A 288,358-nucleotide genomic window follows, 5' to 3' on the forward strand; every position below is an offset into this window, starting at 1 on the left:
TAAAGTAGCCATTGTGTAACATAAAACAGTAACAACAGAAGAATAGTGTGAAAAAAACCAAAACTAAATCGACTGTGTGACTCTACATAAGGTAACGTAATAATATACATTATAGGTAAGTAATTATTTAGGTATTTGGTATACCTAATCTGGTGGGAGGCTCCGGCCGTGACTAGTTACCATCCTACCGTAAAAGACATACCGCCAAGTGATTTAGCGTTCCTGTACGATGACGCGTAGAAACAGATGCGAAGTATGGGTTTGCGTTACATTTTCCAAGTTTGCCCGCTTCCATCTGAAACTTCATCATCACTATTCACTTGTATCGGAATAAAAGGAAGGTATTTGGTATATACCTATCAAACTTCATGATAATTATTTTTGAAACAGGAAAACTCGTAAATAGGTGCCATTTTCTGAAAAAATATCATTCGCCGCCCCACTCTCGAGGCGAATGTTTATTGTATGGTAGCGTACGCGCAGGCCAGTCGCCGATTCGTCGTTGCCTGCGTTGTCCGCGCCGCGCGGCAAGAGTTTTCCAGCTACGGAAAAATTGTGTCGCGAGTGCCTCGGACACAAGGCAAAATTGAGACTGTGTCCTTCACCTTATCTGTGCTAGACTGTCCTGACTCTGTGTTAACGTGATGGATTGTGTGTATGGCGTATAAGTGTATACATAGTGATTTTCTTTGCGGTAGCGCCCCCGGTCCACCCTTCTGTTTCTGACACTTCCTTGCTACGTAAGTACTGTTCGCTATTGAGAAAATGAAAGGAATAGACTTACTTTACCTCGTAGTATCAATGCTTTTTAGGTCGCAGTTTAAAATTAAACTAGATCTAATTCAAAACCAATTAAAGTCTACTTTTAGGTAAGTACTAAATTATTAAAAAGGTAAGTAATGTAATGTTTTTATTATGAAGGTTCCTTGAATCTTGAGTAGGTACACCCGGAAAAATGACAATTTAATAATACAAGTAAGTTTCCTCACAAAAACAATGTATGTTGTGTAATCGTGTTGTGCAAACGTATTAGGTATGCGAATTTTGAAACTGAAAGTATTGCGAGAGGCTATATTCTAAACGATCGTATAGCGACAAAGGCGCTAATAAATTCAACCTATTAGAATTTCCGACTAGTAACTTTTAATGGCTTTGCGTGATTGGAAGCTGTTTTAAAATGCTTCATTTATAATCGGAGATTGTAAACTTAATTGAGGTTAACATTGTTAAATAAATCGTTACCCAAAATATATCCTTACATAAGTACGTCTAAAAAGGGTATTTCGTGTACGATTCGTGATTCGGAGATTGTTAAGTTGAGGTTAACGTTACTTTAATGTTATCTCAAAAAGTCCTTACTCCTTAAGGTCGATCCACACATGCGCACGCTTACGAACCGTGCTAACAGCGCGCAATGAACGCCTATGGAAGCTTCGCTGTCTATGTGTGCATGTGAATGTTGCGAATGCGTATAGCATGTGTGTACTCACTCCCAAAAACTCACGAACTTGTGCACGCCGTGATTTGTACAAGATGCACACGAATCGCGCGAAAACGACTCGTGAACACGTCCATGATATTCTTATGATGTGCCTTGTGAGCACGATTCGTGTGCGTGCGCAGGTGTGGATCAGCCTTTACGTTTTAGAATTTTTCTTTAAGATAAAAGTTACTTTCGTCGTAATTTTGAGGACGTTTGATCAATATATTATTGCTTAATAAAGTGTTGTCTGAAAATACCTACCTACCTAATTAGAACTTTTTGTGATAACATTTTATTAAGCACAAACACTTTATTAAGAAATGTTGTCTCACATACTATACATACACAAGTACCTATTTACCCAAACATTTTTGGTAACATCTTTATTATACCTTTTGAGTTTACATATTGTAGGTACTATAACTGAGTAAATACGAACACCCATTTTCAGGGACCTATTTAAAATAAACTGATAACAAAAAATAATAATAATTATAACAAGAAAAAAATTAAAATTTCCTTGCAGAATTAAAAAATGAAATTCAAGTAAATTTTGTTTCCTAATCTGTGACTGATCAAATTAAATTATACTGTTGCTGATTCGTCCATATTGCAATCCAATTTAAAAATGTTAACAACGATTTCCCAGGTGATTATTATCGGCCGAAATTTAAAAAAAAAATTTATAGTGTTTTTTGGCAATTAATAACGTCGTTAAATAACTTATCACAAAGCCAGAAGAAGAGAAAAAAAACTTATTATGGATAGATTGATTATTAATTTCGGCCGTTATTTGATCATCGAATAGAGTTTCGTAAGGCAACCCAAAGACACTCACGTATCTGTGCCTAGCCCGCGGCTTTGACTTCCAACGAGAATTTTAAAAGTCTGAATCCACGCGATTTAGATTTTTTTGAAAACTCTTTGATTTTCTGAGATTTCATGGGGTTTTCTTTTCGCGGTACCTTAAAATTATTTTACCAAATAAAAGTAGCCTTAGTTACTCCTTATAACAACTATCTGCGTGTTCCTTCAAAATTGTTCGGCCGTTTTGGAGATTAACCGGAACAAAAAGACAAACTGACAAAAATTAAAAAAAAAATTTTTTGTTATAAGTGCTGCACATACACTTTCATTTGGTAAAAAGCTGTTATTTTGACATTACAAAAAGACACCTGTATTTTATTTATTTGTATAGATTTGGAGAATGTAGGCGAGTCAACTGAGTTAAGGTTAACATTGCTCATGAAGCAAGATTAACCTTAAAATTAAGTGTTCATTTTAAATAGAGATCTTTATGAAAAGATAGAAAAGTTCCGTTATTATTGAAATTGGGCAATCTTAGAATACAGTAAAAACAAAAAGTATTTTCAGTAAATAACAATTATGTTTTGTTTCACGTTCTTGTATCTATCTATTGCAATTCTTGTATCTATCTATTGCATCACATTCTTTTAGAGTAACATAAAACTTGTATTTTGCAGACAAACAGGCTACTTTTTTATTTCGGAAAATTGAAGAGTTCCCACGGGATTCCAACGGAGAGGTACCCCTATTGTCTAGTTAGGTGTGAGTTATTTTTCTATTTAATCACTTGCTATATATTGTATTTTTCAGTTTGTTGTCTGAAACATGAATATTAGTCAGCAAGCGGAATTTAACGATGGATATAAATATTAATAAGCTGAATATGGGGATAAAATGGTGTTACACAATCCAAAGAATCACAGTACCTACCTATACCTACGTACCAGGTACCTAGGTAGTGCTCCTATAAACATATTATGTAGGTACATAATGAAATAAAAAGAAATGAAATTATTTCATATAGGACATCATGGTGCCACTTATGATAAGTCAAAACTCTACCAGCGGTTCGGAATGCATTAATTATTAGATTTTAAATTACGGAAACCTTTCGGATATGAACCGGTCTTTCAAAAGAATTATGTAAAACTAGATGACGCCCGCGACTCCGTCCGCGTGGGTTTAAGTTTTTAAAAATCCCGTGGGATCTTTTTGATATTCCGTATAAAAAGTATCCTTCCTCGGGATGCAAGCTATATCTGTACCAAATTTCGTTAGATTCGGTTGAACGGACGGGCCGTGAAAACCTCTAGCAGAGAGACAGACAGACAGACACACTTTCGCATTTATAATATGAATATGGATGAATCGTGATTTGCTCTACTTTTATGACGAAATAATGATAATCACCATCAAAATGGTGGTACCTACATGTTGACAGTTTGAAAATTCTCTTCCTGGCTATATTTATTTCGTAGATATTTTTAAACACGTCAGGTTCTTACAATATACCTAATCACTATAGATATCGATTTTTAATGTTTTTAATTATAGATATTTAATGTTAATTGTTAATGACATTTAAATTTCAAATCAATTTATCGATACGAAGATATACTTATTATTCTGGTTACAAAGACGTTTAAAAAATCATACATAATTAGGTAGGTATACTAAAATCGAATTTAATGATAATAGAAATAGAAAACTTCGTATTATAATAATAGTTTATCAATTAATGTATTTTGCTTTCTAATAGTTACTTAAGATATCGCAATATCTATACATATAAAATTAATTTGAGTAAAACTTTTAATAGTTTTTTTATTGAAAATAATGTCTATCAGGAGATTGCTGTATAAAAAAGTATTGTCAACTATATTAGTATTTTTTATCTATGGTCGAGTCGATTTTACAATCGATTCTCAACCGGTAAGTCGATAAAACCAAAACCAGTACCCGCCACCTTTGAACTATAAAGGTCCCAATAAACTACATGTCTGGGTTGCAATTTTATTTTAAACCCAAAATTACGACGATAAGTCAACATAATATTTGGATATAGATAATTACTATATAGGTAAAAAAATATAATTTATGGACCTGTGATATATTGTAACTATAAATATGCTATTTCCAAACTCTAGTAGAAAAACTTTAAAAACGATCTGATTTTTTAAATTCACGGGAGATAATGTTCAGTATGCTAGCATTATCTACTTTTTGGTGAGTAATGAGACAGAGTACCAGTAGGAAACTATGCGTCATATAAAGATAAATAAAAAATAAAAAAAATGAAAAATAAAAAATAATATCAGCTAGGATATTCCCTATTTAAATACGGAAGAGATACTGATTGTAAAAATTGGAGGCAGCTATATCTATCTATTCGTCATAATAATATAGAAATTTAAAAATTGTGTACATAACAATAATTTTTTATTAGGTAGGTACATTGTAACTACAATTTTTGCAAATTTGGTACATGAAAAATAAAATAAATAAATAATTTTATTAAATTCCTTATTTCCACTTTTGTTAATTAACTAGATGATGACATTTCAGAGATAGCTTACATCCCAGGACATAGGCTTCTTTTTAAGCCGGAAAAACTAAGTTTAAGCCGGAAAGTTCCCACTGGATTTTAAAAAACCTCGAACAAAATTGCGGGCATCATCTAGTATATAATTCATATTACATAGGCTGTTCTCAATTTATAAAATAGCTAATAAATACATGTCTGATAAATTAATTAGACGACAGGTTAAAAACATAATTTATACCCCATTAAGGATGATGTAACTCGACAGCCAAACAATCTAGAATCCGCATGACGCCCGTCTTTGTGGCCAAATATTTACACAAGCTTGAGAATAACCTTCGAGTGAAAACCTTTCGCATTTGGCCTAAGAGTTACTTTACACTGCTCTACATCTATACCTACTACTTAATAAAAGAGTTAAAGTTAAAGTTTGTAATTTTGAATGTTAATCCGGAACATGGAATCCGATTCTGAAAATTCGATAGTGAAAATTCTCTCACTGATGTTAGTGGTAAAGTAGAATAAAATACTCTTTTTCCGGTGTATAGGGAAAACCCTTTTAGGTCAAATTATTGTGTATTTTGCTAAAAAATCTTATAATATTATGTTCTATCTTATTATTTTATTTTATGATTTTAGAGAACTTCGATTCGCTATAAATAGGCTTTTATCTTTAGGAAATGAGATTGTTTAAAAAACCTACTAATTGGTTTATTCAAATTTGTAAATACCCAATTCCTTCAAATGTTACAATTTGTATAATTAAGCAACTTAATTAGCAAATTAATTGTTCTGAAATTTAAATGCCTACTTAATTGTTGGTATTAAATATAATCGTATAATACTTAATAATAATCGTAACCTTTGCTATACGAGTATAAAACGTAATGATATTACTTTTACTTAATTATATAACGTAAAGCCCTCTTATTATAGTTTATTGCTAATTTACTCCTTGAAAGTCATGGCTCTTGTCTCGAGTCTTAAGTCTAATTAAAAATTATTTGATAAATCGGCATTTTCAGCTTATTATATTATAAGGATTAGAAAAAAAAACAGTAAACCTTTTCAAGAAATGCTAACATTTTAATGAAAATCGCCTGTATAAAAATACACTTAATAAATAATTTATGGTTTTAAATAATTAAAACAAGAACATACAATATTTTCACCCTCTCAAACTTGGAGACTCAGCCACAGTTCATGACAGTTAGAAAACTTCCAACAAAACCTCGAGGCTTCGACGTCACTAGCAGGCCTCAAATGTTAGTATTGACGCAGCTAGCCCTAAGTAGCCCTATTTTTTTATGACCATGGCCCAATATGTGACATATGATCGATTCATGATCAAACCGAGAGTTCCCTCACTTTAGTTCACTCTAACTCCGCTAACTGGACGGAATCTAGTTCCCCGATCCTATGTCAGATGTAATACAAATTAATAACAGTCAAATAATGCTGTTCAATATGAACGGCGTCTGGTAAATCTTATATATATGAAAAATGAGAATATATTAAACTTTTACTTGAAATACCACAATATTGTAAAATAATAACACAACATCATTTTGAAGTAATAAATTCTAAGTGGTAAGTAGTAAAGATTTCGTAAACTAATATTAGACGAGGATATAAGATTATATACTAAAGGTGAGTGCCCACTTCAAAATATCAAATTTAATGTCACTATATTAATATTATATTATTAGCATCTTCACCCACACACAGTTTGTACAAGACTTATTTCTATAGATGCGGTGATTTAGATTTACTGCTTTAATGTGTTCTTCATTATACAAAGTTAGTACCTAAGTACCTAGTTACTGTTTGTAGGTTCGTAATTGTGAAGTTTTTTAAATTAATATTACTAAGGCACTTGTCCCACCGCCGCCGACAGCGAGAAATTAGTTGAGTTAAAATTAGAAGCAAGCAATGAGAATCGAGTGTGTAGTTGGGTTGGTTTTGTCACTGGGCTACGAGTGAGTCTGCGAGTGCGACGGGTAATTACTCCGCCGGTTGTTCGGATAGGCGGCTCAGACATCGAGAACGTCGTAACTCGCTGGACAATTATTTTTCTTTTTTTTATAATCCCGTGGGACTCATTGATTTTTCATTTTCCGAGATAAAAAGTAGGCTATGTTTTTTCGCGGGATACAAGCTATTTATGTAGCAAATTTAAAACATATATTTGCAAAGGCATAAATATAATATTACACTTAATATACGTAGGTACTCAGTTTTATAGTTCATACAACTTGATATAAAGCGGCATTTAAATAGTTTATCCTGTTTTACTGACGTTAAATTAACGTCTTGAGAAAAAATTGTTTTAAATCAGTCAATATTACTGCGTCCTTGTTTCAAATTAGGTATAGGTACTACCTGCATGATTAGAATTTTTTAAAGCCTTTCTTAGTGTACTTGGTAACACATTATACATAGATTTAAATAATATATTATTTTCGCCACTATTTAAAAATATAATATTATTATTTATGTATTTTTATTGTTTTGTGTTTTTACTCAAATACAATAAATTAAGTCGTTATAAAATAAAATATAAAAGACTTTTATGTTTAGTTATATTATAATAACGAACATACATGATTTTGGTTTTATAATTTATGTAACGTGACATAAAGACACACTAAAACTGTCTACGACACATTGACCTTTTAAGACATACATTATAAGTTCGCGACAGGTTAAGATGGCAATCGGGGTACGAGGCGGGGGGACGCCCCGCATAACCACACGTCACCCGCGCTCGCCCGCACCGGGTTAGCGCGGGGGCTGAGCGGGTGTGTGACGCGTTCGGTCCTCGATTGCCATCTCGACTTGTCGCGCACTATAGGTAGGTATATTCGTTTAAACTAATGAAGTTTTCGGCTTGCGTACGATACAGGTTTTATGACATAAGCAGACATATTAACATGTTCTAAATCATAATATGACGTTCGCTTTTAGACAGGCCACACAATCGGTTTTGAATAACCTTTAACATATTATTATACTTGAATTTGCCTATAACTACTTTTGCTTGGGGTGTTTAAAACCAAAAACAAATGGAAAACATAGAGTTATTTTCCACGGCTATATTTATTTATGGCTACAGATTTCTGTTTTCCTGAGGGATGACGTAAGTCCGTCTCTAGAATATGAGGTAGATTATTCTGTCTATGGCGTACCTAAGGCTAAGGGGAGTACATATTCCAAGAGGAGCCCAATGGGCATCGTACAAGAGAGGCATCGGCAATGCACGTTCTATAGTTCCCGGAAGCTCTTTATATTATGCCCTGTAGTTACTTGTATACAGATGGAGTATGATCACCGATTTTAGTGGTTAGAAATCCCACACAATCCGATGTCTGCATAAAGAGACCGTGTACCTTAAGAATATTTCCCCCCGTCAACAAAAAAAAAATGTTTATGGCAAGTTAACAATCAGTCAGATACTCTTCAACGTAGGTATTATTTATTAGACAAATTGGGGTAAGGTTTATGAAAGTAAAGTATCGATGCTTAGATATGAATAAAATAGCAGCTTCAAGTTGGTTTCATAATAATAATCGATATAAAACATTCGTATCACAACAATAAGCGATTGATCTTTTATCATACGCCCGCTATCGTTATTAAGATTTAGTTTTATCGATTGTTATCAGTATTCGTGATCAATCAGTAATCACGTAGTGTTCGAAGGTGATTCGTAATTATATATTTAATTGATCAGATCAGATTTAAGCCGATTGTTTTGATCTCATAATTCTAATTTTAATTTTATAAATGTTATATAGTTGTTAGTTGACTTGCATGCATGAGTTTTACTATACATACATTAAGTAAGTACTATATAGGATTTTATACATTGTGTTTTTTTTTAATGAAAATATTACAAGCTAGCCTTATCTATGCAAATCATGCCCGCGTGGAATGGTGCCAAGAATACCGGCTGCATTTCCGCGCTGGACAGCCAAGCTGATCCGTTGCGCAAAAAATGAGCCAGGCCTTCTGTCACCAGATTAATTGCGGTGATATGTCTCTAAAATTTTTTTAGCACTAAGACTCCATGGCCACGGTAATGTTATCGATATTACCGTGCCATGGCCCTTCTAGGGTCTCCACGGCAACGGCAAACGGAACAAAAATGTAACTCTTGATAAAAGAAGCATACTTGCGCCGTTTGCCGTTTTATATATTCGTTCTATAGGTATCTGAAGTGACTTGAGATTGAACCTTCTGAGTCTAAATCTACTCTTAGAAAGAAAAGGGTTAGGCCATTGTCCAACGCGCTCGCCTAGTGCGAATTGGTAGACTTCACACCAGCATTGAGAACATTGTGGTAAACTCTCAGGCATGCAGGGTTCCTTATAACGTTTTTCTTTACATTGAAATCAACACATATATAGCTCCATAAAGTATTAGAGCCGTGTGCCCGGGATCCTCTCGAATAGGAAGTGGAAGTCTTAACCATTAATCTATCACCGCTTTTTAATTTGAGTATTATACATCAGTAAATTATATGGTGCGGGAAAACGGTTTTTTTTCTATAATAACAATATTGTGTCATTTTTCTTCCATTTCTTGATATTTCTTTTAATTACAAAAAATGTAAAGGTTAGACTACGAGTTATTTTGAAAACGATTCTTTGATTTGCGGAATAAGTTATGATGTACCTACCTACCTAATACCTGCCTAATGCCACGATGTCATACTTTAATTCTGGGTTCAAAGGTGAAGTGACTTACTACTTTATGTATCTATCTAATGCGTGTGTTTGTAACAAAGCAAAGATTGTCATGAAGAATAATATATTATTAATAACCGTTTTATATCGCATGCAATAAATTGATATGTATAAATGTAGATATACCTAGATATACAATACATGTGTTTGTTAGAGTAGTGTGAGGCTGTTAATTAGAATTCAATATTGATTCTCAAACTGGTTTCTGTTACACAAGCCCGGTTGTTTGACATGAAAATACAAATCGAAGTTCTAGCCTTGCTCTAGGCTTGTGCTTACAATATCTTTTATTTGATAACAAACAGTACCTATCTGTCAACGGAATACATTAATTTTGTTACTAATTATAGAAAGAAAAAAGAATCCAGATATTCTTATATTCAGTTTTAATTATTAGTACTCAAAGTACTTTTATTTAAGTAGGTACGGTAAACAAAAGAACAGGAAAAGCACGTAGGTACCCGTAAACACCAATCAATATTATCAAAATATATTATAGTAAAATATGAGTAAGAAAACATACTGCTTGATTATCTTGCAGATTTTTTACGATTAATACAGTATAGATAAACCCATCACACATAATTTCAGCCTGTGGGTGTCCACTTCGTTTCCTAAAGTGTCCCACCACAATCATTCAGCATTTCTCAACCCGCCACTTCCCACCATTCTCTTTATATCGTCGGTTCATCTTGCTGGAGAGAGCCCCAAACAATGCTTCTTCAATCTTCTCTCTGGCTAGTTTCCGCACTTAAATGTTTCCGTCTGTTGTGCGTAACTAAGCTTGTCTACGTGTTCGCGGTATCCACTCTAGAATTTTTCGGCTCCTACGACAAGTATGGCCTGCCTGGTACTGGCACTTCAACCACATGAATAGTTATTTGCTTCAACTTGCTGATAGTTTGAACTATGTTAGTGACTGTAGGGGAACTGCTTACGCTAGCATCTAGCCACTCGGGCATATATTGTAAGAAATAGCGTCAGTAGTTCAGTTGCTCCCGGCCCGCCGTAGTGTTAAGTCCTTCCTTATCAGTTGTCACAGTATGTAATCTATTTTATGTAACTGCAATAAATCCCTAATGATTTGGTGAACTTGGTGTTATTTAAACTTGATAGACTGAGCAAGAACACGGCGCTATCTAGTGGTAAGGTGAAGCCACATAACAGGTAAACTGGTAACACTAATAAACCCCAAACTCCAAGCGCCAAAGTGACCTTGGATCTCTTACGGATCTTTTAATATTAGATTATTTCTGCATTCTGAAGCGGTGGTAGAGTCGTGTAGGTAGCAAGATGACACTAGTTGTCTTGCAGGAGTGAAATAAATAAATTTTGATTTGATTTTCTGATTTTGAATCTTATCCTTCACAGAAATAGAAATAGGCTTCTCAATAGCTCCATGCGCTACTTTAAGTTGGTGGGTCAAGCACTTTGTCAGTGTCCACGCTTCAGCGCCATACTTAAAACTGATTAAATACTTTCGTCTTCACTTCTTCGGGCATTGAGGTATTGACGATACGAAGACTTGACTTAATTTTCCAGTCGGTTGCAATTTAAAGGGTTTAATTATTGAGAGAAAATATTATAAAAGCATAGGTATAAGTTCTACGAGTATGTCATTCGTCTGCCTGGATGATGACAAAGGAGCCAGATTATCAGATAATAATGTATGTGATGATATTAGGTATGTGTTGCAAAATCAGAATTTTGCCTAAAATTAGAATGTATTAGAAGGTGCAGTAATAAAAATGCACGCAACGCGTCCGAGAGGTGAAGGTTGCGTGAAAATATAATTAGTATAAAGTGCCATACGTAGGGTTTCCAGCTCTTTGCATTTGGTAGGATCGTCCATTTTAAAAGTTAACAAAATATGGCAACAATTGACTTGACTTTATATCGTCATTTTTTCATTACCTGTCGTTTAATCTAGCTGACCCGCCACTGAAATGGATGATGAAAATCATGTTGCTTCAAAAACAGTTCGGCAATCGCAGATCCAGCGTACTTGTAAGTATCAGTAGAAGTCCGCTAACTGACTAACAAACTATAGTAGAGATGTAGGCAAGCTCGTCCTCATTTCACTATAACTTGTCCCCTGCCGTCATGTTGGCACCAATTAGGGTTTATTATTGTGTGATTTGCAATGGTGCCAGCATAGCGTCAGGGGACAAGTTGTAGTGAACGGTCCGTAGTAAAATTTAAAATATAAAATGACAGGTAACAATGGAGAATTTACGAAACCTATCATAAATAACAAACTGTGATTGCAAATTCAATTGCCAATTGCCAATATCGAAGAATCTTTGAGCAGCGCATATTACATAAAATGTCCATAGAGCAATGTACGCGCAGAGTTTACATAACATAACCTTTAAGTTCCCGACCTGTACCGTTTTGCAATCGGTAGCATCTTACAAGCTGTAATAGTCTAATAGATGTTGCATTTTGCTTTCGCCTCACCGCACCGTCTCAAACGTGACCTCTCACTTCTATGTGTTTATTTACTCTGTGTCTTATATTACTCTAAAAGCGATTACGACACTTGACTTTCAGTTTCAGTATTAACTTTTATTGTTGTGATGCAATTGATTGGCGTTACAGCTGTAATAAAAGACCGTACTAAGAGTATGACTCAATAATTATGGCGGAATGAAAAAAAAGGAGTACCTAAACCTGCCAATCCGCACTTGGCCAGCGTGGTGGACTATAGCCAAACCTTTTTCATTCGGAGAGGAGACCCGTGCTCAGCAGTAAGACAGCGATGGGTTGATGATGATGACAAAGAAAAAGTTTAAGATGTTTACAAAAATAACAAAAAGTGTGTGTAAGGCTCGTATGATATGTATTATTTTCTACAGCTGGTGATACTCACAACTTTTACATCCTATCTAAGTTTCGGTTTTTTGAAATTCTCATGGGAACCCTTAGCTTTTCCGGAGCTACAAGTAGCCCCGGGACGCAAGCTACATCTATACCACATTTAGTTAAAATCGGTAAAACGGATGGGCCGTGAAAACCTAGTAGATAGACAGACAGACCTTTCGCAATTATAGTATTAGTATCGATATCTTTATAATTCTGTTAGGTATTAATAAACATAATCATAATCATTTAACTTGGCCCAGCAAATTAGGATACTATTATTACTATGAATGAATACCTAAATAGGTATAGAAATATCCAATATCTATTATTTTATTCCTGGAGATTATTTGTTTATACTTTATGCACTTACTATATTTTTGGCAAATCACAAATGTCTTAAAGAACAGTACTAATATTTATTTTTTAAGGAATCTACTCTTTAAATAAAGGGTTACTTATATTGAAAGATTTAATATGGCCAATGAATATTTTATTCGATGACCGTTAGGTGTTAATATTTTAAAAACACTGAGCCCAGAATTTGTGCAAACAGTATTGCTGGGATCATTGACCTACGATGTGAATTTAGGACCGTATCAAGTACACAGAACTCAGTAGTCAAGTTTAGTGATGTAGAGATAAGATAAATATACTTTCTGATGTCAATTCTACGACTAACTGTGGTCTATGTAAAATTTTTATGGTCTGTATTATATATTTATTTAATTTGTTCGGTAAACTAAGAATTGTAGTTTAGTGATGCCATTTAATTAAGGGAAAATCTTAATTAAAACCATAATACTTATTTATGAAGTTATGACTCTTGGAAATATTGATTTTATTTAGGGTGTTTTAAAGGCAACTTCGTTGGTCAATAAACTGTATGAAAGCCTTCAAATGTAGCTTGTATAAACATATTATTGTTTTAGTAAAATAAAAACGTAATACCAAACGTTGATTTTGAGTTGTCAAAACACTTAAAACATCGAACATCTCATTCTTATCCCGCCCATAAATGTTGATTGAAATAGCATGCTGTTATGTACGACCACTGACCAGCTGCTACAAATGCTAACACTATTTACAGAACACATCCGATTAAATAGTCTCTCGACACTGCGGATTAAAAAAGAGAAAAAAGCACACAGAAGGCTTTTATCATAACTAGGTGCTTACTGTTCTAAACATCTCGAAAGTGCATTGACGTTTGAAGTGTACAAGAGTTTTGGTTCATCTTTATCTAACGGAATCTCATGTACCGTACATCATGTCTCATTAGATTTGTATTGATTTTCGCACCTTATGTTTACTGTCTTTTTTAATGGAATTTATTATCCTCCTTGGCACAGCGCGACGGTTTTATGCAAGATGTCAGGTCGAAATCAATTTGAGGTAATAGCCTACCCTAATGTAGGGATATCAATGATCTCTTTAGACTACCTACATGTATTTTCAATGCTGTAGGCGACGATGTCGTGGGCATAAGCTAGTCTAAATATATAAATGGAAAAGCTGACTGACTGATCTATCAACGCACAGCTCAAACTACTGGACGGTCTGGGCTGAAATTTGGCATGCAGATAACTATTATGACGTATATATCTGCTAAGAAAGGATTTTTGAAAATTCAATCCCTAAAGGGGTAAAACAGGGGTTTGAAATTTGTCTAGTCCACGCAGACTAAGTTGCGGGCAATAGCTAGTAATTAATAAAATTAATAGATTTGCTCAGCTAAATCCTAAACAAAAACATGATCATAAATTTGAAATTATGAGGGCAAACCAGTTCAGGAGCGTTATTTTCTTTCGCCAATAACATGAGGTGTAAAGTTACATACATACGTGTTTTTTTATTTAATAAATAATTTATAAGAACACTTCTATTTTAAATTTTCTCATTAAATTAGATAATTTTGTCAGTTTTGTTATTTAGTGTATTTTTATTTATCTTTTTATTCGAGATATAGGTACATATGTTTCATTTACGTTGGTACCTATTGGTGACCCAAGATTTTTTTTTATGTCGGCAGAATTGAATAGTGACATTCTCCTCTCTCCTACTTACATCTACTGACTGATACTTAAATCTTTTCGCTTTGCTGGGGTAGATAACTAGGTTCTACTTGAACTACTGGCTTAAATCACCGTAATATGGAGGAAATAGGTGCACCAAAATTACCATAAATTATATCAATGTTCCCATCATAACTTCCGTTAGGTAGGTAACTACAGTACTAAAATAAAAAACATTTTTCGTTTCTTCAATCTCCAGCTCTTATAAAATCAATATAATATCTTGAAATGAGAATTTTTTCTACAATTGTAAATAATCATCGTTTAAAATGATAGGTAGGTATACCAATTAGTCAAATTCCTTATAGCAGGCATTGTACTAAATTAGTATTTATAGAAGGACTATTACAAACAAAAATTGAATTCTATAAAGTTGTCTAAGGCCCAAGCAGACACGATGCTTTGTGTATGCTGTGACCCTAAATAAGTATGACACACATCAAATTATTATAAGCAAATAAAGTTGTGGTGCCTGGTAACACCGAACACGTATGGCATTTCCGGTTCACGTGTTCGACCTGTTGTAACATGTTCTTAAATTATAAGTTAGGTAGGTATATTCCATGAATTAAGGTGACTGATTAAGGTGAAGTTTATGTTATTTTGAGTTGTCGCTAAGCACTCGGCTATGATTCTATTTGCTTTGATTTGTGGACCCGTTAAATCCTATAGACGAATAAATTAAAAGCCACTTTGGTGGTCAATGAGTTAGTTTAATTCACGAAGTCAACGAGCGGACTAAAATGCGAAAGGTTGACAGTTCAAATTCTCCCACTTGCATGTTATATCGTTATATACACCTAGCACAATTTCAATTTAAAATAGGCAGCGAGTCAACAACTACTATAGCCTAGAACAGACTGCCATATTTCGAAACATTTGTTACGCTCGTAGGCATCTCGTAGGTATCGTTGCCCAAAAGTGCATAAACACCGCGCCAGTATAGCTATGTAGTCTATGGCGCTACGCGCATGCGTGTCGTACGAATTTGCCTTCACTTTTTAAAATACGAATGTATAAGCTTACCAGTCTAGAATCTTAGTAAATAGACATCTTTCTCTACCTAGGTGTCTACTTATTACACATCAAGCAAATTGTGGTTTTTAAGCAGTAACCACATAAGCATGACTAATCTTCGCTAAACTAATCTTTTCAATGTACCTAATGTAACATTAATGAGACGCAGTATAATTTAGCGAACGGCTATTTATACTTATAAGATTAATAGGAAAAATATTTTTTGGTCAAAGGAATGAAAATCTTATTAAATACCCTCTAAAATTTTTCAAAAAATTTCATCATTTTTAAAGAAATTTATTTAAAAAAAAGAAGTTAAAGTTAGACGAACCTCTCCTTTTTTTTGCTCTACGTTCGTAACACTTCACATCATAATGTTTGCATACAATAACCAACCACACTTTCGTAATGAAAAAGTGTTATACTTTTTATTTTAATAAAATTCCCAGAAATTATGGTAAGATTACATAACTTAAACGTAGCGCGTAACAAACTGCCTTTTAAACTTAATTCTCATGTGGTAGAGTATAATTTCGTTTGACAGGAAAACAATCCGAAAAGCATAGTCTGCAATGGATTTTATATTTTATGTATTGCCAATAGGATTTATTTTCAATCAATAGTGGCGTTCGTGACTGAAAAGTAGAGCACAGTTCAGTACAGGTTATTGTGTAATATTCTAGTACTTTTTTGGTAAATTAAATCAAAGCTAAGAAAACCGGAACGAAGGCATTCGTACCGGTATTTCAGAATAGAAAATGTTCAAAAAAATTGATTTTAACTGTTTTTGAGAACAAACATGTTTTTCAATTCTCGGAAATTGCTGTGATTGTGACATTCTTAAGCAAATGACATTCTTGGGTCAGACAGACATAACTACAAAAATATTATTAGGTATACAACCACATGACTTTAAAAAGTGAATACAAATTCGTACGCTTGTGTGTGTGACAGAGATACGCGTAGCACTAGCAACACAGACTATACAGATTATAAGTACCTAAGTAAGTATTGATCTTTTGACGCCTTTAACGCCAGAACCGTTGAAATATTATAGAGGAAGAGCCTGTGAGGGCCAGACCTTCGTTATTTTATAAAAGCTGAAAGTTTCTCTGCGCATTATCCCCAACACAGGGAGGAAAGAACAGCGACTATGAATATTGAACCCGGAACCCCTAGTTATTAAAGCAAAGACACTAATAAATAAAAGCTTAGTCTAAACTTAAAGTCTGGCTTTGAATGTTAAGTAAGCGACTGTTATAATGTCGGGTACAGCGTATTTTGTTTGACAATAAAATGTTCCTATATTGACATTTTGCTGTCAGACAAAATACGGCACAGGCCTAGAAATACACGTTCGCTAAGCTAAGGGTGCGGTCTCATTAGGCGTATAGTTTGCGGCTGATCCTAAGTCGGAGTGTGTTTTAAGCAATTAAATATCACTTGCTTTAACATTCAAGGAAAACATCGTAAGAAAATCTGTTTGCTTAAGTATTCTCCATAATATTTTCAAAGGTGAAGTCTGCAAACTGCACTTGGCCAGCGTGTTGCACTGTGGCCAACTCTTGAGAATAACTTGAACTCTTTCTTTTTCTGAGAGGAGATCCGTCTTCAATAGTGGGGTTTGGGATGAGATGATAACTCACAATGCAATAACACACAAAAAAAATTAGTGTTAAGGGCTTATTCACCTTTCTAAATCCTAAGTTTTTAATAATTTTAGTGTGGTCGCTGTATGAAGCATCATCCAAACCTGCGCGACAGTGTGGCTAATTCTATTGTACACAATCTTTAAACTAAACTAAAATGGAACTCCTAAATCTATCGGTATCCCTTTCATAATGTTGCTTGCGGAAAAGGCTAGCACTATATTTAGACATGTTAATTAAGTTTAGTTTAGAGAATCGGCCCCATTGTGCTACGAAGTGGGAACATCGGCCGCGCGGCGGAGCCTACGCGACCATTACACTTTGCGTCGTAGACGCTCCCGCATCGCATCCCGCATCCCGCGTTCATGACGTGCAGTGTGCACAGATTTAGATGTAGCTTTAGCAGCAAACCGTACGCCCGGTTAGGCCGCAATCTAATAAGTACTACATGCCTAATACGATAAACCTAATACTGTTCACGATTGTGTCGGAAGTGTTACGTCATGGCCAACTTTCGATCAGGCCGCAATCCGCGGCGCGCGCGCATGTGAACGGCAGACATCGGTATTGCGATGTATTGATCGTAATAATTGAGTCATTAATTACCTAACTAGACTAGGTCTCGCGTTTTCATAGAGATTTTTATCTGCTCTTTTCTTTCTATATCTATATTCCTACATATTATACCAGCTAATGTCCACGGGAACTCGTTGATTTTCGGGATAAGGAATGTCTAAATCCGTTCAGTTTCAGCGTGCAGACAAAAAAAAAATTTTTTTTTGTGCTCTTTATCTATAATATCTAATGCTTCCTCCGATTAAAATTTTCAAATCATCCAGTCTCAACTTTATTAAGTGTATAGATGTACGTGTTGAGATTTTCTCTACGACATAGACCTCCGCTAACAAAGGATTATTATTAGAAATTCCACCTGAGCGAAATCCAGGGCCTGGTGGCTCAGTTAGTAATAGTATAAGTATACCTCATTATTTCTACCTACCTACTAAGAGAACCCTTTTGTGCCTTTTGCTTATCAAGTTTTCTTTAATAATTTATAATCGTTAAATAATGTTTTTCTAAACATATCTATAATAATATTTTAATGAATAAATTTTAATTAATTATAAACTAGTTTTTAAACAGCGTGAGAAAATAAAAAGGTTTTTAATATTAAAGGACCAGCTGTGAGCAAAAGTTATAAATAACAATACGAGTTTTTTTGAACGAACATAATTAATTATTATTTTTCTTAGAAAAAAAACTCATAAACATAATCAAGATAAAAATAAGATAGGTATATTCTAATGTTTAATCCAGATTACCATAGATAGTGACTAGTAGGTAAAGATAAGCATAAAAAAATCAATCAGCTGATTTAAAAAAATACGTGCAATTAAAAATTAGACAAGTATTTTCCTTGTAGATTTCCAGTGCTCTCAAATTATGTTGATGGCCCAATACCTGTTTAGAGCTGAGTTAAGCCGCAAGGGGCGAGATATTTATGACGTTCTAAACTTTAATTTTGCAAGGTTCTATCTAACTTTTTAAGCACACGCGATGTTTTGTGTCTCATATAACTGAAAAGGGTATGAATTTTCTTCCGCCGTTTTCTCGTCTAACTATAAACTCAGTTAACATCAACGAAATTCCAATACTGGCTACTGACGCTTTCTTTTGTTGGAAAATCTCGAAATGTGCGATTATAGATTTTTTTACATTACACCGAATTTGAAATTAGAATTCACCTACAAGAAATACAAATACACATTCAAAGTTCACTTTTGCCGTACTGAAAATAATCTAGTTCTCGTATAAATAGAATAAAATTTCATACTGCGATAAGCGTTCTCCAAATTCATTTTAAATATTTTGTTCGAAATATCATCTAAAATTTTAGTATCAATAACTTATGCTTTTCTTATTAATTCTATAACAAAAGCTTGAATAAATTATAATTAATTATATTAGGTATACTAGACGCGACAAAATAATAAATGTTTATATTTGGATATATACCTAGAAATTGGCCAAGCACGAATCTTTCTGTAATACTTACATATTTTTTTAAACAATGACATGATCCGAATAAAATAAAATCACAGTATGTATAATATTACGGTATTGTGAAATGTATAGGTGTACCATCGTCTTATAATATCTTTTTGGGCTCTGGCAAACGGTTAATTTTGGAATTAATTTTAACTTTCGTACGGTACCCTAAAAACCCATAAATAAAGCTTTTTTGGCTTTATACGAACACGAACAAGATGAAGCGATTCAATTCACCACGATTAGCATAAAACTCAGGTTTTAGTGTAATCTCTGATATATTTTACAAGTCCCAAAGTCATGTCCGTTTTCATTGGTCACGAAATATCAATTTTCTTGCTGGGTACATTGCAATTTGGATTTTTTCTGTTGTTGTTGCTGTTTTATTTTGTAAAAAATAAAGTAATTTTGAATGTTATTTCAATATTGTGATTGTTTGCAAAAAGGTACTTCGTTTACCTAAGTAAACGATACTTTTTATTGTAATTTGTTAATCAATATTGTTATTCAGATTAGTTACAAGTAAAGTATGTAATTTATAATAATTTTGTTAAGGGGTTATAAAATTATTATTAGCTGACCGGAAGCTGAAATCGGATATTATCGATCTCTTACATCTAAACTCACAAACATTACCTCTTTATAATGTTAGTGCAGATTATAGAATTGATGCTTTTCAACGTATTATTGATGATTGAAATGAATCATCATGATTTTTAACTATTTGGCAATACCACTGCGGCGGCGGTATAAAAAGTTCTCCTAAAAACCTAACTTATGCAACCAGAATTGTACTACGAATTGTTAACACCATCATAATAATCTTGTTTATTTTTCCGGTCACGTCCGGTATGATAGACCGATTTCCACTTTTTGCTACAGAAAACCACGAAAACTAATTTTTATTGGTAATAAATTGACAACTTAAGGGTCTTCCTACATTTATTTATGCCGTTCCGTTTGATGACTGTGCGAATCAGTGCAGAAAACTGTAAGGCCGCGGGCACATTGGTAGAGAAGGCTAAGCTTTTTTGGTAGTTTTTTAAATCACACGCCCAGGCGAGCATCCTGAAAAATGTCGGTTGCCAGCCCCGATTATTTATCAATTGACAGAAAGGCTGACTCATTTTTGCGCTAAGGATCAGCCTCGCTGTCTAGCGCGGAAATGCAGCCAATAGGTAGGTACATAATATATTTACTTGGCATTAGGTACTCCACGCGGGCACGATTTGTACAGTAATTCGGTGCGGCTTTAAGTTTCATTGTGACATTTTCAAAAAAAAAAAAAAAGTTTTCGTAAGAAGAAATGTACGACGAAATACCTCGATATCTTGGCTCCATAGATACTCTACAATTAACTCGTTTTTTTTTGCTAAAAAACTCAGTTTAGCGATTCAGTTCAAAAATGCAGCTTACATTCTTGTTACCATTACGTGCGGGATTATTTAAATAGCATGAGATTTATGTTGTTAAATAACAATAGAAACATGTCATGTTTGTTTAGGAGAAATATAACTATTTGACATTTAACATCCGCAATGCTGGGTTTTTGTTACCTATATTTTAATATACCTGGGTCTACTCCGGAATCTAGGTCAAATAATCTAGAATAGGTGTTAAAGTCCGATAACGAAAATAGAGAAGCTATCTACAAAAATATACAAAACGATTTATCCTGACTGACAAAGCTGATTATGGACTGAAATTTTTTAGTCAACCCATTTGCAATATATATTTATTGATATATTTAATTTGATATAAAATATTTTTCATCCGATAACCAGGTCGATGAAGGTCTTTTTATACCTTATATATATATATATAGGTTTTTTATAGGGATCTTAGACTATTAGGAAAGGATGTTTGGAAATCCCACCCCCAATGGGGTTAATAGAGGATGGGATTTTTTTATGAAAGTCCGTTATTTTTCTATAGTCTCGGGCTTTCGGGCAAAATGAAAAGTAGGTGTCTACATGTCTTACGATTTTCAAAAATTCTACTCGAGCGAAGCTGGGGCGGATCAACTAGTTTTGGGATAAATTCATTTTATCTGTTGGTCTACAATTATCAAAATACATATAGACCATAATAAACAGTACGCCACCATTAATAACGCCGAAATAAATTGAACCTAAAGTAAGTAGGATGTATAACAAAAACATTTATTACCTAATTAATATGCTTAAATAATAAGCTACAAACAAACTGCAACCACGATATTGGTTTTTGTTTAAGTTAACATTCTCAGCATTTATTAAGGAGAATTATACCTAAAAGTAATTTTTTGCTGCAAACGAGGGGGTAGGTATGAGAAAACACTGAAAATTCCCTCTATTCTAACAACCTATAGGTACTTATTTAAGTCCATCAAATGAACATCAAATTAATATTAAATCCGTCAAGGTTGCGTCACCAACATGCTGGTGTTAATAGCTTTTAAACTTTGTTCCTTAACGCAACCTGTTAAGATGCAACTATTGATGGAAGATTTCCTTTTTAGCTCCGAAAAGGTTCTAATTCTGTTTTGATAATATAGTTTTCCCTTCTGTGATCGGCGGTCCCCACTGAATGCAATTTTTTTATAATTTTCTACGTTTCTACCGTGCATGTTGCGAATATTAATTTCAATTTATCCACATTTTCTAAAATTTAAACACATCCACGTTAGAACTGCTTTTTTGTCACGGAGTAGTAATGACATTTTAATTGTGTACTAAGAACGCCGTCAAACAGGCGTATAATATAAAGTAAGTTAATTATACACTTAGGTAATATCATGGTAATACCAAACGTAGAAGGTTTCATAGTGTTGATAAAAACTGTGTGGTACCTTAATACATTTTTATAAGTCTTTAACTGGTAGACAGGCGGTCACGCGCCTAAGCCAAACTTGGATAAATCATTAACTCCTCATTCGGATCAATCGGAAATCAAATCCGGTACGTTTTACTTGCAAGGCACCGTTGCTTTTCCTACACAAGAGCTGTTACTTATTTAATTGATTTATTTTCTCTGATTGGGCCAACTCTTTGACATTGCTCTTTGATTTTCTGGCATAAAAAGTAGTCTAGGCCCGTCTCCAGGATGCAAGCTATCTCTGTATCAAACGTGAAAATCAGTTAAACGGGTAGACTTTTAAAAATGCAGCGGGAACTTTTTGAATTTCCGCGATATAAAGTAGCCGTCAGGAACTAAGCTATCGCTGCATCAAAACTAATAGGTGAGCTGTTAAAAGGTAAGAAACATACAATCAGGCAGACAGACAGGCAGACAAACACACTTTCGCTTTTAAATCTTAGTATGGACAGTACGAGTAAACAAGCTTTACTCTGCTATCAAACTAAAGTGAAGAAACATGTAATGCGGTACAGTTATCCAACAGCGTAACACTTACAGCAGTTACGTTATAGTTTTTTGTTGATCGGTTGTTTTTGATAAATTCCTGGTATTCAAACACGTAATGTGTAAACTGTAAACTAATTCTTGGTTCATATTTTGTAGAAATAATTTTTTTGACCATATTTGCGATTCCGACGTTTAAGTACTTATGTAAATTATGAAAGGTAGAGCTGTGTTTTTATCTTTTTTACAACACTTTTATTTTAAAACTAGCTGATGTCAGCATGGATTTTGGGTTTTTTCAAAATCTGAGTTTTTAGTGATTCTTATCGCTTTGAATGCTGTGCTGTTCTGTTCCTAGTTTTTGTTTTTTCTTCTGTGTATCCTTTTATTTGTGTGCAATAAAGTTTTTAAAATAGGTAAAATAAAATTGCGTGGAAACTTTTTAACTTTACTTTTTAACTTTTTAATAATAATACGATCCCGGACTTTACATACTTTACATCCCGGAAAATTAAAGAGTTTTCTCCCACGGGATTTTTAAAAACTTAAATTCACGCGGACGAAGTCGTGGGCATCATCTAGTTTAATATAAGTACCTACTTTTTGTATCTCTATCGCCATAAATTTATTGCCGTAATTATTATACATAATATAGGCCTAATCAAAGATATCACAACTAAGTTATGCATAAGCACACATACCTGCCTCTAGAGTCATTCGATTTGACAAACTTGTTTAGAGGTTCTTTGATAAATAAACTATTTTAGCTCATTTAACTGATAATGTCATGGATCCTTTTTTGTCCGAAGCCGGAACTGTACAATACTATTTTGATTTAAGACCCGATAAATGCAATATCGCCGGTTGGACATGTCTTGTACCTGTTTTTACATGTACAAAGGAATAGGTTAATTATTGCCTTACCTTGGCATAAGGATATCCTTTAGTGGTTTCTACTAATTGATTGTAATCATGCCTGCGGGCCGGGATATTATAATCACAGTGAATGTATCACTGATAACGTAATGTTCGTTTGTTGTGTCCATTGTAATGGGATTTATTATCTTGACATTAGAGCAATATCTCACTAGGACACCAGTGGCGGTGCAGCCAGTTGCGCTACCAACTATTACAGTTCCATGGAGGGTGCGTCACTTGATGTTCGCTTTGTTGCGTAACTAATTTGGTGGCGGCGGCTGGGATCACTCGCTGGTGGCGCTACCACTGATATGTATGTAGAGCTATTTGGCGTTTTATTCACTCGACCACCAGGGATGACGTACGTGTAGCAAAAGCAAATGTTAACTATAGTATGGTATGATAGTTTAAACGCTAAAATAAAACAAATGTTAACTCTTCGTTATCGATTTTGAAACTCACGATACTAGTGTCTGCTCTAGTATTTCTCATTTGGTAGCTCAAGAGTCAAGACACCACGTTGATACCACCGGTGACGCCACCATGGTGTCCTAGTAAAATAATATTGGCTAATGGTAGTTTAGTTAAATGCTGTGACCATAAAATTTTATGATGCCTGCGACTTAGATTTAGAGTTTTAAAAATCTTGAGAGATCTTTTTGATTTCCCGCGATAAAAAGTAGCATATGGCACTTTCCAGGTCTTTAATTTATATCCATGCCAAAATCACATCAATCCATTGTTTTGTTGCGGCGTAATTGAAGAAGAAACCAGCAAACCGATACACTTTCACATTTGTGATATCAAAACTGGTAGTTCAAATATTGGTCTAACTTTGAGAACTTGGTAACAATATATCCGACAAGTACAACATACCTACTGGTTGTACATTTATAATTGAACTATTTTATTCGCGCGACTTCGTCCGCGTGGACTACACAAATTTCCCTATTTTACCCCCTTAGGATTTCAACTTTCAAAAATCCTTTCTTAGGGCATGTCGACGACATAATAGCTATCTGGATGCGAAATTTCAGCCTCATGCGTCCAGTAGTTTGAGCTGTGCGTTGATAGATCAATCAGTTAGTCAGTCAGTCACCTTTTCCTTTCATATATTTAGATATCCATTTTCATTCTAGCAGTTCTCATTGTTTCGTGGTTCAGTGGTTCGGAATCATACCTTAAAGGTGTTACAAACGTTACAATATCCCACACGTCATTTTGTAACTCAGAAAATATAGCCCATCTGGCGCTACGGGGATCTTGCTCTATTACGTCGTGACTCGTGATACTCGTAGTGATAGCGTTGCAAAATGACAGTAACTTGTGCGTGTAAGCACTTAAGTATGGAAGTTATACATTTCCATGAGTAACATAACTATTACGAGCTTGGCGTTCCAATGACCGCAATTTTCGGTCATAAATAAGTAAATATAATAAATGCAAATTGAGCTCGGCATTTTGCGTGCAGGCCATATCGACACAAAGCTTGTTAAGTAGGTAAGTACAAAATTTTTCTTGTGAGCACATTTTTTTGAAAAGTAATGCTCATTTTTTATTGACGGTTTCGATTGATCTTCTGTACGGTTCTTCAACTTAGCACAATATATACGTCTGTCTCCAAGTGTGCTCGTAATACCACCAACTGAAGTTGCTGAAGAGACACATAACCACGACCACTGTGCCAAGAGTGAACGAAGTAGAAGAAAAATAACCTTAAATGAAAACGAACTGAAGCTACATTTGGATTTCGTTTTTTTTTAAACAGGATGATGTAGACGTACAATACGTACCTACGGGATACGTATTACGTATGCAAATAAGCCTAGTGTGGATGGGCGTGTTGGTAACATACTTAACTAGTGCTATTACGTGCCCTACGTTCTAATGACCGCAATTATTATTTGTGTAGCAATAGTTTGTCTATTTAAAAATCGAAAAGAGAACTCGTGTTTACGTTTTTGTTTTGATAAGTTTCTTCATTTTACCCTTCAAAGTTCGAACTGACCTTCAACCTAACCTTCAAGTCAAAAATCATTTCGAGATTGGATATATTTTAAAGAGTTATTACTTGAAGATGTTGAAGATCTAAAATACCTGTATGGTCTAATAGAATAAAATAAAATATGTATATTTTTTATAAGTAGATATATTTTTACTGGACTAGAACGCTGCTTTCCAGCGAACATTAAAGACTTGAAAAGGTTTGTTTATCTCCTCAAACTCTTACCTAAGAACAATTAGTAATTCAAAGCATTCCAATTGCCTAAATCCAAAAGTTTTGATTCAAAACAAATAAGTATAAAGCGGGGACAATAATTTAAAGTTAGCGATCATTATCAGAATGTTAATGACAAAAATACATTGTGTAGATAGATCATAGAATATGATATTATGTTATTGGCTTCGCTGACGGCAGCTACATTGATAAGAAGCAGATAAGCTGCGATACAATCACCCGAGAGGTTTTCTCCGTAATCGAATCGCCGTGATTTATCTATTTTATATTTTTCACATTGATATAACATTTGCTGGAATTACAACATCATTCACAAGTAAAAGATTTGTTCTTTAGGCAGTGGTCCGAGCACCGACGATGAACGAGAAACGAGTAGAACTAGAAACTTAAACGAGTTGGCGATCAGCGGGAAGCGAGTGTGCAGTTGCGATAGTTTTGTCACCGGGCTATAAGCAAGTGCGACGAGCGATTTACTCGCGCCATTCGCCGGCGGTCGCTCAGTCCTTGTGCAAACCTGCAGAAAATCAAAGTTTCCTTGGGATTAATAAAAACCTAAATCATGGACGAAGTTATGGGTATCATCTAGTATATTTATAATGTTTTGAAAATGTTAAGAAATAAATTTAAATAAGGATTTTAATGTCATTTCCATTGACTAAATATCCGTGGGCATCTGATACACTTTGCTTCCTACACACACACACACACACACACACAGATTTCATGCGGCCAACTAGACGAGCATGTATGCAACACCTTCACTTTCGATCGATACAAATATTACGATGCGGCACTCAGTCAGTTTGTCATTGTTTTTAAGGTTTTTAACAATGATCACCTCAATGGCGCAACGCAGTGCTTTTCCTTGATAGCAAAAGGTTCCAAATCATCCGGGTACGATTTTGGGTGAAGCTCGATCAGGTTTGGAGTTTGTAATTTTATTTACTTACTTTGTTTTGAAATCGTTTACCTACTTGATGATATCTACAACTTCGTCCGCGTGGATTTAGTTTTTTAAAAATCCCGTGAGAACTCTTTGATTTCTGTCGCGTAGGTACTATTTATTTCAAACGAGTAACTTAGTTTTATATGATCACAATCTGTTTAGTTACAAGTTCCGCATTTTTACCAACTTCTATACGATAACAATTCTGGCATTAAATTTATTATATTGTATGAATATTGAAAACCAGATATTTAACAGTTATCACTGACTAGGTTAACTGATCTTGATATCTCTAGTACTGAGGCTCTCTGGTACGTATTCTGACTTGCGAGATAATATTAAATGAAATGTAATCTAGTATCTTTACATGGCCAGGCGATGTGATTATAAAAGCGGTTGTAGACAAGCAGTGAGAAAAACTAGTAACTAGTAACACATGTAGGTATACAGGAAGACATTCTATGGTGAAAAGTGTAAGTTTTCTCGATTCTACATGGCGATGGTGTATAATACACATTTACCTTACTTATTCGTTGTTTACATACGAGTATAGATACTATTATTAGTTTCTTTTATATTACGTAAGAGATTTTAGGATACGGTTGCATAGGTATAGACTAAATTAAACTGACAATTCAAAACTAGTGTATATAATGTTAAAATAAAAAGGTAAGGTAAAAATAATAAGGTTAAAATTTTCAAAAAGACCATTTTGAAAATTTTAACCATTGTTGTTATCGCGGCAATAGAAACACACATTCTGCGAAAATTTCAGCTGTCTACTTGAAGAGGTCGTGGAAATCGGCTTGTACAAATATAAATTTATTTTGAATAGTTTAGGTACCTACGTATTATTTTAATAGTTTATTAAAAAATTATACAATCACGTAAACTAGGTTTTTCTTGCATAATATTACTGTTCATACCTACTCGTATTTATGCAAGTATAATATTATTATGATTTACGATCAATGGTGGCCGACTGAGCAAACTTCCCGGCATGACAGTGTTAATAGTGTTAAAGCATTAAATCATGTGCTTTAACATAATTTATGATACAGATAGCACTTACAAGTAGGCAAGTAACATACTTAGTTCCTCTTACGTGTAATTTTGTGAAGAGTTTATTCGTAGCGCGCTCTAAACAAACGCATAATTGTGTTCTCATTTGAATATTACCTAACCAATCAAACTCAATGAAATTTCGTAGACACGTTCTACAAATTAATAAAACTGTGTCTGTGGTTTTTCAGATTTCTGTAAAATATGTAGTTAAAACACGGGCTCAAAGATTTAAATAGAATAGAAAAAAAATTAAGTGTTATTTTTGTACGATGGTACGGAACCCTTTGTGTGGGAGTCCGCTCATAATTGACCGATGTTTTCAAAGTTCCATGTTTAAAGTTGTAGGAATACTTACAAGTTCTCTAAACTTAAAACTAAAATGACCGGTCTAAATATGTATATTGCCTTCCCTTTCATAATACGCCCCGTGGAAAAGGATAACACTAAATTTAGACCTTGATAGCCTAGAGGGTCAAACTTCGGCATTTTATTCAGGAGGTCGGAGGTTCGGTCCCGAGCATGCACCCCTAACTTTTCAGAGTTAGGTATGTTCGTTTAAGCAATTAATTAATACCACAAACATCGTGCATGCCCGAGAGTTCTCCATAATGTTCTCAAAGGTGTGTGAAGTCTCCAAATCCGCACTGGGACAGGCACAAAGAGAGCTGGAGACCCATGCTAAGTGGTGGGCCGGCGATATGTTGATCATGATGAAATTTAGACATGTCAATTTAGATTTTTTTATGTTTTTTTTTAATGTGAAAATATTACAATAAAACTTAAAGCTAGCCTTATCTAATTACTATACAAATCATGCCAGCGTAGAATGGTGCCAAGAATAGGTACTGCCTGCATTTCCGTGCTGGACAGCCAGGCAGATCTGTTGCGCAAAAAATGAGCCAGCCCTTCTGTCACCAGATGAGACTATTAATCGCGGTGAAATGTCTCGTAATTTTTTTTTAGCACTAAGACTCCATCAGGGTCTCCACGGCAAACGGAACAAAATGTAACTCTCGATAAGAGAGGCATACTTGCGCCGCTTGCCGTTTTCAGCTGTAGATTTTGGACAATGGAATGAGATATCAGTAGGTAATGTAGTAGTAATTTTGTCCTATCAACTTTTCTACCAACTGTCTAATGGTGAAGTAGGCACGATTCGCTTGTGGTGTCAGTTTGCGCAAGACAGTAATTTCCTCTATGCCATAGTTTCCTATTGTCGTAACCCACACATGAGCATCTGGGTGAGGGACAGATATAATCGAATAGTAATCGCCGTCTTGGTGTTGTAAACACAAATTATGTCTCACTTAAAATATGATAAAAAGTTGTGAAGATGTGCTACGAAATATTAGATGATGGAGATTCTAGGAGCAAATTGGAGGCTCTAATGCAAAAATGTGTGCTTATCTACTTTTTTATCATATTTTTTTCGATGATTCAGTAACTGTGTATAAAAATTGGCGGGTAAAGAAAATTATGTTTGTGCTTATCTATTTTTTTTATCATATTTATTTTCTATAATTCAGTAACTGTGTATAAAAATTGGCGGGTAAAGAAAATTATCCTGGATTTAGAAACTCGGACGAGTCTGAAACTAGTCAGGCATACTCTGATAAAAAACTGGCCAAGTGCGAGTCAGGCTCGCGCAACGAGGGTTCCGTAGTACAGTCGTATTTTTTCGACATTTTCACGATAATTCGAAAACTATGATGCATAACAATAAATAAAAATCTGTTTTAGAATGCACAGGTGAAGCCTTTCATATGATAGCCCACTTAATATAGTTATCTTAGTTCGAAAATTGAAAATATTAATTATTAGTTCATGACCACAATTTTTTTTGGTGAAATTCACGGTTTTTAGATTTTTCCCCGAATGTCTGCTATAAGACCTACATACCTACAAAATTTCATGATTCTAGGTCAACGGAAAGTACCTACCCTGTAGGTTTCTTGACAGACAGACAGACAGACAAACAGACAGACAGACAAACAGACAGACAAACAGACAGACAGACAAACAGACAGACAGATAACAAAGTGATCCTATAAGGGTTACGTTTTTCCTTTTGAGGTACGGAACGCTAAAAATAAAAGAGAAATCGAACTAAATGAAAAGTGATGAGAGCCTGGTCGTTAAATATTACTTACTAGAGGATGCTCGCGACACCGTCCACATGGATTTAGGTTTTTAAAATACCGTGGGAACTTTTTGAATTTCCGGGATAAAAAGTCGCCTTTATCCGTCCCCAGGATATAAGCTAACCCGGTACCAAATTTCATCAAAATCGGTTATACTGTTGGGCCGTGAAAAGCTTGCAGACAGACAGACAGACACACTATCGTATTTATAATTTTAGTATGGACGTCTATGAAGAAAAGTCATTTATAATAATAAACGATTAAGTTTTCCAAAAGCGTTTTATATATTTTTTATACTGTTAATTTATAAATATCAACCAACCAATAAAAACTACAATGGAAAACATTGTACTATAAGACCTTCTCACTTAGTTGGAGTTATAGGTAGTTATTGCATGTTAGTATTCTAAAACAATGCCTCAGTAAGCAGTATAGAGGGACAATTGTGAATATAATATTGTTCGTAACAATGGGTAACTGTTTCTGAAATAGTGGTTTCTACCTCAAACTACGCGGTATGCATGTATTAGCTGTTGTCTTTACGTCGAACTTAGGATCTCCTTCACAATGTGCGGTTAGGTATTAAAATCGTCGGTATTAAGCGTGAAACCTATAGAGCACACTCTGACTTTGCTTAGATTTAAGTCAGAGTTAAAACGAGACAGATGTATGGTGATCTCTCACATAAATCTCATTTTAACTCAATCTTAAGTCTGAGCAAAGTCAAAGTGCGCTCTATAGATCTCAGCCTAAATGTACCGACAAACTGTGCCTCTTACTGAAGTGAACTATTCATACTATTGCTCGATAATGGTAGAATGACAGCTACAATGTCACGATCGCAATCAACTCTGAATCTGATTGGTTGTTGCTCGCTCACTATTGGCTACAATGCAATGCGTTTCAAGGTCGCCCAAGAAAGCGCTGGTTGAACGTCGTGGGCGCAGACCTCAGAACCTTTTGGGTCAACGTTCTACACCAAATACTAAGGGGTTGTAACTCATTTTTAGACCTGTGACACCAGTGGCGTGCACAGGGTTTGAAGCCAGGGTAGGCATTAGTTAGGTAGGAACCTGTTTAATGGCAGGTCATAATGAAAAACATGCATTGAGCTATTGCAACTGGGGTAAGCAGTGCATTTATGCCTCTATAGCCTGCACGCCACTGTGTGACACGTGGACAGACAGACAGACAGACAGACAGATAGACCGACATAGAGACTGAGTGACATTAATAGGGCTTCGTTTTTACCCTTTGGGTCATAATCATCATCATGATTAACCCATCGCCGGCTCACTATAGAGCACGGGTCTCCTCTCAGAGTGAGAAGGGTTTGGCCATAGTCTACCACGCTGGCCAAGTGCGGATTGGCAGACTTCACACACCTTTGAGAACATTATGGAGAACTCTCAGGCATGCAGGTTTCCTCGCTATGTTTTCCTTCACCGTTAAAGCAAGTGATATTTTAATTACTTAAAAACGCACATAACTCCGAAAAGTTAGAGGTGCGTGCCCGAAATCGGAGGTCGGGGACCTCCGATTGGAAGGCTGACGTCCTAACCACTAGGCTACCACAGCTTTTTTTGTACCCTTTGGGTACGGAACCCTAAAAATAAAACTGATAATTATGTAACTATCGTAATAAATAGTTTTTACGATATAATATGGTGTACGTACCTATATTAAATAGGTTTTACTTTTTGTGACGCAAAAATGTTCTGCTACGCCAGCAGTCGTGAAAACATTACGAATTTCGAAACATTTCGTTTGTTGTAAGCACTAACTTGAAATCTAGGCTATTTTGTCATCCACTACTGTTTGTATCACTCTTTCATAACAGACTTACTTTCTACAATCGTCCCTAAAATCAGATAGGTACTGAGTAATCTATGCTCTAGAACTCTAGGATGTTGGGCAACGGAACAAAATGTCATACTGATTCAGTCTAAATGGATTGTAGAGGTCAGATAACAATCACTGCGAAAATATTTCAAAGATACCTGTGTAAATTTTTATGCGGCAATAAAATATTTGATTGCATTCCGACATGGTAAGAAAGGAGAAATAAATGGCTGGAATCCGGTATTTGACAACTAGTCAAATCAGTATCTTTTTATCAAACGTCAAAAAAAACACGCGCTTATGAACGCCACTTAGGTATGAGTTACAGAGACAACGCTCTACGACGCCGAAACCTCTCTATCTAATATTTCCTGCCGGCTACTGTACCTATACGGGCTAGCGCGCGATGGGTTGAGATGATGAATGAAAAGAATGTTTACTATAATGATCTACATATGTACCAAGTATACTCAATACTTGGTACACATAGCAAAGCAAACCCAATTCGTTACTACAAAGCCTTGCAGCTACTTTCTACTGGCACAATAGACCAAAGAGAGTATACCATATCCACACATGATGCAGGTATTGTACACTTTATAGTTATACGCTCTTAATTCAAAAATAATGCGCATGAAAGTGTTAGTATTTTCACTTTTGAAATCATTTTGGAGTGTTTTAAATGCATATTGTTAGCTTTTAAAAGTAGGTATTATAATTTATTTTTAAATGCAATTATTTTCATTTAGTTCGATTTCTCTTTTATTTTTAGGGTTCCGTACCTCAAAAGGAAAAACGGAACCCTTATAGGATCACTTCGTTCAAATCAAATCAAATCAAATCAAATTATTTATTGCTTATTTGGGTTTACAATGGTTCTTAGTCATACAAATGGGGCCAATTCTCTTGTACACAATCTCTAAACTAAACTAAATTAACAGGTCTAAATATAGTGCTATCCTTTTCCGCAAGCAACATTTTGAAAGGGATAGTAATAGATTTAGACGTGCCATTTTAGTTTAGTTTAGAGATAGTGTACAACTGAATTAGCCACATTGTGGTAAGTACAGCCAAATACCTTATATACTAAGGCATGCAATATTATGTTAGAATTATAGAACTCGGACTTGGCTGGTTTTTGAGCGGCATTTCGGTACATGATATACCTGCCTTTTTGGAACCTCAGATTTGTTTAAAAAATTGCCTGCCATGTAATAAATTACTTTTAGATTATTTTATTATTTCAAAATATACCTAGACACCGAATTGGTCAAAAAAATTGAGAATTGAATGGCTCTTGGATTCGTTGACTTGATTGACCCAATAATAATTATGCCAAAAACATAAGATGGAAATAAACAAACCAATTGAATTAAGTCGGAGTATTTTTACTTCAAATTCTTATTAATAAATTGTCGTATTTTGCTAAGAATTTTAAACAACAACAACAACTAGTCATTTTGGGCGAGTAAATATTACTATGATATGAAATTAACATACAAATATTTTGTTATTAATTTGTAATTGTATTTGCATGATTACTGTACCTTTTGTTGTATTGTATATGTACCTATTGTTCGTATAAATACTTTTGAAGGTATTATGAAATATGAATACAGAATTGTAACATTTTGATTTGGTACATTTTAATATCCAGAATTTAATTTGCCTAGCTGCTTTTTTTTAATATCTGTGTTTCCAAGGATAAACAGTAGGTATAAGTCCCGCAAATTGCTATTGCGCTGGAACCATGTCTCATTAACATCAAAATGAGGTCATTTTGACGTCAGCCGAATTAAAAATATACCATCAGCTCGAAACTTCAGTCTAGTGTTGACGTCACCAAAATGGCGGCCACGCGCATTAGCAATTTGCGGGACTTATAGACTATGTAACTCTTCAAGTCCTTTATTATACCCACAGCTAAAACCATGCCAATCCATTGCTTCGTTGGGACGTGATTGAAGGACAACCCAAAAAACAAACACGCTTTCGTATTTATAATATGTTAGAGATTTACCAGAAATCAGAATACGTTAGTTCCGGTGATTATATTATTACTATTGTTTTGACAGAGATGAGAGAACCATTCAATTAATACCGGGTCTATCTTAAAATGAATATTTCACGGCTGGTTATACACAGCCTTTGTTTGATGTTAATTACTGTTTACGTGATACGTCGTACCTACATGGGAAATAAAATGCTGCAGTGTTTTTAATCTGACTCATTATAATATTCTATTTAGCCGAGGTATGTTATTATTCAAATGCTGGAATCATGCTAGGGGGGAAAATAATTATTTTACGAATATATTATGGGTAATTTGGATAGGGTTTTGGTGTTTTAAAATCCCTTGGAAACTTATGGATTTCCCTGGTTATAAAGTAGCCTGTGTCACTCTATATTGATTCAAATTTACGTCGATCTGTTGTTCCGTTGCGGCATGATTGAAGGACAAACCAACAAGCCATAAAACAAACAGGCTTTCGCATTTTTAACGTTATTGTCGTAAATAATTTTTAATTTCCACCTTATCTACTGACAGCTCGCAAAATTTCACCTGTAAAACATTTTAAAACAAATATTATTTTGATAAACTCGGATAAGCACCTACCTATTGGTAATAAATCAAAATGTCCTATAAAACTAAATTAAAACTAAAATAACAAATATAAAATTAAAACTAAATTTAAAATAAATAAATAATTTATTAAATAATAAACAATTAACTTCATTTTAGCGGCGCAAGTCTCAAGATCGTGCGACTGGTTACAAAACGTATTGTTTGCCCCGTAATTACCTGCTGCTTGGGCAAGACGATACACGGTCTGCGGCAGCGCAGAAGACCTTGGGCATAATGGCGAAATGGATCTATAAACTTTTGATAGTTTAAACTTAATTAATTAGCTTCTAAGAAAAAATAATGCGTGTTACCTTTACGCGCGTGTAACATTCGATAAGCACCACTCGCGCTCCCACTACTAAAGAAGCAAGAAAAGCAAGCAATACACTCTACCAACACTTGTTCATCTAAATATATAAAAGGAAAAGGTGACTGACTGACTGACTGACTGATTGACTGACTGACTGACTGATTGATCTATCAACGCACAGCTCAAACTACTGGATGGATCGGGCTGAAATTTGGCATGCAGATAGCTATTATGACGTAGGCATCCGCTAAGAAAGGATTTTTGAAAATTCAACCCCTAAGGGGGTGAAATAGGGGTTTGAAATTTCTGTAGTCCACGCGGACAAAGTCGCGAGCATAAGCTAGTTATTATATATACTAGATGATGCCTGCGACTTCGTCCGCGTGGATTTCGGTTTTAAAATCCCGTGGGAACTCTTTGATTTTCCGGGATAAAAAGTAGCCCTTGTCCTTCCCCGGGATACAAGCTATCTCTGTACCAAACTTCGTCAAAATCGGTTGAACGGATGGGCCGTGAAAGGCTAGTAGACAGACAGACACACCGCATTTATAATATTAGTATGGAATTAGTATGGATTTCTAGTAGTAATTTAGGTACCTACTAGAATGTATGTTTATGTAAGTATATAACTGCTTTGCTACTCTTACAGTTCTATAAGTTCATAAGTATGGGTTACCTGGAAGAGATCACTTTTTTTTTATTTATTTAGATACAAGTTAGCCCTTGACTGCAATCTCACCTGGTAAGTGATGATGCAGTCTAAGATGATAGCTGGCTAACCTGGAAGGGGTATGGCAGTTTTTATTAAACCCATACCCCTTTGGTTTCTACACGGCATCGTACCGGAACGCTAAATCGCTTGGCGGCACGGCTTTGCCGGTAGGGTGGTAACTAGCAACGGCCGAAGCCTCCCACCAGACCAGACCAGAAATTTAGAAATTATAAAATTCCAAACCCCTGCCAGGAATCGAACCCGGGACCTCCCACTATTAAGACCACAGCGCTCACCACTGCGCCAGGGAGGTACTTTAGTGATAAGTTCGGCCTTTGTTTTTTAAGTGTATATGTATGTACTTATATATACCTTGTAAATTTTTATCAAATAAAGATTATTTATTATTTATTATTTATAATTTTCAAGCTTAACAACTTACCTCAAGGCCGCCTGTCAAGCTTGCGAGCGAGTTGGTAGCTAGCTGCAGACCGACAGCGTGTAGGTTAGAATTTAGCCGGATAAAATACAGCCATTAAAACTCCAAGGTCGTATTCTCACCCTGACAGATTGACCGTGAAACTTTGATCCGTCTCAAATTAAATTCCATTGTCTTTTAGACTTTGTTTGAACAATGGATGAAAATTCCTGTTACATTGAGTAGCTTCAACCTTAGAGTCAGGGATACATTTTAAAAAGATTTTTTACGAACGTGTTGTAAATTGTAATCCGACTATAGGTATACCAATGATATTAGAAGATTTTTCTTCTAATATCATTGAGGTATACTTTTTAATTTCCATACAGAACAAAAGGATTGATATTATGGACCGACGACATTACATATTACTAAGATATGTTACGTCCATATTACATGGCGTATCAAATCCGTTCTAGAGAGCATAGAAATAATTAGAAATTAAATTAAATAATAGAGTACATACGCATGATATGTATAATTCTTTGGTCTTTGGCCTACCTAGTTTTCTTTGATAATAATTTGCAATTACTTCGAGTGTTTAGAATCTTCAGTTTTTGGCTTTTATAATAAGAAGATCTATGTAGGTATTGTAGGTATATTTACGTACATCAATTTAAGTGAGATACTGAGAAAGGTACAAAATCAAAGGTACAGAATTTTATTCAAATTGATAATCATTATCATGCTCAACCCATCGCCGGCTGACTACAGAGCACGGGTCTCCTCTCAGAATGAGAACGGTTTTGGCAATAGTCTACCACGCTAGCCATGTGCGTATTGGTAGACTTCACATACCTTTGAGAACATTATGGAGAACACACGATGTTTTCCTTCACCGTTAAAGCAAGTGATATTTAATTCATTAAAACGCACATAACTCCGAAAAGTTAGAGGTGCGTGATCGAACCCCCGACCTCCGATTAGAAAGCGGACGTCCTAACCACTAGACAATCACAGCTTCTATTATATTTATCTATATTCAAATTATCTATCGAGAATTCTTTTATCGCTAAGTAATTGCAAAAAATAATTGAACCCTTTCTGATGCTAGCCGCCTTCAATTTACTTCACTGGAAAGCTTAAGTACATCGTTGAGATAAATAACCTCTGTAATTGATTTGAAGGTAAAACGTTGAACTTTTGTACCATCATAACGAAAAAATTAATCGATTTATGCAATAACTAATTGAAAAATTTAATTTATAAACCATCTACAAGTTAGTCAATTTGCTTGCTACAACTTACAATTCCTTATTAATTAAAGAAAAAACGCATAATTGATTTTTATTTTTAGTGTTCCGCACTCAAAAGTATAAAAAACCGGCCAAGTGCGAGTCAGGCTCGCGCACCGCGGGTTCCGTACTAGTCGTATTTATTCGATATTTTGCACGATAAATCAAAAACCATGATGCATAAAAATAAACAAAAATCAGTTTTAGAATGCACAAGTGAAACCCATTCATATGACACCTTTCACCTTTCATAGCTCCTTGTATAACACATTATCTTCAGAAATATCGCAATAGTTAATAAGTTAAGTTCACGGCTTGTTTGCATCATTAGGCAGTACTTAGGTTTTTAGGAACTAAAATAAAACTGTTGACAAATAGCTGCGCAAAATCCTAATGAAAACTACGATTGCTTAAATTTTAATGTGAAACGAAATTGCATTGTAAATTAGTTTTTTTTCTCGCAACCAATTGTAACAACGCGAACTTTGAACATTTGTAAAAAAATAATCAGCACGTATTTTACTGTGGAGATCTTCTGCGTTTTGTTTTTTATTTAAACTAAGCATTTGGAATATAATGCCCATTGCGAATGAATAACTACTCAGTTGTACTCGGCGTAGGTATTGTGTTGTTGTCAAACTAACTGATCTTTCAGCCGTATCGTAAAGTGGGAGTAGGTACTATAGTACGCGACAGGTCGAAATGGCAATCTGGGAGGGAACGCCCGCCCCATACTCCGATTGGCGTCTCATCTTGTCGCGCACTATACTTCTATATCGCACAAAGCAATAAAAAATGTTCTGCGGTTTTTGTACAGTTATGGTTTTGGTAAAAAAATGCAAAATTGTTAAAATCGATAGGCACCGAAATTATCGAGATAACTTCAATCGTACCCATCAATGTAGCCCTTGATGTAGCCAAAGCTTGTAATAACTATGAACTCTTTTCAAAGTTTTTTTATCTCTCTCTCTTGACCACTGAAATGGACATAGGCACGGATCTATATAGATCCGTGGACATAGGTAATTACACAAGTACTCTGGAAGTCGTGTGCCATGCAAAATGACAGTTATTTATTTTTTCGCCTATGATGAAACTATAATGAAAGATTTCTGGATTTCTCATTCCTAACATTTAGTTCCGAGTACGCTCACATAACTTCACGGCTGCTATTTTTATTGTTTCTACCTTTTTTATGTGTACTAGTTTTAAGGAGTCTTTGTCTTGTACAACATTTTTGAATAAAGAAATAAATCTTCAGCGCAGCGCCAAAGTGGCGAAAATCAAGTCAGCAAAGTACAGGTTCAGTGTACATGTATTAGTTGAGGTCACTGCTCTTTGCAAAAATATTTTGAACCTGTGGTGGAGTTATCGATTATTGACATTTGAAAATTGAAAAGCAAGGTTAGAAAACTGTAGTAATAATATTTTTTGGATCTTCATCCTCAAAGTATTTCCGCTGTGAAAACAATAGGTAGTAATTACACAGTTCACAGTTCAGTTGTATTCACAAAGGAAGGCAGTGGAGAAATATCACAAAGTTATTCAAACTCAATAATTTGTTTAAACCATGTTTAAACATATTAGAGGAGTTAACCGAGACGTGACAACTCAGTTTGTTCCATAAACGTATTGTTTGTTCTAGTTAATATAAACAAATATCGCCGGCGACTTGTTCATGTTGTCCACATGTTTGCGTGGCCTTTGGGTATATTAAATGACTAATTTCTAGTGAAGACATCACATCGCAAACAAGCATTTACCTTCTAGTGAATTGGCAAATGAACAAAAGCTGTTAACATGATTATAAAGTGACGGCAAACGTTATGTACCAAACTGAAATAAAGCTCCAAGCTTTTTAAATAACGTGTATTTCGTCAAAGTTTGCCTTTAATTTATTTGCGTTTTTTTAAAATCTATAAACTAACGCTTGGCTGCAATCAGACCTGCTGGCAAGTGATGATGCAGCTTAAGATGGAATGAGCTTACTTAGAAGATGCCTATTCACTCTTGAGTCTTGACTTGAAGGCAATGCTTATTAAAAGTGAAGGGAAAAACTGATGCCGGAAGGGCCATCCTAGCGGTCCATGGAATTTCGATTACGTACCTACCTTCGATATATTTTACTTTTAATAAAATTAGCGTACCTACTTAATTCAAATTACTAATTGAATTATTGTTTTTTTACAGGTAAGTTGGACACGAGGACGAGTATCATAATAAATCATAAGTACCGCCCAATATTATTAAGCTACACCAGGTATATTTTCAGTTTTAATTATAGATTAAGTTTGGTAAAGCGTAGGAGATAGAGTAATTGCACTGACGGTTTTTGTTGCCAGAATCAAGACTGTGTAATTGTCTGTCTGTCTGCTACCTTTTCTCAGATAAACGCTAAACCGATCTTGACTAAATTTGGCTCATGTATCATGGAGATGGGCATCCTAATACTGTCTCATTTTCTGGATTTCCTCTTATCTCAGAAAATCAAAGAGTTCCCACAGACTTTTTAAAATACGAGTAGGTACATAAATCCAAGCGGACTAAGTCACGTGAATCAGGATTCACAGATTCATGTCTACTGATTTAACTTGTATGTAGATATGTGGTATTAGCACAGAATAATCAATTTAAATGTTGTTGGTTGTCGTTAAATAAATAATAATAAATTAAGTACCGACACTGGAGATTCCCAGGTCCGAAGATTCTCAAAGAATGCGGATCGCACGCATCCGTTTCGATAATGCGTGCACCTTTATAAGTAAATGTGAAGTAAACATGACCTTTGGTAACGGACACTAATTTAATTGCAGCTACATAAGATTCACACTAGATGCACTAAATGTTCTAGAATTCTAGATTGTTTAGGTATGTAGTTAATGCCTAACAATTATTTTACCTCATGTGTTCATTAAGAGCCTGTGAATTATTTATATTATTACTCACGAGATATAGCCCGCGGCTTTCTCTGCGTGATTTGGGATTTTGTAAAAATCCCGTGGGAACTCTTTGATTTTCTAGAGTAAAAACGCCATGAAAACAGACAGACACAAATATATCGGCTTGTGTGAAATATAGAGCCTCAATAGCTCAACCGATAAAGGAGTGGACTGAAAACCACGGGACTGAAAAGGGGGTCGACAGTTCAAACCCCGCCCGTGCACTATTGTCGTACCTACTCCTAACACAAGCCTGACGCTTAGTTGGAGAGGAAAGGGGAATATTAGTCATTTACATGGCTAATATTCTTTGTTATAAAAAATAAAAAAATGGCCGATTCTTCTCGCTAGGAAGAGCCTTCCTAACCAATGCAATGGTAGATTCATTTAACGATTCAAAAGCACTTCTAAAAGTTTATTTGTATAAAAATCTTCCTAATTCTTTTATTTAGGTATATATAAAACTGTTATCTTTACTAGTTTTAAAATACGCACGAGCTCGTTTAAGTCTTTTGTATGGTCGCCGACGCATACAGAGTCAGCGCCCACTAAATGTTAATCCGCTAACTCATTACCTAACATTTATTGCGTGATTAGTTTGTTCAACATGTTAAGATGTTTCTAAATTATCAGATCTAAGAAGGCTAAGATTTATTTATATTTAGGTAAGAATATTAAAGAAGCGCGTCATTTTGGTATTTCGCACAATTCTGCTGAGTGACTTAGCACCGGGAGAGTCAACTTTGTACCCACTCAGTCAACTGTGCACTTTGGTCATATATTTGGTCGTATAAATAAACAGTACCCGGCAGAAAATATTGTACATCGACCTTAGAAAGAGATGTGGTTTCGTAGGGCGTTGTCTCTATCGTTGAGCCCGACAAAACGTCACGTAGGTATGAGTGACAGAGACAAGCCGAAATCTCAATCTAAAGGTCAATATACAATATTTTCTGTCATCTATTGTATAGGTACTAATGTAATTGTATATTTGATAGATATTGTGGAAAAACTGCATATTTTACACAAGCTGATATCTCTATAATATAAAAATGAATCACCAAATGTGTTGCTCATCGCAAATCTCGAGAACAGCTGAACCGATTTCGCTAATTCTTTTTTTATAATATTCCTTGAAGTACGAGGATGGTTCTTAGGGAGAGAAAAATTTAAAAAATTTGAATCAACTGTTAGGCGGAACAAAGTTCGCCAGGGCAGCTAGTATCTCATAAAATTGGTGATTAAAATGCTTCACCAAATAAAAAAATCATCAATCATTTTCTTATTTATAAAGCTCTATTCAACTGAAAGAACTAATTAAAATACGATTTTTGAACTCGGTTTTAGTAATACAATTGCATAGATTAGGTATTTCGATTAATCTGAGATTTAATTTCGATCTGTCACTGAATTAGTTTCGGGTACAATTAAATAAGTTCTAACTTTTTACTTTTTTAATAATAGTTATTTTTTCGCTTTTATATAACAACAACGTAGTTTGTAACTTTCTTCATAGATGATTGATATAGCGAATAGACGCAGACGGTACCTATTATTTGCTTGACAGTTACTAATAACCATGGCCAATAAGCTTTTGTTTGCCACATATGGGTACACACCTGATAGTAAGTGTCAAGCCTTGGGCATACATACTGCGTAACTGCAAATATGTACAACTGCAAGACAGGACGTCATACTGAAGGCGCGTGTATTATTGTAATATACGATACTACATAAAACACGGAGGGACTTGTGGCCAAATTGACTGGACACGATCACCTGCGGGATAATTCGCTAGCTCAGTGTCTAACGCTGAATGATAGCCACCGACCTCATTTGACATTTATTTTTAATCCATTGAAGGTTTTCTACGAAGCACTGTTTTAGTGTCACACAGTGAAGCATCAATGTAGAACCAACCAATGTCAAATGAGCTCAGTGGCTATTACTCAGGTTGAATACCAAGTTAGCGAATTACGCCGCTGGATTAGCAACCTTGACCACGGTCAGTAACATGGGTGTCCAAAATCAGCTTTTTCATTCCTTCCATGCCTCGGAGAGCACATTAAGCCGTCGGGCCCGGTTATTATCACTAACATCTGATAATAACCATTAAACCTAAGAGTTGAAATCTTGTTTTCTTAGTCAAATTTTATGTGGAAGTATCCAGGAACTCACTGCATTATTATCCCAAGATAGCAACTAAGTATATGAATAATGGAGAAATTCAACGCAGAGAGAGAGAGAAAGAGAGAGAGAGAAGACGTCACTCTTCAGAGCGTGAAGGCGATGGCGCACGACTTCAACAGCGTAATTTCATATTATAGCTTTTCTTGTATATTAGAATTTCTAGCAGCCGCTTTCTTTGCACGTTTCCGTTACTCGTTGTATGTAGCCTAGCCTTAGCATGTTACACAGAGATTTATGAAGAATGTGGCAGTTGTAAAGACTAATGGGTATGCATAGGAGTTATTTTGTATTCAAAGTCAAAATATTCTTAAATAGGTACCTACTCAATCAAATTTTGTGCTGTTTACTTCTATACGTAACAAACAACCATTCAAATGGTATTGTATAGGATTTTTACTTTAAACTTAGTTCAACCTTATAGATCACTAGCTTATGCTCGCGACTTCGTCCGTGTGGGCTACACAAATTTCAAACCCCTATTTTATCCCTTTAGGGGTTGAATTTTCAAAAAATCTTTCTTAGTGGATGCCTACGTCATAATAGCTATCTGCATGCAAATATCAGCCCGCTCCGTCTAGTAGTTTGAGCTGTGCGTTGATAGATCAGTTAGTCAGTCAGTAACCTTTTCATTTTATACGTTTAGAAGATAATTCCCAACGTTGTTGGTTAAACCAAACAACTTCTGATGGGTGTTTAATTTTTTTGACATCTTAGTACATCGTCGTAGTTTCAATATACGTCCACAGCTGGACATGGATCACTTACATGAATTTCCACAAAACAATGGTCTTGTGCCACTCGTGTACAGTGGCTTCCATCGATTCGCTTTACATCGTCCGTCCACCTACGACGCTACGATTTCTCCTATGGGATCACCATTTCAAACCCATGGAAGTGGGATCTCAACATTTATAGGTTCCTTGAGTTATAGACTCAATTGCACAGTGCACACCCATTGCCACTTCTCTTCTTCTTCCTCTCCTTCTTCTTCTTCTTTTTCTTTTACTTCAATCACTCTCTCCTATACACTATAACCCTGTCCCCATTTCCAAAGGTTAACGGAAAAAATACCTCTAGGTGTTAAGTTCTCCTCTATACATACATTCTATTTTTGTGTGCAATAAGGAATGTAAAACAATCAAAACTAAAATTAAATGTTAAGTTAAATGTTGGTTCCTCTAGTTCTTTAAAGATTTCCTCATTTCTGATTTAACATCTACATAATGTTAATCATTTTTTGAGGGATTATTAAATTTGATTTAACTAACTTTCACGTACAAAGTAAATTTTGAAACAGACACAAAAGAAAGTGAAAGATGTTGAATTATCAGCCGAATTACGGATTCGCGCCACGGTCTGTTTTCACGTGGCCGATATAATACCTTTCAAACTTTGTGCGTCGCATCCAAAGTGGACTTTCTTCGACATCATCTTACGAAAGTGGCTTTTGAAATTCTATTGTCCTGTTACCTGTGGCCAAAATATTATTTGATATTTTCATTTGTTAGGTCACATCAACCCTGCTCGACATTTTTTGAAGCAAACTCGAATGTGTTTTGACTCGTTGCGTAAATATCTTGTATATTATGTGTGACTTAGAGTAATTTTCAATTTCAACTCGTTTTAACGATTGTTTTTAAAAGTTTAAACTAAGAGGGTTAATTTAGTGATAATAACAGGGGCCGATGGATACTTTATGGCAAGAAAGAAAGATAAAGAAGGGCTTTTAGAACTTGAACCAGCTACCGACTTGGGTGATCGTTGCTTATATACATACACAACATAGCTTAATATTTTCTCAACATGTGCAGACCGCATCGACACTTAGGTTCTACTTAGGTACTAAGTATTAAGTAAGCGTTTGATTCGTTAAGTTAAAGTTAACAAAACATTAGCAGACCTTGGCTTTTACTGGCTGCTCTATCTGATCGTGCGTCAATATAAAACACAAGAAATACAAAATTTAAAAGATTGCTTGAATAATTTTGCAACAGACATCAGCTGTTTGTCTCGAAAACGGATGACCGCCCTTGACTCGGTTGACGAATCAATTCATAACTTTCTTCTTGGTTGCTCAATGCTTAGGGTACAAATGACGAAGCGACGTGAAATACAAATCCGTTTCCATGTGTGGCAGAAATTTCAAAATTCTTTTCTTAGGCAGAGATTTCTCCTCGGTGGGCTCAAGGCACTCTACGCAGTCGAGTCGAAATGATACGAAGCGTCAACTTTATATTTAACAACTTATAAATTTCAGTCCTATCTGTACAATAGTTTGAAGTTTGAACAGTACCTGCGTTGATAGATCAGTGAGTCAGTTTTTCATTTTAGATATTTAGATAGAAGATATGTAAGTTCAATTCACTTTAAAGATCTTTAAAGTGAATTGAACTTACATTCTTCTATCTAATAAAGAGTGATATTGAATTTTTTTTTACAAATACGTATTTACCTAGTTAAAGCAGGTATATGCACGTGAATATCCCTAGTTAATGCGAGGAAAAAATTTCGACAAAATAAAACCAAACTGGCGCGACAGCGTGCGTCACAGTGCGCATTTGTGTTTTTTTATTTGGGTTTTCACAAATATGTAGTCGATGTGTTGAAGATCATGTTCAATTTACTTTGAAGTACGTTTTTTTTTTTTTTTTTTTAATTACGTTTGTCACAATTGATGCTTTGTAGTTTTATTTCTTACTAGCTTATGCTCGCGACTTCGTCCGCGTGGACTATACAAATTTCAACCCCCTATTTCACCCCCTTAGGGGTTGAATTTTCAAAAATCCTTGCTTAGCGGATGCCTATGTCATAACAGCTATCAGCATGCCAAATTTTAGCCCGATCCGTCCAGTAGTTTGAGCTGTGCGTTGATAGATGAGTCAGTCAGTCAGTCAGTCACCTTTTCCTTTTATATATTTAAGACTAGCTTATACCCGCGACATCGTCCGCGTGGATTTAGGTTTTTAAAAATCCGATGGGAACTCTTTGATTTTGAAAAAGGACCCCAGGTGGGTTCAAAACTAGTCGGGCTTACGTCGACTAAACACGTGAGTAAAGCCGGTGTGTGATATATGTATAAGCTAACTCTGTACCAAATTTCATCAAAATCTGTTAAGCCGCTAGCTGACAGACAGACAGACAAACACACTTTCGCATTTATAATATTAGTAGGTATGGATTTTGATAATAATGGTAATTGCCTTTTAAAAAGTCTAGCATTCATGGAAATTCCTTAAGTACGCGACAGGTCGAGATGGCAATCGGGGTATGAGGTGGGAGGACGCCCCGCACTCCCGCACCTCACCCGCAACGAGTTAGCGCGGGGGCTGTGCATGTGTGCGGGGCGTTCTCTCCCAGAATGCCATCTCGACCTGTCGCGAACTATAGGTATAGGTAAATAAGTAGTCTGTCGACTGATTTACGTTCATGATTTGAGTAAGGTCATATCTATATAACAGGAAATTCTTTGGAAACTAATGTTATCAGGGAGGACGACCAAGAGTTCCTCATGCTACAAATCAAAATACATAATTATAACCATTGATAATACCATGACAACATAGCGCGCGATAACCTTAATATAATAGCATAGGTAATTTTTTTTAAATATATAGTACAGTACAACATGTTTCTTCGATATCAATAGTAATCCTGTTATCGCGAACGGATGTCATTCGCTTGTTTTGTATGGCCACCGACATGTTTTACTTGAAAATGTATCACAAAAAATCACTAAGCTTTATTCGCAAGAAACTAAATACTTACATTCTTGACCTACTTTAAAGTGATAAAATAACGCATATTAAGTTCATACGTGCACGTAAAACACGTGAGGGTGTTTATAATAAACGACCACGATATTTTAACGATACGACGTTCTATCTTTCTTCTAATTTAGTGCAATATTTTTAGTGTCAACACTTCGGCTAGATTGCTGTATAAAATTAGTCGATTATGTTATGACGATTGTTTGACTAGTCGTGGTTGAGCTAATATTTTCACGGATATGATTTAGGCATCCGTAAGCATATCCTGCAATAGCAGTTTGCATGCGGTAAGTAGAACGCGCCGTTTCAGCGCGACATACAGCCAAACGCGATCGCCGCTTCCTTTAGTCGAAAGATTTTTTTAAATTGCAAGATTTTTTTTTTCAAATAGTCGTTGCGTATAAGCAGAACTTAGCTTATGTAAGTTACTTTTTTAAAATTGTCGTTGCGTATAAAGGGCAATCGTGTAATTTAGGCGGTTTCTGCATGTTTAATGGTTTCCCCGGCACTGCGGCGGTAACGGGAAGGTAATTTGTGGCATTCAGCGGGGGTCAAAAAACGTTTCATATTCCTTAGCGGCAGGAGGTATGCCATTGACGTATGCTGACTCTACCAAAGCGCTTTTGGATCTCAATACTTTAACATATTTTACTTTGATTACGAGTAATAAAATATATATAAATATAAATGACGTACTATATGAATATGAATATGAATAACGAGTATAAATGGTGAAAAAATAAAGATTTTTTTGAAAATATTATAACTAAGGTGCGCGACAGGTCGAGATAGCAATTGGGGTATGAGGCGGGGGGACGCCCCGCACACCCGCACGTCACCCGCGCTCGCCCGCACTTATTCGATTTTCCAATCCATCAGCATATTTTCTCTGACATATAATTAATCCCTGCAATAGACATCTGCCCCTCAAATCTACCCCTGTCATCTACCCCTCTGAGATGTTGGTACTATTTTAGGGTTCCGTACCTCAAAAGGAAAAACGGAACCCTTATATAGGATCACTTTGTTGTCTGTCTGTCTGTCTATCGGTCTGTCAAGAAACCTACAGGGTACTTCCCGTTGACCTAGAATCATGAAATTTGGCAAGAAGGTAGGTCTTGTAGCTGACATTAGGGGAAAAATCTGAAAACCGTGAATTTGTGGTTACATCACACAAAAAAATTAAATTGTGGTCATGAACTAATAATTAGTATTTTCAATTTTCGAAGTAAGATAACTATATCAAGTGGGGTATCATATGAAAGGCCTTCACCTGTGCATTCTAAAACAAATTTTTATTTATTTTTATGCATCACAGTTTATGAATTATCGTGCGAAATGGCGAAAAAATACGACTGTAGTACGGAGCCCTTGTTGCGCGAGCCTGACTGGCACTTGGCCGGGTTTTTTTTACTTTTACCATCCCTTGGGCACAGTTCACGACAGGTTCTAACAAAACGTCGAGTATTCGACGTCACTAGCAGGTGTGAAATGTCAGTACATTTGACGCTAGGTAGCCCTATTTTTCTTTGATTTCACGTCTCTATAGCCTTCTATTTGACATTATTATTATTATCGTCGATTCACGACCAAACTGAGGGTTCCCTCACTCTGCCTTCTGCCTTGGGTACCTTTTTAATTGGGCGACATCAAACACAGCTCTCCGCTTTCCTCATCCACCCGTTCTGGAATTCCAGAGATTTTGATCAAGCGCAACCTGGTTATTATTGAAAATTGTTTAAATTAGCACAAAACTGTAAAAACGGAACCTACAAATCTTTATACATAATATATACGTTATTTCAAGTCACATTCGTTTCGCAAAATCGGATACACCTTGCATAATCACTGTTCGCACGGTCCCGGTCACTACTCACTCGCAATGTGTATTTTTGTAATATTATACCCACTTTTGTGTTTGACGCAACCGGCCGACTCTGCGAAACCCATAGATAGATGTTTCGACAGTAACTTATTGTTTGACAACAAATTGGCCAAAATATCCTACAATTGTCGGCCAATAATTCACGATAAGTGCGTACTCGAGGTTTTGGCTTTAAATTTTGAACGAAATTGCTCAACGCGTTGCCAAATCGATCGAAGATGTTTGTTTAAATGCAATTTTTACAAAGGTCAGTGGCTACAGTTGTCCTTGATTTCGTCTAGCTAATCTAGCATTACTAATGTTTCCTACTTGAAAATATCTAATCTATCTCGTAAGTATATAAGGATTCGCAAGAGCTGTCATGAGTCACAAAAGAATCAATACTGAAAATTAAAGCATCGAAAAAATGCTGACACCAGAGGTCAGCGCTGACGTGAAATCTGTAAGGGTTAGTATGAGACTTTACATCTTGTCAACGTTGATAGAATTCGAGCGTCGATTCGAGAAGGAGTTAAGGCATACTTTGACGTTAGTGCTTAACGTCAAAGTGTGCCTTAACTCCCTAGTTCTACAGACAGCTCTCCAAGCGGAAATCTTGTCAAATAAAAATAAGGGTATTGAATGCGTGACTTTAAATCAAGAATGTTTAGGGCCATTTTACTCTGACATTATTGTGGTCGCTATCAACGTTATCGAGATGTACCAACATAAAATCTCATAATACCTAATCCTCAAGTGTTTTTACGTGGCAACCACTGTTAACATAACTTGCATTTTCAGTGCTGAAATATGTGCCTATGACAGCCCTAGCAGCTCTTTAGCCTTTTACGAATTTTGTGCGACCTCCTTCCTATACTTACTACGCATAATTTAAACTACATACTTCCCTCATCTCATCTAAAGAAAAATATAGAGCGATTCATGCCGCTCGAATTAGCCAAATGCCAACATATTAACCTTAAACTTAAGTCACGGCGAACATAAACAACATTCCACGATAGTGCAGTGTTATGAATATATTACATAATATATGAAATTGTTATATATGTTATATGTTATATTATATAAAGAGGTAATGTCGTTAAGTTTGTTTGTAGGGGGTAATCTTTGGAACTACTGAACCGATTTTAAAAATTCTTTCACCAGTAGAAAGCTACATTATTCCTGAAGGATATACGGGATCTTTAAAAACCTAAATCTACGCGGGCGAAGCCGCGGAGATCAGCTAGTATGTTATATAGAGACATTCGGGAAAAAATCTGAAAACCACGAATTTGTGGTTACATCACACAAAAAAAATTTAATTGTGGTCATGAACTAATGATTAGTATTTTTAATTTTCTAAGTAAGATACTCAACTATATCAAGTGGGGGAATATGAAAGGTCATCACCTGTGCATTCTAAAACAGATTTTTATCTATTTTTATGTATCATAGTTTTTGAATTATCCTGCAAATTGTCGAAAAAATACGACTGTAGTAGGTACGGAACCCTCATTGTGCGAGCCTGACTCGCACATGCCCGGTTTTTTTTCAAATAAATTAATCTTATGCTCAACCTTACTTTGAGTGTTAATTATTTTTCAGGTCTGCTTATATTTTGAAATCGTTGTTGTTATGAATATACCAAAGGTACATGAATACGGCAAGACAGATGTGGAAATTATTATTGAACAATAGAAACATAGGTCATACGATAGGGTACATTGTTAATATCAAATACACTAACATAGGCATAGGTAAGGGTATGTCATATAAACTTTAAATAATCCATATTAGCATAATTGCTACATAGATTGATGAATGTGATTCCAAAGATACGTACATCATCGTTTACGTAGTTTAAAACAATTCTTTACACGGACGGACTGCAAATGATGGCAATAAATCAATGGAACATCTCAATTCCTTAGAGTCAAAACACACACGACACTTATCATCGGCGACCAGCGACTTGGCGATGCTGCATCGTATTTTGCGTGGTATTAAAATGACAGACGAGAGAACTTCAAAAAGTTGCGGCTGACGTTCAAATGTGTGCTGGGGGAAACTGCAGTTGCTTTAACGCTTCCAATTTTTACAAACGAGTGGGCGAGAGTCATCGCCGCTTCGAGCTTCCGAAAGGGATCAAGTCGCAGGTCGTCGATACCAAAAGTATCGTGTGTGTGGTGACCCTAAGTCAAGGCGAATCGGTCAATTATTTTATGTCATGAGTATTATTTATTACGATGTTTCCTAAAGACCCTTCCTGGATGATAAGCTTATGTTGCATCCGTATAATGACATATGCCGACGCCTGTGGTAACCTTTTCATGGAATGTCCATTGTGTTATTGTGTTAAATAGCATGTTTATTTGCCTATTTACAATCGCTTTACATATTATAAAATTAGGTACATGAAAATAAATTTATTCATTGATTTAATTTTAATATATTTATAGAACGGCTATCTATTCCAATATCATTTACCCATCACAATATTATCACTACCAGTACCTACCAATCACTACCCGCTGTGCCCGCACTACCCATTATAAAATATGCGAAAGTGTGTTTGATTATTTGTTGGTTTGTCGGTTTATTGGTTTGTCCTTCAATCACGTCGCAATGGTGCAACGGTTAGATGTGATTTTTTGCATGGGTATAATAAAGGCCTGGAGAGTGATCTAGGCTACTTTTATCCCTCAAAAATAAAGAATTCACACATGACTTTGAAAAACCTAATTTCACGTGGACGAAGTCACGGGTATCAGCTAATTAAGTAGGATATAAAAAGAAAAGTCTCACTGACAACAACGTCTTGCCCAAATTCTTGCACAAAGAAAGCTGAAATTTTGCACGCAGAGCCTTTAAAATGTAAGCAAGCAATAAGATGGGATTTTTCTAAATTCCTACGGGAGCGAAATCCGAATAAAAATCGTGTTCTTTGAAGCCGTCAAAAGTATGACCATCAAGTTATGTCCGTAATTTTTTTTAATTTAAATGAAGACATCTATCTATTTAGTATTGAAATTAGCTTATATGAAGAGGAAATTCGATATCTTAACTGTAAACTTGTAACTATAAAGTGCTATTTTTTATAAGCATCGATTGCCATCTGACCTCTGCGTTCTGTTAGAGGCAAGCAGGCTAATAGGTTTTGTTAATGATAATAGTCAGCGGGGATATTGATGTCATTTAAAGGTGTGATATTCGTATATTTCAATTACGTATTTTCAATAAGGTTCTAAAGGTGTGATATTCGTATATTTTCAATAACTAGCCATGTTTCTGTCAAAAATCACATTTAAATAAGCATATTTTATTGAAAAATATATTTAATATTTATGTACTTATTTTAATTTTAAATATAGTTAGTAAGAGTTTTAAAAGGAGTGTATATTTCGAGCACGCTGCATATTAATGAAGTTTGATTCTTATTTAAATACTAACCAATTCAAAAAATGAAATTTTGTTGATACGCTCTAGAAAGTAGGTATCTATATGGTTTGCCAGACTTCCATATAAAATCCGTAAAGATACACAGTAGATCTTTGAGCCAGTAAAGCTGTGATTCAAGAATCAAACTTTGTTTTGCATGGGGCGCGTTGGGGAGTGTTCGTAGGAGACTCCTCCAGCCATTGACGCATTTTATATTGAAGTGGCGAGGGTGAAGCAAGGGGAGAGACATGGCGTGGACACGACGTGGGTACCCAAATGAATTTTCAAAAATCCTTTTTTAGCGGATGTCTACGTCATAATAGGCATAATAAGCAATTTGCATGCCAAATTTCTGCCCGATCCATCCAGTAGTTTGAGCTGTGCGTTGATAGATCAGTCAGTCAGTCCCCTTTTTCTTTTATAAATATTTAGATTACATTATATTTTATCAAGATAGAAAAAAACTTACCAGAAAAAACTTACCATTCAAAAATAAACTACGTTCAAAAATGTTGGTTCCGATTTGTAGAAAAAAATCATAGTATATATTTAATTATTTGTTTAGTTTTACATAATGTTTATGCGAAGGGTTAAGGGGTTATCTTTTGTTTGTTGTTTTGATTCTACTGTTTGTTATGTTCATTGTTTAAAAATTAATAAGCTGATTACCATCTATGTTTTTATGATAAGGTATCTATTAACCTTATACTTTCCTGTTCAGATAGGTAGGTTACTTTATTATGTTGCTTTATCCTTGCCCATTTATTGCTTTTATATTTTAACTAGCTTATGCTCGCGACTTCGTCCGCGTGGACTACACAAATTTCAAACCCCTATTTCACCCCGAATTTTCAAAAATCCTTTCTTAGCGGATGCCTACGTCATAACAGCTATCTGCATGTCAAATTTCAGCCCGATCCGTCCAGTAGTTTGAGCTGTGCGTTGATAGATCAGTCAGTCAGTCAGTCACCTTTTCCTTTTATATATTTAAATGTACTTAATAGCTAAAATATGTCATTCTTATTCGCAAGAAAATATTATTAGAAACAATATTTTAATTGCATTAATTTATTGTACAACTAGCTGATGGCCCGCGACTTCGTCCGCGTGGATTTAGGTTTTTAAAAATCTCATGGGAACTCTTTAATTTTCCGGGATAAAAATGTGGCCTATAGTTTCAACTATCTCTATGCCAAAAATCAAATCTAAGGTTGCTTAGTTACGTGAAGGAAATACAAATAAACACACTTTCGCCTTTATAATATAAGTATAGAATAGATATAGATATAACCTACCTAACTACTACGTGTATATTTATTATCTTACTCGTACTTATGTAGACTACTTATTATTATTGCACCACCTATCGGAAAATATTTGTTGTAGAATGTTTCTTTTATTTAGTTTATCATGAGTTTATCTTACGAGTATAAGCAAACATGAAAAAGTAACACTTTTCTTGAACAAATCAATAAACATCCTGAGTTCCATAATACCAATATACCAATGAGTAAAGCCCGTCTGTGATACATGTACAATACCAATATAACACCTCAGTATTCCGTGTACCTACATATTCCGTCCACCCAAACAAGATTTACGTTAAGTACCTACCATAGTCCGCAACAGGTCGGAATCGGGGACGGAACGCCTCGCACATCCGCACAGCTCCCGCGCTAACCTGGTGCGGGCGACAGCGGGTGACGTGCGGGTGTGAGGGGCGTCCCCTCGCCTCATACCCCGATTGCCATCTCGACCTATCTCGGACTACACCAATAATTTCCACATTTGACGGGGCGCGTTGCGTTCCGCTTCGGCGGTGATCTGGTTGAACCGCACACATGAGTTGTAAAGCTATAATTTAAGTGTAACTCATTGCCTTACAACAATGTGATACGGAAAGAATTATTGCCGAAATACGCGTGTTGGATGCGTCGTAAATTATTCAGCCTGACAACACAACACAAACTGTGCGACTGCAACCGCAATGGACGTCACACTGAAAGCATGCATACGAGGAAGGCTTTGGCGGTGGCTATAGTGACCACCTTGCCGTCAAAATTGCGCCGCCGAACGCCAAGCTTTTCAGCGTTCCGGTGCAAGCCATGTATAGAAAACGATAAGGTTGTTATATTATATCCCTTCCGAGTTACTCCGCTTCCATCTTAGTCTGCATCATCACTTCATACCATGTAAGATCGCTATCAAGGGCTAAGTTGAAAACGAATAAAAAACAAAAAAAAAATAAGGAACATGTTCAAAGTTTCTGTAAAACATAAATGTTTATTGAAAACTTGTATTACATTGAATCTAAAAGATTAATTTAATGAAAAGAAAGTTTGGGAATAATTTATTGCTCTAACAGCTCTGATAGGTCTAATTACTTAGTTTAATGTGATATTTGTGAGATAATGATTAGACTAAATCCGAATCAGTGATAGATTTTATGGAGAGGACATAAAAATATTGGGAATTAGCAACCCTACGTAAGATGCAATATATCAAGAGTCTGTCCAATTACCAGGATAAGGACTTCGGTAATCTGTTACGTAATTCTTTATTCACACAATTTATTACGTAAACGGAGTTATTTACGTGATGCGCGTTAAACGGTACCTTCGATACGGTTGTGCAAAATGTTTAATTTAATTTAGGATGTAGATTTATTAGCTTTTATTTTATTCACAACTTTTTGTTGAATATCGAGATTATGAAATAGGTACCTATTTCAAATTGTTAAAGGCTTGTGAGCTTTTCAATTAAATTGAGTGAAAAATTATTAACTCATGGCTCACAAATCGTATGTATTTAAATAACTGTTTTTACTATTTAAACATTAGATAGACTAGTAGGTATAGGTACACCATTTTATTGCTATGAAAAAGTTTTTTTTTTTTAATTCAGATACAAGTTGACTTCCCCTTGACTGCAATCTAACCTGGTGGTAAGTGATGATGCAGTCTGATAGAAAGCTGATTGAAAGATGGTTCTGAAAGTACAAAGCATAGTCACGAATTATTCAGTATTTTTTTTAAACACATACTTACTTAATGAAAAAGAGATAACATTCATAAAATAACATTTTATACGAAAATAAGTCATTAAAATATGATAAAAATGTATATTTCCGGAAGAAAAATACCGCTAAATAAAATTGCGTGCGAAGAAACAATTTGTTAGGATTTGTCCTAAAACGGTTGTAACAAATGAGTTCGCAGGTGTAAATTAATTTTGACGACACATAACGACTTGGTTACGGTAAAAATGACAAATGAGTGTTATACAGATTTTAATTCTGTGAAATACCAGCTGGACAAAGTTTGTTAGAAATACAAAAGTACAGTTAGAATTTTTTTACTTTTGTACAAAGTTGTTACAAAACTGTTGTTACCTTTTCACTATAAAAATGAAAATAAAATTTATTAAAAACATGAATACAGAAGAATCCAATAACTAGTTTTTTTTTTAATTTAAAAACTATCTATGTTCTCCAAATACATAAAAGGAAGAAAATGGTTCTGAAGGTGGAAACATTGGTTCATAAAACACTACCCAGGTAGGTACTTGGTGGAGTACCAGCCAGGTAACCTCCCCGTGTGCCTGAGTGTTGCAGGTCCCTTCCGGGGTAAGAGCACCGCTTGGGCTGGTGTACCCAATCGGTCGTTTCCAACTCCTAATGGCCTCTACAAAATAATGCAAACAGGTGTAATTTTTCTTTGTTGACGTAAAACGACGTAGTTACGGTAAAAATATTATGTTATAGGCCTTTAATTTTATGAAAAATTGCCCGGCAACATTTCCTTAACGTAAGTACGGTTAGGAAAAAATATCATATTAAATTCTAAACTTTAGTTTTCATATTTAGTAGGTATATTTTTATAATTAAAATAATAATTTAATACGCATTTTACTAACAATTATATTAATTGTATTGAATGCATAGGCGATTAGCAAACACATTAAAATAAGCATTTGACCTGCTATGTTTATACCATGATTATTCACAATGGGTAGTTGTTGTTAGAGCCTCGATAGCTCAACGGTTAAAGGTGCGGACTGAAATCCAAAAGGTTGCCGGTTCAAACCCCACCCGTTGCACTATCGTCGTGCAAGCTTTACCTACGCTTAGTTGAAAGGGGAATATTAGTTAGCATAATGCACTTGGCTAATATTCATTAAAAAAACAAAAATTAAAAAAACCTTAATTTAATAGGTTACTACGGATAAAGAGACCTAGCTGACAAGCTAACAGATATTATAATAATGTACCTAATATTTAATTTAGGTCTCGATTAGTAACTTTTAACATTTACGAATGTAAATGTACTTAAAAGAGTTTTTACGTTAGTAAATTTGTCGTAAATTAACCATATAAGCTACTTACGTGAGTAAAACTTACAGGTGTATCTGCGGCCTCATATTACAAACTAAGTAAATAGATAACTCAAAATGAATCTGCCGAATGGGTTGAATAAAATAATACTAATAATTAGCAATTACTAGATAAAATAATAGAAACAATTATATTGCATTTTTGCCCTTGTGACTTACATAGACAAGTTCCTGGATATTTTTGCTGGCTGTACCATTAAACGAGTATTAACCAAAGCTTTATTAATATTTTGCTCAGACTTCTGAGAAAAGACAGTGTCCTTTTGTGCAGCGGCCATTGACCTGGTGTTGTTTTTTTAAGCGTGTTCGCATCGTATTATTAATCTATGCTTTTAAACTTTTTTTTTGTTTAGGGTTGCCGGGGTTAATTAGATGATGATTAAATAGGTACACGGTTCGCAGAAGATTTCCTCTCTTATTAACATAATATGATTTACAACTTCATGCGACCGTGACGTCTTATTAACCTCCTTGTTAAGTGATAATGAAATGTTTTCGCAAGCGTGCATTAATTTTGATAAAATGTTTGTGGGTCATAAGATTAACGTACCTAATAGTAGGTAAGTACTTAGTTTTGCCGTATATTTAAAAAGTTTAATGAGATAATATAGTAAACCAGCCAAGTGCGAGTCAGATTCGCGCACCAAGGGTTCCGTACTTCAGTTGTTTTTTTTTTCGATGTTTTGCACGATATAAATCAAAAACTATGCATACAAATAAATAAAAATCTATTTCTAAATTTACAAAAAAAGGCCTTAGACATGGTACCCCACTTGGCATAGTAATCTTACTTTGAAAGTTGAAAATACCAATATTTGTTCATGAACACATTTTAGTTTTTTCTTGTGATGTTACCACAAATTCACGGTTCGGATTTCTTCCTAAAAGAAGTCTTATAGCACAAGTAAACTTGTGCTATAAGACCTACCTACCCGCCAAATTTCATGATTCTAGGTCTACGGGAAGTATCCTATAGGTTTTCTTGACAGACACGACAGACAGACAGACTGACAACAAAGTGATCCTATAAGAGTTCTTTTTTCCTTTTGAGGTACGGAACCCTACAAATATGAAAACTGTAGTGAATAACTTTTGGATCTATTTCAAACTAAATTATGCTTGCGATTTCGCCTCGGTGGGATTCGGTTTTTAAATTCCGTGGAAACTCTGATTTTCAGCATAAAAGTACCTAGTCTATATCCATCAGAGGTACCTACATAAAATTTGCGTACTTCCAAGTGAACAAGAAACTTTATGTAGGTACTTATGTTGGATGCCTTTACGAATATAGAGAAAGGGTTAAGAAAAATGCTAGTAATCGTAGGTACCTATTTAAAAAAATATGGCCAATATTCATTCATAAAATAATTAATATTTTTAATACATATTTTGACAGCCCTGTACAGTGTACAAGCTCGTATTATCAATAAGCTCATTCAGCGAATATTGAATTAATATTTCAAGTGAACTGACCACCCATTCACCCGCCCGGCGGCGTTGGATCGCGTGTTCGAATCCCGCTGGCGCAATATTTTATTTGCGATTTATACATGAGTGTAAGATGTTCATTCCTAATTCTTTAAGACTGTATAAGGATAATATAATTTTAAAAGATAAAATACTCTCACACTCTGTCATAATATTAACGACTAGCTTATGCTCGCGACTTCGTCCGCGTGGACTACACAAATTACAAACCACTATTTCCCCCCTTTAGGGGTTGAATTTTCAAAAATCCTTTCTTAGCGGATGCATACGTAGCTATTTACATGCCAAATTTCAGCCCGATCCGTCCAGTAGGACGACTCAAAAGCATTTGTAAAAGTTTCTTTGAATAAAAATATATTCTTTTCTATTCCAATGATTTTTTGATTTATAGTTTACGATCGAAAATATACTTCAGTAAAAGGGTAATATTAACCAGACAAACTGTCAAATTGTTATTCAATAATTTAATAAAGCATGAAGAAGCGGAAGAGAATGGGATTCGAACCTGTGATCTTGGCCTTCGATAGTTGCCTTGCATATTTTTGAGATTGTTGTATTATTTTTGGTCATTTATAAATGTATAACGTGGCTAATTCTGTTGTAAACAATTTCTAAACTAAACTAAAATGTGAAGACTTAAATCGCTATCCCTTTCCTGCAATTTATTATTTTTAAGATTAGGTATTTATTAAAAATAATCTTAAAATAAAAAAAACTAATACAGGTCTTAGATTTAAGACCTGAGTTAAGTTTAGAGATTGTGCATAAAAATTAGCCACCATAATCCAAATTTCAAGTATAATAGTATAAAGTAATAACAATAATAATAATTAAAACTTTTCCATACAAACCTTCATCCCCTATTTTATCACCCTTGAGGGGGATTTTCCAAAATGACTTATACAGATTTTAATTATTTAAAGCTAATAACCTAAATGTCGATTTTTACGGACTTTCATACAACCATTTTTTTTTGGTCTTATTAAACATTTTCGGCACATTTTTTTAATTTGATGTAGACCAAGAAACAAGTAAAATGTGTAGATATTATTTCTAAAAGTATTTACTTATTTAATTTTCTATTCTTCTTTCCAGTTCCACCATGGAGACGACACGGCACGTGTCGGCCCATTGGCTGCCCACTATCGTTCTTCTTTGTTCCTTCTGCACGACACACTCGCTCAATAACAAGGTAATCTAGATAAATATTTCTATTTTATTGGTTTAGTAGCCTTTAAAGGTTAAGCAAAATGAAAAGAAATTGAATGTTACCCGTTTTATTTCTATAATTATAATAAAAGATATAAAAAAATCGACGCAATGCAATGCAATGCAAACCAATGCGGAAGTTCTACATTATTAAAATGAATTAAAATGAATTAAAATGTTATTATATAACAAAGAATTGTTAAATAGAGATTATCCATAAATAGGACAGACACGTAACAAAAGCCTAAAGTACCTAAAGCCTACTAGTAAAAATATGTATTTAAAGCTTAAAATAAAAGCACCGCGATACGCGATAGGTCAAGATGGCAATCGGGGACGGAATGCCCCACACACCCTCGCAGCCCCCGCGCTAACCCGGAGCGGGCGAGCGCGGGTGACATGTGGGTGTGCACTGTGCGGGGCGTCCCCCTGCCTCTTAGCCCGATCGCCATCTCGACCTGTCGCGTGCTATAGTTACCTACTCTATTAAAACAACAAAATTAAGATTACCGAAGACAAGATCAGTTCATTTCGTTAACCACGCCCGTAAACGTAGGTACCGTTTCATAATGGACCGGTTATTCCACATTGATCGTATTTTGTAATCAATGACGTCATATTGACAGGAATAGGGTATTAACCCGTATGATCCAGCTTTTTATAGTAAACTTGCCGATGCCGCGACGTCGTCTGCGTGGTTTTAGGTTTTTAAAAATCCCTATTGGTTTTGATGATATACATATTATATTATTATATTATTGTGACCTATGATTTTAGATTATAATACCGACTATAGATTATTATTTGGAATTTTAATTTAAACTCTATTAGGAAAAAATAGGTCATCTTGACCTATTAATTTGGTTGGGTTTGGTTTAGTGATGAAAACGATTTATTATGTCTTTGATCACCGATCGATCACATTGAAAAATGACTTTTTGATTCAAAATGTCTAAAATAGGTAGGTATGTATTCAGAAAGATTCATCAATCTCTGTCTGCTCTCAATCAGGTATCAATATTGTTAAGGCTATGTTGCGAAATATCAGCCTAGCCCGGTAGAGGTAGAGTTCAGTACACAGTATAATGTTATCAACTTAGTGCTTTCAGTACTAGATCTAGTGTATTTTTTGACGTTACAGCCTTAGTTATAATTCAATACGCGTTTTTGAAATGTCTTCACTTAAAAATAAAAGTGGCAGTCAGTGGGGACTGCTGACAGAAGTAATAACTTAAATATTTTTTTCGGATTTTCAAATTAATTGTAATAGTTTATTCATCCTCTTTTTTCTACAACCGCACCGCACTCCACCGTAAGCAATTTCACCCTCACCACCTGGGTGCCCGGTGCACTTCGACCGCCCGTTATGCCAGATCCTTATGCGTGGAAGCACATGCAAACTGTGGCATCAACTCCCTTCGGCGGTGTTCCCATTAGATTATAACATAGGGTTGTTCAAGGGACGGACTAATAAACTCCTGAAAGGCCGGAGACGAATTGGCGCTTCCTCTGGGGCTGCAAATGTTCATGGGCGGCGGTAATCATTCGATGAAATATACATATATGTATAGTGCATCCATGGCTTGCTCATCGATCACGTACGTTTATGTACTTAAAAAATATAAAAACAACAAGATTTTTTAAAATATTACCACCAATGATATTAGAAGAAAAATAGGTAGATAGGTTACTTATATCAAATTCGATGTTTATTAATGGCACGCTGCGTCAGCGCCGAAAGACTCAACACACATAAACGCATAGATAGTATTTTAACCTCACACAACAGAGAGTAAAGGACGGTGAACTGATAACCTCAGCTTCAGTTGCGCACGAAAAAGAGACGGTTATATTTTGCACTACCTCGTCCTGCACAGAAGAGTGGAAGAAGGACGGATATATGCCTAATAATGCGAGCGTAAAAGAGACGGGACGAGACGGTAAACTAGAAACTCCAAAGAAAAAAAAACAGTAAAGTCTTTTCGGCTAATGCCGATTTATGCCTACACTGTAGTTGTATAGTAAAATAAAAACCTTATACTGTGGTATTTAATATATTACGAACTAGCTTTTTCCCGCGGTTCCGCTCGTTTTTAGGGTTCCGTGCCCAAGGGGTGCCAACGGGACCCTATTACTAAGCCTCCGCTGTCTGTACGTCCATCTGTCAGCGGGCTGTATCTCGTAAGCCGTAATAGGTAGACAGTTGAAATTTTCACAGAATGTATTTCTATTGCCGCTATAATAAAAATAATAAAAATTAAATTAAATTAAATAAAGGGGGCTCCCATACATGGAAAAGAAGTCGAAATAAAATTACTAAATTTTACGCGGACGAAGCCGCGGGAAGGTAGGTAAAGGAATAAATGTGAAATGAAAATATTTTTTATTTTTGAAAATATTTACTATTACACAATCTACATACCCATAGCCAAAATTCCCTCATTGTATGAAGAGACCCAGCAGTGGACCGTAAAAAGATGTTAGACCATAGTTAATTTATCCTTCCCTAAAACAGGAAATATGCACACTATTTGAATTGTCAATACTCAGAAGAGACCTATCTGTTTATTTTATATTCTTTGATCGGAAACTTTAAAATACGTACAACGATAACTTGATACGTACTTATGGCATGTGACATAAGGTACAAATTGCAATGAGTTGCATTTTACACGAACGTGCACGAGTTTGTTATTGTTAAATAAGTGAAAAATACGAATTATATAAAAGAAATAGTTTTACTTACGAATGAAATGTGATTCCTTGACTTTTGGAAACCTTGCTTGTGTAGTTTGTGCGGAATCTCATCACACACGACGGCATTTTCGGTTGTTTTGGGAGACGAAAACAAAATACACATTACTATCAACGACGTCATCGATAGCGCGACGCCAGCGGGCGACTGAGCTCAGGTTTGCTAATTAGCTTAGTTTTAACGTGCCACTTGCGGTCCGCGTATAACGTATCTACCTATTTTCTTCTAATATCATTGATTACCACCAACACCAGTTCAGAAATATTGGAATAAGTTTTTATATACTTATCCGACTTTTATGTAGAAAGGCTGAACAACTTTAGTTGTAGTGTTTGCGCAAGGATGCTCATCATTTGGAGGTCGTCTATGATTCGATATTACACGATTTCACATCGAATTAACTCCAGATTATTATGTATTACACCACGATGTCACAACGAATTCGTTATACCTGTTCGTACACGCGCGTAGACGTTCATCTTCAATTTTGGTTTTCAATCACCAAAATAAATAATGTTTAACTATGACGAATGACGTTATCACGTTTTCGTAGCTAATTGAAAATCTATCAAATTTTTTTTCAACTTCTAGTTATTTATATATATATTACAGTTTACATACAAATTATTACTAACAAATCATAATGGCAATAACGCGAAAGAAATGTTGGAAATCCCAAACCTACATTTCCGAAGTTTAAGCAAGGTGGTTTCTATATAGATTTTAAAGGTATTGGGTAGGTAATTATTTTGATCCCAATTTGTCTCATAAATTTTCTAAAATTTAGGTAGGTACCTATCTAATAAATGTATGTACCTACAAATAACTTAATTCTGAATAGGGTTTTACTTTTTTTTCTACAAATTCTACCCAATTAATAGTAAGTAAGTAGTAGGTGCATTTTTTCTCTTTTCTCTCAGACTCTACAGTGTATAAAGGGGCCAAGTTTACACCTAAGATTCATAACTTCAAAAACTGAGTTCAAAAGACGTATGGTAATTTGTCACACGTAAATGACAGTTTGGCATACGAGTGAATGATGAATAATAAATTATAGTCCGTACAAAATCCTCACGCGCCATTTTAACTCTATGGGTCAGTTGTCATGTTAAAAGTACGATCTACCTTTAAAATAAGGACTAAAATCGTACTTTTGACATGAAATTTGACACAAAAAGTTAAAATGGCGCGTGAGGAGTTAAATTTTATGCGTTATTTGTATGTAGGTACTTTGAAAATGTTTCCGCGTGAAATAGTTCAGTCACCCCGTGTGTACAGAGTAGCTTGTGCGTATAAAGTTACAACCACAGAACATAAAAACCCTGTGTTTTGCGGTTTATAATATTTTCCAACTTTTATTCTCCAAATATATTATGTTACATACGAGGATAATATTATAAAGTCCTGCATACAGGCAAACTCATATTTTGTATTTTTAAAAGTAAAGACAAACTCGTACGCTTGTGTGTGACACGCACCCGCGTAGTGGCACATTCCACATAGATACCTTACATTTTGACACAGTGTTTACGCACTTTTCGGTATATTTCTACACCATTGATGTTGGAATCCCCCTTTATTCTAGGTTCTACACCATTCTAAAGCATAGGTATGTTTGTCGTTACATATTATATTTATAAATATTTACACAAAGCTGTAATAATTAGGTAATTCAAATAAAATTATTTAAAAAAAATATTTTTAAAGAAAGGATAAAGACACTTTATAAATATTCTAAATATATTTTGAGATAAAAGATCATCTATACGTATCGTTACGTACAAAAACACAAGTAGCAGGCTTTTTGATTTTATAAAAAAAATTGTGCACTGAATTTTATTTATCACTCAAAATTGTTTTTTTCTATACAATCACTACTCTGTAGCAATCAAGCCTATTGTCCGTTGCCTATTATTACGCAATGTTGTACAGAATACCAATAGGTATTTGCTTAGATACATGCAAATAATAATGTACACTTACAGAATTTTTTACTCGCTAAACATGAAAGATCGCTAAAGATTAAAAGTTCATGCACTTGCTTGAATGGGCAATGTTAAAGGTATATCTAATGCTTTGTACTTTGTAAATAATGAAGTTAGGTTTACCGTTTTTACAAAAATCTTACCAGTTAGTTATCTTCATTTCCGCAACTTATGGAGCCCCCGTTTACAAACTACCCAATAACATAGCGTTACAAACTCACTGGAATTAGCAAAAAGTTTCAAATTTATGGAAAAATAGCGATGCCCGCACGGATTAGCTCGGCGAAAATATAAATCCTCTTTATTCCCTAACGTGGGAATTTCGGAAATTCCGGTCTGAGTCCTCGTGTACATTACAAAAGGAACCTCTAGCTGAGTAAAATTTTAACTTTCTAGGTCCATGGGTTTGTCCTGGGCATTGATCAGTCGGTACTTTTCTTTTGTAGATTTAGATGAAAAGAGACGCGTCTTGGGGACTTTGACTTCAAATTAATTTAAACAAATTATATAGTCCGTCGCGCTCTGGCCACTGCCTCCATCCCAGCTCAGCTAGAACCTTCCGGCTTGTTCAGGGATGACGGCAAAAGGCCAGATGGGATGACTATAGTACCATGGTCGATGGGGCGTGCTCTGGTGTGGGATGCGACCTGCGTCGACACGTTGGCAGCGTCCCATTTATCGGGCACGTGCCAAAAAGCGGCTGCAGCAGCCGAGTCAGCTCAAGAGCTTAAGCGCCGCAAATACTCAGTCATTAGTAAGGACTATGTATTTGCGGCGCTTGCGTTTGAGACTCTGGGCCCATGGTCATCGGACACGAAAGCTTTTATAAACGTCGTGTCCCAAAAGCTGATCCACGCGTCTGGTGACCCAAGAGCTGGTGCTTATTTCGCTCAACGGTTGAGTCTTGCCGTTCAGCGGGTAATAGCGCCAGTGTTTTGGGCACAATGCCCATAAATGACCATTTGGACGGCGTATATTTTTTGTAAATAAGTAATTATGTAATTATGTTTTGAATCTTTTTGTTAAATATTGTATGAAATATGTACTTGTAATAAATATTATGGATAATTTTCGAAACAAATTAACGAGTAATTGAATGAATTAATGAAGGGATGAATAAGTGGATGAACGGAAGAATTAATTCATTAAAATTCTAATTTTACTAAAAAAAAAACACTTTTAAGGCTTTGATATTATGAACTATTCGATGTCGGGACATATAAAAACACATAAATAACATCAATAAATCTTTCCTAAAGGAAATATACTATAGGTGATATTATTCAAAATCTTCGTGTGAATAAAATGGTACCTAAAAGTAGATATAAATTAATATCATCGAAAAGATTTGTGGTTATTTAAACAACATGTGAATCATAGATATGACATTTTCGCGAAAGCCCTCTGGCATTTAATCTTCCTTTACGATTTATTTCAACCTAATGAAAAAAATTACCTATATGTCGCAGCTATTTCTAATTTATTGCATAAATGGCTGTAAAATGTCTGATGTCTGCATGGCTTTTCTAAACCAACTAGCTTATGCTTGCGACTTCGTCCGCGTGGACTACAAAATTTTAAAGCCCTATTTCCGCCCCTTAGCGGTTGAATTTTCAAAAAATCTTTCTTATCGATGCCTACGTCGTAATAGCTATCTGCATGCCAAATTTCAGCCCGATCCGTCCAGTAGTTTGAGCTGTGCGTTGATAGATTAGTCAGTCAGTCACCTTTTCTTTTATAATTATTTGGATTTACGTATTTAGAAAGACACAGCTTTTAATTTTATTTTTTGTAAGTCCTACTTACGCATAAGTAATACGGTCTACGTGTTTATACTTATAAGTAGAGTATAATTACGGAAAAGTATTGATTATTATTATTAGATGATGCTTGCGACTACGTTCGCGTGGACTTAGATTTTTTTATAACCCTGTGTGCCTCAAAGATTTTTCGGGATAAAAAGAAGCTTATTTCCGTTTCCAGAATGCAAGCTATCTCTACCATAGTTCATCAAAATTGGATAAGCAAATTGTCCATGAAAAAGTAACAGATGGACAGACAGACACACTCTTGCATTTTTAAATAGTTTTTAAATTCAGATTTTCTGTAATTCTGTATTATTAATTATTTCGGAGCTTCAGTTTCAACAGGTGTACATATTACATACCTACTGATTAATTATTATTTAATCATTGAGTACTGATTGCTTATGGATACTGTTGTTTTTCACTCGCTTGCTCATTAGCTATATCAAGCAAAAGATAAATCTCGAAATATTATCACAAACGAAGTCAAATAATGCAACTCACTGACCTCTACTAAAACAAGTACGCTGGAACAGCGATTGCCGACCTGTTTTTGAAGCAACTTAATTTCCGCCATTTTGGCGTGGATAGCAACAGTGAGCGTCATGTGAGCGTATTCGGACTAAATGTTTGTGATGAGACATAGTGTCAACGCAAATACCATTTCACACAAAGTGTCAGTTTTAATTCCCGGTTCGTTCGCTGGGGGTTCTTCCAATCGACACAAAAAATAACTGTCATTTTGAATGGCAAACCTTTCCAGCATACTTGTATAATGTCGATTGCAGTACCTCAACTGGTCTTTCCATTATCGTTCTCGCCCAATTAATTTATTTATTTGTCTCGATTATAGCTCTTGTGAATTGATCTGATTCGTGGAACTGATTTTATCATGAGTCATTGCAAAACAATCCCGGTGTTATTCCATGTCCACGGATAGTGTATTGACCGTGCAGGACCGTTATGTGGTTTATGGGATCATCAATAATTATTAGGTACATAGAGTCCGTTTTAGCCTCAAAATAAGGCTACTTAATAAGATCCTCAGACAGCTTTTTTCAGATTAAGTCCAACTTTCTTTTAAATTCTTGCTGTTTGTACTGTTTCAACCTTTGATTCAAATATTTTTTTAATATAAGTCAAAAAATATTGAATAATTTTTAATTTTTGTATTCACTTCCATTATTAGTTCCATCAATAATAAAAGGCAAAGGACTGACTGACTGATTCAACGCACAGCCAAAACTAATGGATGGACCGGGCTGAAAAAAGCCACGCAGATAGCTACTTGCTATGAATTGACATAAATATCTGCTAAGGTAGGATTTTTGAAAATTCTACCCCTAAGGAGGTAAAATAGGGATTTGAAATTTGTGTAGTCCACGCGGACGGAATCAAGGGTATAAGCATAAGCTTGTCCATTTTGTGAATGAATGAATGAATATAATTTTGTGCTATCCACAAAATTAGCACAGAGAAACACAAACAAAGCAAAACAAAAATATAGGGAGGTACAACTTGTTCTTACAAAAATTTTTGATACATTGACTGAACCTCAGGTTTATAATAAAACAATTTTTTGTAGATCAAATGATATTAAATAGTTACACTAAAATTTACAAAAGGTTCATACATCATCGTAATTTATTGAGCCCTCAACCATGAAACCGCGGCATATTCAAAAAAAATCAAATGAAATGTGTGATTGGTTATTGTGACAACACAGAAGTTTAGAAGTTTTTTGACCTCTACATTAGATGATGTTTTATTTATTAGACAAATGTCTAAAAGTTAAACTTTTGGTAACTAATTGGTACTTAAAAACTCAAAGTAAGTATACCTAATTATAGCGTAGATTAATTTGTTTTTCTTGATACAGTTTAGTTAATTATTTGGTCTTAAAATTGGCTTTGGCGGTAGCTAAAAGAAATTTGAAAAGTCATTTTAATCTATTGACGATATGTTAGACTTAGAAGCATAGATTAATTATTGGTTAAAAGCTTTCAATAGATTTGGGCTTTTCTTATCTTTCGTTTATTACTTACTAGCAGATGCTCGAATTTCGTTTTCGTGGATACAGGTTAGTTTTTAAGGTTAGACGGTTAGGTTATCTATGCAAAAAATCGCGTCGATCCATTGCTCTGTTTCGCATTTATAATATTAGTAGTGATAAATAATTGAGACTGTCTTTCTAACATGGATATATTATACTAGGATGTTAAAGATCAAGATGTATATATAGGTAGGTACTAAACATACCGATTAGATCACTTCCTTTTTTTATCGTAGCTAGCTGAATATATTGCACAAAATTAATAATTAAAATAGAACAAACCGAACATAGGTATTATGTGGAATTGGACATTCCGGAAATTGGAAATTTGGGTAAATGGACGTAACAGATAAACTTGACATTCAGGGAATTGAACCTATCATACCTTATTGGAATTATCTAATAGAGCTAAAAGCCAGGAATATAGAAATTAGAAACTCAATCTTTCAAGAACACTTCTTGCATGTACCTATCTATAAAAAACTATTTCTTTTAATTTGCTTAGTGACGCATGCTATCTACTTGACAAATGCTTTTTTTTAACGTGTTTTGGTAGTTCAGTAACCATTTGTCATTCAGGAACAAACTTGTTTAATTTAATTCCAAGAACTTTCGCACAAAACATTAAGAATAAGTAAGAAATAGCAGTGTCAAAGACGCAAATATATTACAAGAACAGCTTGTTTCCTCATGCTTAAAGAATAATATCTTAAATGATGTCAGACATCCTGGCAGATTTTTATTGATATTGTGTGAAAATAGCTGAAAATAGCTTTAGATGCTATTATCAATTTTGTCATGCCTATTTATATAATGTACCTAAATGGATACATTTAAATAAAATCTTTAGGACATAAATCGGTATCGTACAGATTGAACTTTTTTAAAATAAAGTAACTAATGCTAATGCGTAGCCAGCTTTTAAGAAAGCTTTTTTTACATTATTATTATTGAACAAACCCCCTTGAATAACCACTATCATCATGTCAACCCCTCGTCCGCTCTCTACTGAGTACAGGTCTCCTCTCAGTATGAGAATGATTTGGCCTTAGTCTACCCCGCTGGCCAAGTGCAGATTGACAGACTTCACACACTTTTAAGAACATTAGGGAAAACTTTCAGCCATGCAGATTTCCTTACGATATTTCCTTCGTCGTTAGAGCAAGTGATATTTAATTGCTTAAAATGAAGCCCGTCGTCATCATCACCGTCACATAAACACATCATTATCGCCGGTTTGTGAATTACCACCATATTATTATATACTAGTCGTTTTATAGGAACATCGCTGGTGGAAGCTAGTTCCTCAATTTGCATGTGCGTGGTATTAACGACCGTAAATAACGGGAAGTGGAAGAGTATCAAGGTAGTTTATATTATTTAGAAACTTGGCATCCTCAGAAAGTTCAAAAGGTAGGTACTTCACGTCGGAACGGCTTCTGACTTTGGGATCACTCTGCCAAGTATCAGCTCGACTCATTGGGTTCGGTGAATCACAGTTTAAATGTTTAAAAGTAAGTAGTTAAACTTGCCGATCGCACTTACCATTAGGTGAGATTGAAGTCAAGGTTTGATCATTCGACTTGGGTGAAGTGGCGATCAAAACTTAGCTTAAAATGTACTGACCTGTTTATCAAGTTAACATGTACCTACTGCGCTATTGTATTTCACAAGAAATCAATAGTTATTTTAAATTAATTCTAGATTTCATCGGTCGAGACCTACTTAACTATTGTAACATGATATTTGTTAGTTAAACCTTACGTAACGGCCCCGTTGAAATAAATGTATGAACTGTACGGATATAAAAGAACTAATTTGATATTTAAGAGATATAAGGGACTCTAATTAATTTATTGAAAGGTCATGCTGGTACTCAATTGTTTTATTTTTATTTGCTTGCTTAATTATAGCTTAACTTTTTTAAATTCCGAAATGAAGCTTTCAGTAGGTATTGTGAAAGTCGGAAAGCTTTTAGGTGCTATCCATCCATACTGTAAATGTGAAAGTGTGTCTGAAAAACACTATTATAAATGAAATGTGAAAAGTCCTTATCGATCCGACACCTGGAAAAAATTTACTCTGGATCAAAAGTCACAAAAACGGGTTTTTCGCGATTTTCACTAAAACAGTAAGTTTAATTAGGTCAGACAAAAATTGTAGATCAGATAATTATCTACAAAAAATGTCTACATACTTTTTTCCTAAGCGCCACTGTTTTACATACCACGATTAATTTTTGTTTTTATTTGTCGATATTTCAACCCAATTGCACGAGTCGTGGTCACGACGGGACTGCGGTGCTGCGAGAGATGAAGTTCGAGCTGTCAAGGGCAGTAGCGAACAACCCTCTTTCTTGTTCTTTTCGCTGGACCTTCACGTCCGGCAGATGTCCGGCAAAATATACCTACTCACAACGTCACTATTAACTTTCGATGTCGTTCGATGTTGGATACATTGCCACAAACAGTTTTCCACAATGTTTTTATATATGTATATTCCGAACGGTTGTCGATATCTACTCGTGTGCTGTAGCCATGCCCCCTGGATCGCAGATTTTCAAGAACATTTTGAAATCCGTCGATATTCGCAAATATCAATATTTGGATCTCAATTCAGCGGATCGCGTGACAATGCTGATAGTGTAGTACTGTAGTAGGTGCCATTAATTAGACGTTGAGTCAATGAACATGGGGGATACGAATTAGGTGATCTAAATATTAGCATTTGTGTTTACCCAAAACCTCTAAAGGCAAAGTTAAGCAATTTAAAGTCGAAAACACAATGTGCAATCAACATTTCCACAAGCCCACTTGGCGTATCAAAGTAGCTATTATTATTATTTATGATCATAGTGTCGACACTGAAATTATTCTACCACGATTTGCCAATTACATGCATATTTTGTAAAAATCATATTGCTGAACATTTAATTTTTTTTAATTTAGCCATTAATGCATACTGCGCATATTAATATTAACCGAATTGAACATTTTTGGTAAACTATAGAGCTGTTTTTAAAGATAAAGTGTATGTATTATAAACTTTCCTGAAAATAATATATACGAGAGTTAAGAATTCACCGGGTATGTATCCGTGTAATGGATACATACCTACATTAAAATATGTCGTTCAAACACGAAATAAGCTCAAAATCATAAGTGAAAAATCATCAAAATTGATTTAGTAGTTTCTGAGGTAAACGCGAATAAACATAACATGGACATGGAAAAGGTTTGAAGAGAAGCGCTTTCGGATTTCAGTAAATTCTTCAACCCATAAATTATTCATGATAGATTGGACACAATGTAAAACTCTCGGTAAGTTTCTTAAGTCGGTAACTCGATCAAAGCATATAATATCTAAATACATTAAAGGAAAAGGCGACTGACTGACTGACCTATCGACGCACATCTCAAACTACTGGACGGATTGAGATTGTACTCCACGCGGATGAACTTGCGGGCATAAGCTAGTTATGATATAAATAGCATACGGGGATATACAGGCTAACGACTAGTGAAATTAGCCGATCCTGAATCGAGTCGAAACATAGCATGCCAGCATTCTCTAGAGTAACGAACGCTACAATAAGTAATTCACCAATAGATGGAAATCTCCCACTTTCCGTATTTATTCTATCGACTTTCCCCATAATATGCGGGTCTTATGGGTATTATAAATCTCTTAAAAAAGTTATATAGCCCGCACTATATTTTACACACACAATTAAATACCGTAGATTTCTAACGTAACACATAGCTTTAGTAATAAATATAATGATATTGCAATGAAATTATTCAATCCATAATAATATTGCACTACTAGTTGAACAATAATTCGTAATACTAATTAAAAACATTACACCTAATTATGAAATAGATAAGTTTATTATATAAATTTTAATTGGCGATATTACAAGAACTAAATGATTCGATAAAGAAAAAACCGGCCAAGTGCGAGTCAGGCTCGCGCACCAAGGGTTCCTTCTTACAGTCGTATTTTTTCGACATTTTGCACGATAAATCAAAAGCTATTATGCATAAAAATAAATAAAAATCTGTTTTAGATTGTACAGGTAAAGACCTATCATATTATGATAACTCAGTAGGCGATTGTCTAAAACCTGCATCAATTATTATTACAATCTCAATTGTTCTGATTGGCTGAATCTGTGCGATTCTTTGTCATTGCTGTCATTCTCCCGCAATCGCGCAGCGGCTGCTACAAAGTCATGATCGCAATCACCTCTGATTGGTTAACGCTCGGTCACTATTGGCTACAATGCATTGTAGCAACAAGAATCGCAAAAATTCAGCCAATCAGAACAATTGAGATTATAATAATGATTGATGCAGGTTAAAGACAATCTCCCTACTGAGTTAAGTATGTATCAAACACTCTAAGCCCTATACCACAACCTCTGTTTGCCCTGGTCCTATAAGAGTATACTGTATATCCACGTAGAAATCATGACAGCGACATTATAAAGCAAGCCGTATAAAAGCAACGAAACAACCAAGTTACCAACAGTGCACAACCATTACGGTAATTACGCAAAAGCTATTTCATTTAACCGCGAAACCTTCGGGTTTGATCTTGGACTGGATTAGAAACCTTTTGTCATTGCGACGCCAACGGCACAGTATAGAAATGAGTAACGGGCTACTTCTACACGGGCCAGTTTCGTTTATTATAGCGTTTCAACTATCGTGAGTGATTTCCATTATACATATCTCACACTCGGCTTTACTCACGTGTTTAGTCGAGGTAAGCCCGACTAGATTCGAACCCATCCGGGGTCCTTTTTCACAGGGACTCAGTTCGCGCACGCGTCGCGGTAGAGACGTCGACTAAACACGTGTGTAAAGCCATGTGAGATATGTATAAAAGTTTCATTCAGTTCATAGAATGCATTAACATTTTTTATTTTATGTTTTTGTAAGAGACGATGCAGTCTAACAAGGGAATGATCTAAATTGGAAGGCGTACGATAGTTTTTATTAAACCCGTACTCCTCGAAAAGCCTCTAACCAGAACTGATTTAGTAATTGTAATTTCCATATTGACCACCATTGCACAATAACGTAAAAGTAGTCGTGGCTCCGCATGTGGTACCGCATGTACGTACAATAGTATAGCAATTAAAAGTATTCGTTTTACTAATGGCATAATGTTACGAGTAGAGAGATATTTCCGTGTAAAATTGTACTTTTTTCACAAAAAAAAAGTGAAATACCTCCTAGCTAGGTATAATTAGAAAAATAGTTAACAGTTAACACACCATTTTAACTTTGATAGAGATTCTACTAACTAAAAATGTTTGATTCTTAAAGATTTCTAATCTGTACCTACGTTATTCTTTTTTTGACATGTATCAGTGTCTCTAATAAAAATGCCTATTTTTGTTCACCTACGCATTAGATTCTCTTTTAAGCTAGATATTTATCAGGAATATTCGATAGTAACAATTAAACATTAAATAATGATAGGCATAATAGAATTTATTAACTAATCAAGAGACGTGGTATAAAAAAACATCCTGATATTTTGTGGTTCGTGTAAAAGTAGCTTTACAGACTGCACTACAAAATTCAAATCACACAATGAAAACTCTTTCCGTATAACAATAAGGATCATAATTGCGTGTCAACAAGAAGACAAGTGCGAATTTAATTGGCAAAATACATGAGCATTAGGTGTGTTGTATGTGTTAAAGAATCTCTACACGTACATATAGCTGAAATTACACAACTGGGTTACAAAAAAAATTAATTCCTGACTGATTTTTTTTTACTTTAATTTAGAAATAACGGAATGTTCATATTATATACTAATTTTATTCTTATCTTAACCTTATTAAAATCGCAGTTGTGGTAATTAGCTGAATTTATGGCATCGTTGCTGCATATGTGCACTTTGTAGCTAAACAAAAACTTCACAGATAAACCCATATTTCATTATAAATATCATCATCATCATCATCATCAGCAACCGGTAGACGTCCACTGCTGGACATAGGTCTCTTGTAGGGATTTCCACATGCCACGATCTTGCGCCGCCTGAATCCAGCGTCTGCCTGTACATGTAATATAAATGTACGTAATATAATACATATAGGACGGCTAAACTCACGAGTTCGTTGGAGCATGCCCGACTAGTTTTGAACCCGACTGAGGCCTTTTTTCAATGGGCCTCTGCTCGCGGACGGGTTTAAACTTTGAAACTATTCGGATTTTGGGCATACTCCGACAAACTCGTGAGTTTAACCGTCATATGTTTTTATACATATAACAAAAGATAATTATGTACTCATAAACCCGGTTAAATACTGTGAACATGATAGGTCAGAGGATAAGAACAAGCATACATAATTTATGTGAGATTCCACAAGCCTACTATGACAAGAACGGAAGTCAAATGAATGAATCTTAATAATGTTGTTAATTGTTCAATTTCACTTTATGCGAATCTTCTAACTTAGCGCATCCTGTGGAACTGTGAAACCCAACCAACCACTTTCTTTAGGATGTCGCATGTAAGCAACTTTGTTTAGTAAATTTATATTTCCTAAATGTTTAAAGAAAATCTCTACATATAAAAATACTTCAAAAGACTTAAAAAATACCGTGAAAACTCTTTGATTTTCCGGGGATAAAAAGTAGCCTATCCCACTCTTCAGTTCTTTTTACTATACTTATTCTTCCAAAAATTTACATGGATCCGTTTGCAACTTTGCGAGAACAAACTAATAAACCAATAAACAAACACGTAGCGTATGCGTATGGATATGATCATTCTTTCCTAGGTTGAAAAAACTTTCAGTTTTTATAAAATAATGAAGGTCTGGTACGCTGGTTCTATCTCTAGTAGAAATGAACATGAATTGCAATATTACAATCAGAATACATAACAGAAGACATAGTATCATTTTCTTTTACTTTTTAAAGCCTGGTGACATTGGTGACGAATACAGATGGTCAATGAATCACTAAACTATTCTATTAGTAAAAAAACTAAGTACTTAGAAATTTTTTAATGCGAGCACTGAGCATTGGAAATAATATTGCATTTAAAAGTACCAAGTTGCCAATATAAGTACAAATTCAATGTTGCAGCGATTATGAAACAGTTTGTAAGCATTATAATTCAATGTTTGTAAGTGGTTAGCGGTTGCAGGAAGGTGTTTGCTGTAACGCCATTTTAGGTGAATTTATAACTCACAGAATAATAATTAATAACGATCTAGCTAATTCACCCGGTTTGCCATGGTGTTGGTCATTTAATTTGAACCTATTCTTGATATTTTCTAACTTTGGTTATACCTATTTAATAAAAATAATAAGACTTGGACTTTTGGATCGATAAACTAATTCTTTGTCCAAAGTAGCTGCCAGCTCTCGAGTCCCCGTGCTCCACAACCCCAAGGTCTCCACATCAAAAGGCACGAATATGAAGCTCAAATCGAGGTTTTCATATTTGCGCCTCTTGGCACGTTCGGTGCTGATGGCCGCTGCACCCGCCATAGAGGAGGTCGCCTGAATGTGGAATGCAGCTAAAGTGTCACGTTGCATCCCAAACACGCGATCTGCCCATCTTCCAAGAAACCAGGTCTCTTGCAATCTCTAGCAATCGCCAATCCAATAGGTTCCATTACAGCTGGCACATGTGCGGTGGCAAGGGACCTCCGGATGAGGTCGTTAAGGGTACTATGGCGGGAGAAGCGACTATATTTTACAGAGTTAAATTGTAGTATATGATTGCCATATAATCTCGTAGAAGCATTGTTCAGACAAAACTTCATCGGTTGGATGGAGAATCAAAACGCCAACTAGACGGCTTGGAATATTAAGAAGCTGGAAAACAAGTGGAGGAATTTTCTGGAGGATCTTCTTCTGATGATCTAATCCTATATCGTCAGAATGATTTGTAATAGAAAGCATACTGTTAGGCCAAGAGAACAGTATTCCTTATACTATGGTAGTACTATGCGTTAAACTAGTAGGTATCTCTTATACCACGTCTACGCCCATACAGCTGTTACCATGACTATGAGTAGCTAACAATTACTTACCGTTTGTATTGTTCGGAAATGTAGGTTGACGTGCTTAGAACAGACCTTGAATAAATCTTACACGTCCGACTGAGCACCGAGCAGGGACTGATAACGTCTCTTTGACATGCTCAACAATATTCAGCCTTAACCTCCCAAATAATTCAACACCGGAAGCCGTAAACAATAGACTAAAGACTTCCCGTTTCCGCAACTCGTGAACTTGTCAAAACTGTCAATAACTTTCTTTTATTTTGAGTATAACTACGCGGAATCAAAATAACAAAACTAGCTACTGTATCGATATTACCTTGTAAAAGTTAACTTCCTAATTCAATTTGACTGGGTCTACTATTGACATGTATAGGTAACGGTTTAACCCATTTATTAGTACCTATCATAAATGCGAAAGTGTCTGTTACCGACTTTTTCACGGTTCATCCGCGCAATAAATTTTGACGTTTGGTATAGAAATAGGTTACATGCCTTGGATGGATATAGGTTCTTTTATCCCGGAATATCATAGAGTTCCCATGGGATTTAAAAAAAATCCCCGCGGATAAAGTTGCAGGTATCATGTTGTTGTAAATAAAAATTCGATTCGCGTATTGTCTCGGCGTACACGCTCAATGTCAAATCTAAACAAATTTGACGCATGCGCCATTATTAAGCATTGAAAAGTATGTTTTGTTGTCGTGGCTACTTAGTACTTTTTTGCGTGCGCAGAAGCTTAACGACTGTTCAACTTTTTGCACATTCAGATTTATTTGTGTTACTGGGTCTTGGACGATCTAATCGTCCAAGTACTGGGTAAAGGGCAAACGTCTATATAAATAATCTCGATACAAAGTAAGAAACGACGCGACGTAATCGCCAATCTTGTATGGCTTTAGGTCTAGCTTCTGGAGACTGTCTTTCAAACTAAAAGTTCTTCCCAAACTGTTCAAAAGTTTAATTTGAGGTAGGAAAAAAGCGGCGATAGCCTAGTGGCTAAGACCTTGGCCTCCTATTCAGTATGTCCGGTGTTCGATTCTAGGCACGTATACCTACTAACTTTTCGTAGTGATATTGAGCGTTTTAAACATTTAATTAATATCACTTGTTTTAGCGGTGAAGGAAAACATCGTGAGGAAACCTGCATGCGTGACGAAATTTAGTACAGAGATAGCTTGCATCCCGAAGAAGGTCCTAGGCTACTTTTTACCCCGGGAAATCAAAGAGTTTCTACGGAATTTTTAATAACCTAAATCCAAGCGAACGAAGTCGCGGGCATTATCTAGTATAACTATAAGTCCGCGAAAGGTCGAGATGGCAATCGGAATATGAGGCAGGGGGACGCCCCGCACATCCGCACGTCACCGGCGCTCGCCCGCACTGGGCTAGTCGCGTGCTATTTTTTTATCTGAAACATATTTTTTTAAATATTATAAGGTAGTTAGGTACTTACTTACCTACTTGACCGATACATAATACTCCCACAGATCTTCCTTTGAAAACAATATAATTATTGGATAATATTACAGGTTCTCAGTTTTATGGGACCGTTATTTTGACGATTTTGTCACTGAAAAATAAATTGGCATCTAAATTGCGATCCCCAAAGAGAGTTCAGCTTTATGAAACAAAGAATGGTATTGAATATTTTCTTATCATGTAGGTACAATCGGGGTTTTATGTTCCCGGAAGAGTACTTAATATTCATAATTTACACTTTTTATGGTATTTTGTATTATTAACTTGACACTTGCATGACTGTGCTGTTGCTAAAATTAACTCGAGATATTGTGCTATTAGAGGAAAAATTATAGCTGATGCCTGATACCCGTTACTTGACATTTTTGATTCTTTTCTTCTTTTCTTTGTTTTCACTGGCTGTTGCGTATGCCCATGTTAAATTTAGATACCTACGAATAATCATTGTAATTTATATCCCTTTCTTGTAATTTTCTCATCAATCAGTTCTTTGTACATTCATAGCCGCTAGGCTAGAGTCTACATTCTCCCTTATTGTAAGTCACGCAACAACGGTGACATAACATTCCTTCCCGCTTCCGAGCGCCGCCGCCGCGCCCGCGCCGCGGCCCGCCATGATGCAATTGCGTCATGAGTGTAGTTGCGAGATTGACTTTTTAATACAAAACATCTAAAAAATAATGAATTAAATTAGATTAATTGCCGAATACGATTAAACGCTTATTTCGTTAGAGAGTTATAACTGTTAAGTCTTATAACGAAATAATTAATATTCATTGGTTAACTGTTACAGACTTCAGAAAAATAGGTTATTCAATTTACTGCATATTTTACCTACTTTGTTGTTATGTATTAAATAACTTTGAATATAATTTTACGTGAGTCTTCCTGTAAGGAAATGTTATTGTAGACAGAAAACTAAGCTATTGATAATAAAAAAATAGAAAAAAAATAGGATGAAAAATAGAAATAAAGTAAAATGAACGATAAATAAAAAATATTGTATAAAAAAATTAATTCAAACTGACCATATTTTTTTTAAATGTAGGTACACTTTTGACTGTCAATTACTGAATTTAAAAAATAATATATACCTAATTATTTACGTAAACTTAAAACTAAAGCGAAGAGACGAAGACCATAACAAGAACAGATAATAATTGATACCTTAGATATTATTAGGTACCAACCTAAATATTTCATAAGTTCGACCCCTACGTTTAAATTACGACTTATTGAACGATAACATCAAAGGACCTAATTTAATACCTAATGACCAGGAATCGGAAGTAAGCGCCAAATCTTAAACACTTTAGTCACGAACAAATCTCTGATCAGGCTTATATGGAACACTACAATACAATCCGTAATCAGAATTGCTATAGATGTCAGTCGGTAACAAGGACCTATTCACAATATCGAAATTATATCTTTAGTAAGACCGCGCCCTAACAAGTAACCGAGGGCGCACATCGAGTTGGCCTTTTACATAACACCCGAAACTCTACTTTATTTACTTGACTATCCAGTTCAAATTGGATTGAATTAATTCAAAACACGGAGGAGATGACCTCTATAGTGTTTCCATTCAATCCAATTCCAATTATATTATTTCAAAGAAAATCAACCTGAGTTTCAGTTATTATAATAGGCTACTTGACAATTTTTTTAAGTTGGTCTTAAATGGTTAATATTTGTCCTATTATATCAAAAAAATTAACACTATATTTTTTTGCGCCCTAAAAACCGTAAAACTTTAATTTAAAAAAATATTTTTCTTAGACAGGTGAAAACACTGTCGGCCATGTTTGGCCGATAGATTATCTGTGCTCTGACGTCATGCATTTGTAAACAACAGTATAACCCTGTGGTTATACTGTTGTTTACAAATGCATGACGTCAGAGCACAGATAATCTATCGGCCAAACATGGCCGACAGTGTTTTCACCTGTCTAAGAAAAATATTTTTTTAAATTAAAGTTTTACGGTTTTTAGGGCGCAAAAAAATATAGTGTTAATTTTTTTGATATAATAGGACAAATATTAACCATTTAAGACCAACTTAAAAAAATTGTCAAGTAGCCTATTACCTAATAGACCGCTTTGACTCAATTCTGCAAGTGTGCCCTGCCCTGATGCTTATGAGGAACATACTTGTATCGCTCGTGACATCTTGCGAGTATATAGTCTAGTAGTATCATATCTCATATGAATCACAAATAGAATAAACATCCAAGGACAATGAGGTAGTAATCGGAGGTAAAGAATTCCGCCCTAAATTGAGACGCGTCGGTCACGAATCACGATTTACCAGCATGTAATTACTAAACCTGAATTAAACGGAGGCGTTATGCCATTATTCATAATAGTCGTTATTTTATTATTATGTATATCTTTATTTACGTTTAAAAACAACAAGTACGTATATCTATAATTCTTTTGCTAGTATTGATTTTTCTGCTTATTTTTTGTAGGACCTATACAAAAATCAGCATCAGAAGCAGCCATGACTTTTCTTAATTTTACCACAGGCTGTAAGGCTCATATCTTTTGAAATGTCTTAACCTAACCTTAAACTAAGCCCAAAGTACCTATATCATTTGAAAGCTTTTTCGGTTTTCCACGACTTCGTCCGCATGTACTTAGGATCAAATTATGAGCCCAGTTTAAGCTGTGTGTTGGTTTGGTATGTCAATCAGTCAGTTTCACCATTTTCTCTGCATTTTATTCGCGTCTAAACCCCCGTAGGAATTTCTCAATGTCCTTCTTGGGAGGTCTACTTTATAGAAAGAACCTCATTAAACCAAATTCTGTTTTTATTTCTAGACCTACGAGTAGGTAAGTAGCTGTTGGAATTATACCTACAGTACGTTGATATGTCAGTAAGTCAATTCCTCCTTTTATATAGAACTAGCTTATGCTCGCACCTTCGTCCGCGTGGACTACATAAATTTCAAACCCCCATTTAACCCACTTAGGGGTGGAATTTCAAAAATCCTTTCTTAGCGGATACCTACTCTTTACAAACAAGACACCCTCCAAATTTTATGTCTCTACGACCAGCGGCTTAGGCTGTGCGTTGATATATAAGTCAGTCAGTCAGGCCTTTGGATTTCATATATATACGTATTGTGCAAAAACTCAGTTCCAGGGTTTCATCAACAAAACAGCATTTATTGGCTTTATGTTAGTTTTATTTGTTGTCAATACAGTCTACCTACCTACTATAAAGCAACCGCACTTTTATTGTTATGTTAAACATAACTTGTGCTAAAAGCTTAAAATACTTCCTGCTTCGTTACCGAGAAATTAATAACATACTCATCGTAGGTACAATACGTGTATGATAATGCAAATATGTTAAAGTCGTTGGTTTGTGCTCTTCCTGCTTGTGATGGCGATTAATCGGTTGTTTTCATAGTAATAGCGTAGAAATGAGTGTAAAGCTTATCTGAGGCGATGTTATCCAAAACCAACTGCAATTTTATGTTGAAAATAAATCCATATTACAATCCGTGCAGAGCCTCAATAGCTCAACCGGTAAAGGAGTGGACTAAAAACAGAAAGGTCGACGGTTCAAACCCCGCCCGTTGCACTATTGTCGTACCTACTCCTAGCACAAGCCTGACGCTTAGTTGGAGAGGAAAGGGGAATATTAGTCATTTAACATGGCTAATATTCTTTTTAAAAAAAATCTACTGATTGAGTTGTACCAAAAGCATTTACAATAAAGAGAAAAAGAGAGTAAAAGTGGACAGGGAAGCACTAACTTACCTAATATTATAAATGCGAAAGTGTGTCGAACTGTCTGCTAGTTTTTCACGGCCCATCCGTTAAACAGAATTCTTGAAAATTGGTACAGAGATAGCTTGCATTCTGGGAAGGACATACCTAGGCACTTTTGGTCTCGGAAATCTCTTTGAGAGTGTCCACGGGATTAAAAAAAACCTAAATCCATATGGGTGAAGTTGCGGCCACCTACTTCTTACAAAGATAGTTTGCATCCTGAAAACATTACTCTCGTATGAAATAAAATAAATACGCGATCACACTGACGCCACCCACTGCTATGTTTATATCTTAGATGTAGGTCGGGGACCACTTTCGGTCTCCACAAAACTTTCTGTTTCACTGCCGCGCGATGTGATATCATGAATCCGTGTTATTGTTGTGTAATTATTATAACGACGAGTTTTATTAAATTTTCACTTATCATCATTTGTTATACAGAGTTAGGTACCTTTTAAACACTTATAATATTTCTGTGTCATATTATATTATTTAATTAATTTTAAAAACAAAACATTTTAAATAAAAACATTTTATTTATTTATTTATTATTTATTTACAAATTATTATTATCGATGGGGAAAAGTTAAGCTGTGGCCACACAAAACTAGGCTACCTACTACTAATTTGATCTTATTAAAGTGGGCTCTCCGTCACTTACTCCATACAAACGTAGGTTCATTCTCATTTGAATAATTAAGCAACCAAAGTCAATGGCATTTTTTTTAGACAGGTCTATGTGTGTCTGCCAGATTTCCGTAAAAATGTCTAGTTTTAAAATTACACGGATAATTATATAGGGTGTAACCAGAACGCTAGCAAAAACTTAGCGTTATTTATACTACCTAAACACAATCCCATACCAATAACCATTTTCCTCATTTTGTAGTTTTAGTGATTTAGTATTTTAGAGAGCTTAACTATAGTCCGCGACAGGTCAAGATGCCAAACAGGGTATGAGGCGGTGGGACCCGGCACACCCGCACGTCACCCGCGCTTACCCGGTGGCACTATGCCACACCGGGTAAGCGCAGGGGCTGTGCGGGTCTGCGGGGCGTTCCCACCCCAATTGTGGGGAAATCCAAAATCCCCAAATCTCGTCCTGTCGCGTACCTACTATACGTTTGTTTGGAGCGTACTACGAATAAACCCCTTTTAAACTTTACGGATGCAACGTGGATCGCTAATTGGCATGCCACTCTAACAATGGATCATTCGTAAGGTTTTGCGGAAGTCAGCTGATGGTAATCTCGCCGCGTAGGTAAATAAATAGTCTGTCAAATATAAGTGGGAGCTATAACTTGTTTATTTCATTAATGGCTAAAAAGCCAAACCAAAGTCAAAGAATCTACCTATACTAATCCATATCCATACTATTACCTATTATAAAAGCGAAAAAGTGTCTGTCTGTCTACCTGTTACCGATTTGGACGGGTGCCGACCTGGCTTGCTCGCCGGAGACTACTTTTTATTCCGGAAAATGGAAGAGTTCCCACGGAATTTTTAAAAACCTAAATCCATACGGACGATTTCGTGAGCATCATCTAGTAAACATTATAAATAATAAGAAATTGTGTCTATTACGTTATTTAAAAGGCATAAAGGAATCATCCAGGAGATGGACATAGAATAGATTTTTTTTGCAAAACTAAAAAAGGTTTTAAATATATTAAATCCGCCCGAATAAGTTACGGGTAACAGTTGTACCTACCAATAACTTAAAAAATCCTAAACCCACGCGGTATAAAATAACTTGAGGTCAACTGTGTTTATAAAAAAGCGTACACGTATCTAGGTCAGATAATTTATGCAGTTACTCCTATACCGTATGTATAGTCTACTCAATTTAGTATCTTTTGGAATCGGTTGCCACACACTTTCAAATGAATTATTATACTTAATAAACGTTTTAGTTAGGTAGCAACCCTACTCATAATGATCTCAATCCATGTAATCGCGACGACATAATATAGGCACTTTAAACAAAATTATCATAATACGTACCCACTCGACTTTAATTTATGAGTTTCTAGGTCACTTGCATTACATCTAAAGGTGTCTTCTCATGGCTGGTGGTAACGCAAGCAAAAAGCTCGCTCTACCTTTAAATACGACACTCGTATCGTTGGCTCGAGGTGTGATGTCTAGGTTGAATTTTAGTAGTCATAATTATCATGACTAACCACACTATATTTTGCTTTGAATCTTTGATAATTCCACCAAGTTATAAGAAAGTTAGTGATTGCTGAATTGTTACTGTCATAGCTTGTTTACTACCTATAGTATCTACGCGACAGGTTGAAATGGAAATCGGTGGGGAAACGCCCCACACACCCGCACAGCCCCTACTTGGGAACGTATTCGGATTTCGGATCGGATGCAGTGCGTAACCGCCCTTACATCGATCGTCATATATGATTTGCGATCAGTATAAATCGGGACTCGTCGTGGTTCGTGCTTCCACGGACCATGGGAAGCCACCATCAGAAGTAGCACGGCGACCACTTTCGTTCTCTATAACACTTTCGTTTTCACTGGCGCGGGCGCGCTGTGATGTCACTTACAGCGTGTCGTGTTCTTGTTGTGTAATTGTCGTTTGTGGGAACCATTTTAATCACTTTTTCGTCGCTAAACTTCTAACACCACCAGTGGCGTACAGCTGATAGAGGCATAAAAGCATTGCTTACCCAATAAATAGATACCCTAGTTGAAATCCTCATTATCCTTTATGACTTGGCAGTAAGTAGGTATCTACCTAACTACTGCTTACCCTGCCTTTAAACCTGTGCACACCACTGAACACCATGTACCTATTATACTTAATTCATTTTTGGCGGTTTTATACCTAACATTTCGAAGCCATTCGCTAGAGAATCAAGATACGCGTCGTTTCGGCCAGTTAGACACCAGAAGACAAGAAATACTTAAATAAAAAAGGTTGCACGGTATTCATAACCTTTCTTAATAATATTCATAAGCAATATCGGTAGCTATATGTGTGTTAATCAATTTTATATGTTTTAAAATCTACCACAGACGGCCGAAATTAATAGAAGTCCAAGTCCAGAGAAAAGTCAACGAAAATAGCTTCCCCATAAATTTGGTAACTCTAATTTTAGCCTCTAAAATCAAGCGTTATCTATAAATTGTAATTCAATATAATTAATATTATAAATTTTGATTTTGTACGAAGTACTAAGACTAAGCTAGATGACAGTAAAAATCATTAGAAAAATCGTACGAAAAGCCTCCAAAAAAATCGTATGCAGAGTATGTCCTTGCTAACCATAATTTTCAAGTGACAATAATTAATGACCATAAGCAGAGTGAACTATCCATAAGTTTCAGTTGACAAATAGGCCAGGTCAGGTCATTGACCATCCTATTCTTAGATTGATCCCGTAACATATACCTACCCTTCTTATTCTCTGTCATTAGTAAAAATAATAATTCTAACATACTATGTGGATGCATCCTTACCACAATTGTGAATGTGTGATTAAGATAGCTGCAGAGAGAAATTATTGCCGATTCATTGTCACTCGATTACATCTTCGAATTAATATTATCGCCATTTGAGCCGGAAACAATGAGCGACATCTGCGAAGATTTGAGAACGGTATGTGTACACGTAACAGCTTTCTATTGTTTATTGTTTATATCCTAAATAACATCCGATTGCTCTCTTTGTGAATTGGAAAGTTAGAGCCTATAAGAAAGAAAGAAAGAAAGAAAGAAAACTACAATAAACCTTTAAACTAATTTAATCAATCTACATAATTACACTTATAGGTAAAAATATACTTAATAAAGTGTATCGTGTGACTAAATATAGGTGGGAGACTCAGCTTCATGCTGCAGCAAACTATAATATTATCCAACTGCTGGGTAAATGACTCAAAAGAGGAGGAAGAATAATGCGAAGGAATAGGAGAACTACTGTAACCAACTATGAGTGAGTAGTAGCGCTTTCGCTTGAAAATTGTACCTAACTGAAATTATGTAAGTACGAAGGAACTCCAAATACAAAATCTACAAATTAAAACGCAAGCTTACCAAGGTTAATGTATCTGCACTTAAAGTTCGCCTTTCAATTTTAAGTTTAAAGCTGTGGTTCAAAGTGATCGTAACTTAATGTTAATCAATTCAAACGCGAAAAAGCAGTAAAATAAGGCAAATTGAGAGATATTTGACTTACCTACTCAACTGAATTAGTTGTTTTACAGTGTTACCTTCGTAGAGTGCATAAATAACTTCATCACCAGCTCACTACTGAACACGGGTTCCCTCTCAGAATGAGAAGGGTTTGGGCATAGCCCACCACTCTGGCCAAGTATTGATTGGCAGCCTTCACACATCATTGATAACATTACGAATAACTCTCAAACATGCAGGTTTCCTCAAAATTAGATGGAATGCAAAATGAAATTTATTTACCTATTCGTTTTCATTTTAGACATCATCTTTGAATCGCTAAGTGATACAACAGTCAAGCAAAACCTGTCATCGGAGTTGCCCTGAACCTTCAAACAAAAGCAAAAGGTTGAGTAAATGAAGCCAATGGTGCATTGACTCCAGGGTAAATGTAATCCTTTGGAATGCTAAAATGTTTGCAGTATGCATTATTTGCGCATTCAATTCTGTAGGTAGAGGTTTAAGTAAGACCTCTGTTGGTTCGTTCAATTTAACTCTATTGTACCAATACTTTACTAATTTTGCCTGCCACTATGTACTTGTTTCATCGTCATCATCATAAATCTGTGGGTGTCCACTGTTGGATATAACCTTCCCTAACGATTACCACCACATGACCACATCCGGTCCTCAGTCCGGTCAGATCCGGTCCATCTTCATACAGCCACTTCCCCCTAGCCTTTTTTGTATTGTTGGTCCATCGTGCTGGAGTGTGCCTCATAGTTCACACTACGCTTGCTTCATCCGGTCCTCAGCCATCTTCATACAGCCACTTCGCCCTAGCTCTTTATATCATCGGTCCATCGTGCTGGAGGGTGCCCCACAGTTCACACTACGCTTGCTTATACGCGGTCTCTATTCTACGACTTTTCAGTTCAATGCTAAGGCCTTCTTATTGCCACTTCCCTTTGCTAATAGTTTGGGCTATGTCAGTAACCTTGGTTCTCCCGCGGATCTATTCATTTCGGATTATATCCTTCAGGGAAACTCATGACATAGCCCTCTCTATAAGCTCGCTTAGCGAGTTTGTGGACGAGGCCTGATACCCTTTTAGGTTTATCATAATAAAAGGAAAAGGACCATCCTGTTCATCAGAGGGTTTTCAAATTCGATCTACTTAGTAGTTCGATGAAAATTTGATTGTTAATATCCTTTCTATATAAACCTCATCATTGCAGATTGGCGTTGAGCTTCAGTAGGTATATTTTTACGTAGATATGACAGAATTCTCTTACCCGGAATTGTCTTATTCAGAAGTCCCCAAGGAAAAAATTAATAGATTTTAGTTACAGGCAAATATCTACATGGAGCTTAATTAAATTTGATTGTACCTACGTATTAAATTGTTTAAGTCACGACGACATTATAAGAGTTAACATTTGCGCCTTCAGAATATCCGGTACGATGCACGAAGTGTGTAATCTGCCGTAACTTTCTACAATACAAAGATTTAATGATACGAATACTAACCTAAACACCGGGATAGGTTCTTTGGGCAACATTTTAGAAGTTCAATTATTTATTATTGACTAACACTGAATCATAAATTATGTATTTCCGCACTTCAAAGAATAGAATAATTACTCAATTTGGTACCTATGCTATGTAATGTTAGATATTCATATCAAAGAAGGCTTATACTAAGACATCAGCCTCCTATTCGGTGGGTCCGGGTTCAATCCAGGCACACACTTCTAACTTTAGGTACGTTAGTACTATTATATTATTCTGTGCTTTAGGTATGTGTTAAGTTCATTTCAAGCACTTAAATATTACTTGCTTTAAAAAAACATCGTGAGGTAACCTGCATGCCTAAGAGTTCTCCATAAAATTCTCATAGGTGTATAGTCTGCCAATCTGCACTAGACCTGTGCTAGCATGGACTATGGGCTATATATGCTTCTAATTCTGATAGGAGACCTGTGCTCAGTAGTGTGATGGCGAGAATGATAATGACTCAAATCAAGTTCTAGTTGTCAAATATTATATCATATCAATCAATTGATAAACGAATTTTCCCACTAAAGCATTGCGAAACGTACCGCTGCGTTTCTAGAGCAAGGTCGAACAAAGATGGCCGCCAAGTTAAGATGGCGCTTCGAATGTCAGACGCTTTCGCGCCAATTTCGATATCATCTTTTTAATCTTTGACAGACACCGACGCTGATTAATAGCAATCAGCCAATTCAAATTGATAAAATTAAATACAATCAATACTTACTGCTGCTTTTTCTTTTTTAACTGATGCTAAGGTGTTGTAACACTACAAGGTTGTCGGCAACGGAATGGCGGACGTTCAAATTACAGGGTTTGTGTGAAAAAACTCGAAGTATTACCAACACAGTCGTCGGAAACTGTTGGCATTAAACAGGTGTTATGAAATATTTCGGAAATTCACACGCATGTTATTGTGATGTCACAGTAAATTGTTACGTAGATTAATCTCTTAGTTCCAGTTGTATGACAGGCTTAAGACGGGCCGTTAAAGTTACGGTTAGCTTTAAATTTTGACCACAATTAACAAAAGCAAAGCGGGTTGCACAAGTTTATTTACTAGTATTTAGTATTTATACTTCCGTAATTAAGGTTAAAGAGGTAAAATTTTGAGCCAAAGTTAACAATACCTGATAAACCAATTTTGCTTTTATTGACGGTAAAAGTTTAACCGTAATCGTAACCTAACTTGGACCGCCTGTCATGCACTGATCCTCTGCTTGAGTCTAACCAACAAGCTAAATAAGACTGTAGGTTTCGGAACCGTATGAAGAAGAAAACAATAAAACCTACAAGACCTTAATTATGATTAATAAGACGCTACATATATTATGATTATTTTTTGGCATCGACTCCGATTAATTCAGTTTAGCTAAAACACCTACAACACAAATTACCTTTCTTTACAGGGGCTCTACAGAGTAATTAAATATATAGCGTGGTAAAGATGTCATTAGTTTTACAGTCGCACTCAGAGTCGCTCATCGTTAGTTAAAACGAGTCAGATTTATGAGAGAGATATAGCTCTGTCTCGTTTGAACTAAACTTTAGTATCGATTAAGCGACTCTGAGTGCGGCTGTTAGTTATGTCAGATTAATTTAACTAAAGTTTGTTTCTTACCGCAAAGTACCGCGTAATTTGTACTTTCGTTTCGCCAAACGGTCTTAATCGGTAGAAGGTATTGTTTAATGACAGTGGCGCCCTCGAAATAATCAATTAACGATAAATAATTACTGACAGTAATGTTTTTGTCTGAAGGCACTTAAATGGAATATTTTTTGGCGAAATCTCTGATCTATACCTAAGCCTTGCAAATACGCTTCTCACAAGGAAGTGGATTCGACTTCCTGTGGGACTTAATGTATAAAAAATATGTTATAAAAGAAGCCTTAACTTTGAAATAATTTAGGACAAATCGCTAAACGTTTCGTTTAAAAAACAATTTCATTGTATCTACTTTTAACTAAGGCCGCATAACATATTTCCTAGATCATACAATTTACTGCCCAATTATAATATTATCTATATTGTAACTATCACTCTGACAAAAAAATTACAATAGAAAACCCTATCATATTAAGTGTACTATGTATCAAATTACAATTTATAATTTAATAAGGTCACACAAATTTCCTAGGTCTCACTTTAGACAGTCATTTCCTAGTACGTATACCTAAATGCGTACTATCACTGAGTTTCTGCTACAATGACTTTTATTATCACCCTGTAAAGACAATAATTAAGTATGTTACTAAAAAAATTGAGATTCCAAACTCAAAAAAGAAATCAAACAATGTGGATCCATCTTCTAGATATTGATACCAATCCAATCCAATCCATCAGCCTGTTTGCGTCCACTGCTGGACATAGGCCTTTCCAAGAGCGCGCCACCAAACACGGTCCTCCGCCTTCCAAGACCCAGCGATTTGATCGAAAAAATCGTCCTACTTGTACATAAATTTTACAATCTTTACTCCTAGCTAGAAACGTAGAAACATGCGTAAATACTGAAATACACCTAGATTACTTAACTCGTTTCCTGTTCGAACTAGAATTACGTCTCATTGATTTGATTCAGATATTCTTGGCGAGCAAATGGGAAAGTTTTGTTGCATAAGCCTTTGTTTATTTAACTATTACACTGTAGGATAATTCACTTTAGATGAATGCTAGTAACCATGAGATAGGCTTATCTACTCTTTAGTAGCGGCAGCCAAGCTTTGATCTCTCATGTGACTTATGTGTAATAAATTCACTCAACAACAAAATGTGGTGGCTTTCAGTTTTTACCTGCTTTTATGATATCGATATGAAGAACCTACCTACCTAAACCTACTAGAAAATTCCGTACATATTTCAGTGGAGACACTATCTTGTTCCGTATAGTAAGTAATACTTATCAGAATTATTGTGCTTGACGTACCTAGGGTATTTGAGTGTAATATTCATTGTCAATTTATATATTTTATTGCTATCTGATACAGGCAATTGTAGCGTTTATAGCATTGGGCTAAAACACTATTTTCCAATGAATATATCGAAGAGAATGGATTATTATTTAAAGCTATTGACTTCAGACTTCAGTTCCTATTCAAGACTTATTTTTAGTCCAAGGACTTGAATTTCTTTTGTCTCTATTTTTATTATTTACAAGCCTTGCCTTTCTGTTAAAGCTAAAAACATTTAAGTAATTTACAGATTATAGTGATTTAAGCTCTACTCAAAACAGGCGCTTGAATATAATTGAAAGTAAAATCGCATACATCTCGTAAACAAGTGTGTATGTAGTATAATAAAAAAAACACTGCTACTCTGCCAAACAAAAAAAAATCTAATATCAAAAAACATCGTCCAAGATAGTGCTGACTAGATATCGTGATTGCAGGTATGAGAGGCTCAAAAAATCGGATGTTCAAGACCAGTCAGAACTGAACAGAAGACTTTAGTTTACCTACCTATCTACTTTTAACTACGCAAGCGCTCTTCACCTATTAGACTAATGACTGGCAAGTGACTGTTACCTGCTAGCTGTTCTGATTGCAGACACCTAAGTGCTAGTCTATAAATAAATAAATAAACCTTTATTTTGCAAGAATATTACAGAAAAGCAAATTCCTGCTGGTTTGACAAGGAGCGAAGAGAGATTTGGAACATTGATGGAACATTTGCTGGATATTTTGGAAAATTTAAATTGTGTGATCAAACTTTTGTGGCAGTTTAATTCTCTTCATGTTTTGGAGAGTATTGTACTCTATTGTAAGCCGGCGGTCATTAACTTTTATATCTGATGATGAATCGTTAAAGAGTGGAAATTATTCTTAAACTGTACTTTTCGTTTATTATCAACCGGTTGCGGAGGTCAGATGGTACCTACTATAACTGCGTGAAAAAATCGGTCAAGTGCGAGTCAGATTCGCACACGAAGGGTTCCGTACCATCGTATAAGAAATACTTAACACTTTTTAATTCTTTAATTTTCTTGGCAGCCAATTTAAATTTTTCAATGTTTGAATACACATTATGTGAAAATTTCACCTCTCTTTCTATTAGGGTTCACAAGATACAGCCCGCTGACAGACAGATCCCGGACGGATGGACGAACCTACGGCCAGCGGAGTCTTAGTAATAGGATGCAATGAAAAAATTGCTACCGTAAAATGGACAACTTCTAAGCGTAGGACTGGGAAAACAAGCCACTAAATTAGTAGGACTATCTGGCCATTTCATTGTACAAATATTTACTAAGCATACAAAAAATCAGCTGGTTATTCATGATTTTTATGACCTCGTTATTTGGACATATTCGGAGTAGATTACCCTCCCTCCAGTCATACCATTTATTTTGTAGGACAATTGTTTTTCCGAGTTTATTATTCAATTATGTCAATGTTCAAAAAAATACTTACTGTTATTCAGACAATTTTAACTACCCTCCAAATCGACAAGTTAAGCACCTGCGCAGTACAATAGCTACCTACCTGTATAGAGAATTTTCACAGACCAAAAGTTGGGCGTCTCGTGAAACGGAGCCTACAGACGAAGAATCAGCTTGTTATTAATTAGAAAAAAAATCCCTTGGCAGCTGCTGGACTATATGTTATTGGAGAAAATAAAATGTAATCGAGCAAAAAATAAAATACCTACGTCCATCATTCCCGGATGCCCACTCATAAATTTACTCAAACAATGGAGTTTTGACACCCATGGCTAAGCTTTCCTTATGACTTTAGTCCAACCAAAACTAGTTTAGATCATACCCATTACATAATAACTAGATCACTCGATCGAGGCCAGCGGCTTCCATGCAGCAACACTATATTGTAACAACAATTAGAAATTAGCTCACGCGATTATCATCTTTGTCCCTCACGACTTAGAATCGATAATCTTATGCGTAGATTATTGAGAAGCAACAATTTTTTTTCAGAAACAGCTGTTTAGAACAACTGTAGCTTATAACACATATATTGCAAACGAATATACTATATTTTATGCCTGAAACGTTAAAAGTGGTTATAGCTTGCGCTTATTTATTTACTTAGTTTAGTGAATTACGTAGGCATGTATTAGATACGTCTATTGATATTGATTTATCTCCAAAACCTGTTATCCTTACAGCAACTTCCGATCTGCTAAGAATGTCAATGATGAACATACTTATATAATCTAGTTAATATTATTTTTTATGGAGCTATATCTAAATACATGATTTTAAAAACATATCAAAAAATGGTGGATACGCAGGTTCAAAGCCTGCCGGTACCGCATTTTTTGATACCTATAACTATGTACCTATTTAAAATTATTTACAAGTTTCCTTGAAGTGTAGGTAAAAGAGCGTAAAACACGAGCATAAAAAAATATAAATCTAGAGGCAACATATAAAATTGAGTTATACCTATTTAAAGACCAATAATATGTAAGTTCCAAGGTACTATACTTAGATATTTTTTAAGATTTTCACATGTAAGTAAATAAATCCTCTACGTTACTGCGGGAATAATAATATTAAAATTACCTGATTGTATAAAAACAAGTGGGTATCCTACCTCAGATTCGGTCTAGTAATATTTTCAAAAACCATAATATTTTCCATAATTTCGATAAACTAAAAAGTAACCTTTATAAGGAAAAGTCTTTCTAACGATATCTACAGGAATAGTTGCCTATAAATTAATACAACACATTAATTTTATTAGACAATTTTATTCATATATTATAGGAATAACTTAATATGGCAATAAATATCGTGAAAGGCCTCAAGGGTGCTGATGACCGCTGCCAAGGTCCTCGGGTTCAACCGGTGACATTCACGCAAAAAATCTCCTATACGGATGTACGTTTAACTCGATCGTTATTACTCTGAGCTAGAGACACCATAGGTCCTTCTGATCTGGGATATGTCCTGATTTCAGAATGCATTTTTAAGTGATTTCAAAAATGATATTTTGTATCTATTCTATCTCGATAACTACTGTTATAATAATTTATGAATATTGTAAATATTACACACCTAAGTGAATTAAGTGTAAAAGTGAATTATCTAATAATTATAATGTACTTACCTAAATTTTGCTATACCCTTACAGGGTCTCATATGTATCTCATGTTATTATTGTAAGTGGATGCATGTGAAACGCAAAAATAAAGAATAAAGAAAGAATCTATACTAATATTATAAAGAGGTAATGTCGTTAAGTTTGTTTGTAGGGGGTAATCTCTGGAACTACTGAACCGATTTTGAAAATTCTTTCACCAATAGAAAGCTACATTATTCCTGAGTGACATAGGCTATATTATATGTATACACGCGGGCGAAGCCGCGGGGATCAGCTAGTAACTAATAAACGCATTTTGATGATTTTTCACTAACGTTGAAAAATGGGCATAAGTTGATGGCCTTTATCTTCGTCAGCCTTTTTAAGAAGATTATATTTAAATTTTATCTTTTGCATCCCGCTTGTGATATAATTACCTTGATTATGGTTACCCTAAGACATACTAGTTTTTCAAAGATTTTAAAAGTGGTAAACAACATAAATAACATTAAAAATAATAATGTTAAAGGCTATGAATAGCCGATGGAAACTTTGCAGATACATCTAATAATATGTGCTTAAAATGTGCGAAATAATACTTTTATTCTATTTGTTTATTAACCAGCTGAAGTAAACTTTAAGTGGGTACCTACTATGTAAATAAATTATTAGAAAAGCCTATTTTGTAGGTATATTTTTTTGTGTTTTGCTTATCATTTAAAATAATATTAATGACTTCTTCTAGAGCTTAAAACTTAGAATTTATTGTAATTAGGTTTTTCAATCAATTATAATATTATATTTAATTACCTTGACCTTGAAAATATAAAACAGGCACTAAAACTGATTCTTATATATGGGATTGACGTCAAGATTTCGTTGACCTATTTCGTATTTTGCCGCAGATTTTTTTAACGAGAAATCTTATTTTTAATTAATTTTCACTATTTTAAGATTTATAGGTAGATGCAGGAAATGTTATTTCATAGCTTACCTCTAAGCCTTCTTTAAAACTGTAGGTAAGTTAACTGTATTAAGAGTATTTATTGGTCGGCTAAAAGACCGACTTTAGGCATTTATCCGAGGTTCTTTGTTTGTTTACCTGAACGGAAGGTACTGAGTGCAGTGTTAACAAAACCGTTTTGATCGTAACTAATTTTTAAACAGATTATTATTATTCATCAAATTAAATAAAGTCCGCCGATTAAAAAACACACAAAGTTCGTGTTTGTTCGAGCTAATCTCAGAAACTACTCAATGAATTTTTTATGGTTTTCGTCAATAGAAAGAGAAATTATTTAAAAAGATTATAAACTATAACTTATGAACATTTTACGAAAATAAGCTACCGAATACCGATATCTAATTGTGCATTAAGTATAAAAAATCGTGAAATCTGAGAGCTTCCGTGGCGTGCGTTACGTAAATAGAAAAACAATCTATAGTAGAATAGTTCCTCTCAAGCTGTCCGTGTAAAACCAGGGCGGGTTGCTAGTTAGATATAAATGGTAGCACTTTAAAGATCAGCATCTGATAAGTTCTAAAATAGGTTTTTTAATGTTATCCTTTCTTGTTGCAGATTCACGAGCACATGACCCCAGATGAACTCCGAAACGTCTTCCACGTCGAAGATCTCAGCCACATGCCAATATACCACCTAGTTCACTTAACCCACCACCTCTCCAGGCGGTATATACCAACCTCCCACACCTCAAACTCACACACCTTCAACCCTGAGAAGGTACCACACGAAAAGATCTCAAAACCAACAAAAGCAACCAACCCACCATCTCTTCTAAACGACGAGATGTTTGTCAAAGCAAAGGAATATATCAAAGATGTTGATTTAATTGGTGATTTAAATAATACAGTGAGCGTGCAATTTAACGTATCGAATTCTAGTGAAATTAGTGATAGTGCTAGTGATGGTGATAAGGAGCATACGGTGGAAAACCAGGAGGATGATGTGCATAAGATTGAGTTGGAGGCGTTTGGGAAACAGCTGAAGTTGGTGTTGAAGAAACAGGAGGGGTTGGTGAAAAAGGATGGGTTAAGGATGTTTAAAGTACTAACGAACGATTCTCTGCCTCATGGGGTGAATTACGAGGAAATGCAATCGGTAAGTTTTTCAGCATACTCAATAAATAAGAACCGCGATAGGCGATAGCTTAGTGGCTAAGACGTCCGCCTCCTATTTGGAAGGTCGGGAATTAAATTCCGGGCACGCACTTCTAACTTTTCGGAGTAAGTTAAGTTAAGTGAGGAAACTTGCATGCTTGAGAGTTCTCTATAATGATCTCAAAGGTGTGAAAAGTCTGGCAATCCGCAATTGGCCAGCGTGGTGGACTATGGTCTAAACCTTTTTCATTTTGAGTTTATACCCATGCTCAGTACTTAATGGGTTGGCGATGGGTTGATCATGATGAATAAATAGGGCAATGAAAACTTTGTAGCAAAAACACTTCACTTTTACTTGAATTCTAAATCTCACGCCCATAGCTTAGCATATGAGAATTTATTCTAATATTGCACCGATATATGATCAATAGAGAAAAGCGAAAACAATATAAAAAGTTAAAATTACAGTATTCGTTATACAACCGATCCGGGAAAGCCTAAGAAAACGTGTGATAATATCTTAATTCGTTCACGCGAATTTCATCCCTATGCGTGTTGTGACATACATAAGATATTAGCGTGAAGGTTTTTCTGAAGTGTATGCAGTTTACTTCTTACAATTGTTCTCAAAGGCATGCAAAAAATGCGCTCATCTGAGTAGGAGAAAGCGTTTATTTTCCCACGAAGGCTTATCTAACGAAGTCAGGTGATACTTACTTCGAGAAATTAAAGCGCGCCTTGCCAACATTGTGCAATTGCGAATAACAGCCCGTTCCCACTTGTCAGTTGTCGAGCCCGAATTTTAATCGGATGTTCCCGTAGCAGAACATTTTATATTATTATGATTTCTTATCGGCGCCGACACAAAACCGGTTTCAGACAAATGAGAATATAGCTTCATGTAAAATGTTCTGCCACTGGAACATGAGATTAATATCCGGGGCCGACAGCCGACAAGTTGGAACAGGCTATTAGTAAGTACAGTAATGCTGTAATGTTACGAATTTAAAATAGATCAAACTCATTTACTGACATAATATCAACGTAGGGTTTAGAGTCGAGAGTGAGATTTAGTATACATGATTTTTTATTTATAAACATTGGCATGGTACTTATCCCACCGCCAACGAGGAAGCGACTAACTATCGACTATTTTAAGAACCATACAATCGATGAATAATCATAAAATAGATAAATACATTAATACTTGATAGCTGACTGTGCCACAGTCGGCGAGAACTCTCTCTGCACTAGTTTGTCTCAGCAACAAGAGCTATCAAAGAAAAAAACTCGCTCAGCGACGCTCTCTTGGCTCTCAAAAGTCAAAACACTCGCGCAGTGTTTCGGCAATCGGCTATCTATCCGAGCGACTGGTGCGAGTAATCGCTCATCGCACTCGCATAATCGCTCATAGCCCAGCGACAAAATATTACAACTACACACTCGTTTCTCGTTGTTCGCCAACTCGTTTCTAGTTTTTAGCTCAAATCATTTCTCGTAAATCGTTGACAGTCGGACGAGTGTCTAAATGCCAAATACATATTAGCCTAGTGGTTAGGACGACCGCCTTCTAATCGGCGGTCGGGGGTTCGATCCCGGGCACGCACCTTTAACTTTTCGAAGTTATGCGCGTTTTAACTAATTAAATATCACTTGCTTTAACGGTGAAGGAAAACATTGTGGGGAAACCTGCATGCCTGAGAGTTCTCCATAATGTTCTCAAAGGTGTGTGAAGTCTACCAATCCGCACATGGCCAGCGTGGTAGACTATGGCCAAACCTTTCTCACTCTGAGAGGAGACCCGTGCTCTGCAGTGAGCCGGCGATGGGTTGATCATGATCATGATATTTTACTAGTAATGTGGTTCAATGTCTATCTGCAACCTAAACCAGATTAATACTAATTCATATAATAACCATTACAAGAATTAACCTTGTAGTCGACAAAATATTTAGAGCGAGTACCGATCGCAGTCAAGGCAGTCTTGAAGTAAAAATACCGAAAATTAATAAACCTATATCAATTCAAGGCACTCCTTCCTTGATATAAGATTTATTAATTTGGCGTTTAAATATTTTTCGATAAGATTATGTTTAATCCATATCTTATATAAAAGGAAAAGGTGACAGACTGACTGACTGATCTATCAACGCACAGCTCAAACTATTGGACGGATCGGGCTGAAATTTGGCATGCAGATAGCTATTATGACGTAGGCATCCGCTAAGAAAGGGTTTTTGAAAATTCAACCCCTAAGGAGGTGAAATAGGGGACGAAGTCGCGAGCATAAGCTAGTCAATTATAAAAATGTGAAAGTGTACCTGTCTCTTTGTCTGTCTATCTGTTAGCTTTTCACGGCCCTTCCCCTTATCCAATTTTGGGTAGGTTACTTTTATCCACGAACATCAAACTGTTCCCACGTTTTAAAAAGGTATATGTATCCACGAGAACAATGTTACACAGTTGGTTTATATCATGTAAAATTTAGAGAGTAGATTTTTAATAACTCAAATTATTTAAAACGCACTTATGCTTAACATAATTCGTATATTAACAATATTCTGGCATTGAATTTGAATTTCGATATACATACTTACATTACCTAATAGCTAAATAAAATAAAAACGTGTGGCCGCCATTTTAGTGACGTCAGCACTAGACAGAAGTTTCGAGCTGATGGTATATTTTTATTTCTACTGACGTCAAAATGACGTCATTTCGATGTTAATGAGACATGGTTCCAGCGCAATAGCAATTTGCGATACTTATAAATAATACCTATTATATCCAATCATAGCAGCCTTGTTAGATACTCAAATATTTGTGCGCCCCAATTTTTTAGTCTGCTGCTATTCGAAGTTTGTAACGATTATGGATTGAAATAATTATTAGGTAAGTATGTTAGATAAAGATATTAGATATAAACCTTTCATTCTGTCGACTTGTAATCAAGACAACGGTTTAGTTGATTGAAATAATGTGAAGCTTTGGTATTTCAACTACTTACTTAGTGTTGTCAGTAAAATTTCTAAATCTTGACAAATTTTCGGGCGCGCCGGTTTGAGACGGAAGTTTGGTTAAAATTCTTCATGAGAAGTTTGTGACTGTTGGAAACTTGAAACTACAATACATTTTAAACCAAAGAATTTGATTACGACCAATTGCATTTTAGTCCAGGGCCCATTAATTGTCTTTATTAACTGCTTAATCACGCATTAAAAAATATTTCAATGGAACTTTTGGGGCTTATTACTTTGTAATAATACATACCTATATGGTTTTATAAATAATGTGATTTAGCATATTTTGTCAACTATTTTAACAGGCAGGGTATTTTCTCTATTTTTTGTCGGACCCTGATTATCGTGATCCCATTCTATTAATCATAATATATCTAATGGTAGCAGATTCCTTGGGATGATAACAATGTTGTGGGTTTCCAGATCCTACCCCATAGGTACAACTTAAGTTGTAGTTGACTAATAGAACGGGAATGTTAGTGATAATAACCAGGAGGAGCACAAAGGAGACGAAAGGCCAAATTCGGACCCATCAAGTTACCGACTTTGGTCAACGGTGCTTAACAATCGCAATATGCGTTGTCACAACTAGGCCACAAATCCCTCTTGTAGGTAGGATACTATAGAAGTTTGAATGCCAGAATGCGTATAATCTTTGAAACACGATTAACGTTGTAAATTCATTCGTAAACGTCTCTGTTGGAATTTGGAATTATTTTAGACGTATCACAAATGCGGAATTGTACCTATTAAACGCTAGACGTATCACAAATGCGGAGTTGTACCTATTAAAACACTGCGCTACGAGTGTTTCTTTGTTTCTTGTATTTCGTTGGCGAGTAGCGCTGTCCGCGTTGAAGTCTTTTTCAAGAAAAAACATAAGTAGTATTTTTGTGTTTATGAACAGCAAACGGCAAGAAACTCCTAATCCATTTCTATTACTTTGTATGCCTTTCCTAATCATTTGATGTTTCAGTCACAATACTTAAGAAAAGACAGATGTCCTGTACATAAGTTTACAAAATGTCAAAATTCTTTGGTTAAAGATTATTTAGCGATTGAAAAATCGGCCCAAGCGCAGGCACGAGTATCACGAGAAGTAAAAAAATACAAAACATGCTACTGGATCTTAAACTCAAGCAAAATGCCTATTTTTTTACATTATGTTTTTGTTGTAAGTTACAATAACTAATTCTACAAATAGAGTTATTTTTAAAATCATAAACCATAATGTACCTTATTTTAACTTGTTACATACGTCTTACCATTTATATTATTGAGGAAAATGTTATCGACTTCAATCTCAGGTTATTAACATAGCTAAATCAATGTTATGGCTATTTTATAAGTAGGGTCCCGTGGGTTTCCGCGACAAACAAAATATTTTTATATTAATTTATCTATCTACATTTTTATCCGACTGCGGCAAACCAAAAGCACCTAAATGCAAGGGTTATGATTTTAGCAGTCTATGTATGTATGTATGTTTGTATTTTATGTATGTTCAAAGAATACCTACTTGTCCATCTATAGGCAAAACAAAGCGTTCCCACAGGATTTTTGGGAATTCTAACTTTCCTTGCAGCTGAAATCGTGGGCAAAATTTGTAAATATAGAAAAATTAAAGAAGTTTGCTAATCAAGGGTTGGAATACGTTTCTGTTACGAAATATGAAGTTCAACTAGAGATAATCGATCGAGGACCTTTGCTCTTGACCTTTGAATTTTAGAGCTTTGAACTATAAGAATGATTGATACTGATTAGTGATTACATATATGGATAATAATCAATGTATATACATTACGTATATAATATTTAGATTTGAAATATGAATAGATAATATTACATTCCATTATTAACAAAACGTTTTGAGTTTTCATTTATTTTGTCGCTACTATCATAACCAAGTATATGCATAAAAGAAAAAGCCGGATTGGGCTGAAATTTGGCATGCTGATAGCAATTATGACGGAGACATCTGCTAAGAGAGAATTTTTGAAAATTCATCCTAAATTTGGGGGTAATATAAGGGTTTGAAATTTGTTGAGTCCACACGGACAAAGTCGCGAGCATTAGCTAGTGAGAGATAAGTTAATAGGTAAATTATTATTATATAACTACTATAGTAACTAAATAATACTTATTTGCATTGTTGTTGATGAATTAGAGGTGCGCAATTTGTCACTTAGAGATAGGGGCATTAAATAATTACGAATTCAAACGGTCATACTTTAACAACATTGTTCAATTGGCTTAAGTATGCGGACACTAATTTTAATGTAAGAACTTAGGTCTAAATACCTCTTACGTTCTGCTTAATAATAATTGGTCTGTACGATTTTGTTGTTAATTTTAATTAGCTTTACCTACCCCCGAATTCATGAAATTCATTCATTTCATTTCTATATGATTAAAAATCACTTAAAATATAGGTGTTTTCTCCTTGGATAGCAAAACATATCCAAAATCCGTCTCTAGGATGCCGAAAGGTCAGAGGTTCAAACCCCACCCACCACTATTGTCGTACTTACTCCTAGCACAAGCTTTATGCATAGTTGGAGGGAAAGTGAAATATTGGTCATAATTAACATGGCTAATAATTCCTTAAAAAAAATTAAATATAAAAAAAATAATTAAAATTAATTTAAAAAAATAGCTTAGAAATCAGTAGAGCTGAGATGTAAAGAAGCAACAATCAAACGGACACAGTTTTTAGTTTCTATAGGTACTATCTATGCCCGCGAGTTCATTGACATCAATTGACATAATAGCTACATATATTAAGTTTTTTAAGAATCCTGTGGGAACTTTTTGGACACTTTCTTCGGGACAAAAATGTCCTTCCCTAAGATGCAAGTAGATCTCTGTACTAAATTTTGTCAAAATCGAATAAACGTATAAGGGTCGTGAAAATCTAACAGACAGATACTTAGTCAGACAGACAGACAGACACACATTCGCATTTATAGCATTTATGAAAATTAGTTATTATGCATACCTAGTGCGGACTGTGGATGCTATAATAGGTTAATATTTATCCATTATAATAAACATCATGCTTTAATAATAATAATATGAAATAGATGATTATCTACCCAGCAATAAAATTTATTTAAATGAACCTTTCAACACCGTTCATATCTATTTGATTTTTCTATTAACAACGATTAATTAATTAATATTTTATACCACGTTTTTATTTTATGAGTATTTTTATCACAAGGAAGTCTTTTACCTAACATACTACTGAGAATAATCATAAAAAACAGTACTAATTGAATAAATTATTCATCTTTTGCTTAAAAACAAATTAGGCGAGCTTGTTTTTGCAGAAGCCGGCGTCTCTTACATAGTCACTAAACTATGATTACCTACTAATTAAATATTAATTAACACAACATCTTTCAACTTTAATGAAGTGTTTTCCTACACTTTCAATTTTATAAATATTTTTTAACTAGCGACCACCCGTGGCTTCATTCGGTGAAATTATAAATCCTCTTTATTTACTACTAGCTGATCCCCGCGGCTTCGCCCGCGTGTATATAATATAGCCTATGTCACTCAGGAATAATGTAGCTTTCTACTGGTGACAGAGTTTTCAAAATCGGTTCAGTAGTTTCAGAGATTACCCCCTACAAACAAACTTAACGACATTTCCTCTTTATAATATTAGTATAGACTAGATAATGCCCGCGCTTCATCCGTGTGGAGTTTTAAATTCCACCCTTAAGTGGGTTAAATGGGGGTTTGAAACTTATGTAGTCCACGCGGACGAAGTCGCGAGCATAAGCTAGTTAATTACGTAAATGTAACATACAGGCTGTTAATAGTGCAACTTACCAATATAAAGCACAGCATGATACTTATTAACATTAAAATCTCGTTTAATTCTGTGTTTCGTAACAGATTAACCTTAACTTTGTAGGACGTGTAAGAATTTTTCTGTATTGCCAACGTAACCTCTGCTTTCAAGGTCGTAAAGAACTAAATTGCATGTGCACACACACTGCCGATTTTGTATTACCTAACTGCTAAAGACACCCACTTACAAGACATAACTTAGAAGATACCAACAACTTATGTACTGGATACTAGATGAGTCCGTGAAAATACGTTCCGATTTTAGTCATAGAACCGTATGGAAACTTATAAAGACGTAAATATTTTTATATCCGTATTTTCACGGATTCATTAGTTTTATCCACACTAATACTTTTCTAAATTTTTCACCCGTTTTAAACGTCTGAAAATCGGCGGCGAATACTCCTTGCACCGTTTAAGTAGGTACCTTAAATTTGTAAACTGATTATTATATTTTTATTTTATTATTGTAAACTGATTTATACTATTTTATTTATTTTTGTGATTTACTTTTGTAATGACATTCAAAAAGTGTACTCCGTATGTACTTACTTTGAATAAATTATTTGATTTTGATTTTTGATTTTGTTTAATACATTATAGTATACGTAATTTTTTATTGGTGTGGAGCGACTTTGGCATTTCGGGATTCCCTACGCAAATTTTACGTTGTGTAATGTGTTTATGAATGAAGTTAATTTATTATACCCACCTAATGGTTAACCACAAAGGTCGATTACTAAGAATTATTTATTTACTGGATGTTAAAAGTTTTTGTATAGATATACATTTACGAGAAGACTAGGTAAATAGTTATGGGGATTTACAACACAGTTTAAAATATTATAATCATCTGGCATATTGTATAACTTCTCGCGACTTCGTCTATGAGCGCGACTATGAGCGCGATTTGAGAGATCGCTTGAGAGTAATTCAGACTTTTTCAGACGGAAGTAATGTTCAAAAGAATCATAGGTAAGTAAGTTTTGCCGAAAATAGCCACCCAACTGATTAGCTGTTTTGCATCGATGCTGTTTTGATTAGGATACCTTTGTTCCCGAAAGTCGGATTAAATTGCATCTCGAGGTCTAAAAACCGATTTCATAGTTGGAGCAGTCTTTAACATTGCGAAAGTTTCAGTTTTCATTTCAACTAGAGGTTTTTTGCTTGATATTGTGTAGATTTTATAAATCCTACTTGATCGATTAAACTAAATGTGAATAGATAATTTAAAATAAAAACCATCTTCGTGAAATGTTCTGAATGATGATGAAATGGCTTTGAAATCCATTGTGAAGTTTAGGAATTATATATAAGCGAACGTACTGACACAAACATCAAATGCGTCTTTGTTTTTAATCTATCTAGAGAAGAGATAGAAAAGTTAGTCGTGCATTAATCTACATCAAGCTGAACTATGCTAATGGTCAAATGGGTGCATTTAACTCACGACCTCTCGTTCCCACGAAATGACTAATATTAAGACTATGCTTAAAATTTGGGAAAGGACTTTAGCCAACCTTCAAAACGGGTGTTGCAATTTAACTTCCGTCTTTATGGCATGTTGATTTTAACTATATTAATCTTTCTTTAATTAATAATAATTAATTGGTAGGTAATTTTATTTATTTATATTCGAATACAGATTCGTGTAAAGAATAACTACCCATTAGTTTTTAGTCTTAGTTTATTGATAATGGTATACTGTTATCGTGATCTGATTTTTTCATTTCAAGTAAGCTTAAGGTCTATATCTTTATATATCTTTATGAATTGTTGAATCAGTCACACTAGTTGATTTAAACGTTATTTTGAATACTTTATATACTAGTAGTAGTACCATCGATATTACCTACACTAAAATGCCTTTAGCAAAGAATACCAACTAATACCACAGAATACATAGAATCCATACTAAGTATCAAAATCGGACACGATACGATGCTCTGTTCTGTGGAGTAGAAAAAACTCCTTGTTAGGTTAGCGATTAAAAAGAAGGTATTTTTATGTACATACTACCTAGTAGCACTGAATATATTTTAGCAATAGTCAAATCGATAGCCAATCGGTTCCTAAAAAGCTCGCTGAACTATTCATGTCCATGCCAAAGTTATCACAATATATTCCTATTTTCCTACCCTTGTAGGCAAGAAGGTCGAAATTTCTACGTTACAACAAAGCAGCCTTGGTTTTGGTCACTTCCGGTCATTGTCGAAAAACTTTAAAGGCACTGGTATACCTACTGGGTCTAATGAATGAATGCATGGATAAATCTTATTTGTACCATCACAAAAAAGAAAACTGAAAAATAAAGACAGAAGTAGGATACAAGCTAACGCACTTTTCAATTATTAAGTTTCAGTTTTTTTTGCTCGACTTTATATTGTAGCATCTATTTACCAGCTTTTGATGCGATTTCGCCTGCGTGGTAGAGTTTTTGAAAAACTCCCGTGTGTATTTATTTTTCCACGACAAAAGTCGTAAAGACAAAAAGATAGACATGTTTTATGACATAAAATGTAATAAAATAATATTGATTTTGGCGTAAGTAGGTAATTATTAATTTTTCATTTTAATAAATGGCTTCTTGGATGAAATTGTTTGAACGAAAAGGAATCAAAACTATACCTATAATACCTCACTTATGTTATGACGACTGTAATTTGGGAGTAGTATGAAGACAAAGACGCATTGTAATTCCTAATTCGATTGATGTCAAGATCTCTATCATTATGGGCACACACCTTAATGTATCGTCATGAAGTCATGAGGTGTGGACAGTAATCAAAATTCTCTATAGGTACGATACAATTGTTAATTAGAGATGGAACTGGAGCGGAATAACAAAGAACGCACTTGAGTATTTATTAAGGGTATTTCTTAATTTTTTCAGCCTTGGCCGGTGTGGTTAACGATTTTTTTTGAAGTGGGGTAGATACATCGTTGTGAGGTATATACAATGGTAGAAAAGTATACGTGCTCACTGTGCGTTAATCTCCCATTTATTATGGACGGAAAAGGGACAGAAACCTTTCAGAAAACTAATGATTGATGACATTTCGTGATGCAGTACGTAAAATAAAATGTACCTAAAGTAGCTAACAAACCTGAGCACTCACTAGTAACAAAACATTGGACATTCGCTGTTTTTTTACCAATAAAGAATAGAGTACCTTTATTCCTGACACTCCTTTATAGCGCTTTATTCCATGTTCGTCAAAATTTAAAAACGGTGAATGCTCAATGTTTTGTTACAAGTGAATGCTCAGGTTTATCAGCATCTTTAGGGAAGTGCCATCTGCGTGAAGAAAACGCCAAAGAAAATTTTCGCGCGTCTCTCTGCTTGCAGTATTCCTCTACATTTACCCTTGCTTTACCTGGACGACGACGCGACGTACTGCACGTATTTTAAAGTATTGTACTATCTAGGTACATCTATAATTTTAGTTTTTTTTTTAAATTGTGGTAATTGAAAGCTGCACGAAAATAACTATATTTTCGTTTATAGGAAGACGGAGAAGAAATCGGGGATCTCTACCACGACGACGAGAATGGAGCGGCTCTACTTATTAGAAGACATCCGAAACACGGAAATCTTGTGGTGGTGAGTAAACTTTTATTAATATAAACTAAGTAATTATCTAGATAAAGTAAAAATATATTTAGTACATTATCAATGTTATTTGTTAAAACAGTCTAGATGTCATATAAAAAATAAAAAATAAAATAAAAATATGCAGACGAATGTAAGTAAGCGAAAGTAGGTAGATTTCTATAAAGAACTCAAAATGTTAATGCGGAAATCTGTGTGCCTGTTCCTGTTCTCTGCTCTCTGCGCCTTAAGACCGAAGGGTTATAATGAAGTCCACTTACAAAAACAAAAACGAGATTTCAAGGTCAAGGTCAATTTGTAATGAAAATATAAGAATTGTTGGAAAGTAGACTACGGTAGTGTTTATATTATTGGTGCATTTGGTTAGTATTTTATCAAGAAATTCTATAACTACCTATGTAACGACATTGTAACGACAATGAACTCACAAGGTAGGTAGTTAGTTTTTTTATGGAGATGGAGCAAATAACTGATAGTCATTTTTAAATAATATTTAAATTAATAATATTATTATGTCATTTATATTCCACTCTTCTCATAGCCTTATAGCTCATAGACTCTAGAACATCGCAGAAATGTAAGCAATGAGCAGCTGAAGCTGAAGTGGCAATGAGCAGGGCACATGTTCGCTTACATGTGCCCTGCTCATTACCACTTCAGCTTCGTAACCCTTCGTAACGCTGTTACTCTGGTTCTCCTACGGATCTCCTAATTTCTGATTCTCGTAGAGAAACTCACTAATAGTAATCCGCCTGCTCGTTTGTTCGCTAATATATTTAAAAAAACATAAGCCAGTTTTTATATTCTTAATTCAATATGCTTCGTTAGTGTAGGATTCTGTCAAAAAAAAACAGATTATCATCCAGACAGGAGACAAGCCAATTATTTAGCTAGTCACCATGGAATCGTGATCATACTAATTCAATGTCACAGCCTTAATGTGGCGTTTTATCCGACATATACGTGACTTGAAGACTTGGATAATCCCAAAGTTCAATTTGGTAAATTAGTACTTACAGTGGTGAGCTTTCGACGAATTGGTAGACGGAAATCATATACCTACTTACTTGCTCGTAACTTAACAATTATTATTATTACAATAGGTACTGGCCGTACCCATTGTAAATAATACCTTCTAAGCTCTGATTCAGCATAATATACTCGCATCGTAATCAAAGCCGGGCGCAATTTCCATTTGGGAAAACTCAGATCCCTATTGAATTTTTCAAATTGACTAGTTTCGTGTCGAAGTTGTGGGCATCATCTATTTGGCACAGAGAACAGAGATAGCATTGCATCTTGGAAACGAAAACTACTTCTTACTCCGAAAAATCAAAGAGCTCCCAGAGGAGTTTTTAAAAAATCGAAACTTACGCGGGCGAATTCGCGGGCATCTTTCAGTTACATCATCATCATCATGATCAACTCATTGAGCAGCCCACTATGAGCATGGGTCTCGTCTCAGAATGAGAAGAATTTAGGCCATAGTCTGCCCAGTGCGGATTGGCAGACTTCACGCACCTTTGAGAATGAGAACATTACGAAGAACTCTCAAGCATATGCAACCCTGCAAGATGTTTTGCTTCACCGTCAAAGCAAGTGGTATTCAATTGCTTAAAGCGCACGTAACTCCGAAAAGAGAGGTAAGTGCCCGGAGTTGATTTGATTGGGCCTACCTCCCGAAAAGAAGTCTGATGACTAGACTATCACCGCTTTTACACAATAATAAGGTATGCGACGCACATTCGAAGATGAATAAACAAAGTGGTTAATATTCGCTAATAAAGACAGCCAGTCATAACCTAAAGCACACACAGAATACAAACCGAGTTCAAACAATAGAATATAAAAGTGGACTAAGGTCGATTGCTGCAATCCATACAATCGACGGGAAAATGCTATAATACACCTAACAAACGTTCAAACCTTTATCGTGACGATCTTTTATAACTCTTCATAACTTCAACTAGCTTATGCTCGCGACTTCGTCCACCGTGGACTACACAAATTTTAAATCCCTTTTTTACCCCTTTAGAGGTTGAATTTTCAAAAATCCTTTCTTAAATGTGTAGGTCGTCATAATAGCTAACTGCATGCCAAATTTCAGCCCGATTCGATAATTATACACAAACTAGCTTATGCTCGCGACTTCGCCCGCATGGACTACACAAATTCCAAACCCCTATTTCACCCCCTTAGGGATTGAATTTTCAAAAATCCTTTCTTAGCGGATGTCTACGTCATAGTAGCTATCTGCATGCCAAATTTCAGTCCGATCGTCCAGTAGTTTGAGCTGTGCGTTGATCAGTCAGTCAGTCGCCTATTTTCCTTTTATATATTTAGATTATTTGGCTATACTTGTGCTGATAGTTATGTAGATAATGGATATACATTTAATTTCGACAGGAAGGCTCAATAGGCCACGACATGGTTATCCGACCCCTCCCTGACACGATGAAGGCGATCGCACCGGACGATGAGATGTTCATGGACCCCTCCACCATGGCTGACATGGTCTCCATTGACACTGGACTTCCTATTGGTAAGTAACCTATTTTTCCGTATAGACTCTATAGGCGACTATACGACTATACTAGACTATACGATATAGGCGTAGTATTAATTAGCATGGCCACTTGAAAAAGTATTTCAATCAGTGATTAATCAACGATCAATCGGTTCAGTAAATTTAATGCGTTCTTTTTCGCACGCAATATCACATAAACCTGCTACCTAGTTCATCAATAAAACTGTAATCAAGTTCAACTTTATTGCGTTGTTTAGCGAATAATCGCGAATTATTTTATAATAAAATATGGCTAAAATATTCAAATTAGCATTTGTCGACACAGAACTCCAGGTAGTTTTTCATTCATAATCGTAATATTGATTTATAAAGTTCCAATCGTTCTCGAAACGTGTTATACGTGTATTTTTATTATTAAACTTTTTTAAATCTCAAAACAATTAATTTACGGTTTCTAAATAACTGCTGATCAAGACCAAAGCTAGCATATCGCGACTATTTTTAAAATAATACGTAACAAAACAAATCTTGTTTTACTTTGTTTTGTAAAAGTTATGACGACCACAGACTACTTTTTACATTAATGACGACTGTTGTCATAACTTGTTCTTGTCACTACTACGTACAGACGTTGTACCTTGTACTCCTTACCACCTATTGTTTTTGTTGCAGTAAAGAGAGAAAAGGCTGAGCAAGAGAGGTTGCTGGAGTCATTGCAGGGCGCAGCACATGTCATCATAAAGAGGGACCCCGCGCACGACGACCACTCCGGCGATTATGGTAAGCCCTTCTTCTTAATTAATTAAGGGACCTACAGGACCCTACTTAAATATCATAAATCGTATACATACAGCAGCCGGCAAGAAGTATTGTATCGACCTTTAGAAAGGGATTTTGGCTTCGTAGAGCATTGTCTGTCACTCATATACCTATGTGACGTTTTGTCGGTCTCAACGACAGAGACCAACGCTCTACGAAACCGCTATCTATTTCTAAAGGTTTCAATGTATAATATTTTCTGCCGGCTACTATACCAAACTGTAAGCTATTTTTACATAAATCGCAGAAAAGCGCTTTTCGGATAAGCCCGTAAGCAACGCGCTTTGCTATTAATGCTGATTAATTCATATTTACTAGCGTATGCTCGGACTTCGTCCGTATGGACTACACAAATTTCAAACTCCTATTTTACCCGCTTAGGGGTTGAATTTTCAAAAATCCTTAGCGGATGTCTACGTCATAATAGCTGCATGCCAAATTTTAGCCCGATCCGTTCAGTAGTTTGAGCTGTGCGTTGATAGATCCAGTCAGTCAGTCAGTCAGTCCGTCCGCTTTTCCTTAATATAGGGGTTTGAAATTTGTGTAGTCCACGTGGACGAGCATAAGCTAATTGTCAACATTTGTTAAAATTAATTTTCTATCCAAAAATAAAATCATCACCTTTTTTAGGCGATGACAATATAATATATACATACCTACACATATGAATTTTTAAAGTATGGGTGTAGCGCAACAAAGGAGCTTTATTTGACATAGCAAACTATTGTATAAATCCAAATAAAATATCATTAATAAATTTACATACATTCAACATTTTTAAATGATAAGAATAAGTCGTAGAACATAATTAGATACCTCGTGTTATACTTATGTCATATCTATTATAACCTTATACGATTTGCATAGTAAGTATATATCTAATTTATTTAAAACATTTTGATTGTGCTTTTAGTAGATAGTGCATCTTTGATATGTATATGTGGCTTTTTGGAGCTTTGTCGGGTTCGAGCCTGTACCCGTAGTATAAGATTTTACGTCACACCAAACGTTGCTAGAATTCGAGAGTCGAAACACTTCTGCGTTATAGTAAACTGGATCTTAAATGCCTTGTTTTAAAGCTCAAGTTTGTCTTCACATCTACAGCCAGCGCTCCAAGCGGAAACGTTGCGAAATTAAAATCAGTGGCATTGAATTTTTGACTTCAATTCAAGGCTCTTTAGGTCCATTTTACTTTGATGTTATTGTGTTTCGATTCTCGAATTCTAGCAACGTTTGGTGAGACGTAAAATCTTATACTACGGGTACTGTAGACACTTCGCAATCGCACGCGCAATAATTATTTTTCTCTGCAATAGATAGATATAGTAATATGAATATCTACAAATAGACGCCAAGAATTTTCCAAAACAATGCGTTTGAGACAATCTCGACGCAAAACATCACTTTCGTAAGATATTGAGTTTTTCTGTCGGTGTTCCACCCCCCTTGCCTCTTCTTTCTTTCTTTCTTCATTCTGGCCTGGTTTCCGCACTTAAACGTTACCCCCTTGCCTCGTAGAGCCTGTAAAGCCGTCGCGACGCATCGGTCCTGTGCCTGATCTCTCTCCGTTCGTGTTGTGCCGTTCTATCTGACTATGAGAGTGAGGGAATAGAGAGTATACCTGTGTTTGTGCTAATCTCTTTGAACTGTGGCTGCCGCCGCCGTGGCCGAACTTCGGTTACGAGGCCATTATCCACCTCTATACAAATAGTGATTATTATCTATAAGGTGGATGTTGGCATACATCGGCTGGATAGTCACGTTTACATTACAAAACAGATTGCATATTAATTAAATATCGATTATCATAATGGTCGAGCATATTTCCGTGCAAACACATATTTATAAATGTTTATTGTGCCAAACTCATTAATGCGACATTTGCTTGTACAGTACATACTACTATGTAGTACCTATAGTACGCGAGAGATCGAGATGGCAATCGAGGGGGGGGGGGGGGGGGCTCCGCACACCCGCACAGCCCCCGCGCTAACCCGGTGCGGGATAGCGCGGGTGACGTGCGGGTGTGCGTGGCCTCATACCCCAATTGCGATCTCGACCTGTCGTGGTGCCTAAATTAGGTTGTAAATGATGATGAAGGATGGGCCGTGAAAAGGTAACAGATAGACGAGCACACTTTCGCATTAATGATATTACTTAGTATGGATACTGTGCTTTAGACACATAGTACCAGCAGAGATAATTTATCTTCTTGTTAAATTATCTCTGGTACGAGATAGCCCGGGGCTTAGTATAACTGTAGGTCCCTGTAATAATCCCCCCAATCGCTGGCCCCGCAGAAAGGTCTTAAGAAATAATAAAATAATGATCTTCTATTAGCAATACACGGAAACACACGTGTTCGCACTTATGACAGGAAAGGCACCTGTGTGAAAATTATGCAAAATGGTGGACAAACCAGTTTTATGTAAATGTCGGCCCAGCGATTTATAAAACTGTGATAAGTAATAATTTTACCGATCCTAAATTGACTTTAAGACATGAGACGCCTGTCTGTCTGTTCTATTTACATGTTTTAACGCCTATTATACAAAAATTGTTATAAACTCATTTGATTTTATTGAAAAAGTTGGAGGACTTCGTGATGGTACCTACAAATAATTTCATCTTGAGTGACTGATTTATCAACGCAAAACGTATACCGCCAGGTTTATAAACTTGATGGCGAATGATATTACGGTTGGCAAGTAAACTGATTATTTATTTATTTTGGTATCTCGATCTCGTTATGCGTTTATCCAAAACTTACAAATCTCATAAATTGATATTGGCCAAAAGGTTCGACGAACTGACATATTCTGTAATAAAATACATAAGTATGTATATGTTTCTCGTCTTAGATTTGATGAAGTAGGTATGTGAACGTGGTTTACCTATTGGGCAAATCACCTGACAGACAGAAAATAATTTATTTAACGACAAAAATAGAGCTTACGTTTCCATTATAATTGACTTTTGATGTCCACTTGATTGGTCTCATCAATATTTAGATATGTAAAATATAAGAAATGTAATCTTTGTTCTTTATTGCCTGCTATGCAGGGGGGTCATAAGGTCATGAATCCATTTCGGGTAGTTACATGTTAGGCCTGAACCACATACAACGAGTAGTGGATCGTGAGCGCGAATAGTAGGTAGCTAATTTAAAAAAAAACCCTATGAAGCTACGTCAAACTGCAGCGCGTGTGAGTGCTCTTTCTTGTGTGAAAGCCTTTATACAGTTGTTGTGAGTTAACAACGTGGCCTCATCCCGTGACCGTAACGAAGAAATCCACAGGAGAATCAAAACGAATCAGCAAGCTGAAGTAGCTGTGGGCAGGCCACGTCTATCGCAGATCCGGTGACCGCCTGGAGCAGACGTGTTCTGGAGTAGAGGCCGCGTAGTAGCAAGCGCAATGTGGGACGACCCAGCCCGCTGGATTGACGTAGTGGGCAGTAGGTGGATGAGGAAAGTGGAAGACCATCTGGTGGCGTGTTCTCGAAAAAGCCTATGTGCAGCAATGGACGCAAACAGGCTGACTGCTTGATTGATTGACTTGTTTCTGTCGCACCGCGCTGCCGTCACGCGATCTGTTTGATTCAGGTTTTATTGTTATGCCATCTTTATTAATGCAGATTTTTAAATATCACTTCATTAAATCGATCGAGAATAACCTGATGGCGGGGAAAACCATTCATTTTATTAATTCATTCTTTTTTATTTTGTAGGTAGACATAATTAGTTGTGGTTTTGTCAATTTTGCCATATTTTATTGAGAACAGAGCAACAGTTCTAGCGATAAAAATAAAATACATGCTTCATCATCTCAACCCATCGCGTCGGTTCACTACTGAGCACAGATCTCCTCTAGAATGAGAAAGGTTGAACGGTATTATCTACCTATACATATTTCAAAAAGAAAATCATGTGTCACGGACTGTACCTCTGTACCAAACCCTTGTCTGGTACAGAGATTTCCTTTATAATTTAAACAAGGAAAGCGGCTGGTTTTTCCTACATTCCCATGCGAGCGACGCCGCAGGCGGCCATTAGTAGCCTAACTTATCGGTCAAGGTGCAGATAAGTAGCGTTCTGAACTTGGACTTCTGTCTTCTGTCCAAGGTTCTGAAATCCGAAGATCAACGTGAGTTCAAAGTCAAACCCCACCTTGCATTAACGTAAGCTATACGCTTACGTTAGTACGGGGGGTAAGGGGGTTTGGGGCGCTAACATCTTAGCACCCCAAATGTCAACCTCACCTGCACGTGGTGCCCCCTGCGAATCAGCGGACGAGGATATGACGACCGAAGAATGGCGGGATAACCATTCCATATGGCTTGGCTTTAAATAATACAGACCAGAGACGGGCAGCAGCGTCACTGGTGCGAAATAGCCTACAGCCCTGCGCTGACCAACCCGCCTGCCCAGCGTGGTCAGTATGGGCACTACTTCTAATGAGCAGCGCCAATTTGGCGCGCTCTTGGAAAGGCCTATGTCCAGCAGTGGACGCAAACAGGTTGATGGATTGGATTGGATACGCTTAGAGGGAAAGGAGAGTATTAGTAACATAATATAACGTGGCTAAAATAAAATTGTTCTCGTAATTTTATATTGGTCTGCTCTAATTTGAATATTTGTAAAGAACTACTATCTACAGAATCTCTCCCTTGGGAAATTCGAAAAATCTTGCCTCGTTCTTTGTTTACTTTATAAAGGAAACTTCTGTGACAAAGTTCAGCTTTCTAGGTCTGCTGGCTGAGCGTTTATGAATCAGTTATTGAGTGAGTCAGCTTTTTTTTTTGTATGAGAGAAAATTGCATGAAAATCTAGTCAGATCATCATCGTTATTATGTAAATATTAGCAAATATTATGCATATAAATTTATAAAATTTTATTATCTTCTAAATATAGAAAGGATAAGCTGACTAACCAGAGTAGTATTTGATGGATTCTTTGATATTGTGATGTGGTGACACGTTCAGGTTGGTATTTTCGCTGGTTTACATTAATATTCCAGTTGCTTTCATTATTCCAGTAGTAATCTAGCATTCAATTACAATCTAAACGCTGTACATAACTTACCTATAGGTAGGTACCTAATAGTGCGGGCCAATTATATTCGCTATGAATTCCGCAAAACATTTATTTTATCTTATTATATAAATATTTTTTCTTATTTTTTTTGACAATTAATTATGTAAGTACATATTATATACGAGAGATTTAAAAAAACGCAGGCGCCATGTAATCTTAATTTATGAAACATTTTCGTGCATAATAGTACCTATCTAACATTTAACATTATGCAAATCTATTTAAATTAATAAATATCACTTTGCATGGTAGGTAAATTATAAATGTTGATTCTATGATGCTGATATTATTAGCATTCTATGAATGCTAGTTTTATTAGTGCGTTTGAGATGCTATACACACTCGCATTATTTGAATTTAAATTAACCATAAACTGAGATATATTATTATTTATATATATATATATATATATAAATATTACAGCTTGTTACGAACAACTTATATACTAGATATTCTAGATGATAGATGATTCCCGCTATTTTGTCCACGTGGATTTAGGTTTTTAAAAATCCCGTAGGAACTCTACGATTTTCTGGTATAAAAGTAGCATATGTCCTTCCCCGGGATGCAAGCTATCTCTGTATTGAATTTCGTCAAAATCTGTTGAACGGATGGGCCATGAAAGGCTAGCAGACAGACATACCTACTCATTTTTGCATTTATAATAAGTATTAGTATAAAGACCTTATAAGAAGAATATGGCTTATGTATAAAGACCTACATTAAAGTATGGAATTTACGACGTCAGCTAAATCTACATAATATTGTTTTTCTTATTATCACAATATAATTTTTTGATGGTTTTTGGTATTTTTTCGTTATAAGTACTTATAACGAACAAATAAATAAAATAAAATAAATTACAAAAAAATTAAAACCGACTTCAATACACAAACACTAAAAATTAAAAAATAATTTAATTTATTACCGAATATATTATGTACTAGCTGATCCCCGCGGCTTCGCCGTAGATTTAGGTTTTTAAAGATCCCGTATAGCCTATGTCACTCAGGAATAATGTAGCTTTCTACTGGTGAAAGAATTTTTAAAATCGGTTCAGTAGTTCTAAAGATTACCCCCTACAAACAAACTTAACGACATTACCTCTTTATATAATACAACGGGCCGTGCAGCAGAAATCGTAATATTTTAATTTCGCCATAACTTCAAAACCAAACGTCCAATTTTAATCATTCAAAGACCAAATATTATCTCCATAAACTGTTCTTAGTGATGAAATCATTTATTTTGATAAGGATTAATAGCATGAGTAAAATAAACGCGTTTAAATGTAGTCCAAAAAAAATTCAAGATTTTTAAATAAAAAAATGGTTGCTGTGCCTCACTCGACATAGATGGGTATAGTGTGTCGCGGACTTTTTTGTAGATATTTATAAGATCTACAATTAATTAGATCATTTTATGGTTCTATCTTTTATAGTTTAGGCAGCGTACGCAAAATAAGTAACTTTTCTGGTTGATTTTTTACACCTTGTGTCCGAAAAACCCAAATATCTTACGGAACCCTATTTTTTTCCAAAATAAAATATAGCCTATGTTACTCGTGGATAATGTAGCTTTCGAATGGTGAAAGAATTTTTAAAATCGGTCCAGTAGTTTTTGAGCCTATTCAGTACAAACAAACAAACAAAGTTTTCCTCTCTGATCCCCGCGGCTTCGCCCGCGTAGATTTAGGTTTTTAAAGATCCCGTATAGCCTATGTCACTCAGGAATAATGTAGCTTTCTACTGGTGAAAGAATTTTTAAAATCGGTTCAGTAGTTCTAAAGATTACCCCCTACAAACAAACTTAACGACATTACCTCTTTATATAATACAACGGGCCGTGCAGCAGAAATCGTAATATTTTAATTTCGCCATAACTTCAAAACCAAACGTCCAATTTTAATCATTCAAAGACCAAATATTATCTCCATAAACTGTTCTTAGTGATGAAATCATTTATTTTGATAAGGATTAATAGCATGAGTAAAATAAACGCGTTTAAATGTAGTCCAAAAAAAATTCAAGATTTTTAAATAAAAAAATGGTTGCTGTGCCTCACTCGACATAGATGGGTATAGTGTGTCGCGGACTTTTTTGTAGATATTTATAAGATCTACAATTAATTAGAACATTTTATGGTTCTATCTTTTATAGTTTAGGCAGCGTACGCAAAATAAGTAACTTTTCTGGTTGATTTTTTACACCTTGTGTCCGAAAAACCCAAATATCTTACGGAACCCTATTTTTTTCCAAAATAAAATATAGCCTATGTTACTCGTGGATAATGTAGCTTTCGAATGGTGAAAGAATTTTTAAAATCGGTCCAGTAGTTTTTGAGCCTATTCAGTACAAACAAACAAACAAAGTTTTCCTCTTTATAATATTAGTGTAGATATACAAGAGTTAATATCATAGAGCAGAAACAAAGTTTTGTTTCTGCTCTATGGTTAATATAGTTCCATAATAATACTTTTTGGTAGCCTTTTTTTTTCATTTTGTTTTATGCACCAAAAGTTACCTACAACGATGTATGATTTAAAAACTGTTTATTTATTAGTATAAGTGCCTCCAAACTGCCCCGCGTATTTAGCTAAAAATATCTTCTTACAGCTTTCATGGAACCAGACCACTTGGGCAAGAGGTTTAGGCGAAAAAGATCAACGGAACCCCACAGTCGACGGAAGCGAGAGGCTCCTTACGTGATATACCCGGAGATCCTCGTCATCGTCGACTACGACGGCTACAGGTCAATATCGTTCATTATATTTTATCAGACCTTACCTTACAGTCTTTTTAGGGTTCCGTACCTCAAAAGGAAAAATGGAACCCTTATAGGATCACTTTGTTGTCTGTCTGTCTGTCTGTCAAGAAACCTACAGGGTACTTCCCGTTGACCTAGAATCATGAAATTTGGCAGGTAGGTAGATCTTATAGCTGACATTTGGGGAAAAATCTGAAGACCGTGAATTTAGGGTTAGATCACACAAAAAAATTAAATTGTGGTCATGAACTAATAATTAGTATTTTCAACTTTCGAAGTGAGTGACTAAATCAAGTGGGGTATCATATAAAAGGTCTTCACCTGTACATTCTAAAACAGATTTTTCTTTATTTTTATGCATCATAGTTTTTGAATTATCGTGCATAATGTCGAAAAAAAACGACTGTAGTACGGAACCCTCATTGCGCGAGCCTGATTCGCACTTGGCCGGTTTCTTTTGTGTGATCCTCCCTTTTTTCCTCCGACATGGCGATCGGAGCCTGTTCTAGGTCGGCTGCAATAAGCGTACTCTGCCATCCAACTTTGTGTGTTGATACAACCTTCTAGATAGCATATCTTCTCAATGTCCATGGTTCGAACCTTACTCGATGTTTAACTTTGTCTGTCTCAGGTTACACGGAGGCGACAATCTGCAAATAAAACGTTATTTCGTGTCCTTCTGGAACGGCGTTGATCTGCGATACAAACTTCTGAAAGGGCCCAGAATAAGGATATCTATTGCGGGCATTATTATATCGAGGGTAAGTTTTTGAAGTTCATAATAGGTAAGTACAGTACGCGGCCGAAAGTAATGTACATCAGTCTTTCGAATTACATTTCGGCATTGTAGAGCGTTGTCTCTGTCACTCATACCTATATGACGTTTTGTCGGTGTCAACGACAGAAACAGTGCTCTACAAATTTGTTATCTCCTTCTAAAGGTCGATGTACATTACTTTCGGCCGCGTACTGTACCTACTTTCATAATACGACTTGTGTCAAAGACAAGGTTAAAAGTAGAAAACAAACTAAAAGCGGAAAAACTGCAAGAATCATTGCTACAATTTCAATAATTGGATGACAATGGATGAAAATTGGATGACAAGATGGTAGGTATCTTGTTGTTTTGTTGCAAGAATGCATTTGTGCCAGTAGTGTCAGCCAATCAAACTATGTATATCGATCGGCACAATAACTATCGTTTTGCCTCAATCGATTCCTAACTGTAACATGCTCCGCCTACGACGTGGCATTGACTCCGAATGGCCCACTTACGCAACGTTCGTTGATCTCTAGCGTCAGTCAAATGTTTTATTGGCAATATATCGTGAACTTTTACAAAATATAGGATTTTTAGATTTTTCGGGGTTTTTTTATATCAGTAATCATCAGAAGTATCACTTATCTTCATTTTTGCTAGCGTTCTGGTTACACCCTGTATAAAATTTGACATTAATTATGTCTTCTTTTGTTTTAACTAGTGTTATAAAACAAGTAATAAACATGCTCAGACAAGACATTAAAAACTACATAATAATTTAGTGCTGTCTATTCTGTTTATATGATTAGGTACAATTTGAATATTGATTTTGAAGAAGAAAAACAAGAAATAGGTAGGTAAGTAAGTATTCAAGATACTAAAAATCTATTTGGTAATATAACTTGACATGAAGTACAAAAGGCCTTCCTAAGATACCTGTATAAACGTTGCTATGGATATTACCCTTTCCTATACCCAACCAAATTTCTGTTAGGTTGCTTAAGTTTCAACTCCCTGGAGGTCAGACGCATTTGCGACCAACTCAAAATTATGTGTCAAATTTTGCGAGGAGATGTTAATGCTCCAGAACTTCATGACCAACTGTGTCGCATACGTGTCCCTGAATCCAACAATAATCTTCGTCCACGAAAAAATAAACTTTTCGTGGTCCCACATCATCGCACTGTTGCTAGATCTATGTCACCTATACCCCGTTCATTAGCATCATTCAACGCGCTTTTGGACAATAATGCTCAATGGGACCCATTTAATGATGGGTCTATAATACTGGTTCGGGAGTTACTGAAGTACGCTGAGAGCATTGCATGAATATGTCATTCAATGTTCTCAGCGTACATATTCAAAATTCTTTGATCTTTTATCGTTTTGTATTTTGTGTCTTTTTTCTTGTACCTTTATTTGTATTTAAATTTATTATTAATCATCTAGTTAGTGTAAGTGGCACTGCCGTTCTAATTAGATATAAAATAAATAAAATAAAATAAAATATTACTTTGTTTAGGATACCTAGATACCTATCAATTTGTAATCCTACCTATTACATATTTTTTATTTTATTTTAAATAATACAAAAACTTGTTTATATTAATTTGTCTAGAAAGGTTCTAAAAGCAGGCTAGAAACAACGATATAAATTTTTCTATTTCAAATGTCTAGAAACAAGAATATTTCGTTTTTAGGGTTCCGTACCTCGAAAGGAAAAAGGAAACACTTTGTAGTGTGTCTGTCAAGAAACCTATAGGGTCCTTCCCGTTGACCTAGAATAATTTTCAATCATTCACAATTATAGCACATATAAGGGGGAAAATCTGAAAACCGTGAAGTTGTGGTTACACCATTAAAGAAATGTGTTTTGAACAAATAATTAGTATTTTCAACTTTCAACGTAAAATAACTATATCAAGTGGGGTATTATATGAAAGGACTGTACATTCTAAAACAGATTTTTATTTATTTTTATGCATAATAGTTTTTGATTTATCGTGCAAAATGTCGAAAATTTTTTATTGTAGTATGGAACTCTCGGTGCGCGAGTCTGATTCGCACTTGGACGGGTTTTTTTTTCTATCTTACCTATGCTATGAATTATTTATTTAGAAAAATCTTGAGCGTTCTCAGGTATACCTACGTTTTATTATGCATGTTTATTAGGTACTATATAATGCCCGCGGCTTCGCTCTGTCGCCGAGTCTTGGCTGGTTTAATTAGCACCTTAGGTTTTCATCGAGACGGTCGGGGGAGATTCGGGCATCCCAAAGAAATCATTTGAGTATTTCAAAGCTACCAAAAAGCTTCAGTTCCTTTTTTAGTAGCCAGTGTACGCAGTCTATATAATAAAATAAGGTCCGAGAAATTAAGAAAGTAATATGAGTGTTTCAAATTATCTCAATCTAACGCCGACCTCCTACTGAGCACTGGTCTACTCTCAGAATGAGAAAGGTTTAAGTCTACCACGCTGGCCAATGCGGATTGGTGGAATTCGACTTCTTATTCAAACACACCTTGCAGAACATTATAGAGCACTCTCAGGCATACAGGTTTCATCACGTATTTTCTAAGTATGTACCTACCTAATATAATAAGGCAAAGCTAGGAACATTGTCTTTACCTACGTTTTATTGTGTTCGTAGAAGCTAGCTATACTTAATGAAGTGATGAACTTTATTTGACCAGAAACAGTTTTATGGTCTATAAATTATTTTATAAACCAATCACATTAAAAAATGCTCCTTAATTAATATTCAAATATATACAATAGATTTTTATTTCTTGCTAACACGTGCAGAATACCTACGTCTTTAGATGGGCTTACGATTCACGGATAATTAAAAAAAATAGATTGATAGCTAATAGAGTAGGTCTAATGGATATAGGAGGTAGATAAATACCTACTTATGATTATTTTAGATAGATCATCCATACTAATATTATAATTATGCGAAACTGTTTGTCTTTTTCGCGGCCCAGCACTTACCGATTGACGTTTAGTAGATACATAATATAGTCCGCGACAGGTCGAGATGGCAAACGAGGTATGAGGCGCGGTGACATATCACATATCATCATTATCATCAACCGATAGACGTCCACTGCTGGACTAGCTCTCTTGTTGGTACTTCCACACGCCACGGCCTTGCGCCGCCTGAATTCAGCGGCTCCTTGCGACTGACTCGTCTGATGTCATCCGTCTGCTTCCAAGGTCCCATCCCAAGGAGCTGGAATGGTGACCTCGCACCGGAAGGCACAGCGTTGGAAGACCCCCAATAGGTGTACGGACGACATTATCTATATAATCAGTACCTACCCTTATTATGAATGCGAAAGTTTGTTTGTTTGTTGGTTTGTCCTTCAATTACGTCGCAACGGTGCAACGGATTGACGTAATTTTTGCATGGGTATAGATAAAGACCTGGAGAGTGACATAGGCTACTTTTTACCCCGGAAAATCGAAGAGTTCCCACGGGATTTTTGAAAACCTAATTCCACGCGGACGAAGTCGCGGGCTATCAGCTAGTAGTTAGCTATAAACAAAACTACTTATTCAATTAGTAATTTTTATTGAAAAATTAGAACACTATTGTGTTTTAAGACTAAAGTTAACCATTTCGTCGGTTTCTATACAAAACTCTTCTAGAAAGCTCCTTTTCGATTTAGGGTAGCCTTCCAACACCGCATCAAGCATATCAGAAGAGATCCTTTTGCGTTTCCTGCCAAAGAAATAAAGAGGATATCAAAAAATCCGACTGCGGTTTGCGCTTCACCAGGTCTGGTGTTTTATTACTTAGTATAAAAACGGGTCATTTTTGAAATTATAATAGAAATTAATCGCTGGCTCATAATCGAGCATTGGTCTTGAATCCGTGTCCGGTCTGAAACCGTGAATTTAGGGTTAGATCACACAAAAAAAATTAAATTGTGGTCATGAACTATTTAGTATTTTCAACTTTCGAAGTGAGATAACTATATCAAGTGGGGTATCATATGAAAGCTCTTCACCTGTACATTCTAAAACAGATTTTTATTTATTTTTATACATCATAGTTTTTGAATTATCGTGCAAAATGTCGAAAAAATACGATTGTAGTACGGAACCTTCATTGCGCGAGCCTGACTCGCACTTGGCCGGTTTTTTAGTTGGACAATTATATATTAGAAAAATATCAAATAACGCAAATTGTTATAATAGTAGGTATACCTACTTAACTGTCTGAAATCAGATAGTTCATATAGGTTCCAAAAAAGGTTGGTAGGTAACTAAGGTGACCCTAGTTCAATTTGACGCATGCAATTGCCACTGCGCGGCGCCGCTATCGCACTTTGTAAATCGACTTACCTATATTCTTTCAGGGACTTTTCGTGTTCCTCTAAAAGAATTTTCTTTTCACCAGCACTTATGACCTCGGTAGTGTTCCGTAGGTCGGTCAATTTTTTTTCCAGTTTATCTATGCTATTTTTAACTTCCTCAATTTGAGATTTTGTCATATCATTTGTGGGGGCAGATACAAGGTTCTTAAGATTAGCTTCTGCCTTCTTTAAGTCGGAAGTTTTGTCGTTTAAAATATTCGTTATGTTGCTTATTTGAGTGTCGTAATCTGAAAAATAATTTACTCAGTATTTAATATAGGTACCTATAGGGGTACCTACCTATGTGCTTACTTTTGTACTAATTATTATACTTATGAATAACAGAACAATTCAATCAGATTTTTGCTACAGAATGACAAAAACAAGCCTTTTTAGGTAAGTAGGTACATACTTATTTGCTAAGTACCTATACTCATTAAATAAAATCGACCGACCTATAATAATACTGGAAATACCTACTACACTTTACCTTCAGTGTCAGAACTTTCTTCCACATTTTCTAATTGTAAAGCAGCATAAACTTTCTGTTTTCCATACAATTTACATTTTATTTTACCCGACTCACTCAAAGCGTCAAGAGCTTTTTGCACTGCGTTTTTCGTGTACGCCCCTCTTAAGTTAACTGTAACATCTGCACATGAATATGGTCTATTTGTATCAACTAGATATTTCAAAACTGCTTCACTAGCCATTTTTATCAATAATACTTTAAATTAAAGTTATAAAAACAGTAAAATGTCAGAAAAATTCGTACAAAATGCCGCGTAAACGTAACTGGGTCACTGACGGTCACTGGCAATTTTTTTTTGCCGCCATCACTATTGAGGCAACGGCTTACGACATTTTCAGCTTAATTCAAGGAATATTTTTAAAAAAAATTATTTATTTATATATTTTTAATTATGGAAAATAACATTTTATCATTTATTTGTATTTATCTAGTTATTTGTACTTACTTATTTTTATAAAAATATATTATTAATTCATACAAAAATCATCCATAACCATTATTTTCGTTGGGTTGGTATCTATCATAAAGGAACAGATGAAAAATAATAAATAGAGACTAGAGGCGAAACCAGATGTTAGCAAAAAAATGAATTAATTTGTATAAATTAGCAACACCTGCAACACCACAAGGCACAAATGAAAAATTACGTTTACGTTTTTATTTGAACCTAACGTTTGACCGGTTGGGTTTTATATTTTTGTGAATATGGACTGGTTTTATTAGGTACCTACCTATTTATTGGTGTTATTTCGAAGTCAGTAATAAACCGCAATACATTTAAGATTCCATAGAATTTGAGCCTTGGGTAGGCAAACTTAGTTGATGAAGAGATCATTCATAATTAAATAATAATACCTAGTCAGTACTTAGCCAATAGGTAGGTACGTCCATAAAAATTTATCTCGTAGAATGTTAGCAAACCTTTTAGCATTGCTCGAAAAGTGTATTTCCATAGTAAGTAGGTACCTACGTAGATATTGAACCTAATTTATGCATGAAGCTACCTACCTAATTAATTAATTATATTTCGGAAGTAACTTCGTACATGATTAAATAATAATTTGCTACAATGATCGCAAAACAAAAAGTCTGAAGTTGCAAGTTGCAACTTGATGGTCTGCCTCTGCGCAGGACATAGTCAGAATACTTTATGTTTCTGTAGTCTCTAGGTACAATGCGCAGTTAAAGATAGGTACATTTCGCATTCAGACTGGACTAGGTTTGCGCGCACTACTAATGCTACTAGACATTCAGTACCAGTAGACATCAGCTCACAGCTGCCTCTACTAGTAGGTAATTTTGGCCAATAGTTCAAGGTAAAGTTTACATAAAATCACGTTTCTTATGACACGTGAATCAACTCCGACCAAGATGCATAGATAGCTATGTGAAAACTGATTAATATTACGATTTCATCCAATTATGTTAATTATGCTCGATTTTAATTTATTTACCACAGACCCATTAAGTAGTTACTTAATTGATATTTGGATAATTTGTAAATGTCGCCAGACTTTGAGACCAAATTAGCAGAAAATGATTCAGGTAATACCTATTACCTACTTGTCTATATAATAATGTGCATACCTACCTGCCACGTAGGTACCTACCTACGCTCTATTAAATAGGTACGTACCTATATAACTAATGCTTACCCTGGCTTCGAATCCTTTGCACATCACTGGTCGTAATGATAGCCTGTCGGTCTATGGAGATCTAGTCGACCAACCAACACGTAGAAGAGGTTCATTGAGGCAGATCTTAAGAGTGGGACTTTCGGTCAAGGTAAAAGCCCAAAACAGAAGGACATTGAATGGAATACTGCTCACTCATCAATCATCTCTATTACTCTTCTTTCATCGCGGCAACAGTTACGTGATAAAGATAGCGATATTATTGACAAACCGCGTAAAACCAGGTTCAGTAAGCACAAAATGAGTGAATAGGCATCTTCTAGGTTAGCGTGCATCACTTGTCAGTTGTCAGCAAGTCTGATTGCAGCCAAGCGCTAATCTATAAATTAACCAAAACGACTGGTCCTGATTACCTGCAGGCAGGATGATACTATTTTGCGAGGCATCGCCGCCAGTAGATAGCTATATATGGCACTAGTCAGACTATCTTAAATCATACTCCTTCCAGGTTAGCCCGCTCCCACCTAAGACTGCATCGTCATTTACCATGATTGCAGTCAAGGGCTAACTTGTATCTGAATAAATAAATAAAAACTGTATCCATTTTTCCAGGGTCGTGATGCAACACCGTATCTAGAAAGGAACCGCGTGGGTCGCGACGCCATCGACTCGGCAGCAGCGCTCACTGACATGGGCAAGTATCTCTTCAGAGAGAGAAGACTGCCAGTGTATGATATCGCCGTTGCTATTACCAAGTAAGTTGATTACGATATCCTTTGTGAACCTAGGTAGGTACGTTTTTGGTTATCAACATGCAACTAAAAACAACAGGTCGATTCTAGTAGACAGCCTACAAAGTCCATGATGACTTGGTAAGCTGAATCGACGTGTTGTTCTTTCATGTAGTCGGCTTAGCTCATGAGGCATGACTTAACCTTAGACGAATAAATAATTATATCATTTTTGCTCCGTATTGCTAAAATATGATTTGACAGTTGACACGTAGCTTTTCTCACAATTTCTTAATTCAAGGATAGAAATACTTTAGAAAGATTTATATTCAAATAAACTTTTAGAAGTGCTTTTGAATCATCAAAATAATCCATAAACCAGCAAAAACTCGACGGTTGCTCTTTTTAAATGTTAGCTGAATCTATCAAGGTTATTCTTATAACAGTTGGACGGGATATACCTACTGTTATAAGATAGTTCATAACTACCCTCTGATATAAACAAATATAAACTTTTTTTTTCAATTTATACAAAAAAGACCCGGAACCGCATGCCTGCAAGGCGGGAAACAGCTTCGCAAGATTCGATAGTTTACCATGTCAAGACCTTGTGCCAGTTTTAGATCAGAACACTTCGATCGAAAGAGAGGGTGTGACACTTGTGACATTTGACTAAAAGTTAAATATTAGTGTCGGAACTGGTCAAAAATTCGTAACAGTAACAAATGATTATGCAGGCTACTGTGTACGGACCATTTTATATTTAAAATATAACAGAAGTCGTGAAATGTTCATTAAAATCAGTAGACATCGTCCTTGACTTATAAGTAGACAGAAATACTAAAGATAAATACGATTGTGATGTTACGAATATTTCACTCGTGATGATTGCATATTATGTATTAAGCTGTTGAGTAATCCTGGGATGGCAATACAATCATTTTGCATTGACTATATTTAAATTGTAGTAGCCCCAACGTAACAAACTACTTATATGTAAAGCATTCATTGATATGCAGTATACCGCTTACAAGTTACATTAAAAGTATAGGTAAACCTTAAAAGAAATTTTCAAGCCCAATTTCTGGCAACGATCTAAAACTTATGCCTGCATAACGTCCATTATTCATAATTAGACAACTTTTTCATTGCAAATTTTTGCTTTATGTAGCACTTCCAAAATAAGGATATTCTGGTAAGTATATAGTTTATAAGTAACTACTTTAATTTGGCGCCATTATTCCAAGTTTGCAAATGTCTACCACCCATAGACAATTATGGAAAATTAAATATATTTAACTGATAAATTATGAATCACGATGATGAATGAAGAAACAAAAAACTGATTTTACCAACAGGTATGACATGTGCCGACGACGCAAGGGTGGTCGCTGTACAAAAGGCACCGCTGGTAATTTAATTTTAACCAAACCTTTTAAAGGTTGCGACTGGTGTTGACCTACTCGGCATTAACATAGGCTTACGAGCGAAATAATGCGGCTTGATAATTTTATTTTTAATGTTTGCGGTAAGGGATTTGGTAATGGCGCTGAATATGTCATAGACAATGTTGTATTTTTTTTAATTAATTGTCCTTGACACCTGGTTTCGGTTATGGGAAAATGATAATAATACTGAACAGGATCAGGCTACGAAGCAACTATATTCGAAATTAAATGGATACTTACGGTCAGAGGAAGAAAAATTTGAATTGAAGCATTTTATTGAGTTTTTTATTTCGATGGATTTCAGACTAGACATGTGCAGGAGGCAATATGCGAACGATGCGTGCAATAGAGGGACAGCAGGTAGGCGTGTGTCAAAGATTGTTATCCCCCAAAGCACGCCTGTTACTTCATCTAGCCCCTCACCATTTTAAACACGATTTTCCAAAAAGATACACGTACCCTATGATACCTATTCCCTCAAATCCGAGACTTCATTAGCACTTTGTGAATAATCTTTCTTTGCAAAACTCTTTTTCCTACACAACAGCTATCGTAAACTCACTCGTAGTATTTTCATGTATATAGATTTGAACTCTTTCCCTGTTCGTAGTTTAGTCATCACTCCCAGTCATGTACAGATCATCATTCAAACCATGAACTTAAAAATATATTACTCTCCGAGACCTTCCTATGTATGACTCATGCGTCCAACATTAAACCGATCGGTCTTTCGTAAAGCATGCGATGGCTTTTTTTACCCATCAACATAAAACAAGCGTAGCATTTAAAGTGATGCTTTTATTTATTGCTGCTCATATTTTATTATGTGTAGGTATGGTAAGTCAAAGATCGCCCACCTTTATTTCGACATAATGATTGGCTTCTCGCGCGCCGAACCTTTCAAAAGACCTCTCGTAGTGCATCTTCTCACAGTAACAAGAAAGTTGCGTAAGGTCACAGGGACCAGTTGGCCCTACCTTACTTAAATGACACGAGGACATCGTAATATAAACTAACCTGCCTATTACGTATCAACCAAACTCTGCTATTACAGACGATTAAGCCATTTATACGATAAAAAGGCATGGCATTTTTTATATTCAGATTAATTCCCGAATATATCTCGGCGGTCCAACCAAAATTTACAGCTATTATACTTAAGTACCTACTTACTTATTGTTTTTTTTTATATTTAGTTACTTATTATACTTGTACTACGTTTTATTTACTCTTACTAACAGTTTGCAATGCGCTCCTAATATTAATCGCATGCTTTCTTAATTTCCTAACATAGAAATATTTGCTTCGCATGTGCTTTTCTTGTTATAATCTACGATCAGCATTCACATCAGCAACATCTTCCCCCTGTAAGTACCTTCAAATCTATTCTTATCAAATTATCGCAAACAATCCTAGTTCATACATTTTATGCAAATATCTTCATGTATCCGAAAAATCATCTCCGTAAGTATTGTACATACTTAGTTCATTTTCTTGTAACCACCCAGAAAAATCCTTGAAATACTTTTTGATATTTTTTTATTCGAACAACATAGTTACATATATTTTTGTATATAGGATTCGCTTACGTTGGAGGAGCTTGCGTCGTGAACAAACGGTTAGAAAAAGTAAACTCAGTCGCCATCATTGAAGACACTGGCGGATTCTCCGGTATTATTGTAGCAGCACATGAAGTTGGACATTTGTAAGAAATCATTTTTATTGGTCCTTTTTTATTCGCCCATTTATCAATCGCCTCGAGGGTTCCAACATGGCTTTGACCAAAATTTGGAAATGGGGATATTCTTCCATTATTATTAACGCTTCTTGTATTGGTGTTGTAGACTTGGAGCAGTTCACGATGGTAGTCCACCGCCTTCATACTTAGGAGGTCCGGGAGCTGAAAAGTGCAGATGGGAAGACGGCTTCATCATGTCTGATCTTAGACACACAGAGAAAGGCTTCAGATGGTCTCCTTGCAGTGTTCAGAGCTTCCATCACTTCTTAAAGTTGGTGTTATTTCTTTGCAAGTTATTTTTGCTTGGTTTTAGGTATTGGCCGATTGGCGGCCCACGTCCAATAGTTTCCATGCTGCAACTAGATGTTATAGCCGTTTCTATCTATTAACTATAGATTCATTGAAAATTGACGTCCCATATTGGGCGCCATACACAAAATTATTCTGGTGCCAAAATAATCTTGCCCATTCTTCAATCATGCGTTGTCATTTGCTTTAAAAAGAATAAGTAGATAATTAATTATACATACTCAACGAATGTTTTGTGATCATAGTCCAATAAAATACATAATACCAGGTTCATTATGTTAATTTTTGTACCGGTTATGGTGTCTGCATCTCCGCCCAACTTTTTTAGGAGTTTATTGTTGAATTTGCAGTGGTGACACCGCGACCTGCTTATACAACTCGCCGCATGAAGATGATTCGTTACCTCGAGTACTTCCTGGCCGATTACTCACTTTGGACGCTCAATGTCGGAAGGACAGAGGGACCAGGTACTTATAATTATTATATTATTTCCCTTCCTTAATATCTTCCTTATGGTGTGATAATGAATATTTTTTTTAAGTAACCATTACCGTTATCAATACCATGTATAATTTACTCGTCCGGAGAGATGTTGTTTTGGAACTAGTAAAAGGTATTATTCAATTTATTTTACAATAATTATTATCTCTTTAACATAATAATCTCTATATATAAAAATGAATCGCTAAATGTGTTGCTGATCGCAAATCTCGAGAACAGCTGAACCGATTTCGCTAATTATTTTTTATACTATTCCTTGAAGTACGGGGATGGTTCTTACGGAGAAAAAAATTTAAAAAATTTGAATCGACTGTTAGGTACGAAGTTCGCCGGGTCAGCTCAGCTAGTTATTAATATTTCTTATGATTTAGCGAATTTTTCAGTATTTCTGTATTTTCAGTCAATATGCAAATGGTAATCAACTACTATTCTTACGGTAATCAACTGCCGTTCTTGATTTGATTGATCCTATTTTAAAATAGCTATTGTTTACTTTGTAACTCTACACATAAATCAACGATAATCCAATGTAGTTTACTTTAAATTTCGAGCTGCTTTATACAGAAAATATTTAACCATTTAAATATTAAATTCCAGCGCGTGTTTCAAAGACGAGCGGGTCTGTGCCCAACTTTTCTGCTTCGATGCAGCAAGCGGATACTGCGTTGCTTACAGACCCGCGGCAGAGGGTTCACCTTGTGGCGATGGTCAGGTAAGTACGATAAAAAGACAAACACATACTAACTCCATGGCACCATTGTACCTATGCCACACATTATGGCACTAGCAGCGGGAGTCTTGACTACTAAGTAGGTAAATATATGAAAACTGGGTGAAGCCCGCGACTTTGTCCGCGTGGATTTAGGTTTTTGAAAAACTAGTGAGTACCTATTTGATTTCCCGGGATAAAAAATAGCAATTATGTCCGTCTCCGGGATGCAAAATCCAACCAAATGCTGTACCAAATTTCATCAAAATCAGATAAGCAGATTGACCATAAAAAGGGTAAAAACAGACGGACACACACACTTTCACATTTATAATATGTTTTAGTATGGGTTTATAATAATAGTATATTAGTATATGTATATACAGAATACCAATGTATATGAAAGATATTGCTATAAAAAGAACACATTTATCGTTGCATACGTTGCGTACGTGTAACCAATGTATCTGAAACCTTTTTATTCAAAAGATAAATCTGTTGGTCTTAAAATAAATAAACTACTTTGATGATTACAGTAAAAAACTTAATAATACTGAAATTGAACAAATAAAATCCTAAATTTTCCGTTTTTATTACTAGACATATCAAATGTTTCATATTATGATTATATTTTTCAGTATTGTATAAACGGGCGATGTATAACGGAACACGAGAATATTATACCAGACTACTCGCAGCATACGCCAAGCTACGTGCGACCTGAGACTAGTCCATTTTACGGAAACATAACGAGGTCTGTATTAAAGCAGTAATATTGATTTTAAATAGTAATAAAACTATTGCAACTTTACTTATTGCAAAATTTATAGATGTTATAGAAACATTTAAAAAATATTTTTGTCTAGTAAGTACTTTGCATTAGAGAGCATAGATAAAAATTACAAAACAAATACGTACATACAAAATTATAATTTAGTAGATACCTAAACAGCAGGAGAACCACGAATGTTAGACATTTACAGCTATTCCAATATGTACTTAACTTTTAATAATTTTACAAACAAAACATCACACTTAATTGTGCCACAACGAAATGAGCAATAATCTCTTCGATGATGATAATTTATGTAGATATCCAATAAACGTATCCTGTGTACTAACATATTGTTTTATGAATACGTATACAGTAAAGAAGCCACAACTCAGCCATACGTACCTATCACGGAAGCGCCAGGACCATATAAGCATAAATACAATTCATATTACCAAAAGAGTACAAAATCGGAATACACGTCAACGACTACTACCACGACAACAACGACACCACAACCAATCACAACAACGACAACTACGATGACACCAACAAAAACTACGACTATAAGGACAACAGTGAATCCATTCAAATATTTCCACTATGGTTCAACGAAACCCTCAACTAAGAACACAGAGAAATCAACAGAGGCGACTAAACCGTCTAGTACATATCCACCATCGATAAATAAGTACTCTGTCACATCTACAAAGAATCCATACGATTTCAAAGAATACAGTTACAGTACCAAACCCACAAAATCAGATACACCCAAACGAGGTTTTCTTAGCAAAGATGATTTGGATAGCTACTTTGGGCGGGGTACAACCAAAAGCCCTTTCTTAGGTAAAGGAATAAAACCTGTCTTCAAAATAGGAACGTATTATTCAGAAGGAAAATCTTTGGACAACTCGATTAGACCTGATGCGAATTCTCAGCAAGTTCAAATTGAACCAGCGAGATTAGCCTTCTCTTATCAAAGGAATTTGACGTCAGGGGAGATTATAAGAACATAGAAGTGCCAAAATATTGGTAAGGCTATCAACAGATTTGGACCATACTGATGTCATTTTCTTCTTCGCCGCCTCATGGTCTTCTACATCTTAAAAATATCACAATAATCACTTACGTCATATATATTATTTTCAGCCATATACTAGTCACTGCATCGAATGATTATAAACAGTCACGAATATTATTATATAGTATAGTTTATAAAATATAGCATGCAATCAAAATTTTGTATATAATTATAATTTCTGTGTACATACATAAATTTACAAAACATACGTCATAGCCATTCTCAAAACATTTTTACTCAATATTTCATAATTATTTCAAACATACTACCTACTCAAGCTGTTCATTAGTTAATGTACATAATTTACATATTTATAATAGCCCAATATATGAATTACTTTCAAAGTAGAATATATAATTTCGTAGATATAGCATGAGCAATCCTTTAATTGGCTTTTAGAATTCTCCGTAACACATATTTAGTTAGACAGCTTGAAAAGATTCTAATGTATCTAATGAAAATTTCAATCTAATTGAATTTACATTTATATAACAACTTTTTACTTTACAGTAGCCGCCACTAGCAAATCGAGCGGACAAAACACTGAAGACTGCTTTGCTGGACGTAGAGACTGGTACAACTGTACCAACTAAAGCCTGGAGAGTTTTTATCCAGGCAGTCCCCGATCCAGCCTTAAGAATACATACATTTCCGACTGTGAAACGTGCGCACATGCCTAATATGAATATTACCTCGGTAATACTCTAATATTGTGATATTAAATATTATATTGAATATACAAATATACTAAACTGATTTATATTTAAAATTGAATTTTCAATAATTAATTGAGGTAATATTCAATATTCTGCGGGTAATCAAAGGAGTGTGACGCACGAGTGTGAATAAAATATGTCTGAAGACAGGACTTAGTGTCAGACATAGTTTTAGTGTCAGACATAGTTTTGTGAGTGATATTACAATGTGATTGTGTTACGTTTAATGAACTCTTAAGTACATTATTATAATCTGTATATTATGAACAAAACCGATCAAAATGAGAGTAATGATTCTCCATATGGTTTTGGAACTACTGTAGAAATATTTTCTTAGACTATATTTTTGTAAGCTGTTGTAAAAAATAGAATTGTTTAAGGTTACAAACAAAAAACTGCCACGAAGTGCCTTTTTATAAATATTAAGAAAAGTATAAAATTAAGGCTTACGCTGGACAAAAGAAGTCCAAATACGCAATTATTTTGACTTGAAGTTTAATTTTATTTACTCAATTTTACACATTTTATGATAATACTCTCGCCTGTTTAGGCATCACAAAAACTATGTTTATTTTTATTGTTGCTTTCTTTTTGTTCTTCATGTTCTTCCAGCGACTGGTTCGCATCTTTTGATGAGTCGAATAAAAAGGAGATAAATTACACAAACAAATATATATATACACGCGTCTTAAGTGACTACTAAGTTTTAAAGTCATTAGAAATGTGGATTGCTTTTTTGACTGAAATATAACCCTATTGACCAACCGGGCGTTAGCAACGCTTGCACTTCGTATATTTGGGATACCTATCATGGCCTTTAAAGAAAGAAAACTTCTCTACCTAAGTTCAGTGCCAGAGAAAAAGCTTAGGTATCCAAATGTAAACGATTATGGGCTTGTGGGTATTGGTAGTCACTTATAGTGATGTGAATTACTATATTTTTATATATTTGTTTCCATAATTTATTTTTACAACATAGTTTAAGTTACTTTCTCTTTTTGTTTTATATAGCAAATACTTGTGAAAAAACAAATTTTAAACTTGTTATAGTATAAGTCTGTTTTTATTTCTTTTATTTATGTGACATAGTCGTGTAATTCTTAAAGTTACCATAGATTAAAAAAATTAAAGTAGTATTTTGGCAGTTTATAGTTTAATAAAATAGGAAAATGCAGCGAGCTTCCAACAATGACATCACTTGCCTTTTGTATAATTATTTATTCTATGCCAATTATTTATGTATGAACCAACTTTTAAGTTTCCCCTAAATCGTCTAAATTTTAAGAAAAAAATATAAAAGAACCAATATGAATTTTGAGTTTTATTACCCACAAAAACCCGCCACCTATATTTTTTACATCAACATAAATATACAACATTTAAAACATAGTAAATATTAACTGAAAACAAATTATTATTCCAGTAATAATATCATAACGCATGCCAATAAAAAACGATTCGAAAAGAGCGTCGTTAACTATTCAATCTCACTTACACAGTATATAATAATATATGAATAGTGTGTAAGTGAAACAGGATGATTACCTCTGTTTCGTTGCGTTTCGTTTTTTAATGGCATGTACCTATTTCAACAATAACAATATACCTGCATACAACTTTGTTCTTAAAATAGGTTAAACGATCATAAAAACAAGGCTGAGAGCATAAATATTATACCCATCAATAGAATCGGTACATTTCAGTGTGTAAGTATTTAAGACTTTTTTTTTTATAGAAACCCATTTTAACATATTCACATACAGAAAAAACATACCTTACGATTGCTATAAATTGGTCTGCAGTTTTGTAAATCATATAACACTTTTAAAGACACCAACATAATAATATTGAGTAGGAAAAACTTCTATTCAATTCAATTCCCAATTATTGGCTTTTAGGTGTGCCAGCTGTGCACAGAGAGAAAAAGTTCTAAAACTATTAGAAACAAGGGGGCATCCATAAATTACGTGAGATGTTTAAGAGGGGGAGGGGGTCGAGTCAAATCTCATCTATTCTTACGTTGGAGAGAGGGGGGGTCTCGGTAAATATCACGCAATTTTTTTTTCTGATTGAAACAAAAAAAAAAACTATTCTATTCTGGTCCATTTAATCCAGATTGTACATGCTTAAGATTTAATCTTAAGCGTAATCGTAATACGATATTGTTAAATTTTTATTACACTTGTAACTCTCAGCAATATTGATTACTAGTCTTAACTAGTCGTAAATAAAAGCACGAAGCAAATTTTTTTTCTTTTTACAATAACAATTAACAATCCAACGCGTTTACGTAAGAAACCCACATTTTGAAAAATCTCACGTGTGATTGGGGGATGGGGGAGGGGGTAGGATAAAATCTTACGACATCTCAGCAGGGGTGGAGGGAGGGACAGAAAAATCAAAAAACACCTCACGTAATTTATGGACGCCCCCAATGGTTTAGCACTTAGTAGAGCAAAATTAGTTAGATTTCACTGACATAGGACTTGCATTGACATTTTTAACCAATAATCTTGCAATCATTCCAATTGATAGACAGAATACTAGACCGGCTGGCATGAACTTCCTTCCATTGTAATACCTGGAAATTTCATAGATCATTACCATCATATGAGAGTTATGAGGTGAGACAGGTTATGAGAATGCTGCAGAAGTCATGATCGATAAATTGATGCTGTCCGGACGCAAGCAGCTGGAGTAGCATAACCTCAATGCTGCATGCAATTTGCAGGACTATATCAACTATCGACAAATCTTTTTCTTACTGCTACACACAACACCAGAGCATCAGATTCCAGTTCCATAAGTATGAGCGAGAGGTCCGATAAAAATGATTTGACTCAGTTCGCACGTGTTCGCAATGGCTAAATTATAGTCCGTAAAAATGACTCCTCACGCGCCATTTTAACTCTATAGGTTACCTGTCATGTCAATAGTACGGTTCACCTTAAAAATCCTTATTTTTATCTATATACTAAAATCGTACTTTTGATACAAAAAGTAAAAATGGCGCTTAAGGAGTTAAATTTTATGCGTAATATAACATTTAGTTCCGAGTACGCTTACATGACGCTCACTGCTGCTATCAGCACCAAAATGGCTAAAATCAAGTGGCCTCAAAAACAGGACGGCAATCGCAAGTCCAGCATACTTGTGCTAGTAGAGGTCAGTGTTGTGAAGTTTAGGCAAAGGCTGACTGACTATGCGAGTGGGAGCACACAACTACAACTAAGTAGATCAGGACTCAGAATCTAATTAAAGTTGTTGACTCTGGCAATAAACATATTATGTTGCTTAAGAATTAACTAAAAAAACCTAAGTACGGCGTTTACGCAGTCCAAGTTCGTGAAAATACGTTTCTTTTTGTTTTGTATGGTAGCTTATGAGTCTTATGACATGTCGTAGATATTTTTCATATCCGTATTTTCACGGATTCGGATCGGATGAGTGCGTAACCGCCGTAAGTCTGTCTTTCCATTTTTATTATTATATAGATTTAAAAGCCACCTGTATCCCATAAGTCCACCAAGAGTAGTTGTAGTGCCCAACATTAATGTATAGTTTGATGGATCCTGGCTGAGCTGGTATGCCCCTATACCTGCAAAGAGATAATATAGGATTTGATATCTTCGTAGATTTTGGTCAGAGTATTTTCTGTCAATGAATACTTATACCCAGTAAAAGCAAAAACCATTCACAGACCTTTTTTTCGAGATTGTAATTGTGAAGCTATAAGTCCCGCAAATTGCTATTGCGCTGGAACAATATCTCATTATCAAAATGACATCATTTTGACGTCAGCCGAAATGAAAATATAACATCAGCGCGAAACTTCAGTCTAGTGCTGACGTCACTAAAATTGCGGCCACGCGCATCAGCAATTTGCGGGACTTATAGCGCACAAAGTGGATTAGCATAAAAACTGAGTGGAAGCTGTTGAAACTTTACTGTGATTGTACCATTTGTCTCTCACATATATTGGACTTAACTTAGCACATTTTTAGGCTGTTTTGCTTGGAATGTTTAGTGCTTAGTCGCTTACCCAATATTGATCCAAAAATTAGTCCAGCACCCAATGATGGAATTGAACCTGGAAAATTAAAAAAAATTAAGTAATTAGTAAGTATATGATGATTATTTCGTGTTTAACGACATATTATACTGTAGATAACGGGTACATACCACAATTAATTTAGCGATTTTATCTGTCGATATTTTGACCCAGGACCCGTGCGAAATAAAATCGCCAAATTAATCGTTGTTGTACCCGTTATCTACAGTATAATAAGATGTTATATTGTATGGTCTGCGACAGGTTGAAGTGGCAATCGGGGTATGAGGCAGGGGGACACCCCGCACACGTCATCTCCGCTCGCCGCCCCGGGTTAGCGCAGGGGCCGCCGGCGCCGGGTTGCGGGGTGTTTTCAACCTATTGCATACTATATGTACAGACGTAGTTACGAACGAAGCTGTGATAGCCTAGTGGTTAGGACATCGGCCTCCTAATCGGGGATTGGGAGTTTGATCCCTGGCACACACCTCTAACTTTTCAGAGTTATGTGCAATTGCTTTAATGACAAAAGAAAACATGGTAAGGAAACCAGCATATTATAGCATAGCTTTATAATGTTCTCAAAGGTGGTAGACTATGGCCAACACCCTTCTCACTCTGCAAGGAAACCCATGCTCTGTAGTGAGCCGGTGGGTTGATCATGATGATGATGGTGATGAATACATAGCTATGTTAAATTTGATATTAATAATTGAGAAAAATATTTAAAACACCTACTGGAGCACCATAAGACATGACTTTGAAGTTAGAACATTCTCTGAGGCGATAGGAAAATAATAATTTAAAAAACCAAACCAAAATTTGCTTTGATTCAGTGGTTGATAATACACCTCATGTTTTTTTGCTGTATTCTATTTGACCATAAAAATGGATTGCTCGCACAGTAAATTTTCATTTGTGAGAAAAACGTATAGCCACAATATTCATATTCATATATTAATATCTATCAACTACCTATACACTGCTGCATACTGAATAATTTGCAAGTTGCCATGACATACCTGATAGGATTTCCCACCACCTTTACTGTACACCTTTATGGGAGGAGTTTTCAATAATCCATTCTTAGTGTTCACCTACATTATAATATATAATATGTATATTTGAAACTCCTATTGATTACATGCTTCTAGCACCACCAGTTTAACTGTGCATTGTCTGTCAGTCAGCTAAAAAGTGTTGATAATAAAGTTGATGGATGACCAAAGTGAGTGGAAGAAAAAGAACATGCTGTGCCGACCCCACGTAGTGGAGGTAAGGAAGAAGATTATCTGTCAGTCAGCTAAGAATTTTTAAACTAAGTATGTTTTTTGTTTTTTTATTGAATGAAAATTCTAGATTATTCCTTCCTCTGTTGTGCATGATTGTACAATTTGGTACCTACCTACTATCTTATCTACCCATTTAAAAAAAAGATATAAAAGTAGTTAATGAGACACGTCTATCTACTTACTATGTTGAATTATGTAATTTATAAAACAACACATACTTGAGTATTAAACAAATATTTTAACAATTTGCAATGTACATTGTAGGTATTGTTTTCGCAAAACTAGAGTTCAAAATATTATACTAACCTGCTTTAGCGTAGCCCATAATACCACCGGCAGCTACAGTAGCGGCATAAGCGAAACTTAAAATATCTACTCCCATTTTGGTTTCTTTTCTTTTACTAAGAGGAAAGGTAATAAATAAAAAATTAAATTGCACAAAATTACGGAATACGGATTTGAACGAAAAGCACGACAAAATGTTGTATTTTTTTTTGCTTATTTTATTACTTGACAGCTACTATGGTTGACAGTTGACACGTCTTGTTGACAGTGACAGAATAGCATGTCTCTGCATTTCATCAAAGCTCTGCAACAATACAACGCAGCACCATACCATAGGCACATAGAGATATTTAAATAGGTACTCTATAGACCACATGGCCCTTACATGGCCAAGCCGGCCCTCAGGGCCAAACACATGGCGCCAAACATGTGCCAAACACGTAGTTTGTTTGACAAGCACGCAAACTTGTTTGACAAACACGTGAAAAACGACAGACGTACAAATAATTTGTCAGTTAATGACTGTGAAATTAGCCTGTCAAAGAACAAAGGCGAGCTTCAAACAAAATTTTACCTTGAATGCGTCTATGTAGGAAAAAATATTAATACCAGAGGGGGTCCATTACTTAAACATAATCACAAAGATTTTTCATTTCAGGATTCATCCAAAAAAAGATATTAATATTTTTATATTTTGAGATTATGAAAGTAACGTAGTGGTTACATACTCTTTGGTTGGTAGTATATGCAAGATTGATGCATTAATATTATCAAGTCAAAACACTTAAGAGTTGTGTGCCCAATTCGTGAGTCAGAGACTCTGACAAGTGACATTTGCAACTGCAAATGCATGAATCACGCGCATGCGCACAAAGAGTAGCAAACGAGCACAGCTAAGATACTTACCTACTAAACAATAGTCCTTTACATGCCATTGGCATTAGCATTGTCTATAAAAGATCTTTTTCAGTATTTAGCATGATGTACTAGTCTGTGATTATAGTTTAGTTGTTATGCACGTAAACAGTTCCGATTTGACAATGGAACCAAGATCCCTATTAATTACGGATAGTTGGTAACTACCTCCTTCTTCTAGAAAGGCAATATGCAACCAACCGGAGCAAGGCTCTCATATTTTGATAGAGCCAAAACACACGAGATAATCAGAGAGGAAGCGTGTGATTAACTAACGATAAACTAGAAACTGGAAAAAAACTGCGAATACAACTGAAATACAAGTCTTGAAGTTGTTATTTAATTTGTGGGTATTTAAATTCCTTTTAACCCAATTTTTACCATGTTTTATCCTTTAAGGTTTTATCTTATTCAGATGCATATGCTATCTCTATGTTCAGATGACATTCCAATAATCTATTAAAAATCAAAAGTTTTTATTCTTCTATTAAAAATCAGATATAAAACCTTTTTCATTTATTCTGCTTTTAATATAAACCCTCATTTAAAACAACAGCGATTATAAATACTTGTCAAGACTTTGTCAAGATGGCAATGGCAATAAGTGTTGCCATTCATTTTATTTTAATTACGACTTACAATATATAAGTTGTTTAATAGCTCTTGGATAATGCTCTATAAGTAAAAAGAAAAGAAAATATTCAACTTTTTAGACGTCCAGTAAACTCAACACTAATATACAGTACCTACGCGGCAGAAAATAATGTACATCGACCTTTAGAAAGAGGTAGCGGTTTTGTAGAGCATCGCCTCTGTCGTTAAGACTGACAAAACGTCACATAGGTATGAGTGACAGAAACAACGCTCTACAAAACCGAAATCTCATTCTAAAGGTTGATGTACATTATTTTCTGCCGCGTACCTACTGTAAATAAGCGCGGATGTAAGTGCGATGGTTTGGTATCTAACAAGTCTAGGTATGCACTATAGTTTTGTATCGGACATTGTGTAGAGATGTTCTGGTAAAATTAAGTTGATGCATTTACGGAATATACCTAACCATAATATTATAAATGCGAAACGGAACTACGGATTGATGTAATTTTTTGCATGAGTATAGTTACACTAGAGCCTAGAGCCGTAAAGCAAGTTTAAGCGCAGACAAATAAACTGTTCCCATTAACCAACCATTACAAACCAACTATTACATCAAAAATTGTTGTAACAAACCCTCAATAATTATTCTTTCCTTGAGCCACGTGGGGGCGAAGCTGCGGGTAATAGTTAGCACAACAATAAATATAGTTTGTAAGCATTGATTTATAAACAGTTTTATTTATTACTTAATAATAACGAAATACCTATTTTAAAGGTAACTTTTTCTAGAGTGGCAACTCTGGTAATGTTTTGTCATTATAACCAACACCGGATATGAATTTAATCAAATAATGTGGCTAATTCCGTTGTACACAATCTCTAAACTAAACTATAATGATACGTCTAAATCTATTGCTATCCCTTTCATAATGTTGCTTGCAGAAAAGGATAGCACTAGATGTAGACCTGTTAATTTAGTTTAGGTTTAGAGATTGTGTGAAAGCGAATCGGCCCCAATAATTTATTAATTTAATAATTTAATCTACGATAAAGTCTTACAAAACTAATTTTGTATAAAAACTAACCAATTAAATTACTAAGATTTGCATAGGTCACATTTCTAGACGCTTCCTAAAACATTCAGGTAATCCCACGCCGATGTTCTTTGACATTTGAATTGTAGTTTTTAAACCTATTTTTTCGTCGTGATTATATACTCTTTGATTTAAATTATATGTACCTATGTTATCAAATGATAGTGTTATTAATTTAAACAACTAATATTAATAATAACCAAACACGCCTTTAGTAAAAAAATAATCCTAGAATGTAGGGCTAAACTATTTCGCCATAATTTATATTTGTACGTCATTGTACCATTTATTTCTGTTGATTTAACCATGAATTACAATTTTCACTGCACAAGGCCGCTGGAGTTTAGTAGTTTAGTTTATCATCCTTGTCGGTGGTGAGCGAACGCTTTTAGCAACTAAATCAATGTTTATCTAATAACTCTTATTTACTTCACCTACTGGCCAAAGAACCGGCAACCTTGTACTTAAAAATTGTATAAAAAGTTTGAGAATCCTTACACAATGTTGCGAAGTGCATCAAAAGTGACTATAAACACAGGAAATGTGTTGAACCTTATAGATATAAAGAAGAAGGCTGGTCAAAATGTCACAGAGGAGGTTGGTTATTTTTTCTTAAGTACTTATATAAGTTTTATTAATGCTGTATGTTCATTATGTATAGTGCTAACAAGTGTCTTATTGTTGCATCTCATTCAATATACAAATCAATCAATCAATCAGCGTCTACTGCTGGACATAGCCCTTCCTGAGAGAGAGAGAGTGAGTGTGCCACCCCACATGGTTCTCATTATGATGAGGAAGGCGGAGCACCATGTGGGGTGGCACCAGAGATAATGTTTCTCATACACCCATCAATAGCACTATTGTAATTTAAACTTGAAGTTCACATTATTTTAGGCCTAACTTTGTGCCAATCATAATTGGTGAATTGGCTTTGGATTTTATATGAATACTTATTATATATGAAAAATTATAATAAATACTTACATAAAATTAAATTACTTAATTACTTAACTAAAAATTTAAATCACATAACTTGTACCTATTTTATTTGGTGCAGTTGTCTAGTATTTACTCATTCAGCAATTTATATTAGTACTAGATGATGCCCGCGACTTCGTCCGCGTGGATTTAGGTTTTTTGAAATCCTGTGGGAACTCTTTAATTTTCCGAGATAAAAAGTAGCCTGTGTCCTTCCCCTCCATATAAGCTAACTCTGTACCAAATTTCATCAAAATCGGTTGAACGGTTGGGCAGTGAAAAGCTAGCAGACAGACAGACAGACACACTTTCGCATTTATAATATTAGTATGGATTGAATAGATTCGTGAATATTACTTAGTAATGAATATATTCGCGGGGTCAGGAGTTTGATCCTGACACACCTCTTTGTTTTAAGGAATTAAATGTCACTTACTTTGACAGTGAAAAAAAAACAGTGAGGAAAGCTGCGTTACCTTTAATGTTCTCAAAGGTGTGTGAAGTCTGCCAATCGGCACTAGGCCAGCCTGGCAGACTGAGGCCGAAACCCTCCAGAGACCTGTGCTCAACTCATCATGACAATTAAAACACTAGTCTTCTATAATTTTTCCTCTTAAAAATTAGAATATAGAGTTGACTTGATTTACCAAGTTAACGTAACTTAAGTAAGTTTATGTTAACACACCATTGTTGTCATAACAAGTCTCTTGTGGGAGTTGATATAGCCTTACGATGGATATAATATACCTCTTGATTTCTGAACTTAGTTCAATATTCCAGTTATTGTCTTATCTTTGTTTTTAACAATGTTTGTTTGTCGCCTGGACATTATATCCTATAATTACTGCTTTAGTATTCATCTGGAATTATGGAAGGCTCAAACTAAACAACTCTGATTTATATCCATTAGTTTCATTTTTTACTAGACATTATAAATGCGAAAGTGTGTCTGTCTGTCTGTCTGTGAGCTCTTCACAGCTCAACAGTTTAACTGATTTTGATGAAATTTGTTACATAGTTTGCTTTTTATCTCAGAGAATCAAAGAGTTCTCATGGGATTTTTGGGAAAAGCCTAAGCCCACGCGGACAAAGTCGCGGGCACCATCTAGTGATACTATAAGTCTCAGCCTGAGATGTAGCCAGTTTCAAAAGACCATATCTGCTCTATTGTGTATCAGCTTTAGCACAAGAATGGAATTTACCTTATCTTACATTAAAACAAAAATAACAGGCAGGCACCTAGTTTATACTAAGTAATTGAACTTTAAAAATTTCAGCTATCGGAAAGCATCAAGCTAACCCTAACAGAATGGGGCACTCAAAATGGATTCCCTTTAGCAAACGGTACTGCACATTCCGAATCTTCACGACATTCCGACTATGTGGTGGTGTCAACATCTGCAGCATCCAATGAGGCAGTAGTCAATATCACGCGACCACATGATGATGTCCAGAATAAAATGGCGGAGGAGGAACGGAAGAACCTGAAAATTGGTGTCAAAATATTCATAAATGAAGACAGTACGACAGCTTTGAAGGAATGTTTGGAAAATGGTGAGTTATGTGTGTGTGTGTGTGTGTGTGTATTTTTTCGACATTTTGCACGATAATTCAAAAACTATGATGCATAAAAATAAATAAAAATATGTTTTAGAATGCACAGGTAAAGCCCTTTCATATGATATCCCACTTGATATAGTTATCTTACTTCGAAAATTGAAAATACTAATTATTAGTTCATGACCACAATTTAATTTTTTTGTGTGGTGTAACCCTGAATTCACAGTTTTCAGATTATTCCCCTTATGTCTGCTATAAGACCTACCTACCTGAAAAATTTCATGATTCTAAGTCAGCGAGAAGTACCCTGTAGGTTTCTTGACAGACAGACAGACAAGAAAGTGATCAAAAAAGATTCGCCAGTTGACAGACATAGAAACTGCGAGACTAGTATATTTTAGTTACTTTCACAGCATTATGTCATATGGTATATTATTATGGGGTAATGCTGCTGATATTAATTCTATTTTTGTGCTGCAGAAAAGGGCTGTTCGAGCCATATACAGTATGGGGCCACGAGAGTCACTGAGAACTAAATTTAGGGAAGTTAAAATTATGACAGTGCATAATCAATATATTTTTGAAAATTTACTGTACGTACATAAAAACATAAATAAATTTAAAAAAAAAAGTGACTGTCATAATATAAATACTAGAAATAAAAATAAACTTGTAATTCCCGCCTCTAGGCTCAGTAAAGTTAGCAATTCATTTGCTCGTAATTCCATACGTTTCTATAATAAGCTTCCAGAAGACATATTGGAGATGTCTCTCAACAAGTTCAAAGTTTTCATAAAACGTAAACTAATTGAAAAATCCTATTACAATGTAAAGGATTATTTAAATGATAAGCAAGCTTGGGAATGATTTGCTTAACGACTTTGTGATAGTTCTAATAAGTTTCAATAATTTTGTAAAGTGGTAATAATAAAAAGAATACCCGGCTGAGTTTGTTGTGGGCTCTTCTCAGACCTGGGCGCGTTTGGAACCCTCGTAGCTTTAGTTTTAAGTTTGCGTTATAATTATCACCACTATATCTTACAAATCTAACACTATACCAGACAATCAATAAGAGTAATTTATTACCTATTTTGAATAAATCATTTGACTTTGACTTTGACTTAGACTTATAAGGGTTCCGTTTTTCCTTTTGAGGTACGGAACCCTAAAAAGCGCGGACGAAGTCGCAGCCATAAGCTAGAATGTTATACCTAAATAAACTTTATAGTCCTGTCATATTCACACCACCATGATAATAACCACTTATGACTCATCAATTACTACTGCTGATGTCATGATGATCTGCATAATCCATAGGTACAAGTATACTTACTTACTTGATTTTATTCTGATACTAGCTGATGCCCGCGGATTCGGCCGCGTAGATTTAGGTTTTTAAAAATCCTGTGGAAACTTATGAATTTCCAGGACAAAATGTAGCCTATCCGTAGTAGTCCGCCCCGAGATGCAAGATATCTCCGTACCAAATTGTTCTGTTGTGCCGTGTGAAGGACAAACCAATAAACCAGTAAACAAACACACTTTCGCATTTATAATATGTGTAGTGATAGTATGCATTGAAATATGGATCTAGGTATAAATATACAATGGATACTTGTTTACTGAACAAACACTGAAGTACTGGATTTACTGAAGCATCATTGAGATAATCAATCACTAATACCTGTTATTTATTCTTCAGATTGTATGGTAATGATAAGACACAATAACTATAATATTTTATTAATATGAGTAACTACATACTTGAAAAATAAAATGCTATATAAAGGATTGTTATAAATAAAAATAAATCTGAAACAATACCTTTTAAAGCAGTTATTTTAATGATAGAGATAAACTATCTTACACATACACAAACAAACACAAACATTTGATTTTTCAGGATAAAAAGTATTCCCCGGGATGCAAGCTATCGCTGTACCATTTTCGTTAAAATCCATTTTACTGTTTGGTCATGAAAAGACAAATAGACAAACAGGCACATTTTCGCATTTCTAATATTGAGTATGGAAGTATGTATTAACTTATTTATATTTGTCATGTTTCAGTAATCACAGCCCTACAAACTGAGCACATAGAGAATGTAATCCTGTCGTACAACCCCGACATACTTCACCGAGATGAGATCAGGGATGACACCACTCTCAAGAATAATTTTTCCAAAGCATCCCCAATATCACTAGGAAGTAATGTTGGTAAGTGGTATCTTTGAATTTTTTAATTATATAATTACTAGATGATCCGCCGTCCGATTCCACTTCATCCGTGTGGATTTAGTTTTTAAAATCCTGTGGGAGCACTTCGATTTGTCAAAGGTCCAGACCTTTAACTATATCCGCAAAAAATCACGTAGATCCGTTGGGTTGATCACGTGATTGAAGGACAAACCAATAAACAAACACACTTTCGCAATTATTATAATACTAGCTGATGCCCGCGACTTAGTCTGCGTGGAATTAGGTTTTTCAAAAATCCCGTGGGAACTCTTTGATTTTCCGGGATAAAAAGTAGCCTATGTCACTCTCCAGGTCTTTATCTAACCCCATGCAAAAAATCACGTTATTCCGTTGCACCGTTGCGACGTGATTGAAGGACAAACCAACAAGCAAACACACTTTCGCATTAATAATAAGGGTACAGATGAAAAAAAATCCATTAAATTTTTTACAAATCCTGAAATAGTCCGCGACAGCCCCCCTAGCATGGGCAGGAGACAAAAATTTTATCCCCCAATTATATCCACTGACGAGGGATAAAATTTACTTGTCCACCTCTCAAAGCACGGCAACAGGGGAGAGGAGAAGTTTATCCCTAAATCGGGGACAATTTTATCCTCGACATTAGACGTGGGTTTAAGTTTATTCTCATAGAACTTAAAAAATCAAAACATGTCTCGCGGTACCTGATGGGTTTAGGTTATGTTTGGGTTGTGTTTGGGTTATGTTTGGGTTGTGTTTGTGTTATGTTTAGGTTGTGTTTGGGTTATGTTTGGAATATGGTTGGGAACCCCAACATAAACCCAACATAGGTCCCAAATACCAATTACCATTAACCCAATAAAGGTAAAGGAAAAGATCCAAAAACCAAAAAGTCCCCCGTTTTATTCACTGTGGATAATTATATCCACCCGTGAGCCCATGCTCGGAGAGTGGATAAAGCTGTCGGAGGGATAAAGATTTTATCCTTTCCCTGGGGAGAAAATTATATCCCCGCCCATGCTAACCCTGCAGGTCGAGATGGAAATTGGGAAGGGAATGTCCCCCGCCTCATACCCCGATTGCCATCTCGACCTGTTGCGGACTATACTTCTTCATTTTAGACCAAAAGTCCGAATACCAATTTCCATTGGGTATAACTTTGAATATTATAAAAGAGCAACCGCTGAGTTTCTTGCTAGTTCTTCTCGGTAGTAAGCGCATTTCGAACCAGTGGAGATTCAAAGGCACTTGTAAAAGTTTATTTGAATAAACATCTAATATTTATTTTTATTTTATTTTATTTATTAGGTTAACTTTCGGCTACTTACACTAATACATTTAAAAAAAATACTTATTCTGAAAATATAACTTACTAAATGTAGTCGCCATTTTCAAGTTAACACAACATTTACAAAAATATGTGACAAAATAAAAATACATTACATCAATAAGATTACAGGTTATTATTTCTATAGTAAATGATTTGTTCGCAGCACGCATGTCCAGTACAGAAGTGGATGCGGACAGTGAAGCAGACGCAAAGAAGTGTGAAGCGATACTGCCCGGCATTAAGGTGCTGTGGGCGGTGCTCGAGGATTATGTTAAAGAGGGTAGGTGGAAATATTTATATTTATTTTTTTAACTGGTTTATGTCGGTGAACTGTTTCTTTCTTTCTTCTTTTCTTTTCATACCTCGATTGGTATCTCGATTCTCGACCTGTCGCGTACTATAGTTTGGTATTTTGCGTAAGTTAATTTCTCGCGGGTTGCGAAACTGAAGTGGTAATGGGTAGAGCACATAGTTCGAAAAAGCGATAGACGTTGAAGTCCCAACTCCCAAGGTTTAAGAATGGTGACCTTGCACAGGAAAGGGCAGCGTAGGGAGACCTCCATTTGGTGAATATACATCAAACGAGTCGCAGGGAGCAGCTAGATTCAGGCGGCGCAAGAGTGTTGCGTGTGGAACCTACAAGAGATAAATAAGTCCAGCAATGGACGTCTATCAATTGATGATGATGTTAATCTTTTAATATCGCAAAACGCCACAATTTTAATTTTGGCATTTTGCGTTTTTGGCTTTGTGTCTAGACGGCTTTGCCATAAATTGGCCATTGTTGTAGAAGGATCCAACCCACATAGAGTAAAAACTAACTTGAGTAACTAACCTTTTCACGTAATAATATGCCTGTTTCACAACGGCAATATAAACTTTACGTAACAGATTGTCATTATGACAGATTCCCAATACAAAAACTGTCATAATGTCATTCGTTAGGTAAAATTTATGTGGAAGTTGTGAAACAGGCCCTGACACTTGTTTTTGTCTAGGACGCGTCCAACAACTAGGCGTAGCTGATGTAGGAGGTGGTTGTCTCAGGAAGCTCCATGCGTGGGCGCTGGTCAAGCCCACGATAGCTCAAATAAACCTTGCCTCGTGTTGCGTCGTACCGCCCTCTCTACACGCCTTCTGCAAAGCCAACGATGTGCAGTTACTCACGCACGCGGATCCTCCTGGTAAGTACTGAACACGTGACGTCATCACGTAGCCTCAGCCTAATACAAACCATTATGTCAAAGTAGGTGGTGGGGAGCGGTGGTAGGTAGGTTCGATGACCTGAAGAAGGTGGTGGGGAGCGGTTGGATGAGGAAGGCGGAGGACCGTGTTTGGTGGCGCGCTCTTGGAAAGGCCTATGTCCAGCAGTGGACGCAAACAGGCTGATGGATGGATGGATGGATGTCAAAGTAAAAGCTGAGTTTAAGTTGTAATATAAAAATGACTCTATCTTCTCCACTACTCTGTGGACTGCTGTGGTCCACTACTCTTCTTCGTGGGTATGCGTCGGCCCTAAGGGACTTTTTGATTGATTTGATTCTATTCGATCGTAGCCGTAGTTATCGATCGCACTACCCGCTAAAACGTGCTGCCTAAATAAAAGTCCGGGTCCTTTTTCAAAGACGCGGTGCGAATTAGACTGCGAGCCACACGGGCTGTAGCCCAAGACCCGCAAGGCACGCTGTGAGGAGGAAGGGGGGAGATGGCTCCTGATTATCTCACGACGGTGGCACAGTTACCGTAGTCCATGGTGTCCTGTCCTGTAGCTGATGACATCTTAGAGTTAAGAAGCTGTTTCCACACTGAGGGTGTCACAATTGAAATTTAGGTGATAGCTAATTTCAATCGCTTTAGTTATAATGGATATATCACTCACTATAGTTTAAACGCTAAAATGTTTCCCTAAACTGACCTAAAGTTGCCGAATTCCGAAAGGCGATTAATTTATTCGTAAAATAATATCGATTTTTCTTCTTTCCAGATCTTCTTTCACTCGCAGCAGTAAAAACATTATCAGACGCTGGCATCGGTTGTAACAACTTGGACTGGTGCGCGAGGTACCAGGTTCACATAAAGTGCAGAGGGGTGTTAGCTCTCAAAGGATATGTGTGTAAAGCTACGCTAGGGAACAAGGGAGATTGACACAATACAATAAATTAATTTTTAAAAAAAATGTAACCAGAACGCTATAAAAAAACGAAGACAGGTGACAGTGCTGATGATTACTGATAAGATACCACAAAAAATAATGTGATTTTTTAAAAGTTTACAAAAACATCTGACTGACGCTAGAGGTCAATGAACGTCGCGTAAATAGACCACTCGTAGTCAATGCCGCGTCGTAGGTGGCACATTGATCCGAATTTTGCACGCTATACATAGCTGGTTTCAAAAATACTAAATTACAAAAATACAAGATAAGGCAAATGGTTATTGACGTTGGATTGTGTTTAGGTAATATAATAATAACGCTAATTATAAGATATTTGCTATGGAAATATTTAAGTTGGTGCCATGAATTGCCATGCCATGGAGTTGTCTAAACAACTGTGTATACCTATCTATTGTACGCGACAGGTCGAGATGGCAATCGGGATGCGGGCGCCACGCACAGCCCCCGAGCTAACCCGGTGTAGGATAGCGCGGGCGCTGTGCGGGTGTGCGGGGTGTCCCCTGCCTCATACCCCGATTGTCATCTCGCCCTGTCGCGAACTACACCTATGTTCAATAGCTAGTTGATAATAGTTAAGGATAACAGGCACACGATGACGTCAGTCTATTAATTAGAGAACAAATAGATTTAATGAATATTCAGTTTTTGTCGAGATCAAATTAGCATAAGCGGAGTTCTCGACACCTTGGTAAGTATTAAGCTGATCGCACACTACCGCAAATTCGTAAGTAGCGGGCGCAAGAAATGCATTTTTCAGTATACCTACTGAAAATGTGAGCGACAGCATAGGCCGCGTCGTCGCCGTGCTCGATATCTTGATATTAATGTGATCGCACATTGCCGCAAAACACGTGTCGCAAGAGCTGCCAGTGAGGCAAGAAGCTCATTTTTCTGTATACTGAAAGTGCCAGTTATATTAACAGCATTGGGTATGAAATTACATGAGCATTGGTTGAGTTATATAGTGCGATCTCTGCTGTTGGCGACGTCATCAGTATTTCGTGGATGCACACGATGCGACCGAATCTTATCGCTAGCTTGACTTGATCATTTTCAGTATTGTTAGGTATATGGATTTTGTGGCTCTAGCGGTTGCACCTCTAGTCTCGTGGTATGCGATCACCTTTATAATTATAATAGGTAGGTATACGTAAAACAAACAGCGCTACGTCATAGTTATTTCCAAAGCGACAATGAGCTATTCCCAATGCCTTTAAAAAGTCAACCGCATCTGCAACAAAACATAATTAAAGTGACACTTGGAATTCATAATAAAATTATTCACGCGCAATCGAGTTGCATACTGCACTCTAGTGATGTAACAATTTCACAAATAGGTACGAATACTAAATATTTGTTTATTCGAAATGAATCGTGAATTGATTTCAATACATGACAGTCCGCGACTTCGTCCGCGTAAACGGGTTTTTAAAAAAAACCGTCAGTAGGAACTCTTTAGAAAATCTCGTGGGATCTCTTTGATTTTTCGGGTTAAAACTCCTATGTCACTCTCCAGGTTTCTAACTATATACTTACCCATGCAAAAAATCACGTCGTCCCTTGCTCCGTTGCGACGTGATTGAAGGACAAACCAAATACCAACAAACCAACAATTGATGATGATTTTCCGGGACACAATATACATTGCATAGTTGCATTATAATTGTGCACAGTGTGCACAATTATAATGCAACTTTATGGATGATGATGATGATGATGATAACGAGTAGGTTTAGTTAGATAGAGACTACTACAGTAGCATACACAGGCTTCGAACCTAAGCTAGGTATTAGTTTGTTAAATAACCTAGTACTATCTGCCATGAATACAATATAACCTATCCTATCACACAAATTTCACAACAATGTTACTTAGGTACTCTGTAGCAATCTGAACAGATTGCAAGCTCCATCAGAATTCGGATTAGCTAATAAACTATTAAAGACACCAACTTGCAATCTGTTAAGGTCTAATTTATTTATGTTTTCTTTAATATTGGAAATCTCGTCATGCATTGCCAGATACTCAGGGTGAGATCTGTAGAGCTTTGCTTAGACTTAAGACGGAGTTAAAACGAGATAGAGCTATATCTCTCACATAAATCTGTCTTGTTTTAACTCAATATTAAGTCTGAGCAAAGTCAAAGTGCGCTCTATAGATCTCAGCCTTAGTATCGTGGTAAACCCCTCCCAGTCACCCTTAAATTTTAAGTTCTCCCGAAGTCACCAATAATCCAAACTTCATAGTCACTGATTGTTCCTCACTGTATTGGGAACAATATGCAGAGAAACTGTCAGCTTTTATAAAATAACGGAAGGTCTGGCACGTGCTGGCTCTTAGACCATTACGTGGATAAAAGTACCCAAAAGGGTAAAATATTTTATTTAAATAGTTAGTTTTGTATTATTGCTAATTTATTTTGTATTAATTTTACCGATACTGAATTGAAAATGTGGATGGATATATAATTTATTATGACAATAAAAAGTATTAACTTTATGCATATTCAAAATTATTTTTGTTATACTTAATAGTTTCTGGAAAGTAATAATTACTTGATGTATTGCCTGTTGAAGTTTTTATTAAATATTTATTTACTTACTTTTTTTCTAAAAACGTTCCTAGTAAAATCTGGCAATGTTTAATTGATAATTAACCTAATCTGGCAATGTTTACCAGTTCTAGATTCTAGCAACACTAACCCTACCGTTTTCGTTGTGCGTGTAACTTGGTGCTGCCAGATTTTACCATATAAATAGTTAACATTCAAATAAATAGTGGTTACCACAAAATTGTGATACGTGCGTTTATTATCACTGTAACGTTATTTTTATAATATTAAAGAACCGTAAACGTATTGAAAATTACAGGGAAATTATCTTTACTTTTAAATCCTTCAGGAGTTTTGAGTTACAGCACCCATTTTTATTTATTAAGTTCGAATAAACAATGTGCATAAAGTAAAAAATCCTAATGTAGGTACACTGAACATGTGTAACAGACAAACTAAATTAAAATAATTAATAACTGACTTTTGTTTTAAGCCACTATAATTTTAATATACCTATTGCAAATATTTCCTGCAATGTATAATGCTGCCCATAAAAATTGTATATGTATAGCAGCGTTGCCAGACGTCCCGATTTTGGCGGGACGTCCCGATTTTTCAAGTCAAAATCAAATGATAACTCGACCGTGCGTGCAGCGTGCTAAGGAAACGTGAGCGGGGGCACAGACAAGCCCGACAAGAAAAAATCTCTAAGATATCTTTAGGAGTACTATTTTCTTGTTGGGAAGTGTGGACTGGCCGCCCGCCCGGAGCGTACCTAATGAAGATAAGCGCGCGATTTTCGCTATACCTATATTGGGGCCGATTCTCTTGTACACAATCTCTAAACTAAACTAAATTAACAGGTCTAAAACTAGTGCTATCCTTTTCCGCAAGCAACATTATGATAGGGATAGCCATAGATTTAGACGTGTCATTTTAGTTTAGTTTAGAAATTGTGTACAACGGAATTAGCCACAATGACACGTAAACATCATTTAAATTCAAATAAAAAGATAAATATTTAAAAATTGCTGATTATATGCGTTTTTTTAACATGTCCCGCTTTTGACGAAGGAATCCCGCTTTTTGCACTCAAAAAGTTCCAAAATCCGGACTTGGCAATTAAAAAAACTGGCAACGCTGATGTATAGGTATTTAATTAAAATAAAGTTGTATTCTCATTCTTCACCGGCTCGGTTAAGGGCTTCGGAGATGGTCAAGCGTTGACGTAAAGCACGTAGTTTTTTGCTTGAGCCAAGCATTTCGACCGTTTACAAAGTTTGCTTGATGCTTGAGTCAAGCATTTACGTGCTTAGCGGTGATTGATGCGATTTTGTATTTTTGCTTGAAGTGACGTTCGGAGAGTGTTCAAGATATGAGAAAAGTGCGGTTTGCTGGCTCAGGCTGCTTGACAGGCGCAAACTACGTGCTTGACGTCAAGCCGCTTGACTGTCTCGGAAGCCCTTTATATGAAACTAGCTTTCAAATTTCAAACCCCTATTTCACCCCCCTTAGGGGTTGTATTTTCAAAAATCCTTTCTTAGCGGATGTCTACGGCATAACAGCTATCTGCACGCCAAATTTCAGCCTGATCCGTCCAGTAGTTTGAGCTGTGCGTTGATAGATCAGTCAGTCAGTTCGTTTTTCGTTTTATATATTTAGACAAGGCTATTTAATAGCTTTTTTCTAACTTTCCATAGTGAGGTAGAAAGTAGCCAAGCAACTAAAAATGAATTAAATTTTAAGTACTAGTTTTAAATGTGGTCGTTACTTTGTTGGTTCTTTAGGCACATAAAATTAGTATTAGAATTAATATTTTCGTCGTTTGCTATGCTTTTACGCATCATTCATACGATCGAGAACTTTGCACAGTTTATATAATGCGTAGGTACATTTTAAGATCTCATTCGCCATTTTAACTATCATGTCAAAAGTACGATTTTAGTCCTTATAGGTAAAGGCTCTATGGGTAAAGGTGAACCCGTAGATAGAGTAATAAAGGTAGATTAAAGTACCGTGCAACCGCGTATGAGATAGCGATAGCACGACGTAACGATGAATAACACGACAATAATTACCATTGTTTAGTAGTCAATATTTGCATTAACCGATCAACAACTTTTTTCCACTTTTGATGTCTGTTTACACAATATTTTATTAATTTTAATGATTGACATTTTGTAATCGCAATATTTTATTTTGTTTCGTACTCAATATTCTCCTTTAAAATACTAATTATTGATGACTTATTTAAATTAGGTATATATTATTGACATTTATTGTACCCACTTAATAACATTGCATGCCATACTTGGTAATACACTGTTTCCAAAAAAATATTGTAACACCACTACACGTGTATTTTTTGCAATAAAAAATTATGAATTATGAATTATGAATTATGAACAATATTTGTATTAAACGTTTTTATGTGAAAACAAGTAAATAACTAATGAGAAATACAATTAGGTACGCCACGAATTCTCAAAGTTTGTTTTGCAATTAAAGTTGCATTCCTTGTATGTATTCTTGAAAAAAACCAGTTACACGATAAGGGACAAAAAATAGGTTAGCTGCGTCCTCTGTTTATCACAGCAACTTTATCTGTGCTCTCTTTTTAGTGTGAATGAGAAAGCAAACGTTCCTGTATCTACCTTTATTACTCTATCTACGGGTGAACCCTACTTTTGACATGAGAGTCGACACATAATTAAAATGGCGAGTGATTGTCATTTTGAACGGCCTACTTGTATGGTTCACATAGCGCGTTATTTCGCTCTTCTGTGCGGTTATAAATTCTGCCGTGGTAATCGAGACTCGAAAGGGCAGTCAGAATTCTCACTATTTTCTTTGCAAGGCAAAGGACACATTGTCAAACAATGCTTAGAACTGTATGGTTTTCAATTTCAACGTAACATGAAAATTATTCTCACAGATTTTTCACAAACACCGTTTTCTGGAAACCGCCTTTATTGACCCACTGTTTTATTTCAACTTTCTTTACGGCTCTGGGTTCTAGTCCTTTTGCGCCTACTGACTTACTGCCATCTCGATTATCACGGCAGAATAATGATATTACGAAGTAGTACTTAAAAATTATTTGTGATAATTATCGTCCAAATGACCGCACGGTTCCGTGCTATCCCTGAAAGAAAATGCATTTTTCACTTTTATTAGGTACTTGACTAGACTTTGTTTTAAACTTTTTAAGTTTAAGTCTTAACTTACACATTAATAATTACATATATATTTTCTAATTATTTTCACATAGTGTGATAGAAATTATAATTGATAAAATCTTACTTATTAACGTAAAATTACTAAGTGATTTTAGAACCTTTGCACACGTTAGCTTTTTACCAAGATAGGTTTGATTATAAACTTAAATACTTAATAAATAAAAATTGTTCTACAGTGTGTAAAGGCCCTTAGCGTATGGGAAACTAAAAATGTTATACCTATGTATGTATTTAATAAATTATTATTACTAAGTTAAAACTTAAAAAGTGTTGATATTAAAGTATTTACTATAGATTATTTCATTTTTCATTCACTTACCTAAACCACCTTTGTTTTTTAGGTTTCCGTACCTCAAAAGGAAAAACGCAACCCTTGCCTATAGGATCACTTCTTTGTCTGTTTGTCTGTCAAGAAACCCAGAGCGTGTTCCGTTGACCTAGAATCATGAAATTTGGCACGAAGGTAGCCATGTAAGGGGAAAAATCCGAAAACCGCAAATTTGTGGTTACATCACGCAAAAATAATTAAAATTAATAATTATCGAATAATTAGTATTTTCAACTTTGTAAATAATCATATGAAAGGGCTTTCTTTACCTGTACATTCTAAAACAGAGTTTTTGATTTATCATGCAAAATGTCGAAAAATACATTACTATGGAACTCTCGATGCGCGAGTCTGACTCGCACTTGGCCGGTTTTTTTTTCTTTCGGCTTGAAACCATGAATCTATCTGCCTCACGGAACAGAAAGAACTGTTTTTTCTGTTCCGTGATCTGCCTGAAACCAATAAATCGCATAAACTTCAAGATAAACCATAGACCACCCTCGCACTTGAGATATCAACCAATTTATATTCAGAACCTGCCACTGCGAGGAGCAACTCGAAATGAAGCGAATAACTTTATAATTTGTATAAAATAAAAAGGGGTTAGCAGGAAACCGGATATTGCCTTCCGCGGCGACCCTACGCTTCCGGTGGGGTTTTATGTTAGCTATCGTGGCATCTATCGTTTATGCAGACAGGTTAGCTGCATCAGGTGTTAAGAATATTTAACTAATATATTGCCATTTCATTTTATTTGAGTAACCGACATAGCTCAACGGGTTGCGAAGCTGAAGTGGCAATGGACAGGGCACGTTGAGATAGAAATCGGGGTATGAGGCGGGGGGGCGCTCTCTACACCCACACGTCACTAGCGCTCGCCCGCACCGCGTTAGTGCGGGGCGTTCCCTCCTCGCTTGCCATGTCGACCTGTCGCGTACTATATAGTACTTAACGAGGTAACCTACTGTTTTTACTTTTTACAGAAGCTATGACTGCCGGTAGGGTAGCCATGGCCGAAGCCTCCTACCAGCCAGACCAGACACAAGTTGCAAATTATAATTTCCCAAACTGCCTGCTGGGAATCGACCCCGGGGCGTCCCACTTATTTGACCACAGCGGTCACCACTACGCCAAGGAGGACGACAAACAGGTACCTACCTAACTACGTGAATGTTGGGTAGGTTTTTTTTTTTTTTTTTTTTTTTTTTTTATTCAGATACAAGTTAGCCCTTGACTGCAATCTCACCTGGTGGTAAGTGATGATGCAGTCTAAGATGATAGCGGGCTAACCTGGAAAGGGTATGGCAGTTTTTATTAAACCCATACCCCTTTGGTTTCTACACAGCATCGCACCGGAACGCTAAATCGCTTGGCGGCACGGCTTTGCTGGTAGGGTGGTAACTAGCCACGGCCGAAGCCTCCCAGACCAGACCAGACCAGAAATTTAGAAATTATAAAATTCCAAACCTCTGCCAGGAATCGAACCCGGGACCTCCCACTATTAAGACCACAGCGCTCACCACTGCGCCAGGGAGGTCGTCTAAACTGGAGGTAAGCTACTACTTACCTAGCTGCTAATGCTAAGTATCTAGTAGCTATATACATACTTATAGTAAGATAGGTAAGGATGTGATGTAATCAAATTATCTAGAATTGCACAATAGAGAGTTGTGGAAAGCGGGGGAAATTGTGCGGGGACAATTTTGGCGAGATCTGTCCCGTGCGCACGCTTCACAGTCACGTACCGTTCGCAAATACATAGTTGCAGTACCTGGCAGAAAATATTTGCACATCGAACTTCAGAAAAAGATTTCGGCTTCGTAGAGTGTATCTGTTAATCTAATTTATGTGACGTTTTGTCGGTCTCAGCTCTACGAAACCGTTATCTCTTTCTAAAATTCGATGTGTAATGTTTCCTACCTGGTATTGTACGTGTATTACCTAAATAAGTACTTATAGCCGACTGGTTAGATGGCCTAGCTATAAGTGGTTAAGACGTCGTCGGCCTTCTATTTGCAAAGTCGGAGTTTATCCCGGGTTGAAAGATATGCATTTTGTTCCACGCCTCAGATATGTTCATAATATTATTTTTTATAGGTATGACTGGTCAAATTAGGTCACTTAATAATTAATTTGAAGAGATAGGTATAATTACCAATTAATTTTAGGATTAAACTAGCTTATGCTCGCGACTTCGTCCGCGTGGACTAGGTACACAAATAGGATTGAATTTTCAAAAACCCTTTCTTGGCGGATGCCTACGTCATAATAGCTATCTGCATGCCAAATTTCAGCCCGATCCATCCAGTAGTTTGAGCTGTGCGTTGATAGATCAGTCAGTCAGTCAGTCACCTTTTTTATATTTAAGACTAGCTTATGCTCGCGACTTCGTCCGCGTGGACTACACAAATTTTAAACCCCTATTTTACCACCTTAAGGGTTGAATTTTCAAAAATCCTTTTTAAAGGCTACTTTTTATCCCGGAAAATCCCAAGAGTTTCCACGGGATTTTCATAAACCATAATAATCATTTAAATGACTAAGTACATTTATTTATTAAAATACCTAGTAAAAGAGCAGGATGTTTTTTGTGAACCGTACGATCCCTGCAAGTCTAAGTTCAGCGCGTGCACTCATCGGCGTGAAATTGTCGCACTCTTGCTTTCTCGTCAACGTCCTTTCGCTTTAATTACCTTGAAGCATATTATTGTCATTGCCGAGGTGGCTGACCCTAGCCATATTGCATGAATATTGCATTCCTGTATCACGTTGACGTACCTACCTACGCATTTTATATCGTTATGTTATGTAGAGTCCAAACCGGCTAGGTAGGTCCGATTTCAAATAAGAGTTCAGCCACCGAATTCAACTCAGCTGGGCAGAGCGTTTGGGAAGCTTCGAGATGTCTTCTCATTCAAAATTCCTCAGTGCTTGAAAGTTGAAACCAAAGTCCAAAGACATACCTACGCATTAGGCACACGAGTAGCTGTGCATTAGGTAAGTAAGTAAAGTATATACCTAACCGCTATCATAGCTGTTAGTAGGTACTCCGATTTCGAGAAAGAGGTCAGCCACCGAATCCAACTTAGCTTAGCAGCATTTGGGAAGCTTCGAGATGCCTTCTCGTTCTAAATTTCTCCGTAGGACTTGAAACCAAAGATAGGTACTACGCATTAGGAAAGTACTTATATACCGCTATCATAGCTGTTAGTAGGTACTCCGATTTCAAGAAAGAGGTCTGCCACCGAATCCAACTTAGCTTAGCAGCGTTTGGGAAGTTTCGAGATGTCTTCTCGTTCAAAATTTCTCAGTAGGTACTTGAAATCAAGGATACTACGCATTTGGAAAGTACTTATATACCGCTATCATAGTAGATAAGTACTCCGATTTCGAGAAAGAGGTCAGCCACCGAATGCAACTCAGCTTAGCAGTGTTTAGGAAGCTTCGAGATGTCTTCTCGTTCTTTCTCAGTGCTTGAAAACCAAAGACATGCATTATATACCTACCTACCGTTATATAGAGTCACAATCCAGCTATATAGGTAGATCCAATTTCTAGATAGAGATTAGCCGCCGAATCTAACTCGGCTGGGCAGTGGGCACCGTTCGGGAAGCTTATCGTCCAAAATTGCTCAGTAGGTAGGGTAATTCCGGTGGAGATGGCCCCATTAACTTTGAGGACTGATTGTCAATGAATCATAATAAATCAAACAATTACTTTAATCACAAACGAAACTTTAATTATCTCTGTTATCAAATGTTAACAATAATCAGTCTTAAAATAAACAAAAGTAATCAACCTGGCACGAAATAAAAAACTTACGATTGGCCATCTCTCCCAGATTGTCCGGGTATGATGGCCATAGGAGTCGGGGAGAGATAGTCAGTACTCTTTTTCCCTTTCGCTTTGCCCTTACGTCCTTTCAACTCCTTCTTTTTCTTATTGCCGTAGTCAGAGCACATATCCTCAAACTCCGTACAGTTTTCATGCGTCCAAAGCATGCAAATATTACATTGCAGCCAGTCTTCGACGAGTTGGGTCTTATGATAATTTTCTCCACAGCCTCTACAGTTACCTTCTTCGTTGTCTTCATTGTCACTTTCAGAAGTATCACAAAGGGAGAAGGGAACTTCTTCACAGCTACTGTCTGAGATCCTCCGAATGGCTTTGCGTTTTCTAACAATAGGCCATCTATCCCGATTGTCCGGGAGAGATGGCCATATGAATTAAAAAAAGAAACACGCAACTATGATTTATAATTTATAGGTTAAAATGCGTGGAAACTTAATTACTTTACAATAACTGTGCTAAAACATGCAAATATTGTAAAATCTTTTTGCCACCACGTAAGTATTATGATAACCCCTTGCCTTATATGAAATGTTTAATCAAACAAAAAAGTGGAATTTATTTACATTTTCATGTACTTTTTTGACAAAAACTCACGGACACCTGTCGCCGGTTGCGAAAGGAAGCGTACTAAACTGATATTAGTGCCATTAACTGTCTAATTGTCGATTTTTTATGTATTGGCCATCTCTCCCGTACGGCCATCTCCCCCGGAATTACCCTATTTGAAGATCAAAATATGACATACCTCTTTAGTAAATTCCGTTAAGTAAAGTCACAATAATCCAGCTAGAGGTTTAATTCCAAGGAAGATGTCAGCCACCGAATGCAACTTGGCTGGGCAGCGTTCGGGGAATTTTGAGAGCAAGTTGTGTGGCTAAGCGTCCCAATGTGCTTGAATGGCGACCTCGCACTGTAAAGCGCAGCGTTGGAAGACAGGTACCCGTTTGATATCGTCTGTTGACTGTTCAACTAGTGAGGGGTCTTCCAGGGGGGGTGAGGTACGGAGCCAATGCGTCATCGTAGGTATAGGTACGTTGTGTTTTAAATATTTTGATTTGATAATGTTGAATTGGTTAAGTAAAACCTTAATCCCTACCTACTAGTTCGGAGATTTGAACTCTTTACTATAACTCTACATGATCATCAGTCATCACACATCATCGTCATCATCATCATCATTCATCATAATCAATCGAAAGACGTCTACTGCTGCTGGACATAGCTCTCTTATAGGGACTTCCACACGACACGGTCTTGTTGCGCCACCTGAATCCAACTATTTTCTACAAATGTACCTAACCCAAATGCGGTAGGTATCTAGTTAAAGTAAGTTTTTACGTTAGACGCGACCGGTCGAGATGGCAATCGGGGTATGAGGCGGGCGGACGCCCCGCACACACGCACGTCATCCGCGTTATCCGCGTTATCGCGCACCGGGTTAGCGCGGGGACTGAGCGGGTGTACAGGGCGTCCCCGCCCCGATTGCTATCTCGATCTGTCGCGTACTATAAGTATGTAACAAACATACCTACTTCTTTTTTACCTAAAAATATCAGCGGTGATGTTACTTTCGCAACATAACGACAATCCGACGCGGCCGGTGGAGACGAGTGTGAAACGAACACGCCCCAGATACAATCTTGATTGTTGTTGAGGATCTTTATAGAAGTTACGTCGTTTTACGTTTGTCTGGTTTGGAGAGTTACAGCGATTTTGTAGCTATAGCTGAGGTACAGACCCAAGTTACTAAATTGTCGCATTGCAATACAAAAGTTGGAGAAGCAGCACAATAATTTATAAATTAGATCATCTAAAAATTACGGAACTGACAGGATTCTAACCTGTGCCTCTCTACGTATCACGCTCGAAACGACTTTAACCACTAGACCACTGTTCTTTTTCAATATTTATCTATATCTATTATTTTTCGTGAGCTGGCTAGTAGGTACCTACTTTCTTCAAATAATATTTCAACCTGATTGATGTTTTGGGATTTGAATAAAGAGGATTTATAGCCAAGGCTAACCTACGAAGGGCGGAGCAAGACGCCCCTCGTAGCCCTGGAGGTGGATGCTAATATTATTATAATTATAATGGTTTTATAATCCTGGTGGTAGTTTTTACTGAAAGATGAGAGTTGAGATTGAGAGTTGATTATTCCATTTTCGTAAGATTTATATTTAATCCTACCTATTGTTTCAAAGGCACGAAGCATCTGTAATCTATCTATACCTACCTAACCTAAGTTACGTAACATTGCTATTTACAAAAAAATGTACTTACCTACGTATTGATTTTAATTTCTGATTAGTAGAGTATCAGTGGTTAGAAATTAGTTTTCTAAAAAGGAGTTCAAACCCGGAACGTCTTAACTCATTAGGTAGTAAGTAAGTACCTACCTACCTAATGACCACTGAAGCGGGCGTTTGCACCAATGTGCCAGAGTGGTCAACTCCGGAATAAGGTGTATGTAGGTGTAAACAACTTAAATAATAATAATAATATAAAGTTAATAAATAAAAATAAAGGTGTAGATTCCTACTTATTTACATACCAACCTATAGAACTTGCATATAATATTTATGTAATGAAATTAATCTTTGGTCGCATAGAAAACTTGATATAAACGATTACTATCGAACGCACTCGTCTTTAAAAATAAATAACATAAAAAAGCCCGCTATGTAAAACTGTCTGTATCATTTCCTCCTACCTACGAAAATTGGCTGATCGCCATCTGGGATGAAACCAAAATGGCCACGTCTACATTTTGGTCCATAAAGATGTAAACAACATGTTATCTCTCTCTTATATACGACTAGATATAAAGTACGACAGAGACAAAATGATCGGATGCAGTTTCACAACCAATGAATCGTGTCAGCTTGCGCCTACGCATCCGACGCCAAAATTATCTTTTTTAAACCCAACTTTCATTAGTTTTGTTTTAAGTTTTTGTATACTAATTTTTAAATTGCTCAAGTTTTTATAAATCCATTAACTGTAAAATTTAATTTTTAAAACGTTTATAATTCAAGTTTTCAGAAAACTTATAAATTTAATAAATCCGAGATAATTTTTTAGAAAATAATACTTTAAGTCGAGAGTGTTAAGATTGAATATTTATTAATGGAAATGTTAAGTACTTAAGCGGTTTCAAAGATGTAATTGCAGAATAAGATCCGTGTTAAATCATCTGCGATAGTAGTGTCGTCCTTTGTTTTCTTCATTTGTATTATCTGAAGTGGGATAGAGATAGTCGTTTTCTCTACGTATGCCCAAGACGCTTGATGCATACATTTGTTGACTCAACAGGTTTTGCCAGGTGTCGTCCACAGTTTTCCTCAGAGCTTTCAAGTATTTTTCTTTTTAATAGGCTACTTGACTCATATCTAATTTCGTCCAATAAATGATTATTTATTATAGTATTTTGCTTAAGACAACGAAATATATCAATAACAATTATTAAAAACGCAGGATGGATATATAAATCCAATTTAAAAAAATACAATTTTTATTTTTATTTGAAACGCTGAAAACGCTGTCAGCCATGATGTGTCGTCATTAAATATGTAAACAAAGAAATGTCATCCCTATGTCACGCGTGGACTAACGTAGTATCCATATATATAAAATTTAAAGTCCGTAAAAGTTTGTCAGGACTTTAAATTATCTACTTTTTTACATTCTCGGATGATACAATAACGATAATTACTATATTTTTCATGTAAACTAGTATAGAAGTCATGTTTATTAAACTTTGGGAGGTTGTGCTGTTGTTTACAAATGCATGACGTCAGAGCACAGATAATCTATCGGCCAAACATGGCCGACAGTGTTTTCACCTGTCTAAGAAAAATATATTTTTAAATTAAAGTTTTACGGTTTTTAGGGCGCAAAAAAATATAGTGTTAATTTTTTTGATCTAATAGGACAAATATTAACCACTTAAGACCTACTTAAAAAAAGGGTCAACTGGCCTATTGAGTGATTTTTTAATAATAGTAAGTTATAGTTTTCAGCGTTTTACACACAAAAAATTTGTTGTACCTAGCTCATTTCACTCATGTTTCAATGAAAAATTTTAAGAGCTAGGTACCTACTTTTTTATAATTTTTATATACCTACTGTTATATACCTACTGTTTTATAATTTTTGCATAAAATGAAGTAGTTACCTAAATAAAGAACTTAATAATATTAGTCTTTTAATGCCCTAATATGTGGGTAAACACCTACTGCAATCGATTGACAATAAATTTTTGTGTAGGTATGCACATATTTACATTTTACATACACCCAAACTTTTCTGTTCATTAGATACATCTAGGTTGCCTGGAGCTGGAAGAAATAGCTTCGTAACGATAAGACCGCCTGTTTTATTTTTTATTGTTTTGTACAGATAATACAGATGATAGATGGTGTAATTTTGCACATAACATTATTAGAAAATGAGCTGTGAGTACCTATCTTTTCAAAAATGTAGACATGATGTTATCAAATCAAGACGTATCCCCAGTCTCCCCTACTTAATGATGTTCGATTAAAGTAACGCATTATTGTCAATTTTACAATACTTGTCGATGATTTGTGCTATTTCAAGGCCGTATCATAGTTATATGAATTTATATTAAAATTGAATTCATAACAGTTTTTGCTTAAAATAAGTATTATATATTTCTGTGATAACATCCTCATCATTATCATCCCATCGCCGCCTCACTATTAAGGACGGGGTTCTTCTCAGAGAGGGTTTTTTTTGGTTACGCCACGCTGGCCAAGTGCGGATTGTCATTTTTTTATATACAATTGATTGCTAATAAAGAGCAAGTGAAGGCAAAATGTAAGAGCTTTAGTTAACCATTACAAAAGGTTGACTACACCAGGATCTATCGCTCGCCCGTTCTGAGGTGCGCGTGCGACTCCAGTCGATCGTGCTCGCCCGCGCCGGCGCGAAGTGATCGTTTTCTGTTCCTAATTCAAAATTCAAACATTTTTCTCGAACTCTATCGACTACCTTATTATACAGATTTACGAACGTACTGTCCAAAAATTAACTCTCAAAAACTAAGTGACAAGTGGTTTAAAGTGTATTTTTGCGCCGTGAATTTTATGAAAATGTGTTAAGCGAAGTTTATGTGACAAGTTGCGGTTAAAGTTCAGACCTCGTTCTGGATGTAGACCCTACTACTTACTAGTTTATAGAAATCGTGGAAAATATTTACATTTAGTGAGTGAGAACAATAGATTCTAAATACAATCTGTGTAAAATTGAGAGGTAAGTACGTATGAATTAGCGAGAAAATTTATATTAAATTGTAGCTTTATTGAAAGTAGGTATTCCTACCTACTATAAATATAAAGGCTTTAAATGTGCCGAAAGTTATAGGTACGTGTAGTTATTAACGAACTTGGTGTTGACACACGGCAGTGTGTCAAAACCAAGTTCGTTAATTATTAAATTCCGATTTATTGGATTTTTTGAATGAATAGGTACCTAGATTAAAGCTAAAGGAAAGCTTTAAGTACTTACCTAGGTATAGAAAAATCAGTGAAGAAGTGCGAGTCGTCGGACTTGCACACAAAGGGTTCTGTAATCTGTACCATCGCACAAAAATATATTAGGTAAGTATAAATTTTCATGTCGGCCATTTCGAAATTTTTATTATAGCGGCAATAGAAATACACATTCTGGAGAAAATTTCAACTCTCTAGTCTCTACCTATTACGGTTCACAAGATAGGTACAGCCCGCTGACAGACAGATGGACGGACAGCGGAGTAATAGGGCCACTCGTCGGCACCGTTCGGGTACGGAACCCTAAAAAGCACTTTTGGTGTGGACGATATAGCAATAGAGACCAAACAAGCTTTTTTATAATAATTTTCTAAACCTAAGAAGGTATGTATTTTATAGGTATTATTGTACGTAAGTAACCAAGATTTTAGACTCAAGGTAAATAAATAAAAATATTTACCTAGGTACTACATTTTATTACTTAATATGCAACTGAAAATATTACAATGAAACTTAAAGCTAGCCTTATCGAATTACTATACAAATCTGCGTGGAATGGTGCCAAGAATACTGGCTGCATTTCCGCGCTGGACCGCCATCAGTCTGAACCGTTGCGCAAAAAATGAGCCAGCCCTCCTGTCCAGTGAGGCTATTAATCGCGGCTATTAATCCTACTTACCTACTTAATTTAAAGTTTCAAGCAAGGTACCTATTCCTATGCTCTACAAGAGTTCTATGAAATTGACAATGGATTCGTTAACATCAAATGATTTAATATTATATTAGTCAGGAACACAAATCAATATACCTACCTACCTACCTACCTATCTAATAGAAAAATATATCTCTATATATAAAAATGAATCGCTAAATGTGTTGCTGATCGCAAATCTCGAGAACGGCTGAACCGATTTCGCTAATTCTTTTTTCATAATATTCCTTGAAGTACGAGGATGGTTCTTACGGAGAGAAAAAATTAAAAAAATTGCCTAAAAAAGAATTGACTGTTAGGCGGTACGAAGTTCGCCGGGGTAATAAAAATAGGTAGTTTCGCATGTTTAAAGTGCATCGCCAAGAGAAAATCTTACAATTGGTAATTTGATTTCCTAACACGCTCTCTTCGCACTTTTTACCCGAATTTCCGTTCCATTCCTCGCTCGGATCATTTTCCGATGAACGACGATTTTCTTAAATGTAATTTTCACTTACTAAATAAGCATAGGTACCTTCTGCTTGAGGTCTTGCGACTTTACTGCTCAAGTATTAGAGGCGCCGGGAAAACCTAACCCATAGATTTAACTGGTACCTACCTATTGTGAGGCACGGCACAGCTTTAAAAAGTAAACGTTTTTTTTCTCCTTTCTAGTTGTTTTTAACATAACCTAATCATGGATTTGAGCCCATAGGTATATTTCGATTATGCAATTGATATTTTTATCTAACAAATCATGCTAATTTGGACCTTGTAACGGTTCATCAATTTCTGGGCCTGACGATGTGTGGAGATGGTCGGTCTCCTTCTGTGTGCATAATAATCGCAGTCGACAGTCGTCACTCATACCGAATATTGTTGATTGATGAAAATTCAAAAAATTTGGTTAATGAGCCTCTACTACTCATAATTATTTTAAAAGAAAAGTGACAACAGAGGTCGGTACCTATGTAGTGTATTACGGTTAAACATACCTAATAATATTACGCTAACGAATTCAACCCTCCGACCTGTATTTGAATATTTATAGCAAAATACCTACATATTATGGTTGAATAAACTTGAAATAAAACGAGTAAGTAGCTATATCTACGATTTCGAGACACGATTCAGGAGCGAGCTTTTCTTTGATTTGTGTCATTGATTGGTGTTATTCCCTGAATTCACGCAAAAACTCAGGGATGACACCTATCTAGATAAACTTGGAATTAAAAATATTATTTAAGTCAATGTGTAAAACATTTTCAAAAAAAATTCCAAAAAATTTATTTTTTTAAGATTTACAAAAAATAGAAAATGCTAATAAACTAATTTTCTATGAATTTTATTGACTCTATTATTACTTATGTATATAGGTATTCCAGTGTACCTACCCAATATTAGGTAAGTACCTAAGTATGGTTTGGTAGGTAGGTACCTAGTTACTTGTATCTTCTAAGGACATTCACGTTTATGCAAAATTATTTAAAAAAAAAATAGGTAGGTAGGTACTTAGGTAATTGAAAACTCAACTCAATACTGACTCTGTCATATTAAATTTTTTCAAAACACTTGGTGTCGCTCAGCATGATGTAAGGATTCTAACGACATCCCCATACATCCAGATCTGTTCTGGAATATAGAGATCATGTTGGAACAAAGATACTCACACACAATATACAATATGCTTATTATTATGAACCCTGAAAATATTACACTCCTTTTTATGGGCAGTCATATAAATGATTAGATTTAAAACTGGATTTAAGTACGCCATTGAAATAAAAGTGAGTAGCACATACTAATTAATTAGCTCCTAAAAATGTCAGCAAAAAACCTTAAGATTACTTATACAGCTGTAGGTAACGACTTAGTTACTTACCGTGAACAATTTTATGCTTTGAAATTGAATTTTAAAAATAAAATTTAAATTAATTCCAAGAACCGCCCAAATTGCTAACAAGTGGATACAAATTTTTCAAAACCTTACCTACGGGACGGAAAATGCTATAGGTATACCTAAACGAATTTTATCAAAAACCGAATCATTAAAAATCTAATAGATTGCACTCTTTTATTTTTTATTAAAAGGACAATCAACAGGTTACATATAATAACTTAAAACTACACACTACAAAAAGAAAGAAATACATATTAATGCTATTTCCACTTTAGAATAGCGGACTTTTCATGAGAGTCATTTTTTCATCGAAGGAATCAAGTCGAGTCGACTTATGTTTTTAACCGACTTCAAACAAAGGAGGAGGTTCTCAATTCGTCGGAATCTTTTTTTTTTATTTATTTTTTTAATGTATGTTCCCCGATTACTCGATGACGCCTGGACCGATTTTGAAAATTCTTTTTTTGTTTGAAAGGGTATACTTCAAAGTTGGTCCCATTTAAATTTGGTGAAGATCTGATGAACATCTTCGAAGATAGATACTGGAACTCCTCAACGGATAAGAGTAAATTGCTCGCGATCAGTGTAATAGCTTAGTAAACAGTAGATTTTTAACCAGTCATAGCATAATTCCATGGGGCCACTAAAAATTGTGAAATATAAAAAAATTACAAAAAAAATAAAAACCGACTTCGATACACAAACACTAAAAATTGAAAAATAATTTAATTTATTACCGAATATATTATGTATACAAGAGTTAATATAGTTCCATAATAATATTTTTTGGGGTCGGTGCCAATGAGGTGCCATTGTGGAGTCTCATAAAAATATGAAGTCTAGACGATTCGCGCAGCTAAAGCTAATTGGCACCGGCACCAAAAAGTATTATTATGGAACTATATTAACTCTTGTATAGGTACATAATAATATATTCGGTAATAAATTAAATTATTTTTCAATTTTTAGTGTTTGTGTATCGAAGTCGGTTTTGATTTTTTTTGTAATTTTTTTTCATTAACTCTTAAACAGGATAAGCACAGCATGTATTTAATTTGGCAGTTTTTTTTAAGAATTTGAGAATTTAATCATAATATGCGATACAAGTAGATAGCTACCTATTATATCAATCTTAGAAGGCAAGAATATTGCAATGAAGGCCATTTTACAAATGAGCACATGTTCTAAAGTTGTGTTACTTTCAGCACCCATCCCACGTTGGATGTTTTTTATTACAACCGCGTATTAATCAAAACATCGGCTTGTTTTTAGTTAAGCGGGCGGACATGACATGAGGAAGGAATGTCATTTGCAAATCTCTACATAGTATAAAATAAAGTCGCTTCCCGCTGTCTATATGTACACTTAGATAATTTAAACTAATCTAATCTAAATCACCCTGCCGGTCCCACGGCTGGGCAAAGGCTTCGCTCCGATCCTTCCACCATTCCCTTTTCCGTGGCTCTTCAGGCCACGTAGCCGTAAACTTATCTAATTCATCACGCCAACGTCGCCTCGGCCTACCACGCTGGCGTTGATAATTCTGGGGAGTCCAGAAAGAAGCAGATTTTGCCCATAAGTTATCTTGAACACACATAGGTAACTCACAGGTAACAGTTCTTTCAATGACCAAAAGCTTATCCAGGCATTTTCGATGCGCCTTATGATTTCTTTATCTTGGCGAGCCTGAAAATAAAACATTTGCCCCGTATTTTTTGAACTACGCAACAGATGTAGTTTTCATCAATAGATAAAGTGATTCAAGAATAAGGTTTAAACGTATTGTTTAATATTGTTTTTCTCTGCTCCAAAATCTCCCGTGCGAAGACAGGGCGGGTCTGATTAATTTTTTAAATCCATGCAATGGGTCTAATATTCTACTAGACTCTATTATTTTGCATTATTTCTAGTAACTAGAGGTATTGCAGAATAATTTGTGCTGTCTACTATTTATGTAAGAATTACTATTCTTATTAGACAGCGAGTGGTGCCACAAAACTTCTTGATCTCATTTCTTGTCTTTCTTTTCTTATTATTTAAGTTATTTTTCACTAGTCGATACCTAACTCCTTCCTCGCAGATGAGATAGCGAAACATGTAATCAATGGTCGTTACGCCGCGTGCGGGACACCGGTACCTATGAAATCCATAATGCAGGCGGCGAATAGTATCTGGCAATGCATGACGTGATTTCTAATAGGTACTCGTACCTACTACTCCAAAGAAAATATAAAAAAATAGACTTTACCTATACTTTGACGTAAGATTTTATGCACCTTTGTTACCTGTCATCTCCCAAAGCCACCGTGATTCAAACAAATATCCTAACAAACGTTCCTCCCAGGACCAAGAGAAACTTTCAGCTTATATAAAACTAGCTTATGCTCGCGACTTCGTCCGCGTGGACTACACAAATTTCAAACCCCTATTTCACCCCCTTAGGAGTGGAACTTTCAAAAATCCTTTCTTAGCGGATGCCTACGTCATAATAGCTATCTGCATGCCAAATTTCAGCCCGATTCGTCCATTAGTTTGAGCTGTGCGTTGATAGATCAGTCAGTCAGTCAGTCAGTCAGTCAGTCAGTCAGTCAGTCAGTCACCTTTTCCTTTTATATATATAGATAAGGAAGGTTTGGCACGCGCTGGCTCTTAGGCCAATATCACAGTTTTAAGGAAAGAAACACAAAAAATAATTTAATACTTAATTGGCGTTCAGAGCTACCGGTGTTTGGTCGCCTGTAGATTTTTATCGATGGAAGCTGTCTAGTGCCGTGACAGAGATTGTTGATAACCGAGATTTTATCGATGTTTTGGAACATCGAGAGTGAAAGATCAATCATTACAATTAAAATAAGATTAAGTCGATTTGTATGAAAAGCGTCATCAGGTAAAACTATAAATATTTTTATAAAACCCTTATGACCACAGAATTTCAAATAAGGTAATAGAAAATACCAGAGGAGCATTGTCACTGATTTTCAGCAACTCTAGGCTCCAAATTAACGTAAATATGTCTGGTTTTACAATAGAACACGGATTTAAGTTTAACTGACTCTTTCACTATTTCTATACCTACTTATTTTTATGATTTTAATCAACATGTAGGTAGTCGTAGTACCTGATACAGTAGTAGATTAGGTACCTACTTATATTTTGTAGCTACTGCACATGTAGGTATCTAATATGTGTTTTTCTAAAACAGCTGGGCTTGCCTCAAAAACAGCTTGACCGATTTTCATGCGGTTTTGATGTGGTGATAGGTTAGGTTAGGAAAGATCTCGGTAGGAACGGCATTCCGAACCATTGGTAAATTAAACGACATAGTTGACGATTCAAAAGCACCTGTAAAAGTTTACTTGAGTAAAAATATAATATGCTATTCTATTCTATAGACCTCAACCTCAAGACATATTAAGTATTGTACTTATATATTTTTTACGGTGTTACCCTTACCCCTAAATATTTAGTTTTGACGATGACTATTGATATCCAGACTTAAAATCTATAATCTTATATGAATGTAAGATTAGATTTAGACTTTTCATTTATGTTTATTATTAACTAGCTGACCCACTCTGGCTTCGCTTCAGTGGATTTTCGAAAATCCTGAAACACGCACCTACTTCTTCATTCTTGCCCGAAAGCCCAAATACCTACCTATACCTACGGGCAGCGGCACGCGCGCCCGCAGTCAAAACCGCGGCGCGTGCGCGAACGGACTCCCTTGAAAAAGGACCCCGGATGGGTTCGAAACTAGTCGAGCTAACGTCGACTAAACACATGAGTACAGCCGGAACAGATATTACCTACCTATAACTTGAAAAATGACGGACTTTCATACAAACCTTCATCCTATTTTTACCGAGCCCCCTTCGGGGTGGAATTTCTGAAAATTCTTTCTTTGTGAGCGTCTACATCATAAAACGAACCTGTTCACAGAGTAAAGTGTTGCAAAATTTGGAATTTCATTTCATGAGATTCTGGTCTACCTATATCAGTTGATCCACAAACCCTAGTGGATCCAAGTTATGAAAAAAACGCGTGCGCCTTTTGTCGCGAGCGCGACCTTTATACCGAGTAGGTAGCTGTTTATTGAATAAATTTAACTTTAAACCAAGTACTTAATAATTGAATTCGTAAGCCAAAACAAAACAAGTACCTATGGGTATATGTCTAGTATAGGATTACAACCTAGATAGTAGATACGTTGCATATTTAGGCAGGTACACTTACCTACATTACAAATTCTAAAAATTAGGGTTTTTAAAAGATAATACACCTTAGTCCTTACATAATCAATACTAATATATACTGTATATTGTTGTATTATAAATGCGAAAGTGTGTCTGTCTGTCTGTCTGCTAGTTTTTTACGGCCCAACCGTTCAAGCGATTTTGATGAAATTTAGTACAGAGTTAGCTTATATCCCGGGGAAGGATATAGGCTACTTTTTATCCCGGAAAGTTGAAGAGTTCCCACGGGATTTCAAAAAACCTAAATCCACGCGGACGAAGCCGCGGGCATCATCTAGTATTAAATAATCTGTCATACCTATAATTCACTGGTGATGATCCTGCATGATTATAATATTATTATTACGTAGGTAAGTACATGGACACCCAATAGAAAAACCTAGGTAGGCAACTAGGTAGTTATTCTATATGATATTCTATCACTCTTAAATAAAGTTTACATTCTGTGTTGCTTTTTATACATTATTTTTTACCTACTTTAACGTATCTAATTAAATAGGTAGCAAGTAAAAAGTCTTGTAAAAGATACACGTTTTAGTGACGTACCGTTAATAGCTAGGTAGGTACCTACTTAATTATTAAAATTACTCACCAATCGAGTCCAATTTAACTACTTAAGTAATATTTAACAATATTATGTTTGTGTTTCAACTTTTTCTTTTGGTTATTAGAACTGTGAGAGAAGAGTCGAGTCAAGCCATCTGCCATATTAAACAAGACACCCAGAAGTTACAATGCCTATTAGTATACTCTCCAATTTAGTTGCCCAACTTGAAATTGTAAGTCTGCGGGAGCTCTAAGTATCTAAATAAATATAGCCTCAATAGCTCAACGGTTAAGGAGCGGACTCACTTCCGAAAGGTCGCCGGTTCAATCCTCACCCGTTGCACTGTTGTCGTACCCAATCCTAGCACAAGCTTCTCGCTTAGTTGGAAGGGAAAGGGAGGGAAGGGAATATTAGTCAATTAACATGGCTAACATTCTTTAAAAACAATTAAAAAAATAGGATTATTTAGAAATAGATGGATACGGTACAACTTAATATTTAACAAAAGAATTAACTAGGTGGAATGAAAATCATAGTTAGATATTTAATCGTCCAATTTAATCGAAGAACATTATTTTTTAAATAAATTAAATTAGTGGTGCCCCTTGTAACGCGCAGGCAAGGCGCGGCAACGCGTCACAGTGCCGCCAACATTGACAGCTGTCAATCAGATTCAATATGGCCGCTCAGCCGGTTCCCGCCGAACAAACAGGCCTTGCTATCTTTTGGATCTGATGCCGGTTCAATACCAGATGTGTTAGATTAGTATGAAGAAGCTGTATTTTGTAACATGCGTCAGTATTTTAGGGATTAAAGTTTGATGTACCTTACCTACTTACCTGCCACATTAATCATTCGATTTCGATACTTACTCAAGCTTTTACACCTTGGGCATTACTTTATTACATAACTAAGATGAAACCCGCGACTTCGTCCGCAAAGATTCCGATTTTCAAAAAACCCAAGGCAACGATTTTTCTGGACAAAAAGTTATCATCATCATCATGATCAACCCATCGCCGGCTCACTACAGTGCACGGGTCTCCTCTCAGAACGAGGAGGGTTTTGGCCATAGTCTACCGCGCTGGCCATGTGCGGATTGGTAGACTTCACACACCTTTGAGAACATTATGGAGAACTCTCAGGCATGCAGGTTTCCTCACGACGTTTTCCTTCACCGTTAAAGCAAGTGATATTTAATAAATTAAAACGCACATAACTCCGACAAGTTAGAGGTGCGTGCCCGGGATCGAACCCCCGACCTCCGATTAGAAGGCGGACGTCCTAACCACTAGGCTATCACAGCTAATTACAGCACAGGACAAAAAGTAGTTCATATTTATTCTGTCTTCTGCAGATGAGTTCTAAAAACCCCGTGGGAAATCTTTGATATTCCGGGTTTAAAAATTAGCCGATGCCCTTCCCCGTGGTGCAAGCTATTTCTGTATCATCAAAATCGGTTAAACGGATGGACCTGAAAAGCTAGCAGATAGACAGACAGATTATAATATTATAGTAGGTATAGATAAAAACATATAATATCTGTAATTGTACGATTGTACTCCGGTTCCGTAGCCGAATGGCAAAATAACGGAACCCTTATATATTCGTCATGTCTGTCTGTCCGTCTGTCTGTCGGTCCGTATGTCGATGAAAGGTACCATGGTATTTAATACCTGGCACACTTTTTCTCCATAACTGGTGCTGAGGAGATTTGGGACCTAGGAGGTTTGGAGGTAATATAACTCTATAGCTATGTTATATGTACGTAAACATATAACATAGCTATAGAGTTATATTAGGTACCTCCCAGGTACGATTGTACTGACCCTTCATATGCAAGTCCGACTCGCACTTGACTGGTTTTTTATATTAATTTATGATCATCATACTAATGAATTCTCGAGCATGTTGATTTCAGCTTACTATTTTCTTATTTCAGGTATGAGACAAGGACAAGACGGACACTAGTGATGTAACGTAAAAGTGGCACCGCGTCATTTTGACGCATTTGACAATTGGACTAGTGATGTTACACCGACATCGGTAAATTGTGCTTTGACACCGAATGAATACACTCATGCTGACGACAGGTGGAGCGGTGGATGACCAGCCCATGGACGGGAATATGTCTTTTTCATCTTACAAGTAAGTTACAGCTCCTTTTATTCACTAGCTAGTAACTAGTACACTAACAAGTCCCCATAGTCCGCGACAGGTCGAGATGGCAGTCGGGGTATGGATGGGTGGACGCCCCGCACACCCATACTTCACCCGCGTTCGTCCGCACCGGGTTAGTGTTGGGGGTTGTGCGGGTGTGCGGGGCGTCCCCTCCCTGGTTGCCATCTCAACCTGTAGCGTACTTATACATATTTCTAAAAATAAGTTCAGCCTCATTAAGTGTTATCATTATATCAACCTACAGACGTCCACTCTTGAACATAGGCTTTCTCTAGTACCTAAGTGCCGCCAAACCTTGTCCTCAGCCTCCCTCATCCAACCGTATCCCGCCATCCTCTTCATTATAAAGAGTGGTCATTCGCAGGCTGATGTGATGATGATAATGATAATGACCGTCAGTCCATCGTGCCGCAGAGCGCCCCATACTACGCTTTTTAGTACCTCTAGGTACACGATCTCCACTCTATAGATTAAAATAAGGGTTGTTCCGTATTCATCCTTTAACGTCTCCTCCCAAACACTTTTTTTCTTAACTCAACCGACTTGTACTCCTTACTCATCCGACAGCAATTGTTTGTTATTAATTGTAATCACGTAAAGTTTTTTCTTGCTAACGTTATTGATTATTAAAAAATAGTACATAGATTTACGAGTAAGTAGGTATAGAACTCTTCAACCAGTGGTAGTAGCATTGACGATCGCAACATTTGGTTGACAATCGCAGTTTTGGCAAGAGTAACGCAAATTCTGCCAATAAGAATAGCGATAAAAGTAATGTGATAATCAGAACTTTGATGCTATGTCTACTGTTATCTTTAAAAATTGTCTTTGAACTAATTATTGAATCGAAAAGAAAACTAATAAAAGTTGACTATAACGACCGTTGTGTTGTTCGGAATAAGGTCCTCATTTACAAGCTGTATGATAAAACATTAATGATGATATTCGCCGCAAAAACTGTAGCTGTTTTCACATATCATCTTATTAATATATCAAATGCCTTGTTTTTCATAAAGTCCATGTAAAGCCATCATACCCATAAGGGAGAGTACAACAGTACGGTACCTGCGAATGAAGACATTTATTCGAAAAAGCGCAGACAAGAAGCTTTGTCCAATCGAAAGCAGAATTCGGATGATTACTTATACTTGGAAATCGCGGTCAGCTTTCGATGCATCATTAACAGCATTACCCGATTTAATTATTAGCTTTTTGTCGCGGCGAAACTCTAGAATTCGATATTTATAATCGGTGAAAATAAGATATACGACTCTTAAAAATTCGTAAACGCATAATTGCGATATGAAATTTATAGCAAGAGGTATGTATCCTTCACAGTTTCGAAACTTTCGAAAAAACTTTGTTTATTGAAACCTGTAGAATAAAATATGATGTATTTATGTTCAAATATTGATGTTACGTTATCTGAAGAAACTATTTTACTTCCAATTGTTAAAATTATTTCTTAGTAATTATTGTTATTAAAATGTTTCGTTACAACTTTACGTTATGTGAAAACTATGGCACAGTCCACAGATGAACTGTTTTATTTTTGAAGAATGCGAAATCTTTGTCCAGAATCGAGATTTCGTAGAGCTAGTCTGTGTTGTAAGCAAATTAAGTTGGCAACTCTGTAACTTTTAGTTAGTTGTGGTATTAGACTTTACCTTTACGTATCTATCTTATTACTTGATACCTAATGGATATTTGACGATGCACGGATCACATTGTGGACTTTTTAAAAATAAAAACCTATTTTATTGTTATAAATTTTATTTATTGTTTCCGTAAGAAATATAAGAACTTAAACGTTGGTAGGCAGGTACCTATAACCTACATGAAGTATTGTAATAATTTCATTGAGGTTTATACAGGTTTGTATCCGGATACGCGGTGGATATTTTTTGTTCTTTGCAGTACTTAATTACAATCACAAAAAAATGATTTATTATGTTTGTACTTCGACTAGGTACATGAGATTTAATAACTACTAGACTTACCTAACAGTAAAAGTTTTTGAACCTGAAATCCTGAATTGATTCTGATGAAAGACTATGCCAAAGGTGGATACATCATCATCATCATCACGATGAACCTATCGCGAGCCACGGGGCTCTTCTCAGAATAAGAACGGGCCATAGTCTGCCACGCACGCTGGCCCAGTGCGCATCGACAGAATTCACACATCCTGGAGAACATTATGGCGAACTCTCAGGCATGCAGATTTCCTCACTAAGTTTTCCTTCTCCGTTAAAACATATGATATTTACGTAATTGCATGAAACGCACATAAGTCCGAAAAGCTAGAGGTGCGTGCTCGATATCGAACTCCCGGCCTTCCGAATAGGTCGTCGACGTCGTCGTAACCATTAACTAGGCTATAAGGGTACGTATTAGTCTACCTAGTAAAAGAGGCAAGATGCTTGGACAAAAACTTAATTTACAAAAACCTATATGTTATGTCTAAAAAGCTGCATAAATAGTACTAGTTATTCTAATTTAATTTAATTTGCATTATGTCAGTATAATTTTAGATAGCAAGGTAAAAAATTTATTCCAAATTCCAATAGAAAAAAAGATTAATATTTTGTGTAAAAAAGTAAAAGTATATAGAGCGCGACAGGTCGAGATGGCAGTCGGGGAAGGAACGCCGCGCACACCCGTACAATCCCCGCACTAGAGTGACGTGCGGCTGTACGGGGCGTCCCGCTGCCTCATACCCTCGACACCTCAACATGTCGCGGACTATATTATTTTGTATTTGGATCTTCGTGGTGTCCTATAAATGTATGTACAAATACGCATTCATGTTCATCCATAGCATAGCTACGTAATAGAAATAGCTTTAGTTTTGAATCGTCCATGGCATGTCTACTTTACTTGCGGTTTGTCAGTAAATTTATTTTATAGCCAACTGATGTCCATGAAGGTGGGTACAGAATGAGTTCAATCTCGTAAACCTCTGCTAAGGTCAACAGTTTTCATTCAGAACCGCAGTATGGTTTTAATTAATTTTGTACTTTCAAGTAAATAAATACGAAGCAATTACCGAACGTAAAAAGCCGTTGACCAATGAATTCGTCAGGCGGTTACAGTCCTCAATCGGGCACCTTTCATTTTAAAAAAAGAACCATACGCCATTTCATGTCAATTTTTGAATAATTCATCGTGCGAATGCGCGAGCGCATCGATTGATGCAAGCAAAAAGCGCGCGTTCGCTAATCTCCGCCGTCTTTCGCGTCGCATCGGGCTTCCTCGGGACTCAGTACTGCCAACCATTTATTATTCAACTACTTTTTGCAGTCACGCTGAGCAAGGACATAACCGGGAATGCATTTATTTGATAAATGATGTTTTTTTCTAAAACCCCAAAGCAGAGATTTTTTCACACAATTTTTCGGTGTCAATATTGAAAGGTGATTTTTTGCCCTTATCTGTGAGAATCATTCACGTGGATTTAATTAAAAGAACGTTATTAATATTGTTTAGAGGTTTCTTGCTACAAGGGTAGCGTACAAACAAGCGTATAGATAGTACAAAAAACGATTGATATGTATTGTAATGATTTACAGTGAAGTTAATAGATTAAAGTAATTAGGCTTGCGCTATTAGTTATATTATAATATCTTATTATTCATTTACCATTTTAGTTTTTATTGCATCTGTCCTCATCTTAGATACAGCAAGATGTTGTTAACAGTTACGAAATAATTAATTTAATACCAAATTCGGTTCTGACCGTTAAGCCAATTACAAGTATCATCATGATGCTTGGAGTGCAGAAAAAATATAGTATTCGAATTTCCGAGCGTTCATCCCCCGCGCCCGCACGTCCGCCGCGCCTCGATGCCGCGTCTCGACTGTACGTGATTGGTTTATTAATTAGGCGAATCATCGTCGGGTTCCATTTTTAAAAATAGGCGGGATTCTTGCTGTGCGACTTTTCTTTTTAATTTTGGCCGGCGTTGAACGCAATTAGAGTTACCAGTATACTTTTTGTGTCAATTCCGTTACTGACGAGAAAGGCAATTTAAAATTCTGTGTAACATACCCAATTAACAAGATAATCTTAGGTTATTTGGAAAAAATTATAAATTAAAATTTTAATCTTTACCAATCCTATTTTTCCACCTCCAAATTAGGCTACATACCTGCCTACCCTACATACATGATCCTGCTGATGTTATTGTCAACTTCATAAAGAAGAAAAAAAAACAATATCTCCATTTAAATATGAAAGGATGATGGACGTTCTATATCGATGTTGATTGTTGACATTAATAGGGTTCTACTTATAGGTCAACAGTAGGTAACAGGTAAAGGTAGGTGTATGATTTGTTCACAATAAACAATTATTGAACAATGATAATAATAATTTAACCATTTTCATAAGCATCCTTTAAAACGTCGATTAAAAAGTTAAAAGCTCGAACGCGAACTGAGGTCAAACAGAAAAATAAAGTAAAAAAAGTCTGTTCGCGGTCCGTCCTAAAGTTATGTCTCCCGATGGATACCGTTAGGATGCCATCGGAGCCTAAAATGAGATTAAAAAAACTGAAAACTATGCCAATTGCCAGTATTCGGAATCCGTTTTGTCTGCCATAAGGTTTGGGCTCTCGGTTTTTTTCTAACATTGTAGTCGGACATAAAAGTTTAACACTTCTGCGTCCATTAACGGGTAATTTAAGAGTCCAAAATGGTTAAAACATAGCTTTTCATCATCGTCATTTCAGCTTCGGACTTCCACCGTTTTTTTGTCAACGAGGAAGTGAGAGAGAGAAATCTTCTTAAGATGCCCGATGTCCGGCGAAAGACACCGGGTTATATATTATAGAACATTTTTCCCTGCTAAAATCCCCTCACTTTCCCGCCACCCTCTTTATGTCTAATCTGTCTTGCTAAAGAGCGCTCCACACTACGTTTGCTCAAACACGAGTCTGCGTTTACTTTTGAACTTACACTCTTCGCATCTATGGTGCTCCCTATTAACCTAAATTGCACACCCACAGAGAAGAAGACACTGTAGCCAGTTAAAACCAATAAACGTAAATAGCAGTGCAGTCGCAAAATCTCAACGCAGAAACATTTCGAGGGCCAGACAAGTCGGCTGACCGCTACTAAGTAAGACGGAACATAAATTCTTCAAAGGGCTAAACAAAACAAAAAATCAGAAAACCCCTTTTAAAAGAGCTACCGAACTATAATTTATGGTTCGCCCAGCGACGGCCATCGGTCCAAATAAAAATAAAATTGGTTATGCAAGAGCCAGTTTTGTAAGCAAAAGGTTCCGTAGCAAGAAGTAGGATCTTAGAGATCTAAAAAAATCCTAGCCACAGGTATACAGTAGGGGGTAGAAAATATTGTACATCGACCTTTAAAATGAGATTTCGGCTTTGTAGAGCGTTGTCTCTATCACTCATACCTATGTGACGTTTTGTCGGTCTCAATGACAGAGACAACGCTCTACAAAACCGCTATCTCTTTCTAAAGGTCGATGTACAATATTTCCTGCCGCGTACTGTAGTATAGTGGTCTTTCTGCTTTTGGCACGGTGGTATAAATATTTTTTAATTCAGAATTTTAAAAGTATCTTTGAATCCCTATGAGATTATGCCAGGCCCATAGCACAGCCCATAGTACCCGAAGTAGGTACTGCAATCAGAATCATTCTTCAATCTACTACTTTCTTTAAACATCATAGATCACTAATTGGCTGAGGAAAAGACACCGCGAGAACACTTTGAAAAATACCCACATCTGATGAATCTCTATTTTATGTTTACGCTTATGTCATGGTTAAGTTAAACATTTTTTCCCATGTCTATTTTAGACTAAGAGTAAGTACCTCATCATATTTCGACCCACAGGTCCGACCTACCTTATGAGACCGATTGCGTACCCCAATCTATTTGATTATGGCAATTTGGATACGGAACTCTGAAAAGCATTCGAAACGGAGACGCAAAACGGTGAAATTGGAAATAATTTCAAGATAGCATCGTTCGCCGGTAACTTTCAATTTCTTGCGTTTGCAAATTTTTGTTTGTTTGTTTTTTTGTTTGCCTTGTAAGTTATGGTCATGCTTCGGTCGGTATTAGTTGCAAGGATATATTTTATTGGTACGAACGATAGTCAACTTGCCGAAATCTCCTTTTTAGGGTTCCGTACCCGAAGGTTGCCAACGGGAGCATATTACTAAGACTCCGCTGTCCGTCCGTCCGTCTGTGTGTCAGCGAGCTGTATCTCATGAACCATAATAGGCAGAGACCTGAAATTTTCTCAGAATGTGTAGACTGTAGGTATTTCTACTGTCGCTATAACAACAAATACTAAAAATTTTAAAATTGCCACCATGAAGTTTTTAAAAAAATTAAAAAGAGTTATTTCTTTTACGCTAGTACGGAACCCTTCCTGTGCGAGTTCGATTGGCACTAGACCAATTTTTAACGTTTGAAGCGTACCCAGTTTGAGAACTAGTTAGGTTAGGTAGATAGTAGATAGATACTTACGTACGGTCTATAATAAAATACCTGTCTAGTCCTGTCTATGTAGTTCTCCAACTTCGTTTATGTGCATGATTGCTAGATCAGAATTTTACAAGTAAATTTGATTTATGGCCAGTCGTGACGTGCGAGGCAATAGCGTCAATTTCTTGGCCACCGTGCCCATAAGGCATGCGAAAATAATTCACCCCGCGTTTTTTTAGAGCGCAATCGACCGGTTTTTTCGTTCGCATCATCATCGTCATCATGATCAACCCATCGGCTCACTACAGAGCATGGGTCTCCTCTCAGAGTGAGAAGGATTTTGGCAATAGTCTACCACGCTGGCCATGTGCGGATTAGTAGACTTCACACACTTTTGAGAACATATGGAGAACTCTCATGCATGCAGGTTTCCTCACGATGTTCCTTCACCGTTAAAGCGTGATAGGTATTTAATTACATACTTAAAACGCACATAACTCCGAAAAGTTAGAGGTGCGTGCCCGGGATCGAACCCCCGACCTCCGATTAGAAGGCGGACGTCCTAATCATGTTCGTTCGCATATTATGAAGTTAAAAGTATAAATATTATAGGTAGGTGTAGTAACAGATTAGCGAAGTTGCAAAATATCGCAAGTCCGTTATCAGTGATCTAAATACGGCTTCAAAAGGCAACCGTATGAGGAGCAAATTAGAAAGCTGATCGACTTCGATCATTGATTAATATCGTTATGACCCGAACACGTTATGAGTAAAGGCTTTTAATAATATCAACTGTGTCCACTGACATGATTATACTATACAAGTGCGCTGGAAAAGGTTTGCCATACAAAATCTTAGTAATTTTTTGTGCTGATTCGAACGCGCCTCACCAAGCGAACCGGAACAAAAATTGACACTTTGTGCTAAGTGGTCCCCGTGTTGTTGACAGATGTCCCATCCCTAACATTTAGTTCCGAGTACGTTCACGGCATGACGCTCACAGCTACAACCAGCGCCAAAAGGCGAAAAAAAGTCGCTTCTAAAACAGGTCGGCAATGCAGAGCCAGCGTACCTACTTGAATTAGTAGAGGTCAGTGATTGTGACACAACCATAACAGCTATTAGGATATATTATTTAGATTAGAAATAAAAGTAATACTAATTATATGAATAAGATTAGGGACTTAAGAACAGGGGAAAGACCATTTTTTGTGAAATAGAAATGGAAAGATTTTTCATTTAAATAAACTTTTACAAGTGCTTTTGAAACTTCAAGTGAATCAACTATGATGGGTTGGGAACGCCCTTCTTACCGAGAACAAGAAACTCTGGGGTTGCTCCTATCAAATATACAATTTGCAATAATATTACCTATGGCATGTGTGAAACTATATAGCTAAGGTTGAAAAAAGCAAGCCTTATTTCGAAAATAATGCCTCTTCAAAAATTTCACAAGGCTATGGATCGTACCCTCAAAATACAGAGAGATCGTACCTTTCACACTACACATGAACCCTTAAATTAAATGAAGTTTGTTTATCGTGATAAGTTCTCGCTACATAATATGTACACTACAGACATGCCTGTCATAAATAATATCTTTCGTAAATTGTAAAAAATGGAATTATTATTAGTGGAAATAATAATTCCATTTCTTACAATCCACATGACAGTTACACTCTATCAGATATACTATTGGATCATCCTGGTCGTAAAACAAATTAAAAGCTATAATAGCTCTTAGTTCTTATTAAAACGTAATCCTATGTTTATTAAATTGCAATTCAGCAACAACTGTTCCGTCCTGTCCTAGATCATCGATAAGTATCGCATCCCTCGGACTAACACCAAATAAATAATTCATACATACCTCACGCGGCAGATGGATATTATAAACTTATTAAAAACAACTATTTTAATTGCCACCACTTCTTGTTAACTTCGGCTATACGGGGTGTTTCGAATGCCGATGTCTATCTCGAAAATTGAGGAAACATTGTAAAAAGGATTCAGGAGGTATAATAATGAAATAAATGACGGCATGTGGCCGCGGCGCGGTCAGCACAATGGTAAAATTATACAACTCTAAGGGTAATTGAATTTTTAAGCATCCTGAGTGCAGTCTCCAGTATAACAATTAATTTACAAAATAGCAAACATTATAGTTTAATAGAAAGTTAACTTGTTATATGTATTGTTTAAGTGCAGGTATATTATTTTTAATAAAAAATAGAAATATTGACAGTTCATATCAGACAAACTGTCGCAATGAGGTACCTGTTTATTTGTTAACTTTATGTTCTAATTTTGATGACTTTGTTATCCTATAAAAATATTTGTCAAACAAACTTAAACAGATTCATTTTTGACGCGTCCTGTATACCTAGTAGGTATTAAAAACAAATATATAAGAATTATAAGATTCTTAGTTAATTACGACACAAACTTTTCTGTTGTCTACATTTTTAATAGTCTCAATATTCGTAGTAAGTTATTTTGTCAGGAAAAAAACATTTTTCAACAGATAAAACTTGTGAAAATAGACACAAAGTCTCGCACTTACGTACCTACAAGGAGGCCTGACCCCAAATGAAATGGGACAAGGGCAAGAGAAAGAAGAAGAAGAAAGAGGAATCACAGTGGTAGATTCACTTGATTATTAAAAAATACTTCGTTTTTCTATTCCTATACCATAGACTTATAAATACTAATACTCCTCTTACATAAATACTCAAAGACTAAAATGCTATCTGTTTATCCGTTTGACAACCGTTTCTATGAACAGTCAAAGCCCAAAGCACGATCAATGCGCACGCGATTTTGCATCGACAAAGCGTTGCAAAAGTCACAGCGAGTTGTCGTACTGATTGTGTTTCGGCAGAGTGAACTAGACTGAAGAAACTCTCGGTTTGATCCTGAATCGACGCTATGTCAAATATGTATGGGTGACATGAAATCAAAGAATAGGTTAATAGCTTGTTAATAGGCTACCGAGCGTCAAAGGAACATTTGACGCCTGCCAGTGACGTCGAAGCCTCGACGTTTTGTTACAAGTAACTGTCTTGAACTGTAGTTTCGGTTGTTGGATAGCGCGCGTAGAGACCGCTAAAAATCGTAACGCGTCACGATTCTCGGTATATCACGATCAAAACTATCAATAACCATTTGTCAAAATCGGCAGCTCACTGACCTAGTTACAATCAAGTCTTATGGGCTGTACAAAATAATTGTATAGTTAGTAATTACTTACAATAATATCTTATTATTGTTACTTTAAAATCAGGCATCGAATTAAGAATATATTTTCAACTTGGTATAAAACTTCCTTGTTTTAAAATCTGTAAAAAAACACCAGTAGTTTGTAAGTTAGATTAGAAAGTCGTAGAGCCTGTAGTTTAGTTTCTTACTCAAATAAATTAATTGTATGACCAACAGCCATCGAACAGCTTATAAAATACATAATCCGTTAGGGCCACTGTTTATTACCCTTTCACTCTGTAATGTCGTATTTCTCATTGCTGAGGGTCGTGATCCCTGACCATTAATCACGTAATGGTAGGAGGTTTCTTTAGGTAATAACGCTGTGGGCTCCCAAATTCTCCCCCACTTGACTCTATTCTTGAGCGACATTCAAGATTGATATCTAATATGTTAGTCCATTTGTTTGGCAAAGATATGTCCAGATGCTTAGGGCTATAATAAAGAGGAGAGAGGAATGGGAAAGATATAAAAGAAGAGAGAACAACTAGATGGCCAGTACGAAGTATTGCACTGCGATTCGTCCTGATCTGAAGACATGTGCGATTCACCCTGCCAACGGGCAGTAGTCCGTAAGAATTTTTTCCTCCACCTAAGAAAAAAGTAAACGAGGTTGCAAGAAGGTGTGCTCTTAGGCCTGATGGTAAGTGACAACCGTTGCAGTACCATCTGTATTACTAGAACAGCTGTCGATAGAAGCCCGGATGTCTGGCTTTGGTATATATTTTATTTTAATCGATGTAGTCACTAAGTTATTCTCCAACTTGCAAAACTGCTAAATTATTTAATTCTCTTGCAAATATATTTCTATCTCTCTACATTATACCCTTCTTTGCTAAGGGTCGTGGTCCGTATCCATCAATCGCAATAGGTTTGGGCTAAATCTTGGGCTATACGATGGACTCTGGCATATTTCCGCAAATATTTTGCGTACAATTTTTCATTTCTTGTGCCACTTTTAACTGTACTTTACTGCAATCACACGTTAAAGTAGGTGTCTAGGTGATGTTGCACTCTACCTAGTAGGGGCCTGTTCACTCTTCTTTTGAAGATACAAATATTGTAACTGGCAGGGAAAACGGAAGCCGGGATGGCATTTATATTCTAACCGTGCGTATTAGAACGAGGAGTTCTTTATTCAATTCATTATGTATCTGTATTATGACAAATAAACGCTTGCATGTAAAATAATTATATCATGGTGCATCTACGACGCACCGCCAAGGTGGTTTTTATGTTATTATCCAATTGCAGCAGCCAACAAGTGGTTAAAGACAAAGTTGTTAATTAATCGCGTTTCTTGCATTAGTAAGAAACAATTGTTTGTAATGTCATGTCCCTCTTGATATGGACACTTGTGCAGGTACCTAGTATTTTCATGATAAAACCTGTGATAAAACTATGCAGGAAAGTAATCAAGAGCTTGAAAGAAATAAGATCCTAAATTTTTTTTATCCTGGGTTATACACAAAGTTTTTAATGATTTTCATTAATTTCAATTCGTAGAACAGAACAAATGATTTGAGAACGCTTTTTTGAATGCGTACAGTTACCTACTCATATACAGAGTAGATGCATTTGAATATTATAATGAATATGTTACTAGGTAAGAACTTGCATGCTATGAAAAAGCTACTTGGTATCTATATGGCGCAAGAGCTGAATGAGAAGCAAATTTCAGCACTGTAAATAAAAGTGACGTCAGCAGCATTTCTTCGAAACCCGATGTAAACGAGTCTTACTTTACCGTCACACGTATTTTCAATAGGTACCTATGGCAGACCTTCTTACGCTTCTTGAGGCTCTTTTGCGCCTTTTATAGATGTTCTCGTGGTATACTTATTCTACTTCAGAATTTACTGTAATATACAGGGTGTAACCAGAACGCTGGCAAAAACTAAGACAGGTGGTAGTTAGTACTGATGATCACTGATATGATACCTCAAAAGAAACCTGTGCTTTTGTGAAAATTTACGATACATTGCAAATAAAACATCTGACTGACGCTAGAGTTCAACGAACGTTGCGTAAGTAGGCCACTCGTAGTCAATGCCGCGTTATAGGGCGGGCTATACATTGCGGGTTTGAAAAATTGTTATTGGTATTGGTTTGTGTTTAGGTAGTATAACAATAACGCTAAGTTTTTGCTAGCTTTCTGGTTACACCCTGTAATTATAACTTCGGAACTGAAAAATGTAACTTTTATTTTTAGTAAGAAAAGCAAAAGCATAATCTGTGCCATAATTTTAAACAGTCAAAGGTAGCGACGCAGTAAATGCACTTTGTGTTAGGTAATTCCTTATCAGTGCATTCTTATCATTATCACAAGTGCGTCGTCCTTCCACTGATAACCAGATTTGCAATTGCTGAGATAAATGTAATCGGACGCACGTGGAGGGATAATGTAAAAAGAAAATACGAAGAACTGAAGGGTTATTTCTTGATTGAGTTCCTACGTTCCTTTCATTAATTTTATACGAACTATTCACTGTCTACTACTACTGATAGACCAATTATAATAATTTCTAAAATGTCTCAACCACGACGCGTGCGCGAACTGAGTCCCTGTGAAAAAGGATGCCGGATGGGTTCGAAACTAGTCTGGCTAAGGTCGACGAAATATGTGAGAAGCCGTTTTATCATACATGTATAATGGAAATCACTCACGATAGTTTAAACGTTAAAACTTCTAAGGGCGTGCAATTTTTTTCATCTAATCTTCTGTCTCGTTTTTAACACAGCTATAAAAATATTAATATAAAATAGCTCTTAAAAAGTAAATGTTCCAGCTTTTCAGGCTTAGAAACGTCCAAAAAACTGATGTAACTAGTTTAATAATTTTTCATTTTATACATGATTAGGTGTTGCCGCCTTTAATAAATCACTATGATATTCAATTACTTATTTTTATTAAAATAACATAATAATTATGTTATTTTAATAAAATGTGTTGAATTGATGTGACGTAATTTTAGTGTATTTATAATGAAATATGGGAAATTGGAATACGAAAAACTGTTTCTTCGTTATAGCATCATCCATAGAGCAAAACAAATGGCATTATCAATGCTTTTAAAAATGTATATGGAATAAGTTCATGAGCTTTTTTCGACATTATTGAGTTCCCAGGGAAAGATCCAGTTATTAAATGGTATAATAATATGGTATGGCATATTCTAAGTATTTTCGTAGACAGTGGTTTCCACGAAGCGATTGTTTGCAGCTCCCAGTATAGCGTTTGTTGATATATTGATGCTTTCTGACAATGCCTTGTTTGCTTCTGCGCAGATATTTTTAGTTACGGCAGTAATCGACAGTCTTGTCAACTTTAACATATTCAAAGTCTACAAAATGTAGAAGGCGAGTAGTATGTAAAGTCTTTAAATAATCCGTACAAAATGACTCCTCACGCGCCCTTTTAACTCTGTGGGTCAACTGTCATGTCAAAAGTACGGTTCACCTATAAAATGAGGATTAAAATCGTACAAAATGGCGCGCGAGGAGTTAAATTTTACGCGTTATACCTACTTCTCTAGGTTAGCCCGCTTCCATCTTAGAATGTATCATCACTTACCACCAGCTGAGATCGCAGTCATGGGCTAACTAGTATCTGAATGATAAACAATCTCGTCACGTCGTCCTTGAAGCTGCAGTTGCCATAAGATCATTGAAAGATAGCAAAAATATATAATTACTAGCTGATGCCCGCGACTCCGTCCGCGTGGAATTAGGTTTTTTAAAAATCCCGTGGGAACTCTTTGATTTCTTATTGATTATCTATACCCATGCAAAAAATCACGATAATACGTTGAAGTTATTGAAGGATAAACCATCAAACCGATAAACCAACAAACAAACACACTTTCGCATTTATAATAAGGGATTATAGAACTGCAATACCTATAAGGATAATTGAGATTTTACGATGAGAATTAAAACATCGTTACGTACGAAACCTTCATATGTAGGCGGGCGGTGCATTTCGCATGCTGCATGTTGCATCATAGGTATAGATTCGACCTGTTTCAGCGGATTATAGCAAATTAAGCTTTTGGTTCATTGTATATCATGGACTTCCGCAAAATAACGCCTGCATCTATACAACATATTAAGAAAAGTTAAAGGAGACAAAATAATTAGTATAATTTATATAAAAAAGGTGAATATCTTCATGGCATCTAGATATATAGGAGGAAGGTTAACAAGGTCCTATTACATTAACTTCTTACAATTAACATAGAAATAATATAATCTCTGATTAAAGATAAATGTTTCTCTTTTGTAAAACGCGTTCGAAACAACCTGCGCAGACATGTGAACCATTGATAAGCTATCAGATAAGCGATCTTTATCAGATGCAACGGAGCGAGCACTTCGAAATACCTTCTAGTGCACTTATATTATAGATATTAATATTAATTGTTACTAGTTTAACTACTGATTTTCTACCTGCAGGCTGCAGATTTAAGTCTGGAATCAAGTAAAACACTATAGTTTTAAACCTAAGAATATAATATGTTTTTAATTAGTGTTTATAAAGTCACCGTACCTTAGATGAAGTTTTCTTCTATACTTATATTTAAAATTGTTCTCATGTAAGTGAACTTTTGTCCTTTTTTGAGAAAATAAAGTCTTTAAACCTAAGTAAAACAAAAACAAATTATACTAACTAAGCAACATAGTATTATAGAGCCACTAAATAGCAATAATGTTCTGATACAAATTTTTCTGACAAAGAAATATCATGAAACTTTTATCATCATTGAAATTATTATCTTATGTTAACTTTCACGAACTAAGTGAAGAAACATGACTCATACCAGTTTCCCAGTCGGCAAAAACTTCAAATCTTCGGAAGTAGGAAGCGGCGATCATCAAATCGATTGTCAGAGAAAAGTCTATATATCACACTTTTCAGAGATGGCTCGCGGAACGCTGACGCCGCGCCGTCAACAATGGGCATTGTCTCGGTTTATTTGAAAATAATCGACACATCACCCTGTGGTACGATTTTGATGATCGATTCGCTGTGTTCAGCTGGTTTGTGAAATATCTAAAGCAATTGAATCATTAGTTCATTTTTGAGTCATATCATTAGAGTCAACTAAGCCAAATATCTTCAAATAGACTAAAGGAGAAATCGAAGGCCGAAATTGAGTATAACGAAGAATTTTATCGAATTTCTGCTGAAAGCCAGTTTATTCCCTGGAAGTGCAGCGCATATTATATGAAAATAGCTTATGCTCGCGACTTCGTCCGCGTGGGCTACACAAATTTCAAACCCCTATTTCACCCTCTTAGGGGTTGAATTTTTAAAAATCCTTTCTTAGCGGATGCCTACGTCATAATAGCTACCTGCATGCGAAATTTCAGCCCTATCCATCCAGTAGTTTGAGCTGTGCGTTGATAGATCAGTCAAGTCAGTCAGTCACCTTTTCCTATTATATATTTAGAGGAGTTTTTGTGGGCTTCTTTATAGCTAAACTCGCGGTATCTTATTTTTCGTCCCTTTAAAACAGTGAAAATTATTAAGAAGCGATAGGTACACAAGAACATTAATGTAAAATCTATTTGAATAGAATAAAATTGAATTTAACTTAGGTCCATCCATGCCTAAGGAAATTAGAAGACAAAAAAACACCTCTTTGGAAGAGGTTGAGTTTCCTTTCAAAGTGATATATTTTTGTTCCTTGTTTTGTTCCCAAGGACCTACTTAACTTTCGTCTTCTAAAAAGGAGAGCATCTCTTACCGGGTTAAATCAAATAAAAGTTTCAAAATTAATGAAGTAGGTATTTGCTGCTTATAGTCTACGTAATAATAATCCATCATCGATATTATTATTTATCTCGTCTATAGGTAAACAGTCGATCAGATTCCATTGTTTTTCTCATTATTCGCGTGCAAACATAAATAAGAACCGCACAAATCACAATCGAACAGACTCTTAGAAAACGCATTCCGCTCTGTCTAAACAAATCACTGGGTGAAAACATGTCAGATTTATTGTAAACTTTATATACGTATTAGTTATTACATAATCTTCTGAAAATCTTCAAGTTGACACACCCTAGCTACGCACGGGTAGGCTTACCAATAATTCCAAATGTTAAGTGTCTAATTCTATTTATAATAATATGCTAGCTTCGCTCCAGTGGAAATGTCCAAAAATTCTGCCCAATTCCTTGTCAAAACTAAGTAGTACAAAAGGGAACCTCTGTGCAAAATTTCAGCTTTCTAGGTCCAAGGGTTTGGACTGGGCGTTGATGAATCAATCAGTGAGTTAGGAATTCGTTTTTTTAGACATTTTTTTTGGTACAAAAAAAATATTTCAAGATTTTAAATTGGTCAAAAAATGTTTTTCAGCCCTTCAGTACCTACTATATTTTTTTATTTCGGGACTACGTCAAAGCAACTTTAAGAGTAGAATGTATTTTATCCTCGCTTTTCAATTTTATTATCGTTTAATTTAAAATCATGTTAAACACCTATGTGCTAGTATGTATATGGCTATTATTTTGCAGTCATAAATCAAGGTTTTGATTGAGCTGACTGCTGGCTGAACTTTATTAGAGAACGTCACATAACTTGTCAGTGTTATGTGACTGCGAGAGATTGTCATCTTGAAAATGTTTGTGTAGCGTCAGCAAAAGATTATTTCTTTGAAATTTTTATTAAAAAAACGCTCATTTCCTTACTCTTAATCCTAATGCCCATAATAGGTTACGTCTTAAACTACTTAGACTGTTTCTTTTGAAGAATTATGAAGTATCTTTCAAAACAGATTAATTCATATAACATAGATACTAATTTTGTGGAATTCGATAGAATATGTTGTAAAAAATAAATAAAATAATAATTTTAATATACGGGATACAGTACTACCAAATTGCTAGTAGCAATGTTTATGTAGAAAATTGGTCAGCTATTTGTCAAACACTTTTATGTTCATCAACGTGACGAGTACACTTTCATACAACTCCATAGAGTTATGGCGTTGTATAGAAGTGTGCGCACATTGCAGCCCAACTTCAAGACTGTTTAGGACTATAAAGTTTTAAAAAATGTCAAAAAAATGTAAAATTATCAAAAAACGTTACGTTATAGCGTGTGCGCCATCGCGTGCGCATATCATTGTGAAGTGATCGCATATAAAGTTGTAGATTTGATATGGGAGACGAGGTCTCTGGTACACCCTAAAGTTTATGAGGTAATTGGTAGTTAGTATCAAGTGAAGACTATACTGTAGTTACCTATCGATAAATCATTATCAGAAAGACCGATTCCGTTACACGATAAGCGTGTCCAGTGTTCAAGTAAAGCACGGAATTCTAAAAATCTCGAGCGAGTGTCGTTTAGCCCGGGCGTCATTATCTCGAGTATCGAGAATATAACGATATCAGGAAACTGTGCAAGCCGACACGTATAACGATCGACTCCGATATAGGAGCTTAGTTATTAAGCCTACGCAGAATTTAGTTTAATCTAATGGTAGTTAGTGTAGGTATAGTCCGCGACAGGTTGAGATGGCTATCGGGGTATGAGGCGGGATTAGCGCCCCGCACACCCGTAAAAAACCCGCGCTCGCCCCCGATTATGTGGTTTCATCATCACGATCAACCATCGCCACCCTATTCCATGGGTCTCCTCTCAGGCCATGATGGTCCAGTGCGGGTTTGTACACTTAACACACCTTTGAGAACATTATGGATTATCTCAGGCATGCAGGTTTCCTGCTCATATATAAACTGCCCAATTTTTTAATACAATTAGCGATTTAGAGAAAATCACGATTTTAATTATTTCATTGTAAACACGTAGCCAGGGAGTGGCATTTGTAGAGCCAATCAGCAAACGGCGTCATCTTTCAAAAAAACGCTGATTTCTTTGCGATGCTCCAATTATAAATTCACTTAATTATTTATTTACCTACCAGTGCGAATTTTAATCGTAATTTCTAGGAATAGAGGCCACACAGTTACACCTACCACATATTATTAGCCATAAAAATGTTGCCACACAGAAAGTAACGCGAGCCGATATGCGATTCCAAAATTAAAGGAAACTGCCTGCTATCGCGCACCAACATGACACCCAGCTTTCGCAGAATATCACTATACTGATGGCGCCTCAGTGGGAACTTTGGAACCAATATAACTTGAGTCTTTTGTGCTAAAATGTTTTTTTTGTCAACAAGTTCACTTGCCTAAGTGACCATCACAATAATCACGCTAATCTTAGAACGAATGTGGCAGTTTATCAGCTTTATCCCTTTTTTGTTAACGGCGGAAAATCTTCTTAAGATACCCGATCTCTCTGAGGAGAGATCTGGATGTGGGATTTCTACCCACTAAAACTCCTTCGGTGGCCATCCTCAGCGCATGTTAAGAGGCTCCGGGCACAGGTTGTTTCTCGATTTCAAAATCAAAGGAAAGTACCATGAATACGTACAAGCGATGGCAACTTTTCTCGGAATACCGCATGAGGCGCCACTGTGGGAAATCGCGTATTGTTCCCGCGATTTCACTTCATTCTTCTTGAAGTTACTTACGAGCATATTTCTTGTGATACGCATGTACGAGTTCTTAAAACGATATTTCCACTTTATCAAAGAAAAATATTTCAGAAAATCTTTCCTAAAGTAACATCTATCTAGAAAACCACTAAATTGACAACTGGCTAAGATTTTGCTATCGAACTACGTACCTACCGTACCTACCTACCTACCTACTTTTAAGGCAATGGTTCGATATTTTTCCAATTATCGTTTTTTATATTTAAAGTAAGACGAAGAAGTTTTAATTATATTTAATGCTACGCCCGCGACTTCGTCCGCGTGGACTGCACAAATTGCAAACCCGTGTTTTATTTTTTAGCATTTTTCAAAACCTTTTTTTTCTTCTGGCTTTACACAGATTAAATTTAAAACCTTTCTTAGCGGATGTCTACGTCTTAATAGGTATCTGCATGGCAAATATCAACCCAGTTTGAGCTGCGCGTTGATAGATCAGTCAGTCAGTCAGCTTTTCCTTTTATATAATAGGTATAGAAATAAGACTGAATAGGCAACTTTTAGGCAAACGCGTTACGTCTTCGACAACATCATTTCCCATCTGATGGATTGTGGTCAAGCGTGTGCCCATGTTGAAAACTATAGCATATAGCCGCAACTTCGTCTGCGGAGATTTATGGTCCTTTGAAATTTCTCAAAATCCATTTTTAGTCAGGACGGAGTCTACTTTGTAGTCTAATCTAGACAGAACATAAATACATACATGCAAAATTTCAAGTTTCCTAACCCAGTGATGTCAGTCAGTTTCTGCTTTTACATTTTTGATACCCGCCATCATTCACTATCCTCGTCAACGGGTAGATGTCCATTGCTAGACATACTTGTAGAGACTTCCTCACGCCACGGTCTTGCGCCGCCTGATTTCAGCGGCTTCCTACAAACTCGTCTGCCCATCTAGTCATAGTGAGACTTGGGAGTCCTGTCTTCCACCAGCTGTTATTTGCAGCCATTTACTTGTTCAGTGCACAAAAATATAACCAGAATAATAACCAACTTCCTTTCTTCCACAGTATGATGGACTCCGGTGGAGGGGGCATCGAATCACCACCGACCTACCACAGAAGCTACGAGCAATACGTCCAAGGAGCAGTAGACAATAGCACCGATTCCGTCCAAGAGCAGACCAGTCCAGAACTAGTCGTCTGGTCTACTCTTCCCTATGGCTTGGACTATAGAGCCCAGTATGATTATAGAAGTCCATATGAGACTAGAGACTATTCCCCTCAACAGTACGCTCGTGCACCGTTTACTACCAAAATGGGACAAGCGAAGGCTTTAAAAGAAGCCAGGATACGAAGACCTATGAACGCCTTCATGGTATGGGCAAAGGTGGAGCGGAAGAAACTGGCAGATGAAAACCCGGATCTCCATAATGCAGATTTAAGTAAAATGCTAGGTAAGTGCCTTTTTGTGACGATATCCACTTTTTTTAAGCTTACGTTGTGGAAAACTTATGATTTTCTGCAAACTTTTAAGCTCCTGTTTAAAGCCTTACATTCTATTTCAGTTTTCAAAATCCATTAGGTTCATACATTACAGCTCAATCAATGAGTACGATCTCAGTTATATAAACAGGAGGATAGTTACTGTACCCACTGAGTTGCACACTGGGTACACTGTACTGGGATCTACGTTCTTACTTCTTCACTGTATTCCAGTAGTGCCTACGGTCTGTAATTCCAGTAGTACGGACGGTATGTTACTGTAATTATGCAATCCCGCTATAAGGTGAGTTTCCATTGAAGATAAACGCATAGAAGAGGTGTGAAATACCTCTCAGAATACCTCTCTCGTACTGCTCTGACGTACCTAATAACTTTTTCATAAAGATCGAATGATATTTACTAATTACTAGATTCCGGGATACCATGTAACCTGTCTGTCTCTGCGTTGCAAGGAATAAGGATCATAGGTACGTACAGATATAATTTGTACCAAAATTCTTCATAATTGGTTAAAATCCAGAAGAACTCTTTGATTTTCCGGGATAAGAATTAGCCTATATCCGTCTCCAGGATGCAAGCTATTTCTGTATCAAAAGTCATCAAAATCAGTTAGACGGATACTACCCATTACATTATGCAAAAGTTTGTTTGTTTGTTGGTTTATTGGTTTGTCCTTCAATCACGCTGCAACGGAGCAGCAGATTTTTTGCATGGATATAAGTAGTTAAGGACCTGGAAAGTGACATTTTTATCGGCGAAAATCAAACAGTTCCCACGGGTTTTGGATAACCAAAATCCAGGCGAATCAAATCGCGGGCAACAACTAGTACATGTAACTCGTAATTTAATATACCTAACCAATACTTCATTTGATACTAAAGGAGCCAAGTTAAACCCTTTGCCGATGACTCATCACAAACAAGCTGCCTTCGCTGCAGACGATTTGAAATTCAAATTCGGGACGACTAGCTCAAAAAATTCTTAACCATTTAACATCTATCACACCGAGCTATTTGTATTAGCATATTATTATTTCTTCTAATATGTTTTGTGGTTTTTAATTTACATTGTCAATGTTCGGAGAAAACCATATTTTCATTTAAATAATTTTAGGCTTTGAACTCTTACGACTTACGAGTACAAGTACCTACCTACTACTTAATAAAAAGTTACCAAAAGTTTATCAATATTTGATTTTTAGGGTTCCGTACCTCAAAAGGAAAAAACTTTTATAGGATCACTTCGTTGTCTGTCTCTCTGTCCGTCTGTCTGTCGTGCCTGTCACGAAAACCTATAGCGTACTTTCCGTTGACTTAGAATAATGAAATTTGGCAGATAGCACAAGCACAAGTAAAGAAATAAATCCGAAAACTGTGGCTTTGTGGTCGATACACACAAAAAATTAAAATGTGTAAAAATTTTCAAAGTAAGATAACTATACGAAGTGGGCTATCTTATGAAAGGGCTTCACCTGCATACTCTAAAACAGGTTTTTATTTGATTTTATGCATACCTAATAGTTTTTGATTTATCGTGCAAAATGTCGAAAAAAATACCCGAGTACGGAACCCTCGGAGCGCGAGTCTGACTCGCACTAGGCCGGTTTAGAGATAGCGAGCAAACGAGCAGGCGGGTCACCTGATGTTAAGTGATTACCGCCGCCCATGAACATAAATTGATATAAAGTTCTTGGATTTGTTATGGGTTTGTTTACTCCATCTCTATCTGTCATCATCTGTCCACGTAATGCCACCAACAGTCGCTGGAGGGAGATTACGCGAGCAGCAGTGCAGGAGAATTCGTAGCCACTACCAGAGTGGTCAAGAGTGAGCGGTTGAGAAGAAAGTATTCTATATCTAGTAGCTTTATCTTATAATAATGTATACGTACGATCATATTACAAACACTTTCCTAAACTTAGTATCAATTCTGCACTCCAGTTTGAGTTCAGAGATTAAAAAGTAGGTATCTACTAAAACATGTGTCTAGATTCTGATACCACGAGCACATACTCGGCAGTCAACATTGAGCACCGCTGCACTAATAGCTTCATTAGAAGCTGGAGCAATCAGGCTCTAATGAAGTTAGTGTAAACTGCTAAACGGTACAAATATCTAATTTTTTCCTCACATTCTTATTGCTTTAAGTCTTGTAACATGCCAATAACACGTAGCGTGAGCGATTTCAAGTCGTATTATTTTCTATGACTAGAGTTTTACCAATCTTTATTTTTAAACCAATAGGCGAGTCTGAATAGAATAATTTAAAAAACGTAAGGCTATTAGCTTAAAAATCATGATCACAGTACAAAAAAAAGAACCTGTTTCATGACAATCTAAAAAGAAAAAGGTAAATAAAAAATGCCGTGTTAAGCTATACAAAGTATCCGATAACCATGTCGGAGGATTGCCAGCGAAACATACAATAAAAAAAAATAATAAAAAAAAACCAATAGGCATGCGCTTGACTGCTATATCACACCATAGTACGTGATGATGTAGCCTAAGGTGGAGCACGCTTGCCTAGGAGGTGCGTATTACCTCGCACCTATTCATCATCATCATCATCATCATCTCATTATCGCCAGCCGATAGACCACAGCTGGACACAGGTCTCTTCTAGGGACTTCCACACGTCACTGTATTGCGTTTCTTGAATCCAGCTGCCCCCTGCGACTCGTTTATTTAAGGTCGTATGTCCACCTATTGGTTTCCAAGGCTGCACTTTTCGGGGCGAGGTTGGCATTTAGCACCTTGGGACCCCAATGTCTATCGGTTTTTTAAACTATGTGCCCTGCTCATTGTAACGTCTTCGGTTTCTCAACCCGCTGAGCTATGTCGGTTTCTCTCACGAAGAAGCAAATATACTCCGGGGTTTCTCTGGTTCTTCTACGGATCTTTTCTTTTCTGATTTGATCGTACCTATTACTCGTATTCAAAAAGAGTGCCATTAGTTTAAAAATTGATAGGTAGGTTTATCTTTTTAGGGTTCCGTACCTCAAAAGGAAAAACGGAACCCTTATAGGATCACTTTGTTGTCTGTCTGTCTGTTTGTCTGTCCGTCTGTCTGTCAAGAAACCTACAGGGTACTTCCCGTTGACCTAGAATCATGAAATTTGGCAGGTAGGTAGATCTTATAGCTGACATTTGGGGAAAAATCTGAAAACCGTGAATTTAGGGTTAGATCACACAAAAAAAATTAAATTGTGGTCATGAACTAATAATAATTAGTATGTTCAACTTTCGAAGTGAGTGACTATATCAAGTGGGGTATCATATGAAAGGTCTTCACCTGTACATTCTAAAACAGATTTTCATTTATTTTTATACATCATAGTTTTTGAATTATCGTGCAAAATGTCGAAAAAATACGACTGTAGTACGGAACCCTCATTGCGCGAGCCTGACTCACACTTGGCCGGTTTATTTTTATTTTTATTCCGATACAGGTTGGCACTTGACTGCAATCTCAGCTGGTGGTAAGTGATGATGCAGTCTAAGATGCAAGCGGGCTAACCTGGAAGGAGTATGGTAGTTTTTATTAAACCCATACACCTTTGGTTTCTACACGGAATCGTACCGGAACGCTAAATCGCTTGGCGGCACGACTTTGCCGGTAGGGTGGTAACTAGCCACGGCCAAAGCCTCCCACCAGACAAAAATCTGAATAGAATATAGCTATTGTGAAGAAAAACTGTCACCGATTTGGAGATCACGTAAAGAATTGGTGTCAAAATATATTAGAATAGAACATTCAAGATGACTGGGAGGAGCTTCTGAGACAAAGCAGCTGTCAGCTGTTCACAGATCTAAAGCTCTCTTATTATACATGATATCGTTATAATTATAATTACCGCGACCTTTACAACTTTCTCCCGCCCGTGTACATGAACCCGGCTCACTACGCAAACGCGACACTCGAGCGCACAAGTCACACGATTTAAATAGTTATGTACATTTTTACGATGTATCATATTATAATAAGTATTAGCTTATCGTGCTTGTTAACTTGTTAAATTACCACCTAGGTATGTCCTATTATCCCAGCCTCATTGGCACTTAAGCTTCGCTACTTCTGATTTTTGATTAAACATTAAATTATAGCGCAAACTAGAAACATGTTGACATAAGCGCAATCCTGGCTGGCATCAGATTAATAATTTAAAACTCACTCGTATCTTTTAATTTAGGAATTAATCTGAATTCTAGGCAAGCCGAAAAAACGATAAACGATAGTTTTATTTAAAAAATATATATACCTATTATAACTATATAATAAGCATAATAATATGTTTAATTTAATGTACTCAAATATCCTACATATTCTGTTCCGCTATAAGTCATTTATTTATAGAAAGCATAATTTTCCCAGTCACATTTTAAGTGACTTATAGTATTATGATTTATGTTTTCATAAATTTCATGCTTGATTTGTTTTTGTAATAATTTTTCAAATTACACCATAGATACTTTTTTCTACGGTTGTACCTACTACAGAAATAAAACCCATCTTTGAAATCAAGAGCAATAGTTATTTTGATAGCCAAAAAATAGAAAATATTTATCTACCTTTTCTAAAACATTACGTATCTACTATCTACTATTTACCTAAGTAAATATTAATCGTAATTTTTTTTGTCAATTCTTAAATTGTTTTACAATATACTTCGTTTATAAGAGTTCCAAAACATTGGGATATTTTTTAATTTGACATCGATAATATGATGACGCTAATGATGTGTAAGCAGAAACATCAATTAATATTATCCATATTTGTGTCTCGCATCAAATCTCATTCGTCATTTCCCCAAATTAGGCCATGACTAACGGTACTATAACTCTTTTGCCTACGAATGTACTCGAGGTTAGATATGGCAAGTCATTATGGCGTTTGAGCGTGGGTGGTACGATCCTATCTTTCTTAATGAAATAAAACTCGTATAAAAAAATGAAAGCCTCTACCCGTAAATAGTAACTACATTTTTGTTAAACAATTACTTTTTAAAACAAATACGGTCGTATATCATATGACACGTGCGTTTTGTACTCTATGGCGACCAAGTTACAGCTGCATTTGAAAACTTGCTCGTTAAAGTTTCGTGCTCTTTTGTCCCATAATTATAAGGGTGTATTTTCGATGGTACTTTGTATCGCAGCTGTTGGCGACATGCGGTTTAATATTACACTATTATTCATACGTTTCCAATGAGTAATGTATGTAAGTTATCGACCAAAATATGGGATTACCGTTGGCTTACGTGTCGCGTTCAGTTGACTCCTTAGTGACGGTTATCGACTAACTTGGTATTGGTTTCCGCTGTAATACCCTATCGGTAAATTGCTTTATATAATACCCAAGTCTTAGAAACATTTTATAAATAAATAATAATAAACATTGAACTGTTTGCTTTATTAAGGCAAAAACCCAAAGAACAAAAAAAAATTAAACTGCGCAATGATGGCACACGAGTAGATAGGCATTATCTACTCGTGTGATGAAGGTGTGCTGAGCTTATTTCCTATTTGGGTCTAGATGTGTCGAGATCCAAAGAGTCCTCATTGGACCCCGCAAGTCCTGAAGGATACTGTTATGCACCAAAGTTGCACAATCTTTCCCAGATGAAAGATACCTATAATATTATTTACGCGCTCTGATAACAGCAAATAAATTGGGCATTCTCACCTCAGCGAACATACCTGATGCGCTGTAGTATCTAGGAATCTTCATAAGTTTTTTTTTTAATTCATAGACTAGCGCTTGGCTGCAATGAGACCTGATGGCAAGTGATGATGCAGCCTAAGATGGAGCGCGCTTGCCTAGAAGATGCTTATTCACTCTTGACTTGAAGGTACCCATATGTAAAAGTGCGGTATGCATCATTAGTTGCACCTTTATGGTGCTGAAACACACTTGTGTATCTGTATCAAACTGGCAAATATACGTATAGAAATACTACAGTAGGTCCTGAAGGGGATTGAAGGATTGAGGAGTGAAGAAACTTACCGACTTAGTTTCTTCACTCTTCTAGATTTAAATCGCCAATGCTATACAAGGTTCGTCAACAGACGGCCCACATAAGTCTCTTGAAGGGATTTTCAAACTACATGAACGGCATATGTCCAGCAACTGCCTTCCATATCTCTTGATATGGTCTGTCCACCTAGTGGTAAGCATCTCAAACACTGCTTTTTCCAACTAGTGATCAGATACTGAAAATTCTTTTACTGATACATAATATGAGTAGCTACATTACCCCCGGGTGCTATCAGTACACATATTATAAAATGTGAAAGTGTGTTTGTTTGTTGTTATGTCCTTCAATCACGTCGCAACGGAGCAACAGATCGACGTGATTTTTTGCATGAATATAGTTAAAGACCTGGAAAGTGACATAGGCTACTTTTTATCCCGGGAAATCAAAGAGTTCTCACGGGATTTTTAAAAATCAAAAATCTAAATCCACGCGTACGAAGTCGCGGGCATCAGCTAGTAAGCTATACTTAAATAAATCACGCAGATGCAGTTGCGGACAAAAGCTAATAGGTACTATTTTAGCAGAAGCTTCTCCTAAGCTTGAAGGTTTGCATAGGTAGGTAGGTACGTGAGAAAACTTAGCGTGCCTACATTTCATATCACTTGTGTTTTCAGTCCAACTCGGGGAAACCCAAATGTGACTATATGATATACCACAATATGTTGTTTGTTGCATAATACATACATGAGTGACGTGGTCTAGTTACAGCATCGAGTATAGGTACTTATTGGGTAAGCAGTGTTGACTGAAATTCACGACTGGATGGGTGACCGAAATAACGAACCGCGGACGTTGCATTTTTATATTATTTACTAGGTATAAGATTTATTAACTAAGTGGTACAAGATTTATACAGAAGTACCAAAATTGTAGAGATTTTACAAAAACAGATGTAAAAAATTACAAGTTGTTCATATTCTTATTACCTACCATCAATCCTACCATGTTTTAACACCTTGCTCCTTACTTAAAGTAGCCTCTGAAAAATCACTGAGCAAAATCTCACAGTTTGAAAGTTAATACATTTTATCTCGCTTTTTTGTTTACATTCCACGAGCGCACGGTCATCGACATGAGCTAAGACGCTAAAGAGGGTGCGAGCGAGTACACACGCATCACTCACTTTCCGTGAAATTCACCTGTGTTAGCATTATTGATCATAATTCCTAGTTGAAGCAAATGATTGGAAGTGCAAAAATTCAAAAAATCACTTTTTTGAAAAATCACCTGTGAAATCACTGTGAAAAAAATAATAATTTCAGCAAATGAAAATGAAAAAGTAGCAATAATGAACATCCCTAGATGATTGGCATTTCCCTATCCTTTGGGTTGCAGATTCAACTTCGGTTAGAAATTTCGCCCTGTATCAGTTGGACATTTTACTTGCATAACAGTGCTTAGGTAGATACCTACTTTGGTATGTATATAAATAAGTCGAACATTTATTATTTTAATGTTAGGTATAAACTGACGGTATTTACGATTTGCGGTTAAACATCCTTGCAGGTTAGGTATTTGAGGTTTAGTTTAATATTTTCATTTTATTGTTTTATTGCTAAAACGATAATTTTTATACACCTTTATCTGTACCTATTATATACTACGGATATATCCTCAACATGAGTGTACCTATATATTTAGAATATACCTACGTTTCATGTTGTAGGTAGTAGTAGGTACCTACTGTATGCATGATTGTGTTTTATTTTATTATTTTAATAGTATACTAGCTTATCCCCGCGACTTCGTCCGCGTGGACGAAGATATGTATTATATGTTGACTCGACTGAAGCGACTGTTAATACCATCTAGTAGCGACCCTTTACCACAGCACTTTACATCTATCAAAACTACTTTCAAAGGCCCATATTGACTGATTGAATGATATATCAACGCACAGCTCAAATTACTGGACGGATCGGACTGAAATTTGGCATGCAGATAGCTATTATGACGTAAACATCCGCTAAGAAAGGATTTTTGAAAATTCAATCCCTAAAGGGGTAAAACAGGGGTTATAAATTTGTGTAGTCCACGCGGGCACAAGCTAGTTCTATAGTATGGATGTATTTATGGAGTCTCGGTCAAAAGCTAGTACTTATGATGATAAAGAAAAACAGTTGACCTGAGTTCTAAGTAACTGGCAAAACAATACATATACCTAGTCATTTCATAAATAAACCTAGGGGTTCCCCATATCGTCTCTGTTTTCAATAACAACAAAAACACTCTATATATTTTAATTAATAATTTATAGAATTTTTTTAACTTTTGAAATGAAGGGAATTCACACCAATGCAGTGGGCGCGCCCCAGCGCTCTCTATACAAACGTAGTTTGGTTGCCATTTGAATGTTAATCAATCAAATTCAATGAAATGTAGACACATTCTTGGAAACACTCAATAACTGTATTTGTGACATAGTTGCCACGAGTTCAAATATTTATACAGGGTGTAACCAGAACGCTAGCGAAAACTTCCTACCTCCAAAATAAGCCGTGTCCGTAAAAGTCCGTAATTTAAATTAAAAGAAATTTCAAGGAATAAAGAAAGGAAAAAAGTTCTTAATAAATAGCATAGCATTTATTAACAACTATTTTAAAAATATTTGACATTTTTATAAACTTACTGTATAGTATGCGACAGGTCCAGATAGCAATCGGGGAGGGGGATTTTAACCCGGTGCAGGGCGAGCGCTGATGACGTGTGGGTGTGCGGGACGTCTCCCCGCCTCATACTCCGATTGCCATCTCGATGTTTCGCGGACTATAGGTAACTAATACTTAAGTTAATTGGTGTGGTAGTTTTCCACTCTGACGTTTACCTAATTATCGCAAATAAATAATGCTATAAAATTACTCTAGCCATAACATGTGAAGTCGTTTCATTAAATCATGTCGTAACCTTGGAAGTCACCATAATTTATTTAATCTGTCCTCTTTGCATATATTATTTGCTATTTTAAGATTACTAACATTTTAATACCAAGTTGATAATTTTTCATTTGCTAACGTTCCTAATATTTAATAACATTATAGAACCGGCACTAAGCTCTCTATATGTACTTACCAAAATATGCATAAAACCTTTTTCTGAATTCCCTTCGGGGTCTCACATTTTATTTGATGCGTTTTTGGCATCAAACATCAAAAATAGCCACAATAATAAAGATGCTCCTTTTCAGCTTTTTTCAGTATTCGTCTTTTTTCATCCTCGGACTCTTCATAACCGTACAGAAAGTAGGTTATTATTACTCTAAACAATGCTGTCAGTTTGCTTTTTCAGTTAATTGTCACCAGGGGGCACGACAGTGCGCCCGCCAAGGCGAGCTAAATCAAAGGACGGGGCACTACCTCCCCTTTCTGGAATAAATATATTCTTAAATCTCAAAGGGATTCCTTATACCAATTTTTCATATTACTTGGAATGGCATTTGCAATAATTAAAATCTTCGAACTAAACGTTTAAATTCTACAATCACGAAGCGGCCTTGTTCTATCTTCATCATGAATTGGTTACCTAAAATAATTGCATATCAATTTTAAACCGCACGTAGATCGACATTACGCTCATTCGCAAATGATATTTTATCTTGATCAGTGCCTATCCTATCCTAAGCAAACACTATCGGAAATATACCTAACCCGGTCATAACTTCACTCATTATTTCATAAAAGTCCAAACGGCAATCCCTAACTCCCAAGCATCGAATCACATTTTTAGGGTTCACTACCGATGCCAACGCAATGGGACCCTATTAGTAAATCACCCCTGTCCGTCCGTCTGTCTGAAAGCGGGCTGTATCTCAATTCTCATGAACCGTAGTAGATAGAGAGTTCTGTTGAAATTTTCACAGTATGTGTATTTCTATTGCTGTTATTTGCAAATTATTTTTTTTTTAGAAAAATACCGATATTGATGTTTGGTACAGAGTTAATTTCGATCTCGGGAAAGGACATAGGCTACATTTTATCCCGGAAAATCAAAGAGTTCCCATGAGATTTTTAAATCCGCACCGAATAAGTCGCGAGCATCATTTATTTAGTACAGAGATAACTTGTATCCCGGGATATAGGCTATTTTTTGTCCCAGAAAATCAATGTCCCCCCGGGATTTTAAAACAATCGAGACTTACTCGGATGGAGTCGCGGTTATCATTAAGTATCCAAATAAATTATTTCATTAGGATTAATTTTAAAGTTGGGAGCGTTTGCAATTTCTATAAACTTCATATAGGAAGTATCAATGGAGAAGTTGTTATTCAGCGGCGTCCTCAGCAATACCACGTCGCGGCCTTGGACTATCCTCATCATTAATTGGTTAAATTGCACGCCATTTAAGGGGAGGCGATACTAATAATGGTATCCTTGTCCACGTGCCTCTGATCATACTGAGTGCATAATTATGTACCTTATCGCCTTAACCATAATTGAAGTTCATCATTGAATTAGTCATAATATCATGGTGTTTTTTTTTCGTTAAGATTATTTTCTTCTCCTTACAATTAGGTACTAATATTTATAAAAATAACTTGCGGATCCGGCAGACGTTGTCCTGCCTGAAAAAGCAGTTGAATTTAACATTTACATTTTTAATCAGGCCGAGCACATAAATAAAAAAAGCATTGTTACCCAGATTGACTCGTCCACCGGTAAGCAGCACAGCGGTGTGACAGGGCAGAAAATTTGCATGTCACTAATACGACACGGTTCAATCGGTGAGCATTATTGCATTTTTATATCCGTGCGAGTATGCGTAGAGCTTTTGCTAACTCACACAAATAAAGTCGTCATAATGATATAAAATTGATATTGTACGAACAAAATTAAGTTTTTTTTATGATCTACAGCTAAATTAAATGCAGAATTTAGCCCTTAATTTCGTCGTCATCAACCGATAGACGTCCACAGCTGGACATAGGACGTAGGGACTTTTACACGCTAAGGTATTGCGTCGCCTGAATCTAGCGACTCCCTGCGACTCGTTTGATGTCTGACCAACTAGTGGGGGCTCTGTCAACGCTACGCTTGGTGGGAGGTCGCCATTCCGACTATGCGACCCCACCATGTTGGCAACATCTATGGGTTCTTCAATTTAATTTACAACTTTTAATTTACCTACCTCCATTTAAAGGATCTGTATTCACTAGAAAAGTGCTTAGGTATCATACTTTAGCGACTCTACCTTAATAAAAGACGTAGACGAAAAAAATTCGTATGTAATGTAATGCCGGCGCCACACGCAACAAGTGAGTGATTAATTCGAGCGTATATTTAGCGATTTATATGCATGTTATTTTATCATCAGAAGAAAGAAAAGTCCTGACTCACTGAATGACTCATCAACGCCAAACCCAAACTGTTCGACCTAGAAAACTGGAATTTTGCACAGACGTTCCCTTTACAATGTAGACAAGGATTAATCCTTGTCTACATTATAAAGGAAACCTCTGGTCCAAATTGCAGTTTTCAGGTTGCAGGTGTTGATAAATCGGTCAGTGACTCAAGACTTTTTCGAAATTCTCACGGGATAGGCAAATAGTATTTATAATTTCTCCGAACGAAGCCTCAGGTGGTATAGGTATACCTACTAACTATTTATGTACCTATAGCAGAACGGTCAAAAGTGGCTAAAGAGCGGGCTGAAATCCGAAAAGACGACGAGAGCAACGACACGACGACGACGCGACAGTTCAAACCTCACCCATTGCACTATTATCGTACCAAGTCCTAGCACAAGCTTTACGCTTACAACCTAAGCGTCCACGTTAGCCTTAGTTGGAAAAGAAAGGGGAATGTTAAAAAAATATCACTTACTGGCCTAGGCAGACTTGTCAAACGTCAAGCGGCTCAGCCAGCCTATGGCGCCGCGCCGGGAAGAAAAAGGTTGAGTCCTTGCCTAATTAGTATTCGGTTCCCGAACACCAAATAGGCAATAGTTTTGTGTCAACTACCACTTTAGTTTACGGTGTTTTATAATTAAGGCGCTTATTTCAACCTAAATCCCTTTTACTTTACAAAACGGCCAGTAATTAAAACACTCAAGTAGCATATCTTAGACATTTCCCGCCAGAGCCTATTTTCGGCTTATCTTTTGCAAGACGCTCCATTTTTGGGCAAAGGCAACTTTTTACTCTGTACCCAACATGGCCACCGCCAACTTATGGAAATATTATCTTGATGTGTATAATAAAACGAATATATCATATTTTTTACCTTTTAAATGGGACGGCTGAGCCTAAACGCTTTATCGATCATTTTCAAAAATTAATCTAAATTTCGATACTAAAGCAAGGTAATATTTTAGTATTTAGTATTTTTCTTTACTGTAAGCCCGACATAGATACTTACATGATGATGAGATTTGATTATAGAGTTTCTGCATATAGGTCATTGAATTTGAATAGGTAGCTATATTTTACAATTTGAATATGCTTCGCTACCAGTAGTCTCTAATGAAATCAAGGACTTCCTACACTTAAGTGAAAGACCCGTCTCAGTTATGGCGGTGGTTTGGCCGCGGTTTTTTTTGCCAAAACTCGACTTAGCAACAAGTTTCGAACTCCGCGTCGAAACAGACTTAATCAAAAAGAACTAACGCGTATAGGTAGACAAATGTGTAGCTTTCCAGTAATATGTACGAAACCTAGGCAGGTAAAGCAAATTCTACGAAAATTACACTCCGAAATCCATATAGAATAGTTCGAAACTGTTCTTAGAAGCTGGACAAAAAGCCACCGACCACCTTATCGATATTCTGCCCGCGTGGACTATAATAATACAATTAATTCCGTTTGTCACATCTGATAACGACGAGGCAAACGTAACTATATCACTGTCAACATCCTTATTGTAATGCAGATAGAGTTTAAAATAAATTATTTGGGTGATTGATAAGTTTGTATGGCTATATAAGAAAATGTGAAGTGGGGGTCGTATCGACCTGGGAGGCGATCCCAGAGGAAAATTCGCATCTGCGCAGATTGCTTCGATATCCTTGCGGCACTTAAGTAGATAAAATTATGATGGATGGCCATGCACTTAATTTTATATTGAAAACCATACATAACTTACTTACATTATAATATTATAGCCTATATAATATATCGCCTACAGCGGATTCCAATAAGCGGTAAGCGAAAGACTTCAGTTTATATTTAAAAAAACGACCTGACTCGTTAGATTCTGTAGCTACTAATTTATGTTCGAAAATAAATAGTCGTTGTCGATCTTATTAGGTAATAGGCTACTTGACTCTTTTTTTAAGTTGGTCTTAAATGGTTAATATTTGTCCTATTATATCAAAAAAATTAACACTATATTTTTTTGCGCCCTAATAACCGTAAAACTTTAATTTAAAAATATATTTTTCTTAGACAGGTGAAAACACTGGTCGGCCATGTTTGGCCGATAGATTATCTGTGCTCTGACGTCATGCATTTGTAAACAACAGCATAACCTCCCAAAGTTTAATAAACATGACTTCTATACTAGTTTACAAGAAAAATATAGTAATTATCGTTATTGTATCATCCGAGAAAGTAAAAAACGCATCGATAAAGACCACAGGAAAGTTGTGGATTAGAGTGCCCAGTGAAATAAATATACGTAACACGCAAAGACTTGCTTAAAGGGATCCTATATGACTAACGACTTCAACCCAAATTTATTTTTGCAAAGATCACTTTGTTGTAAGTCTTACTTAATAACTTATTCAATTTATAAAGAGAAAACGATATTTTTTTACGTTTACTATGAGTTTTTAGAAATATATAAAAACTAGCTTATGCACGTGACTTCGCCCGCGTGGACTTCATAAATTTCAAACCTCCATTTAACCCACTCAGGGGTGGAATTTCAAAAAATCCTTTCCTAGTGGATACCTTCTCTTTACCTACAAAGAACACACTCACCAAATTTCATGTATCTAGGACCAGCTGTTTAGGCTGTGCGTTGATATATAAGTTAGTCAGGACTCTAAATTTTATATATATGGATACTACGTTAGTCCCCGCGTGACATAGGGATGACATTTCTTTGTTTACATATTTAATGACGTCACATCATGGCTGACAGCGTTTTCTGCGTTTCAAATAAAAATAAAAACTGTATTTTTTAAAATTGGATTTATATATCCATCCTGCGTTTTTAATAATTGTTATTGATATATTTCGTTGTCTTAAGCAAAATACTATAATAAATAATCATTTATTGGACGAAATTAGATATGAGTCAAGTAGCCTATTGGTAGTCGCAAAGGCATGCCTGAGACAATTTTTCTATTAATTAAAACCGAATAATATCGAGGCTCTAGGTAAATTCATACTTGCGAAAATGAAGTTATAAAATCTTAACAAAAGTCAAAATCAGTAGGTATCACATTTACCGATCTTGTTAGTAACTTTACAATGTTAGCAACTCGTTAGCAACTAGCTAACTTTTTACAACTTATGTAATTTTAGTGTTCTTTTAGTCACGCCACATCTATTCCAAAGTACAGAACACGGCCAAAATGAAATGAAAACGCCTAGTTCCATTTACATCAAAGACATTCGAATAATTTTTCACGTACTAGTACATTTTTGTATTTAACACAATAATTTATAGTCGCGATTAGTCCATGGCCGTCACGTGCCTGTGGTCAATATCGATATTATCGATGAAGTATTTTGAAATCAGGTAGGTACTTGCGAGTTGCGACCGTACCGTTTTTAGGGTTCCGTAGCCGAATGGCAAAAAACGGAACCCTTATAGATTCGTCATGTCTGTCTGTCTGTCTGGATGTATGTTACAGCCACTTTTTTCCGAAACTATAAGAGCTATACTGTTGAAATTTGGTAAGTAGATCTATGTATTCTGTGAACCGCATTAAGATTTTTACACAAAAATAGAAAAAAAAAACAATAAATTTTGGGGTTCTCCATACTTAGAACTGAAACTCAAAAAAAATGTTTTTCATCAAACCCATACGTGATGGATAGGTCTTCAAAAATGATATTAAGGTTTCTAATTTGATTTTTTTCTAAACTGATAAGTTTGCGCGAGGGACACTTCCAAAGTGGTGAAATGTGTGTGTGTGTGTGTGTGTGTGTGTGTGATATAGAGAATGATAAAACTAAAAAAATATATGATGTACATTACCATGCAAACTTCCATGCAAAAAAAATTGGTTTAGAACGAAATCTAGTAAGTAGTTTTTGATTTATCGTGCAAAATGTCGATAAAATACGATTGTACTACGGAACCCTCAGTGTGCGAGTCTGATTCGCACTTGGCCGGTTTTAGTTATTTGCCGCAGCGATAACGCAACTTCAGGCAGTTGAAGTGGTTGAAGCGCAAGACCACTGCCTGTCGATATTTTTGTCGCTGTAGTGTGGTCCGTCTGAAAAACATCATTAAAAATATAGACCCCATTAAGTATTTTCTCCAACTTTTGACTTTTCGCATAATTCTCACAAGTTTTGCATGAAACACACGACCGCTGCCTGGTGATCTGTGCTGGCGATATGTGACCCGTCTGACTAACATAATTAAAAACGTGGGGACTATATTTTCGTCCGGCAAAAAGGTTAGATCCTTCCTTTTGACTTTTGGCATAATTCTCACATAATGTACAATGCGTAACGTAACTACATAGTACATACTAATTAAACGGCAATTACCAAATAAAATCTTACCCACGCTGGCATAATTGACTCGTTAAAGCAATGAGCCCCGACAGAATTATAGGTGTGAATTAATTTTAGTTGTTGTCTTAGATAAGCAGCCATTTTAGCTAAGTTAGTAAGCTGACTTCAGAATAATAAAGATCTGCAGACTCCTTGACAAAAGGGACCGATTCTATCGGATTATTTTAAAGTTATGTGCCAATCTTTCCTTTTAAAACGCATTTACATATTCTGAACTTTTTGTTTTATTGATTTATAAGCTTGGACTAAATATTGTAGATTAGGTACAAGTTAATACTTGACTGCGATCTCACCTGGTGGTAAGTGATGATGATCATTTGGGTAGGGAATGGCAGTTTAATAGCACTTTTTCGTCCTCTGAGGATTTTTTGCCTTGTCAATGTCATAAATCACAATATGATGTTTAACAAATAAGCATGCAGCAACCAGATAGCAGATACTAGATAGTCATAAAATAACTTTCTACATAAGAAAAGATTTATAGAACATGCCCTCGTTCTTGCTATGCCTTAGAATGCTCGCCATCTTGTAAAAAATAATGAAGTATTGCTGTTTCAGAGAGTTATAGAGAAAAATCTTTATTGGTCTACAAAAACATAATTTTCTTAAAACATACTTACCCTGTACTTGGTTTTACTTTAATGACCAAGCTACTGCAGTGATGAGTGCTGTGTCAGCATAGTGTGAGCAATGAGCATACCTACATATAGTACCTACACGACAGGTCGAGATGGCAATCGGGTATGAGGCTTTCCCGCACCGGGTTAGCGCGAAGGCTGTGCGCGTGTGCGGGGCGTCCCCACCCCGATTGCCATCTCGATCTGTCGCGGACTATAGTCATGTGTTATATACGAGTGCTTACCTATACAAGTATTACTGACTGTGTTTATTTTTGAATTTATATTATGTAACTGGCTCTAAACAGTATCTGCCTTCCCAATTTTTTAATTTTTTTGTAGTCTTTGAAATTTAGTATGAAGTGACCAAGCGTTTTATTAATAAGAATATGGTAAATGCGTCAAAGGAAATTGCAATTACTTATTTTCAAAACATAACAGTCACGTACCGTCACGGATGCCAAATGGAATAAAATACGAAATTTAAAATTTCTGTTGCGCACGCGCCATGAGTCATACGCAATAGGGTCACGACTGCTTGGGCCTACTACACCGATATATCCATACTTCATAGCATTACCAAGTTTTGATTACGATACGTGCAGTTGACGGAATAGTTTTGATATTTAAAAATTTCTACAGCTTTCTATTGACCCGCCAAGTTGACGTGATGAGATTTGACAGATACATTTATTTTACAGTGCTAAGTACTTACGTATTTTCGACTACTATACTCATAATAATATGTGCAAGTAAATTAGTGGTTTTGATACTTGAAATGAGTCGCTCGCAATATCGTTACAGTGAATCGAGTCAACTAAACTGATATATCTATCTATAGTCCACATTTTACAGCGGTACCCATAGCGCTTTGGCGCAGATGTATGCGCAGTTATTTTGGGTGGTTTTGATACTTGAAATGTTTTCATTTAAAATGTTCGATAAGCTTAGATTAATTTTAACCAACCTGTTTTACATTTTCGAAAAATGTCAGCTGCATGCCTACCGCTAAAATATCGTAATCATCTCTGGTAGGCTCATGCTCTCACTATTGGCTAAAATGCACTGTTGCAGCAAGAGTACCATAAATTCAGCCACTCACAACAATCAAGACAATTTTCGTGCTAAGAAGCCTGATTTGACAAAAGGGCATGTTATACATTATTTTTTACATCGTATAGCCATGGTCCTGCCTTCGCGCGTTATCCGTTGTTCAGGACAGTGTCTAGTGTCAGTAGTAGTCAGTATCATACAGTTCCTTTAATATACCAAAGATATTATTAAACTCCAATAGGCATAGCTCTACAATTGTATTTTTTTTTAAATAAAGACAAATTCGTAAGCTAGTGTGTGTATCATTTATATTCGCGTAGCGCGAAGGACTACGTATAAATTGGCGCGGGGCTTACGTACCTTTTGACACTTACAAATGTGCTTCAAAAACTGGCAGCCCGTTAGAAGGGTTGTTATATACTTATCGCAAATTGTATACGTTAAATCTTGCTGCTTCAGTCAATAGTAAAACTAAAATTCTTCAACTTTTTGCTTACTAATTCTTTACTATAGAATTTAGGCCTATTTAAATAGCTAACATCGCTGGTGACTAGTGACTAACACCAAAGTAAAATTATTTAAATCGTATTACTAATGTACTCTATTGTCTACCCAATTTGTGTCATATAATTCATGCGAAGTGTTTAATGTATTTGAATACATCCAAAAATGTTTTACTCTACGACTTTATGTAAATTAAGCAAGCATTATTTGCTCTGAATACGGCTTGTGTACGTGATTATTTTATATAGAATTTAATAGTAAATTGATATCCATAATATGAATAGGGTTTTCCTAGAACATTTCAATACAACATATTACGAACATATTACGTATGTGACCGACTAGCTTGATTTACATGAAATAAACTAATGAAAACAAAAGCAAATAAGTAATTTTTTTAGCTCCTGGATAAAAAAAATGTTTGTGATTTTTACTGGTCATTAGAATCATACACATGGACTTTAGTTGGTTAAAGCATCGATGTACTATATATTATTATTTGAATATTTTTCTTAGGTTCCAGTTTTGAACACAACGTTTCGTAAAGCAGCACTAAAATTTTAAGTTGTTAATTTACAATTTGTTTTCCGCACTTTTTTAGCAATATTAAAAAGAAAAAGGAGCAGTTACTTTAAATCAATCAAGAAACACATCAGAATCGACGCCAATGTTCTGCATCTGAGAATAAGTCAAATATCAAGACGATACGGGTGCACTACGTATGCGCCTACGCCGCTCCGCTACGAAGGTTCGAGCGTCGAATACATTATTTTGTTGTAAGTAGGCGAACCGATAGATATGACCGACGACAAATTGTTACTGCGAATTAATCGATGCGCAGGAATCGATCGAGTTAGAGATAATCGGTTATGTTGATTTAACGAAGCCTAAGCCTAATTCATACTACTACGCTTGTCGTAGCAAAATATAAATGACGAGGTACCTACACCTAAATGTGTTGCAGTATCAACTGCATCAAAAATTTTAATCGAAATCTTATACCTAGATGCTAATCTTAATAAACAAATTTACAATCTAGATTAAACCGCTACAAGAGTGTAACTCAGAAAATAGAAATTCTATTGTACAGACACAACAGACTTTTATTAATACGTGTGCACATACGGAGGATATAGTAATATGCATGCTGCAAAGAAGTACTTATTACGATTAGTAATTTACGATCAAACTATATGTCGCCACCAGATCTTTAATTCCGCTAACAGAGTTGTCTATAGGAGTTTAATTATAAGCGGCTCTATGTATAGAAGTTCCAAGATCGCACTAGCTAGCTGGATCCCCAGGCACAACCGCTTGGAAAAAGATCTTCCAATCGTTACGGTTAATAGAATAAGTATACAATATGTTAGCTGCTCTCCGTTTAGTAATTCTATACATACGTAAGGTGGTGAAGTTTTCGGGAAACTAACAGCAACATTCAAAGACAGCGATTTATCTTTATAGGTAGGTTGCGACTTATGAGGTATATTCTTGTATGAATTCTGGATTCAAGCGTAAATAGATTTCCTTCTACATCAATGGGTACAATACGCGAAATTTGGTCGTTCGAATGTCCTTCGTATATGCTTAACTTTAATACGGTTAGGTCTCTATCATTTAATATCGTGATGATCCTTTGAATGAATGATTTAAGTTTGTACTTTAGTAACGTCGGTAACGCAATCTAACCTTTACCTTACTGCAAGTGATGACGTGAACTAAGTGTAAAATACTTAACAATTTAGTGGGACATTTATCTAAATGAGTTACTGTAGACGTAATAACAATTCATAGCGTTCGAGTAGGTCAGAACTATTAACGTTGTTTAACTTTATGTCCAACCATTATATCTCATTTTATAGTGCGAACGCTTTACTGATCTATGAAATATTTTCAGCTACTAACTTTGAATTGTACAAAATCTTATCTTTAAGATTTTCTATTAAATATCGAATTTATTTACTAAACTCAATTTACAGGACTGAAAGGGGAACATTTTAGTATTTAAGTTAATGTATGGAAATTGTTGTTTGTAATAATTGAATTGCGATCAATGAATAGGTCACACATAGTAGGAATAACAATTTTCTTCGGTGAAATAGAAGCCAAAAAATTTATACTCAGAGCTATAGGTATGTACGTCTATATAAATAACTACTCTCCTTGGTTTTATATGTAGGTCTAAAAAGATGCAACATTACCATTTACATATAAACAAAATAGCAAATAATTATGTAAATAAATCAAGAGGTCCTCTACAAAATGCAAGCTATGAATAAATGCGTCCGTTTACAATAAAAATTTCATAGAAGTTAATGCCCTAGCTCACGTACGAATAACATGAGTCAAGAGAAATAAAATCAGCAATAAACCGAGTGACCATAGAGGTACAATCGTGAACTTATCGATTCATCGTCCGTCCAACGACGCGTGCCAAACCGATGCTATTCGCGAAGGCATACGATTAATTTATTTATTGAAATCATTACTAATATCTGCCAATACAATGGCCCCAAATGAAAATGCGCACTCTGTTATGGCATGTCGGAATGCTTAACGAAGCGGCGTGATTTCAATACGCCATTTTGCATTCAATTTTGAGGTTATTAGATGCAATCGGAATGCGTGCGGCCATATTGGAACGCGATCGGCTTTATGCGAACGTCTTCGGCTCCTATCGGCGTCTGCTTTTGGTGACAATTGACGTGTGTTGCTGTCATAAGTTTCCGAGAATATTTATCGATAAATTACTCACAGGGAAAATTGAGTAGATTTACGATTATGGTTTTCATAAGCTACCTTTACGACTCTATGTACCTACGTAAGTGTTAACAGGTTCCATAACGTATCTAATGGGTAGGTATGAAACACTATTAAAATCATAATAATTTCGCTACACCATGGACAATACATAATAAACTTTGAAGTTATCAGTCACATTCTGCCTCGCTTTCTGGTGAATCCAAATACTGTCTATTTTGCGTGAATGAAGTTCTTACGTTCTGTCACAACAATATCTACGAGTAGGTCCCTAAATAATTACTGCTAGGGTACCTAAAATATGAAGTACAGTACCCGGCAGAAAATATTGCTTATCGAACTTAAGAGAGAGATAACGGTTTTGAAGAGCGCCTTCTCTGTCGTTTAGACCGACGAAACGTCACATAGGCATGAGTGACAGAGATGACGTTCTACGAAGTCGATGTGAAATATTTCCTGTGGGTACTGTAAAACCATCTTCAAACATTACTTATATCTATATTTGATCTATCTTCTACGTAAAACTTTTAAAACAAGTGTATGTTTAAACCTTTTGCTATGTTATGCTTGTCAAATTGTTACAAGTTTATTTACAGCCTACAGTTATGGTTGGTATAAAAACTAGTATCACATATTTGGCTCTTATAAGAGGCGTTGCCTATAGTTAGCATTCTTGACTTGGTGCTAGATATAGCGAAATAGGAATTCCTTTGAATATTGAAGTTCTACAGATAAAGTGATTAAAATTAATATGGCCCGTTTGTTGACACTTTATAACTAGGTACTTATTAATTAATTTCTGGCCAGTTCCACGATTGTTTTTTGAAGTGCCGTACCTATCCATTTTTGACTCTATTGTAGGTTACATGGATTGTGGTCACACCACATGACTAACTATTACAACCTGTAATTTTTATCGATAAAATATTGAACATTTCGCTTTTTGGGAATATCATCAAAAATATCACTTTTTCAGCAAGCAGCACACAATACGTTTAAAATAAAATAAGCAAAACGTTTTTACTTTTTGGCATAGGTAACTATTAAAAAAACTATTTCGGTTCACATATCGTGATCACAACCAAACTGAACTTCTGTTGATGACAAATTATATCACCAGAAAGAGTCACTAATAACAGCCAACAATATTGATAGGTACCCGAATTAAAAGAATTTTTATCAAAAAAAATACAATGCTCCCGAGGAAGAAAGATAACTCGCTATTGAAATCTTTTTATCGATAAGTACCTACCTACTTAGTCAACAAATTTAACTCAACTGCCTCTAGGTAACTTATATCGAAAACATTATTATTAGCTGAAACCCAATTAGTTAAGTAGTAATAGGCAAAAACAAATGTTTTTATCGAAATATTATAGGTATGTATAAAATAGTGAATTCATAGAATGTACTAGTAGGTAGGTACCTATACCTACATACCTTCCACCTTTTTCGACCATCATCACATCACCAGTTTTTACAACACTCAAAACGTTTTCACTTTTTCTGCATACCAATTAAAGTGTTTCATATACTTTTTGGGCCTACTGCAATTAAAACTTTTTGATTTTAAATTCCTATGTCGCTTGACTAATTTGCATACTTCCAACCTTGGTTTAAAATGCTTGTAAAAACAAGTAATGCTGCGTTTAAAATTTTTGGCTAAATTGATTTCGTGACATACCTGCCTCGTCGTTCGTAGAGACATCACTACTAACATTATCAGTGCGAAAGTATGTTTGTTTGTTGGTTGATCCTTCAATTACCCCGCAGCAGCGATCCGATCGCGATAGATATAGTTATAGATATAGGAAGACCTGCCCCCCAATTGTGTAAGAAAAACGTATTCATCGTTATCGTAATCGTCAACAAATTCTGCCCTTTGATTGGCTGTGAAAAAATGTAAATCGGCCATCGGGGGGCTGGAGCGTTAGTGCTACAGGCTACTTTTTATCCCGAGAAATCAGAGAGTTTCCACGGAATTTTTAAAAACCTAAATCCACGTGCATCTGCGATGCGAATGCGAATTAAACTAGTTGATGCTTGATCAACTAGTTTAATTCGCACAACCACTTATTCTGTGCCATGAAAAAATGTCTTCATTATTCTAAGAAATGTTCCTCATTACAATAAGTTATGTGCATGCTTTTGTATGTTTTGTTGATTCTACAAGAATGAGTTTCCTATGCTCTGTAAGTCTGTAGATTACAAGTGTTATAAATTTTAGCTGATTGCTGCAGGCTCATTCAAATATTCCGAACTGATTATTTGAAACGGGTACAAATATTATTCTTCCTACATCAATATAATAAAGCACTGGGTCTTAATTGAAATTGCAGTCACATGTATTTTGCCCTTAACTCACTGTCCTGTACCTTAATGTTAATGATTATTATAATTTCGGTTCGGGACAGCATACAAATGCTTTTCATTAATAATCAGGAGGAAAATCCTGGATCCTTCAAGATCAGCAATGATGCAGTCGAACAGGTGGTCTTTAGGGCATTCGGTCCTTTCGTGAACGGATGTATTGATTAAAAATATTTCTATTCAGTTGAATAGAGCAAAGAATGTTAATTAATCAACGAATTATTTGGCGGATATATTTGATCGTAAAACATTTACTAAAATTGCAGTAGAAAATAATTGCTATTATATGGTTCTTTTATCTCTCTCTCTCTCATTCATTGCTAAAGATCGTGGTACTTCCATGGTACGGTTTAATTGTTTATTGGTGTTGTTACTTGTTATATTATGTGACTATTTTATACCATAAGCAATTAACGCTTTGTAAGTTGCGTACTAAGTAATATAACATTTAGAAACTGCTTTCCAGTTCCCAGTAATAGTTACCTCAATTATTTCAACATGAGGAGACTATTTAAACATATTTTTTGGTTATTTATTTAAAGTTTTTCTTTTTAAAGTCGGTCTGATACGGCATTTGGTCTTTTAAAAAATAAATATTGAAAGACCTGAATATTTTAAAGGTACACCTTTATAATAAGCATAAATTGTGAACAGGCTGACTCATTATTAGCAAAAGCACGTCAATGTAGTACAGTCTGGACATTGTTTGAGTGTCGATGCAAATGCATATTATAAATATTGAATTTTATTTGTTCACAATTTATGTAGGGGCGATGTGGCAGCGCGTGGCCATGACAAGAGACTATGACGTTTTGACTGTCTTTGTTGTTAATTTCGGCTTCCTTTGTATTTTCAATCACTGTACCGTTGCAAAGAAACTTTAACTAATGGTGTACTTAATACTTCTTAGCCCTGAGTGTAACTACTAAATTAATGGTAACTTTCATACTTTAGTTTCCCTTAGTTTGCTTACAGGATTAACAAATCTGAGTAATCTTCTCAGTAACACGTCAGCGACGCGATTAGCTCTAGCTTTTTGGAGTTAGTAACAAATCTGAGAAATCTTCTCAGTAACGCGTAAGCGACGCGATTAGCTTTAGACTTTTTGGAGTTAGTCGAAGGTCAACTTCTCTAAGTTTCGCATGCTAAAAACTTGCAGAAATTGACGTCGATCATGACAATGTTATTAGCGACTTCTCCAAGAAAACTTGTTGTTGTTGCTTATTGTGTGGCTTTTAGTTGTGCCAACACATCACAATTCACTTCGCTAATATCGCGTAGCTTGGAGAAAACACAAAGGAGGTTGCTTGGTTTAATAAACTCGTCTACTAGCTGATACTGAAGAAAACTTGTCAGTAGACATTCGGCCTTAGAAAAGGTTTGACAGCTATAAGTAGCCTGTTACCTCTTGTAAATGTATTAGGGTAGATATTTGCACCTGTCAAGAAGCAGGTACACAAAAGGCTAACAGCCCGTCTCATTGCTAGCGAATGCACGTTGTACGAGTCTGTACGACAACGTAGGTAGTCTGTTCATTGTTTAGTTGTTAATACTATTAATATTTAATTGCACTGCACAAAGCGATCCAAATTGATTCATGCATTCTTTAGTTAGGGCATCGGATGTCGGGCACGTGGGGAAAATTTTAATTTTTTTCTAGTATTTTTGTCCTCCTTGTTTTCAATTTAAACACAAAATAGACTAACGAGTACATCAGTTTCAATCATCACCATCATCGTCAACCGATAGACTTCATTGCTGCACATAGGTCATGTGACATGTCACTTCCAAGTCTACACACCACGGTCTTGGGCCGCCTGAATCCAACGCAGCGGCGACTCGTTTGATGTTGTCTGTCAACCTGGTAGCAGTTCTGCTGCGCTTTTCGGTGCAAGGATGCCATTCTAGCACCTTGAGACCCCAACACCTATGAGTTTAAAAAAAATATCTGAAATTAGTACCTACCTACTCCACCTGAGCCTGCACTCTGCAGATGTTATAGAAACTCTTCTAGCTAATCTAATTTTACACAGGCTATAAGTTTAGTAATAAGAAAATGCAATACTGATAATTAGTTGAAGGCACGGGCTCATAATATTTTTTAATAAGTATTCATATAGGTAATAATATATCATAATAGGTAGATAGGTAGGTACACCAGTAAACTGACAATGGAGTTAGTAGGTAAGTAGGTACCAGCTTCTGTATAAACTGCAATATACATCCAAAAAGCTTATAAAACATAGCTACTCTTACATGCTCCATTTTAGGAGCTTACTAGCCTACCAGGCGCACGTTTACCCACTGCACCTTTCACTCAAATTGAGTACCATTGTAACTTAATCGTCATCATGATCAACCCATCGAATGAGAAGGACCACGCTGGCCACAGGCCATGTGCGGATTGGTACACACATTTGAGAACGTTATGGAGAACTCTCGCGGCATGCAGGTTTCCTCACTATGTTTTCCTTCACCGTTAAAACAAAGATATTTAATTATTTAAAACGCACATAACTCCGAAAAGTTAGAGGTGCGTGCCCGGGATCGAACCCCTGACTTCCGATTAAAAGGCGGACGTCCTAACTACTAGGCTATCACAGCTTATTGTATACTTGTTGATTGCATGTTAATCGTTGAATTTGACATATAGGTAACTTGACGTAATAGTGATAATTAATTACCTAAACTAAAACACCGTAAACTTAAAACTAAAGCTATACGAGGAGTCCAAATGCGCTCAACCGCTTCAGAACACGAAGTTATAGCTAAGCAAAGTCGGTATCGAAAATATTCTCTTAGTTGAAGCCACGGGCTAAATATAAAGTGCATATATTCATATTGTCCGGTGGACAGGTAAACTGACAATTACAGCCTCTGTATCGGACGCCGCCTCTCCGCTTTGTGCTCGCCGGCCGCCGCTGGCCAATGACGACCGCGCGGCCTGGCCAATGGCCAACGCGCACGGAATTAACTGTACAGTGTTGATAGGGCAATAACAGGTGAATTTTTTGTTTTCACCGACCACATTTCAATCTTCTAGTGTCCAAAATACGAATGGTCATAGGAGCATTTCAAAACTGAGTTGATGTGAAATGTCTAGCAATATGTAGTGTAATGTGTCAATTTGTTGACCACCTTTATTGTACATATTTTGTTATGCTTTTAGCCCGGTTTCGGCCCGGCCCGGCAATTGTGCAAATGATAATTTGTCATGAAAGTTTCAAAGAATCTAATTAATGCAGGAATTCTCTCCTGAAGCGTATAAAGTAAAACATATAAAAATATGTAGATAGCGTACCTGCATAATCTCAATTTCTTGCTTGTGTGCTTTCTTGGCCATGTTTCACCAGAGCTAGAAAACTGCACCTTAATAAATTTCACCTAAAAGATTATCATATTTTATTTTAATAGCTTTATAATTTTCATAGCGCTATTTCAGTGGTTGAAGAGAGGAGGAGAAGTATTATTGTTCTCTCTGGCGTTTATATAACATTTAATAAAATTAACCGCATGAATTGCTCATCTAGAAACCTACTCTGTGAAAACATGCTATTTCACCGTTTCTTTAAAACTTTTTTCGAGTCCATAATATTATATTCACATACCTAATTATCATAATCCATTTTGTGATTATAATATTGTATTGTTAAGATAGTTTCTGAATATTTTATTTATTTTACAATTTCTAACGTCTTTCTAATCTACCTTCATGTGCCCTTCAATTTCAGAGAGACTGTATTCGCATGGTATTCGCGGAGTAATAGAGCATGTAGAGATTACACAGAGATTAATAAAACCTACTTTGGTCGAGAAATTTATGTACATATCTGATACATTTTAAATGTATTCTACTATGAATCAAATCGACCGTTTTCCCAAGCCATAAATCTCTTGAATTCTCGATATTTAATCGTTATCGATATTACTATAACTTGACTCTATGATATCCTGGGTCAACTCTTAACCCGAAAAGGCTTATAAGGAACCGCAATCAACTTAAACTGGTTCTAGTTTAATAATTGAAGTTAAGTAATTATTAGATATTTTGAATCAAAACAAAAGACAAAAACACAAAATTTATTGCAGACGCTAAAACGAATTGAATTTCAAATGAGGAATAGCCGCAGAGAGATAGCATCACGTTTTGTCGTCGCATGTCGTTATCGATACCGACTGTCGCGTTCCCGACCCTAATCGCGACGAAGATCGATAAATCGACTAAAAGTGTGGCCAACATTGAAATAAAGAAATTGAGGGAGTATTCCGAAAATTGTGATTTAACCAAAAAATCTAAATCCTTCAAAATATTTGAATTTTCGATTATACTTAGTTGATAATAATGTCTGTACGTTTTGTCTTTGTCTTTGTGGTTGTCCAGGATACCTGAAAGAGTGGTTGTATAAAAAGTCAAATTATCTTATAAAATTATAATATTATTACGACGGTTAGGTATATTTTCATTTTAATAATGAGCAGGTAGGATTCTTGTAAATATACCTGATATAGGTACCTACCTACTGAAGGCAAGAAAATTACGCGACTTTAAAAAATAAACCATATTTCATTATGTTCATTTTAAATTAACTTTTCGTCTTTGTTGTACCTACTTACCTACCTATGTATATACCTACTTAAAATATTTGGGTGGTATTTATCTTGCAAAGATAGGTACTTTTTATGATACTTACCTGAGTATAAAAACAAATTATTAATTATATTCATGACGAGCAGCCAGTTTTTGTTAGCCATCACGTGATTATATTATATCTACCTATGTATTCAGAAAATTTTGTACATCGCCACAATATAATATGTACATTTAGGTACATAACTATACCTACCAACTTGTTTATTTTATGTACATACCTATATGAGATAGAGATTTACAGAAAATCATATTTAAAGAATTTAATTATACAGACATGGTTCATAATATTAGCATAGGAATAAACTCGATTTCCTGCTACGTCACCTGGTCGACCATTTTGAATTGCAAATGAATTCGGATTTTGAATTTTCGAACGCCTCTTGTGCAGGCGTTCGCCGAGTATGAGCGAGTCGAATATTTTATAAATCGCTTCAAGAAAATGTAATTAATTTTTTACATAACTATTTACTTAACTACCAGTACAACTGTATTTACATAACCGAACTTTTTTGGGGCCTTAGGTAAGTTTTAATTTTCATGACTAATTTGAATTAAAAATTAGCTAATTAGCTAAATAGCTAATTAGATAAATACCTACAAAGAGGAAGATAATATTAGGTATATCTAGAGGCATAAACTGACTGTCTGATATACCTACCTACCTACCGAGCGGATAAATCAATGTGCCTAATTATGGGAGGACCGCTCGGTTTAAGAACTCTATATTGTAGATCCTACTAAGGATTTATTTAATGCGATGCTGAGGACCTAAATAAGTTGTACTATAAATAATTATATGGTTAAATATTTAATTCCATATCTACACACGGAACACTAAAAGCACCGTTGAACGTGTGGGAGGTTCGTGAATGGTTCGTTTAATGAAACATAATATTACATATTTATTTCTACTTCGGAGAACTCGATCCGCTATGTATATTTACACGGCGAACGTACGAGTATGATGACATATGTACCTATATGACTAGCTGATCCATCCCGGCTTCGCTTGAGTGTAATTTGGTGAGGGGGTAGAATTTTCAAAAACCCTGAAAAACGTATTTCTGTATTTTTATCCCACATTCAACTCCAATTTTACTCTTTTAGTATAGTACTAGTTTTAGTATAGGTAATATAAAATTTTCAAAACGTGAAACACGTTTCCTCATTTTCAGCAAAAAACCCAAATAATAATTTTAAGGGATACTTGAAAAATAACGGACTTTTCATCAAAAACTTAGGTATATTACGTATGTAAAGCTAGATCTGATTTTGAAAATTAAAATACCTATACTAGAAATAAAAGTGATTTTTCTTTTGGATTTTCAAATTATAGTATAGTAAGTAAGTATCCAAAATTAACATAGTATATGTTATGTAAAAGCATCATCGGCAATCGGCCCTCTGATCACTTTTAACGTGTCGGTGACGTTTTTACCCATCCCTAAATCGCTCAACGCGCCTAAAGAAGTTTTACTTAACATCATAATCATCATGATCAACCCATGACCGGCTCATTAAACAGCACGGGTCTTCTCTCAGAATGAGAAGGGTCATAGTCTACCACGCTGGCCACGTGCGGATGGGCAGACTTCACACACCTTTGAGAACATTATGGAGAACTCTCAGACATGCAGGTTTCCTCACGATGTTTTCCATCACCGTTAAAACAAGTGATTATCTTTGGAGACTGCTTTGGTTTAAGTGTTTTTATATAATATATACTATCTATATTTCTCATTGTAACTGTTTGTTTTTACAAAATAAATTAAATTAAATTAAATATTCAATTACTTAAAACGTACATAACTCCGAGAAGTTAGAGGTGTATGACCGGGATCGAACCCCCGACCTCCGATTAGGAGGCGGACCACTAGGCTATCACAGCTTACTTCAACAATGAAATTGAGTTTTAATACTGGTCTTATTAGTGCCCACTTATTTACGGATCCTCATATAAAAATAGTCATTTTATCCTAGACAAAGACTGGCTACCTATTCATTCATGTATTGATACTGTCTAGTGTCTACAACACTAGTTCCTGTCGCCCTACACAAAGGGCCGCCGTTCACGATGCGCCGTGCGTCCGACACGCGTCACACGTCATGCCACTCACGATGTACGAGTATGAATGGCCAGGCCAGCCGGCGGTAATTAATTTTGAAACGTTCCAATTTTAAATTTAAGACGCAATTTGGTCAAAATAGCCGGCCAGTGGTAATGAATTTGTAAAACGTTCCAATTTTAAATTTAAGACGCAATTTGGTCAATATTTTGTAGCAAAAGGCTAGAAAATCTTCTGAAGCCGGTTTCTGCAATTTGTTGATCATTTATATCACTAAGGAAAAAGGTTATAGAGAATTATTTGGCTACTTATAAGATGGTTTCAGATAGCGTAAGCAACCTCGCGAAGAAATTTGCATTTTCCTGTTGCCTCCTTGTTGTCAACACGAGACTGCCTCGCAAATGCACCGAGGCACTTTAAATAAGCGGCAAATACACGGTTGCCTCAGACTACAGTTCACGACAGTTAGGGAACTGGATAACAAAACGTCGAGGCTTCGTCGTCACTGGCAAGCGTCAAATGTTCCTACATTTGATGCTAAGTAGCCGTGAATAACCTATTTTTCTTTTATTGGTGATGAATGGTGACGTGAAATAAAAGAAATTAGGTGATTTGTCATATCGTCGATTCAGGAATCAGGATCAAACCGAAAGTTTCATCACTCTAGTTCACTCTGCTCAGGCCGAGTGAAGCTGTTGACACGGTCTGTTCACCCCTTTTTACGCCTAATTGGAGAAGGATTTATGCTATTAACAATACCATTTCGTTTAATTAAACTTTGCACATAAACTTAAAGAACTTTGTGTTACTCTGTTTTTTTCAGTCCCGTAGCAAAAAGCTCTGCGTTCAACAATTTTCAATGAAAAAGCTTTTTCTTTTTTTATTGGCAAAAAAACGAAGAGCAAAAGTAGTCACAATTTAAGACCGATAAAGCGTAATTAATGAGTGAATTCTCACTATTACTTCTATTTAAGAGGCGCTCCATTCTGAGGCTTCCGCGTGCTGCATACTAAATGCATCATTAAACTCCTTGATATCCTTGCGCTAGGGCAATATTTATTTATATTTTTTCACGTTTGATATATTACTGCCGTTAGAAAATATCGCCCTCTATATGGAGATGCTTAAAATAAGCAGGTATACCTTTTCTCTGTCGTCTAATAGTTAAAGGTAAATTGCAATGAGCAGTGCGATAAACTATGGCCAGATTTTCTCATTCTGAGAGAACACCCCGTCCTCAGTAGTTAGCCGGCAACTTAAAGTTTAAGTTTAGGTGTGGCACGCGCTGGCTCTCTCTCTAAAAGTTTCAATAGCTTTCGATCGGTTTTTTGCTGCTCCTGTAAATTTTTATTTCGTGAAATTATTCCGTTTCATTCGCCAGCTCTTACTAAAGATTTGAAATAAGGTTCCAAAAGAATTTTTAGATTTGCTATACACAAAAAACATAAAAACACACTTATTAAGTCGAGGCTGTAATATAAATTCATGACAAAGTTGCGTGGAGTTTGTTATACGTAGCGTAGAAGTAACCGGCTGAGCTTTCAGTTGCCCATAAGATGGAGTAGTTGTAGGTTTTATTACATAGATACTACATGATGCTTGCGACTTCGTCTGCGTGGATTTAGGTTTTTTTAAATCCCGTATGAACTCTTTGGTTTTTCGGGTTAAAAAGTTGCCTATACCAATTTCCGGGACGCAAGCTATCTCTTTACCCATATTTTTACAACTCGTTTAAAGGGATGGGTCTTTAAGAATCCCCTGGGACCTCATTTATTTTTCGGGATAAAAGTAGCATGTATATCCGTTCCCGGGATGTAAGCTAACTCTGTGCCAAATATCATCAAAATCGGCGTGAAAAGCTAGCAGACAGACAGACACACTTTCACATTTATAACATTAGTATGAAATTGTAACTTTGTATGATTTGAAAACTGCTGAGTTTTTTACTGGCTCTTCTCAGTAGAAGCTTCATTCCGAACCGGTGGTAGAGTCAGAGACGTAGCATAAGAGACACTAGTTGTAGAAATGAATATTTTTTTATTTGAAAATGTGCGTCTTCCACAGAGTTTTCATACAGTTTTTGATGCTAAATACCGTGATACGCGTCGAATTTCAGGCCGTATGGAATTGATTGATATAGTCGCTATGCGTTATCATAATGCGCTGTATAATTTGCGTCAATTATACCGTTTACCCACCATTACCGCCAATAGATCAAATTTGATTTACGTTCGCTTATAATGGAACGAGAGCCTATTAGCTTAGTACTGAATAATGAATGATATTTGCATTAGTTTGCTCTTGTAATAATGTGTTAAACAATTGATACAACAACGTGGAATGCTTTGCGGCTCTCTTTAATAAGTATTCGTAGGTACCTAACCTAATAGGTAACAGTTTAGACATCCTTACCTAAATAGTATCACCTAAGTAGATTTTTTCTTTGATTGTTAATTCAGTTGTACAACACAAAACCTGAAGAAATCTAAATTGAGAGAATTACAAAAAGAGAAATCTGAGAAAAAAATTAACAAAATATGTTGCCAGTAAAAATCCTTACCGAACTGATTAAAAGAACGTAGTCATTTATTACACACACACACACATGTTTTTTTTAACACATTATTGATACAAAATATTTTTACTTTAGGAGATCGGATGAGTAGGCACATATTATCATATATTTTAAGTCGCAATTTTTGAACTACATTCTTACTATGAGTATGACAGAGGGTTCATATGAATGAAAAAATGGTTTGAAATCAAAACACTTATTCATACGTGATTTCACCTTCTCACGGCCATATTTTAATATCAGGCGTATGTTTATATCGGTAACATATAACATTGACGGTAACACGATATTGTTTAGACTAATTTCAGATGAATGGATGTAATGAGAGTTGTACCGGATTCGTAAGTTTGAATGAATTGCCGATCTGTTTTTTTAAATTTATGAGATAGAGTTGTGCCTTATCATAAACAATTTGTGATTTGGATTCGCGAATTGTGACGGCAATGTGACAATAGCAACGTCTCAAGAAAATAAGTTGAAAAATAAAATTATGAACTTTTATACAAACTTTAATGGCGAATTTCACCCTCTTTCATAGCCCCTTGGAGGAAAAGCACTCCGAATCTACTCAGCCTGTCCTACCTACCCCTAGTATGTTCGTAAAGTCCTGAATGAAGTGAGGTGAAGCTGTAAGGGTGACGCGCGACGGAGCGTTCCATTCAGAAAAAAATCACTAAATGCTGAATTCAAACTTATATAGTTAAAGTTTTCATTCCCTAGGACTTACCGAGTGAAAATACTACAAATTAATTGCCTACTTAGGTAGACAATTAATTTGAAGTATTTTCACTCGTTATAAAACCGCAACAATACTAAGACTGAATCTAAGGCTGTTTAGTTGCAAAATTCTGAGTTTTTGCGAAGTGCATGTTCTGCAAAGCAAAGGGGTATTAAATAATAAATAATTAATCAGAGAGGTCCTTTTTCCAAATGGTTTTTGGAACTTTAAATCAATTCAAGTAACAACTAACAGAACTTAAGTTATGTGCAAGGATGGAGTTTTAAAATATTTCGTACGCGAAGTTAAATATTAAAAAAAGAAAGAATTTCATCGTCGAATCGTCAAAACGTGCCACAAGAAAGCCTTGTGAGAAAAGTAAAACGGATGCCTTAGTAGGGTTACCATAATATCAGTTTGTAACCTACACGCAAAATATCAAGTTTCTAGACTAAGTTTGAGCTGTATGTTGATATATCAGTTTGTACTTGTCTCCTTTTGTCCTTCCAACAGTTTGAGCTGTATGTTGGAATATCAGTTTGTAAGTATCTCCTTTTGTCCCTCCAAAAGTTTGAGCTGTATGTTGATATATCAGTTTGTAAGTGTCTCCTTTTGTCCTTCCCATAGTTTAAGCTGTATGTTGAGATATCAGTTTGTAAGTGTCTTCTTTTGTCCTTCCAACACGTTGCGTTGAGTAAGTGTTGCAAGTTTGCCTAAGCCATTATTCTCCGAAACGTAAGTATTTACCGGAAGCATCTAAGCTGAACTAACATGAAGATACAAAGCTAGTTAAAAAATAAGCTAATTATATTTCTCAATATTTCTTTAAGTTAATTATTACAACCAATTCTTAAATTATAAAAAAATGAAATTGAGAAACGAATGCCAAAGTAAAGTAAAAGGTATACACAGGTACAATCATACTTTTTTGGGCCAGGAGTTTTGCCATTAAGAAATTGATAATTTCTTGGAACTAATTATTGACAAAGTTAAGAGTAACAAGTTGCATTGCCCGATCGGACCCGACCGTATAAATAAATGTTTTTTTAAATTAAAATAACTTAGCCCAAGGTATGCCTTGGTGACCCTATTGGGCGACGTTTTATGCCGCAAATGACCGACCGCTCCGTGTTAAATTAACGTGCAATATTTTGCTCAAAAACGGCAGAAGGCGTCAGGTTTCTCACCAACCAACGGGGACATACGGGTCGAAAGTCGCAAGAATTTGTTGGCAAACAAATCAGTACCAGTACCCTTATTAAAAATGCGAAAGTGTGTTTATTTGTTGGTTTGTTGGTTTGACCTCCAATCACGTCGCAACGGTGCAACGGATTGACATAGGCTACTCGAGACCTGGAGAGTGACATAGGCTACTTTGTAACCCGTAAAACCAAAGAGTTCCCACGGGATTTTTAAAAACCTAATTCCACGCGAATGAAGTCGTGGGCATCAGCTAGTAATATACCTAAAGTAGGAAATATGAAGCAAAGCTTTTAGCATCACGATTTAAATTCAAAATGGGAATACATATAAAGTAAGTAAGACTATGTGGAGCAATAGATATTACCATAGGTAGGTAGGTACCTGCCTACAACATTATTATTTCACAGTTAAAAAATGTACATAAATAAAATTATGGAAGAAAGAAATGAGATGTAGCATTCTGCGCAAAACTTCAACTTTGCAACAATAAACTTGAAACTTGACTAGATAAGATGTATTAGGTACAAAGGTAATATTATTATGTAAAGCATGATTACATAATCATGACGAAAATGCCATTTTTTACAAGGTTTCTTGAGGTAAATGTAACCTTATGATCATTTAGTTAGAGAAATGCTAAAAGAAGGTGCGTTCAGCGTGAAAAGCGAATTGAGTTCTTGATTATTAAATATTCAAATTATAACAAATTCTACATTGGAGTTAAACAACATTATGACTTCCATTTAGTGAATAAATAAGTAATAATTATTAAAAGCTCGACAGATTCTCATGGCGTGTTTATGTCATATGAATGTGATATACATGCCATGTATGTATAATGAATGCTTACCTTTCCTTGCTGCATTAGGAACGCCAGTTCCACATCGGAGAAATTGCATTCAATATTAGGTCGAGGCTACATTGGCAAGAAGATGACCAATTCCGCGACAGCAATTCCTTTAAAACAAACTCCTTTAAAACTGTACCTGTTTGAGTCCGTCCAGGTAATGTTAGTTTTGGGCATCCCTATACCACAGGAGTTTGTTGTCGTCGCCTTGCCAGTGCGGCCTTGGCCTTAGGCTGTCCACCACAGATATATTATATTATTCAATGTAATATATCTCTGAGGAATATTAGTCAGCAACTTGGCTAAAATGCTGGTGTGCGGGGCGTCCACCCGCCTCATACCCCGATTGCCATCTCAACCTGTCGCTTAAACACAGTTAAGCGTAAGAAATCAACTTAAATCCATTTATCCATCTGATGCAGTTAATCCCCGGAATTGATGTTAATAATACCAGTACGCGGCAGAAAATAATGTACATCGACCTTTAGAATGAGATTTCGGCTATGTAGAGCGTTGTCTCTGTCACTCATACCTATGTGACGTTTTGTCGGTCTCAACGACAGAGACAGTGACAATACAAATTAGCTATCTCTTGCCGATCTAGGTCGATGTTCATTATTTTCTGCCGGAACTTTCCCGAAGTCCCGAAAACAACTGTTCAAAATCAACTGAGTGATCGATGCGCGAATAGGTAATGAACAAAAACAGACAAAATATAGAAAGAAAACGTTATTTTTTATTAAAATAGGCTTGCGATCCACTATACACCATACTTTTATTCGGATGGCGTAAGTCTACAAAACAACAAAACATAGTATCGTACAAAAAACTCATATTAGCATCGCCATAAAAAAGGTATAGGTACCGAAAGAAATCGTAAGAAAGTTAAATGTTGCCATTTCAAAGTCGCGGGCTCACGCCGTTAGCACTCGAAACTTCCAATAAATCATATTGCAACAGTGTTGCCATCGTAAACGCAGTTGTACACGCGTAAAACCATTCAGGAGATAATTCGATCGTTTCTGCGAACGTATCTGTTAGGTAATTTTTTTTCCGCAGATTAGATCTTTTGGGTTTAAGTAAATAATTTATGTCTCAGTTGAAAAACCAAAAGTAGGATATTATTTGATTTAACTATTTTTAACTCCACTGTTATTATCAGCTTTAATTTACTATTGATGACGGTTTCTACAACGTCTAAATTGTAAAATAAATAAAGGGAATTAATCAATATATGTATGCATTATTTCATCATTAGTTAAAATTTTGTACCCGACTGATGTAAAGTGTGCAGTGGATTATCTACTATCCCTTATCTAAAAATGTCGTACCGTGCTTATTGTCAAAAATAAGTTGTGCACACCTTAACATTTTTAAAAATACGAATGACATTATTTTGACAGGCACTAAAAGTATCAAATAAGACGAAAGCTGAGTTACGCTCAGCCAATAACCTTTTAGAGGCACTGCAACAAACACACCCTGATCGTAAAAGCAAATTCAACGATTACTTGAGTTGTAGCTGACGAATAAATTCATCAGGTTACGACATTTACGCGGTTTTTCACCTCTGTGGTAGCGTTCATATCAAAATGACTCGGTAACAAAATTTCAGAAATATTTTTTTCTGACAACTAAATAAAAGCTGTCTCGTAAAGTAATCACTGCTAATGATGAAATATGTGTTAAGGCACAGTATTAAAGTATAATGCCTTGCTGCCTTATTTTCATATTTTTTAGTAACTTAAATGTTAGTTAAATACTAATAAGCCAATTGTATTAATATACATTCTTCGAAAGTAAATCCATAAGTCTCTCAAGTCATAGCATATGAAATATCTTAGTACCTAGTACGTATCGTAGGCTACGTTAAGATCGTGGGTATTTACATGGATAACAACAATATCAACCAAATAGATCTAGTCATTAAAACAACCTATATAATCAAACAAAACTCGATTGCTAAATATTAAGGTAGGCACTCTCTAATAAATAATTTCACTCATCTTGATAAATTACCAATTAAACAAAATAAAATAGTATGTATTTGCGTCAGCTGCTATACCTACTGTTAGAGAGAGAGCCAGTGCGTGCCAGATCTTCTTAATTTTATTAAAGCAGATATTCCGAAGAAAATACAAAAAAACGACTTTATACTTTGAGGTAATATTGTTTACACCTTTATTACTTATCTGTTACCTCCCAAAGCCACCATGATCCAAACTTCATAGTCGCTGATCGTTCCTTTCTGTGTAAGGGTCTAGGGACAATATGCAGAGAAACTTTCAGCTTTTAGAAAATAACGAAGGTCTGACACGCGCTGGCTCTTGGTCCATGTAGGTAGGTATAATATTCTCCTATCCAATTTACTGTCCGTCATATTGCAACTGTCAAAACGTTGCCATAAAATACAGAATACATGGGCGGTCCCGTAACCTTAGCAGTGCACGTTTTACCGTTGGTTACAACTGTGATCTAGACCCCAGGTGTAAATAGGTTCACGTAACTGAACTTACACACAGCTACGACTAACTAAAAAAGATCTGGTACATAATTTCATAGCCTAATCGTCATCTTTATTAGCCCATTACCGGCCCACTATTGAACACGGGTCTCCTCTCAGAATGGAAAGGGTGTAGGCCGTAAGGAATTTCACCCTCACCACCTGGGTGTCTGGTGCACTTCAACCGTCCGCTGCGCCAGATCCTTCTTTCCACGCACGTGCAAACTGTGGAACTAACTCCCATCGGCGGTGTTCCCACTAGATTATAACATGGGGTTATTCAAGGGGCGGACCAACAAACTCCTAAAAGGCCGGCAACGCATCGGCGGTTCCTCTGGTGCTGCAAATGTTCATGGGCGGCGGAAATCACTTAACATCAGGTGACCCGCATGCTGGTGTGCTCGCTATAACTATTTAAAAAAAAGGCCATCGCACTAGCCAAGTGACCCCTTGAACACATTTCACACACCTTTGAGAGCATTATGGACAATTCTCAGGCATAGTTTGGTGATCTAAACTGTGTCTCAGGCACGCAGGTTTCCGCTAGATGTTTTCCTTCTTAAATCGCAAATACGTAACTCCGAAAAGCGAGAGGTGCATGCCCAGGATCGAACCCCTGACCCTCCGACTAGGAGTCTGAGCTCGTGCTAACAGTTATAATATGAGTATTTGATAAAATTAGCACAAATTATACCAAAAGACTAGTCATTCATTCATCTGAATCCGTCAATGGAAGAGGCTGAGCTGAGACAATCGGCACAGTGTCGGATGTCAATTGAAATCTCAAGGACGGCTAGATGCAGATAACAATTGGTAAACACGGGCACGTGGAGATAATTGCGGTCCGGCCTAAGCAAACAATGCGCATTGTTACTCCTGCAGGCCGTTCACATTGTAGAAATGGCTCCCCGCGCCGCGCCGGTCACTCAATCGCGTGCTCAAATTTTTGTGACCATCCGTTTCTTAGCAGTTGTTTTTTAAAATACATTTTTTTTAAAATATTTATTTTGTCTAGTGGGAGGCTACGGCCGTTGCTAGTTACCACCCTACCGGCAAAGACGTGCCGCCAAGCGATATAGCGTTCCGGTACGATACCGTATAGATACCGATAAGGGGTAAATCGAATTTAGAAGGGGTATGGCCCACATACCCCTTCCAAGTTAGCCCGCATCCTATCATTATTTTTCTTATTATATCATTAGACTGCATCATTACTTACCATCAGGTGAGATTGCAGTCAAGGGCTAATTTGTAATAGGTACAATAAAAAAAAATTGATTTCCAGTTACTGATCGGCCAATCGTACAATCCAGAGATAATGATGAAGATGACCTAAAACCTTAACCAATTTACATCTGAAGCGCCTCTGCTCACGACGCGAGGTCAAGGAAATTTTAAGGTTCAAAACTATACCCTGACGGCTCAACTTACGTGATTAGTCGAATCACGTAAGTTGAGCCGTTTCAGCCGTCAAAGGTATATTTATAACAGATATCAGTCACGATAGTTTCAACACTAAATTACACCTGAAGAAGTATAGAATTATAAAAATAATGAAAGTGACGTAGGTATGTTTGGATTAGAAAATAAATAATCCTTAATTTCAGTAAATTACCTCATGCATCATATCATAATCCATGCAACAATTGCAACAATATTTTGTTCAATGGGGTACTGTGCGATCAATTCCCTTCCCTTCAGAACGGCCAAGATTTCAAGATGCGCATATTTATTGTCCGGGTGTCAACATCGCAATGCCGTCGGCGAACTCTTTGAGCACGTTCGACATTCAACGGACGGCTCAAAGGGAGCGACCGTGTCAGCTGCAGGTTTATTATCAAAGACCCGATTCACGAAAATATCCAACCTTCAACTTTCGGAAGCTTGACCTGAAAATGCAACAGAAAATCTTCTATGTAAGGCTCCTTTGTGAACCAGTATTTTCTGCTATAAATCCTGGGATGTTCGTAGTAGAGCCAATAAAGTGACAGCCGTTTCTCCAATGTGAGGTTATTAAAAAATGAAACACTGCATAAAACTTTATGAGAATTGTAGAGATGCATTCCATTGACTTTTAAGTTTTGACTAATTCAATTTACATAATAAAAAATTATAACGAACAAGGAAATAATGAAAACTATCATCTAAGCTTGTTCATTCACTCACTAGTTCTCAGATTTCAATTATATGCAAATCGGCCTACGTCACCGTGGAACCTGTTAATTGTTCTATAAAAACGGTAAAATAGCACGGGAGGCGATTCAAAAGGCTCCCGCTCCCACGATCAGCTGAGCCACATTTGGGCCTCGAAGTCTGACCCATATTCCGACCTATGACGTAGCCGACAACAATAGGGCATTGTTCTTTTATATTTGCGCGTCAGGAGTCCCTCAAGGTGCACGGTTCATTCACATCTAGCTTTCATTTAAATAGGTTCATTTGTTTTTCATTGTTCAAATCAGCTGTTTTCACGAGATTCCTATCTACCATTGATCAGTGAGTGTAACAGTGAACTTAAATGTTGTCTCGTTCCATTGTTTGTTTAACGAGACGAGTATTAAATTGTATTGTTTCGGATTACGTAATGTAGTTGTCTCTCACCCGTTTATCGCTAGGCTTAACTGTATATTGTTTGTAAGTTGTAACTATCACGGTCGAAAACTCTAAAGTCTTAATCGAAAGCGTTCCAATTTTTGTTTTGAAATTTCGTAGATTGAGTAAAAAAGCTAGATTAAAGTACTGTTTAACCGCGTATGAGATAGCGATAGCACGACATAACGATGAATAACACGCCAATTATTACCATTGTTCGGTAGTCAATATTTGTATTAACCGATCAACAATATTTGTATTAAACGTTTTTATGTGAAAACAAGTAAATAACTAATGAGAAATACAATGACGCCACGAATTCTCAAAGTTTGTTTTGCAACTAAAGTTGTATTCCTTATATGTATTCTTGAAAAAAATCGGTTACAAGATAAGGGACAAAAAATAGGTTAGCTGCGTCTCTGTTTATCACATTAGTAACTTTATCTGTGCTCTCTTTTTAGTGTGAAAGAGAAAGCAAATGTTCCTTTATCTAGCTTTATTACTCTATCTAGGTCAAATTTCCAGGTTTTCAAACTACGAGTATGTACCTAGTTACCTACCTAATATCTAAATACACAATATAGGTAAAGCAAAATGTATTGTAACCAATCTACAAAAAAAAAGATCTAAAAGAGTTTGCATTACAAATTATTATCTGTAGATAATGTTCGCTGGTTTGAAAATTCCAATTTCAAATCAGATTTATATGTATAGTCTGTCACCGGTTCTCGCGTCCACGGAGGTTGGATAGTCAAACGGTAGTGAAGAAAAAAGAACGAATGAATGATAAATAGTTCAAGTTAATCCGCTCTTATCGCCTGGGCCTCCCGTGCGGTCCAAATATGAAAGATGGACCCGTGTAGAGATAACAGTTCCAAGTAATAGCTTTCTAGGAGTGGAGAGGATTTGAAGAGATTACAGTTTTGATTGGCATGTTTCGAAAACATAAAAAATTATTACTTTTGTACTTATCAAATAAATGGTTATTATACCTAGCTATAATTATATTGTAAATTATAAAGAGTTAAGTTCAATAAAACCTAGATTGACTTTAAATCCATGTACTTATTTACATTCTAGTTGCTACTGTATTAATTTGAAACAATAAAGTTATTGAGAAGAAAAAACTTTGATAAAATAATTATCTAGTAGGTAATTACATATTATGTTAATTATCGGTATATTACTAACTTCCCCAAAGACATTTATGTATATTACATTGTAAGTACATTATTCCCGTGACTTCGTCCGCGGGGATTTACATTTTTTAAACATCCCGTTGAAACTCAAAATTTTCTCTTACATCCCCAGGCCCTAGGGTCTCCAAACTTCCAAAAAGAAGGAGGCTCTCGATTCGGTGCGTATTTTTTTGTCATCATGTTTCCATCCAAATGTACTGATAACGAAATGAGAAAAATAAATGAATAAAAATTCCACGGTATGGTTCTGGCACCATCTGCGTCGCTGTGACAAATGTAGTAAACGCCGTGTTAGCGCGGGCCGATCCTCGATATTATACACTAATTGTATCGGTATGCGCTACGATAGTGATGTTCTTATTCCGATAAATAAAGATATTTTCTATATCCATACTTCCATACTAATATTATAAATGCGAAAATGTGTCTGTCTGTCTGCCTGTCTGCTAGCCTTTTACGGCCCAGGCGTACAACCGATTTTAACGACATTAGGTACAGAGACAGCTTGAACAACGAGGAAGGAAATAGGAAAATTTTTATACCGGAAAATCAAAGAGCTCCCACGGGATTTTAAAACCTAAACCCACGGGGACGAAGGCTCGGGCATCATCTTGTATTAAATATACAACAAATGACACGATAAATTAGGATAAAATATTTCAGAGATTATTTTTTTCTGTTTACAGTGTTTAACAATCTTTTCTATAAAACGTGATATTTTCTAAATCTACGAGGTGTAAATCAGTCAAGATTTCATTACCTTTATTTCTTATTTATGTAGCATCAGATGTAGACATAATCGTAGGTAAACCTAGTTCATAGTTCGTAGTACATAGTCGTAGGTAAATCGTAGGTAAACATTATAAAGCTAGTAAGTATACCTACTAAGTGAAAAGGTAAATATTTAGATTCTAGGTAGGTAAAAGAAAAACAACGGCTAGGTGCAATAAATATGAAATCTATGACCTGACTAGTGGCTTCGTTTGAGAAAATATGAATTCTCTTTATTCAGTATGGCGTGGATATTTCGTAAAATCCGGCCTCATTCCTTGATTTCCTTGTAAAGGGTACCACTTTTCTTCAACTTTCTAGTTCCAAGGGTTGGAACGTATGAGTCAGTCAGTGAGTTAGGACAGGACTTTTTAGGACTAGTCTGGATTTTTATTTTTATTTGCAGGTATTAATTCACCCAAGCTCAGCTAGTAATACATAATAATAACATTTTTCTGTTCCTCTCCGGACATTTTGTTCAAATATCGATATAAGTAACTTGTGCTGGTCATCACTACCCATACTATTTGTCGACGGTATCTGGCCCCGGAGCATCCATCATGCAACGTCCGATGATAAACGCGCTGCCTTATTAACTGCTGCGTTCCATACAGTACGCGGTACCCGGTATTAAGTAACACCATTACCGGGCTCTAGGCTTTGAATCAGTTAAGAATATGAGCTTTACAGCTGGCGACTGACCACTGAGCAGATTCATTTGAAGTAATGTTCGTTTGATCATCATCGTCATCACCCATCGCCGGCTCACTACAGAGCACGGTTCTCATCAGCGGCCATCGGCCCTCCGATCTCTATTAACGTGTCGGTAAAGTTTTTACTCATCCCTAAATCGCCCAACGCGCCTATATAAAGAAGTTTTACTTAACATCATCATCATCATCATCATCATCATGATCAACCCATGACCGACTCACTAGAGAGCACGGATCTTCTCTCAGAGTGAGAAGGGTTTTGGCCATAGTCTACCACTCTGGCCATGTGCGGATTGGTAGACTTCACACACCTTTAAGAACATTATGGAGAACTCTCAGGCATGCAGGTTTCCTCGCGATGTTTTCCTTCACCGTTAAAGCAAGTGATATTTAATTACTTAAAACGCATATGACTCCGAAAAGTTAGAGGTGTGTGCTCGGGATCGAACCCCCGACCTCCGATTAGAAGGCGGACGTCCTAAGCACTAGGCTAATTTGGGGGAGTTGTGTGATGCTGCGTGGTGCTGGTGCGTATTGCTTGCTTGGTGGCTGGCTTTTCCTGCGTTAGCAGTGGGCGGGCGGGCGGTGCATGTCGCATGCTGCATGTTGCACCATACAGATTTGTTTGTTTCATCGTATAGCTTTTGGTTCTTTGTATACCTATTTAAAAATTACGCCAGCTTCTATATACAACAAAGCTATACTTAGTTGTTAGTAGGTAGGTATACATAGATCTCACATGCAGTCGAAGTGGCAGGATTCCGCTAGTCTATCAGTTAAATTAATACAAGCATGACTTTCGTTTTCATGACCCCTGTTGGGTCTCCATAACATCTTTTATGGGAATGCCAGACGTTTCTTTTATTCTGGATTTGTTCTGTAAGAAATTTCAAAAAAATTCAAAATTCAAATGTGTATTTTATTCAAAATCCATATTATACATATTAATATTATAAATGCGAAAGTGTGTCTGTCTGTCTGTCTGTCTGCAAGCTTTTCACAGTCCGACAGTTCAACCGATTTTGATGAACTTTGGCACAGAGTTAGCTTACATCCCGGGGAAAGACACAGGCTTTTTATCCCGGAAAATTAAAGAGTTCTCGGAGATTTTTAAAAAACCTAAATCCACGTGGATGAAGTCGCGGGCATCATCTAGTCTAGTAGGTAATAAATTACACTTTTCAATTGTCGGTTGTTGGATTTGTAAAACAAGTTGTAATAATTATTACCCAAACTTAAAACCAAAGTTACGAGGGTTCCAAACGCGCCAGGTCTTAGAAGAGCCCACAACAAACCCACAAAAAAAAAGCATGTTTAATAATAATAATTTAATTAGTACCCACTTAGTACCTACTTATACTTACCGATTATTATTTACTGTAACAATTCCATATCCCATACAACAAACTCTTTTAGGACTTTAGGATCCAAGTGTAAAACCTAGTTATCACAGAAGTAAGTAACTGGTGTGTATTCGTTGCAGTTCGACGAGTTCGTGCGGTCACAGCAGGTGGACCCCCACTCCCCCCTTTTGGTTAATGTTAGGTCCCGTCAAAGTCCCGATTTTCCACCTTCCTGTCCTGCATTTTAAAATCGTATGGGAACTCTACTGAGTTGTGATGACGCTACATTTTGGGAATTAACTTCTTGTATATCTTATAAGGGAATAATTGGATGAAATATTAATAACTTATACCTTTTGTTGTGCGTTTGACGTGTTTGACAGTTTTTTTAATCGGTGTTAAAATCAAGTTTATTTTGTAGTTTTTTTTGGGGTTGGTTAGGCAGTGATATGTCGGCGTTATGTCTTAAGATAAATTGATAGTTTCATATTACGAAGAGTTGTGATAGACTCACTAAAAATATAATACCAACTATAATTACCAACCTTTCTTTCGAGGTAGGGCTCTTCTTCTTCTTCCTTGCCTACGCTACGACGGGTCGGCACAACATGTATTTTTCTTCCAGGGCTCTATGGCACTGAAATGAACTTATTTGTATGATGGAAGAGGTGTACCATACAAAACGACAATCATTTTCGTGCCGATTCGAAGCGCCACACCGCACCGAGCGTAGGTACTCGTAGGTACCAGGAATTGGCGCTTGGTCAAATGGTCTTTGTGTTGATGTTGGAATATGTTAAATCTTAGTACGTTAATTAGTTCCGAGTACGCTCACAGGACGCACTCAGCGCCAAAATGGCGAAAATCAAGTTGCTTCAAAAACAGGTCGGCAATCGCAGGTTCAGCGTACCTATACTAGTGTCTATTAGTAAAGATCACTGCTGTATGGCGATAAGGCATGATTCTAATAAAGTATTACAATCTTTCGAAAACCAGACTACTTTTTACCATAGAGCTATTAAATTCAACGAATAACCATCCTTACCTCTTTCATTTGGCCATAACAGGTAAAAAGGTTCTCTTTATTTTTTGCGTAACGTAAGTATTAAAAACGGAATAAAAACGAAACCGTCAACCGCGATGTGTTTTTGTGCTCGTATGTGCGCAAAGCCTCCAAGGCGATGAAGGAAAAATTGCTACGGAGTAATATAACCACACGCCTGAACTTATAGGCAGCGATAGCAAAAAAGTGTTGGCATCGAAAATGTAATAAAACATGAAATTCAGAATGCTACTAAGTGGTAAACATAATAGAATAAAAAACAGAAATAATAAGTGTTCACTACTTTAGGGAATGAAACGTAAAATTTAAAAACAAAATCTAACTAAAAAAATCGTAGTACGTGAACAAACATAGTTTGACTCTCATCATTAAACAATCAAACTCAAGTCTCAATGAAATTTTGTAGGTAGGTACGTCTGTATTTTCCAGATTTAGACAAAGTTATATACGGTCTTAAGAATTTAACATAAAAATGTTTAAATCCGTGTAACTTTTAAACTGGGTAGTTATTTTTACAGAAATTTGGAAAACCTCAAATATCTAGGTATTTACATATTTATATACCTACTTATATTATTTACATACGGAAATAGTTCATCAAAAAATATACCTAATTAGGTATAATTTCATCTTCTTTAGCAGATATTAATAACTGATAGTATTTTGCGTTAAAGGTGACCTTAGGGATAAAAATATTTTTCCTTTATAATTACGTCACAACATTGCCACCATTTGTACTTGACATCAATCATTGGAATAGGTATAATATAAAAATTCTTAATAATTATATCAAGTCCATTTTATGATTCTTAATACTATAAAAACAAGTACCTAGATTTTTATTAATTGGGAAGCTTTTATAGGTTGTTGACTTGCTGATTTAAGATATTTTTATTAGGTTTCAATTCAGGTATTTACTAATCCTCATAAAACGTGTCTATGAATTAGATGAATTATTGTATTTAAACTTAGTTGCAATAATAATAAACACAAAGATTTACACCTCTGCCGACCGTACATTGGTAGGTAATAAACGCGAGTGAAGTCACATAAAACCCTTATGTGATTTACTACGTAGGTAAGGTACCCACTTAATACACCGTGCAATAGTATTCGTATCGTATATACGAAGAAACATAAGCTCGGTATACAGGTTCAACCGGCTTAAAAGAGTATGTTATTAACGTTCAAGAACTTTTTAGACTTAGTATTAAGATTGAGTATTACTATTTTGATCCTATCAATTTATATACAGTTAACGTTTCTAATCCATACTTCCATATCCATACTAATATTACAAATGCGAAAGTGTATCTGTCTGTCTGCTAGCTTTTCACGGTCCAACAGTTTAATCCATTTTGATGAAATTTGGTACAGAGTTAGCTTACATCCCGGGGAAGGACATAGGATACTTTTTATTCCGGAAAATCAAGAGTTCCCACGGGATTCTTAAGGACCCATCCGTTTAACCGATTCATATGAAATTTGGTACAGAGGTAGATCCCGGAAATTTATATAAGCAACTTTTTATCCCGAAAAATCAAAGAGTTCCCACGGGATTAAAAAAACTGAAATCCGCGCGGACGAAGTCGCGGGTATTTTTTTTAAATATAGAGATAGCGAGCAAACGAGCAGGCGGGTCACCTGATGTTAAGTGATTACCGCCGCCGATAATAATGCGATATAATGCGTCCGAACTAACAAAGGGAAAAAGCTTCCGCCATCATCAGCCAGTTATCCTGTAAAAAAATGTCTATTTGTTCAATTTTAATCTACATCATAGATACGATGCCTTAACTGTGTTTTGTATTTTTGGCCGAAAAGTTGATTTGAATAATTGAATCTAATTACTCTATCAATTTGAATCCACGTCAATAACGCTTCTCTATCAGATCTCCGATATTTAAGCTATGAAGTACTATAATTTAAATATTCTTCACACCGGACGCGTTCCCCGCCTACGTACATGATAAGGCGATTCTTAAAGGCGTATTATAATTTAACTAGGTACGAGAACAAAATGTTACATTTACCGTTATATTATGCAGATGAGTGAAATATGGTTGATCTCTTTTATAATCTTTCCAAGTAGATTCTGCGTATGCCAGGTGACGATTATCATATTGATACCGTTCTTGTTGAAAATTGTTGTAGGTACCATCATAAGCTTCGATAAATACATAAGAAGAGCTAACGGTAAACGGACGTCAAAAAATGTCCGTGAAAATATCTTCGCACCCATATTATTATTGCGAGTGTATTTGTCGTTATAGAGGCAACCTTTAAGGTTGTTTATAAGTTTTACCTTTTGTAAAATATTATTAAAACATTTAAGTTCGAAATTATGTGAGATCTATACTGACGATCAACTAGAATAAGTAGCATCGTAATTTTTTTTTAAATTAACGATAAAGTTAGTATCTAGGTACTCAGTAGGTAATCTGTGACATTTAGGTAGGTACATTTACTACTCAGATATTATATTACACAAACCTCCAGTATCGATTCAGTCTTGTGAATCTAAAGCTGCCATTTTAAAAATTGCTTTGCAAAAAGATTAAAATACATTTTTCTAATTCAAACATACGCACGCGTCTTTCGAATGTGAATGAAACAAACCGGTATTTATAAAAACCAGATAACATAACTTATATTGGTCCCAAATACATCCAATTTTGAGCCTTATTTATAAGGAATTTAAAACGTAGAAAATTTTAACAAGTGCCAAATGAGACTGTCATAATAATTGTACTGTGCTAGTCGATTTCATTGATATTGAATGATAAATGGATGTAGGAATACAACAGCTTGTGTATGGGCGTACAAAAAAATGTTGTATGTAAAATGAGTTTGGCAGTTCATTCACCATTTGACACCGCAACAAATTATAAAATAGATATATAAATAGACAATCTGATAGTTGCTGTCTATTTCTTTAACAAGCCTTAACTCGTGGCTTGATTTGTTTATCTAATTTTGGTCTTGGAAATAAAAACTCTGATAGAACTGGATAGAACCTTTATCAAAACTTTTATAAGCTGACGAACAGAATTGGGCTAGTCCTGTTTAGAAACTATGACCAAAAATATGTTTTGAAATTCGATTTAAATTCGATTTTCCTTTTCTGCTGTCTTTTGTTTAAGCGTAGAAAGTCTTTATGAATATAATTGCCTTCTTTGGCCTTAAGAGCCTCAATAGCTCAACGGGTAAAGGAGTGGACTGAAAACCGAAAGGTCGACGGTTCAAACCCCGCCCTTTGCACTATTGTCGTACCTACTCCTAGCACAAGCTTGACGCTTAGTTGGAGAGGAAAGGGGACTATTAGTCATTTAACATGGCTAATATTCTTTATAAAAAAATAAAAAAAAATTATATAACGCTTTTGTGAAATACAGCAATTTACTCTTTTTCTATTTTAATTTGGTACCTATTATTTTTCTTTTTCATCGTAGCGTACACATAGGTACATCTAACTGTCATCAGCTAGATGTTCCTATAGTTTATAGATAGATATATATAGTATAGATGTATATAGTAGTGGTCATCCACTACTTTGTCCGCGTGGACTTTCAGAGGTTTTCAAATCCCGTAGACACTTTCTGATGGTCCGGGATTCAAGTCGCATGATGTCACCCCCAAGGACTTTAACGGTACATCCACAGACCGACAGATCAACAAACAAACACACTTTTTAATTCATAATATAGTGTTAGTGATGTTCTATCACTACCTAGTACCTACCTACTTTACAATCTTGATAGAATCGATAAAATCACGGGTGCGCGTCCGTTAGTCATTAATATGGCAATTGATTTAGCAAATATATTTTAATAATCACCATGATTTATGGTACAAATATTTTATCATTCATCAAATATAAACGATTGTCAATTTGTAGATAAATAAAATTGAATATATCTCAGTGACAGCATCCGCCCACTACGTATTACAGATTAGATGAGTTGCGCATAATACCTATAATTTACTGTTGCATAAAAGCCACACGGTTTGATATAGCAATGAACTTCATCATGATCATGATCAACCCATTACCGGCCCAATACTGAGCCGGGTCTGTGAAGGGTGAGTGAGAAGGGTTTAGGTCATAGTCTGCCACGCTGGCTCAATACGGAACTCTCAGTGCAGGTTTCCTCACGACGTTTTCCTTCATCGTAAAAGCAAGTGATATTTAATTGTTTTAAAAACGCACATACCACCGAAAACTTAGTAGTCGTGATTTGAACCCCCGACCTCAGGAAAAGAAGGCGGACGTCTTAACCACTACTCTATCACCGTAATGAACTTGTTACCTAATTAGTGTCCCTCTTTATAAAGGAAGGTAAATCGTCTGTAAACCGAAAGATATCATAGAAAAGTCTTCCTCCGACATTATATAAAACTGATAAATTGCGACTCGGACTCGCACACGAAGGGTTCCGTACCATTGTACGAGAAAAAACACTTAAATTTGTATGGCGACCATTTTAAATTTTTTACTATTTGTTGGTATAGTGGCATTAGAAATACACATTCTGTGAAAATTTCAACTCTCTTACCTATTACGGTTCAGGAGATACAACCCGCTGACAGGCAGACCTTTTTTTTTGTTGACGGCGAAATCTTTTTAAGATACCTACCCGATTTCTTCGAGGAGAGATCGGACAGGGTACGGAACCATGAAAAGTATTATTAAATACTATAAAAGGGAGAAAGCAAGATATTTGTGATTTTCTCTGTGTAATAACCTCGAGAAGTAATGGTGATTGGTCCTTTAATAATCAGGAAATTCAGTGGAAATGATCCTGTCCAGAGCGAATACCTGCAGCTAACACTAAAGTTGCAATTAAGTCCCAAACACTACAATTTACTCGCGGCAAAAAGGCGGCATGATCTCATCAAGCAACAAAAAAAGACATAAAATGTTAGTAGCATCCTGTGAGGGCGCGGTTCAACCCGCGCGTGGCGGTACGTGTCGCCGTGGCGATGCATCGTACTACTCGTAGCTGTAAAATAATATAAATTATTGTGTGTTATTCATACTAAACCATACTACCTACTCTTCTAAATATATAAAACGGGCTGAATAATTGAGAACCACATTTTTGGAAGTCGGTTAATAAAAGGAAAAGATTTACCGTTCCGGTAGGCCGTGTAGAAAAGAAACCGAAGTCTAATAAAAACTGCCATACTCCTTCCAGGTTAGCACGCTTCCATCTTAGACTGCATCGTCACTTACCACCAGGTGAGATTGTAGTCAAGTTGTATATCTGAATAAAATAAAAACTGACTGACTGATTGACTGACTGAGATCAGACTACTGGACGGGACGGGCTGAAATTTGGCATGCAGATAGCTAATATGACGTAAACATCCGCTGAGAAAGGATTTTTAAAAACTCTACATCTTAGGGAGAAAAATATGGGCTTGAAATTTGTGTAGTCCACGCGGACGAAGTCGCGAGCATAAGCTAGTCTATGATAAATGCTAAAGTGTGTCTGTCTGCTGGCTTTTCACAGCCTATCCGTTGAACCGATTTTGATGACAACAGAGATAGCTTAACAGGGAAGAATACCTATAGGCTACTTTTTGTCCTGGTAAATCAGAGTTCCCACGGGATTTTTGAAACCGTAATCCACGTGGATTAAGTTTTGGGTATCATCTACTGGGATAGACATACCTTGAATCCTGCAGACGGATACAGGCTTCTTTTTATAAGAGTTCCCACAAATCGCGGCACCAACTTGTGCGAAAGTTATAAACACATCGACGTGAAAGAATATTAATTAAACTGCGGAACGGATTAAAATATAATTTGATAAAATAAAAACCTTATCCCAGATTTTATTCTTCGTAAACCTGATAAAATCATCGTACCGTTATCAAACATATCGTAACTTGAAAATTTGCTAGTATAGCTAGTATGAGGCTGATATGTCTCTATGACCACATAACTAAATCAACTAAATCTCCTGATCTAGGTAGTGGTTATAAACACGCTTCGTACAGGATTTTCCTAAAACATAGGACGCACGTGTTTATATACACGTAACATCTATAGATAATATGCACTAGGTACCTATGTCTCTACATTTTCAGCTTCTTTATTCTGTGCCTATTGAGTGCAATAAAAAAAACCTTGTTAGTAAATAGTTTTGCCTTGAATCTGCCTTTTGATATTATAAATCTATCCAAAAACTGCAATGAATTTTAGTATGTTATTCTTATTTTTTATTAAACTTATCTAGGTGATTAATTATATAAAATGATAGTCCCTTAGTTCATTACAAAACGTTTTAAATGAGAGAGCTATAAATACTTTGCAGCCCGGTTAAACTAGATCGACCAGATATCATGATTGGACAGTCACCTAGCCTAGGTTACAAGATTGTATAGGTATCTAGGTTGTCCAGTGCCTACACTTCACTGCGGTTGGTTGTAGGCTTTGGTAGGCGTATGCGACATCAAGGTTTTCTTACCATCACGTGATTTTGTTAGACGTAAAAGTGTGTGTCGGAAAATCATGTTATCGTGAAGTGATTGTAGGGCTACCGTCCGATCCGTTTCTCCGGATGATCCATTCCTATAACATTTTTGATCAATTTTTTATTGGTCTTTTCAGTTTTTTAGGGTTCCGTACCTCAAAAGGAAAAACGGAACCCTTATAGGATCACTTAGTTGTCTGTCTGCCTGTCTGTCTGTCTGTCCGTCTGTCTGTCAAGAAACCTACAAGGTAGGTACTTCCCGTTGACCTAGAATCATGAAATTTGGCAGGTAGGTAGATCTTATAGCTGACATTTGGGGAAAAATCTGAAAACCGTGAATTTAGGGTTAGATCACACAAAACAGATTTTTATTTATTTTTATGCATCATAGTTTTTGAATTATCGTGCAAAATGTCGAAAAAATACGTCTGTAGTACGGAACCCTCATTGCGCGAGCCTGACTCGCACTTGGCCGGTTTTTTAATGAACTACAGGATTTTTTACCTCAATGCAGGAAACAAGAACCTTCTGATAACCTATTTGTGTGATTCAAAATGTTTTCCATGTTACTTCGAATTACTGTTACTGTGTATGCCTACACATATTGTAATTTCCATCCATACTATATTTCTAAAATTATAAAGAGGAGTGATTGTTTTGTTTGTTTTTCCACGATAAACTCTTAAACTACTGAACTGATTTTAATTTCGAATTCTATCACAATGGTACTAACATAGACAAATTCTATTCAGTTGTTTGTTCCTCCTGTAAAATTGTATCTTTGGGATGGTGACTACTTATGTCAAAAACAAATTATTTCTTAAGAACTATTAAATAGAGGGTCTTTTATAATTCGTAAAATCCACATCCACTGTTAGTTTTAAGTTTGTAATAGGCCCACTTGCGTGACCAGACCCGGTGGCACGTGATGATGCAGCCTTAGATGGAGCGCGCTTGCCTAGAAGATGCCTTTTCACTCTTGACTTGAAGATACGATAGATAGGTAAGATATTTTAATTGGAGGGGAAAACTGATGCTGGAAGGGTGTTCCAAGTCATAGCGGTTCGAATTAGAAATAAGGAAGCAAATCCAAACTTCCAAGCCCAGTTCCAAACTTTGAAGTTTAGAATAACAATTAGGTACATAGTTCATCAGCTCAGTCAATTACGATTCAGGTCTAGGTCGATTTCGGTACTCAATCAGTGTCCGCGAATTATTCTCGACGTGTATAATCGAAATTGGAATAAGGCAGAGTTGACCGTAGCTCGTCGCGGCCGCTCCCGTCTAACTGTCGGTCACGGGTCGCGGCGCGCTGTTACACCGCGCACCCGCCCGTGACGCTGCCCTCTGGGAGACTATCACAGTATCTGTGCTCCGGATTTGTTTTACACTGATTACTTGTGTGGCGTTAGATTGCATGTTAATACTTAGAGAATCTATCCATACTAATATTATAAACTAGCTTATACCCGCGACTTTTTTTCACTTCACATTACCAGAAGTGTAATCAATGTTAGCGCTGGACCCAGACGACGGGGAGGACCTCGACAAAGCTGGATGCCAGTAATATTGAATGATATTAAACAGCCCAAATAGACCCAATAACGACCCAAAATAGAACAACTTGGAGAAATATGGTTAGGAGAGCCGACCCCAACTAACATGGGAAAAGGCTAGGCATATACATATTATGCCCGCGACTTCATCCACCTGGATTTAGGTTTTTAAAAATCACGTGAGAATTCTTTGGTTTTCCGGGATAAAAAGTAGCCTATATCAGAGAGCTGAATTTTAACACTCCGCAAAAGAAGACAAGGGAGAAGAAGGAGACATTATGTTCACCTTCTTCCGTCCTAGATATTCGGTGTAAAGCTGCGTACACACCTGAGCTGCACTGCGCGTCACTGCAGTCCGACTGCAGAAAGCGTCACTTCAGGCCGCTTACGGTACCTACCGCACTACAACGCCGCGCCGCGCCGCTGCGGTGTGGTACAAGAAAGCACGTTACACTTGCTTAGGCCGGGCTGTGCCCAAGGTGGGACGCAACTCACAGTCAAAGATCTATACTCTAAAGCATATAGGTACTTTACTTTTGTATGATCTAATTCGTGATACACCCGACTCCGTGCCCTGGCAGTGCCAGACCGGGGCCCGAATGGGGCACGTTGTAACGGTATGATGAAAAATAAAATACGATACGCGGTCGACGCGACATGAACACGGCACGACACGGGCACGATATCCTGTAATTTTGTGTACCTGTCCTGTTAGGTAACTCTTACTTTTACAAGAGAACTAAATATCTATGAACGGGATCAAATCAAACGTAGTCTATCAAAATACAAAATAACACAAATTCCAATTTATGTAGATGAATGCAAATCGGCAGCAATAAATTATCGCCTCGAGAGACCGCCCAATCCGGTTGCCCAACAGAGAAGAAACAAAGCTTCGGCCGGAAGTGACCAGTTAGCCGGCAAAATCCAAACGAACCAATGGCGGGCAATATCCGTTCCGTTTTCGCAATCGGCCGAGAGGCGCTGGTGCGTTTCGGCACGGTTCGAATTTTGAATTTGCATTAGGATCTACGCATTCGAATCGACCTCGATAGCTTTCTGTTTACTTTAGGTAAAGGATCACGGGCATTTTTGTATGAACCCTGGGGCTAGGCCAACTTTTCCCAACAGTGATGACAACTTATGTTATATGAAAGCTCATAAAAGGTACTTTTATATTCTCATAAAAACTTCTTTTCATAATCGACTGAGTTCAAATCGAGCGCGATGGTGATGTTTTGAATAATCTGATACGTTTATAAAAAAAGATCAATAATAAATTTTAAAAAACATTGCAAAACAGCATTTTCACGCTGGGTTTAAAAAGCTTTCATATACTTGGGTCTCAACACTCATCACTGTATGACAATGTTGAATAAAAAAAGATTCCGACGGGTTGCGAACCACCTCCTTTTTTAAAATCGGTTAAAAATTGGCCCGAAAATGATGCGTGGTCCTTTCTAAAATTGAATAGAAAATTTATTATTTATTCAGTTGAATAACCAAGTTTATTAAGCTCACACCAATGACTTTTTTGCCATAATGCGCAAAAAAGCAACATCCCTCCTGCAGCGCTTACGTACCAGCGACAACGGCATCCTAAAAAGTAATTGCTGCCAGGCTCGACTGTCCCACACTACACCACTGTGTGGCGATAGCTATTGGGTCAGTAAAATAAAATTAATTGTACCTTCCCACTAATGAACTAACAATACTAACTTACTATTTAAGGAAAAATTGTAAATAACATACTAACAATCTATGGATCTATGAATGGTCTGAAATAAACGTTTATTTATTTATTTAAGCTTATCATTTTTTTATTTTTTTTATACCACTTTAAAACTAACATTTTTTTTTCTTCTTTTACAGGTAAGCCATCGTCGGTTTATTAGAATGAATACAGGAAAGGGTAGTAGGTATCTCTCTGTATAACTTTACAATTTTAAGAATATTCTTGTTGCCGTCAGAAGTCTACATCATAGTACTTGCATAGCAGGCCAGCAGGTAGGTACTGGTACAGCACGTACAGCACCTACTTAACTAAAGTTGCTGCTAAATCCAGGTAGCACTGCTGGTGATCTACCTACTACATAATATGGCCTGCTGACGCCTGCCAGATTCTTGCCTTGTTTTTTAGTTGACTGATTTAACTATAACGATAACTTTCTGTGGTAGGTACATCTGGTCTTAAGTAAGGATTTCCAAAAATCCAAGAACGCTTGTAAAGCAAGTGAAGCGAAAACAAAACGCAGAGATGGCGCGATACGCGCTCCAATGGCGTACACAATTAATACAGTATTTATCTCAGCTAATTAGCGATTGCAACGACCTAGAATCTTTAATGAGGCTGAGGCAAGATCCGGTCGATTCAGTTGCGAGAGCATCGGGATTTGTTTGAATTTCAAGCCGCTAATGCGTTTTGTTTTTGCATTTATGTACAACAAAACGTTAACCATTTAAAAATAAATAAAGTATTTTTGCTGCGTAAAAATGACTAAATAGTTAAAATAAACGCTATTTCTCCGCGTCTGACTATTTGCATGCACTAATCTTGAGAAAGACTAAACTTTTATGTAAGTTTTCGTCAAGATCTCGAGGAGGGTTCCCAAAATGGGCATATCAACTGACAACTAGAATAACAACAAAGCAACCATTATTAAGTCGGTAGACGCAGTATATTTAACCAAGTAGGTGCCAATAATTTCATCCATAGAAAAAATCTTTAGTCGCATCTTCAAGCTGTCGTTTTTTTCCGCAGAATCTGGGTGTTTGACAACTAGTCAAATCAGTATCTTTGTATCAAACGTCAAAGGACGAGCTTAGAAGTTAGTATGCAAGATTCTATGAAATACTGGCATGTGACGTCACAATGATTTGACGTGTTTTTTAGTTTAATTGATAATTTAAAATGGTTAAACACTTGAAACTAACAAACAACGTTTACGAAGGATTTTACGTATTTTGGAAGCCCCTCTATGCAATATTTCTCTCACTGAGAAACAATTTATTTTTGACATAGGCAAGTACCGTACCATTCTGTCATAAGTATGTGGAAATTTTATGCAGCCCCACGCACTCGCAAAAAAAAATACGTGCGAATGACTTTATACAATTTCTATTAATTGTACCAACTTATACGAAAAAATTCGCGCCCTGGAATTTCGCAGTGCGGGATTACCCTAAATGTCATTTACCACCACAGCGTTATATTTTTTGTTTTAAAATGCTTCCTATAAAGATCCACCTAAAACAATTAAAAAGTCAATTACATTGCACAAAACTACACAAATAAGGCAACATCTCAATACAATCAATTATGCTTATTTTAAACGCGACACCAAAAATCTGAAGCCAGTCAGTAATGAGTGACGAAATATTCATTTAACTTGACGGATTTGGGCGATAAAAAGCAATTATTGGCTTAAACTAGGGTCACCATCTTAAAATTTCAAATTGCAAGACTCCGATCAAGATAATTTAGTTATTTGCGCAATTTTCTTGGTACCTTGTTAGCTTTCGTGCTGTTAAATAAACATTCTTTTATTTGAAACCGTATTGCAAATACAGTACACAGAAACATTCAGGAAAAATAAAGATCACTAAAATTTAATTCAAAACACACGACTTTCTACACATTTCAACCGAGAATTCCATTCAAAACGAATCCTATTTCGGAGCTCTAATAGATAGTTAATAGTTTCTCATAGTAAATTACTTGTAACTAAGTGCATATGCTAATAAGCTACAGGCTGTCTGCTTTGTTTGGATTCTAGCAGCACTATAGTCATCTGTCCATACATGACAACTTTTTTCAAATTAAAAATACACAAAAATAAACAATAAACTCTTTAAAATACTTCACCTATTTTAGTTTTGCTTGGAAAAAGGACATTTTATGGAAACGATAGTAGACAAGTTTTCATCTTCAGGGTGCTATAAATTTTCTTTAAAGTATGGTGACCCTAGCTAAAACAAAAAGGATGGAGTTTGGACGGTACCGGGAACAGCAGATTGATTAACAATTAACCAATTAATGGAATAATTGAGACGTATTAAATCGTTTTTAATGGGTTTCAGATAATTTGGAGGATATTCGTGAATTGAATATACATATTTATTTATTAATTAAACCTATCTACCTACTTGTATCTTTTTTTGGTACTAAATCATAGTGTAGCTTATAGAATAGATAATATCGTGTTTGATGATTATTTATTTATAGCGCACCATATAAAAATACTTGTATAATTCATACTTTCATACTAATAATAGGTATAATGAAAAAGTGTTATATCTGTCTGGATGCTAGCTAGCTTTTCACGGTCAAATTTGGTACAGTTACAAAGAAGGTCATAGGCTACTTTTTGTACAGAAAAATCAATGAGTTCCCACGAGATTAAAAAAATCTAAATCCAATCGTATGAATCGCAGGTATCATCTAGAAGAAGGTACCTTCTTTGTAAATAGTACCTACCTACCTGCTAAAACTGATGATTGATTTTACTTCAAAAATCATAGTTATTGTATTACCTACAGGTATTTAAATGGTAAAAAACATCAAAAATAATTTTTGTAGGTATAAAATGGGCGAATAAAATATAATATTATCATACAATTTACGCTTGAAATAACGCGTAAAATTGTATTAATTTAAACGACGCATAATATAATAATTAGAGCTGAGTGTTACTAATTTTATCAACGTAATGAAGGTTTAGTTTCTAATTATATTTATTATCATAAACTTAGTCATTTTATAGGTGGTTATAAAATAAATCATAGATAAGCGTCTGGTCTCTAGGTGTCGGTTTTTATTCTGAAACTACAGAATTTCTGATTTTAAAGTCCAGTTGTATGTTAAACGGTTTAAGTTCAATTACGGTACCGTTAAACTTTGGCTACCAATAAAAAGCCAAGTGGGTTGCACCGTGTTTCGGCAAGCACACATTTTAACTGAGCAGGGCTCTTCTCTCAGAATGAAAAGGGTTCGGTCATAGTCTACCAGGCTGGCCAAGTACGAATTGAGAGACATCACACACCTTTAAAAACATTATGGAAAACTCTCAGGCATGCAGGTTTCCTCACGATGTTTTCCTTCTCTGCAAGCGATACGTAAAACTATAAAACGCACACAATTCCGAAAAGTTAGAGGTGCGTGCCCAGGATCGAACCTTGGAACCCCGAACTAGTAGTAGGCCAATGTCTATCACCTCTACTATCACTACTATCTACTATCTGATAATAATAATCAATACCCATATAATGAATGCGAAAGCGTGTTTGCTTGTTGGTTTGTCTTTCAATCACGTCGCAACGGAGGAACGGATTGACGTGATTTTCTGTATAGGTATAGTTAAAGCCCTGGAGAGAAGAAATCAACGCCGACGAGATCGCGGGCATAAGCTAGTCATCCATAAAGTCGAAATCGTTTGATCCTCATTACTGCGTAATACTCATAGCTAGAATCGAGATCATAGCAAAACTTGTCGTCAAAAAAAAACACCATACCTACTCGTTTCTGTAACCTAACAACGTAATTATTTCCTTCATAGCGAAGTTTTTGCATATGCACGTCACAGAATTAATTACATGGCCTGAAACGCAAAAACATGGCGTGTCCAAGTTTTTTTCCTCATTTATCTACAGAAGAGAATTAACAGACGTAATAAATCTTTCATACATATTTTACTTTATTATAAAATTGTAAGAAAAATGTTTTTGTCGATTGAAAATATATCATAATAACTGATTCTCACGAGTAGTAAGTACCTATATCTGATTAGATTTAGGTGATTTAGATGACATTTCATTATTTAAAATATCCGATTCGGGTCCCCAGAATGCAAACTATCAAAACTTTGTCAGGATCAATTCAGCGGTTGACCCGTTAAAAAGTAACAGACAGACAGACACAAATTCACGTTATAATATTATTATCAAACATAGAATACCTAAATTTGAATTTGAATTTTGAATTTGAATTTAAATATTCACCGCAAGATCTCAAAAGAATGCGAGTGACGTAAGCAGCATCGGACGTACCGTAAAAATAAGTGAACAGAGATCACCTCAACGCTGACCTCTTCGTCAGCGTTAATTCAATGCGCTCAATGCAGCCGAACCTCGTCGCTGGCGTCACACGAATTTTTAGTATCGAAATATCCGAGATAGTATCCGGCAACGTTCTGTACAAATTAGAGACTCGCCTCAAACTCCAATTGCTATAGGTATATAATATTTCACACAAACGAAACTGGGCGGATCAGCTAGTGTATCCAAAAGCCTCGTTGAACACGCTGCTCGGCGTTGTTGCACGTTACGCGTATTTCAGGCTTTAGTGCCCTATCCATCTAGGACACCAGAGGTAGAGCAACCAGGTTGTGCTACCAATAAAATGTATACAGCTCTATGAAGGGTACCTCACCTAGTGTCCGTTGGTTGTGCAACCCTAGCCTCGGTGTCTGAGGCTGAGATCTATAGAGCGCACTTTGACTTTGCTCAGACTTAAGATTGAGTTAAAAGTTAAAACAAGACGAATGTATGTGAGAGATATAGCTCTGTCTCGTTTTAACTCTGTCTGTCTAAGTCAGAGTGCGCTCTATAGATCTTACCCTTAGTAAGATAGTGCCCTTACTACATGGTTTCCATAAAAGCCAAGGTCATGTTTTTGCAGCTACCGCCTTCTGTCCGCAAGCGGTCGAATCTCGAAGTCTAGAAATGTTCAAAGTTTCAAACCTGTAAGTTCATTAATATGGAAAACACGTGCCCGATCGGTTTTTGACGTCTTTATCAGCGGAAGAAAATCAACTTAGAGTTTTTGCTTCATTCCTTAATAAAATCTGAAATTGTAATTCGCTTCGAGAACAGGACACAGGACTTATTCGTGACAGCACCTACCTATACCTACCTACCTAGGTATATTGAATGTTGGTTACGTCTCGGTTCGAAATGAGGTGGTGGCTGCATTTTGATTTTGACGCGCACCTTTCCTAACTAAAGAAAGCATTCTAGAATTTTCTACTAAAATAGAAATAGATGATGAACCAGAAGCTTCATTTGCTATAATCTGCTGAAACAGATCAAATCTGTATGGTGAAACATGTGGTGCTGCGTCGTGGTGGTGCGTATTGCAAGCTTGGTGGCTGGCTTTTCCTGCATGTTTAGCAGTGGGAGGGCGGGCGGTGCATATTGCATGCTGCATGTTGCACCATACAGATTTGATCTGTTGCAGCGGATTATAGCAAATTCAGCTTTTGGTTCATTGTATATCATGGATTTCCGCAAAGTTTCGCCTGCTTCTATACAGCATTTAAAAATAGGTGCTTTTAGTCCTAAAAACCAACTCTTGAGTATTGATTGTTGGTAGTCGATACAGACCTTAGTTTTTCTAACAATATTGTCAACTCCGATTATAATTAACAGATATGACCTTCCATATTCCACTCTCCGCAATCAACGTGTCGCAAGACATTTCGACACACCTCAACCAACAGTTTTCCTTTTTTCGTGGGAAAATACGTTTTCACCATACAAGACACAATGTATAGAAAACTACCAAGTAATATCTAGACTTAGTAGTACACCTTAATCTAATAGGAATAGGGTCGATATTCAAGTTTATTGTGTTTGGATTAAGTTTGTAAGTCATAGACATGATATTAACGGTGCTTAGAGTTATAACTGTGGAGCAAAATCTAATGCTTAGTAGTTAGTTAACGCTGATTGCTATCTGAAATGAGTATGGTTTAGATATGCCTACCTACCTAGGTAGTTTGCATGCAGACGCTGCTTATATCGTTTATGACTTAGCATATTTCCGATATTTGTACAGTAGGTATTTTTTATTTTTTACCGACTTCAAAAAAAGGAGGAGGTGAAATGAGGTGCCATTGTGGAGTCTCATAAAAATTCGAAGTCTAGACGATTCGCGCAGCTGAAGCTAATTGGCACCGGCACCAAAAATATTATTATGGAACTATATCAACTCTTGTATACATAATATATTCGGTAATAAATTAAATTATTTTTCAATTTTTAGTGTTTGTGTATCGAAGTCGGTTTTTATTTTTTTTGTAATTTTTATTTATTTATTTTATTCGTTTATTTGCAGTCAACAGCGATACATACAATATAATTTTACATAATAACAGACTGAAAATAATCATCATCATGTATGTATGTAGATCATGTATGTATGTATATACTTTATTGCACCACAGAAACACAAATGACAGGTTACAAAAAGAAATCTTAATAAGTAGGTACAAAAAGGCGGTCTTATCGCTAAATAGCGATCTCTTCCAGACAACCTTAACGCTAGGGAGAAAACGAACAAATGGACAATGGGAGGTGGTGTAAAATAAACCTAAATACCAATAGCTAAATAAACTAAACCATATAATAAGAATATAAAATACATATTATTAATACACTAATACATACAAATAAAATATAATAGACATACATAAGATTACATAGATATAGATTTAAATAATTAGGTATGTATATATGTAGATATGTATTAGGTAGGTATGATATTATTAAACAAGATACAAAGTTTACGTCACGGAGTGATTACTTTTAGTCCGTGAAATTGTACTTATGCCGGGATTAACTAGGAATAAACGTATTTAATATTTTTTTTTGCTAAAAGCTTTCCTATTATTCGTTAAGAATACAAATACGTTTGTTTCTAATATTTTTTATATTTGCTGCTATTTTTCGTTATTTTTAGGGTTCCGTACCTCAAAAGGAAAACCGGAACCCTTATAGGATCACTTTGTTGTCTGTCTGTCTGTCTGTCCGTATGTCTGTCAAGAAACCCACAGAGTACTTCCCGTTGACCTAGAATCATGAAATTTGGCAGGTAGGTAAATCTTATAGCTGACATTTGGGGAAAAATCTGAAAATCGTGAATTTAGGGTTAGATCACACAAAAAAAAAATTGTGGTCATGAACTAATAATTAGTATTTTCAACTTTCGAAGTGAGTGACTATATCAAGTGGGGTATCATATGAAAGGTCGTCACCTGTACATTCTAAAACAGATTTTTATTTATTTTTATGCATCATAGTTTTTGAATTATCGTGCAAAATACGACTGTAGTACGGAACCCTCATTGCGCGAGCCTGACTCGCACTTGGCCGGTTTTCACAGTCACCTTTCATTAGACAGTAGGTATTTATTTTGGGAAGCAATAGCCAATGCAGTTTGAATGCACTATGTTATTAAACTACTACCTACTACGAGTATTAAAGTCAATTTTTAAGCACTGAAATATCAAAAAATTAGCCCATGCCCGCCACTTAGTCCGCGTGGATATAGGTTTTTAAAAATTCCGTGGGAACTTTTGATTTTCCGTGATAAAAATTAGCGTATGACGTTCTCCAAGTGCAAAGAATCATGCCGATCCGTTGCTCCATTGCAGCGTGATTGAAGGACAAACTAACAAACAAACGCACTTTCGTATTTATTATATGTGTAGTTATGCACTCGACCTATAATTACCAACCTATAATTATATTAAAGCACTAAGTTGGCAACATTGTTTGTCGATTAAAAAAACCATTAACGCTTAAAGTTGCCGGGACGGAAGTTACAATATCAGGTGCATGCTTAGTATGCGGTGTATGTGACTGTGAGGATATAGCAAAAACTGTGGAAATATAGCTTTTTGACCGTAGCCTGTATGCAGTGTCGGACTTTAAATGAGACTGAATCGTTAAATATATCTGTCCGTATATGTGAAATTCTAAATGATTTTATTAAGTTTCATATAGTAGGTTCTTACTTAAATTTCTCGCGTCTAAGTCTTATCTTCTTTCAAAAATGTTCCAGGTTTTAACCAAGATCTACTTAGTGTTCTAAACCTTACAGACTATATTTGACTGACTAGTAGGTAAGTCGTTAGGTTAGGTTAGATACTTTGCATCTAAAACGTTGCTAAACGATGGACTTCACAGTTAACGTATTTAAGTCTCACTGGTGCGCAGTGTACGAGTTTTTTTAAATCTTTGAATACATTTTTAATTTTTTTTAATTCGATGATATGGTTTCTTAGGCCGAAATAAAGGGATAAGGGCTACACAATTTTATAGAGATGTCAATTAGGTGTAGGTATTTTACGTCTAAAATGGATGAAACCTTTTTTTAATACGTAGTGATAGTGAATAGGTGCTAAACTAAATTATACTAATAATAAAGTGTCTATATTATCAAGAAAGACTAAGAATGTCTTTGGATATTTTCCTAATATACCTAATAAAATAACCAGATGATGTCCATGACTTCATGAGCATGGATTAAGGTTTTTAAATATACCGAAAAAGCGGGGGAAAGATGACCACGGGGGTAACTCTTTGCTTTTTCGGTATAAACAGTAACCTTTGTTCATCTCCGGGATGCAAGTTATGTACCTTTCGTCAAAATCTGTAAACTGATGAGCCCCGAAAAGATGACAGCCAGACAGACACACTTACACATATTTTATTATACGTAGTATGGATATGTAAACTTAGCTTAAAGCAAAATTACTTATAGTCTGGCTAGATTGTATCGAATAACACAACCTCCTTCATTGCTCAATTGGTCAGCTTTGGTTTTGTAAATCAATATGAAGTCTGTCTACACAATAAGGCAATAGAGTCAAAAACTGACCTTGCTGTTCTGTGCTTTAGCAATTGTTAAAAATAATAATTTTCGAAGGTTTCATCAACAATCCTTATGTTAAGTAACACACCAAGGCTTCTAGAGCAGTGGCTCAACGACGCGATGTTGAGAACTTATTAATTGCTCCACTGAAGATTTGGTTCTACAGGGTGATTTGAGTTATAATATAGGTAATATAGGCACCTAAAACATCATCATTCATCATTATCAGCCTGTTTGCATCCAGTACTGAGAATCCTTTAAAAGCGCGCCACCACGCTCGGTTTTCATCCACCCACTTCCATTAGGTAACTTCTTAGGGTGAGATCTCTAGAGGGCACTGTCAGCGCAGCTTAGACTTAAGACAGACTTAAAACGAGACAGAGCTATATCTCTCACATAAATTTGTCTCGTTTTAACTCAATCTTAAGTCTGAGCAAAGTCAAAGTGCGCTTGACTAGATTTTCCACCAATTTTTTACGGCTTTTAACCATTTTTAATAGGAATATGCAATGATCGTATTTACTATGCAAAAATCCATATTAAGTAGATATTATAAATGCGTCTGTCTGTCTGCTAGCTTTTCACGGCCCATCCGTTTAACCTATTTTGATGAAATTTGGTGAATACAAAGATAGCTTGCATTCCGAGGTACGATATAGGCTACTTTTTGTCCCAGAAAATCAAAAAGATCTCATCTAGTTATTAAATAAAACTATAAAAATCATCAAAACGTTTTTCTACAGAGAACATATCATTTATTTTCTATGTTTCTTTTAAATGTTAATTACTTTCTATTATCTCTTAATCAAATAAAACCTAACGGGCACGAAAAAGTGAACGCTTCTGTTAAAATTTAAATATCTTAAAATTACCATTATAAAAAATACCAACCTGTATACAATAAAGTTGCAAAGCCGTGCGAAAATCTGATAACTCATTTATGTGTGTCTTAGAGTATTTTTCCCAGACAATGGCCACTGGTACCCATATGGGCCGTTTTCTTGCTTACCTTTCTAAATTCTAGAGGTCATGCCGTAATATAAATTAGGATGAGATTTAGGTTAATTAGTCATTAAGGTATACATTTTAATTATAGTTATTCATTAATCAAGTATAATGTTTTTGAAACTTAAATTTTAATTAGTCCAGGAGTCTTAGTGTAGAAACTAAGGTTTTTCCCTCAATAAAAAAATCAAGAACTCAAATGTTTTGCCATTTGAGCAGCTTTGACTTGAGAAAAACTGAGGTTTATTAATGGATGCGTCTGCTCATTGTGTCCGTAGACCACACGGCTCAAAGTCCTTTGAGAGCAAAGAAAGACAAAAGGTGACTTAACGAAAGGTGTGGCGTGCTCATAAGGCCATATATACATAGGAGGCACATTGAGGCAGTCTTCACTTGAGCTATCGCGAATTGAAATCTTGCTTCGACCAGGCGTTTAGTTGATACCCTGAAGTACGGAATAATTGATACGGAACTAAAGTTTCATACGTTCGTAAGACCCGTGGTTAGTCACATAGCGAAAAGGGGTTTGAATGAAACTCTACCAATGTTTGGAATTTTTCATTCCGAGAGGAAGTATGACACAAGTTTCCAGCAAAATAAAGTCAACGCCAAAATGATTGCTTAGTTTTAATTGACTTTTTTATATCAATGTCAGTTGAATACAATATTCCGAATTAGCATATTCCGAATCGCTTGCAATAAACTTAGGAACCATTATCAATCAACAATACAATTACGTTTCGTAAGGCACAATAATCACATAAGTCCAATCAACAAATGGCCGAACACGACAATGCAGCAAAGAAGTATGTTCCCATGATATTGCATTGCATCTGTACAATACATGCGTTGCGCAAAAACGGTTGCATGCTGTAGGGCTGAACCTTGTAAATACCTTTATTAGATAATTGGGGTTTGTGATTGCTATGTTAACAAACGCAGACATTTTTAGCTTCCTAATCATGCGCTTGCACCAAAAAACATTAAACATGAGAATGTTTGACAGGTCTTCGTATGTGACAATTCTCATCACTCATTTTGTTGAATTTCCGTTTTGTCTGTGCAAACTCATGGTTAAATCAAAGCAGAACGAAACGCTAGAGTTGGACTGACGCAAGGAGCGACGGCAGCAGCATGGCGCGGCGGACGTCACACATTTATGAAGTGCGTCACACTGCGTTGCAGACGTATGCGCACTCCACAGTTTGAGCGCTTTCATGAATCATGATGGCTTTGTAATTGTACTAGCTTATGCTCGCGACTTCATCCGCGTGGACGTCACAAATTTTAAACCCCTGTTTCACCCCCTTAGGGGTTGAATTTTCAAAAACCCTTAGCGGATTTATACGTCATAATAGCTATATCTGCATGACAAATTTCAGCCCGATCCATCCAGTAGTTTGAGCTTTGCGTTGATAGATCAGTCAGTCAGCTTTTCCTTTCATATAAATAAAGATTACTATTTATAGGAGTCGCGTTGAGCAGCTGCTGTCGTAGTCGTCCGTCGCTGCCGTAGCGCATCGTGTAGATATCGAACTTTATGTTCCTTAAAAAGTCTGGCTTGACTATAAACGAAAAGAAAGTATAGGGAAAATGCATATTGTATAGATAGAGCTTTTAAAATAATCCGCTAGAATCACAGTTAACTTTTTCATTCACACATCAGCCTTAAGTCTGAAGGCGTCTAGTGCTGGACATAGGCCTTTCGGAGAGCGTACCACCACACACGGTTTTCCTCTGTTCCGGTGTTCCTCATCCACACACTTTCCGCAAACACATACTTAAACAGTCATCACTTTTCATAGGTAGGTAGTATAAATAAAAATTTATTAACATGAAAAGTGCCTATTGAAACTATTCTAGAACAAGCTAAATTGGAATCATACGGAGAATAAATAACTCAAGAAAAATCCTCTATTTTTATTGGCTTTTGGCTCAATCAAAATATATAAAAGGAAAAGGTGACTGACTGACTGACTGACTGATCTATCAACGCACAGCTCAAACTACTGGACGGATCGGGCTGAAATTTGGCTTGCACATAGCTATTATGACGTAGGCATCCGCCAAGAAAGGATTTTTGAAAATTTTATCCCTAAGGGGGTGAAATAGGGATTTGAAATTTGTGTAGTCCACGCGGACGAAGTCGCGAGCATAAGCTAGTTTTAATATGTTAGCTAAAGTGCAATCTTTTGGTTTTTCAAAATGGAAAATCTAAAACGCGACTAGTTTTGTAACCGTGTTTGTATATTTTTATAGGAAATGTTTTAGCTAATATATTATGATACTTTGGTAAAATAGGGTATTCCGTATTGAATCAATTTGGAATATTTGAATCAGGTCGGATCGTGACATATGCTAATTATGTTTCCCAATTGCATTACTTGGACTAACCTAAATAAAGTGTTAAGTTTATTCATTAAAATGACCCACAACAACGTGTCGGTTGACTGTTTGTTTATACCAGCTGACAAGTGACACACCCTGGCTTCGCTTGGGTGAAATTTCTGAAAATCTTTCCTAACAGCCGTACACAAATTCGCTAATCGTTACTTAAGATTGAGTTAAAACGAGACAGATTTATGTGAGAGATATAGCTCTGTCTCGTTTTAACTAAACTTAAGCAACGATTAAGCGACTCTGAGTACGGCTGTTAGTCTACTATTGTAGACAATTCCCTATTCTCGTAGCTTACAACCCGTAGCATGAACCACGTCGAAACAACAGACTATGAGTGACTTTGACGGGGACACAGAAAAAAATCTTATTGATTTTAATCTTTTTTCATAATTTTTCTACAAATTCCTGAAAGGCCAGCAACGTATTGGCGGTTCCTCTGGTATTGCTAATATTCCTGGGAGGCGGTTATCACTTAACATCATGACAACATTACAACACCCGCCTGCTCGTTTGCTCGCTATTTTTTTTTTTAAAGAAATCTCCGTGGCTTGAAGTCCGCGATACAAGCTCTGGATCATAGTTATTTTATTCCTTACTAGATGATGCCCGCGACTTCTTCCGCGTGGATTTAGTTTTTTGAAAATCCCATGGGAACTCTTTAATTTTCCTGGATATATAGTAGACTATGTCCTTCCCCGGGATATAAGTTAACTCTTTACCAAATTTCATCAAAATCGGTTAAACGGTTGGGCCGTGAAAAGCTAACAGACAGACAGACAGACAGACTCACTTTCGCATTTATAATATTAGTATGGATGATTTACTGTAAAATTTAGATATTTGGTTTGATCGTAACTGTATGATATAATGATATGATCATGCCCAGCATATAAGCCGGGCGTCCGTCGACTGCATTTTAAACGCAAGTGAAAGGTCCATTTTGCAATAACTACGTGATGTGCGAAGTTTTACAACATAAATCTATTGGTTACGCTAAACCACTACGGGTATGTACATATTTTTGCTGTACAACACCCGGTTCACCGTGTTACATTAGCATAACCTATATCCTTACAAGAATTCAGAATTTATGTTTTGATATTAATAATACAATTTTTTAGAAGCTTTTCTAGAATAAGGGTAGCTTTCTAAATGAGACTTGATGTGTACACTTACGACCACAGAGTGAAAAGTGAAAGCCACTCTTCCTATGCCATTTTAGATGATTAATTTATAATCATCGTTGGCGCTTGGGGCTGCCGCCCTTCGTGGATCCGGCCCTGTTCCAGAAAATTTTTTCGTTTGATCTGCGCCCACGTACAATTTATAAAGGCAATCCGTTTGTCCCCCAACCAACTGATTTTATAATCATCATTGGCGCTTGGGGCTGCCGCCCTTCGTTGATCCGGCCCTGTTCCAGATTTTTTTTTATTCGATCTGCGCCCACGTACAATTTATTAAGGCAATCCGTTTGTCCCCCAACCAACTTCTTCTCCATAATACGTCTCATTATATTATTATACTAGAAGATGCCGCGACTTCGTGCACGAGCAAGAAACGAAAGAAAAATTAAAAAAAAATCGGTTAAGCGGATGGGCCGTGAAAAGGTCTGACAGATAGACACACTTTCGCATTTATAATAAACTAGCTTATGCTCGCGACTTCGGCCGCGTGAACTAAACAAATTTCAAAGCCCTATTTCACCCGCTTAGGGGTTGAATTTTCAAAAATCCTTTCTTAGCGGATGCCTACGTCATAATAGCTATCTGCATGCCGAATTTCAGCGCGATCCGTCCAGTAGTTTTAGCCGTGCGTCAGTCATCAGTGATCAGTCAGTCAATCAGTCAGTCACCTTTTCTTTTTATATACATATAATATATAGAACAGACTAGCTGATGCCCGCGACTTCGCTCTCTTCTATCACCTCTAAAATGAAGACCTTACTTTTTCATTGTGTTCTGAGTAGCTATTTAGGGATTGAGATTTTTCCTTTCATCCAAAGAACAGTAAGAGCATGATATAATTTCTTACTAACTACTGTTTGGACTCTCTATAATAGAGTGCACAGATTAATAAACCTAGAAAGATACCTATAAACTTTTTACCCGTAGTTTCACCGCACTATGTTCTTTCACCTTTGCACTACTTGAGCGGCCACCCGTGACTTACGCACTACGGTACCAACAGATCAAATCTATTGAATTTTCAACTTAATTCTCAGTGCCATAAGGTTCATAAGTATTAGCTGATTACGCACCATCGCGTCGGGGTGAACAGAGCAAATTGCTCTCATATGTTAGGGTTTCCGTTCAAATTTTAATGTCTTAAGACGGATTTTTATTCATGAGTTGCGGATGGTTTGGTAACTTCTCTGACAACCGTGATTTGTGTAGGTGATTTCACAACTGTAGCATTAAAGTATTTGAATCATCATGATTTGAATCGTCGTTCGTTATGAAACTTGTTCTCTAGTATCTAAGCTACACTTCAGCTTGCTAATATTATTTGGGCTTGGTTACTGATTTTGACCGCAACTAAAATTTTGAGTACTCGCATCTATTTCTTACCAATGTAATAAGAAAAGGACAGACCAACCTAATTTAATTTCGAGCTGTCAAAACTCGTGGCTTTAGCTACCAGTCGCAAACCTATTGCTATATGTAGCGTGCACTAAAATTTTGAGTCTTTAAATGTAAAATTCATGTTCCGTCATTTTTTAGCAATATTAAAAAGAAAAGGATGCAGATATTTGCTCTTTTAGTGTAGAGAAAGACAACAGAATCGGCGCCAATATCTTAGAAGTTCCAATATAAGATACCACTGTTCATTGCTTAGCTGCCCAACCAACATGCTCTTTTACGGTTTCTCCAACTTTTTATAAGCAATGACCCTGATCCAGATGTAAGTAGCTTGAAAAGAGTATTTTGGCTATGTATCCATTTGATTTGAAAGCAATTTCAAAGATGAGACATCACAATAATGTTCATTGCTTAGCTGTCCAACCAACGTGCTCTTTCATGATTTCTCCAATTATTTGTAAGAAATAGACCCAAACTAAGATGTAGTAGCTTGAAAAAAGTGTTTTGACTGTGTTAATGTACCTATGTAGGTTCCTATTTGGTTTGAAAACAAGTTCCAAGATAAGACACCACTGTTCATTGCTTAGCTGTCCAACCAACATGCTCATTCACGGTTTCACCAATTTTTTATAAGCAAAGACCCTGATCCAGATGTAAGTAGGTGACGAGATGAACCGTGGGACCTTCCCACTATTGTGCGCGCTTTCTCGAATATTTTAATAATGTGTGTCGCCAATTCAAATTACGAGTGGCTTTATTAATACGATGCTATGTTGCGCGCTTTAATTAGATTGTCCCGTTTGGGCTTTTCGAATTAAGTTTTAATTTTTAGGGTTCCGTACCTCAAAAGGAAAAAAGGAACCCGGATTAAAGGAAATAGGATTACCTACTTTGTTGCATGTCTGTCCGTCTATCGGTCGTGTCTGTCAAGAAAACCTTTTGGTACTTCCCGTTGACCTAGAATCATGAAATTTGGTAGGTAGGTAGTTAGGTCTTATAGCACAAGTAAAGGGAAAATTCGAAAACCATGAATTTATCATTTTAGGTCAAAAAAATAACCGATTTTATTTAAGTATCTGCCTACCTATACGATCGACTTTCTTGTAATAATATATAGTTATATTATAGTAGGTAGTTGATAAATAATAAAAATAGTAATATGATGTTAGTAGAGTAGCTATTTCTATATCTTTTAATATTTTCACCTCGTATAAAAGATACAAAGCATGCAGTCATATCGTCGCGATCTTATCACAAACCTATTTATGTTTGCTGTGTCAATACTGTTGTTTTCTTAGCGATACAGATCATAATATTTTACTTTACACTGTGTAAACTGTATTCGCATCTAATTTATAGACGCTCGTCGATATTCATGCAGACTACTATCTTCTTCTATAACTATAATATGCATTGATATAAATGACAAGATATGGTCAAGCGAACAAAATTTAATATTTGTGTAGTCCACGCGGACGAATTCGCGGGCATCACCTAGTAGTCTATAAATATTGGGAGTCCGCTAGCAAAAATGATAAGGACTAAACAGACCTCTTTTACTTATATTTAGTTTTGATTGATATACCTACGAGTATTTTACTAAGACAATGAAAGTATTATTTTCAACGTTCAAAAGACATTTAAATGAATTAATTTAATTTTGAAGTTATATTTTAGGTACTTATTTATGTACATACATAAATAAGTGCTTATAAAGAAACTCATTTTGCTTAGGTAGGTGAGTATCTACCTACTTAAAACCTTGAACTTGGCAACTACTTATTTACTTTACACACGCGGCATTTATGTAAATATTGACGATAGGTATTACAAATAATGTTGTCGTAAATCGGTAATTATAAATATTAATACCTTACATTAAGATATGGGTTGGTAGGTAGGTACATTTCTAAACACTGTAGGTACCTACTTCTTTGTGTTTATACTATATCTATTATTAGGTGTATTTATAACCATAGACAGTATGATATTAAGAGAGAATGTCTGAAAAACATGTACCTAATATTGATCATTTTATCTATGAAGAAAATCTTTTGCCAAATCACAATAATTAGTACCTAGGTAGGTAACTAAACATTAGGTAGGTTATTTTTAGGGTTCCGTACCTCAAAAAGAAAAACGGAACCCTTATAGGATCACTTTGTTGTCTGTCTGTCTGTCTGTCAAGAAATCTACAGGGTACTTCCCGTTGACCTAGAATCATGAAATTTGGCAAGTATGTAGATCTTATAGCTGAAAAATCTGAAAACCGTGAATTTAGGGTTAGATCACACAAAAAAAATTAAATTGTGGTCATGAACTAATAATTAGTATTTTCAACTTTCGTAGTGAGTGACTATATCAAGTGGGGTATCATATGAAAGGTCTTCACCTGTACATTCTAAAACAGATTTTTATTTATTTTTATGCATCATAGTTTTTGAATTATCATGCAAAATGTCGAAAAAATACGACTGTAGTACGGAACCCTCATTGCGCGAGCCTGACTCGCACTTGGCCGGTTTTTTTTCACTTGTTAAGTATCTATTTGGAATTAAACTGTCAAGTATTTTAGGAATACAGATTGATTTAATGTAGGTATCTATTCGCTAAATTTACTTAAGTAGGTACAATTTCTATTTTGTTCTTGATCCCTTCATGTCATATTATATTTTTATGACAGAACTTCCTATATGAAACACTTATGTAAGTGTGTAGGTACCTAGCTAGTTCTTATAACTAGCATGTAGGTATTTTTTTGTTTTAAGTATTCTTTACAATTTATAATTTCTTTCTAATAAATCGTTTCATGTTCATCATAACTTGATCATTCAAACGTATCCAAGTGTGAACGCCTCTTATAGAAAATTTACTCTTAAAAAGTGTCTTTCCAATGTCCGCTCTCGCGTCCAAAGAACTGGAACCGCCCATTGATTTCCATAATTTCATTACAACCCATCGTCAATTCAAAACTCAGTCTTATACCCATAACCGAACAGTGCTATATCCCTTGTTTTGTATTAATGACTGAATTCATTAATAGATATCCATAGAGCACGATGGAGCCTTAAGAAAATGGACTTTATTTGTATGACTTTTATGGTTTATTTTAATTTGTGGTTTGGTTGTGGTATTTTTTGTTCTTGTATATCAAATTAGTCGCTTGGGTGGTGTTAATAGAGGACGGGAGTGTTACAGTATGAAATATGGTGATACATGGTAATTAACTACGAAGCATGTAATAGCTTTTTTGTTACATTAATATTTAATGTTGGCATAAAACACGGTGTTGATCGCCTTATCTAATACATTTTTGTAATAAATTATAACCCGTATAATATGAGTGAGTTACAACTAGCTGATGCGCGCGACTTATTTATAAAAAAAATCTGTAATAGGGAAGTAAAGGACCAATGTTCGGGATGCCCCGAACGTGCACTAGTTCTCGCCGGTCGGTGTTCACCACTGCCAGGGTCGTCAGGTGACTCGGTGAAGAGCAGCGCTCTTGATCAGGCTGCAGGTGGCCCAGGGAGGTTATAATGAAACACTAGTATCCTGCGAGTATAGTCGTACCTATGTATTATTTACAATGTACATAGGTAGTTTAGATTAAAATCCAAATATATACCTATATTATTTTCTGTGATAACTTTTAGTATAGTATCAAATATTGATAGTAAAACAAATCTGAGTCAGACTCGCGCACTGAGGGTTCCGTAGTGCAATCGTATTTTTCGTCATTTTGCACGATAAATCAAAAACTATTAGGTTTGCATAAAAATAAATATGTACCTATAGGTAAAGCCCTTTCATAATATGATACCCCACTTGATATAGTCATCTTACTTTAAAAGTTGAATATACTAATTGTTTGTTCAAAACACATTTTAACGTAAAAAACATAATTCACGGTTTTCAGATTTTTTCCCTTATGTCTGCTATAAGACCTACCTACCTGCCAAATTTCATGATTTTAGGTCAACGGGAAGTACCCTGTATGTTTCTTGACAGACAGACAGACAACAAAGCTATCTTATTTTTCCATTTTTCCTTTTGAGGTACGGAACCCTAAAAATTACCGATAATCTAATCTTAAAAGTCATTAGTTGCGTTGCATTCCATTGCCCTATTTTGGATATGCCAATAAAAATACACTAACGGTACTAAATAGGTACTCCTAAGTAGAGTAGTGTTTCTCACATTATATGATGCTACTACGTAGAATCTACCATAGACACGAGAAAAGATATAGACGGAGTCCTCGGCGAGAACCGAGTTCATAAAAGTGAAGCCATTATCATGACGTGATTATATTGCGAGGAGTAGAGTTTCATCGGGCAAACTTTCAAAACAGTAACCTCACGAAAAACTAAAAAGTATACATATGGGATAAAACCGTCCTTACCTTACCAGTAATTTTTTAAGAGCGAACTGTAATCAGCTTATCCAAAGAGTTTTAGCTTTTCTATAGTTCTTTCTTGCTGCCGTGTACCTACGAGTATGTACTTATTTCGTATCGGATTAGGAAAGTTACGCGTCCTTGTCTTAGCTAAAACTTGAAACAGAGCTGGGTTTCGGTGATTGATGCAATCGGCTTCTTCAAACCTGTTACATTTATTGGCACGTTTTATCTACCTTTGTTGATTTTGTCTATGGTTATTACTCGCTGCCGTATTAGAACGCAACGCAACGTGTGAACTGCATCGGCTCGGAACACGGAAGTTACGCGTCGCGGGTCATAGCTTGAACTTGCATCGGAGAAAGGGTCACGTTATGCTTGAGAGTCCAATGTGGTTGAGTTCCAAACCCACCTTTTGACTTTAATATAATTGCCAAATTAATTACACAGCTAGTATAATGGCAACCAGCCAAAATCTTTGAAAAAAATTGTACAGCACATTTTTATTCTGTTCGCGTTTTTCTGTAACTTTGACGTTACAACTACAGTTAATTTTCGTGGGTCTTTGAATCGCAAAATTACCCTTCTTACATTAATCTCTTTTAATACGTTGAAAATCTCTCCAATATAAAAAAGCGCGGTCAAAGATCAGTGACCTCGACTAATTAATGCTAAAAAGAAATATGAAACTCAATCACGGCATACAGTTATGGTCATGGGAACTGCCTTTCATGCATATTGCACTATCGATGTTTAAAATTATGCTGTTATTGCCATAATTATCGTTATTATAGAATCCAACGCATCCATGCGAAAAAAAGGTTTAACAGAATGATTTGTGAAGAAGAAAAAAATTGCTATAGGTAATTTGTGCAGTTTCTCACGTGTTTATATTACTTATTTTTTTAAACAACATAGGCATGCGCTGAACTGCAATCACATTAAAAAAGTAGGTGATGATGCAGCCTAAGGTGGAGCGCGCCTGCCTTGTTGTCTATTCACTCTTATTTTGAAGGTAGCTAGCTGGCCGGGTAAATATTTAAAGATAAAATTTTGCAACAGAAAAATCATATTTTAACAAAACTATGCTGCTATCAACAAATAAATTAAATAGGTAATGAAAAAGCGTAGCTCTTTATTTGCAAACATTAGAATTCACGTGAAATATGTTCTGAATTTGTAATGCCAAATCTTTAGGCCCTGCTCAAACTTCCACGTAATGTTAAATTCCAATGTTTCTACAGTGGTTCCGTTAGAGTTATGATTGTGGAACTTGAAGCTTTTTCATATTATTGGCTTAACTTGAGTGTAGGACAACTTAAAGCGAAATTTTCAGGAGAGATTCGATATCAAATGGATGAGAAAGGCTGAGCAAAAAAGAATGTTGGCACTGCTTGAAAAAGGTATTACATAGGGTATGGATGATGCATTATTCAGGAAAGTCTTCCTTTAAGTTCTAATCGAAAGATTACAATGAGGCTAGCTGTAAACGAAAAGCGGCAGCTACTGAAAAATAAGCCAATGTGTCCATGTAAAAATTTGATTCCAATTGCATGTATGTGTAGGTACTAGGTAGGTGTTACTTAATTGGTTTTTCCATGCAATCATTATTTGGGGAGGTAAAGTATAGTGACTAGGTATGACTCGTTAATTGTTATAACGAAGTGCGGTAACCTGCTTTGGTTACAGGCAATACGACAGGATACACGATCCGATACATTCTAATTGTATCGATTAAAAATCGATGGCAGTGGAGCATAAAATGGCTGTCCGAAAATCGAGTAATTTCCTGTCGAATAAAAAGTATAAAAGCGAAGTTCTGAGCTATACATTTCTTTGGGGTCATAGCACCCAACAGGAAACGTCGTCACGGGTCGCCGCGCTCGCCTCTTACGAAAAATAATACTTTTCTAGTTGTTAGGTTGTATGACCGCGTTAATGTTTGAGCGCCGGTGTTATAAACTTCTTGTCCAATCCCTGACAAAGATACTAAATTTCAACTTACTTAAGATTAGGCCAAAAGCTCACATTTTTAGGAACGTCGAAACGAAATCAGAAATCATCACCGACACCGTGTTATATACTTAACTACTTAGCTTGTGCTCGCGACTTCGTCCGCGTGGACTACACAAAAATTCAAGCCCCTATTTCACCCCCTTAGGGGTTGAATTTTCAAAAATCCTTTCTTAGCGGATGCCTACGTCATAATAGCTATCTGCATACCAAATTTCAGCCCGATCTATCCAGTAATTTGAGCTGTGCGTTGATAGATCAGTCAGTCACCTTTTCATTTTACATACCTATTATTTAGATTAAAATTTTTATCCAATTATATTTCTATCTCTCTGCATCGTGTTTCTAATTGCGGAGGATCAAGATCCTTCCAACTATATCTTATAGTACCTAATACTAATTTTCTTGGGATAATAAATTATGGTGGGCTCTCAGATCCTTCCGTAGATAGGTAATATAACTTGACTAAATAGGTCTTTTGACTAATAATAAACCAAATTGAAATATTAAGCTAATATTTTTTCGAATAAATACCAAAGATCAGTTGAATACAAATATAAAAAAGGATATCTCTCATCATTTATTCATGATGAAATCAGAAATCATCTACATATATGTCATAACTTCATAAGTTTTTACTACTAAGTAAGTACAGTTAAAACTGACTATGTAACACTATATTATTATATTAAATTATTCAAGGAATTCGAGGTATTATGCTGTAGAATACTGGAGTAAAGCGCAAAGAAAGTTGACCCGCCGTTTCCCATACACTTCCATATTCATGACGAAAGCAGAAATCATTAATGCGTCATAATTGTGTTTTTTAGGGTTCCGTACCTCAAAAGGAAAAACGGAACCCTTATAGGATAACTTTGTTGTCTGTCTGTCTGTATGTCTGTCTGTCTTTCTGTCTGTCTGTCTGTCTGTCCGTCTGTCTGTCAAGAAACCTACAGGGTACTTCTCGTTGACCTAGAATCATGAAATTTGGCAGGTAGGTAGATCTTATTGCTGACATTTGGGAAAAAATCTGAAAACCGTGAATTTAGGGTTAGATCTTACGAAAAAAATTAAATTGTGGTCATGAACTAATAATTAGTATTTTCAACTTTCGAAGTGAGTGACTATATCAAGTGGGGTATCATATGAAAGTTCTTCACTTGTACATTCTAAAACAGATTTTTATTTATTTTATGCATCATAGTTTTTGAATTATCGTGCAAAATGTCGAAAAAATAAGACTGTAGTACGGAACCTTCATTGCGCGAGCCTGACTCGCACTTGGCCGGTTTTTTTTACACAATAGCAGTGGGTTCCGTGTCACATGTTTTTGTAATAGATTCTTGTAATTACTACGTTTCATTGAATTATAATTAAAATGGCCATTTCATTGTATTGTGCAACGCATTATTTATTGATGCTAGAAGAAGGAACAATTAACATATCTGTTGAGAAACTTTGGGGTTCTAAAATAAAAGTGCCCACTTTGAAGTTTGAGCATTTTAAGGACAAAAAACGTTTGGGTGCCTAATTACGTAGTTTCGTAAGTTTTATTTCTAGAGTATTATTGCAATTTCCATGATTATGAAAAAATAAGCTGATTTTCCTTAAATTAATACCCAACCAAGCAATTTTCCGTCGCTTAGAATAAATATATTAAGTACTAGGTGATGCCCGCGGCTGCGCCCGCGTGGATTTAGGTTTTTTAATATCCTATGGGAATTCTTCAATTTTCCGGGATAAAAAGTAGCCTATGTCCGTTCCTGGAATGCAAGCTATCTTTGTATCAAATTTCGTCAAAATCGGTTGAACGGATGGGTGAACAGCTAGTAGACAGACAGACACATACGCATTTATAATAATATGGATAGCGGTTTCAATCAGGATAATTTTAAAGAAACTCACTTATTTGTGCTCATATGTCATCTTCCATACAATATCATACAATAGACATACAGTTCAAATCAAAGACTTAAATTTTTTAAGTTCTCTTTATAAAGTGGTTTATGTTACAAAGAAAACCTACAGGCTACAATGTTGTTAGTAATTATACCCGAGCCCCGAGGAAAGCCGGGGAGAGCCAGCTAGTGTGGAACACGAATCTTTTTGCAATCATCATTATATTTCCACAAGAAATATTTAAGTTAAAAATCAACAACGAATTTACCGTGAATAAACCGGCTCATCAAAAAACGATAAATAAAATTACGCCGCTTTCACGACTCGACTAAAAACGTGTGACATCTGCTTTGCGCTTTTTACTCGCCATAAATATTGTCCAGTTAACGCAATAAATAACGTTCAATTTTTAAAAGAAAAACCACTCGAAAACTCTTTTATAAACATGGTATAATAGCTGTAATCACAACAATTTGAATTAAAAAAAGTCTCACATTTGCGCTAAAAATAATTTCATATTTCGAACACCCACATTGCTGTACGCTTTTAAAATACACGACATATCGGTCACGATATCCATTCGACCCTTTACACATTAGGGTTCCGAGCGTACATCGCTGGTCACAGTGACGTCATACACGCCGGTGTATGTGCATTGTGCAAATGTACGGGAACAAACACAGTGCCACTGTCTCAGCATCACTGCCGCGACTTCACTCATCATTGTCGCAGCGGCGCGGCGGCGGCTGTAGCGGCAGAGCCGCGCTTGCTGTAGCGATTGTCACCGCGCAACGACACTATAATCAGCATAATTATGTTTTAGGTGATGAATTAAAATAAATTATTCAAGTAATAGTAAAAGTAGTAAGTTCCCAACGAGGAAGACGATGAGCGTCTTTTAATTTTAATATCACTATACCCTATTTGATGATGATTATATTATTTTAGTACTGAAAATACCAAAAACAGTCACTTTGGGGGTGAACCTGTCGCGGGTCTCAAACATAATAGTGCCGTTGCAGTGTCGCTATGCTCGGATCTCTACCTATCACTTTATGGCTATTTGATTGTGTCTCTACCATCGCTTTGGTTAGTTCGAATCGGATCCATATCGTAATCGTATATAGTAAAAGGTATCTAAAGCCTACGTCCTCACACGTATAATTAGGAGAAATGATCACGGATTTTATGCACGACAGGCGTCGAAAGGGCCGGCCTGCGACGTCGAATATATTGCAGATTTTTCTCATAACACATAAAATATGCTCATAAAATTGTGAACCGTGCGGTTAATAATAATGTCCCCACTGAATGGTCTTTATTAAAAAATATTGCGTCCATATTTTGCATATCTGTGACATGAATGAAGCGAACTTTCATTCATGAGTTCACAGATAGTAATCAACATAATAGTATAGTATTGGAATTTAATGTTGATATTCAATTATTCTTAGAAAACCGACCACACGCAATTGATACAAAATTGATCGATTTATCGATTTTAGAACGAAACGGTTCCAAATTTGAAACCGGCGCGCTCGTGGTCTCTAATTCTGTTTTCCCGCCTATAATTGACACCGCCACGCCATTTCCTATCTCTTTCTGTCTTTCATTAAGTCCCATGTCTGTCTCTGTCGAGTGTTGCTGTCACGTGCGAGAGTCATTGAAGTGAACGTTTTGACAATTATGTCATTTGCTGTCACAGGCTGTCATTTGGTGGACGAGCAATTGCCCTATAATTTTGTATGGAATTGTAGAATTTTTGGGGCCATTGACATTTGTTTTAGTATGGGAACATCTGTGGCTACATCACCATTGCCGATTTTGACCTTTTAGCGATAATTATAAGTAAAGAAAAAATCTTACGTCAAAGTATAAAGTTGAATCTTTTTATGTTTCATTTAGAATAATATTAGAAAACACGTCATGCATTGCCAGACACTTAGTGTCGTGGCAACCCCTGCCTTACACGCCCTTAAACTTACTATCTTTCTATACCTATATAAAAATGAATCGCTAAATGTGTTGCTGATCGCAAATCTCGAGAACAGCTGAACCGATTTCGCTTTTTATAATAAGTATTCCTTGAAGTACGAGGATGGTTCTTACGGAGAGAATTTTTTTAAAAATTGCCGAGTTCCCGCGGGCGGGGCGGTTTGAAAACCTACATCCACGCGAATGAAATCGCGGGCATCAGCTAGTTCTGAATAAAACATTAAAAAAATTACTTTATACTTTGACGTAAGACTTTATACACCTTTATTACCTGTTATCTACCTAAGCCGCCATGATCTAAACAGACATCCAAACAAACGTTCCTCCCAGTGTTAGGGACAATAGGCAGAGAAACTTTCAGCTTTTATAAAATAACGAAGGCCTGGCACGCGCTGGCTCTTAGTCCATTATACTTTTGTATTTATTTAAAACCTGCACCGCATTTGTGCAATATTGTAAAGTCTCTGCTGTGGCCCGTACAGGCTGACCTGACACAATATTCTTTATGTTATAAACATCGTTTGTCATTTAAATGAATTTTCTTACTTTCGTTTAATTTAATAGTTTTACTTTTGTAAAAATTTAACAGGTCGTCAAAATATGTTTTAGATTAGGAAAATCGTGAGCGCAAATTTTACGTTCCAATAGCCCCGTGTTATTGAGATGGTAAGCACTACTGAATTAAATATGAGACCTGAACTTTGGCCCTTTTATCGTGCTCTTTTACCATTATTATTCTACATAATGTTATTATTTATAATTACCCAAGAAAGACCAAAAAGCATGTGAGCATTGCAAAGATTCAGCAATTTAACTCAAGTTTTTTAAACTTTGCGTTAAAACATAAAATTGCCAATTATATTTTCACGCAAGCAGCAGCAGCGCACTCGTTGAAGTCTTTTTTTGGCGAAAAAAATCTTGCCTTTATTAATGACCGAACATTGCAGATTTCTGTAATCGTTTTTGTTGTATTTTTCTCTCTCTTTCTGTCTTTCTCTACATTTTAATGCACATACTTGCTTATTAATATTTTTTCTTAATGAATATTAATTTTATAAAAAAATCAGAAATTTTCAATCAGTTTTTTTGTACTTAATTGACACTTTTTTCGGAGCTATTTCAAAGGAAGATGATTAGTTATTTATTTTAAATAGAATCAATACAAACAAATAAAAATAAAACATCAGTTTGAGATTTCTAAGAACTCTTAGATTTCCAAAATCTCTCAGTATGCTTCTTCATCTTATGCACGATTAGCATCTTCATTTATAGCACAAAGACTCACGTTTTTTTCGATCTATCTAATATAATATCCCGGTAAAAAAGTGTTTAGGACATGGCAGTAATATCAATTTGTATAGAAAAGTCTCTGCCAAAAACAGTAATTCTTAGTAAAACATTGAATTAAATTAGTAGGTACCTGTTGAAAAACTGTTACAAAATATCAAAATCGTGTCTTATGAAGCGGACACTGAGGGTGAAATCTATAAAGCACACTCTAACTTTGCTTAGACTCCGACATAATTAAAACGAGACAAAGCTATAGCTCTCACATAAATCTGTCTCGTTTCAACTCAAGCTTAAGTCTGAGCAAAGTCAAATTGCGCTCTATAGATTTCAGCATGAACATCAAGTTTTATCTAATCAAAAATCAATTTTTTGTTTGGAATGACCACTCTTTGGTCATTGGCTTTGATTGGTTCAAATCAATGTAATTTTTAACTTTGTCCTTGTAATAATAAATTAAAAGCTGTGGTAGCCTAGTAGTTAGGACGTCCGCCTTCCAGTCGGAGGTCGGGGGTTCGATCCCGGGCACGTACCTCTAACTTTTCGGAGTTATGTGCGTTTTTAAGTAATTAAAATATCACTTGCTTTAACGGTGAAGGAAAACATCGTGAGGGAACCTGCATGCCTGAGAGTTCTCCATAATGTTCTCAAAGGTGTGTGAAGTCTGCCAATCCGCACTTGGCCAGCGTGGTAGACTATGGCCAAAACCCTTCTCACTCTGAGAGGAGACCCGTGCTCTGTAGTGAGCCGGTGATGGGTTGATCATGATGAATTAGAATTTATTGAAACGGTCATCTCAAGGGCTCGTTAATTTTACAAGCGCAGTAGTTGAGGCGTAGGGTTGGCAACACTGTCAGCATTCTAATGCAGCTCTTTGTCTACGCCGCCGCGCCGGTTCGGGGAACGGGCGACTGGCGAATATTGATCTAGCACTTTGCAGGACCTACTTTACTTCGTGATTTCTGCAGGTGTTCAACTTGATTTTTAGGGTTCCATATCACAGCCAGCGAAAAAAAGGAATCCTCATAGCATCACTTCGTTGTCTGTCTATTTATGTCAAGACCAATACGATACTTGCCGTTGACCTAGAATGATGAAATTTGACAGGTAGCAATGTCTTATAGCACAAGTAAAGGGAAAATTCGGAAACCCTAGTTCGTGGTTACAGCACAAAAAATGTTATTTCCAGTGGAAGTTCCTAGTTATTTCTAGTACGATGGTACGGAACTCTTTATTTGCGAGTCCGACTCGCGCTTGACAGGTTTTTACTCAATAATTTGGTATTCTCGGAAAGTAGGTAATGCACACAAGTATTACCAATTTTATTCCAACCTAGCTGACTTCAACGGCTTCACTCGAGTGGAATTTCTAAAAATCTCATTTATTGTGAGGTTTTCTTATAAACTAATTCTCATAATTGTTGTCGATGTCATCTGTCTACCTTGTTGGAGGAGGCTTCCACTTTGACCAACGTCTATCGGTTTTTCGCACCCCGTTGAGTTATGTCGGTTAATCTGGATATCCTCATGTCTACTAATATGCTAATACGTCGCTTAACCGACCGTCGGATTAAAATTTAACTTTCATTAAAAGATTTATTTTTGTAACGGACAGAAAGACTTTTTTGGTGTCATATTTTGACGTTATGAAGTAACCTCAAGCATGTAAAATCCGACAAATATTGAACATCGCTCGAACCGTATGGGGCAGATAACAATAATAACTTATAATAACGTAACACGAGGCGTGCCGCAATGCGAATGTTGTGCGTTTCCATTCTCATCTTATGACATTTTGACTGTATGGTATTCAGATCTGGGACACTGCGAGCGAATCGAACGTGCAGGCCATACAACGAGCCCAGAACAGTATGCTCAGGACCATTGCCAACTCTCCGTGGTTTGCTTGATTTTTGATTGCAGCTACAATAACAGAAAAAAACTCTTGACATGTCAAACGTTTGTAAATCCTGCGCTCTAAGGTTGAGATCTATAAAGCACTTTGACTTTGCTCAGTATTAATACAATAATTAAAAGGAGACAGATATATGCATAGTAAGCAATGGAACTATTAGGTACACTATCCTGTGGGCTGCTGAATGCAAAGCCGATTTCATGCAACCTTGTTATTTAGAAATTCGTCAATTGTATACTTAATAACCGCGACTTAACAAATGTTAAAAATATTTATGCGATTAAATTTAATAACTCTTTTGGAATCATCTAAATATATAAAAGGAAAAGGTGTCTGACAGACTGACTGACTGACTGACTGATTGACTGACTGACTGACTGACTGACTGACTGATCTATCAACGCACAGCTCAAAGTACTGGACGGATCGCGCTGAAATTTGGCATGCAGATAGCTATTATGACATAGGCATCCGCTAAGAAAGGATTTTTGAAAATTCAACCCCTAAGGGGGTGAAATAGGGGTTTGAAATTTGTGTAGTCCACGCAGACGAAGTCGCGAGCATAAGCTAGTGTTATACAAGCGTAATACTTGATCCCACAAAGGATTTATGCTCTTTACGATGACGTAGTGCTTTCAATGACAGTCAAAAAATCGTGTCGTCCAACAATGGAGTAAGACGCCGGCGCGTGCTGGCGACGTGACCGCGCCACGCGGCGCGAATACCCGCCTGGTTAATGAGTGAGCCCTCGCCTTTACGTCTTTACTACAATATAATGCTTCCAACGGGGCCACACGACCGATGAAAGTACACATTTTGTACTAGCCGTTTGATATTTTTTCAATAATTATAATATAAGGTCACCATTTCATTGCATTCAATATTTTAGAAGTGCAGTTTCAGCATTTTAGCCGTCTAAATTCAAATACCTAGGTTACAAAAATGTTTAAAACCAAATATAATGCGTCCGTACTAACAAAGGGGAAAAAAATCTGCTATATTTTGGATGGGCGTTTAGCTAGAAATCCATACTAATATTATAAATGCGAAAGTGTGTCTGTCTGCTAGAATTTCCCGGCCCATCCGTTCAACCGATTTTGACGAAATTTGGTTCAGCGATAGCTTGCATCCCGGGGAAGGACATATTTTAATAAAAAACCGGCCAAGTGCGAGTCAGACTCGCGCACCAATGGTTCAGTACTACAATCGTATTTTTTCACACATTTTGTACGATAAAACCAAAACCATTATGCATAAAAATAAATAAAAATCTGTTTTAGAATGTGCAGGTAAATCCCTTTCATATGATACCCCACTTGGTACAGTAATCTTACTCTAAAAGTGGAACATACTAATTAATTGTTCATGAACACATTATAATTTTTATAAATTATTTAACCACAAATTCACGATTTTCAGATTTTTTCCCCTTATGTGTGCTATAAGACCTACCTACCTGCCAAATTTCATGATTCTAGGCCAACGGGAAGTACCCTGTAGGTTTCTTGACAGACACGACATACAGAGACAGACAGACAGACAACAAAGTGATCTTCTAAGGGTTCCTTTTTTCCTTTAGAGGTACGGAACCCTAAAATGGCTCCCACGGCAAAACATCATTGTGCCTATACAATATATAGCTTCACAAACTGTCCCTTAGGTACGCTTCTAGCACACTGACGCATTCGCATATGCCATGGACGTCAAGGCGTTGACGTTAGGTTAGGGGTACAGCTTGCGAAATAAACGGCGTTACGTTATAGATTCTTTCAGAGCTAGACCATTATTTTTACGTCTGCCTACACAAAGTGATTTAATTTGGTTTAGTTTTCTTGAAAAGAGAAGATATTTTTAGCCATTTTCCTTTAAGCATTTGGTATGCCTGGAAGAGATCGCAATACAGTGAATTTTTTTCTACCCAAGTATACTTTTTTGTACTATACACATACCTACTTACAGTAAAGTTTATTCATTCATAAAGGTAGTTGTAGGCTGATTCGTCTATTCTAACGATAATCTGTTAAATCAAACAGAAATTAAGTACATTTAACTGCTAACTTTCAATAATCACTTGATTTTATGGTTTTTCTTGTGATAGAAAAAATTCAACGACGTCAAGGCACGCGCGGGCTCGCCGGCGGACGCGCATCGAATCCTAACGCGCAAGACAGTGACAAATATATCCAGTTTTGGTATGTTAGAGGGAGATATGTATACAATAAATGGGTACGACGAGTAACCGAGAAATGCAGTCAAATTAGGAGAAATAAATATCGAAACCGCACAGCACGGAATACTTGATATAGGTACCATAACTAAAATTGAATGAAACACGTAGCTATCGTTTCGTTCCGATAGGAATGCCCGTTACAAATAGGGCCAAAATAATGAACGAAGGTTAAAAACATTAAGAATACGCGTACGAGAGATTAATTTGAAAACATAATCAAAACTCAAAATAATAGTCAAGTTCTTACTCCTAGTGACTAGAAGGGTCACCAGTACAGAAAGCATATTCATCTGAGAAGAGACGGCAAGAAACTCAGCATTGTATTTACCTACTCATAATTTGATGAATGTAATTTAAAAAAACATACAGTCGAATTGATAACCTCCTCCTTTTTTTGAAGTCGGTTAAAAATCTAACAATACTAAATCTAAATAGGTCTTGCATACAAAAAGTTCTGGCTCACTGACTTCCACTAGACTCATCAACGCTTAGCTCAAATCCTTGGACATTGAGGAGATCGCCCGTGAACGGGGCCCTCTTTTGTGGCGTCGCGTCAAAACTTAAATAATTTTTTTTTAAATGTGTTCTTTTTTACGATTATGTTTTATAACGACTTTTTTTCACTCTATTAATGAAAATATCCACAATTACAGTTAGAATCGTAAACAAGCATTTATTTTGAAGAAGTATTAATTAAATATAACCTCAATATCAGCAATATAAAAAATAAGATTTCTTTATAACCAGGGTGAATAAATAGAAATTGTTTGCAGAATATAAAGAGTTAATTATTTGTCTACAAAATAAAATTAAAACCATGGTGACACAACAATTATATTAGGGGGGGCCCAAAGCTCCTAAGAAAATAGGCAATCTCTTTTGAAATTTTGCGCAGAGGTTCGCTATATATGTATACAATATAACAAGTAATAAGGCAGAATTTTTAAAAATTTCCACTGGAGAAATAAAGAGAAATTATATTTTCGCCGAACGAAGCCACGAGCGTTGGCTAATTTATCTAAATATATAAAAGGAAAAGGTGGCTGACTGACTGACTGACTGACTGATCTATCAACGCACAGCTCAAACTACTGGACGAATCGGGCTGAAATTTGGCATGCAAATAGATAGGATTTTTGAAAATTCAACCCGTAAGGGGGTGAAATAGGGTTTTGGTGTAGTCCACGCACGCAGTCGCGAGCATAAGCTAGTCACTAATAAGCTTATAATTTTACAAAACCTTACACAGAATCTTTGCACTACAAAAAGTCTCACAAAGAAAACTAAACAAAATGCAATCACGTCTCACAGCGTAGGTACAATACATAATTTAGTGTGCGCTTTCATTCTTTTGCTCCTCGTATTTAGTACATAAAATAAATTGTACATAAGATTATAGTCTGTCTGTACGCCTAAGGCGGTGCAGCGTTAGCCTGACTAGTCATAGTCACAATGCAAGCTGGAGGCATAGAATTTACTGTGCTAGTAAAGTTTATTACTTGTCGAAGATATGTGCGTTTGGTGAATGGTATAAGGCAAGAGAGATTTTCAACTGTGACAGTGTGTTCAGGAACTTCACAACCTTGTTCCTCCTATACCATCTCGCTGTTCTGTGGTTTATCACGTTGGCACACACGTGTGGTCGACATCCGATCTACTCGCACGAAACGTTTTCATTCAACGTTTCTGATATGAACTAAGGTGTGGAATGCCCTTCCGGTTTCAGTGGTTCCTGCCACGTACAATCTAAATACCTAAGAGGCAAAAGTAAAAAGGTATCTTCTAGGCAAGCGCGCTCCACCCTAGACCTCATCATTGCTTTTTATTGGGCATGGTTGTCGTCAAGCCTATTTTGCAATTTTAAAAATAATGTTTGTTTCCACGCCATTCTCTTTCTTCTTTCGTCTTTTATCTGGGGGGAGGCTACGGCCGTGATTCGTTACTAGTTACCACCCTACCGGCGAAGCCGTGCCACCAAGCATTTTGGCGTTCTCTAGCGCTATCTCAGTGGTGATCACATGAATGAAAGCCATCAAGCTCATTTGACATAGGTTTGCTATTAAAAATATTATTTTTATTTCTCAGTTAAGCAGCTATGTAGAAACAGCCAATGTCAAATGAGTTTGATAGTTTATTCATTTAGTGACGATCGCTGAGCGAATTACCGAAAATGGTGAATACTTACCCAGCTAAAAATAACATTTACAAAAAGAACCTCCCTACGTTGCCTCTAAATTGAACCACAAACCAAAGCTACATATTCGTTTCCGCCAACATAAGTCGCCGAATAAACCTTTCTTTATGGATTTCGGCAGCCTGGCAATTTTATTTCGCTGACCATTTCGCGGAATTCACAGATAAAAAACAAAGAATGAGTCGTTTATGGTATAGAATGTAAGCTTAAAATGTTAGCACTACTGGGAGGTGATGTAGTGTTTCTTCTAATAATATTTTAGTACCTACTTGTAGAAGGAATCCTAAGTGTGTGCAAAGAAAGTGGCGTCATCAAATTTATGGCAAAGGAAATATTATCTATAGAAATTTTGAAGTTCTTCCAAGTTTTACAGAACTTATCTTTTTGAATTATGTAGAATACTACTACCTTCCTATTTGAAATTATAGCTTGGAAGTTATTTTGGAAGTCTATTTGACCAAAGAATACCGTATTGGTATGTAAACGTACGGAAGGTAGTTAATAAGTTTGTCGTTGTAAATTTTGTTTGTACATGAATTTTTTTAATTGTTCAACCTTAAATTATTAAAAGTGCATTCACAATCCCTCTTCTTGAAACATTGATCAGAAAATCTGTTAACGACGAAAAGGTTTCTAATTCGTACTTAGATGTTTAAATTAAACTGTAACTATGAGAGTTAATTTAACCCGTGGAGCGTGTCCCCCCCTATATCCCGATTGCCATCACAACCTGTCGCGGACTATACATAAAACAAGTTTAAAACCAAAACGTATATTCAAAGTAAGCATAGATTAATAACCCGGACCGGGATAGTTTATTGCGAACGTTTTATAAGCACAAATAAAACAAAGCCAACTGCCACCGCAATACTAAAAGAAAAGCAGCCGTAAAAAACGACAAAAATGACCACGCACTGTGAATCGAAATGCAAAAAAATGTTGCCAGACGGAGACGGCGATATACCCCGTTCCAGATAGAGTGGAATGGCAGAAATTTCGAATTTAGAATGCAGCGCGTGCTGTTGGACATCCGTTGCGGCAAAAAAATCGAAACTGCCATCTAGCGGCGCTTTGTAACACCACCGTTCGGTTTTCGATATTTCGGCTGAGGAATGTTCTCCGTTTAGCTTTTTTTAATTTGATTTATTAGTAGGAGAATCGGCATTTATCAAGCGTCTGCCTAATCTAGGCAGAACTGGCTTAGGCAGTACAGCGCTACGGTACCTACTAATTGGTCAATAATCAAAAGGAACCAAAGGAAAACGCATATAAACTCGCCATGACTGTTATAATGCTGTAAATAGGCCTACTTCTCCATTCAATCAATATCTATCGGACCACAGGTCTTCCTTGGCTTCGTAGTAATCTCTATTTACAACGATACTTCTATATGTACAAATATTCAAAAATGACTTCATCAATTAAGTAGGTCGGTATTTCGGTGAAATGTATCAACAAACACCCTAATTAGGCCCAAAAAGCATTGAACATTCATTAATCGTCAACGCTTTTTGTTGAATATAATATTCTCCTTCACAGCTTTACATCTATCTCTCTCTAAGACTCAAACAGTATTGAATATTACTTATATTCGTCACACTAGCTTTCCGAATATTCATTATCCTGCAAAACTTTAAACAAACTAGGTATCTTCCTCATTTTTATTAGGAGTCAGTTAACAAACAGAAATTAATGCTCTTGTAAACGATCAAAAACTTATCCACTTTAATGACATAATCTAATTAATGATACGTTCGGACCACCGTGCGTCATAACACGCTTGATTGATCGGAATCATTATGCGTTATCATTAGGGTACAGTACCTTTTTATTTGACTTCTGTTTCATGCTATAGATGAAAATAAAACGTAGATGAAAATTAACTGTTGGGTCTTTAAATTATACTTATTTTACTTTTAGTTTAGTGTCATCGATATAGAAAAGTTAGATTATTATCACTACCAATATTATAAATGCGAGAGTGTGTTGTGTTTGTTGATATGTCCTTCAATCCCGCCGCACTTTGACGTGACGACGTGATTTTTTACCTAATAAAAAAGTAAATACAAATAGTAGGTAATACAACAAAACTCATACAAAAATTGTATTTTAAAAAGTGAAGACAACGTAGTAGCTTACATAGCTTATGTGTGTGTGACATACATATATACGCGTAGATACATAGAAGTATACATATATATTATATGTTAGGTTCGGAGTAGGGATAACGTGGCTTAATAGATTTATTAAAAAAATCTAATTTAATACGAACCGAATTATCAGAATTTTCAACATTATATTAATTACAATGCGTGTTAAGTAGGTAAATACCAGTATATGAATACCACTCATGACAAAATAACATACATGCATTCGTAATATTTTTATTGTCATATCAGAAAAAAAATCGAAAGCTTCACAAAAACCCATAAAAACCGTATAACAAAGATGTCACTTTGACGGATTTGTGTCATTTAGGGAAACCAAAAACCATTTTGAGTTTCGAATCTTAACCCACCTAATGACGTCATTTATTACGAAACTGTATCATTGGCTGGATTTTTTTTTATTTTCTCCGAAATATAAAAAAAAACTTCTTCGAAGTTTTTTTGAAATCGATCATGTTCTATCAAAGGTATTCAGTAAGTATGATGATAATGCCATTTATTTATTTATTTCCACACAAAAAGAAAAAACACTTACAATATTGGTTTCTTCGTGCTCGTAAGCGCTTGGCGGCTTGTCTGAGCACTGCACATCTCACTGTTAAACTAACTTTATTTTGTTAAAAAAAAAACCTTGGCGATATAAGACACACTTTCGCATTTATAAGTAACTAGCTGATGCCCGTGACTTCGTCCGCGTGGATTTAGATTTTCGAAAACCGCGTGGAAACTCTATTTTTCCGGGATAAAAAGTACTTGAACTATATCCATATAAGATAAAAAGTTTTCAACTATATCCATGTAAAAACTAAAAAATCTGATCATTCCGTTGCTCCGTTACGGCGTTATTAAACAATAAACCAGCAAACAAACACACTTTCGCTTTTATAATAGGTATGGGTAGTGATATGGGTAGTGCTATTAGTATGGATTATTACTCGTAGTATGGTAATATGTCATAATCCGCGACAGGTCAAAATGGCAATTGTGGTATGAGGCGGGTGGAACTCTCCGCACACCCACACATCACCCGCGCTCACCCTCACCGGGTTAGCGCCGGGGCTATACGGGTATGCGGAGCGTTCCCTCCCCGATTGCCATCTCGACCTGTCGCGTACTATAGGTAAGAGCCAGACCACCGGTAGCGCAAGAAACCCGATGCGCTGTTATCAGTCATATTGAGTTGAGTGTCGTTGATAAAGCGGACGCGTGCGCATGGCGGGCTACGACGCGACTAACGTTATTATCCTCGCCGTTACCACGCATGGAAATAAGCCTTTTTGAATTGAGGAGCTGGCGAGCAAAACGGTGTAATTACACTTTTGAACAAAATCCTTTTTGTTCAATCCGGACGTTTCTGGTCCACACACAATACAAATGTGAACTCATTTCGAACCAATACTAATAATTGACCAAAGTTTGTGATTTAAATCAAAAGGGTTCAATTACAGTAAAGTTTTCCGATTTACTACAGTTTGAAATTAAATTCAACAAAACAAAGCAAGTTATGGATTTGCATACGACGACCTGTCAAACATTCACATCATCTTAATCTGTGTTCAGTGTTTTTTGAGCTGGAGCCCAAATAGGTACCTACCTACTTACAGTCACTGCGACATATTTTTGCCTTTCTTACGGTTTTATCGGCAAGGCGTTACAAAACCCTCGAAGCCTTAAAAAGACGCGAGAAAACTTTGTCGCACTGATTGCTCTTGGGCTGCAAGACAGAGATTAGAGCCTATAACTATAACCATAATAATTGAGGCAAAAGTATTTTGAATGACGCAACATAATATTCAAAACTCAGAACTCGACCAAAAATCAAAATAGATAATCCAATAGTCATTTATAAATAAAGCACCAATCTGATACAGAGAGGTTCTTATTAAACATTCAATAAATCATTTTAATATTCAACCATTATCGATAACCAAACATCGATAATCCGACGAACGCTAATGGATCAGCACTACAGGAAGCCCTTTCCCGTCATTTGTCAGCTTGACATTTGACATCAGTCAAACAGGTTCAGTTTACCTGCCGGTTTTTATGTTCACTCGAAGAATCGGTCAAAATCAGACAAAATTGTTCTTAAATAGGTACCTTAGTAGTAGATACCCTTCCCTACTTTATTTACTTATTTAGTGTTTAAGACTATATCTTTCATCATTATCATCATGATCAACCTATCGCACGGGTTTCTTCTCACAATAAGGAGGGCTTAGGCCATATTCGCCACGCTGGCCAAGTGTGGATTGGCAGACTTCACACACCTTTGTGAATATTATGTAGAACTCTAAGGCATGTAGATTTCCTCACGATGTTTTCTTTTACCGTTAAAGCAAGTGATATTTACCTATAAAACGCATATATATAGACTCCGAAAAGATAGAGGTCCGGGATCTAACCCCCAACCGCCCGAATAGGAGGCAGAAGTCCCACTAGGCTATCATGGCAAGCTATCTGTACTTATTCTTAATAATAATACATTTGTTTTTTCAATGATTTTCTCTAAAAAGATTTAATTTGTATTCCTTCAAATTTGCCGTAAAGTGCAGCGCAGCCGCAGTGCTGTAGCCACACTGCCTCCGCGCGGCACTTTGCGGCAAATTTGTAGGCGCCTTAAACCAGGATAAACTTTTTCTCTACTGTATATAATAATAAGTTTGAATTTTTTCTTTCTTAAGGGTCCTGCATTTGATTTTCACGTCCATTTTATACACACTAAGCGCATTCATAAACTTATCTTTTCCATAATAATGAAGAGAATTTATAGCACTTAATTCATTTAAATTCCACGACCACTCACTTAATCGTAAACATTATGCAAGTTATCGAGCTATCGACTATTATCGACACAGCGCCTCTCTAAAATTATATGCCAGTAGCAAGTCGCGTCTCATTGATAAATATCCTTAAAGATTGTTCAAGCTCCCGATAATACTTCCACCAACCTTACACTTTCCGCTACAAACAAAACGAAAGCTTAGTACCAGAAGATAGAGCTTCAATTCCTTTCACATTGGCCTCGTTGTTGGAGACCGAGTGTGAGGTTATTTATGAGACACTCACGGTAGGTGTTTTATAGTTATTTGATAAAACACTATCGTGATTATTTAGCCTGACTTTGTGACAGCTGCTGTCCATTTCGCATTCATAAAATTCAAGGAATGTTAGATACCTAAACCTATACGTTTTGCATCAAGACTGGGTACAGCTAGGTACAGCTACCTACAATAACTAATTCTAGTTATTTGCATTATCAAAAAGAAAATTGAAATCGGTTAGGTACAGCTGCACTATTGGGATTCGGCTAGATGATTCGTGATGCCGTAACAAAACATTCGCCGTATGCCGAATAGTGTGACCAGTTGATTTGCCGAATGCCGAATTATCGTGACACCCCGAATTCAAATCATTTGCCGAATCCCGATAATGGAGCGTACCATTAGTAAAATAGTCTTAACAAAAATAAGCACTTACTGAATAACGTTCATAAGGGTTGCTGTACACGTGCAATGACCAGTAGGCTCCTTAGCAACTACGTAATAAGAATTCCAATCAGTAGATTCAATATCCGTTTCTATTTTTCCAGGTAAAAAATGGCGTTCATTGACCCCTCAAGATCGACGGCCGTTCGTAGAGGAAGCGGAGCGACTACGCGTCATTCATATGACCGAACATCCCAACTACAAGTACCGACCAAGACGACGAAAACAGAATAAAACCAGGCCGAATCAGCCGGCCGCCCCGTCCAGTGCTCCACCTTCCGCCTCTGTTACTTTGGGCTCTCCGTACGCCACCACTACGGACTCTCCAGACACGCGCTTCTCACACAATCCCGGAGCTGGTTTCTCCCCATATCGAACATCACCCCTCGCTTCAGACTCGTTTCAATCGAACCAATTCAACGGCCACGTCCAGACTCCGGAATCTTCACCGGCAAGATCTCCTGAACCGCAAGGGAGAAGGAGTGCCCCTGCCGAAGCACCACTACCTACCCCGGACGCTTCACCGGTCGAAAACGAGAAAGAAAACTTCCAATACGAAGAAAGGCGAAGAGCGATAAACGCCTCTATCTCAGATTCGTATTCTTATAAATCTTTCCGAACACCTGTTTCATACTCCTCTGCACCCGTTGCCGCTATGGGCATGGCTAATGGAATGTACGTTATGTGCACACAGAGGACGTTAGCGGAACAGTCTCCCCTAGTAACAGGAACATTCTTTCCACCAGTCGCAACTTCACAGGACCAGCAGGCGTTAGGGACAAGTGCACCGAGAGTTTCCTCCGCGCCGAGCGGGCCCATGTCTGCGGAATACAGTATTCAGTACCACCCTTACGAACAATATGAACATCAGATGTATAAAACTGAGGACTCCTACGTTTCTCACTATCCCGAACAACCTAAAACTGAGTACGAAGAATATAATTCAGGTGGCACTTACTTTGCTGAAGAGCCTCCGAATCAAACTCAAGAAGGGGAACAACAAAATATAATGAACCCTCGACCTGAGATTCGGCAAGGATCACCAGAATCGGATTTAGATGCGAGAGAGTTTGATAAGTATTTAGATTATGGTGCAGAAGGGGCAATAGAGCACTACAGATACGAACAACAGCAGCAGCAGCAATATAGGCCGCAGTACTGTAGCGAGCCTTCACCAGGGCCGGAATACTGTTCAGAAAGGATGTACCCATCTCCCTATGCTTCGGTTATAGCAGGAACTCCACCAGCTGTGCCGTATATACCGCCGCAACCTGGAACCACTGAAGCGCGACCCGATGATGAGTTTAGTGTGATTCTTGCCGGCGTCCGGCAGACTTGCTACAGCAATTGACATTAACAGATACCTAGATCGTTATGTACTCTTTTCAAATGTAGCCCAAAGATTTTTGAGATCAATAATTTATTGTTAAAATATTGATGCTTATGGGAAATTGTTCATGTAAAGAGATAATAATATTATTTTGAAATATAAACTGATCATTGTTATAGTTAGTGTCTGTGTTTGTTAACATATTGTCTCGTTTCAAAAAAGGGAACAATAATTTTATTCAATAAATATGACTGAAAATAGTACATGGTACACACTATTTTAAGAAATATTAAAAATATATTTTGTGATTATTTTGAAAAGACGATTTAGGTACCTAAATAAAAGGTAATATTTAGTGACACTGCGTATGAAAGAGAACACGAGTTTGTTATATTTTAAACAGTTACATTTAGTTTCAAAGATTTATCTATTTCTTAAAATGTGTTTAGTTTGGTTCGTTATTTATGTACATGTACGGGTACCATGGTTTTCTAAATTATCTTACAATCATAATAATGATATTATATTTTGTTTTATTACATTTCGTATCGATAACGATGAATGAACTTAACACAGCTAGGTAGATACTGAAAGGTACCTAGTCTGGCAAATTTAATTTGAAAATTCTATCTAATAATACTTTTAACTGTTTTGTTTATTATTTTTTTGTGATATAATATATCCTGAACTTTTATATTTCAATAATTTTAAATCCTTTTTTCTCAAAATTATGACATTATACCTCGCCTAATAGTTTATGTCCCTCGCGGCTTGCTTTTTCCAGACTTCGTCCGCATACTAGAGAAGTATGGGTATTAGGTACCTACCTAATTCTAGTGCGCTCACGAGCGCTTTCTATGTGAACGAGTTTGGTTCTAATTTAAATATTAATCAATCAAACTCGATGTGTACAATCAAAATCAATTTTAGAATCTAATATCTGTGCCGGAAGTTTTCCAGATTCCTGTAAAAGTGTAAAGTTACACTCAAAGATTTAAATACAAATTTTTCTTCATCAATGAGTTTGATCACTCACCAATTAGAGCTTTCCATTGATATATG

General features: G+C 36.1%; 5 protein-coding genes and 1 long non-coding RNA gene across 11 annotated transcripts in view; 3 read left to right on the plus strand and 3 right to left on the minus strand.

Annotated features, from left to right (window-relative positions):
• The first annotated feature begins 453 nt into the window (after positions 1 to 453).
• sona (sol narae) lies at positions 454 to 132,447 on the plus strand. 5 transcript variants are annotated; one of them, XM_069499876.1, is made up of 18 exons: positions 455 to 740; positions 39,277 to 39,346; positions 58,263 to 58,359; positions 93,596 to 94,135; positions 104,527 to 104,622; positions 107,038 to 107,173; positions 107,831 to 107,938; positions 115,689 to 115,824; positions 116,471 to 116,600; positions 123,743 to 123,885; positions 125,614 to 125,669; positions 126,888 to 127,014; positions 127,154 to 127,318; positions 127,707 to 127,823; positions 128,455 to 128,569; positions 129,205 to 129,320; positions 129,715 to 130,370; positions 130,930 to 132,447. In XM_069499876.1, exons 3-17 carry the CDS (start codon positions 58,270 to 58,272, stop codon positions 130,352 to 130,354), a joined length of 2,715 nt encoding a protein of 904 aa, XP_069355977.1. In that variant the 5' UTR covers positions 455 to 740; positions 39,277 to 39,346; positions 58,263 to 58,269; the 3' UTR covers positions 130,355 to 130,370; positions 130,930 to 132,447. The 5 variants fall into 5 exon arrangements, with proteins under 5 accessions (XP_034825830.1, XP_069355977.1, XP_034825828.1 ...); XM_034969939.2 differs by lacking the exons at positions 39,277 to 39,346; positions 125,614 to 125,669 and adding an exon at positions 125,220 to 125,272 and having other exon boundaries at positions 454 to 740; XM_034969937.2 differs by lacking the exon at positions 39,277 to 39,346.
• On the minus strand, positions 60,743 to 61,362 carry LOC138402552 (uncharacterized). Its single transcript, XR_011236920.1, has 2 exons — positions 61,123 to 61,362; positions 60,743 to 60,882 (listed from the first exon to the last, which is right to left on the minus strand). It is a non-coding gene; the product is annotated as an uncharacterized lncRNA (long non-coding RNA).
• Positions 120,161 to 122,457, minus strand: LOC117983404 (homologous-pairing protein 2 homolog). The gene is made up of 3 exons (XM_034969943.2): positions 121,455 to 122,457; positions 120,954 to 121,212; positions 120,161 to 120,327 (listed from the first exon to the last, which is right to left on the minus strand). Exons 1-3 carry the CDS (start codon positions 121,675 to 121,677, stop codon positions 120,195 to 120,197), a joined length of 615 nt encoding a protein of 204 aa, XP_034825834.1. The 5' UTR covers positions 121,678 to 122,457; the 3' UTR covers positions 120,161 to 120,194.
• On the minus strand, positions 132,442 to 137,006 carry LOC117983405 (transmembrane protein 14C). The gene is made up of 4 exons (XM_034969944.2): positions 136,785 to 137,006; positions 135,178 to 135,225; positions 134,643 to 134,733; positions 132,442 to 133,716 (listed from the first exon to the last, which is right to left on the minus strand). Exons 1-4 carry the CDS (start codon positions 136,858 to 136,860, stop codon positions 133,596 to 133,598), a joined length of 336 nt encoding a protein of 111 aa, XP_034825835.1. The 5' UTR covers positions 136,861 to 137,006; the 3' UTR covers positions 132,442 to 133,595.
• A 2,480-nt stretch (positions 137,007 to 139,486) lies between these two features.
• On the plus strand, positions 139,487 to 147,623 carry Gclm (Glutamate-cysteine ligase modifier subunit). Its single transcript, XM_034969942.2, has 6 exons — positions 139,487 to 139,966; positions 141,628 to 141,904; positions 143,980 to 144,126; positions 145,623 to 145,739; positions 146,458 to 146,643; positions 147,444 to 147,623. Exons 1-6 carry the CDS (start codon positions 139,871 to 139,873, stop codon positions 147,602 to 147,604), a joined length of 984 nt encoding a protein of 327 aa, XP_034825833.1. The 5' UTR covers positions 139,487 to 139,870; the 3' UTR covers positions 147,605 to 147,623.
• Positions 147,624 to 162,513: 14,890 nt separating this feature from the next.
• The window catches only part of Sox15 (Sox box protein 15), a 126,560-nt gene continuing 715 nt past the window's right edge, over positions 162,514 to 288,358 (plus strand). Inside the window, exons 1-4 of one of the 2 annotated variants that reach the window (XM_034970337.2) lie at positions 162,514 to 162,882; positions 172,455 to 172,660; positions 191,999 to 192,384; positions 286,071 to 288,358. The exon at positions 286,071 to 288,358 is cut by the window's right edge and continues 715 nt beyond it. In XM_034970337.2, coding sequence (XP_034826228.1) covers positions 172,581 to 172,660; positions 191,999 to 192,384; positions 286,071 to 287,317 — 1,713 coding nt within the window. In that variant the 5' untranslated portion in view covers positions 162,514 to 162,882; positions 172,455 to 172,580 and the 3' untranslated portion in view covers positions 287,318 to 288,358. Of the gene's footprint in view, positions 162,883 to 172,454; positions 172,661 to 186,880; positions 187,014 to 191,998; positions 192,385 to 286,070 lie in introns of those variants that run through there. The other variant, XM_069499891.1, reaches the window with a different exon arrangement.

Source organism: Maniola hyperantus, chromosome 7 (assembly GCF_902806685.2).
Source record: "Maniola hyperantus chromosome 7, iAphHyp1.2, whole genome shotgun sequence".
Classification (NCBI taxonomy): Eukaryota; Metazoa; Arthropoda; class Insecta; order Lepidoptera; family Nymphalidae; genus Maniola; species Maniola hyperantus.

Excerpts from the sequence above, each read along its gene's own strand:
- sona (XM_069499876.1), top strand. The coding sequence starts at position 58,270 with ATGGAGACGACACGGCACGTGTCGGCCCATTGGCTGCCCACTATCGTT. Across the intron at positions 127,319-127,706 it reads AGCTTCCATCACTTCTTAAA|TGGTGACACCGCGACCTGCT; the intron begins GTTGGTGTTATT and ends TTGAATTTGCAG. Across the intron at positions 127,824-128,454 it reads CGGAAGGACAGAGGGACCAG|CGCGTGTTTCAAAGACGAGC; the intron begins GTACTTATAATT and ends ATTAAATTCCAG.
- LOC117983404 (XM_034969943.2), bottom strand. The coding sequence starts at position 121,677 with ATGGCTAGTGAAGCAGTTTTGAAATATCTAGTTGATACAAATAGACCA. Across the intron at positions 121,213-121,454 it reads AGAAAGTTCTGACACTGAAG|ATTACGACACTCAAATAAGC; the intron begins GTAAAGTGTAGT and ends ATTATTTTTCAG. Across the intron at positions 120,328-120,953 it reads AAGTCCCTGAAAGAATATAG|GAAACGCAAAAGGATCTCTT; the intron begins GTAAGTCGATTT and ends TTTCTTTGGCAG.
- LOC117983405 (XM_034969944.2), bottom strand. The coding sequence starts at position 136,860 with ATGGGAGTAGATATTTTAAGTTTCGCTTATGCCGCTACTGTAGCTGCC. Across the intron at positions 134,734-135,177 it reads AATTTTTGGATCAATATTGG|GTATAGGGGCATACCAGCTC; the intron begins GTAAGCGACTAA and ends ATCTCTTTGCAG. Across the intron at positions 133,717-134,642 it reads GGTGGACTTATGGGATACAG|GTATTACAATGGAAGGAAGT; the intron begins GTGGCTTTTAAA and ends TGAAATTTCCAG.
- Gclm (XM_034969942.2), top strand. The coding sequence starts at position 139,871 with ATGTTGCGAAGTGCATCAAAAGTGACTATAAACACAGGAAATGTGTTG. Across the intron at positions 141,905-143,979 it reads GAAGGAATGTTTGGAAAATG|TAATCACAGCCCTACAAACT; the intron begins GTGAGTTATGTG and ends GTCATGTTTCAG. Across the intron at positions 145,740-146,457 it reads CGAGGATTATGTTAAAGAGG|GACGCGTCCAACAACTAGGC; the intron begins GTAGGTGGAAAT and ends GTTTTTGTCTAG.